At 42.5% G+C, this 288,358-nt stretch overlaps 4 protein-coding genes and 2 long non-coding RNA genes across 17 annotated transcripts in view; 1 reads left to right on the forward strand and 5 right to left on the reverse strand.

Moving 5' to 3' along the window:
- The first annotated feature begins 8,536 nt into the window (after positions 1 to 8,536).
- On the forward strand, positions 8,537 to 51,780 carry pipox (pipecolic acid oxidase). Of its 2 annotated transcripts, none has more exons than XM_034096825.1 (8): positions 8,537 to 8,670; positions 16,860 to 17,008; positions 28,077 to 28,290; positions 33,187 to 33,369; positions 36,997 to 37,149; positions 41,507 to 41,656; positions 44,737 to 44,812; positions 50,983 to 51,780. In XM_034096825.1, exons 1-8 carry the CDS (start codon positions 8,560 to 8,562, stop codon positions 51,111 to 51,113), a joined length of 1,167 nt encoding a protein of 388 aa, XP_033952716.1. In that variant the 5' UTR covers positions 8,537 to 8,559; the 3' UTR covers positions 51,114 to 51,780. The 2 variants fall into 2 exon arrangements, with proteins under 2 accessions (XP_033952716.1, XP_071061418.1); XM_071205317.1 differs by lacking the exon at positions 8,537 to 8,670 and adding an exon at positions 9,332 to 9,435.
- On the reverse strand, positions 9,928 to 11,567 carry LOC139435037 (uncharacterized). The gene is made up of 2 exons (XR_011644319.1): positions 10,620 to 11,567; positions 9,928 to 10,273 (listed from the first exon to the last, which is right to left on the reverse strand). It is a non-coding gene; the product is annotated as an uncharacterized lncRNA (long non-coding RNA).
- LOC139434957 (uncharacterized) lies at positions 11,650 to 13,677 on the reverse strand. The gene is made up of 3 exons (XR_011644236.1): positions 13,066 to 13,677; positions 12,122 to 12,408; positions 11,650 to 11,847 (listed from the first exon to the last, which is right to left on the reverse strand). It is a non-coding gene; the product is annotated as an uncharacterized lncRNA (long non-coding RNA).
- Positions 51,781 to 64,581: 12,801 nt separating the features above from the next.
- Positions 64,582 to 195,461, reverse strand: myo18ab (myosin XVIIIA b). Of its 8 annotated transcripts, XM_071205320.1 has the most exons (45): positions 158,106 to 158,197; positions 156,340 to 156,403; positions 154,395 to 154,478; positions 153,074 to 153,139; positions 152,025 to 152,112; positions 150,207 to 150,313; positions 149,618 to 149,794; positions 149,209 to 149,419; positions 148,006 to 148,148; positions 147,683 to 147,783; positions 147,152 to 147,215; positions 146,628 to 146,772; positions 141,224 to 141,394; positions 139,839 to 139,929; positions 135,259 to 135,451; positions 134,695 to 134,781; positions 130,830 to 130,971; positions 130,554 to 130,713; positions 129,411 to 129,597; positions 128,017 to 128,224; positions 127,290 to 127,399; positions 123,722 to 123,787; positions 115,029 to 115,157; positions 106,612 to 106,755; positions 106,080 to 106,169; positions 105,158 to 105,277; positions 103,667 to 103,778; positions 100,652 to 100,779; positions 100,128 to 100,282; positions 98,470 to 98,593; positions 98,266 to 98,373; positions 97,814 to 97,906; positions 96,387 to 96,497; positions 94,297 to 94,401; positions 92,528 to 92,674; positions 91,741 to 91,854; positions 85,641 to 85,757; positions 84,623 to 84,706; positions 81,791 to 81,928; positions 79,795 to 79,980; positions 79,517 to 79,656; positions 77,662 to 77,706; positions 72,433 to 72,555; positions 69,320 to 70,831; positions 67,091 to 67,180 (listed from the first exon to the last, which is right to left on the reverse strand). In XM_071205320.1, the coding sequence occupies exons 2-44, from the start codon at positions 156,358 to 156,360 to the stop codon at positions 69,328 to 69,330; spliced, it is 6,639 nt and encodes a 2,212-aa protein (XP_071061421.1). In that variant the 5' UTR covers positions 156,361 to 156,403; positions 158,106 to 158,197; the 3' UTR covers positions 67,091 to 67,180; positions 69,320 to 69,327. The 8 variants fall into 8 exon arrangements, with proteins under 8 accessions (XP_071061424.1, XP_071061421.1, XP_071061422.1 ...); XM_071205321.1 differs by lacking the exon at positions 154,395 to 154,478; XM_034097091.1 differs by lacking the exons at positions 153,074 to 153,139; positions 154,395 to 154,478; positions 156,340 to 156,403; positions 158,106 to 158,197 and adding exons at positions 190,506 to 191,627; positions 195,347 to 195,461.
- Positions 195,462 to 196,575: 1,114 nt separating this feature from the next.
- LOC117457218 (galectin-9B-like) lies at positions 196,576 to 217,851 on the reverse strand. The gene is made up of 8 exons (XM_034097156.2): positions 217,683 to 217,851; positions 216,029 to 216,117; positions 207,788 to 207,992; positions 206,172 to 206,291; positions 205,770 to 205,994; positions 198,793 to 198,881; positions 197,696 to 197,852; positions 196,576 to 197,200 (listed from the first exon to the last, which is right to left on the reverse strand). Exons 1-8 carry the CDS (start codon positions 217,713 to 217,715, stop codon positions 197,054 to 197,056), a joined length of 1,065 nt encoding a protein of 354 aa, XP_033953047.1. The 5' UTR covers positions 217,716 to 217,851; the 3' UTR covers positions 196,576 to 197,053.
- A 2,184-nt stretch (positions 217,852 to 220,035) lies between these two features.
- Positions 220,036 to 288,358, reverse strand: part of LOC117457180 (kinase suppressor of Ras 1-like) — a 74,217-nt gene continuing 5,894 nt past the window's right edge. The window contains exons 1-19 of one of the 4 annotated variants that reach the window (XM_071205325.1): positions 284,722 to 284,881; positions 261,860 to 262,007; positions 243,823 to 244,168; positions 241,404 to 241,561; positions 241,234 to 241,300; positions 240,200 to 240,283; positions 240,038 to 240,099; positions 234,693 to 234,805; positions 234,285 to 234,459; positions 234,101 to 234,158; positions 233,527 to 233,581; positions 230,717 to 230,956; positions 227,512 to 227,708; positions 227,300 to 227,396; positions 226,315 to 226,448; positions 225,923 to 226,051; positions 224,340 to 224,475; positions 222,925 to 223,058; positions 220,036 to 222,281 (exon numbers count right to left, since the gene is read on the reverse strand). In XM_071205325.1, coding sequence (XP_071061426.1) covers positions 222,194 to 222,281; positions 222,925 to 223,058; positions 224,340 to 224,475; positions 225,923 to 226,051; positions 226,315 to 226,448; positions 227,300 to 227,396; positions 227,512 to 227,708; positions 230,717 to 230,956; positions 233,527 to 233,581; positions 234,101 to 234,158; positions 234,285 to 234,459; positions 234,693 to 234,805; positions 240,038 to 240,099; positions 240,200 to 240,283; positions 241,234 to 241,300; positions 241,404 to 241,561; positions 243,823 to 244,168; positions 261,860 to 262,007; positions 284,722 to 284,736 — 2,436 coding nt within the window. In that variant the 5' untranslated portion in view covers positions 284,737 to 284,881 and the 3' untranslated portion in view covers positions 220,036 to 222,193. Of the gene's footprint in view, positions 222,282 to 222,924; positions 223,059 to 224,339; positions 224,476 to 225,922; positions 226,055 to 226,314; positions 226,449 to 227,299; positions 227,397 to 227,511; positions 227,709 to 230,716; positions 230,957 to 233,526; positions 233,582 to 234,100; positions 234,159 to 234,284; positions 234,460 to 234,692; positions 234,806 to 240,037; positions 240,100 to 240,199; positions 240,284 to 241,233; positions 241,301 to 241,403; positions 241,562 to 243,822; positions 244,169 to 261,859; positions 262,008 to 278,152; positions 278,301 to 284,721; positions 284,882 to 288,358 lie in introns of those variants that run through there. The other 3 variants (XM_034097102.2, XM_034097103.2, XM_071205326.1) reach the window with 3 other exon arrangements.

Consider the following 288,358-nt stretch of genomic DNA (forward strand, 5'->3'; position numbering starts at 1 on the left):
GCATACATATAGTATCTTATATCATCTTCCCATTATACACACATGCATTTACAAACATTTGGACTACCTATGTTGCAAATGTATTATCTTTTCAATTTATACACGGCATCTATTGCACGTCTGTCCGTCCTGGGAGAGGGATCCCTACTCTGTTGCTCTCCCTGAGGTTTCTCCCATGTTCCCTTTAAACTGTGGGTTTTCTTCGGAAGTTTTTCCTTGTACGATGTGAGGGTCTAAGGACAGTGGGTGTCGTATTGTCATACTGATATGTATGGCTGAATTCCCCCATCCAATCTCTTCACATTGGTCAAAACGTGTTCCTCTGCTGACGAGTCCGAACTGAAATACCCCACCATGTTTCCGTGTGTTGACAAAGTGAACGCATGGATGACGTCACGACCATCACGTGACTACTGAAAATGGCAAACATGGCGGCGGCCAGACGGAATATACAGGTCTTGATAAAAAAGAGCTATAAAATCATTATTTACCGGGGAATATCGCTGATTTCTTCAGGGTATGGTTTAAACATAACGTTTCACTAAATACTGAAGTTTTGATTAATTATCTAATGAGTGGACCATTCCTTTAAGCACCTGATTGGCAAAAAACAGGAGAGTCTGTAAACCAGTCTGCTTTGATCTATGAATTAATGTCCGTGGCTCTCAGAGTACCTGCTGCCCGCAGCTGTCACACACACACACACACACACACACACACACACACACACACACACACACACACACACACACACACACACACACACACACACACACACACACACAGAGCCAGTGGCGGACTGGCCATCGGGACGTTCGGGACGAATCCCATTGGGCCGGTACCGAAGTGGGCAGTTTACATGGGCTGGGCTGGGTGCGATTCCCGGGCTGATTTTTAGTCCCAGTCCGCCCATGATTTATAGCTGTTCAATGAAGGTAAACACAGTGTAGGCGGTGCGTAAAAGCTCTTTGAGCGCTGATGCTGCTCTTCTCTGAGTTACACGTCCCGCTGCCTCCTGGAGTGACCACACACCCCTGGCCGAAATGTCCTTAAAGTGAAGTCTAAGTATGATATATATCTCAAATAATGTATGCACTATCATTTCCCCACGTAAACATAACAGTCTGCAATTAAATGGTTATCTCCTGTGCGCTTCACTTCCTCCTTGGCGCACCGGTAACTTTCTCAAAAAAAAAAGTGCGAGATACTTTCTTGTGCGCACCACAAAGTATCTCGTGCGCACGAGTTAGTATCTCGTGCGCACCAGAAATACTAACCCTTTATCCTGACTTTTTTTTTTCTCCCTCTGTTTTTTTTTTTTTTTTCATGTCCCTTTAGGGGCTCCGTAGTTTTTCAACTAGTAGGCGGTAATGTAACGTCTAGATACCGAAGAAGAAGAAGAAGAAGAAGAAGAAGAAGAAGAAGAAGAAGAAGAAGAAGAAGAAGAAGAAGAAGAAGAAGAAGAAGAAGAAGAAGAAGAAGAAGAAGAAGAAGAAGAAGAAGAAGAAGAAGAAGAAGAAGAAGAAGAACTACTTGTTTTAATAAAGGCATTCAAGTGTTCGTACTGGGTAGTTAGTTTACCCTCATTAAAAGTATCCGCTGCTTTACAGACGTCTCTTTCCCTACAGTATGTAAGTCAATGGGAAAAGGTTATTTTTGGGCCGATGACATCACTTGACTGACACAGGCGTTTTAGCATACCTTTTGGCCCCTACGAATAAATGCTTCAACAGCTGATACTCTTCCAGGGGGCTCGAGAGGTACAGCAAGACCCAGTGGAATCATCTGTCCATTGTTTTGATGAACCACTGAGTTGATCATCTCTGTCTGATGGGCATTACTGTGTTTATGACAAGGTATGTATTTACTTTGAATTCAGTCACAATGTGGTGTAATGTGACAGTGACAGGCTACAGATGCAGACAGCCGCTGGTCTGATTTCACTGAGGGGGAATATTTCTTCATAAAATAAAATGACCGGATTAAAGGTGGCACGATTAAAGCAGTTTAATTAAAAATATAAGTAGCCTAATATCCAGGGGAGATGTGATTAGTGAATGAGTAAACAAACGGTAAAGGGCATAAAGTTGGATCATCTTAAATAACTTTCAATCACAACGGGAACAGTTTGCAGAGCTGTCATTGGTTGAGATAGGTCCAGCTGTGCGTCACACCTCTTTTAAACATTGCTGTTGCTGGAAATATATCCCCGGAGGATACATCAGTGTATCCTTGCTCATAGCCCCTCCAAAGAGCCTCCTCGATGCTTAATCCTCAATGTGCATTTGGAGAAATTAGATGTCCTTCAAGATGGCCGCTGACAATTGCTTTCCGGACAACTACCTAGGAGTCGACGAGTCGACTGTTCGAGGGGTCGTAAATCGTAAAAAAATGAGAAAGGGCTCTGCTGCCCTATCTGACCAGACCCAACGCTGTTTGTGTCCGCCATCAAACACGTTGTTACAAACAGTTCTTGCAAACATTGAGGCTGGTAAACTCAAACAAGATACACATTAAAGATCGTCATACCGATGTTACCTCGTTTCCTTCTTTTATTCAGGAATACCCTTGGCCTTGTCTAGTGTAGAAAACGGTAAACGTATGAATTTGATTATAAAGTTGTGTACATTTATAGGGACTGATTTTTAAGGACACGAGGCGAGGAGTCGGGGAAAGGGCTGCTGATTTGAAACCATTGTTACGAAAATACTTTTTTCAACTACCATATCAAACCTCCCATTTCTAGGTAAAATCATTGAAATAGTTGTTTTCGACCGCATCACAGCACTGAGACTGCTCTTGTTAAGGTCTTCAATGACATCCACTTAACCAATACCGTGGCAGAATCTCAGTGTTAGTATTATTAGATCTTAGTGCTGCATTTGTCAAAGTCAACTTTAATGTCAATCTTTCTCAGTTTGTGTTTACAGACAGAGAGATCGAAATGACGTTTCCAACAATCCCGAATACAAAAATAAAATTATACAATATACAATATATATAGAGAAATATGTATATCCTATTATACACAATCAACAGACACATTTACACATATGCACACATTAAGATAAAAAACACAACAATCAATATATACAAAATAAATAATATATAGAAAATAACAGTCACTTCAATTTCAACACTGTTGACCACAACATATTACTAGACCGACTGGAAAACTGGGTGGAGCTTTCGGCAAAAGGTCTAAATTGAATGGATCCTATTTAAAAGACAGGAAAAAAACGTTGTTTCTATAATTATGTAACTACACATCTGAGTTGACAAATATGACATGTGGGGTTTCTCAAGGCTCCATCTTGGCGCCTCTTCTCTTTAACATCTACATGCTACCACTGGCTCAGATATTGAAAAACAACAAAATAACTTAACATAACTATGCATGTTACGTGCCAGGCAGGCTGTACTTGTGTGGTTTTCCTTCCCTCCTGTGTTTCTCTCTTCTCCCTGGCTGCAGTCGGATAGTCCAAAGATCAGCTCCTAAGTTCTAACCCTATCGTCTATTCCTTGACCTCTGAGTGAAACGTCACGGGGTTAAGGGATAGTGGATAGGAGAATTCAAAAGGACTTAGGAGAAGAGACTGCGGTACTTTAGAGAATCCGAATGCACTTTCACTATCCGACGTGTTTATGATGCGCCAGCGGACGTCATTGTGTGCGTCTGCTGCTGTGGGGAAACTATGGAAACCACAGTTTTCTATACAGCGGACTACAACATGGATGCTTAATAAGAACGAGGGACTGCTGTGAACTCATCTAGAGACTCTGCACCGTGCTCTGATGCTGCTGCTTTGCTTTATGAACGTGGACAACAGAGAAACATATTCTTCATGACCAAAGTTGGAATTGAAATAAAAAAGGAAAGTGAAACGTATGCTCGTCACCCTCTCCCTCCAGTCCACATTAATACCAATGATCCCAATATGTATGATTGTATGAACTAAAGATCTTAAAATCAATACAAATGTATGTATTATAAACGTTAGTCCTTAACATCTATCACTGTGTATATCACCATTCAAACATCTTTTAGAAGTTGAACAAACCCCACACAGCTCAGTAAAGACTGAAATGTTGACTTTATTTGATAATTTCAGTGAAAACTAACGTTCATATTTCTCTTTTTGATTATAATACTGATGAACGTTCAGAACAAAGCACTTTGGCAACTTACCACCTATGTTTTAAAATGCTTAATAAGCACCGTAACTTTCATGATATAATTTCTCCGTCATAATCGGTTGTTTCCGTGAACGGCCGACTGTTGAGTGACGGCAAATGCTGCGGCTGCAAGGCATTGTGGGGCAGCATTTTCGCTTCTCCTGTCGGTTAGGGAGGTCCAGTGGTTCCTAAGCTAAAGGAGGTTATAAAGGAAGTTTGAAACCTCCTTTCCTATCATTCTCATCATTCTAGAGAATTCGAACGGCACTTATCATGGCTGCCACTGAGGGACTTCCGGGTCATTTCACTCCTTTAGGAAGGTCCTAAGCAAAATGGACTATTCGACTTCAGCCCCTGTCTTCTGTACAGCTAATCAGCAGCTGATCGGTATCTGCCTGTGCACCTGAGTCTGACGGCTGATTGGATCCTCTCACCCTCAGCTGGCCTATCAGCAGCCAGGGCCGACCATAAAGGAGGCACCCAGGAAGTCTTCTCGCTCTCTCACCCTGGGCCTGTTGCTGATTGAGGAGCCTGCAATTGACTGCCTTGTTAAGAAAGTCATTCTACTTTGTTTGTTCTAACCTTTGATAAATGTGTGTGTTGAGAGGTGGGGGAGTTAGGTAAGTCTGGGGAACCCTGTACATTTCACATCACGTCGATAACTAATGTTAAGACACACTAGGTTAGTGGATTGTTGCCACCCCTGTATTCTGTTTTGTCCAGTTCTGAGTAGTTTAGTTAGTGAGGGTTTTTGTTTGAGTTTTGTTATGCTCAGGCCCCCTTCTTCCTTTTTTGTTTGTTTTACGATCCTCCAGACTTGGTTCCTTATTGCCGGTAGGCATGCATGTGAGTTACGGCTGTGCTGAAAATAAATGCCCGTCGATAACTAAATTCTGTGTTTGGCGTGGTTGTTTTTATGTTGCGGGTCTTCCCACGAGCCACTACCGCTTGGTAGAGGGACGGGATGTAACAGGAGCCAAGGCAGAACAAATAAAACTCAGCGCTGAGCTTCAGCCTGCAATGTTCAAAACAACAGATAAAGCCAGGAATCTAGGTGTAGTCATGGACTCTGACCTGAGTTTCAACAGTCACATTAAAACAATTAACAAGTCAGCCTAATACCGGGGCGGACTGGCCATTGGGAATACTGGGAGTTTCCCCGGTGGGCCGGTGCTGTGTGTGGGCCGGAGGGCCAAAAAAAAGTTTATGCTAGACCTAAATCCTTCCGGCCCACATTTGTAAGTGTTCTGAATACGGCGTTACGTAATCAGAATACAAAAATCAAGTAACTGTATTCCGCTCGCGTTACATTTGAAAAACGAGTAATCTGATTACAGTTACTTTCGTAAACCTGAAGTGAATACATTTTGGATTACTTATTGGAATTATTGGTGGAAAGATTTCCTCACAACATTTAATATTCATTCACAGCGCACAAAACCGCGCAGATGGACCAAAAAGGGGAGCGTTTGAAAAAAATGTGCGGGTCCGCTCAGTGAAACAATAACAACGTAACATGGAGGAACAAAAGTCTGCGTTTAAATCGTGTGTGTGTGTGCAACCCCCCTTAACCTGCCATCAGGCCCTGGGGCTGACAGTTTTTGTAGGCCCCCTATTTAAACAACAAATCAAAGTCATTTATAGCCTCGGCAGGCTCTGTGATCGCACTTCTCCACTCTGCTCTACGCGTGCCTGGTCCTCTCCTCCAGATGAGTGACGTATCGGGCCTCCCTCATGTATTTGTCCGGTTGACGTTGGCTCCCCTCCACGTAGCAAGTCCTCGTCGTCTTCTCCATTTCCTCCAACAGATAATGTCCCTCCTGTCTGTTTTTCCTCTCCCGCTCCTCCATCGCTATCAGAACCAGACGGCCTACTTGGCTCCGAGGCCCTGCGGCCGGCACCGCTGCCGCTCGGTACAGAACTCATCTGTCCTTCCTCCTCATCCTGGCCTACAGGTTTAAAATAACCTGTAAGCTTCGGCATTTTTTGTAATAGCTGCTTGTCTCGAAACTCCTTTTCCCTCAACAATTTCCTTTCCCGAGCGCCACTCTCAAACTTTTTCTTCTCCGACATTTTCTCCTAAACAACCTTCATCTGTCACTCAATCACTCGCAATTTGAATAAGTCACATGTGAAGCATATTCTCATTCTGATTGGCTGTTAAGTGGTGCCCACTGACTGTTACGGAGTCATCATGTTTGAGAAAAATCTCTGGAATCCATCGATCTGATTGATTAGCGGAGCAAATGATCAAAATAGTATGGAGGGAAGATATTTTAGTTTGGATTACTGGTCTGGGGGAAGCTCACGAGTGTGTGTGTTTGTGTATTTTTTGCGTTTGTGTGTATTGTGTTTGTTTCCCGGGGAAAACACTCACGAGAAACACCGGCTGTTTCAAGTTACTCCGTTCTCCGCTTGTAATTATGCCATTACAAGCTTCAAAGTTGTATTTATCATCTGAATTTGCCGAAACAAGTTTAATATTCTGAAAGCCAAGACTTTGTTTATTTGAAATCAGATGAAAACAAACTGTAACGGACCGGACCGGTTTATTGTTTTGGGTGCAGTCACTTTTGCCTCCACTTGCTGTTCAAATAAATGTTGAAAGAAAAAGTTAATCTGTTTACAGTTCTGTTTTATATGGGTGTTGAAGAAGAAGAATTGGGAGGGATGAAACCCTCTTTAATGGTCACACATGCAGAGCACACAGCACACACAGTGAAATGTCTTATCTGCTTTTAACCCATCCTAGTACCAGGAGTCTAGTACTAGGAGCAGTGGGCAGCTATTGTACAGTGCCCGCAGAGCAATGGGAGTGAGGGGGGAAGGGGGATGTCCGGTGCCTTGCTCAAGGGCACCACGGCAGGGCAGGAGGTGAACTGGGACCTCTCCAAGTAGAAGTCCACACTCCAAATAGGTCTGGTCGGGGACTTGAACCGGCGACCCTACGGCTCACAGTCCAAGCCCCTACTGACTGCCATAGATTTAGTCCCTAATTTTGCTCTCAAAATAGACCAGATTGATGCATTTAACTTCAACATTTAAAAAAAAAAAAATCTTCCCGGGGGAGCTTGCCCCCGGACCCCCCTAGAGGAGGTGAGGTCCAGCACCTGCTCACACCCCCTGTTAAATTGTCTCACCCACATTGAGGATGCTTCCTACGCCCATGTTTGATTCCATGTGTCAAATCAGGCAAATTGGGTCAACATGTTATTGCATCAATGATCTGTTAACATTAAAATCACTAAATATATGCCGTAACTATTTTGCTCTAGGCAACTCAAGGGCTCAGGTAATGTGATTACTATATGAATAATGGTCCAAAATAACATTAAATGCATAGGTTTTTTTGTTAAGTAACATACTTTCGTCGCCGGCCAGCCGATACATGCCGCGCATTAAGTGTGCCTGTCTGTCAATTAATCCCCGGGCCACTTTTTCCCCCCAGTCCGCCCCTGGCCTATGTCACCTTTAAAATATATCTAGGATTAAAAGACTTATGTCACAGCAGCATTTGGAAAGATTTGTCCATTATTTTATCTTCAGTAGAATCATACTGTAATCGTGTCTTTACAGGTCTTACTAAAGAATCGTATTCAGAACACTAAGAAAGTGGATCACATGAGTCCAGTTCTGAGGTCTTTACACTGGCTTCCTGTCCGTCAAATAATTGATTTCAAAATACTGCTGCTGGTTTAGGCCCACAATACATTTCTGATCAGCTGCTAAATTGATGAACCAGCCAGATCTCTCGGGTGTTCTGGGACATGTCAGCATTCTGTCCCCAGAGTCAGAACTAAACATGGGGTAGCAGTGTTCAGTTATTGTGCTCCAAATATCTGGAACAAACTACCAGAAACCTGCAGGTTATATGTTACTCTTACTACTTTTAAATCCAGGCTGAAGACTTTGCTTTTTGCCACTGCTTATAATTTAACTATTCATATCTTACACTTCATTGTAACTTTTAAAGTATTTTATACCTGTTTTATTCATGTTTTATGTTTATTTATTTATCTGTTTAACTGTTTTTAAATGCCTTTTTATAATGTGTTTCCGCTGTACTATTGCTAAATGCTCTTAAAAGCACTATGAATTGCCTTGTGTTGGAAGTTGCTATAAATATTGCCTTGCCTTCATAGGATATCCATGTGTGCTATGTCCCAACATTAAGACTGTCAGGCACTCGTATCATTATAATAACTACTTTGTCTAATCTGCTAGTTCAGTGGACGAATATTTTTCACGCCTTACAGGAACAACTCGGGACAAATCGTGTCTATTACCAAACTCCCCTCCACTGTAAATGGGCGTTTCCAGAAGTTATATTATATTATATTAACTAAGCCTTCACCTCGTGAGTTGGTGCCAAACACAAACAACATGTCGAGCGAAGTGGAGTATGACTGCATAGTGATCGGGGCCGGGGTCCAAGGCTCCTTCACGGCCTATCAGCTGGCAAAAAGGAACAAGAAGACTCTTCTGCTCGAGCAGGTGTGTCACACACACAACCCTGTTCCATAGCTTTTGTTAGTAAAGATCCTGCAGGAGGGAGGGAAAGTGTGTCAGATACGGTCAACTGCCGAGTGAATGTGTCCTTAGGTTTATTTCAAATAATAACAGCAGGGATATGAAAAAGTAGAATGCACATGTATTTACAATGTGTGATGATGTTGTCTGTGCATTACAATATACAGTCTGATGCTACAAATGCAAATGCCTAAAACTTTGACTTGAATGTCTTGTTTATTAATCAACTAATGGACAGTGTTTCAATTCAGTTCATGTAAGCCTTACACACACATTCCTCTTTTGAGCGTCTAGTGATTATGGCCTGCATGTCTTTCTGTTCTAACTCAGCTGTCAGCTTCTTAGCAGTTTAGACAAACATCACATTCATAATGTAGAGACTAGTTGGACAAAATAATGCTTAAAGAGCTTACGAAATGAAGGACAATACTGTTCTTATTACGATAATATATATACTATTATTAATGGGAAATCATGTCATTCATGACAATATGCCCGCAGTATTTATAAATCGTGGTTTATTACAACTTTCCATGCTCACTTCCGATGTTACACGACCGCTCCGAACAAAACAGCTTTCGCCGGTTAGTGACGTCACGCACGTCACGAGTTGAACACCTGTTGAATAATACACTACCTCTGTGGCTGATGTCGGACTCTGGAGACAGAATCGAGTGACAGACAAGACTCATTTGGCGGAGATCCGATGCGGCAACAGAACACAGACTGGTATACATTTGACTTTAATTCATAGAGATTCTCAATAAATAGTAAATAAATAATAATACATCGTAATGTAGCAGGCAAACTTGGCTCAGGCAACAGAACAGAGACTGGTATATACATTTGACTAAAATTCAGAGATTCTCAAAAAATAGTAAATAAATAATAATGACTCTGCTGAAATAACCAGTTTAGATACATGTAGCTGGTCAGGCTGTTGTAAATTGACCAGCCAGTATATATTAGGCTGGAATGGTTGGCTGGTTTAGAGGGGTTTTGGACACTTCAGCTGGCCAGGAGGGCTGGTTTATCCATCTATCACCAGCTTATGTTTAATAATAGTATTAAATATACCCTGCTGGGAGCTTACCAGGATTCCAGGTGACCAGCATACATTAAATACTGGTATGATTATTTAAACAAGAGAACATAAATATATTACAAAGATTCATTGTGTCATGTATTCTGGTATCTACAAAATAAAGACATTGTATAGTGTTCACAATAGTATTTTAATTTAATAAATAGCTAGTTAATATAATAAAATACACAGTAACAATACAATAATTATACAAATAACAACCAACCTGCAAATCAACCTACACATCAAAATAAATATATTATCTAAAACCGGTGCATTTGATTTAAAATAAAAGTAATACATAGAATTCAATATTTAAATGGTAACAAAAACCGTAACACTATGTATGATAAGAACAAGGCAACAAAGAAAGTGTTTGTTGTTTTTCCTTGTTCATGTCTATAATGTTTCCCGTTGTGTAGCGTCCAGCCTTTCCCAATCTGACCTGCACTTCTGTCTGTTGAAGCCACTTCTTGAAGCAAACTGAAAAGAAATGTACAGATATAAGTACACTGTAAAAAGAAAACTTAATATTTACGTTAACATTTGGGCTGCTGTGGTTGCCAGAACAGTTAAAGTATAATACATTACAAATTACAGTTGGTTGGCATAGAGTCTAGACGTTACAGTCAACAATTGCTTATGGTGAATTACAATGGCAAAAACAAATAGAGCTAGTGTACACGGTGCAGCTGTATTATCTGGGAAATAGAAGAATCGGATCAGGATTCGGTATTGGCAGACAATCAATATCAAATGAATCTGATCACCTTTGTCGACTTGCAGCCTAAATACAAAGATAACTCCACTCCTCTCCTACCACTCTTACCTCTAATAAGCCTTGGTAGAACTAGTGTCCGAGTCATAGGGTCCAGAGGCCTGTACTACGAAGCCGGTTCAACCTAACCTGGATATGTTTGAGTTAGCCGGTTGGCCTAATCCAAAACATACGTGCTCTTGCTAAACGGTCCTACGACGCGGGTTATCAAGTGGATCGCTCAAGCCAGCCGTGTCCTATCTAGTTAGGTGCGCGTTCACATGAAAGGGGTGGTATCTGGAGCATTCGACCAATCACAAAACATGGAGAAGCGTACCGACAGCGCAGCGTCATACTTCCTGAATGAAAAGTGCACTTTAATACTAGTCAAATATGAAGAAGTTAAACATCCATGACTTAAACACTTGATCAGGATCAAAGCCACAGAGCTGCACCTGCAAGGTGAATACAGCTGGGAACAGAACAAGTGTTTGAATGCGTACATCAACAGGTTTATGATATCACTGCCCCGTCTCTAAAACACGATCTGACTTTCATTACATTTGACTCGAGTGTTTCCTCAACTTAATGTGTTGCTTAAAATAATACTTCTGCATCCAGTCTGTGACACTGTGAGTGTTGCACGGCCAGATACGGCTCAGCTGACTCAGATCAGGAGAGATATGATACATTATGAAGTGATATGCTGCGGACTGTACTTAATGTACTCTGATCCGGTTACTTATGTTGTGGCCGATATTTAAGTAAGCTTTCTTAACGCTAATGTTATAATAGTCAGATTGCTCTGAAGATGGAGGTGATATTCTATTAATGTTCACGTTCACACAGTCGGTGATTTCTGCCGGCCGTCTTTCCTGCGACGGCAGCTTTTCTGTATTTCCTTTCTCCTGTAATATGACTTGATCGCTTTAAACTCCGCACACTGAGCTCTGATTGGTCAGCAGGCAGTGCTTTCACTGAGTTGAGCTCTTAGCCTGCAACCTAACCTGCTCCAGGGCAGTTTAGCCGTTCAGCATAAGTTACCATGGAGATCTAGCCCGCTAAAAAGAGAACCAGCTTCGTAGGACCGGAAAGCCGGAGTTTTCCCTGAATTTAGCCGCGAAGAGAACATCCTGCTTCGTAGTACAGGCCTCAGGACTGACTGAAGACATGTGGAACAGAGGACAGGCATGGTTCCATGTACAGGAAACTGGAACTTTGAACAGGTGTTTTCATCTTTTCTGCCTGAAGATTCACAAGTTCTTGATCAGGTGTTTGATGTGGGCTGGCATGATCCTTTCTGCAGCGATAAATAAAGAAAACAAAGATTTTTTTTTTAATAATGGTAATGATGGTAACAACAATAATATTAGTATAATTATGTATATAGCTAGCACTTACACAATTGCAAAGTGATTCTCACAACAAAAATAAAGAACAAAACAATATCAACAATAAAAAAACAAATTATTACAGGAATGTTGAGACAAATAAATGTTTTTTTCAGGAAATGACCTTCCAAAGGCTAAATTCAAACTCAATACCATAAATAACTGGGTACCAAAGTGCTTTACCTGATAGAACACGCTCCACACGGAGCAGCAACCATCCGGCTCGGCCTTTTGCTGCATATCATCTCCTCCCTCTATCTCTCTCCCTCTCTGGTGTTAGGTTCCAGTAGATCTCTACTATCCAATAAAACAGAAATTCCCCAAAAAAATCATATTAAAAAAGTTAAAAACAATGACTTGCTGTTGGCATTGAAATGGATTAGAATCTCACCTTTTTCCTGGATGTCAGGAAGGCCATGGAGTCGTTCCCTTCAAGTCCGCAACCAGTCATAGGAGTTCAAATGCAAAGCCTGAATGATGACAAGAGCGAGAGACATACATTTTACAATTATATTTTTAATTCATACCAGAGCAGTGTGTACAGGCCCTGTACGACATGCAAAGAACAGATCAAACCCTGACAGACTCACACACTTTGGTGATGTCCTCATCTGATAATGTTTCATTTTTTAGCAGCAAAGTAACATGTATGTCAGACCCAACTCATTTACAGTATGTTTTGCATCTCCTCAACAATGGTCTGTATAGTTGAGTAGAACAAAACTGTCCCTACAATTTCAGGTAGATTAACACACATTTGTAAGAAAAGTTTACAATGAAGCACAAAATCCCTCTTTGTATTAAGCGAGCTGCCACAGAAAGTGCAGCTTAACATGCTAACCTTTGGTGAGCTACAGTAAAGCTAACTTCATGCTCAACACAAAACCTTTAACGTGCATTACATTGACGATTTTAAACACAACTTAACTTTCTCTACTTGTAAGATAACGTTTAGTTAACTTACCCTTAAATAACTACATCACGTTTTTCAGTGGAAACACAAACTGCAGAAAACGTTAGCTGCTAACTGTTGTTAGCTAAGACAGCTAGCTCTTAAGGGAAGTAACATAGCCTCATGGCAAACGTAAGGTTGAGTTAACGTAACGTTGTAAGAAAGCAAAACGAACCTTCGAGAAAGCGTTTACTCTCTCTCCTTAGCGGGCATTGTTGATTGTTCGAAACACGATCTCTTGATGTGCTGCCCCACACATCGTCGGTTTCATCGACCCCGGGTTACCTGGTCTAGCAAAGGTCCGCCTCGTACGACGCACTTGTTTTGTCCATATACGCAACATTTGATCATTTTTTGGCCACAAAAACATCCCATAACCAGATGTTGAGACGGCCCCACATCCCCATACAACATATCGCTTGCCAATTATTCTTGGCGTCTTATTGCTGTGCATCCTTTGTCGTAATATTTGGCCCTGCAATGCATTCAAACGGGACTGAGCTCAGCTGTGTTCCACTCATGACGTCACCGCCGGAAATGGCCGAAGTTGATGTTTCCGGCGCAACGAACGATTGTTACTAACTGACAACTTTTGTATGCTGTTATAATCGTGATTTATTAAAAATAGATCAATAATAAAAAAATCATATGGCACATTCCACAATACAAATGCAACCTCTATCATATACTAAGCCCACTAACAGGTGCTAAAAGCATTTCGTAAGCTCTTTAACAACTGTTCCATTACTGTGTGAACTGTTTTAGGGGTCGACTCGACTGTATGATATATTGTTCTCCAGCTTGCTGCTGGGTGCATGTGAAAGTAGGGCGACAGTTCTGTTCACATTGCTGACATTTGTCACAGGTAAATCTTGCAGGTAGGCAACAAACATGACGTTGTTCAATGGTTGTCACACAGCGACAAGCTGGACACTGGATTTGCCGACACAGTACAAACCGGAAGTCAGCGAAATAAAGTTATGCACAGAGCTTGCATACTTGTATTAATCTCTATAAACGCATATATGCATGTGAATGCAGAAATAAACGTATCCTCGTCAGCATGGGTGCCGGAAGCAGGGGGGCCAAGGGTCGTCAGACTTCTGGGTCTTTTACAGCATTGCCATTATATCCTCCTGTCTTTTATTTCGAAATATGTTCTTTAACTTCCGGTCCACCGGACAGCTTTTCTTCATTCTTCAATACAAAACGGAAAATTGAATGAAGTTGAATGAAAAACCAAAATCAGACCGTTTTTTTATTAGGTCTTCTTGTTATCCGTTTTTTAATTCAGACAACATAAACAGGAAAACGGCTTTGGTTTCACGGTTTTTGTTTTTGATTTAAAACGAAAAAAGGCTGGTATTTTCATTGTTATCATTTTTTGGTTCAAACGAAAAATCAAACTAACAAAACGTACACTTACCTTTTTTTAATTAGGTTTTCTCGTTATCCGTCTTTTTATTCAGACAACAAAAACGGAAAAAAGGCTGGTATTTCCGTTTTTTGGCTTTTGGTTTAAACGAAAAATCAAACTGACAAAAAGTACACGGACCGGTCTTCTTTTTTTCAATGTTCAGAAATATTTTGTATGTTCAGATTTAATACATCATATTGCAGCCTATTGGTAGTTTTTTTGTTTTACTCTTTTGAATGGCTGTAACCTACTGCATTATACCAGCTGATGTTTATTTGTATTTCTTGAAAAGTACCCATATGTTAGCGGTTAGCTGAGGTCACATAGAACACCCACTACAGTAGGCCTATATTGCAACACTCACATAGCAATAAACGAGGAAGTTGAGTTATGTATGATACTAGGTAATGGTGGGTAAGGTACTCTTTTTCAGTAAGTAAGCGTAGCAATAATGTGAGAGTCCAAGGACAGAGGGTGTCATATTCATATTCTGTACAAACTGTAAAGTCCACTGAGACAAATGTAATATTTGTGATATTGGGCTATATAAATAAACCTTGTATGATTGATTGAGCAATACTTAATTGTAAAAGTACTCTGTTACATACATTGGCTGGGATTGCAGCCAATCACCCTCATCCGCTCTGCAGAGAGGGTGATCGACTGCAATCTGCCATGTCTCCACGACCGGCACGCCTCCAGGACCCTGAGGCGGGCAGGGGAAATAGTGGCCGACTCCTCCCACCCTGGGCACAAACTGTTAGCCCCTCTCCCTGCACACCATCAGGACCGAAACCTCTCACCACCTGAACAGTTTCTTCCCCTCTGCTACCGGCCTCATCAACAAGGCCCGGGACCCCCCTCTGACACTGACTTTTATCCACCCCAGAAAAACATTATGCATTACATTACTGCACATCACATCATGCGAACAACATCTTGGTTTTTTTTGTATTGTAAATCCTGCATGTGTTGCACATTTCTGCTCCATGCTACCTCTTTTTTTAAATCAGCATAACTCTCCACTTTGAATGTTGTATATTGTCATATTGAATTATATTTTACTGCACTCAGTTTCCTACATAATTATATTTTGTTTATTATCATTATTATAAAACCTTTTTAAAATAGCTTTTATAATTGTACTATTTTTTTTTGGTTATGTATTCTTCTTGTAAGGGAAACTTCTGCAGCAATGGAAAGTCAGGACTCAGAGAGACACGAGGAGAGTTGGAGCTTTGATGTCAAACACTGATGGTGTATTACGAGAATCGGCCGGAGAATTCACATCACAAGTCACAGCAGCCAGAGGTTCTGACTGCACGGGAGGGTTGCCACATCAATTCTGAAGAGCCTCTCTCTTGATAGACCTTTTAACTAGTTCAGAGAGAGTAAACAACATATTTGGGCAGATAGACTAAACAGCGGGGCACACTGGAGATAGCCTCAATTTCTGGAGACACTGAATCACTTGTCTGACCCTTAGGCTCGAAGCCAGCGTTCTCACAATCATAAACCATTTGTGACGGAGAGTTGCCCGGTCATAAACTGGGAATAATAACATAGCTGGAGCAGCACATTCCTTAAGGGAGATAACAGAGTTAGGGTTGGTCATAAATGTCAACAGGCAAAAAGGTTAAATATCTTAGGGAGTAAAGGAGAATTATTCTCTAACACTTCGTTCTGTGTCTCTGAATGCACCACTCATACCAAAGCAAATCCCTCATGTGTGAACCTACTTGGTAAATAAAACCGATTCTGATTCTGAAAGTACACCCAACTCAAAATTGTCCTTAAGTACAATACTTACGTAGTAAATCTACTTTACATTCCACCACTGATATAAGGTGTGTAACTGGGAATATTTGGTCTGGTAAAATCATATAGCCAGGGTAAGCCATTAAGTAGTTTTACCAACAATGTCTTTGTATGCTGAGCTGTCACAAAGTAATTTAAGTGTTCATGCTGGCATTGTTAAGTGTTTTAGAAATCTTTTAGTGAGAACGCACTCAAAACAGGTAATGGCTAGGGAAAATAGGACATATTGGCCGTTTCTCGATATCGAGTAAACCTGCTGCAGAGCCACTATTTCAAGTATACTACATCATTGAGTGGCGCTGAAGGACTGTTTAAATGCATGTTAAATGCCCAGCATTCGGCGCCACTCGTATACGTAGTATACTTGAAATAGTGGCTCTGCAGCAGGTATACTCGACATTGAGAAACGGCCATTTTGTACAAATTAATTATTCTAATGAAACAGTTTTTAACATATCAACAAGGCTGGGTTTATATAAGCAAAGGTCTTAAGGAAATTGGTTTCTTGCAACTTTATTATTTTTATATGACAAAGAATATTGTAACCTAAAATAACAGGCGCCCTAAAACAGCACCTGCCTCATTGCAAACACTTGATGAACCTTCTTGCTGAGGGGTATTAAGTTCATTAACTGGACCTTTGGATTATTGCTCTCTGGTGGTTTTGCCCATCTGGTGTGTTATTTCCAAATCAAAGTTACTTAAATATGTGATCTTTTGTTCATATTTTCCAGTTTGTCCTGCCCCACACACGAGGCAGCTCCCATGGCCAAACCCGCATCATCCGCAAGGCCTACGAGCAGGACTTCTACACCCAAATGATGGATGAGTGCTACAAGCTGTGGTTCCAGCTGGAGAGTGAGGCGGGTGTCACACTGTACAGGTAAGCAGTCCGCATTAACACAGAGCGAGAAAAAGCCATTAAACAAAACACAACAAAAGCTTTGCCACAACTAGGGGTGCAACAACTAATCGATTAAAATCGATGACCAAATTACTAATTCAGTCGTCGATTCGTTCGTGACGTCATCACGTGTGTTTTGCGCGCAGTCTTTTTATCGGTACTGGAGACATTTAAAACGTATGTCATATGTATTATTGCTACATAAACATTATATCGCAGTCTTAGTGTCACCAACTCCGTTTCTAATATGCAATCAGACTAAAAAATGCGTCTATGATGTATTTTCGATCTTTCCAATCCAGACGAGATATCTCTCTCCCCCGTCTGTGTGCAAGGGGGCGGGGCAGTTTACACTCACACGCAGCTGCTATATCATGCATGTAACACACACACACACGGTGTGTTTAGCATGTAAGGGCGGTAACACGAGCAATTTGTCTAAACATTTAGCAAAAGTGCTCCACATTCAGACGGAGAAATGCACCGGGTTCGACTGTCTTTCCAGTAGCTCTGTAGCCCCATCCACGAGTAACGTTTCCACGTCAGGTGTTATGTATGCTAGCAGCAACACGGAGTTAACTACATTATACAAACATGGGTTAATGATTGGAGGAAACTGAGTTAGTTATTTTGTTAAAGTTTCAGCTATTCTGTTTACAATTCTGTCATCACATTATTTAATACGATTTGTTAAAACACTGTTGTTTCTTTTGTTGTGAAATATTATTTATTTTATTTAAATAAAAAGCAATGTTAGTTTTGTTCACAATTTGTTTAGTTAATTTACCTTTTTTTTTTCAAAAGAAACGTTAAGAGTACCGTTAAAAGACCGGATCGATAAGCAGTATAAAAGTAGTAGTATAGTTAAAACTTTAACGCATCACTGAATCACCTCTTGACAGCTTCCATGCCTCTGAATGTGGAACAGGGGCTTTTTTCATTTAGCTAAACCTCGGATTTTCATACTGATAGATTTCAGTGGCATTAAACTGAGACCAGCATCAACCCTCCTGAATTACTTTTAGTTTCCTGTTCATACTGTATAAAGTTGCGCAGGAATAAGTCCTAAAGTTTGGAAATAAGTTCGCATTTTACCCCTTCCCTTTCCAACATCTCTAAGCCATTGGGTTTTTGAACGTGTTTTCTGTCCGTAACTTTATTCCATACTGAATTTCTCAAAAACTATTGAAAGGAGTGCCACCAATGACTTTAGGATGCATCTTAATAAATGTGGTAATCGACTGATTTTTCTTACGTTTTCAAATCGAGTACTACAGGAATGAGTCTTAAAACCCGGAAATGAGTTTGCATTTCATTAGTTCCGGGTCGCTTGTCTCAAAGCCAAGAGTCTTTGGTTGGATGTCTGAAATAAGGTCTGTGATTAAGAAATGTTCATGGTAAGTTAAATAAAATAAAATAGGTAATGTTACTAACAAATTAGTTGAATAAACGTCGAACGTTAGCTGCCTTTAGCTTAGCGTTGCTGAGTGAGTGAAGTCATGCAAAAGTGATGAAGCTTGGTTATAGCCTAACGAAAGCTATGTTCCTCTGGTGATTGCATTTACAATTTATAAAGGTAGTATTTATATATCCTGCTGAACAAAACATGTAAATATCATAAACGTGTCTTTGCCAAAAATCCCACCCTTAATATTCCAATAAACAATGGAAAGATCCCATTTATCTTGTGGAGGACTCACTTGCAATACTAACAACAGGGTCGGCCCACACAAATATGTCATCACTGCACCACTCTATTGTTCTTGGTACCAGAGAGCCAAATAACACATTGATTTATTATTCATGCCTCTCCAGGGTAATAGTTCATGGTACCAAGCCACGCCCACATTATGTTCCCCTAGAAACACAGTCCCCGTCCCCCTGTGCACCCATCTGAAGCTCATGACTGATGGGTCCACATCTGAAGGCCACCTGTGCCCTTGGGCTGGAAAAAAATGTCTGCATCACGATGAGAAATTTCCCAGCGAGGCAGTGTGAGCAATGTCTCCCACTTGTGCTGCTGCCTCTGGGATCGTAAGAGCGAGAGTAAATCTAAAATCTTTATTTTTCTCCACATACATGGCAACATATGTGCATCCAGCAGCTGAGCTAGTGCAACCAATCATCGATTTTGACAGTTTGGACTAGATGAGGTATCATATTTACGATCTTACACTCGCATGGCTTTTCTTGCCTCCGTCACACACTCGTAAACACACAAGCACACAGGGAGACATAGTCATAAAGTGTTGTGATGAATGGCTGAAGCCTTTAGCTGGGGTTGTGTGTGCCTTATGGCGGCTGACAGATGTCAGAGCAGCCTTTAGAACACACTGCTGGCAAAGGGCAAGTCAACCATCTATCAGGCAGATTACTGAGTTAGACCCTATGTTTCACAACCTCTCACCCTCGGACCCAATAACTTCTCACTGGAGCTGCTGTGATCATCTGTATTACTGTCGGCTAATGGCTTATGATGTCCAGTCAATGTTAAGGACCTTTTTTAAGGTTCCTTCAATATTTTATAACATATTTTTCTGCCACAACACAGTTCTATTGACATTTCAGTCCGGGTAAGCCAAACTAACTTAAAATAATAAAAGCTACATTACTCATATTATTATGTTTAATTTATAACTGATAACAGGCTCCCTGTGTTAACTTTGACCCATTGCACTTTATAGTTTTGATTTCAATGACATTCTTGTGTTATAATAACGGATTGCAGATATGTCAGATGCACTCATCAGTTGTATTTTGTTGATGTCCAATTGCTTAGTTCTACTCTGCTTGTTCCACAACTGTTTATTTCATCTTTTTGAGTGTCCTTTGATATGAAGCATCACAGACCAGCTCGGGCTTACTGAGTACACGTTACTGGCATAGACACCTTTCTGAGTTGACAAATCCAAATTTGTCAGAAAAGTATTGTTTTTATTTTGGAATGGCTTGTAGGTTTGATCTGACTGGTGTCGTAACACCAGCATGAGAAAGTTTGCCGTTTTATATTTAAAAAATGTTTCCTCATTCCTCATACCTTAAAAAACCAGAAGTTTGACAAGGCCAATCCATCTTGCAGATGTTGAGATATTGAACTGGCATTCATCATCTGATGACAATGCGTGCTGGTACAAAATAATATGCCAATCGAAGAGTTTTCGACCAAAGTAGTGGACCAACAACACTGCTCAACAAGTCCTCCAACTCATACGACCAAATGGGCCGATTGTTCAGGCCCTTATTACGACCAAATATGTTGTTGCGCTTAATACGTCCTATAATTACGTTTTAAAGTTTTCGCCCTCTAGTGCTCCCGTTGAATGCTAACGCAGGGCTCGACAGTAACGGTTGCCAGGTTGCCATTGGCAACCATTCAGAAAAAATGTCAACCACTTCTTGGAATTTGGTTGCCATCAGTGGCAACCACTTTTTAACATAAAGAAATAAGGACAGCAAACAGCAAAATGTGCACCCCAAAATAGATAAATGTTAATTATTTGTTGTATTAAGAGTGATATTTAATTAATGTTGTGACCAGTCGGAACCTGGCACTTAAGTTGCACGTGCATTGGTGTGATTACGGAGCCAGACAGCGATGCACGTTTACTCGCGTGCGCGGTGCACCATGTGTTTATTTTACAAAAAAAGTCGAAGCAAATTAAGTTGTTTGACTGTGGGGTAAAAAGTTCAGCCAACCCGTCAACATCTCAAACGAATGTTCAAAGTGATTCAACTGATAAAGTGCAAGATGAACCCGAACGAAAGCAAAGAGAAAATGCGTAAATGTTATTTCTTACACGACCACTAGAGCACCTCTAGTATTCGTGTAATAAACAACATACACTTTAAAACGTGTCTCTGGGTCGTTTAAAGGGCATGAACAATCGGCCTATACTGTATGGTCGTTTTTTGTAGGAGGACAGGCTGACACTGCTGTACCTAAAAATAATAGTACAAATAAATAAATGGAAATCTCAAGTATTTCTTGAACTTAGGTCATTTGACTTTTTTTTTATACAGGAACATGCAAATGGTTTTAATGGGTTTAGTACCTTGAGCAGTCAGACAATTACATTAAAGGAAAACAAATCAGCAGGTAAGCAGAGTTCTCTTAAACTTTTTGAAACTGAATTGATGCTACTAATAATCCATGACACTAGAAAACTATGTCGCCTTATCATTTATATTCCGAACTTTAAAAAATCAGGAAAGGTTACCCGGGCGACAGAAGCTGGCTTTGGGGACGTGGAACGTCACCTCTCTGGGGGGGAAGGAGCTTGTGCGGGAGGTGGAGCGTTACCAGTTGGATCTGGTTGGGCTCGCCTCTACGCACAGCGTCGGCTCTGGAACCTTACTTCTGGATAGGGGTTGGACTTTATTCTTCTCCGGAGTTGCTCAAGTTGTGAGGCGCCGGGCGGGTGTGGGGATACTCACAAGTCCCCGGTTGGGTGCTTCGTTGTTGGAGTTTACCCCAGTGGACGAGAGGGTCGCCTCCCTACGCCTGCGGGTTATGGGGGGGGAAAACTCTGACTGTTGTGTGTGCTTATGCACCAAACAGCAGTTCAGAGTATACGGCCTTCTTGGAGACCCTGGAAAGAGTCCTGTATGGAGCCCCTGAAGCGGACTCTTTAATCTTGCTGGGAGACTTCAACGCACATGTGGGCAATGATGGAGACACTTAGAGGGGCGTGATTGGGAGGAACGGCCCCCCTGATCTGAACCGGAGTGGTGGTTTGTTACTGGACTTCTGTGCTAGTCATGGATTGGCCATAACAAACACCATGTTCGAACATAAGGATGCTCATAAGTGTACGTGGTACCAGAGCACCCTAGGCAGAAGGTCCATGATCGATTTCGTTATCGTATCATCGGACCTGAGGCCGTATGTTTTGGACACTCGGGTAAAGAGAGGGGCGGAGTTGTCAACTGATCACCATCTGGTGGTGGGTTGGGTCGAGTGGTGGGGGAAGCCTCTGGATAGACCTGGTAAGCCCAAACGTGTAGTCCGGGTGAACTGGGAACGTCTGGAGGAGGCCCAAGTTCAGGAGGCCTTCAACTCACACCTCCGGCGGAGCTTTTCGGGCATTCCTGTGGAGGTTGGGGACATTGAACCAGAGTGGTCGGTGTTCAAAGCCTCTATTGCCGAAGCCGCGGCAGGGAGCTGTGGTCTCAAGGTCCTAGGTGCCTCAAGGGGCGGTAACCCTCGAACCTCCTGGTGGACACCGGTGGTCAGGGAAACCGTCCGACTGAAGAAGGAGGCCTTCAGGGATTTGTTATCCCGGAGGACTCCCGAGGCAGTTGCAAGGTACCGACAGGCCCGAAAGTTGTTCTGGAAAACTGTCCGACACCTCAGGAGGGGGAAGCAGGGAACCATCCAAGCTGTGTACAGTAAGGATGGGACGTTGTTGACCTCAACTGATGGAGTGTTAGGGCATTGGAAAGAACACTTTGAGGAACTCCTGAACCCGACAACTCCGCCCTCTACGTTAGAGGCAGAGCTGGAGTATGATGGGGGGTCAAAACCAATCTCCCGGGGGGAGGTCACTGAGGTCGTCAAACAACTCCACAGTGGCAAAGCCCCGGGGGTGGATGAGATCCGCCCAGAAATGCTGAAGGCTCTGGGTGTTGAGGGACTGTCATGGTTGACACGTCTCATCAACATTGCGTGGAAGTCGGAAACAGTACCGAAGGAGTGGCAGACCGGGGTGGTGGTTCCCCTTAAAAAGGGGGATCAGAGGGTGTGTGCCAATTACAGAGGCATCACACTACTCAGCCGCCCCGGTAAAGTTTACTCTAAGGTACTCGAAAGGAGGGTCAGGCCGATTGTCGAACCTCAGATTGAGGAGGAACAATGCGGATTCCGTCCTGGTCGTGGAACGACGGATCAGCTTTTTACTCTCGCAAGGATCCTGGAGGGGGCTTGGGAGTACGCTTATCCGGTCTACATGTGTTTTGTAGACTTGGAGAAGGCGTATGACCGAGTTCCCAGGGAGTTACTGTGGGAGGTGCTGCGGGAGTATGGGGTGAGGGGGTCTCTACTCAGGGCCATCCAATCTCTGTACTCCCAAAGCGAGAGCTGTGTCCGGGTCCTCGGCAGTAAGTCGGACCCATTTCCGGTGAGGGTTGGCCTCCGCCAGGGCTGCGCTTTGTCACCAATCCTGTTTGTAATATACATGGATCGGATTTCGAGGCGTGGGGGTCTGCAGTTCGGTGGACTAAGGATTGCACCACTGCTTTTTGCAGATGATGTGGTTCTGATGGCTTCATCGGTCTGCGACCTTCAGCACTCACTGGATCGGTTCGCAACCGAGTGTGAAGCAGCTGGGATGAGGATCAGCACCTCCAAATCTGAGGCCATGGTTCTCAGCAGGAAACCGATGGACTGTCCACTCCAAGTAGGGAATGAGTCCTTACCCCAAGTGAAGGAGTTCAAGTATCTCGGGGTCTTGTTCTCGAGTAAGGGAACAATGGAGCGTGAGATGGGCCGGAGAATCGAAGCAGCGGGAGCGGTACTGCAGTCGCTTTACCGCACCGTTGTGACGAGAAGGGAGCTGAGCCAGAAGGCAAAGCTCTCTGTCTACCGGGCCATTTTCGTTCCTACCCTCACCTATGGTGATGAAGGATGGGTCCTGACCGAAAGAACGAGATCGTGGATACAAGCGGCCAAGATGGGTTTTCTCCGCAGGGTGGCTGGTGTCTCCCTTAGGGATAAGGTGAGAAGTTCGGTCATCCGGGAGGGACTCGGAGTTGTGCCGCTCCTCCTTCGAGTCGAAAGGAGCCAGTTGAGGTGGTTCGGGCACCTAGTTAGGATGCCACCTGGGCGCCTCCCTAGGGAGGTGTTCCAGGCACGTCCAGCTGGGAAGAGACCAAGGGGTAGACCTAGGACCAGGTGGAGGGATTATATCTCTTCGCTGGCCTGGGAGCGCCTTGGGATCCCCCAGTCAGAGCTGGTTGATGTCGCCAGGGAAAAGAAAGTTTGGGGCTCTCTGCTGGAACTGCTACGCCCGCGACCCGACCACGGATAAGCGGGAGAAGATGGATGGATGGATGGAAAGGTTATCTCCCTACGAAATCAACCAACAGCTCTCTTCTATACATAGCCTTATTTTCTTTCGATTCTCTGGCAGTTTAGCAATAATACAAAACAAATGACTGTCTAGCGGCCAAAATCATATAGAACTAAAACAGATAACTTAACAGCCGCTGAGGCACTAGTTAGCGGATCTTACGCAGGGCAATGATCCAGGTCCAGGCAAGATTCTCCGTTGTGACTGTGCCGTGAAAGCGGACTTGTTTTTTGAAGTTATTTTTTGTGGATTTTTGGATTGCCCGCGTTTGAAGTGGAGTATTGGATTTCATTTTAAAAGACACACCAGGCCCTGGATGGACTTCAACAACGGCACAGGAACATGGGCGGTATGTGAACATTTTCTCCAGTGGCTGTATAGGAAAACGGCCTCACTATTGGAGTGCTGGAGTCATTGTTTCGCCGCATATGAATGAACAGTGGAACACGTTTAAAGAATAGTTGGACCGTGGAACAGGTGCACACAGTGATTACGCACTCTGACGCGCAGGCATGCGCATCATGCATCAGTGTTTTCTCCTGTGGATTAAAATAACATATTTGTTTATTTAAATAACACCAATCAAAGAAAAACGATGCAAGACGCCACATCACAGGACAGAAGTGGATCTTCTGACGAGGTAAATCCTAAGGACATTGCACCACACATGTTGTGTTTAAAGGACAATAATTCCAGATCACAGAAAGTAGTCAAATTATCATACAGATCATCTGCAATAATCAAGGCTGAGGCTGACATGGCCGCTCTCATGGCACGACAAATGTTATTAAAAGACAAGCATGCATTGGATGAACAAGAGGAAGAGCTCAGGAAAAAGAAGGAAGAGCTCAGGAAACAGAGGGAGCAACTCAGGAAACAGAGGGAGCAATTGGAAATGGAAGTGGAAATAGCCGCATCAAGGGCTAAAATGAATGTGCTAAGACGCTCTGGAAGGTCTCGTGCTGCAAGTAACTCATCTGTGAGTCCCAATGGCATGCATTCTTATTTGGAAAGGGGACGAAAGGAAGCCACACTCAGTGCTGGAGCAAAAACATTTGTGCCTGACACAAACAGGCCTACAGGTGGCCAGTCTGATTCACAGTTTTCGCACAGAGAACATGAAGTAGAATATGGACATCTGCAACACAACCACCACTCACAGGATACATGTTCAAGCTTCAATATGAAAATAGAAAATGAGGAAAAAAATTCCATAAAGGTGGATGGATCTAGTTTTGTTTGCCCTGCTGGTCACATAATCAAAGACTATTGGAGATATTTGAAGTGCAGTGTGTGTCACCAGAAGCAACGGTCAGCCATTCACATTGAAGATGAGGATACAGGCACACCCTTCAACAAAGCACATGTTTCATCTGGACAGTCAGAGACAAGTGTTCATACTGGGGCCGGTGGACAGGACAATGGATTCAGCTCTGGCTGCCCTGTTGTATTAACCTCCCAGCTTGCAGTGGAACAACAAGAGAAGATGCTCATCAAACTTCACATTCATCATGATTCAAAAGAAAAAAACATCAGCAGTGCAATGGGAAAAGCACTGCTTTCCTGCTCAACAGAGTGAGGAGCAGGGAAGAAACCACAAAGAGAAGACCAGCTCCAAGACATCAGAGAGTCAACAAAGTCATACACATCAGACCGAAACACAGGTTGAAGAAATGCTTTCCAACCTCAAGATAGATTGTGTGAACAGTGATGGAGACACAGAGGAGCCTCCTTATGAAGAGGATTTGGATGACAGAGTGAGTGGAAAAGGCTCAGAAAATAATTTCCAACAGGAGATATGTTCTTCATTGCAAATACAAGTGGACCCTGGATGAAGGGAAAAGGATTGGTCAGCTCTGTGAGCCCCAAATGAAGACCAGTGTCATGGAGAGACCGGTTTGAAGATCCGCCTGCTCCTGGATGCAGCAGCGTAGCATCATGAACATTTATTCTTTGTTTCTTTAGACTATTTTTCTTTCTCTCCATTTCGTTTCCAGGAAGCTGTTGCCTGAAAACTATGCAGATGATTATTTGTATGGATAGGATAAAGATATAGTATAGCTCCATGTATATATATTTAAGTAATTGTGTGTTTACACTGGCCACATTTAGGGGCCGGAATGTTGGAGCTATATATCTCTTTATATTATTTAATAGTTTAACATTTATTTTCTTGCTGTTTATAGTGTTTATTATTATCATTTATATGTATTCTTAATTAGCGTCATAAGTTAAAGTAGTTTCTATGCTTTTATTTTGAAGGCATGTTTTGGGCACTGGGTGATTAGAGCACCTGGTGTAATTGTATATATTGGAGACAGGTGGGTTGGGGGAGCCAGAGCACTAGGAGGCAAACGGTTTTTTATCAGGGTTTTTCCAACCACAAGAAAGGAAAGCCATAGGAAAGGCTTAACCCTCCGGTATCATGTGGACGTTTTTGTCCATATGGGTAATTTTTCACTTTGAATTTTGCAATAACTTTGGTTGTGTTGGTGCAAACGGCCTGAATTTTTGTAACAAGGCTATTTTCTCGATCTATTTTGGAATTCAATTTTTAATTTTTCAAATCGGTCTTTAATTCACTGTGTAACAAATCGACTACGCAAATTAGTCATTCGAGACAAAAATGTCCACTGCAAAAGACTTTGATAAAAACATTATATTAAAAGGTTTTTTTTCACAACTTTTTTGGGTTCAATCTTTAAAGCAACTTCCGCCCTAATAGAAAATACCAAAAATGTAATCATTTTCAGGATTTTAACCCTTTCAATGCCATTTTGAAAACATGAAACCGCTGTGTTTTTTCATGATGAAAACAGAGAAAATTAGTTATTTTCCCAAAAATACATATCTGGAGACTGGCTTTTTTTTTTTTATAACAGTCTTGGATATGTCAAAGATTAGCAACAACAGTTTTTTTTTTGCATTATTAGTTTTTGCACAAAATCAGATTGAACAAAAAAAGTTACAAATTAGTCATTTGGGACAAAAATGTCCACTTCCAAAAACTGCTCTAAAAGGACAACAGATTAATATTTTTTAAAACTTTTTGGGGTTAAATCTTTCAATCAACTTCAGTCCTGATCAAAAATACCAAATGTTAAATTATGTTCAGGATTTTAACCCTTGAACTGCCAGTTTTAAAACATGAATTTGCGTTTTCTATGAAAAACATGCAAAGGGTTAAAATCCTGACAATGATTACATTTTTGGTATTTTCTATTAGGGGGCGGAAGTTGCTTTAAAGAATGAACCCAAAAAAGTTGTGAAAGAAACCTTTTAATATAATGTTTTTATCAAAGTCTTTTGCAGTGGACATTTTTGTCTCGAATGAATAATTTGCGTAGTCCAATCGAATGATACCGGAGGGTTAAAGGAACCAACCATAGGAAACCTGTTCATTGTCAATGATATTGGATCATAATAAATGCACAGCGGAGAATCTTGTCTGGACCTGGATCATTGCCCTGCGTAATATCCGCTAACTAGTGCCAGCGGCTGTTAAGTTATCTGTTTTAGTTCTATATGATTTTGGCCGCTACAGACTGTTTGTATCATATTACCAGTGATAAAGCAATACTACATTCATATTGAAACGTTGGTATGCTTTTTGTTTTTAATTTCAAAGCATTTACAATCACAATTCACAAGGTCAGAATGTGGTAGAAATCTAGCTGGACTGCCTTGTATCACTGTAAGGCTTCAGGTAAAACTATTATGGAAACACTAAATAGTTATTTACAAAGCGAACAGGGAGCAGTCAAGGGTGGATTTCCAAAAAAGGATTGTATTTTGCTAGTGAAATATTGTAAACTTAAGTACCTTTTTAACACTTATGTATTAAATAACTCTGAACTTGACCTCTTGTAGTCCTTGCTATCTTTGACTGTCGCTTGACGTAAATCTTCCTGCAACATTAGAATTAACAATGCTTCCATGTGTCATGACCATTTCCAACCAAGTTCTTCCTCTCCTCTCAGACAAACGGGCCTCTTGGTGATGGGACCAGAGCACAGTGACAGTTACCTGCTGTATAAGAACACCATGGAGAGGAACAATGTCCCCATGGTGATTCTGACCCCTGAAAACTTCAGCCAGCACATCCCCAATGTCATCCTGGCTGAGGGAGATGGAGCGCTGGTGGATATAAATGCTGGAGTCCTGTATGCTGACCGTGCACTCAAGACTGTACAGGTACTGCACAGAAACTGCTGATTGAGCATTGGGCATGTTTGCTTAGGGTACTAAGTCAAGGCCAGTCATGAGTTCCATTTAGGACATGATGTGGACCTAGGACTGAGCATAGGGCTTCAATAGTTAGGAGCACCAGGCAGTGAAAGTTAATTTTTTGCCACACTATTTAATAAGGCGTTTAGCTAGCTTACTAGCTTATATTTTCTCTATATCCTACCGTTAGCTTTAGCCTACATTCCCAAATAAATGTTTCGTACGCATGTTGTTACTGTATAAAGATAATCTTTATACTGTAACAACATGCGTACGAAACATTTATACAATATTAAGCTCTCAAAGGAGACCGAGCACTAGAGCGCAATGTGCAGTGAAGAGTTACTGTGAGTTACAGTGAGAGTTACTTTTTTGCCACACTATCTAATAAATCGTTTTGCTAGCTTACCTTTTTTCCAAATCCTAACGTTAGATTGGTAAACGAACATATCATCTGACTGCTTCTGTTTCTTGACCTGTGTGACATTTGTATTAAATAATATTGCAGTGTTTGGATCTCAACCACTATTCGGCAAGTGCAATGTCATATCTGACAGAACTGTTGGACAGTGCAACAGTAAAATGAAATCCAAGTTGGGATTAGCTGTACTTGTCTTTTAAATTGCCTATATGAATGTAATCATTACTGTGATTCAAGTCCAATCAAGAGTAATCATGGAGGTCTAGAAATTGCATTAAACTTAAACGATTTTGTATCTTGAGTTTCTTTTTTTTCTTTTGTATTATACTTTCCTTGGTTAACATTAAAATGCAAATTAATATACATCCTCCACATTTTAAAAGACCCGGACCTTTCAGATAGATTAGCCAGTGTACTTTCAAAAAAACATTTAGATAAAACATAAAACAAACTTTGTGTCTGTTCCAGGGTGAAGGCAGAAAGCCGTGTCTTGACTTAAGAAATCCGTGCCATGCAACATTTACAAAATAACTCGTTAGAGAGTTGGGCAAGATGTGGATAATTGAACATATTTTATGCCCATTGGTTTAATCTAATAATAGCGCACTCCAGCAATAAATTCACATTACTGGACTGTCTGCACTGAGGAGAGGCACTGGAGGAGAACAGAGCCATCCATGGCTGCCAGGTCAAGCACAAAACTCTGCTTTGTTATTTCAGTGAGGTGCCATTTTCAATTGACTGGACAGATTGTTCAGCCGCTCTATTGTGAAGCAGCAGTCAATTATACATTAAAGCTTGTAGTGGTAGATGTGTTGTAGATCCGTAGATTATTTCCTTGTGCATTTTCATGCCTTGACTCTTTAATAGCCTCGTGGCTTTAGTATTATATCCTAATAGATGTCACTATTGATCTGTCTTATTTCATTATCTCTGGTTTCTTAATGTGTTCTTTCTCTCTTTTTGTGTTCTCTTTCAAAATAAACTCAGGGCTGTCAGCTCAAGTCTGTGTGATGACCACACACCAACCTTCTTTAACAAGTCACTGCAGTGATGTTGGCTAGCTTAACTTTGCACTGTATGTGACACAAAAGTCTACGGGGTTTTTTCCATTAGCTTTTAGTTTGGCAAACATTAAGCTCTGTGGCAAACAAACCTTTATGACTAACATGTTTTTTTTGGCAAGATCACTTTAAGTTGTAAATGCAACAGCCAGAAATAAATAACTAACATAAGGCTATAAATGAACTTAACTTAAATGGGGCGATACCCGCAAGCTGGTTCAGGCAGTCTACTCGAGAAACAATGATACATTTACACGTGATGCTCCTCGTTCCTCTTACAACAAACCAAACATATTCTCCTAAACCTGCCGCTCTATTTATACTGCCTGCCTCGCTTATACTGCCGTGCAACTGCTTCCACGTTGCTGCTGCTCGCCTGCCCCACCACCCCCCCAGCTTCAACCCCAGCATCCACCTGTAGGCTCGGGGGGAGGGTTATCTAATCATCACTCTTTGTAAATCTGTGTAGTGATGAGGCCCGAGTCTAGACGCCAAACTCAAATCATATGCTGCTTCTAATAAACATATCAACGAGACAAGTAACATGTAATGTCTGACTGAACTAAGCTAAAGGCAGACTTGTGTTCGGCTTGATGATGTTCAATAGTTTAAATTAGTCACTTGTTAACAACAGCAATTTTTAAGAGATATATTAACTTTCTAACGAAAAACTCATTTATATATCATTGACTTTGAGCAAACCAGAAGTGCCAAAATGCAAATTCATTCAGCAGTTAGCCTTTAGACTAACTTTGCCTTCCCATGCTAGCGGTATGGCTAAACATGGCTATTGAACAGCTATAGGAGTTAGTGAACTTATGGGAATAGTGAGAAGTGTGTAACTGTACTGACAGGCAGCTGCACCTGCAAATCATATTGTTTCTTGACCAGGGTTTACAACAAATAAAAAGTGTTGTTATTTAGCTTAATAAGTGTGTATACCGGTGCATGCATTGTGGTTATCTGGTTACTATAAAGTCCTCATGTAGAGATAGCTAACATATTGAATAATTGGGGCGGTAGTGAGAGCACATTTGTTATTGTCAACACTAATGTGTCTGAATGTATAGTCCAATGGTTAGCTCTGGAAATCAACATACAATATTTAGACTCAGAGATAACACTTAGGCTCTGTTTACACGGAGACGGAACGGGTTGTATCCACTACAGTTCTCTTCTATCGTATGGACAGTTCGTTTACACGAGGCCGTAACGGAACTGCGGAAACGGAGCCCTCAAACGCTAATGGATCCCAAGGTGGGTAGATCTGCGGACGGAACGCTCTTGGGGGTCAAACGGCATTGCTGATGTGTTTCGAGCCAGGTCCCGGTATCTCGCAGGACAGAGCACCCAGCAGGAGCCTCCAGCAGACCCCCCCGCACGGTTCCCTCGTCCCTTGGAAGAGGCGGAGAGGTGGGTGTTTGTTATCTGCTGGTGGACTACCGGGGAGAACGTCCTGCTCGAGAGCCAGCCTCAGAGTTAGTGGCCGTGGGGGCGGTGCACCTGTCTTTTACAGCAGGAGCACACACTCGCCTCGGGGAGGGAGAAAAAGAGAAACAGAGGCCGCCGAAACAGGCAGAGCCCTGCCTCTCCCCACCTCTGCTGCTCACCCCGCGTCACAGCTGAATCCACAGCGGAGAATAAACAGAAGGGCAACCATGCTCGGGAGGTCTTCTTCGCTGCTTTTGGTGTATTTTGTGGCGGAAGTACAGCGCCACTTACAGGCCCGGCATATGTACTACAGCGCAGCGGCGCCGGATTAATTTCACAAGTGGGGGGGGGCAAAAAGTGCGTGTGTATGTGACATACTTGCCAACCCTCCCGATTTTCGGGTCATACAGTATTTATCCCGCATTTCTCCCGATTTCTGACTAAATCTGATTTGTGATTCTCTACCTGTTTCATTCTAACATAACGCTCCAAATGTTACTGTTTCCACTCCGACTTTAATACAGCTACACCATTGTTTGGTTTCCATGGTAACACGTCTCTTTAGTAGCGCACGCAACTGAAAGTCTGAGAGGGTGTTCAGCATGGGGAGGAAGATAGTCACACGAAACAGAACAAGAATGGACAACTCTACCCTCTGCTCACTCCTCTCCTGTAAATTAAACTATACAGGTCCAGCACACACAGACAGCGCAGTTGCTCATTCCATCACTTATTTTTCCTGCTCAATACGCTCTTGTTTGACAAGCTGAATGTTGACTGGTGTTTGACTGAAGTAAGCGCACTTTTTTTGAACACACTCTCTGTGAAAATGTGACTTTTTCGTGGCTGTCCAGGAGGCTTGGGCACTTTTCCAGTTATTAACTCGGTATTTACAAAGCTGTCATCTCCACATTTGGAGAAAGTTACAAGCCGTCTGACAGCAGCAAATCTGCATATTTCACAGAAGGCTCGTTTAGTGGTTTTGCAAAGAATTAACCACTCTCTGTTTTTGTACCATTCTGCATTGAAGTACCTTTCTTTTATTTACAATTAGCTGTGCAGCTTTACCCTTCTTAATGTCCCGACAACAAACCTCCACGCAGTCGGAACCAGCCTGTTTCGGTTCAACGATGCCGGCGGTTTTGACAGTCTCAGCTGTCGCAGAGCTGCTGCTTTGGGGTTCATCTGGCAGCGCTGGTTCTATGGTTGAAAGGCCAGGCTCCGGAGTTGTGGATGTCAGGGATGTCACATTGAAGTTGCTGAAGTTCAGTTTTGTTTGACTGTATTTTCTTTTCTTATGCGCTGGTTCTTCTGACACGTTTCAATATCAATAGCTAAGTTTATCTATCTAGGTTAACGGCTGACACAGAATAATGAAACAAAGAAACAAATGTAAGCTTTTTTTTGGGTTGTAATGTACATGGATAGCCTACATTTCAATGGTGTGACAATGTCCTCTTTGATTGGATTAAAATGTACATATTCTTCCTGTTATGTTTGCCTGCTTTATTTGACCTAATGCAATATATGAGCCTCTGTCGCTGCCTGTAGCTAATGAGATTGTTTTATCAGCTGCTCAATTTGCAAAAATAACAAAATATACACAGCTAGATCAGAACGCGTTCTTTTTAGATGCGACTTTAGAGTAGAGGGGAATTATTGAAACGGCATGTACTGTTCCGCAGCATCCGCCGCTGCCAAAATGTGGGGAAGGGCTGTAAAGCGGGGGCCCAATGGCCCCCCTGCTTCTGCCGCCCCTGCTACAGCGTCTCCAGCGGGTCGAGCGGTCTCGTGTGGACGGACACGTTTATTGAGCCGAATCCGTGTGGACAGAAGACTTTTTTGATATCGAATTCTCTTCATTTTGGTTTTCGTTTCCATGTAAACGGAGCCTTAGTTTCATGATATCAGGGAAGTAACAAGTGTTCTGTTGTTCTCTCTTCCCAGGGGCAGTTTCAGAAGCTGGGTGGGGTCATAAGAGACAAAGAGAAGGTGACGGACATCACGCCTGGCGCTGTGGTGACAGTTTCAACCTCTGCTGGTGTTTATCGAGCCAAGAGCTTGGTGATCACCGCTGGACCCTGGGCTAATAAACTGCTGGCCCACATTGGATTACAGTTGCCACTAGAGGTATTGCAATAATGGTATATTATATTATAATAATAATACATTAAAGTTATATAACCCTTTTCGCATACACTTTCATAGAAGCATACATCATAAACACACAAACAGGAATACAAAACATTATACGTAGCAGCATTTTAGTTAACATGCACAAATAAGATAAGAGGTACTTTATTGATTCTGGAAAAACATGTGTAACGGCCCCTACACACGGCGGCGTGCGTTGAAGCATGGCGGCGGGCTTGTCTGAAGCTCGACAAACAACCAAAACATGAATCTCCCGCCCCGGACACACAAGCACACGGTTTGATTGGCTTGAGCTTGTACTGTTATATGATTCGATTGGCTGACGCTTCCGTCAAAGCTTCAAAAGTAGAACATTGCTCTACTTTTGAAGCTTTGCTCCCACAATGCAGTTTGGCAAAGCGTGACGTCACCCCATTCAATGGGCAGAAGCGTTGAAGCTTCAACGCACACCGCCGTGTGTAGGGGCCGTGACGGCACACGGAGTTAACTAAATTATTCAAACATGGGTTCATAGGCGCTTTCACACCGTAGTACTTTTCCCACTTCAGTTCCGAAATGTTGCGTTCACACCAAAAAAATCTATAACAAAAATGAGTTAATGTGAACCTTTTTACCCCCTCTTCGGTCCCTGCTAGAGAGCAGGGGCTTTCGTGGGAGAAAAAGGTTCCTATTTCTGATTGGCTGGGCGGATTGCAAACCACGCCCCGTAAAACTCCCAAAAGGTTTTGTGAAGCCGCCATTTTATTATCCTCGCATTAGCATTATTAGCATTAGCATTAGCCCAGCGCAGAACGCAGAGAGACTGACTTATGGCAACACAAAAGAAAACATGGGAGCGGTCGAGATGAGGATAGAAAATAGAAGAAGAAATAGAAGCTGCTGGGACTCCCAGCAGCTTCTACTGAAGCCAGTCCCCAACTCCGGGGACTTTGGGTGGCAGTATACGCCGTGAAGTTGTTTGCGGCCTGCCAGTAAACCCAAAACAGAAGAAGAAGAAGTGACATCAGCGGCTTCATTTGCCTAATCCTCCCTCATGGACTTACGGCCCCTACACACGGCGGCGTGCGTTGCCGCTTGGCGGTGGGCGTGTCTTGAGCTTGGGGAGTCAACGCGAGCAACCCGACCAACAACCAACCACATGGATGTCCCGCCCCGGACATACAAAGCAAAGCATTCATGCTACATCCATGCTGGCTAAATATACTGTCTATGCTTGCTAGCTGTCCATTCAAACGAAGTACACTGGATATAACAAGCGAAAACCTACCAGTTTCCCCCACTGTCTCTGCCACCTCCCCCCATGCCTGGCTCCTCCGGTTTGTATCCCTGTATGTAAAGAGGGACTGGTCATAGAGTACCGGGTGATTCCCTACCGCCACGATCATTTTCTCCTCCATTTGTTGACATATGGGAAATAACTGCGGTCTGGCTCTCCCAACATACACCCGGTTTGATTGGCTAGCGCTTGTACTGTCAGATTTACATATGAGGGATTTGATTGGCTGACGCCTCCGTCGAGGCGGCAAAAGTAGAACATTGCTCTACTTTTGCAGCGAGCACCGCGAGAGAAGCTACGCTTTGCTCCCACAATGCAGTTCGGCGAATCGTGACGTCACCCCATTCAAAGTGAACGGGTTGAAGCAGCAACGCACGCCGCCGTGTGTAGGGGCCGTTATTCCGGTGTGAACGCAATCTGTACTTAGTTCATCAGAACTAAAGAGTTCATCAGAACTAAGTTCTGATGAACCTTTGTGGGAAAAGTACTGCGGTGTGAAAGTGCCTCATGATTAGAGGTAACTGAGTTATTTATTTTGTTAAAGTTTCAGCTATTCTGTTTACAGTTCTGTCATCACATTATTTAATACGATTTGTTAAAACACTGTTGTTTATTTTGATGTGAAATATTATTTATTTAATTTAAATACATTTCTTTAGTTAATTAATCTTTTTTCTTCTTCAAAAGAACGGTTAAGAGTACCGTTAAAGGACCGGATCGATGAGCAGTATAAAAGTAGTCGTACAGTTAAAACCTTAACGATCCGAATAATCGATTATCAAATGAGTCGTTTGTTGCAGCCCTAGTGTAAAGTACGTACAATTGTTTTTTTTGTTACTCATTTGTGTGTGGGAAAAGGTGTGAATGTGTCGGATGTGTGCATCTTTCATATATTACGCCTCAGCAGAATAAGCCACACATTATAAACTACGTTATCAACTTGCCCATCTCATAGCTAATATTATCACTAGGATGCTGCCTGTCACCACTAAATGGCTTCCACATGGCACAGAAACAAAAGCATTACTCCTCCATATGTAATCAGCTCAGAGGCCTTAGTCAGCAAGGCACCCTTTTCCATCTTGCAAAATGCCACACAGCCAGAAAAGAGTAGGTGATGGGAAAACAAGCAGACAGCTGTTAAGAGTGAAGAATTGGAGTTGATATTGGAATTGCATTATTCAGGCCAGCAGCAGGCTGAGGGGGGCCTGGGGACCGGCATGCCTGAGTGAACTGGTAGAAAAGGGCAGGCTCTGAGCACGCCGGAGCACTTCTGTCTGCATTTGTATCGTCCCCGGGAATGAGTGCACGGCCGGTTAGTTCATTACACTGAAAGCTCCTGAACAATGTGACCTTATTACTGCCAGCCTCTGATGGACGTCATTTGTACAACCATGTGTACATTTCATTAAATCCCAATTCTCACTTCACCACTGCAGAGCTACTTTTGTAATTGCACTTCTATTAGAGAGAATAAGAGATGAGGAGGATGGAGTAGGTGTTGTACTATAAGGTAAGCTGGCAAGCTGCTAATGTTATGCCAGTCAATCAGTTGTAAGGGCCTTTCTGACATCTATAATTAACATGAATTAGGGACCTTAACGCACTATAACAAATGCAAATAAATTAAATTACCACTTTGTACCCCAGCTTCCCGCCATGATTCCAGCGTGGATTTAAACCATGAATTATGAAAGTGAAAAGGCAAAGCAAGCTAAGGTATCCGCACAAGCTAAGGTATTGCTCTGACTGGAGACCACTGGACATCACTTAGAACTTGATATGACAGATGTTCTGCATGTATACTAGTATTTAGTTGTATACCATGACATCAACAAATATGAAAAACTCTTTCCCTAATTATAATCAGGTTTCTGTGCCTAGTCCCTAACCAAAAGGATACTGGCCAACAGGAGATCCTTTCCAATAACACGAGGGGACAAACCTCGTTGTCCTCATTCTGGGCAAAAAAAACATTTATATATAATATATATAAGTTTATCGATGGACAGGATCTCTTAATGTGTCATTATGACAAGAGGAATCCTTAAACAATACATAGAAGTTTGAGCCTCTAGCCTTGAATCCTAACATTAACAGATTAGAAAAAGGACATTTTATTATTTTCTTCATCGTCATATGTTAACAGACACCGACAAACAACCCCAATGACATCATTAGTTATTTTGTTTAGAGGATGTGTTGTGTCGGTAGGCTGTCCTTGTAAAACCCTTTCATCAAAAGGATGCACAGTAAACACTTCGGTCGATCATTCAGTCTTTTAGGAGGACATGGTATTAATGTGTTTCTGGTTTTCACTACTCTAGGTGCAGAAGATCAACGTGTGCTACTGGAAAGAGAAGGTTCCTGGAACATATGACGTGAAGAAGCGCTTTCCCTGCTTCCTGCTGACCGAGGGAGAGGAGTCTCATAGGCACATCTACGGCCTCCCGTCCAACGAGTACCCCGGCCTGGTTAAGGTATTGACTCTCCTGAAGCGAATCCCTCCTTTATGTGCAGAGTCAGACCCATCAAATATTCATGGTGATAATATGAATTCGACTGTATTAATGATGATTACATTTTTAATGCAGTTTGTCTATCGATTTTTTAGATGATCACTTGACTTCATTTTGTATACATTATGTGTACCCTGAAGCAAACCCAGCTTTCTTTATCGAATTAAAGGGGCCCTATTATGCTCAGGTCCATATTTGTATTTTGTGCTTCTGCTGTAATGTCTCCATGCTCTTATGTTCAAAAAGCTCTTTCTTTTTCTCATATGTGCTGCAGCACCTCTTTTCACCCTCTGTCTGAAACCAGAGCCCAGTCTGCTCTGATTGGTCAGCTGTCCGGCTCTGTTGTGATTGGTCAACCACTCAAGGATGTGTCGCAAATGTCCCTGACCCTAGCCTATCGTGTACAATGTGTTGGAGCGCACACCAATATAAGCGCGAGTATAACAAGGAGTCCAATGGAGGCGTTCAGGCAGGGCGAGAATACTCCCTCCGGAATGTAGCCTTTGCAGTCTATTTACATGCACAAACACTTCCTTGAGACCCCAAAAAGCATAATGGGATCCTTTTGTCACACACACACATGCACGCACACACACACAGACACACACACACACACACACACACACACACACGCACACACACACACACACACACACACACACACACACACACACTAGAGCATTTTCTTTTTCTTATGATATATCCCATGATGGAATGCCAAAGTATGTGTTGTCTTATAACCATAATATAATTTAACTGACCATTATACAGACATATTTAGATATACATTATTCATTATTTTATAATCAACTTGAACCTGAAAGGTTTTGACTTAAATAACAACTATATGAACAGTTCAGCTTGAATTCTCCATTCACTACATTGCGGGGGTTTGCAACTATGGCAGCATATAAGGAGCATATAAGCAGTTAGCTATTGTTACCTAAACCAAGCAACCTTTAGAGTCCAGCTCAGGTAGTGCTTTAGAGGTTTTCATTTTCAGATACAGCTTACAGTTTCTTAGTTTTAGATATATATCTTGTTGTTTGGAGGGAGGGCACTATATTTGTTGGTGGACTAACAAACAGGTAATTGGGGCTGAAAATAAGAAACTGTACATGAGGGGAAAGGACACACGTGCTCAGAACGTTACAGAACATAACATCCGCTTAGCATTTGAAGGGAATCGTTAAACCACATTTTAAATGCATCGTCTGTCAAATATAAAATAAAAACAGTAGCACTGTTGTTTGAAGCCATGCCTCTGTAATGTGGGCTCATTCTCCTGCTCAAAAATAAATCTTCTTATTTATTTAGCCTGTCTCGAGAACACTGCTTTAGGTTTTTCTCCGATTTTAGAAAACCTGAAGTGATTTGTGATTTATCCATCCTTACTTTTGGTAACTTGGTTGAGTGTCGAATAAGTCCACAATGAAAACATTTAGGGGGCTGAATACTTTTGTATAAGCACTGTATTCTATACAATATAATTCAATTGGCTAAAATGATGTTTATGTATTAATATGAAATAATACTTTTTAGATGTTGTACTGCAACCGAAAATAAATAATGTATTTCTATACCAAAACTATTTATTGAATTGATTTGGTGGCTACAACTGCCCTAAAGACTTCCATTAGGAGATATGCCGCACTTTCCAAAGGAATGCAGATATCTAAACAGAAATGTGCCAAAACACACGGAGAGACATCTTCATCAACTTGACAGCACAGGCAGCATTTGGAAAGAAATCCGATATCATTGGAGATCTGCCGTAAGCGAAGTAGCTAAGGTAGCTAACCTAGTCATTTAAAATATATTGATGAAACAAAAAATAAAAACAAGGTCAAAAAGCACCCCGGTCCCAGCTGTGTGCATCACTTGTTGTCCCTCTTTCTATTGTGTTTTGAGCTTCTTTGTTTTATTGGCAGGTTTTTGTATATTTCATTTATGAAGTGCTTTTAGCAACATTTGTGTTTATATATTTGTATCGTTTTAGAAACTGCAGCTTATTCCTTCTAATCTAAGTGTTCTGGGCCTTGTGGCACGTTCGCACCGGTCCGACACTGTAATGTAACTCTGCTCCCTCAATATGAATTGTTCAGTATGACAACATGTTCCTGGAATGCTGCAGTCCAATCATAAATAACAATCCATGCCGCAAAGTCAACTGTAAAATATGATTTGTCCTCCCTCTACCTCAGATTAGTGGTGGGGGTTGTGCTGGGCTTCATGTCATCTGATAGCACATCTCTATTTCTGGCGTTATGGTGGGGCAGCAGGAGCTCACAGACTAATAGCAGACCACATGCATAGAAGAGAGGGGTGGACAGATGGTAATGCCACGTCACATTATCCACTGAGACGCAGTAACCAAAGCTACTGGATGTCCCAATGTTGGGACCATTTTACATCATTTGGAGAACAAAATTAAAATGAGGCTGGAGAAAGAAAAGTGTAGATCCTTGCGGGGTTTTATGGTTTTTGCTGCTTGGACCTGACAGAAAATCAACAAAGCTCTTTTTTCTCCCACTGCCTCCTCGCTGTACTGACAGGAGCCGCTTTGGAAGTATGGAGTGTGTGGATGACAGTCACTCCTCCTGGCTTTAACACAAGTATTAATAAGGGACATGACATGTGAAACGCATTATTTCCTGCCTTTTTAATTAACTCTAAATAAAATATTACCTGATGACATACTTATACTCCTTCAGCTGTATACACAGAGTATTGGGATTCTGTCCTAATACAATACTCGTTGCTTTAAAGATTCACTTTTCTATAAGGTATGTTGTCCAATTTTCTATGAGACTCATGCATTCTATTTGTTGTGCTTATTTTCATGGGCGTAGGGCGTCAAACTCTTTTTGAACACTTACATTTGCTTTTTATTTTGTAGGTATTTGAAACCAGTGCAGACTGGGCTCTGGTTTCAGACAGAGGGTGAAAAGAGGTGCTGCAGTATGAGAAAAATAAATAACTTTTTGAACATTAAAGCATGGAGACATGTCACAGTAGAGCAGGGGTGGGGAACCTCCGGCCCCCGGGCCGTATACGCCCCGCGAGACCATTCGGTATGGCCCTCGAGGTAATTTATAAACACACGCAAAAAAGAAAAAAATTAAAGAAATCTAGACCGCAAAATAATTAAACAAGCGAGTGCCTGTTTTTCCTGGCAACGGTCATGGTCCTTGAACACAACACGAGCCTAACGTGTCATCACGTGGTATATGTCTCGTCTGACTGGGGTGCCGTTCTGACGGATAGCACCAGAATGCCGCTCCGGGACTTCAAAAATTGTGGTACCCATAAATCCGTACACATTCCGCAGTTTTTGCGTGGCTGTGTCTTTAGTTGCCCAGTCGCGATCTGTTCATCTGTCATACTGATCATACAGTCAATAACTTTGTTGTTATTAGCATCTGGTTAGCTAGCTATGCTAACGAATATAAGAAGCTTGTTCTCCAACCAGTGAGGTAAAGGCACATCTTTATATGAACATTATAGTTATCAAAAAACAAGAGAATAAAGTAAACGGGTATAAAATACTATATGACAGTAAACAAAAGTTGTTATTAATAAACAAGAATACATTTTGAAAGGAGAGTGATTTGTAAAATATCCATAAAGAAAAAGTAAATCTGCTTACAGTTCTGTTTCATATGGGTGTTGAAAGATGTTTCCTTAGATCTCTTCATTTTGCTCTCAAAGTGCACCAGATTGATGCTTTTAACTTCAACATTTAAGAAAAAACATCTTCCCGGGGGAGCATGCCCCGGACCCCCCTAGAGGAGGTTAGGTTCCCCCCCCCCTCCCCACTTAAATCATGTCCACATGGATAGGAAACTAAATACATTTGCACACATCTTGTGTCCATATCTTTCTGTTTGGTGGTCATACAGTACCACACCGTGCTCGTGCATGCATGCGCGAGTCATGGTAAGATATCTGGATTAAGAGGTTGCTTTTTCTTTGCACAGCATGAAAGAAAGGCCAAATGAATGGGCTGTGATTTTTAAGCAGAGGTCAATAATTTGTACGGACCTCGGAGGATGTTGAAAATTTAAATGGCCCTTGAGAGGAAAAAGGTTCCCCACCCCTGCAGTAGAGGAACAAAATACAAATAACAAACATGAAAATGAGCATAAGATATCCTCTTAAAAATGCATGCAAAAACTTAAAATGTAATAAATACTACTATAAATAGAAAAACTGAATATAGTTAGATGGTGTTATACCATGAACAAAGAAAGCATGGTTGCAAAGCTTTTGCTGTTTCATGGAGAAACACATTTTGATGATGTCATTGTGTGTGCAGATTTGCTACCATATCGGAGGTGAGACAGACCCAGACCACAGAGACAAGCAGACAGACAGGTCTGATATCGGCATCCTCCAGCGCTTCGTAGCCCGCTGTTTTCCTGGCCTCATCCCCGAGCCGGCTGTGGTGGAGAGCTGCATGTACACGGTCAGTCAGCACAACATGGACCACGCTCATTAAAAGTGATACTTTAAAGGTCTCCTATTATGCTTTTTTTAGACATATATTATGGGTCTCAGATATATACAAAAATATAAAAAAACATGTCTATGATGTGTTTTGCTCAAAATGCTAAACAGATCATGCATTTTAGACATCCCTCATATCCCTCTGTTTCAAGCCTGTTAGAGAAGTGCAGGTTCGGGGTCCTTAGCTTGAAAAAAAAAAAAGACGAGGGGGAGCTAATGCCTGCTCAGAATTCTACCGGAGAGAAAGCTAAATGCTGCCGTGATTCAGGGGCGGACTTGGACTGAAAATCAGCCCGGGAATCTCATCCAGCCCAGCACGTGAATTGTCAACGGAGGGGGGAGAGCCTCGCTGCGGAGAAATTGAGTTTCGTCCCGAACGTCCCGATGGCCAGTCCGCCACTGCCGTGATGAAATGCCATGTCATGTTCCAAACCACATCACGGATTATTTCTGAAACAGTATGGAGCTCAAATGCTTTTTCTCTTGTGGGTTTACCACAAGGTGAGTCCCTTTTTATATTTCTTGCTTTTTTAGCATATTTCTCTCCAGTAGGCTACAGGTTAGCTCTGAGTGTTAGCAGGGTTCCTGCGGGGTCTTAAAAAATCTTACATTTGATAATCAATCAATCAATGTTTATTTATATAACCCAATATCACAAATGTTACATTTGTCTCAGTGGTCTTCACAGTGTGTACAGAATATCAGTATGACAATACGACACCCTCTGTCCTTAGACCCTCACATCGTACAAGGAAAAACTTCCAAAGAAAACCCAGTTTAAAGGGAAAAATGGGAGAAACCTCAGGGAGAGCAACAGAGGAGGGATCCCTTTCCCAGGACGGACAGACGTGCAATAGATGCCGTGCGTAAATTGAAAAGATAATACATTTGCAACATAGGTAGTCCAAATGTTTGGAAATGCATGTGTGTATAATAGGAAGATGAATCCACGAGGATATCCATCCAGGACCGATGATCCAGGACCACAGCCACGACTCAAGATCCAGCGCTCGCGATCCAGGACACAGGACCGCAGGATCATCCATGACTCCGGATCCCAGCGTATATAGACACCAAAAAGAAAGACATTTGGGGAAGCTGGGTTAATCGGAACATGAGAGTACACAGGTATAGACAGAGAGAAGGAAGAAGTAAGATGTCCCCCGACAAACTAAGCCTATATCAGCAAAACTAGGGGCTGAATCTAATCAGCCCTAACTATAAGCTTTATCAAAAAGGAAGGTCTTAAGCGCACTCTTAAAAACGGATAGGGTGTCTGCCGCCCGAACACAAACTGGAAGCTGATTCCACAAATGTGGAGCTTGATAAGAAAAGGCTCTGGCTCCCATTGTACTTTTAAAGATTCTAGGAACAACCAACAACCCTGCATTCTTGGAACGCAATGCCCTAGTAGGACAGTAGGGTATAATGAGTTCTTTAAGGTAAGATGGCGCCTGCCCATTAAGGGCTTTGTAGGCGAGAAGAATAATTTTAAATTATATCCTGTGTTCTATAGGGAGCTAGTGTAAGGCAGCCAGAACAGGAGTAATGTGGTCCCTTTTCCTAACTCTGGTTAGTACACGAGCCGCAGCATTTTGAATCAGCTGAAGCGACTTGATTGACTTCTTGGTACTCCCTGATAATAAAGAGTTACAATAATCCAGCCTAGAAGTAACAAATGCATGGACTAGTTTCTCTGCATCGTTTTGAGGCAAGATATGCCTGATTTTTGCAATGTTACGTAGATGGAAGTAGGCGGTCCTTGAAATTGATTTTATGTGGGCGTTAAAGGATAAATCCTGATCAAATATAACACCAAGATTCCTTACAGTCTCACTGGAGGCCAAATTAATGCCATCCATAGTTAGTATGTCTTTAGATAATCTGAATGTAAGGCCTTAAAAAGGTCTTAAATATGACCAAAAAATAAGAAAGGTCTTAAATATGATTTAGAAGGTCTTAAAAATGATCGGATTTGAAAGGCACTTCTGTGTTGCGACAGCGTCTAAATGTGTTTTGGGGGAAATGTCCGGGCTGCAAAGTAACCAGTACGGTAAGAGCCTTTCAGTTCCCCCCAAGAATTTGTATTGAATTAAATCAACATGGAACCAGTAATCACTAACTTTGTTTCCTCCGGCCCCTTATTGGAGAACACCCAGCTAGTAACCTAGCAACCATGCTTCAGCTAGCGGCAGTCAGAAACTCATGTCTCTTCGAATCTACTTACAAATAAATATGGGGAAGTGTGAGTTCAACCGTATTTGGTTGGAAAACATCAAATGTAGTGCTTGGTTGAAACCAGTGGAGGGGAACGTGTTTGAAGCCCAGCTGCACCTTTTGCAAAATAAATGTTGTGTGTGTGTGTGTGTGTGTGTGTGTGTGTGTGTGTGTGTGTGTGTGTGTGTGTGTGTGTGTGTGTGTGTGTGTGTGTGTGTGTGTGTGTGTGTGTGTGTGTGTGTGTGTGTGTGTGTGTGTGTGTGTGTGTGTGTGTGTGTGTGTGTGTGTGTGTGTGTGTGTGTGTGTGTGTGTGTGTGTGTGTGTGTGTGTGTGTGTGTGTGTGTGTGTGTGTTGTTCAGCCGCTCTGCCCTCCAGCAACACAACGAGCAGCTTTTACCACGATCACATATTGAAACTGTGGGAGAACATCATTTCTGTGACCTTGTCCAAAGCCCCTGAAAATCCCGACAGTCACGCTTTTTTTTCACTTAACAGCTACTGTTTTTTCCATTAGCAGTTATTTTTAGAAGAGGACATAGAGTTAAATCGCCTGTGTCTCTGCAGTTGATGTAAATAATTGCCTTTGTTAGACGTCATTAACTCATTCAGTTAAACACATTCCACAAAGACGTTGACAGGACTGGAACTGTAATGTACGTGTGAGTGTGTTTCCCATATAGTGTATGAGAAAGCACACTGGGAAAAAGAGGCAGAATCAGCCCCTTGGTTCCAAACCTGAACAGTTTAGATATCAAGGTCCAAAAGTGTCTGCTGGAGTCATTTTTTAATCTTGCTCCTTATGTTTTGTTTTTGTTTTTGCAGCTAACGCCTGACAGTCATTTTGTGCTGGACTGCCACCCTGCCTACAGCAACATTGTGTTTGGAGCTGGGTTCTCAGGTGATTCACAATACAACACTTGAACATAATAATAATAATAATAATAATAACATAATGAAGTCAATGTAAAGGGTCATCTTTGACAAATCATATGTGTAAGGATAGATTATCAAACTTTTAACATTGCCAGGTATCAAACAACTACTTGTTATGTATTGGGAAAGTATGTCAAATCCTCTTGGTTATCATTCGTTTGTTTTCTTCTCTAGCTATTAGTAGATGCTGTCGCCTAGTTACAGTTGAGCCCAGCAGCATTCTAGCTGTGAGAATTTATTTATTTAGGCAGGGCAAGTTTATTTATATAGCACATTTCAACACAAGGTAACCCAAAGTGCTTTACAAAAATGAAAGCCATTATGAACTGTTCAATTATACAAAACCGACGCTGTGACACAAATTGAACTGTAATATGCTCAATCTTTCAATGATAACAAAGTGATATAACAGGAACTGTTTGCCATGGTTAGCATTTGCTAGCATAAAACACAAAGTAGAGCTAATGCTGATTGAAATTGACCTAGTTCTTTGGTAGTTAAACTGCAGTATCAAACAAAACCTTTGTCATTGCTATTTATTCTCTGGGAACCATGAATGTCAGTATGACATATGTAAAGCCTCAATTGGATGTAAAAATAATTTAGTCTGAATATAGAGTTTGAGATGGGGCCCCGTTTGGCACATGAAGCCACCTGTATCTGGGCCCATCGAGCAAGCGCACTTCCATTTTCTATAAACCCCACCTCCAATCCACAGGTCACAGCCATTTTCGATTTAGTCAAATTAATGAATGAGGGAAAATCTTGGTTTGGCTTTAATTACATCTTACAACCTTTAGGACCAAATGATTTCAATAGGACCTATTCAAGCCTTCGTAGTGTGAAGTTTCCAGACATTTCTCTCCCAATGTAAGTCAATGGGAAAAGGTATATTTGGGTCCAATGACGTCACGGACTGACACAGAATTTGTAATACCACTGTTAGGCCACTACACAAATGTGCGTCAACACCCGGCGTACTACCTGGGGGCTTGGTTATAAGTGGCCAGTTGTCCCAGTCCAATTCCGGTCAAACACTGTTTGTGTCTATTGAGCTAGACAATGATTGATTGGCAGGCTCTACAAAGAATGACATCATCATCAACGCCCAACTTTTAGGTTTCTTTTCAGCTGTCCTCTGTGACTTCAGACTGCCCTTCTGTTTATTCTCCACTGTGGCTCTTTTTCTCCCTCCCCGAGGCAAGCGTTTGCTCCCGCTGCTGTAATTCAATGCAATCCCTCCCCGTCGAGGCAAGCGCTGTAATTATCTCCGGTTTGCCACCAGCAGATGACAAACACCCACCTCTCCGCCTATTCCAAGGGACGAGGGGACCGTGCGGCAGAGTTTCAGTTCGCCGGTCAACATGTCCGTTAAAGTTGAAATTTTCCGGACAAAATTAGAAAAGTGCCGGTCAAAGGCCTTCTTTGTTATTTATTGAGCTTTAAAACAAAATGAATAACGACTCTATATAATCATATAATAAAACACGGAGGAGGACGGAGATCTATTTTCCTCCCCCTCTTCTGACTTGATCAGAGCACGCTCCCCTCTCCTGCGGGGGGCGTGGTCAGCTGCAGCTCACAGAATCAGCCCCCTGCAAAACAGCGCTGGAAAGAGCAAATAGAGCGAAATGAGGCATGGGTAAAATGCAGGTTCTGTTTGGTATTTTGAAAACAGAAACATATACATATACCTTTATATAGGTATGGCCCTACAATATATCATTTAAATATAGCATGATAGGTGTCCTTTAAGTTTTGATATTGTAAACATTTCAGTAATTCACTCCCTTATTAATTTGCTGTTTTTTTCCCTGTTGAAACAAAAACGTCCTAATACACTGACACACAGTCAGCAGTACAGTACAGTAGTAACATAACACATCAATACGTAACAACCCATTGTACGTGATAGGGCTGCTCGATTGTGGCAAAAATCATAATCTCGATTATTTGGGTCAATAATTGATATCACGATTATTAAAAACGATTATCCATTTACTTTGAAAACATCCATTTATTGAAAAAAAAATGTGAACAGTATGTTTTGAACAGTTGATTACCCTGAACTTAAATATAATTCAACTGAAAAACCAATAATAAAAAAAATAATACTTTTTTTCCCCCCGATTATGTTGTTTTCATAATCGTTGCAAGCCAAAATCGTAATTGCGATTAAAATACGATTAATTGAGCAGCCCTAGTATGTGATTTGTTAAGGGGGCGGGACGTCTCTCAATCACAACAGAGCCGGCCAACTAACCAATCAGAGCAGACTGGGCTCTGGTTTCAGACAGAGGGTGAAAAGAGGTGCTGCAGCACAGGCAGTATGAGAAAAATAAAGAGCTTTCTGAACATTAAAGCATGAAACATGTCACTATAGAGGCACTAAATAGAAATATGAACCTGAACATTTAAGTAACATGTCCTCTTTAAACGTGAGTCAACTGACTGAAATACAAATATTTCTATCAATTGAATGGTGGACTGGTTTTAAGTGGATTTGTTCACACAGTCTGCAGAGATACCCACACTATCTGCAGGACACACCAAACCTCCCACACAGATCTTAACTTTTAATGAGATGCTCTTGTCCTTTGTGAGAGGTGAAAGCTCCCATGCCTGGGGTCTACACTCTCTAATTAACATGGCGGCGGCCCCCTGAAGGCCAGCCCGCTCTACCTCTCCTCTGCTCTGTTTCTTCCATTGTCTCCTGGCACCTTTCCATCTCTCCATGCAGTCATGTCCTTTACCTAATTATCACTGTAATTAATATCCCGCTCACAGTTCTCTACCTTCAGGGGATCTAGCTGGGTTAAAGGGACTCAAAATCTATAGACCCAGATTAGAAAAATGTTGGTCAAATGAATTACATACCAATTTTCTTTATTAGAAAATATCATGTATTTTTTCAATTGTTAGGTACTTGTACTGCAGTATTTTCACTTCATACTACTCCACTACATTATGGAAGCCAATATTTGACTTCGGAATCCACTATATTTAATTTACAGTTTTAATTACATATAATCTTTTTTAAATTATTAGCTATTACAAAATATGGATACTTTTTTTTTTGTTGACATATATAGGTTAAAATATCCACCAGCATTATATTAGGCAATTTGATTAGCTCTTCATTTTCCAGCTGTAATAAAAAAAAAAAAAACAACACAATAATAATCAGAATAATCTAGAAATGTAATGTATACAATTCTGAAATGGGCCATAATGCTTTTACTTGTGGTACTTTTAGTATATTTGGATGTCGATACTTTTGTACTTATACTTAAAGGTGGGGTATGTAATTTATTTCAGAAACACTTTTTGTTATATTCCATGTAATGCTCTTAACATCCCGATAACAATGAATAAATGCTTTGACAATAAATCCATAAAAAATGTCATCTGTGGAAGCCGTGGCGCTGTAAAAAGCACGACCAATCATCTGAGCCGGCCCGGCTAATGACTGGATGGCCTACCTGCCTGTCAGCCTTCCATCTGGGCACAAACTTATCTCGTGCCCTCATTGGTCATGTGCGCGTTCCTGTGTGTTGGAGGAGGGGCTCTGTGAGGAAGTAGCAGATTTTTTCCGGTTGTGAATTTTCAAATTCTAGCGATCTCGAGCTGGTTTCTCCAAAATGACCTACCCCACCTTTAGGTAAGACTTTGAATCCAGGACTTTTACTTGTAACCAAGTATTTGTTACAATACAAAATTGGTAATTTCACTTTTGGAAAATCTAAGTAATTGTTCCACCACTTATAATTACTATTATTATTATTATGATTTATTCTTACAGCCTTAGAGTAGTGAAGTTAGGATAGTGCAACACAGAGAGTGTCAGCATATTGTGCTGTTTGAAGAATGGGATGTATAATTGTGCTCCGAAAACATAATGGCAACCTCCATCTCATGGCAATTTGGCATGGTGACTCTTGCAGGGTTTCCCCTTGAAAATGCTTTAGGTCCGTCAGCAAGGTCCTGCTACATTGATGAACTACAGAATTATGTTTATCATCATTTCCAATATTGACTTTCATTAGTTAGAGTAGCAGGGAATATTTGTTTCTAGAATAATATACTTACGGTATGGTTTTTGGTTCATCTTTAAAAACGATTATATAGGTTTTATATTAAATTGTATTGTAATCTTTACATTCCTGTCAATAGTTATGTTTTTTGTGATACATTTTTAAACGTATTTATCATAATTATGTAATTATTTAGTCCCTAAGAATTGAGGTCTTTGACCAAAAACAATGTTAAGTATTATTCACGAGAGGAATATTTTACAAGCTATGCTTTCTGCCCTCCTGCTTTAACTGACTTTATTTTCTTGTAGGCTACCTTGATTAAATCAATTAATATTGAATTAATTGATTAAAATGAAAAAATACAAGAAGTATTCTGTCGTCACATTCTTAGAGTGGTGCAATAATGAGTCCTAAAACCTGGAAAATACCTTTCTTACCACTTCCAGTTCCCTTGTCTTGAAGTCAATAGTTTGGTGAACGTGTTTGTGGTCAAGCGTAAAGATGTTCATGTTTTATTCTCGTGAATGTCCAAAGTTTATGTGTACCGTAACACCGGCAGTTGTTAACAAGTGACTCAATGAAACGACATATTGCCATCAAGCGAACACAAGTCCGTCTTTAGCTTAGCAGTGGTGATGTTAGCTAAGCTAAGCGTTAGCTTTTTATTTCTGCCGTTTCTTTTCACCCTTCAAAAATCAAAAAGTAGTGTTAATATTTTGAGATTATCCTGCCAAACAAAATGTGTTAAATATCATAAACGTGTGTTTGTCAAACAAGAATTTGTATAATTCCATTGCTTTTTGTCGAGGAAGCCCTTGTGATGCTTACTTCAGGGTCATCCAAGAAAAATATATTAGCATGCCACCACTCTCTTAACATGCTCTATTAACATGCTCAACAAACCCTAACGTTTCTTTTTTTTTGTGTAGTATTATTTTGGGGGGAAATTGGCAGAGATGGTGATGTGTCCTCTTATTTCATCTCGTTGTGTGTCCTTGCAAGGTTCACAGACTGAACCCACAGACAGTGGACCAGTGCACATTAACATCTAGAACATTTATGTTTGTCAGTCGAGGATCTCCAGAGAACAACTTTAGCCTCTGCTCATTCTGTTCATTAGTCAGCGTTAATTATTCTCCGTGCTCTTTGTACCGTCCTCCGGCAGCTGTGAAGACGCTCAGAGGAATACTGGAGAGGTTCACAGGCCTCTCTAATACAGCAAGAAATGAATGTGTTGCCTTCCTCCCCCTCCTTCACTACTTGCATTTGTCATCAAAGCCCGACACAAGTGCTTTAAAGCAAGTACTGGTGGTGGGGGGGAGGTGTTGCCATGGCTACAAAGTCACCCAGTGGGCTCGGCCATCTATTGAGATTTTCCTTTCTCCTTCTCTGGCGAGATGAAAATTCACGCGGCCAAACTGTCAGAGCCACGCTTTTATGACTTCAAAGCCAGGCAGAATCCACGGGAGCTCCGAGACCTTTGTCAGATGGCAATGTGCTGCATTCCTCAAACCCTGTTAACATTCACAATGCGCCTGTCAGACCTTAGCAACAAGGACAATCACACTGCCGCAATTTTGAAAACACATACTCTCTCATGTGACTCTTAGGCTTGAGCACATGAAGCCATTACACAGAGAAAGAACTGAAATCTCCCTTAATTGAGCATTTGGTCCCAGTCAGAGGTCGCGTTAACCGAATATTTTCCGTCTATGACCGTTTTCTTTTAACAATGACGGGAAAATCTGAAAGCAGTCCGTCATTTTGACAGATTAGAACAAACTCAGCCGCAGCGAGGCTCCAGTGTTATGCCGTGTTATGCATGCCCTCCAAAAAGGAGATGACATCGTTTCCAAACCTAACTTTGCCGTACAGATCATTGAAATGTCTGCGAGTGCTTTACGCTCCCGTGAGGTGCAGTGGGCATGCATGACACCAGCGTTCACGAGAGCCTGTCCCCATCCCCCGTTGACAGTCCACGAGCGTGCTCTCCCCCCCCCCCCCCCCCCAAGATGCTGCTCACGTCATGTTGATTCATCCAACATGGTTTGATAGTCATACGTTCTTTGCTCACTGTAATGATTTATTTTTCTTTCAGGTCACGGCTTCAAGTTCGGACCAATCATTGGCAAGCTCCTGTGTGAGCTCAGCCTGGGAGAAGTGCCCTCCTATGACCTGTCACCTTTCCGAATCAGGCGCTTCCAGGGAAACACCAAATCAGCTTTATAGAGCTGGACCTGTGCCAGTGCAGCATAAACAGATCAAATATCATGTTAGCTGGTCATTTAGCCCTACGTTTTTAATCACAAAAACAAAATGTCTGCTGCTTTTTGTGTAGAAATCAGTTTGTGTTTCCACCTCCGCATTGTGAAATCAGATGTGTAGCGCTAATGCAGCATGAAGGTCAGTGTGTTAGCAGTTAGGCAACTGGTTAACAGTCTGCAGCTTTTTTTGATGATTAAAAACAACTCTTGTGTCTGTATGCTGAATATAAAAATACAGTGGTTCTTAGCTTAAATTGTCGTATACTGGAACACAGGAACACACATAATGGCGCCTTGCTCTCTCAAGGTCTCCTCCTACCTCGTCGCTACTCAAGTGGCTGCCTTGTTGCCTTGCCTCACACATGGGGCGAAGCCTGCGAGCTAGTTCATACATAACGCCCCTTGCCACTCCACAACCAACCAAACAGAGTCTCCTTAATACGCCGCTCTATTACCTGCCAGACATCTCTCCATGCATTGCTAGCTGCTGCTATTGCTGCGGCTACTTCCACGTCGCTGGTGCTTGATTCTGACCAGAGGACCAACATCAACAACTACAGTCTAATATTGTTGTGCAATTGTAAATCCAGCCATCTGTGACAAATGATAATAAAACAAAAACTATAATCTTATTGGCTCGTATGATTTCATGAATCAGTGAACCTCCCTCTCGCTGCTTTCCCAGCATTCACCATTTTGCCAACTACGTGCATGGTTAAAAAGACATCAGCCGTGGAGCCGCGTGTCTCTGTGATGCCAGCTGCGTGCTCAGGCTCTGGAGGTGGCCCTATTGCCTGGATCTATTTCCCCATGTGCCGGTAAACATTTTATTCACTAATCAGACGGCATATTACAATGGATGCCATCCACGGCCATCAGCGGGAATGGGAACATTATGCAGTGAAGCGGCAAAGATCAGTGAGCCAGTTGCTCCCTTGCCTCTAAGTGACTTCAGATGGATAGCACGGGGCCATTATGCAAATGTTAGAAATAGAAGTACATTGAACATGCAAATATTCAACCAAGCAGGGCCAACTGAAACACCTGTGGAACATTATCTAGCTTGTAACATTCCTCAAAGCATAGAACAAAGCCTACTTTATTCCGCACATGATTCTGTTCGCTGCATAATTGTAATGGAGCCCAGTCCACTTATTGCATTATGGGGCCAGACCAGGGCGCACACTGTACATCAGCAGCTAGTAGAGACCCTGAGGAGGGGACAATGTGTTGCAGGGGTCTCAAGTTAAATGGAACTTCTCAGAAAGCACAGGTTAGCATGAATACTTAGGACAGAAAAGACAAGACAGGAAAGGTGGTATCAATTTGAGAAGAGGATTGGATATTAAAGGATGTATTAACCGTAAAGGAAAAGGCCATTTGGATCATTGACAAAGAAATACCATTTTTCATTAAAATGTAAATGTTTGTAAAAGTTGATAATGAGACAGATGTTTGTATCAGGAGGGTATAGAGCACAACACGGAGCTGAAAGGAGAGTGAATATCTGACTTACATTCATCAGGTGGAGACAAATAGGACGCACATGTGTTTATTTCCTTTGCTTGTTGCACTGGCCGAAGGTTTTAAATTCAATGTATGAATAATCGTGCCGCTTTAAGAACCAGACTGACATATTGCAGGGCCTAAAGACACTCCCTGAAGCATGGCCATGTCAACACTGATTTGACAAAAATATGCCACATGCTTTCAGCATCTGTGAGTTTTGTCGAAGTTTATTAAAGATTACACTTTTATTCAACAAGATTCCCAAAACGGCCATGAATAATTAGTTTAAAAGATGTGTGGTGGTCTCACAACCTGAGAGCAAGTGTACTGGCACTGCGGACAGGATGTGGTCTTTTCAGATCTAAAGACTGTACATTTGAAAGATGTGCATTGTTCTTTAGAAAAGAAATACTCATGTACATGTGTACTTGAAAGGTAAGATCCACTTCATGTTATTCATTTTTATTTTTATTAAACAACACTTTTTTTTATAAAATCCCAATTATACCAAGAATAATACAAGTCTTAATGATTGTACTAAGTGTTGAATTTGAATTTCCAAAAGAGTAAGAGCACAATTTAGATTTTTAGTTAGTGTAATTTCTTGGAAGTAAAGTTTGGTTTTGAGCAAAATTAGTCAACTTGTTAGTAAATGTCCCCATGCATACACATTCTTTACTGTTGCAGCTGGGTGGTCAAATAAACACCAGATGTGGAGACGAGGTGTCCTCATGGCTCTAAAGCAGGGGTGGCAAACTCAAGGCCCGGGGCCAAATCCGGCCCGCGACTTCATTTTATGTGGCCCGCAAGAGCTTGCAAAGAATATAATACGTTTATTATACGGTTACATGCTACTTTACAGTATATCTATATATGTTCATTTTAATTAATTTCTTATTTTATAGTTATTTCTTATTTTTATTTATCCTTAATTGTATTAATCTGTGTGAATCTGTGCTGTCCTGTTTTTCAATCTTACCCTGTTGCTGTTAAACTACTGAATTTCCCCACGGGGATTAATAAAGCTCCATTTTATTTTACAGAAGCATGTTCCCGATAAACTGCATGTCCCACAATGCATCTCATGTTGTGACATGCGCACTGAAGAGACTTGCAATTATTTGCCCTAGACTTCTGCTTTCAGACATAATTACAAAGTTATTACCCTATCCAATAAAAATCCAATGCAGAGGCAATAATATAATATAATACATTATTTCATATATATTATGTATTTAATTATGTATATTTATATAGTTACAACCGGCCCTTTGAGTGCAACCATAATGCTAATGTGGCCCACGATGAAATTGAGTTTGACACCTCTGCTCTAAAGGCAGTGAAGAAGCTTCTCTCACAATGTTTCAGTGACATTAGGCTGATGGGAAAGAAGAAAAACACACAGAGACTGAGAATGGCAGCAGAAGTCTTTTCCACTTGGCCAAGCTCACAGAGCAGTGTCCCAACTGTTCTCTCTCTCACAGCAAATCTGCCTCTGTGTCACGGAGCTTTCAGATCCAGATCAGAAGTGACATTTCTCAGAGTGCAACACGTCGATGCAGTGATGAATATTAACATGGCAGAGTAACATGGAGGTGAGTCTGTGACGCTTGTATTTAAATAATGTATTTACATATACATTCAACAAATTGTAGACCTTTAGAGTGGTGCCGTTATGGGAAGATTTGTAGGGGGTCCCTCGAGAAAATTAATATTTTTAGTTGGATTTTGGAATATTTCAGAAAACAGCATTAAAGCAATTGCCAGAGGTACAGATTTTACGGCGCTACCGCTAAGCTAAAGGTAGCTTATATCTGGCATGATGACGTTTACTACTAGTCTCATTTAGTCACTGTGTTTTGAACGCACTTTAAGACGTTCACTAGTGGGGTATTAACCGTCATGCTTTTTATGTCGTAGAACAAACAAATCTCGTAAGCTTGTGTGAACCGCAGATGGAGTCTTTTTTAGACCTGTGAGGTGTTTTAAAAGATGAATTCCTTCACTAGGAAGCCATGGGTTTTGAGCTCAAAGACACAGACTAACACATTCATGTTTTTGATTTCGAAACAGTGAACACACAATAAACAAGATGGAAGATTCACTGTATTCGGAAACACTGTCATCACTTCTGTGATTTATATCAAATCACTTTAGTTTTCTTTGAGCAACGAGGAAATGTCTTTTATTATAGAGTTTCAAATGTTTCTCAGCAGCACACTTAAACAAGAAGTACATATCAGAATCAATTCTAATCAGATCCCAACAAATGTACACCAGGGGAAATTGGACAGTAGCTTCATATTCGAGTGAAATAAATACAGATAAAAAGAAGAAACATATATGAAAACATGCTCCTTCTGACTTCCTGGATGTCAAAGGAGAGTGAAGCAAATGAATCTTCGCTCCGTTCAGTTTTCACACTGATCTTGTTTCATTCATTTGCTAACCTCTCAGTGCTCCTGCTAGGTTAGATGTCTCCTTCCTCTGCAGGTCATTGACCACTGTGGGGTGACCCGGGGGCCCAGCTGGAGGTGTTGTTTAGAGGTCCGGGTCACAGCCGCATGCTCTCATGGTGCAGTGGGTGGTCAGGAGGACCGGTGAAGCGGAGCCTCAGAGCTGAGGAAGGCTGACCCGATGTCAGGGCTCCTCTCTGGGGGGGTGTAGGGGTGTTGCAGAGGCCTCGGAGCTGCAGCTGCCCTCTGAAGGTCGCCAGCAGCTCCCCGCATCACACAAGGGTGAGCTTATGTATATACTATATTTATACATGTTTACAGCAGCCAAACAGCTCTTTTAAACTGTGCAATTCATCTTCAATATCTTATTTATACTAACGCATCACTTTATACATTGTAAGATATGATATATATTTAAGTTGTAATGTTTATATAAATATTTTTCTTCCATTTAATATGGTCTTTAATGGACATTTTACTTGAACTTGCCTTACTTTTGATTAGCTTCATTATGTATCTTTTAAAAGGAGCTGGAGACAAGGCGTGCCCCTCGCTAAGTCACCCCATGAGGAAGAATGACCAGAAGCCTCCATCTCCCAGCAGGCAGCAGGAGTATCAGCTCTGGGTCCGATGCCTCCTTCAGGGTCCCGGATCAGAGCGCCCTGCTGCATTCAGTGACCCCCGGCCTGCAGGGTGCCCTGCTCTCCATGGTCTCTTCCCTTCTGTTGAAAAAGAACCTCTCTCCAGCGACTCGCCCTACCAAGCAGAAGACGGTTTAGAGGGGCTGTCAGACGTTTGCTTGACACAAGGTCAGAGGCAACGACTGCGAGTTAGCCAAAAAACAAGAAGGCCTGTCAGCCCGGGAGCCCGAGGGGAGAGAGGGGAACAGCAGCCACATTTGGAAGGGTAATGAGCTCCGTTGCAAGGCAGCCAGCAGCAAACATCGAAGGCAGTGCGTGTTGATACAGCTTCTCCTTGGCACGGTCTCTCTGGGGGAAAGGTATCCCTGCCTTCACGCCATGTCTTCTTCCCTCCTTCATCTCAATTCCCTCACCTCTCCCTCCCTGCCAGCAGAGATGGTCTGTGGTCTGGGCCAATGTCTATCATCCAGCTCATGAATACTGAATGGCCTCGAGTAGATTTGATTAAGAAGGTACAAAGGTTGCAGACAGTAATCTGCAATCTTCCCCAAGCCGGTGAGGGAGTTCTAGGAAAACAAGCCAGGAAGAAGAGGACTAAGATGGATTGGAATAATTTCATTTTTTAAACTAATTCAAACAGAGGAAGGCTGTGGCTGTTTGAAGAAGGGGAGTTTATTTTCCATTTCATTTCAGACAGAAGTGAAATATCAGATATTAACACCCGAGAGAAAAGCCTGAAATTGCCATTTTCACAGGAAGTGCTGAGGCAGCACAGCGACTTCCTGATGCTGTCGGAGGGCTGGAGCTGAGCAGCTGCCTGCCTGCTGTTCCCCGTAGCAGAGCCACAGTGAGGCAGAATCCACTCTCTCACCAGCTCCACAGATGGGCTGACCTCGCCTCTGGTTGCGTCCCGCTGGCTTTTGCTAGTCAGAGGAACTACGCTGCAGGCAGGGAGCCGCAGATGAAGAGCAAAACGTGTTTGACCCGTGAAGAGAAAACTGCATGACACCGCCCTCCCAACCCCCGACGCATTTCCCCATCTATGAAACGCGGGGAGGAGAAATCATCTGACAAGGGCTGCTTAATTAATTCCAAGTATAGAAGTGTAAATGAAGTAATAATGCCCGATGCCACTGCATTCAAATGAACTTATATCTATTGGAGTTCTGATGTTTGGACTTTTGTTCATTCATTCCTAACGCCTTCGGGATAGGTCACGGTGTACAGGACCACCTCCTGCTGCAGCTGTTTGAGTTTAATTCATTACAGAAAAAAGCGTGATGTTAATGTGATACATAATATATCAATGTGGGATAAAGCCTTAAAGCTGCTTGCCACAGACATACAAACTCCTCGCTCAATGTACTAAATACATTTATTATGTTATTATTCTCATTATTGTGGATTAAACTTCTATATGTTGGTGGGATTTGATCTCAAAGATATGAGTGATTTGTGTCCCCTTTGGGAGCGGCAGGGCGTAGCTCCCTGTTGATCCAGCACGGAGCTATCTGCTTTATGGTCACATATAACGTCTTGTGTTCAAGTACATGGATGTAATGGTGGGACCATTAACATGTATCTCAGGCTAATGGAGGTACTGAGGACCAACAATGAGAGACCTACTTATACTTTATGTAAATCATTGATTTAATACACATGCGTTGTTATTATGAGCAAGGAGTTGCAGCGCTGCTTCGAAGAAAGTCGATTCAAAAAGAAACTTTAAAAAGTCATAGTATGGTTTGTCTAAAAATATGAACAATTATTCAGGGTAAAGTATTTTGAAAATATTATGAAAAAAGTTGAAATGCAATTGTTTAAGCATGGTGTATTGAGAATATGGGCATATGCATAGTATGCCAAAGTCATATTATAGTATGTTGAATCATATGAAAAAGTTTTCGTAAAGGATGCTGACAATTATGAGAAAAGTCAAAGTATTATATGCTGCAAAATACGGAAAAATGTAACGTTATAGTATGTTGAAATATTAGAAAGTCAGAGTATACTATGTTGGAAAAAGTCATAGTAAAGTATGTTGAAAAATATGATAACATTCTTCGTGTAGTATGTTAAAAGATATGACAAAAGTCAAAGTATAATATGTTGAAAAAAGTCATAGTATAGTATATTAATAAATATGAACACATTAAATAATAAAGTTTGTTGAATAATATTAAAATAAATCATAGTAGAGTATGTTGAAAAAATAAATAGTGTAGTATATTGAAAAATATGACAAAAGTCATATGATAGTATGTTGATGACTATTAAAAAAAGGCATAGAATAGTATGTTTAAAAATATGACAAAATACATACAGTAGTATAGTATGTTGATGAATAGGTCATAGTATAGTTTGTTAAAAATATATACATTTAGTATAAAAAAAGGTCATGTATAGTAAGTTCAAAAATGTGTAGCATAGAATACAAATATATATTAGTATATGTTATGGCAGGTATGGTATATTGAAAAAAAAGGAAATGTATCTGTATATATATATAATGTATAGTGGTGGTGGAAATATCTCATACAAACCAAGATTCAAGTCAAGATATGGTCTTTGCTTTTCTGCGCAAAAAAGGATCCAAACATTATAAAGTCACATGTTCACGTGAAGAGTCTGCAAAGTCTGAATGAAGTGTATCTGGTTGACATAGAGCCGTTGAAAACCCCTGAGTCCTTGAGACCGCCCACCAAGTGCAAAACAGCTTCCTATCTGGTAGAGCTGCAGAGTTAGTTGTAACATCAAACATATCATTGTGTTATGTGGGAAAGGAGGACTCAGTACTTTCCAAATCATTTCAAAGACACTTGAATAAGCAAAGCACATACATCTAACATTACAATTTCCAAAAACAATAGTATTTTGAAAAATAAGAGAAAAAGTCATAATATAGTATGTCGACAAAATCACAGAAACCGGCGAGAGTTAAGAGTTGCTTTGACTTTGCTTCAGCGAGTGTTCTCCCCGGCTCTGTACCTGCTATCGTTGCTGGATTTGGTTAAGGTGGCTCTGGAAGTCGTGGAGAACTGGAGAAAAATGATCTCATGATGGAAATCCAAGGGAAGCTCAATTATGTTCTTAATGAAGACAAAGTAAAGGCCCTCTTCACTGCTTTTACTCGTCATCTTCATCTTGCAGTTAAAGTGTGCACGATGCACATTCCTGATGAATCAACATGAAGGACTTTCTCTGCTCGCTGAAGTTTAATGAATGACAGAATGCAGAGCACACTCCTAACACATATCAAAATACTAGATTGAATATTGATCAGCAAGAAAGATAACATCTAAGGTCTCATTCTGCTGTCCTCAAGGACACACACACACACACCCCACACACACACCCCCCCCCCACATACACACACAGCAACAGTCATTGGTCCTCCAGAAAGATATTTGTTAATACATTATTTGCAAGATGGATTTATTTGTATTGATTGGGAGAAAATGTAATAACTTAATGGTTTAAAAAAAAGTTTTATAAAAAAAAAAGTTTAAGTTTGAAAATGAAAGGCTATGGCTAACATTGATTTTAAGTACAGATGTCAATGCAGTATACTTCCTGGCTTCTGTACAATAACCATTGTGACAGTCTTTTTTTGAGTAAAATACAAATATTAATAAACTATAAATAACATGTACCAATATTGTCTTATTTTGAATAGCCTACATATGAATGTATTTGTGCTACTACGTCATGTGACATGTCACAGCAGCAGGACTGCAGATGAGTGTGCTGCCTCCGGACACTTCTGTCAGACAACACAGCAGCTGGTACTGCAGAAAGCAGAGAGGGCTTTCAATGACATGAAATGAGGAGAGAGTAGAGAGGAAGTCAGTATATAGATATCATTAAAACAATAGACAGGAGTTCTGAATGGACTTTGCACAATGTTGGTCATGTCTAAAGCAGGCCGGTATCCAAGGAATTAAAACCATTTCTGATGCAGGTTCTGTAAGATGAAATGGTCTCCAGCACTTAGTGAGGTCCATAGCATTAGAACACATTGGGATAAAACGGGAAATACAAAATAAACATTTACCTTATTACAGCATAATCAGCTGTTTTGGACCTTATTGTCTTGGCACTATTAAAGTCACAACTACCAGTTCTAGCTTTTGCACCCCAGTGTCAGAATCAAAGGACAGCTGGGGGGCGCTATAAAGAGCTGAAGATACAAATACACTGCAACATGATTGGCTAATTTTGAAAGATGACTTGCATACCGAACGTGCCCAGCCCTCCAGTCCGCAGCCATTCAACCAGCTCTGTGAGGGTGTTCTGGTTCCCTGTGGAGATTTGGGTTAATCAAACTGTTAACACATTACAAATCTGACCTGAAGATAGGACTAGACTAGGAAAGGTCAGAGGATCACGATAGAGTAAAAAGAGTAAAGAGTGAAGCCAGGTGATCATTAAGACACCACAGGTACGAACACTAACTAGCTACCATCAGAATGTAACTAAATACAATCTTAAATCATGTGAACATCTACACTGAACACAAATATAAACGCAACACTTTTGTTTTTGCTCCCATTTTTCATCAGATGAACTCAAAGATATAAAACATTTTCGATATACACAAAATAACCATTTCTCTCAAATATTGTTCACAAATCTGAAAAAATGTGTGATAGTGAGCACTTCTCCTTTGCCGAGATAATCCATCCCACCTCACAGGTGTGGCATATCAAGATGCTGATTAGATGCATGATTATTGCACAGGTGTGCCTTAGGCTGGCCACAATAAAAGGCCAATAAAAGGCCACTCTGAAAACATGCAGTTTTGCTTTATTGGGGGGGTCCGAAAACCAGTCAGTATCTGGTGTGAGGGGTAGGATTAGGGTTAGGGGTAGGGGTAGGGTTAGGGTAATGTTGTGAATTGAGTGGCCTGTGTTCGTCGTCTATAACATACGCCTGCCCATACCATAACCCCACCACCACCATGGGCCACTCGACAACAACCTGGTACTAAGCACACAGGCATCTTGTTAAAGTTATCTTATCTTAGCCAGCGCCTTATTGATAGATTATATCTATATGGCGCTGATCTTAGCTATCTCTTAGTGGAGGAAAACAATTATCACATCACTTACGCGACTCTGGGATTTGTAGTCTTTCTAGTTGCGTATTTGTCATAGTCTTATATTTCAACAGTTTTACGACAAACTGTGACTTTTTTGACATGGAAATTATTTTTTAAGATTGACAAACATCATATGTGTAATTCATGGCACAATTCAAACGGGATCGAAAGATACGTTTTCTCTCTCCATTGACTTCAATACATTATTTTTCCTAAATAAGGTCCCATGGACCCTGGAAGTAGGTGGGCGTGACTTCGCCATTCTATATAAATCTCTGCTTCCTCAAAAAACACACACTCCCCTCCCATCAGCTGAAGCCTGTCAAACTTGCCTCCCTAAACATAGTCTCTCACAAACAAATCACTTGTTTTAAATGAATTTGTTGAAATAATAATGACTTTTTATGTCTTAGTGAAACATGGCATAAAAATGGTGACTATCTCTCCTTAAATGAGGCTACATCTCCAGGATATAAATACTTTGAGAAAGCACGCAACTCCGGGCGTGGTGGGGGGCTAGCGCTTATTTATCGAGAAACGTTTGGCATGGCTGAAATCCGGGTTCCTGATCTGCCATAATTTGAGTGCCTAGCTCCAGAACCCCTACTAATTGTCTCTATCTATAGACCACCAAAGGCAAATAAAACCTTCATCTCAGACTTCTCAAGCCTACTCACAACTATATGCCCTACTTTCACCAGGCTGGTTATCCTTGGGGACTTTAACATTCATGTTGATGCCCCTAAGTGCTCACTGGCCACATACTTCCTCAACCTCCTGGACTGTCTCCCTCTTACCCAACATATACAAGAGCCTACTCATGAACATGGCCACACCCTTGATCTTGCGATCACTGGTGATGTCACGGTTACCAAAACCCACACTCTTGAGCTTGGCATGTCAGACCACGGATGGTGCTGCTGGATGTCATGTCTCACCCATTGGATACTGGCAAAAACGTACCACATGTCCGTAAGACCAAGGACATAGACCATAGTCAGCTAACGTCTGCCCTCTCCTCTTCCCTATCCAGGCCCCATGCTGCACTCTCACTTGAAGAGCATGTGCACCGGTATAATAACACCCTGCATGAGTGCCTGAACAGGCTGGCACCTGAAATAACCCGAGTGGTGTCTTTCCATCGCTCTGCCCCATGGTACACTGACCAGCTCAGAGCGCAAACATCAGAGGGTCGGAAGATTGAGCGCAGATATAGGAAAACTGGCCTAACTGTCCACCTGCTCTCTTTTAGAGATCACCAGAAGGCCTATTCCTCGGCATTGAGAGCAACCAGGTCAGCCTACTACTCCATTCTGATTGAGACAAATCGTAACAAACCCAAGCACCTATTCTCCACAATACATCGGTTGCTCAAGCCTAGTGATCCCTCATCAACCACTCCTACAACTGATGACTGCAACCGCTTTATGGAAGTTTTTAAAACAAAAATTGAAAACATCAGGCTTAACATCGCCAAAGCCTCCTCAAACCAACCTGTCTCTCCACAACATCCTGTACTTGCTCCATCAAATGCACCAACCCAAAACTGCTTCACGGAGGTCACGCAAGCTGAGCTTTCAAAAATCATCTCAACTATGACCTCATCTAGCTGCGCCCTTGATCCTTTCCCCACCTCCCTACTGAAAACCTGCTCTCCTTCCATTATTCCAACTGCCACCATCATAATAAACAAATCCCTTTTGAGTGGTGAGGTCCCCCCCTCCCTCAAGCTGGCAGCCATCAGACCTGTCCTGAAGAAGCACAAACTGGATCCTGAGGTACTCACAAACTACCGCCCCATCTCAAACCTGCCTTTTCTAGCAAAAGTTCTGGAAAAAGTTGTTGCCCTTCAGCTTCACGAACATCTCCATTCTCATGAGCTCTATGAAACCTTCCAGTCTGGTTTCAGACCAGCTCACAGCACTGAAACAGCTCTGGTCAGGGTTATAGATGACCTGCTGATGGCGGCTGACTCTGGTTCCCCAAGCCTAGTCATCTTGCTGGACTTAAGTGCAGCATTTGACACTGTAGCATGTGTCGGCGACTCCAGGAGGTGGGAATCGCTGGCAAGGCTCTGGACTTGTTCCACTCGTACCTCACAGGAAGACAGGTATATGTCCGTCTTGGAAAAAGCACCTCCGACTTACACTGTGTCACCTCTGGTGTACCCCAAGGGTAAGTCCTTGGGCCACTGCCCTTTTTAATTTACATGTTGCCCCTGGGACAAATACTGAGGAGCCATAACATCAGCTTCCACACATATGCTGATGACACACAGATGTATTTCCACACAGATGTATTTCCAAACTGCCCCGGATAAACATCTGGCACTTTCAAATGTCTCAAGATGCCTGGAACACATACACCACTGGATGAGCAACAACTCCCTCCAACTGAATAGCAGAAAATCAGAGGCCATTCTGATTGGAACATCACATCAAACACAAACAACTGATATCCCTCATTTCAGCATCAATGGCCACTCCATTCCCCTCTCCCCACTTGTAACGAGCCTTGGTGTGAAACTGGACTCATCCCTTTCATTCCAAGCACACATAAAGACGGTCTGCCAAGCCTCATACTACCACCTGAGAAACATCTCCAAAATGCGACACTCCCTCACCAAACCGGATGCAGAAAAACTGGTCCATGCCTTCATCACCTCCCGCATTGACTACTGCAATTCTCTGCTTGCAGGCATTCCAGCAAAAACCACTCGGAGACTACAATATGTACAAAACTGTGCCGCCCGGATACTCACAAAAACACGCAAATCAGAGCACATCACCCCCATCCTTCACTCACTCCACTGGCTCCCTGTAACACACCGGATCAATTACAAAGTCCTCATAATAGTCTTCAACGCCATCAACCACACTGGCCCCACCTACCTACAGGAACTGCTAACCAGAAAACATTCCCATACTTCACGCACTCTCAGGTCAGCCAGCTCCAATCTCCTGGCTGTTCCGCGGACAAAACTGGTCACCATGGGAAACCGTGCTTTCTCCTGGTTCACGTGGAATCAGCTTCCAGAGAACATACGGACCTCGGCATCACTCTCAGTTTTTAGGAAATGCCTCAAGACCCACCTGTTCCACACCGCATTTTACTGCCTGTCCTTTACTTTATTTATTTTTAAACCTTTTATGCTATTAACCTTTTATTTTTTATATTGCCATTTTTTTATCCTATATGCTCCTTTAGATATCTTTTTACTTATTTTTCCTTATAGGTTTGTGAAGCACCTTGAGATGACGTTTGTCTTTAAAGTGTGCTATATAAATCAAATGTATTATTATTATTTCCCTTTGAGGCATTCACAGGCTTCGAGTGGGGCCATTTTTACGTTTTTGTTGTTGTTGGTTAGATTCCTGAATTAAGGTCAGTGGTTAACACAACCTTAATAGATTTTAACATTTTGTTATTCTAAGACATACAACGAATCTGTAATCTTCTGTGTCATAAAAAGTAAGACAAGTAAACGTCATTAAGAGCTCTGGAGAATTAAAGTTTTGCGTTAGCTAGTATTTACTTATGGTGATTGCAGTTAGAAAATGTAAAAGTATCATAAATAATATCATCTTCAGTATCCCAAAAATCTAAAGGAAAATCCCATTGCTTTTTATTGAGGTAGCTCCAGCAATGCTAACTTCCGGGTTGGCCTCCAAAGTTCTGTTCAACGCTGCTGACACTCAGACAAACACTCACAAATCCAGTCTTCAATGCATTTTAAAACAATCACCATCATTTATTTACAATATATTAAACTGTAATGCAAAATGTATAACAAGTGGTCAATTTGTTCAATAATGAAAATAAACATGAACTATTTTCAAAGCTAGCATCAATCATACACATATTTATATATAAATACGGTGTGCAGTCAGCAATATTATGCCGGCGCTTTTGTTTTTTTTCTGTTGAAGCGAGAAACTTTTATCAATAAGGTCAAAAACACATTTCCACACTTGTGTTGTCTGCATAGAGAATACAAATGAAGACATGAGTATAAGAAAAGCATGTATAGTAGAATAACAACTTCCCCCATGATGAACAACATCCACACATTTTTTTTCAGCCCCAAATGCCACGCTAAGCTCTCCTGGACTGTAAAAGGTTTCACAAATAGAAATAAATGCTCCTCAAATACCAGACAGATGACAAAAGCTCGGGATGTAACACTTTAGCAGCCATGAAATTGCAGGTTCCTATTCTCTTGCTGTTTCAAGGCATCATTGGGTTAAAAAAGAAAACCTGACAAATAAGCAGGCCTCATCAACACTCAACATGATTTCACATTATGGGTTATACAGGTGTGTCCAGTTATTGAAGTCAAGTACACAATGAGGCTCGAAGGAGACGACTGGTGATATTCAATAGTTGTCTTGCATCATCATGAAAACCCATGAAAAGACAATGGAAGATCACTTGATCTCGATGGAAACAGTACAATTAGTGGTTGATTTACGTGTTTGGTCAATTCTTACAGTCCAACTTCCTCCATTGAGCAGCAATATCAAATGCTGCTGACAAAAACTATCATAAGATGTTGAGAGGGCTGTCACTTGTTCAAAATGACTGCATATGGTAAACACATGTGATAATTGTATCTGTAAAGATGTTGAAATGACATCACTCTGGCCTACTATTGAAGGTTCTGCCGCATTATCTGTAAGCTAGGCTAATGTGCTAGCCGCTAGCGCAGAATTCAGAGAACTAGCTAACAGTGCTTGATGAATTATTATGATACAAAACTATCTGCGAGGCAATGAGTCGAAGCATTTGGATTACACAGTGTTGAGGGAAAGGTTTTCCTACGTGTTGGTTGACATTTGCTTGAATTATATTTTTGGAAAGTCTAATAGTGCCGTTGCACTGTGCACTTTATCTGGCTCCTGAATCAAATGTGAATAACAGTATTGTCCAGTTAGCAAACAAGCTAACAAGCTAGCTGAGACATTATTATTGACTAACGCATTCCCAGTTGCTTTAAAACTACAGTGGCTGGCAATTTAGTAAATGACTGAATGTTTTTGAAAATAGAAAACTTATTTTTGTAAGCCTTTAAAGGAAGGAACCAATTAGCTGATGGTTGAAAGTACAAGTATTTAAGCTCAGATCATTTTGTCACATATACTAAGGTCTTGAAAATAGATTGTTGGTTTTGGTCCTGCCATGTGATTTGCTGACGATAAGACAAATATAGAATAACACCAGTTACTTCCTTGAACATGCTGGTTGAGGATACCATACAAAAGACAAGGTGCCCAAAGCCAGGTACATTCCCTGTGGAAAAGGAAAGCTCAGTGAACTCAAAACACAGACGACACGTAAAAGACAAGCACAAGGACAAACCCACAAACTCTGGAAATTATTTAGTCAAATCAAGTCGAATTAAAAGTAAGGCAAGGTCTTTCGCAGAGGTAAGCTCAAACATCATGGAAATTAATTTTATCTACGGCGGTCCTCTGCAAACAAATCTATCAAACATTAAAACAAAAGATTCAAATGCTTTTATAGCAGAACAGAAAGTGTTGCTCTCGTCCTCCCCTTTGAGGAAGAGATCAGTTCCCAGCAAACAGATAGTGAGCAGATGATGAGAGCATACAGTGCGGCAGTGACTGAAATGCCACGGCTGCAGAGGAGAACACTTGCATCAGATGGCACTTGAAACTCGAAATGGGAATTAGATCGAGAAGGAAAAAAAAGGCTGTTGGGACTTTTCTCAGGACTCAATTGGCCAGAAGTAAAAACAGTGTGCTCACATACTGAAACAAAGGCTTTTTGGCAATACATTGTACTATGGCAATACATATTATTGTGGTGAAATATATGTGACGAAGAGAGGAAGCGTGAAAGAGACAAAGATTATCATTTCAACCTCAAGTTCTTTGGCTCACTCACAACCATACAGCCGAGCGACTGCTGCCTGCATGCGACCAGCGGAGAATAACGGAGCTGCTGTGTGTGCACTGAGCAGAGACTGATGAAAGTCTGTCAAACTATGACCTATCCCCGGGGGGGCTGCCTCACCGTAGGAAGCTCTGGTTGAGTGTTATTTAGTGTGTGGTTGTGACCGCAACCGTGGTCAACTTAGCATGCAAGACAAACTGTCACAGTGCGAGAGGGCGCGTCCAGAGGTGCTGAAAGCGAGGACTACGACGAAGTCTCAAAAGGCCCGTCCTCGCCATCGTCCTCTTTCATTTGGCTGCTGTTTCTGTCGCGGGAGTTAGAGCTCTGGGTCGCCCCCCTGCCTTCCTTCTCTTCTTCTTCCTCCTCTTCATCAGACCGATCGAAGTAGTAGTATTTCCGGCCAGCGGTGCTACAAGGAAAGATCGAGAAGAAGCCGATGTTATTTTCGAGAAAGTGAGCAGAGGACAGTTTGGTGTCTCAGAGAGCTCAAGGCATTGCTACATGAAACCAATGTGAGGAGAGCTTAAGTAGTTCATATAGGTTTGCTAAGAAGACTGCCGACCATTATTTGTTTGTTCAGTCAATATTCTTGATTAATAATTACAAAAGCCTTAATCTGTTGTGTTGTACATGACTCACTGTGTACTACTAGCTGTGTTTTCTATATTAACAGGGTTTTTCTAACTTGTACATGATGTCAACGGGGTGACTCGGTTGTGTTCTGGTGTTACGGCATGTTGAGCTCTCATAACTGCCATGAACCAGCTTGACCTGTAGCACCTCATGCAGTATGCTCAGAGCATGCACACCTGTTCTTTTGGTTCTTTAGGGAATAAAAAGGTACCATCCAAAGTATTGGGAGTTTTTCCCTCATCTCTATTTATTATAATGAACAAAAACAATACAATCCATTCAGCAGTCTACGTAAAAGCCTAGCCCGGCTTCTTAGCACTATTTAACAATCAAACTGTTTAAATATTGCAAACTGGGGTTAATTACTGTCAACCGTGCATATCAAATTAAAGTGTAATTCGTTGTAAATCAATGCTCGGGGTCTAATCCAAACGGCAGTTCCAGCGCAGGAAGGAGACATGTATTAAGGCCTTTCTTATTTCACTCGTGTTCTTTTCAGGCCATAAATCAAAGTGACATCTTGGGAATGATTAAGGGCCGAGTTACCATGCAGGCTGAATGCAGCTTCTCACCACTGCACTTCCTGGTGTGAAAACATTCACAACCCCCGGCTCCCAGAGTCTTCAATGAAAACCTCACGTGTGAAAAGAGAACCATAGAGGTTGTGCTCACTGTTTAGTAGGTGGAGGAGTAAACATCAAAAATGTTCGGCATGCATCATCAAAAACGCAAACCCAAACATTAGAATTTCAAGTGTTTAAGTCTGATCCATGCCAGACTAAATGTGGAATAGTTAGTGAGCTGATTGACAAGCGAAAGTCTTTGGTTATGTCCAGTGTTGGGACTAACGCGTTACTGTAACGCCGTTACTTTTGGCAGTAACTAGTACTCTAACGCATTACTTTTTAAATTCAGTAACTCAGTTACCGTTACTACATGGTGCGTTACTCCGTTACTGCGTTAGTTTTTTTATATAGTCAACAGCCAGGTGAACAGAGATGAGAACTGTACTTAAGTACTTGAGTAAATGTACGGTACTTAGATACTTCCTGTGTCACATGCGGAGACGGGCTGTGGGCGTGTTTGTGTTGTTTACTAACAAGACTATCATGGCGGCGGCGGAGCTCAAGTCTAGTTTCTCCACCTGGAGATATTCTCACTATTTCACTTTTGTCGAGCACAAAGAAAAGAACGTTTTAGTTAAATGTAAGTTGTGTCCTGGCGGGTCAAAGAGCCTATCTACTGCCCAAACCAGTCATTCAAATCTCTTAAAACATCTGCAGAAACAACATGCTGGGACGAAGCTAGTAGCTAAGACCACAGAGACTCAGCCGACGCCACTCCACCTCCACCTGCACCTAAGCAACAGCGGCTGGATTTTAACCAAGGGACTGCTAGCCAGGGAAAAGTCGATAAAGCCATTGCACGGTATGTTGTAGAACACATGCAGCTATTGCTACAGTGGAGTCACCCGCTTTCAGGGAGCTAGTTAGCATGATAGCATGTCCGGGCGGCACACGGCATATGAAACGGAAAACGTTTTCCAACTACCTGGAGAAAGAATATACAAACATGTAAAGCCAGCTAATATCGATGCTATCCAGATTGCATATAATGCATGTCAAGTTGATCAACAGATTGTATTATTCTCCAATGCAATAACAGTACTGAAATGAAGGCTATAAGGGCATTAATATAATGGGAGCCCTTTTTTAAGTAACTAAAAAGTTACTTTTCACAGTAACGCATTACTTTTTGGTGTAAGTAATCAGTAAAGTAACTGAGTTACTTTTGAAATGAAGTAACTAGTAATGGTAACTAGTTACTGGTTTTAAGTAACTAGCACAACACTGGTTAGGTCACACCATGCTTGAAAACCACACTTCAAGCTAAGTCCATGTCAGGCATCACCTACTGCCTGCCTCAGTCACTGTCCGCCCGGTACAGGTACTTCAACATCAGGTTGTCCACCTTCTTTTTCCTCTTCTTTTCATCCTTTTTGTTAAGGCCCCCACTCGGTGGCTTAGCTTCTTCTTCTTCTGCTGCCTTTTCTGGGCTGGAGGTCTTTCGTACCGGGGCCCTCTTCACACTGTTGGAGCTACGGTAGGAAATGGTGGAAGCACCGGAGCTCGAGTCTGAATCAGATTCAGAATCTGAAGACGAAGAAGACGAGGAAGAAGACGAAGTTTCGGCCCTCTTCTTGGACTTTTTCTTGGACTTCTTGGACTTACTCGTGGAGCTGCTCCTGGAGCTGCTCCTGGAGCTGCTCCTGTGGCGACGGTCGTCTCCTGAGCTGTCGGACTCTGAGCTGTGGCTTCTCTTCTTCTTCTTGCTCTTGCCTTTGCTCTTGCTGCGATGGCGACTGCTGTTGCTGGTGCCGCTGCGGGGAGCTCTGGTGCAGTCCACCGCCGACGCTGAACGCCTTAGACTGCTGGCAGGGCGACCGACATCTCCGTTGCGGAGACTTTTGCTGTCGTCATTATCATTCTTGGACTTGTCTTCGTCAGCCTCAGAGTCTTCCAAGCTCGTACGCTTAAACTTGATAGGTTTGAAACTCAGAACCTCGTTGATGGCTTTCTCCAGGTCAGGGTCGAGGTAGTTGCGATGACTGACTGTTTTGATATCCATGTTATCATTTGGGTCATTATCGGTAGTTGATGATCTGGCCTGTGATGGAGGCATGGAGACACTGCGGCCAGTGGACGAGTGAGGACTGTACGCTGATCTCTCGGTAAAAGCCACGCTGCGACTATCATCAATATCAACGCCAAACTCGCTCAGGCGGCTGCTGCGTGCCAGGGACATGTGGGAATCAGCTCGGCTAACGCTCCCAGGGCTTCGACCGCCAGTCCGTCTGCTGAAGCAAGGGCTGCTGGGACTGCTACCATAAGCTGAGCGCCCGCCTCTGCTCTCATCTAAGCGTGAGGTGCTTTGGTGGCGTCCCAGTGGGCTCGATAGACCTAAGCTGACGGTAGATTTGGCGTCATTCTCGGGGCTCAATCCAAGACGCGTTGAGGCCCGACTTGGCGCAGCGTATGAAACGACTGATTCTTTGTCAAAGTCCCCCCAGCGGCTGTCCATGCCTTTCCTGGCTCGGCTATTGGCCTCTGAATAAGCCTGTGAGATGACTGAATCTCTGTCCTTCAGAGTATCCTCTGCCTGGGACTTCCGCCTGGAGTTCATTGAGTCATGCTGAAGATCAGAGCTTTTAGGTTTACCCTTATGGAAAGCATCTTCTGAGTCGGCATTCTCCCTGAGGGAACTGAAGAGGGCTTCCCCTTTGCCGTCAACGTTGGAGCGTTTTCTGTAGCTGAGCGAGCTCATCACCGACATAGGCCTGCTCGGCTCTACCTCTTTGCCTTCTTTATTCAACTCTTTCCATTCCTTACCCTCTTTCCCTTCCTTTGCGTCTACATTTGAAGCATATCTAGAAAGAAGCCACAGTGGAAAGGACAAAGGAAAGAAGACAGGTAGGGAGAAAATGACAAAGATGAGGTCAAGTGGAGGTGAGTAAAGGAAACAAATAAAAACAAATGAATGAAATTGACAAATAAAAGAGTCAAGAAATGTAGCCAACATGAGAGTACAGCAATGACTGACAGACAGAGAAAGGAGAGCGTAGCTGTGAAGAATGATAAGAAACTAATAGCGTTTTTTTTTCCTGCATTGGAATGTTAAGACATAAAAATAATTGCATTGCCCATCAATGACAGATAAAGGCCACAGTAATGATGAAGAAATGGACAAATCATGAATCCATTACAAGCTCACGTTAAAGTAAAATAGATGTTTTGTCCAATTTGGCATAATGGCAAAAAACCCTCATCTGGCCAAAAGAAAGGCAACGTTTGACTTGTATCCCATAAGTCTTACTATTCTTGACAGTAAATGCTTTTGGTTGAAACCTAAATCTCACAGATTGGATGAAGGACTCTAATCTGACCTTAACATTTGCTACTGTACGTTGAGTGGACATGTAGAGAGAAGTAACTTTGACTTTCTATAACGAAAGTGATTATATGCATATTTAAACATGTCGCCAGCTAGCTTAACCGCATATCCACTGACATTAAGGTTAGCCAGCGCTATCAGACCAATGTGTGTGTTCATATTACTGTCAGCAGACAAACAGATGACGTTTTTAAATACTAATGAGTCTGCGTCAATTTGGTTATGAATGTATTTAGAGAGATAACGAGCTTAGTTGTTCAAATGCTAATGCTAAATGCTTATTAGCAGCTAGGTTGCTCATGCTAACAGGCTGAGATTGGTTCTTAGGCCTCTTTATACAACTGTGCACACTCAGGTTACATATGGTGTCATCATTTCAAGAGGGCAGCTCCTGTAGTCGAATGTTACCTAATGAAACTTAGCAAAATGAGAGTACAGCAATGACTGAAAGACAGAGAAAGGATAGCATAGCTGTAGACAACTGATAAGAAACTAATAACGTGGGTCTATGTGAAGGACTGACAACTAGGCAGGATATACGTTTGCAAATGGCAAATAAATTGACATTAAAGTCCCATCGATGTAAAAAGACATTACAGGAGTAAGTGCTGGGGAATCAGACAGTGTCTGTCTGTGGGGACAAGCTGCTAAGAGAGATTTAAAAGCTCACAAAGTTTTTAAAGTTGGGAGTGGCTCGGAGAGGAAGTGAAGTTAAATCTTCTGGTAAGGAGACAAATCTGGGGCATTGGAAGCTGTCACCTGGCAGACACATTCATTAATCTCAGCAAGCGGCTCAGGTAGACTACGCCAGCTGGCCAGTGGGCAGGTCGATAAATCTGCCACGGAGGTGGTTTGTTTGGAAAAAAAAAAAAGTCTCCTTTTCACCGAGCGGACGACAATAAAGACAAAGCAGCTTTGAAACACGTAAGTAATAGCTCCCACCTTATTTCAACCAAGTGCTCTACTGCTATTGCATTAACTTCATCCCGACACAGTTCAGAAGCAGTCAAATGTGTAGGTAGACGACTTAGTAACAGCTGCTGTAGTGGTAGTAATAGCAGCTGCCTGTGTACTGACCTGGAGCTCTTGAGGCTGCCGTCATCCGAGAGGTTTTTGGCGGATCCTTTGTTTTTAGACAACCATGACTTCACCCCGTCTACACGGTCCTCCACCTCAGAGTCTGTGTCTGAATCGCCCTGACTGGAGAGGAGTCAGAGACAGGAGAACCAGTCAGAGGAGAGATGTGGAGGAGGTTATGAATAGAAAACTGTAATAAATTGTCATTCAGAGAGGAGAGAAAAAGGCAAAACAAATGTTAGGGTGAAAGGAGAGACAACACTGGTGGGAAAGTTCCTGTATTTCTCTGTAGCTGTGGATCCAAACAATGAAGGCTGTAAGTGTTAGTGTGGAAGCAAAGGGGGATAGTGACATTTATTCATGCTCAAAAAGCACCCGTAAGCACACACACATGCCACACCACGCAGCGGCTTCTTCCTGCTGTCACTTTGAGACGAGCGCTTTCATGGTCCTGCAGTTAGCATCTCAGGCAACCAACACACATTCTACCTGTACCTCTCCCAGAGCCCCAGCAGCACCATGACAGGAGCAAGAACCAGTGAGAGAGCCTGCATATAGGAACTATCCTTGTTTTTTTAAATAACTTTATTTAAACTGACAATGTGTTCAACACCTGCCAGGTGCTGTAAAGGGGTCATACAATGCATAGTATTGCAGAGCCATAGCTACCAGCATAACACACCTGAATCTCTGACAAAACCTATGAAGCAGAGTTGCATTGTGGGAAATGTAGACGGCACGATTTGGCAACAAAGAAGAATGCATTGAATATTAAAGATGGTATCTGTAGTTTGACTGCATGTTTGGATTGTTTCTTCTTCTTGATTGACACGTGCTATGTTAAATCTGCGGAGTTCACTTCAGAAAGATTTATCAGAAGATATTTTCCGACTTGACTGAACTGACATATAGTGGCGTTCAAATACCAAAAACAAATTATATAAATATTTCCCAGGTTTTTAATGACCGTAAGAACCCCGTTATATTTGTCTGTGTTTCAGTCCAACAGCCTTCAGCAGGAAATACCTGCATAAACCTCCAACAATAGGAGCGTAACAACCAAAAACGATGAAATGAGAAGAATTGTCCACGTCCATTTGTTTAAATGTCATGTCAAATGTCATCAGGATTAAAGATAGAAAAAAACTGAGAACTTTTGTTGGAAAAAAACCAGATGATTTGCTGCATTGCACAGCGGTGGCAGGAAACGTCCACGTGCACCTTTCATCTGATAATTATTTTCATCACCAGTCCTGCACACACACGCAGTCATATCCGTTGTTGACAGAATGATTTGGTACACAGCTGGGCACTGCGCTGTTCTCCGTCTCAATCATCATTACACATTCACGAACCACTGCGAGCCACAGAGTAAAACAGAGGGCTCGTCATCAAATTTGACACGGATGAAGAGAGCGCAGCAGTCATTAAGTGCCGTCAAAGCCCAGTGCTTGTGTGTTGCTGTGAAATTAAGTTGTTACAGCTTAATAGTCCTACAGAGACATCAGAGGGTGGCTCAACGCCTCTGCATCTGTTTCACAAAGCCTCCCATCTCGCCGTGGAAGAGAGAGAAAAACATTATTTATAAAGGCCCACTTAAACTATGATAATAACAACATCGTTAGTTTATGTGATTTCAAAGCTTATATTTAAAAATAATGGCCATTGAGTTCCAAATCCATATCTTGCTAGCTTTCATGGAATACAATAACCTTGGGCGGTAATGATGGGAGAGCATTCATACCAAAGCTGAGGAGGGAGGCGACCGACTCCTTAGATGTAATTCATCGTCTGTCTCTGGGGGCTTTTGAGAAAATAATGAATACACATAACTGAAGGAGTATTACGTAGGTTACAGTATCACGTTTTCTTTTTTTTACCCTTTTAGAGTTAAAGGCTCGCACGGATTTGTGCGTTGGTCAAGTGTTGTCGAGTCAACTCTTTCCTGGAGCTTTTATAAAGGATTCCTTTATAACCTTTGTGTTCACTGGCAAAACGCCTTTAAAATAAGAAACCTCTTCCCTCTCGAACATATGAACATGGGGAAACCAAGTGCAGTTAAGGTTGTTTTCCCTTCGTAGTGAGACTGGCGAGTCTCCTTAAACAAAGACAAATGACTCATGGTCAGCAACTCCTTGTCCTTGAAATGATTATGCCCAATATGTTTTGAAGGGAGGAAAGGTAATTGCTGCCTGGTCTGCTTTAAGTCAGTTCCCAATGTGTGGTGTGTTCTAGTGCCACACAAGTCATAGGCAGGGTTCAGGGCGGATAGTGGACATACGAAGCACAGGACCTCTGTGTGTGGAAAGGGTAAGGCTGACAAAAACACTGCTGCGTCTCAATACTTCTGTACTGTTGATATTTTTGAGTGCATAGGTTTGTCCCAGTGCGAAGTACAGTATAGCAACATGCACTGTAAGTACCTAAAGTGCACTTATAAGACTGAATGCTGTACACTTAACATACTGAACAACCACTTTTTAATTAAAGTTGCGGCACTGGTCAACACAGAACCGTCAACAAAACGCTGTATGTGTGTTTTTTTTGTATTTGATAAAGATACCACTATCATAGTGTTAAAAAGCAACCATAAATGTTATTGGGTTGATCGAGCTGCCTGTAATGATTTGCAACCGCAAACGATAACATTGCTAGCAACATTTCTGTTTGCTAGTTAGCTAAAAGCAGCTAGTCGATAGCCGCTGTTAGCTGCAGCACTAACACTTCTGTCGAGGGCACATCAGCCGAGTGTATTTCAGATAACGCTTCCTGGTTGAAATACAACACATGTTCACAGTCACCATGGCAGCGTACTAAGGGAAGTATCTGAATTGAGACACGGCATTTGCCTCAAAACAGTCATCACACTAGAGATGCTACGAGCGATTATTGTAGTAAAATACATTATAGACGTTGACAGTAAATGTTTTAAAGCGACGGTCAGTATTAAACGATTTATAACTCAGATTTCATTAAAAGAGCTTTCATATTTTGTGTCACTATTTCCAAAGACTTTCTTGTCTGGGTACACTTTTGTTATACATTCAGAGCACTCGCAGGTTCTACAGCCAAAACCACAATTGTGGGCAATATATAATTGGGCACTTCACACATGGTGTCAAACACAATTGATGTCCTTGACCACCGTACCATTAGTTAAGCCCTGCCGAGAGCCTGGGGGAAGCAAACAAACAGTGCTGAGGAGACATTAATTGTCTGTGACATCCCGCCGCCATTGGTTGTACATCTCTGTTACACACCATTACATTCATCATTAGCTTCTATAGATCCTCCTGCTCTGCTCCGCTCCTCTGGGTCCCTGGGTCTTACGGACGCCACTGTTCATGCCTCCGATATATGAAACTGTCGACCTAGTGAAGTCCCTGTGGCTTTGCAGCGCAGACAGGCATATGCATCGTCTCCCAGGCCGCGGGGAAACATCCTCTCAGCCCCCACGCCACAAGAGAAGGTGACACAGTTCATCTGCGCTGCAAAACATACACCGTCAAGAGCAGTGGCGTTGAACAGTTATTCATTAGATGTCACATGAAGCGACAAAAGCCTTTCCTTAGTGTAATCAAATATCTGGGGTAAAGTGAGTTCCACTTTAGATTTTTTAAGTAAGAGAGAAGGTCTTTGGAGACGCATCAGTGATATTATGTCGTCCTCCAAGCCCCTGTTGGCTGTCTGAGAACATGTTGAGTGACAGCTAAGAAGCCAAAGTAAACACATGTACCTTCCAGCAGTATCTGAGCAGTATTGAAGAATAATGTGTGGATGTTCTTTTAGAAGCTTGTGGTAAAGAAGCATATATTTGTTTAATACTGAAAAACAGCTCTGTATTTACCAAAAATCAATTTCGATTTGTACAGGTTAGTGTCAGGAACATTTCAAATGAAAATGTAAAGTTTAAAGTGAGCTCAGGAGTTCTAATTTACAAATAAATGATGTTAAACAATCATTTCATAGGTATTTTCTAAGCCAAAGGGGCTCCAGTATTAGATGCATCGATAGGCTCATACAGCTTTATACCAATTCAATTATACTGTATTAATATTAATCTATTCAAATGGATAGCCATGTTATTTACATGTCACGGAAATAGAAATGCACGTTGTATCCAAACACCGTACAACGTGAGCTGTTTTATTCAGAGGTGGCAGAGCAAACAGCCGGGTACAAAAACACGTTGGTGTCTTTGACAACAGCCCCCCCCCCCTCCCACTGACAGGCACGCACTGGCTGAGGGCCACAGGTTAACGCTGCGTGTGTGCGTGCTACTTGTCCGGTGAGCCAGACAGCTTTTTGTCCGACAGTTGAGCGTTCTGCATTATTAAGCAGCTGCGAGTCAATGGATGAGGAGCACACTCTTTCCGTCCCCTGTCAGGAGGGCAGACGCCGCTGAGCTGCAGTCACATCCAGCCCTGGAGCGGGGCCATGAAATATTAAGGTGGCCCCCGGGAGCCAGAGGCTGACTCACTGCAGACCGCTGTCCATACATGACACCATGAAGTCCGACATGATGCCCTAAGACCGAGGCGGTACACACAGCTGGATACACCCCCCCGGCTGTGTGAAGGTGAAGGGAGAGCAGGGTCTGGGCCTCCAGGAGGACCACTTGAGAGATCAAGACAATATGCCTTTCAATTCAAAGCTTTGCAAAGCGGGTACAGAGACTCCGAGGAAGGAGAGACGTGTCATGCTGGGACTCAAGTAACAAATGGTCAGTGGTGTGCATGCAATGAAGAGGACACGGTGTGTTATGAAGGAATCTCTGAGCACTGGTGATGATGCATTATCCCCCAGCCTTCACACATCAAAAGGAAATCCCCCCTTCTTGGATCGACTGTATCTCTGCATCTGCCATGAGGCATTTGAGTTGTTGAACATGTGTGCACCTGGAACTGAGCCATCGCTCTTTGGTTCCGAGGGCCTGACACCAATAGCTGATGTCTTGAAATAGATGAAAATCACTAAATTGGCCAAGAATGCCGAGGAGCCTTCCAACTCGTTTCTAGTTCTTCTGTCAGGGGGGATTTCCCTTCAGATATCAGCCCGTTTCTAACGGTGTGACAGCCGCACCGTGATGGGCGAACTGGACCGTATCTAAACCCGGAGAAAAACGTTTCTCTCTTCGATATCAACCTCTCAAACGAATGTTCAAAGACTGGAGAATACTGCATCATTTCCAGTGGTTAAAAACAACAAACACAAGTCAAGGATCCTCACGCTCTGTTCTGTCTTTTCTGATACTTTGTCACCATGTCTTGCAAACTGGTCGTGATGGTGATGGGCGGAGGGACAGGGAAGAAAAGAAAACAGGAAAAACAAATGACAACAGAAAAGAAAAACACAATATAAGAATTAAGACAGAAATAATACGTAGAACATGAGAAGCTTGAAAGTGTCTGCGGTAAAAAATGATGCTTTAATGAATGATGGTTCAAAATGTCTCTGTAAATATGTGTGTTCTGGAAGTTGCTGGGATGACCCGGTTCTGATTTGCTTTTGGCGAACTGAGAGGGAGGACGACCCTGAGTGTGTGTGTGCGTGTGCGTGTGCGTGTGTGTGTGTGTGTGTGTGTGTGTGTGTGTGTGTGAGACTGTAAGGCTCAGCAGGTGCCTTAGAGTGGACTGAGGACTGGGCTGTGGATAATACAACGTGAGAGATGCTTTATCAAGAGATCATTTCAGTGCGACTCACTCCCTCCCTCATCTGAACGAGTGCTGCAGAGATGAAGTATGTCTGTAGTTTGACCCGGAGTTAGCATCCTAAGGGCTCCCTCCGCAAAAAACAACCAGAGTTTTACATTGGACTTTGGAATATTGCAGAAAATAAGATCGTAGAAAAACACATATTTAGGATATTTACATGTTTTGTTCAGCAGGATAATCTACGCATATTAACACATTAGGCTATACACAAACTACATGCATGACGATCGCATGACTTCATGTCACCGCTAAGCTAATGGTTGCTGATGTTTGGCCTGATGAAGTTTAGTAGACTAGCCACTTGTTAGCGACAAGACACAAACGCTTCAGATGTTCACCAGGTTGGTGTTTACTGACATATTTGATGTCATAGAACAAGTCTTAACAATTTCCTAAACTAATCTTATTTCTGGAATCTATCCCGCACAAAATCTATTGATTTCTCGACGAGGAAGTGATAAAATGATAACTCATTTCCGGAGTTAGGACTCTGCTTTCTTTCTGAGAGAAATGTTCACAATAGGTGTGTGTGTGTGTGTCTGTGTGTGTGTGTGTGTGTGTGTGTTAACGACGGATGGTTAGCCTAGCTTAGCATAAAGACTGGAAGGAAAAGGGAAACAGCTAGCCTGACAGTCTAAAGTTCAAACATACACCTTCAGCTCACTTATTATCATGTTGCATCTCCATTGTTTTATCCGTATTGAAGGACACATGTAAACATGTGTCTGTATGTATTTCCTCCGTGGCTTCAGCGCTGGGTGCCGGTTACAGGTGGAGAGCAACTTGTGGCTGTGTTGTCTCTCCAGGCACAATGGAACCTGGATATCTGAGTCAAAGCTTTGTTCTACACACAGACGTGAGACTGATTTCAATCTGCTCTCGTCACGCTTGGGAAAGAAAAATAGATCAGATCCAACAGGAAGCTGATGTCACATGTAACTCGATCCTAGCATCCTAACATGGCAGAATGAGCATTTATAGCGAGTAGAAGAGTAGTAGAGAAACAACGCTACATAGACTGTAAGTCAGAATCCAGATGTTTGCCTGCATTTAACAGCATCGATTTTTTTTTTCTTTTTTACAATTTTAGTAAAAATGTTGCAGTAAGGATGGAAATTGCAACCAATTACTTACAAATTGTAAGCTATAAAACATCTTAGGATGATTGTATATTTGTAATAGATACAATCAGAATACCTTTATTCATCTCACAGAGGGGACATTTACAAATTCCTATTAATTTTTTGAAAAACACATTTCATAAAGATGGCCAAACGGTTTAAAAAAACAAGAAGCGGTCGTCAGTGAACCTTGAGCGAGGATTACTTTGTGAGCGGAAAGCTCCTACCCAGAAGTGATTTGTTCTGTACCTGTTGATGAGGTCTTCATTGTCGTCACTCTCCATCTCGTCCTCGATGGCTGCCTGCAGGTCACCGATCCTTTTGAAGGCCAGCTTAAGGTCTGACTGCAGGCTCTGATTCGCAGCCTCTAAGCTCTCAATGTCCATTTCCTGTTAATGAGACGAGAGTCAGCGGAGGTGGATCAGAGGTTGCCCATATCAACGCTGCTACAGTGCTGTCGCTGGATGCTGGACGGGTTCATTGATCATTGTTAGAAGTAGTCTCATTATTATCCGTCACGTCCTTACCAGCTCATGTTTTTTGCGGCTGGCTTCTGATTCCTTTTTGGCCAGTTCGCTCGTCTCCTCCTTGTTGTCGCGGATCTGTCTCTGAAGCCGTTTGTTCTGTTCCTTCTCTCGGATCTCACCGCTGCTGCGCTGGTCTCGTTCCTCGGTCAGTTTCTCCAAGTTCTCCTTGAGACGAGCGACAAGGCTCTGCGGGGCAAAGAGAATAAAAGAGGTTCAACATAAGCTCACGATGGTAACATAATATTATGCACATTTGGACAGTACACAAATAAATGTACAGTCACATTTACTTAGTCGTCCTGCAGAAAAAGTTAAATCCTAACATCACTGTACGTCACCTGGCAAGATGCTGACCGACACATGCACACACCGTTCTGTTCGAACACTGTGGCTCAGGGGACACATCACGGTGCAACAATCAGAGGGTCACTGGTTCATAGGCTTTGTGGGACTAATAGAGGGATTCGGATTCGGATAGAAGGTTCATAATTATGATTGGCTTCCGGTTAGCCTTCAGACTCAGCTTTCAGAATCATGACGTCCTGAAATGTATTTCACGTCTCCCCAGACAAGAATACCAGGAACATTGAAATGTGTACCTGATGATGTTGCTAGATGGTCAACAAAATGATTCAAATTAATCCTTAGAGGAACATGAATATCTATAACAAATGTGGTATTAATAAATCCCATATTTGTTGAGATATTACAGTAGAAAAAAGTGGTGCTATCTATGCAACATTTTTAATATTATATTTTTACTTCGACATGGCTCCTTCAAAGATCAGCAAGGGCTTATCCGTGGTTCAAACTTGACATCACTATGTCAAATTCTCACTCCTTTTGGCTAGCACTCCAACGTGATAGGCTAGGGGCAGGACATCGCTAACTGATTGACCAATCACAACAGAGCAGGCCAGCTAACCAATCAGAGCAGAACCAGAAGAGGCACAAAGTACAAAAGTGAACCTGGAAATGACCATAATAGATTAGAAAACAACAACAATAGTATTAAGAACAAAGCACCATATTTATCAGTCCCTGTGACACTAAACCTAATAGCACCAATTGGAAAGGGAAATACTATAAATGGGGTATATTTTTGCAAATGAAATCAATTTGAGTAATTTGAGTTTATCCATGCATGTAAACCAGTAATAAGGAATCAATAGTGTTTTTGAAAATCAATACAGTTACTAGTATGAATATTTGTGTACACCCCTAACATCACTGTTTGAACAGCTGACTCCTCCATGCAGTCTGTCTTCAGTCTGCACATCAATGACAGCGGCACACTGTGCTTCATCGTCGAGTTAGCTCCTGCAGTAGCCACTAGCCTGTCCATATTTCACTTTCTGCTGTGCCTCCTCCTCCTCCTCACATCTGTATTGATTGAGCTCTGCTACCTCCAGCTTTGATAAGTTATACTCCCCATACAACCTGAACTATTCCCTTACTTAAGAGCCCACACAAAAGCAAGGCAGAGTCTAACTGTCTGTATTTTCCTAACTCTGCAAACTCCACCCCAGGCAAAAAAAGAATCACATTAAATAAATACACATTTTGACTTTGGAGGGCGAGAAGCAGAGGGAGCTAGCCTTGCGGTGAGCACATTGCACAGTTAGTCATTACTAAAGCGAACCTGCAAAACTGAGCACAGGTTCATTCTATCAGTGGGCGAGAGGTATTCAATGTGTCCTTGGGAGTATGCAGATGGTTACCTCTATCCCTCACTTGTGCTTGTCTCAGGCAAAACCGTAAACGATTTGCCACAACAAGGAACGGCTTGTCGAGTGAACGCAACACAAAAGCATTGATGCTAATATCTAACTTGCAATGGTCATGTACCTTACATGTGGTGCCATTTAGAATCAGTTTATCATGACCTTTCTCTACTTGTTAACCTCCCAAGACCTCCTCCCATGGCATGCTGAAGCTTCCTCGACCAGCTGCCTATCAACACCAGCACTCCTCCACCTTTGTTTTTGTTTCTCACCTCCAGCCGTTTGACCTGGGTTTTCTCAAAGTCCAGCTTGGTCTCCAGCTCGCGGATCTTAGCCTCCTGCCGGCTGACAAGGGATTTCTCCACCATGGACTGCTCCTGGAACTCCAGCTGGCTCTGGAGGGCTTGTATCTATGACGCAAACATACACAACTTTACATATCTATACATGCTTAATTACTCGGGATGTAACGATACCAACAACTCATGGTAGGATAATATCGCGATACAAAGTCCACGGTACGATATTTATCGCGATATTGAAAAATATATATAATAATTTTTTTTTACTTTAATTTTTTTTTCTTTATTAAATAATAAATATGATTTATACAGCGTTTTAGTAGGATAGTAGTATTTTAAAGTGTCAACAATATAATAATCAGACCCTGCAATAGAATAAATTAAGTTTCACTTTAGTTTTTCAAGTAACTCAACTCTAACTCACTCACTCAGCGTCATCAAGGTTATCTTTTAGGGATGTCCATGTCTCCAGGTAGAAGCGGGGATGTTTGGGCGTTTGCAAAATCCCCTGCTGTGGAAACAACTCTCTTGCTTGGTACTGATGTTGCTGGGACAGAGAGATATGCTTTGGCCATGGGTGACAGCAGTGGGTCAAACTGTGCATTGTCTCTCCACCACTTCCAAAACAATACAGTTTTTGCCAAGAAGGTGAGGCTTATTGACAGGGCGAGATATAAATATACTGTTGGTACTTGTCCATATCTCTAGGTGTGTACATGTAGCCCTGTAAATACGATGTCCTTTTGTGTTAGCTGTTGTTTTATGTTCATGTTGTAACCTACTTGCTGTCATATTGGACAGGTCTCCCTTGAAAAAGAGATCGGTGATCTCAATGGGACCATCTAGTTAAATAAAGGTTTTTTGAAAAAAAATTATTTAAAAAAATAAAATGTGGGTAGATTTTGTCAGTCTCACGACGGTATTGAGACGTTTATTTACCGCGATATCGCGATATATCGTTACATCCCTATTACTTACTCAAGGCTCTGTCCTGGGTACACTACTTTTCTATATTTATCTGGTTCGACTGTCATCATCTGTAGCACTTTATTCATTGCTTTGAGACAACTCCACCTCCTAATGGATGCTAATCCTTATGACCTTAGAGCCTTTATTCAAATGATTGGTCCCCAAAAAAAGAAAAGAACACTGGGAATGATTAACCTAAAGAAGAGCTTGAAGTTTTAACTCCAACCAATCATTACAGTTGTTGATGTTTTGAGTTATACATTCTCCATCTGAAATATTTAAAGCTTTATCTATATCTGGGTTGAGTGTGTTTACCCCATATAACCAGCATGGGAAACCCACCATAGGACAGTAGTACACTTGACTTAAATCATGTCAAACTTTAGACGGAGAAAGTCTAGCTGTTTCTCTCTGCTTCCGGTCTTAATGCAAAGCTAGGCTAACCACGTATTGACTCCAGCTCTATGCTAACCACACAAGCATCATTTGTCTGATTAAAACCATTCATATTGCTACTTTAAATAACAAAATGCAACCGGTGATACATCGTGAAGAATGGTGAGGTATTGTTGATTTCTTTCTAGCTTTAGGTAAGTTGCAGCATTTTCTGTTCGTCTCAGTGGAGATACGTGCCCTGAAACTGAACCTATAGATGTTGATTTCATAATTCATAGTAAAGAAAAATACAGAGCTTGGGTCATACATTACATTTAGCTGACGCTTTTATCCAAAGTGACTTACAATAAGTGCATTCGACCAAGAAGATACAAACTTGAAGAAAACAGAATCATAAAGTACATCAGGTTTCAGAGAGCTAAAACATTTCAAGTGCTACTCAACTGGCTTTAGGTAAGCCAGTCCTTTGTTCGTATATAAGTGCTTTGTTAGTAATTCTATGGCTCATACCATGGACTGAAAGGTGGGAGATAGGGGGTTAAATCTCCGCCTTTTCTTGGCTGTGTTTGATTTGACAGGGGCAGCTGTGTCTGATGGAGACAAAGACTCCGCAGCAGCCGTCATTATGAAGATGACAGCTATACCATGTACAGCATTATTGCTTATCTGAGCTTGGGAGACCATATGTGTCCCATATTGCCAGTGCCAATCCTGCCTGAATGACACATCAATTACATCAAGGGTTGTTTTTTGCTAATAAAAAACCAAGGCAAAAGAGGCAGGGCTGCACATTCGAGCAAGTTTGCAAATGGCATTCTGCAATGGGCACAGAAGCAGGGAAAACTCGAGATATGCCTCGGCGTCAGGGGAGGTAAAGTGGATCCTGTTCTCAAACCTTTTTGAATTGCTATATTACTAAACCCTAACGCTTACCATAATCCCGCTTCTGTCTCTTTGGATTCAAGCATCCACAATTGTAAACCAAATTGACAGAGAAACAAACAAGAGATTGTATATTTTACCATTCAATATACTTTCATGCACTTCAGTAACAGTGATGTAAAGAATTGCCACGTAGAGAATCATGAGGCTTTGTGTTTTAACACCAGATCATTACTCACACCCTTTGCACTCAAAATGATATAATACATCATCAAGCAAAGGAACATCTTTTACCCCGATATGTTGGTGGTCAGTTTAGTTGGGTTGGGAACTCAACTCTTCAGCAACACAACGAAGTAGTGAGATCCCCGACACATTTTTACAAGATACATAAATGATGTTTTTTTATTTGTTAGTTAGCGTCTTTTAAAGCCTTACAGTATGTGACCTGACTTTAAGGCTCACTAACACTTCCCACTGGCCTTTCTCTGACGTGTGCTTTAAAAAAGGAACAGATTTTGAATGGCAAGCTAAGGGCAGAAAAGCAGCATCTACCTTCTCCTGAACCTCCTGCTTCTCCTTCAGGGCCTCCTCCAGCTGGGCTTGTAGGTCACTGATCTGAGCCAGGTTCTGGGCCGACTGAAAACACAAAGACACAAGCAAAGTCAGCGAGCAAGTGCATCAGCTCTGCAGACTGTACATGCAGCTAGAATGCAGACAAATACAAAGCTTCACGTAGCTCCAACAAAACATGAAGACAACATCGTGACTTCACCTAGACAAATACATCTGCTGGAAAGACGTGTTGCAGTCTGCAGAAGGCATATCAATACAATCTTATCTCAATGTGACCCGAGTGAAACATTTGAGACGAGTGCTTTTTTCACGGTAGATGAAGCACTCTGCTACCGTGGGTCCCACGGGGAATTCAACTCGTGCAATGATGACAGGAAGGATGGACTCCTTTGGAGCCAGTGGAAGCAGATCACTCTTCATCCATCAGCAGTGAAAAACAAGCGCTTTCACTCCACTTCGCTTCCACTTAGGAGAGCCTAATTCCACTGCTTTTAAAAATGTCTCAATTGGTAGGGATGTATGGTGAACAACTATCCCACTTAAATCCCGTGGTGGTGGGGTAAGTAAGCTAGCGATGTATTTTAGAGAAATAAGATTGAACATATGTGTAAAACTAGCTGAGTTTTTTTATTTGTATTAATGTTATAGAAATACACTATTTAGTGAATATTTATGAAGCTGAATATATGAAATATAGTATTGTATGCTAACTTCCTGAGTCTAAAATCTGCGGAAAAAGTTACAATTTCTCCACATGACTGAGGCAAGTTTCGGACACAAACAATGAGAAATTAATGAGGTTCCGGTTGACTTGTGCAGAGCAGGGTGTTATGGGTAAACTGAGGTCTCTGACAGTCACAGAGGAACTCAAATACGTTCATTTCTTTGTGTTTCCATTATAAAAAGTGTTCATTCAAGGAGCATGATAGGAAACAGAAGCATGGAGTGGTGGTTGTGATGTTCCCGTTGCTCCGGTAAAGAGAGGGCAGAAGCAGACCTGGGCCACAGCAGCCTTGTGTTTCTTCATCAGCTCGTTCATGTCCTCCTGGTCCTCCTCCATCCGGGACTGCAGGTCGTTCTTCTCTCTCTGCAGACGGCTCAGCTGCTCCTCCAGCTGCAACACGGAGCAAATAACAAGTCAGCCCAGCTGCTTTGGAACTACGTCAGACGACATTAGACTTGGTTTAGGCCCCCCCAACAAAACCAGATCACTTCACACATAGGAACACTTCCATTACAAAATAAGAGTCTCTAAACATATTGCTTAACAACTTAAATTATTTAGTACTGCAGAACACATTTAAAATGAGAGTCATTCAAATTATTTAAATGAATATGTGTGCACATTATTTGACATACATTTGTATTGTGTTTTCATTATCATGTTGATTTCAAGGGTCAAATGTATTGTTTTTTGCACATAAATTATTCTTTAAATCCCACCTTCCGGGCACACAGAGGGTCAAAGTGTCAGTGTGGAATGTAATAGATTCATATCATATAATGGAGAAATATTCTGGTGTATACACTTGTTTACATTTAGCTAGCCAATGTATAAAATGTCATTGAATTATCTCTATTAACAGTTGTAAAACGCCTGGAGCCATGCTTTGACTGTGTAGGTGTGCAGAGAGGTTTGTCTCTGAGGAGACCCCTTAGAAGCTCTCATCACAGGGGTTATTAAAGGTCCCAGTCATAACCACGATATCCAATTAGAGGCTAAAAGCTAGCGCCACCCGCTAGTACCTCCATGGTCCTGAAGTAATCCTATTGCTGTAATGACTGGGGTAATATACATGCGAATGAGAGGCTACTGGTGCAGAGCCAAGGATTAATACAGGATGACTAATGTGACATTGTGAAAAGGCTAATGAAACCATTTGCACACAGAGAGAGGATGAAGAGTCGGGGACAGGCAGAGCTGACACTGTGCCACCCATCTTATTAAGACACTGTAGGGCCGCCACATCGCTCAGTGGTTGGAGCCCATGTACTAGGGCTCAGTCTAAGTTGGAATCCGGCCTGCGACCCTTTACATGTGTCATCAGCTCTATCTCCCCTAGCCCATCAACACTTTGATCTTTACTACTGCATGTAGTAAAGCTCACTTGGCAGAGCTAGAAGCCCATGTACTATGGGCTCAGTCGCTCCTGCGGAGGACCCAGGTTGGAATTCAACCCGAGGACGCCCCTTTTAGCCCCGTCTCTCCAATATAGGCAATAGTTGCCGAAAAAAACGTTTTAAAAAGAAGGAAAATGCAAGTAGGGGCCGCCTTATAGTGTACAATGTACAAGGGGCTCAGTCCATGCAGAGGATGGCCTTCTTCCCCCCTTTAAACACTGTCACTCTACATAAGGCACTGCTGGCCCAAACAATGATCTTATAATGAACCAAATGAGGGAATCTAAAGACGGCTCAAAAATATGGATTTGAATTAGAATGTTAGATTTATTCATGTATTATCTATTTTTATCAGCCGCCACTGGATTATACCAAGGTGTACTTCAGTAACTTCGTATATATATATATATATATATTATATGGGCTCAGTCGCTGCTGCGGAGGAACCGTGTTGGAATCCAACCCTAAAACGCCCCTATGTCTCTCCCTTTTAACTCCCTCTCTCTAATAAAAGGTAATGGTGTCCAAAAAAAGATCTTAAAAAAAAGGACTGCCAAATATCAGCTTGGTCGAGCTAGCAGACCATCTACATGAGCTCAGTCCCTGCTGCGGAAACCTTGGTTGAAATCCAAAACAAGCCCCGCCCCTCTGTTGCCCCCTTTTACTCTAATAAAGGCAATAGCCGCACAATAAATAGTCTCCCTTAAAAACAAACTGCATGTAGAATAAACCAGATAACGCAAAGACAGCTTTTGAAATATGGATTTGAATTGTAAGGTTAAGGTAAGGTTTCTTATCTATTTGTATTAATATAACCGTGTGCCGGATCGTACCAAGGTGTACTTCAGTAACTAAAAATATCATCCTTGTGGAATCTGGGGCAAATTCATTTACATACCACCTTTTCCTTTGTTATCACCAGTGGCCCCAGTGAGTGCTGATAAAAGCTTTGAAAGCAGCTCCAGCTCTTCAAATATTGTGATGGGCGCTTCAGAAAAACATGACAGTCGAAAGCATCAAACTTTCATTTAACACATTTAACAGCAGGCTGTCGGTGCAATCTCAACCCAATTATCTGGATCGGCTCTTTGTTTTTTGGACTTTCCCCCCTCTCTGAGATTGCCATGTCTCTCTGTAGAAAAATAAAGCTGTCGAAAACACAAGACAATTTTCTCAAAACATTGCAATTACGGAGATAGAACGGCGGGAGAATGGCCAAAAAACGGCAGACCATCTGAAAGAAATGTTATTTGCATGATTTGATCTCGGTTGAATTGCAGTGTATGATGCGGCCGGGGCTCCATATATGTAATAACCATTCCTGTCATCGCTTCTGGCAGGCTTTTACTTTCCCAGCAGGCAGCGTGTGTGCCGCAGAGGTCAGCCACAAAGACACCATTTGAAAACAAACAGCTGGTGCCACCTTCATCTCGTCTCTACAACATTCCTCTTCCAACTCCTGCCATACGGATCAGGCGTGTTGTAAAAGCAATTAAGTTGCATTCAGGGTCTGCACTTTCAGATGTGAAATACTTCTACACGCCTTCAAACAACCCGATACAAAAGGATAGCCGCGATGACAGGGCTTGTGAAGCAGGGGGCCACGATTCCCTCTCTAAGATAAAGAACGGGGCCAAAAGCAACCTGACTTTAGCGGGACAGAAGCGGAAGGCGAGTGGTGCTCAGGTGTTTTCTGTGTAGTGAACCATTAGGAGTATTGCTATGGGAACTTTAGGATTGTGTTTGTCTCATTCAAGGTCACTGGAGAGCAGTTCAGGAATGAGTCTTCGTTAGCATGTTACCACCCCGGGGCTCCCTTGTCTTACGTCAAATAAATGTGAATGTATTTTTGGTAAGATACCTGAAATAAGGTCATTCAAGCTTAGGAGTTTTGTTATACGGAAAGAAAATAATTCAATAATAAGCCCACTCAATAATATCCTGCAGATGCATCTTCAAATGATGGTTTGTTTACAAGTGTCTAAAAAGTCTCAATCTATATTTTAAGTTTTGCTCCTTTGTAAAGAATCTTTAAGCACCTGAAAAAAGGTGTGATAATAACATTTATTATTAACATTATTAAACATCATCACAACGAATATTAGCCTTAGTGATGTTTTCACGAAGTCATGTGACTGCGATCATTCATAGCCCATTGGTAGTGATTTACTTCTGGCAAATGAATTAAAGCTTCGACTATTAGCATGAAAAGGTGGGGATTATCCTGCTGAACAAAACAGAAATATCCTAAACATTTGCTTGCTGAATATCTAGATTATTTAATAATATTATAATCATATTTTCTGCAATATTTCAACATCCATTGGAAATATCCCATTGCTTTCTGTTGTCAGTAAGTTCTTCTTCTGGTCATTTGAAGAACACTTCAGAGGAATGTTTATGAGCGGATTTATTCTGTTTAGAGGGTTAAAGGAGAAGAAAGAATAACTAATGAAATTGAAGGCCGCCAACATCAGCCCCTCCCTCGATGGTCAGCTCAATCCTCTCTCCTCCGTTGTCACCAACATTGTAAAGTTTGACTCCACTCTGGCCTTCCAAGCCCACATCAAACATATCATCAAGACCTCCTTCTTTCACTTGAAAAACATTTCCCGACTGAAGCCCTCACTCTCAACGGATGCCACCAAAACACTGGTTCATGCACTCGTCTTCTCAAGAATAGACTACTGCAATGCACCATCAACCGCCTGCAACTTGTCCAGAACAGCACAGCCAGAGTTCTCACCGGTTCAAAAAGGTCCGCCCACATAACCCCCATACTTTCCCAACTGCACTGGCTCCCAGTCCACTACAGGATCCAGTTTAAGGTTCTGCTCCTCACTTACAAAGCCCGGAATGGCCAAAGCACAAAATACCTCTGTGACCTCATCCGTACCCAGACATCTACCCGCTCTCTCCGCTCCAGCCACGCTCCTCTTCTTTACATCCCCCGCACACGTCTCCGGACAATGGGAGACCGAGCCTTCTGCTCATTCGCCCCGCGCCTCTGGAACTCCCTCCCAGATCAGCTGAGATCTGCCCCTCCCACCGAGGTCTTCAAAACCGGCCTTAAGACCCTCTTCTTTCGGCAGGCCTTCCAATAAACTTGTATCATGGTACACCTGGATACTGCCATTTGTATCGCTATCTCTGACTTTGAATTTATAACTGATTTTTTTGTATCTCTTAAATGTTATCAGTGTCTTTTGTTGTGAAGCGCTTCGGATTTGTCTTGGCAGATGAGAAGCGCTATATATATATATATATATATATATATATATAAAATTCAATGTATTACTATTATTATTATTATTATTATTATTATTATTAAGGAGTGTATAATTCATCCGGACACCCTCCTCTCTCCTCTGCTGCTGACCTGCAGCTGTGTCAACTCTATCTTCACCCTTCACTTCACTGTGGACAGTACAATCACATATTTTCATGTTTTGTTCAAATTTGAACAGTCAGTCATTTGTCCTTTACAGGCAGGAGAAAAAGCAGCAGGAGATTAAACCTCGCTGACACAGAGCGTAAGAATGAGGGTGAAATGAATAGCAGGAGAAATGTTGGAGAGAAGAGAAAAAAGCACAAGTGGAACCAGATTGCCATGGGAACAGAGCATAAAGTACAACAAGTAATGCCAAAAGGACAGAGAAATATACAGGTCAAAAGATTATGAGAGGCTGAGATAAGAAGAGAAAGAAAGTAACATGTAAAGAAAGAGGTATAGGCAGACGAAGTGTATATTTTCTCAGGGAAATAAAGATGGGAGAGATTTGGGAAATAGGGTGAAACAGGCAGAAAATGAGGAACAGAGCTTATCTCTGGCTTAAGGCAATAGCTTGACATATCTGCTACTGCAGTGTTAACACCACAGATGGTGCAGCCTTACATAAGCCTCAAAAACACCATTTACTAATGACAGCCAGTTCCCCTGAACTGAGGGAGGGGAGGGAAGGCTAATATTTGTTCATTATACTTGTTTTAAAAAGCGTTGAAGACAGCTTTCTGTTTAAAACAGCAGCTCTATGCACCTACTAACCTTTATTATGACTTTATTAACACTGTTGAACACACCACTGCTAAGCATTATAATGACCGTTGCTAAGGAGGATCGATGGAGGGAAGTCAAGAGGTAAAAAGACAGTGTGTAAACAGGAAGGAACACGGTATGGGCTGCTCTGGCATTGTTCAAGGATGTTTTAGGATCACAACTGTGAACAGACAGTTACAGAAAACATTGATAAGTGCTGTTCATTTTAAATGAATGTGTTGTTGCAGCCCTTCCAGCCCTTGGTTTTTTCTTAGCGCAAGCAATGCAACCATTTTCAAGTCAATATAATCATTTCAATTAATATTGAGAGTCAAGTTGTTAGTTTGTTTATATGTGGCCGTGTAGTAAGCGGGATAATGTGCAGTGAAGCCGTCATTATTGAAAAAAGAACACCTGAAGCACAGGATGTACAGGGGGCGGGCCGTTTATCTTAGGTAGTTATTTTTCCGGTAACAATCAATAACTAATAGCTCACTAGGCTACAGATAAACAACATTCAATGATGCTGGGCTAATATGCTAACGCTACACAATTGAAATGCAGGTTGGCAAACACAACACATGATTTGATTTAAAATGAACAAATGAATTGCATAGGGACAATGTAAGACTACAACTCACAATTCACAGTCACCACAGAAGTGATCTGAGGGCTTGCTAGTATTGTTAGTGTTATTGTCACTATAATATATTGTAGCATAAGAATGCATATAACACATTTAGGGACCAATGGTGTGCACTATAGTGCAGAGACCAATCCTTTTTGGAAGGCTTCTCTTCCTTTAGCCTTAATCACCTGCCCCCTGTGCCTCCGATTGAACTTCCAGTAAACGGCATCTCTTAAATAAGGTTTTGAAATGCTTGTTTCGGTTTTGTTACTTTATCAAGGCTGAGAGGAGGATACACTGAGCTGTACTCACCGCCTGTTTGGTTTTGGAAATGTCCTCCATCTGAACGTGCAGATCTTCAATCTCCACCTCCATAGACTTACGAGCCTTAACTGCTGACGCACACGTGAACTCGGACTCCTCCAGCTGAAAAGGGCACAGAAATAGAGAGAATAGTTTCAGTTAAGACTTTATTTTTAGGTTTAAAGATCTCTTTACCATTCCATCAAGCAAACCTCTGAACATACAATAACTCTCTCTACATGTGTACTCATTCTGGGAGTCATAACTCGGTGAAATCCAAACGATACACATATTTGTATAACTTACACTTCCGGAAGCGTGGCACTGTGGCAAATACATATCAATAAATCCACATGTTTCTAAGTTTTCCACTAAAAAGCACATCACATATTACCGTCTGACTCCATAGCAAAATCATATTTCCTGTTTACATCCCCTAAAGCTCCCAATTTATAAGAAACTGAAGTTCCAAACTAAGTTTTGATTAGCACCCAATTAGAAACAAGACACGGTATAGTACTGAGTTACAATCAATATTATTTATTCATTTTCACAGTGCTCAGAATGTCTCATGGACAAAGCTCTTATATTCTCAAAAGACTGTTAATGTTTGTAGTGTTGTTGGTTGTATAGGTTGTTGTGCATGTAAATGGTCTGCAAAGTTCCCTCCCTCCCTCCCTCCCTCCCTCCCTCCCCCATGGAGACATGTCACAGGAGAGGCATAATTCCAATATGAACCTGAAAATTAGCAGAATATGTCCCTTTTTAGCATGATTTTTAAAAATAATTTTGGTACCTGGTTTTTGAGCTGGGCGATCTCCCTCTTGCTGGGCGCGTTGTTCTTTATGTGGTCCAACATGATCTGAGCGTCAGCCAGCAGAGCCTTGGTTCTCTTCAGGTCCTTCCTCAAACGCTTCTCAGTCTCGATGTCCCCTCCTCTCACCTGGAACACAGGCACTGTCCATCAGCATCCACTCAATACATTTGATCCTTTCATTTTCCACCGCAAACTTTGAGTTACAATTGAATCCATTCAGTAGGGGACCAATAAGGAGCACCATATAGATTACAAAACATTATTTTGTCTTACTGATAACCAATCATTATTAAAGATACATTCTGTTTAATTGCTGATGTACACAAACCTTTAAAAGCATCAGAAAACATGAACTAGCATTAAATATTAACATCAGTGTATTAGAAAGGGGCCTATTTACTATCAAGACATGCACTGTATTGGCCTACTTTGGCATTCACTTCCACACAGACATGTTTGTTCATATTCAGAATCCTCTTCACTTAGATCTGTATAAGAAAGTCAACTATTCCGTCTTTTAACTATTCCCATTGTCATTTGATCTATACTGTAACTTACATGATGATAAAAACCTAGAGGACATTATTCAACTTCTGAAATCCTCCTCCTACTGCCTTGATATTATTCCAACAGGATTTAAAAAAAAAACGTGTTTCCTTCTATCTACTTGAGTAAACAAATCTCTTCACTCAGGTGTTTTTCCACAGGCCCTAAAAACGGCAGCCATTAAACCGCTCTTAAAAAAGCCTAATCTAGACGCTTCAGTAATGAACAATTACAGGCCCATATCAAACCTGCCATTTCTAGGTAAAATCAATAAAAAGGAGTTTTTCAACAGTTGAGTAATTTCTTGCATTTAAATAACTGTTTCGATGTGTTCCAGTCAGGCTTTCGTCCAAACCACAGTACTGAGAATGCTCTTGTAAAGGTCTTCAATGACATCCAGACAGTGTCAGCACTTCAGTGTTAGTATTATTAGATCTCAGTGCTGCGTTTGACACTGTTGACCACAGCATATTACTAGACCGACTGGAAAACTGGGTGGGACTTTCGGAAACAGTTCTAAATTGGTTTGAATCCTACTTAAAGGACAGAAACAACTTTGTTTCTATAGGTAAATACACATCTGAGTTGACAAATATGACACGTGGGGTACCTCAAGGCTCCATCTTGGGGCCTCTTTTCTTTAACATCTACATGCTACCACTGGCTCAGATAATGAAGAACAACAAAATAAGTTACCATAGCTATGCAGATGACACCGACATTTACATAACCATTTAACCAGGAGACTATGCTCCAATTCAAACACTGAGTAAGTGCATTGAACAAATCAATGACTGGATGTGTCAGAACTTTCTCCAATTAAACAAAGATAAGACTGAGGTAATGGTTTTTGGAGCCAAGGCAGAACGTATAAAAGTTAGCGCTGAGCTTCAGTCTGCAATGTTCAAAACAACAGATAAAGCCAGAAATCTAGGTGTAGTCATGGACTCTGACCTGAGTTTCAACAGTCACATCACAACAGTTACTAAATCAGCCTACTATCACCTAAAGTCCGAGTCTGATAATTCATTTGGAAATAAGGCATACAATCTCCTCTCTATACATATTAAGAAAACATTAATCGAATTGTTGACAAATGATAAAGACTCCTGACATAATTGTTCAAAAGAAATTCTGAGTTGACTGATGCAAAGAAGGTTGCAGCTTGAGAAAGACTCTTGAGGGACCTGCAGAGGACGTACCTTGTCTTGTGCTGACAGCATCTTGGACTCCAGATCTCTCTTCTCCTTCATCACCTTCTGCTTCTCATCGTACTCTTCTTCAAGCTGGACCTCCATTTGCTTCAGCTAGAAACACAAAAACACTCAGCAGTGAGTACACGCACAGTTCTGTGTGAGCACATGGAAGTCGTGCACGTATCACTAATAAGTAATAACCTATGACCATAACATATCTGTGTATATATATATATATATATATAGTCTTACAGAAGAGCTTTACAGCTAAATGTGAGAACAAACATTTTGAGTTCTTAGATTACAGCCTGAATTTTGACTTTAAAGGTTACATAAAAATTGGTTTAAATTTGAATATCTTTTTGTGGACCTAATCCTCTTCTGTTACTTCTAAATAATATTTTATAGTACTATTATTAAGTGTAAACAAATAAAAACGCCTATTGGCCCATTATTGGCAATAAAAAGCTGCCACTTAAACACTTTTATATGTTGATTTATTTAGATAATGCTGCTATTTAGGGCTGCAAATGTAATATAAATATTATATCGGAATTGCAATATGGACTAGCGCAATGTCCAAATTGCAGTAAGCTCAATTTTGTGAAGGCAAAATATGTGAAAATACAATTCTGAGAGAAGTATGGTGGAAGAGCAGAGAAGTCCTGGCCTGCAAACGGTATTCTACAGACTTGATTGAAATGATTGTTTGGTCCAGATTATAATTCATTTACATGATCATGTTCAAATGTAAACAAAAATGCCAAAGCTAGCAGCTTTATGGGGATGGCGATAGATGAACCGGAAAGAAGAACAGATATTCAGGATCCCGCCAAGATGAAGGGTAATACTATCTGTAACAAATGTGCAAGTCCATAAGATATTTTACAAGTTGGTTAAAGACATTGAGCAGCTGGTGGCTCTACAGAAAACTTAAGTCAGCAGTAGCTTGTATGTTCATAATCTTTTGATGCATACAAAGAAGCGAGGTTTCATGTTGGGGCTAACGGAGCCCGGCATAAAATGTCCAATTTACATTTTAAGGCCATTTCCTTTGTGTATTTATTCAGCGTCCTCAAAAACTGCATCTCTATGTTAATGTAAGTGGAAGACAGTGCAGAGCTTTAGTAAATATAGAGAAGGCTAATTGTAGGGGGGCTAGAGGGCTCTGTGGTGGAGGCCAGGCAGAGCAAATACAGCATTAACAGCAGTAATAGCAAGAAGGCTAAAACTGCACCCAGAATCCAAAGTTAACCCCCCCCCCCCCCCCCCACACTCACGGACCCTCCCACACATATGGAGCCATATTGCTGACATGTACTTGTGACTGAAACACCAAATAACTTACATGTTCAATCTTCGTTTACCAAATACAATTATAAATACAGTTTGTATTCTTACTGTTTGATAAGTACAGTACAGTTACTACCACAAAGGCCAGCTGCTAATTAACCTTACACTAATGGCTTAATGTACATTTAGCATCACATATATTTCCACTATACTGTACTAATACATACAAACCACTCTGTTTCCTATATAACACTAATTCTTTAACCCTACACTTCCTGTACATCTTATCATTTTTAAAGTTTCAATGTGAAGTGTCAGTGCAGGTTATATTGAGTTTAAATGAATGTTTTTTATTAGCGTAGTGCAGGAATGAGTCCTCAACATCGGAAATCAGTTAGCATTTTAGCGCTTTTGGTTTGCTCGTCGTGATGTCAATGGATTTTTGATAAAATGCCTGAAATAACCGCACTGGTGATTGTCTTGAGCTTTTACCTGTCTTATAAACAGAGGATGCTAACAAGTTACTAACTGAGATTACGAAAAGTCACCACTCTGCATGCAAGTGTTAGTATTAACAGTAAAAAGTGACTATTTGAGGATAAACAGTAACCAGCAGGGCCAAAATCATTATGAACTACAGCTAACTTAGCTATTAAAGACAACCGTTTCATTCTGTGCCCAGGAGCATAGACTTTACACCTGTGTCTCCCACTCATTGAATCACAATTGAAGAACAAAAAGCTGACATGACTGCAATCTTAAATAACAGTTTTAAAATGTGTGTATTAAAATGTGTGTGTCACCTTCTTGCTGCAGGACTGCCTGATCTCCTCCACCTCATCGTCTTTGCTCTCCACCTCCTTGGAATGAGTCTGACGGAGGCGCTCCGTCTCCATCTCCAGACGAAGCTTGGCCTGGAACACAAACACAGATACTGTACTCCCCAGATATGCTGACTTCAAACCGTAGTTTCATTTCTATTAACAGCTGTGCAGATTACAATTAGGCAAAAATGGCAAGATATATAACATAGGTCTAAATCAGGGGTGGGGAACCGTTTTCCCCTCAAGGGCCATTTACATTTTTTCCACATCCTCCGAGGGCCGTACAAATGATTGACCTCTGCTTAAAAATACTAAAATCACAGTCCATTCATTTGGCCTTTCTTTCATGCTGTGCAAAGAAAAAGCAACCTCTTAATCCAGATATCTCACCATGACTCGCGCATGCATGCACGTGCACGGTTGTGGCATGACCACCAAAACAGAAAGATATGGACACAAGATGTGTGCAAATGTATTTAGACTCCTATCCATGTGAACATGATTTAAGTGGGGGGGGACATAACCTCCTCTAGGGGGGTCCGTGGGGATGCTCCCCCGGGAAGATTTGTTTTTAAATGTTGAAGTTAAAAGCATCAATCTGGTGCACTTTGAGAGCAACATGAAGAGATCTATGGATACATCTCTCAACATCCATATGAAGCAGATTTATTTTTCTTTATGGATATTTTACAAATCACTCCCCTTTCAAACTGTATTCTTGTTTATTAATAACAACTTTTCTTTACTGTCATATAGTATTTTATACATGTTTACCTTATTCTCTTATTTTTTTATAACTATAATGATCATATAAAGATGTGCCTTTACCTCACTGGTTGGAGAAAAAGCGTATTATATTCATTAGCATAGCTAGCTAACCAGATGCTAATAACAAAGTTATTGACTGTATGATCAGTATGACGGATGAACAGATCGCCACTGGGCTTTCAACTAAAGACACAGCCACGCAAAAACTGCGGCATGTGTACGACTGCAATTTGTGAAGTGTTGGAGCGACGTTCTGGTGCTCTCCGTCAGAACTACACCACTGTCAGACGAGACATATACCACGTGATGACACGTTAGGCTCGTGTTGTGTTCAAGGACCCTGACCTTGGCCAGGAAAAACAGGCACTCGCTTGTTTAATTCTTTTGCGAACAATTTCTTTAATTGTTTTCTTGTTTGCGTGTACGGCCCGGGGGCCGGAGGTTCCCCACCCCTGGTCTAAATGAATAGTGCTGGATGGAGTCTTCTGAGCTTTAAGCCTCTCAGGTTAGTAGAGACCAAAGCAGGTCTAAAATGAATGAATAGTCATGTTGTCTGCTTGATGAGTAAATATGAGTGGTTTATTTTCTGGACAAAGATTAATGAAGGAGGCTGAATATTCCATGTGCTGCATCTGTACCTGCTCCAACATCTGGATGGTGCCGGCCTGCTCATCCAGCTCCTCCTCCTGGTCCTTCAGCTTAGCCTCCATGTCGCGCAGCTGCTTCTTCACCTGCATCGGAACACAGTCATATACATTGGAGTCATTAGCTGTTTGCTAAGATATTAAGATAATAAGAACAAGAGAAAGGAAGAACAAAGAAAACAAAGAAAAAAACATTAAAAAGATAGATAGGAAGAATGAGAGAAAAGAAGAACAAAGAAAGAAATGAAAACAAATTGAAAGAATGAGAGAAAGTAAGAACAAAGAAAAAAAAGGGAAAAAAAGAAAAAAACAGAGAGAAAGAATGAGAGAAAGGTAAAACAAAGAAATAAGGGGGAAGAAAGATATTAAATACTGAAAAAGAGAACAAAAGAAAATTGTGAAAAACATGAGAAAAAGAAAGGAAGAAAGGAAGAAAGAAAGCAGACCTTGGCCAGTGAAGCCTCGTCCTTGGACTCCTGTGAGTTGAGGTCCAGCAGCTCGGCTCCCAGCGTCTCCAGCTTCAGGCTGACGGCACACACCTCCAGGTCCTTGTCCTGGGGGTCAGAGTTCACAGTGTCAACATACAAAGAAACAAAAATCCAGTTCTTTCCACATCATCCCAGGTCACAAAGTGGCCCCCAGGCACAGACCTCCAGCTGCTGGCGGAGGCTGAAGGCGTCTCCTGCCAGCATGTCCTTCTCCCGGGCCAGCTTCTCCTTCAGGCTCTTCTCCCTCTGCACCTCCTCCTGGACCCCGCTCAGCTCGCTGTCGAACCTGCACACACACACAAGCATGGTCACACACTGTCCACAGACTCACATGAAGCACTACTACTCTGATTACATCTGAGGGGTAACATTCACCTAAAATGTGCTGAGCTGGTTCCATACACACTCATTGATTAGCAACAGTATACAGGAGTCTGTTCTCTGTGCACAACATGATGCTATAGAGTGGTGCAGCAGTGATCACCACAACAGTTGTAACGTTATAAACAAACTACATCATGGTCGCATGACTTCACATCAACACGGCTAAGGCAGACTGGTGTTCGGCAGGATGACGTTTAGTATTCTCATTTACCCACTTGGTAGCATCCGCCTTTTTTGAGGGGAACAGCATTTGTAATCTATACTATTTTGTAGGTTTAGACTTAAATTTGGATAAAAAATACCTTGGTTACTTTCTTTTGTTTTCTTACATAGCACCAAGTAAAACATTTCTTATTAGGGGCGTTCACACCAAGTTATTTTCCCCACAATAGTTCATCAGAACTTAGTTCATGAGAACTCTTTAGTTCCGCAAACCACTTCACGGCGTATACAGCCAACCGAAGTCCCCGGAGTTGGGGACTGGCTTCGTACAAAAGGTTCTGATGAACTAATTTAGTTCAGGGGGCTTTTTGGTGTGAACGCAAATATATCTGAGTTCTGATGAACTATTGTGGGAAAAGTACTCTGGTGTGAACGTGCCTATTGATATCAGGGACATTTCAATTGTTGTGATTCATTTAGAATGTGTTTATTTACTATACAATTGTATTTCAATATACATGTCTAAACCCTACACCTTGTATTTGTTCTGTAAATTATTTTATTATTCTTTGCACTTTCTGGTTGGTTGCAAACTGCATTTCGTTGTACTCTGTGTAATGACAATTAAGTTGAATAAAATAAATATCTCTTGTATTTTACATGCATAGCATTTCTTATTGAGGAAGTCCAAAAGTAACACAAAAGTAATCACGTTACATTACGTTTATGTTGTGATACTTTGATTAGATTACTGATAAAAGGTTGTACATGTTACTGTTGTAACAGAATCTTTTTTTAAAGAAACCCTTCAACCCTGTTCATGAGGGGGTCTTTACTGACGTAGAACAACAAATCCACAGACCATATTTCGGGTGTCAAACCAAAAACTCAAACCACTGACTTCAAGACAAGGAAACCCATTTCTGGGTTTAGGACTCATTCCTGCACCACTCTATAAACAGTCACTATTTCTTTCTTTAGAGTTATTAGAGTTACTACAGTAACGCAACTGGACATTACACCATCTGTGGCAACCTGGCATAAGACGTTTTACAACCGTGTGAAGTCACAAGTATTTTTAGACACCTGTTCTAACATGAAACTGTGTGTGTGTGCATGCGTCTGTGTGTGTGCGTGTGTGTGCGTGTGTGTGTGTGTGTGTGTGTGTGTGCGTGTGTGTGCATGCGTGTGCGTGTGTGTGCATGCGTCTGTGTGCATGTGTGTGTGTGTGCGTGTGTGTGTGTGTGCGTGTGTCTGTTTGCGTGTGTACTGACTTCCTCTGCTTCTTCTCCAGGTCGTGGTTGTGGCTCTGTTGGCCCTCCAGGTGGAGTTTGGTGTCCTGCAGTTCAGACGTCATACGTTGGGTTTTCTTCTTCAGCTGCTGGATGTTCCTCTGGGACTCCTCGCTGTCGGCCTGCAGGTCGCTGATCTGCGCAAACAAAGTACACTGATTTAGAACTGGACAACATTGTCAACATGTTGAAAACATTCTGTTGCAGGGAATTAAAAATAACACATTATTACCTTTGTTGCTATTTTAGCTACACTTGTATCCAAGGTAAGCGTAGAGATGCCTACAGAGCCATCTGAGGCTATGTATCTTGCTCAAGGACACTTTGACATGCAGGGTTGAGGATTGAATCAGTGACCCTCTGATTGGTAGACCCCCTAAGTGACAGCCACCCGATGTATGCTCTACATCCACATTAAAACTGCCTCGTAATGGAAACCTCATTAATGCACTGCTTGTGTCGTTACCACCTGAGATAAAAGGGGTTTATGTATGAGGGTAACCCACCCTCCTCTCCAGCTGCCGTTTGTTCTGCTGCTCCACCTCCAGCTTGTCCTCGAACTCCTGCTGCAGCCTCTTCTTGGTGAATTCAATCTCCCTGATGGCTCGCTCGTACTTCAGCCTCCACTCTCCTCCTGTCAGCAGCATGTTCACAGTCAGCCTCACCTCGTACCTCCACATCTCAATATGCTTACACTTGCTGAATGTTTCCCACATAACATGTATTATTCAATATTTCAGTAAATAAATAAATACCTCCCAACATTGTGTCAGGAAATATATGATTCAAAGGCATCATGATCACTTTCTACTAAACCTAGGAAATGTAAATAAAGTTTGTATTTACAGGGTGTTCGACGGGAAAACACTTGTTTAGGTTCTGTCGTGTCAAATGTTCATATAATCATTTAAATAATATAAATAGATGATGTGTTATACTCCGATTGCCTTTTAATCGTTTAAATATAATTTGTAGTCCTGCATGTGTTTAACAGAGACATACGTTTAGGATTTACATTTCAGGAAGGGCAAGAGGTGGATTTGCAAGAGGTTAAGGACTGGGGGGTTTTATGGTTTAATGGGGGGGATGTTTAGGTAATGCCTAAGAGAATTAATGGGTGGGACCAGTTGGATATTCTCTCTCTGCTATACAGTGGCGTTTTTATATGTACAAAAGTGGTGGGGCACAAACAACTTGGATGTATATAAGCTTCTGCAGTGAGGTTCATGGCTGGTGAGGCTCCTGACTCTTCAGGTTTACAAATATTATATTTTGACCTAAATCAAAATATAATATTATTTTCAAAATCTTTTTTTGTCTGATGCTTCAATTAATTTTAAACAGACAGTTCAACAAAAGAAACCCAAAACATTTAATTTTATCATTTAAATATTGAATTGTTCTCCCTTAGTAAGATCCCATTTTCAATACAATTGCAGTCTTACCTTGACATGAAGGTTAAGTCCATTTGCCTATCCCTCTGGACAAAGATCTCTATTACTTTGTTGTAAAAGTCCTCCTTATGTTCTTGTAGTTTCAAAAGTCTATCATAAATCTAATCTAATCAATAGATTTATGATTCGAAAATGATAAAAGTAGGGTAGTCATGTGGATATTATCCGGCTGAACAAAACGTACATTTATCTAACAGCTACGTTTCCCACAGATCTTATTTTGAGCTATTCTCTAAAATCCTATGGAGAAATCTCGTTGCTTTTTTGTGGAGGGAAGCCATGCGCAGCTTACTTCCTGGTTTTAGGACGCCTCACTGCAGCTCTCTCTCCTCCTCTTCACACACCACACTTTTCGCGGCACACGTACTTACAGCCAATCAGCTCTGAATTATGTGAGATGACGTATGGTGGGGATGGCAGCTCTATGCCCCTAGGGTCATTATTTTGTTGCCACACACATTATTTAGGAAAATATTCTGAGCATGCGCAGTGTAGTTTTTGCAGTCACCGTTCACTTAGACAGTGAGAGGGAGGGGCATGATCGGGTTTTGTCCCACATGGCTCGAAACAGCTCAATAGGCACACACTGTAGACACTAATTAGAAGAACACAGACTGAAACAGCAATGTACAGACGAATCCGATAATTAAACATGATCTTAAAATATATTTTATAATTTATTTTTTGCATTTTTTTGTAATCATTATTTTGAATACTTTCTGCTGACACTAGGTGGGGCTGTGCCATTTTATCCTTTGAGGATGAAGTTGCTCTGTTCCTGCATTTGAGATCGAGATCGATTTCAATTGTATATTTACTTTCTTTATTACCTTATCAAATATAACAAAAGACAAACTTTTTCCATGGATCATTTATCAGTTTCTCTTAAGCACTTCCATTAGCAAAGGTTGATGGTATTACCTGGTAGTAAAGACAACACTATTGACGGATATGGTTGTCAAAACTCTGCTATGGCTTGAACACGTATTGTGAAAACGGTTCCAACCTTTGCAACATCAAAACAAATCAACTCATCACATCTGCATGTCACGCAAAGACAGCAGTGTGTCTGGAGTCCTTGCTTCATTTTTCACTTTTAACTCACCAATTTCTAATGTCCTTCTTCACATAAGACTTTTCTTGGATTTTGTCGAAGCATCGATTGGACACCCACCAACAGTTTGTGATAAATACGTCTGGGAGGGAATTAGTCCTTTTGTTGTGTCTCTGCGTGCCTGTGTGTCTGGATGTGTGCAGAGAGCGCCAGAGACATTCAACTCAGAGCTTGTTTGACAAGGTTCTGTTGACAGCTTGTTGTTGAAAGACTAATTGTCAACACTTAGGGAGTGAATTCGACACAGCATCTCTATGTTAGGGTGTTTGTATATCCTATCTGATGCTTTACACTGAAATGAGAGATAGTTGAAGAAAACCAGTGATCTATATAACAGATCATTATGTCATGTCGTGATCGCCTGTAACAAAATGTCTATAGAAATAAATGAGAAAACATAAGATATAGCTAACATGAAGAGTTAGAGAACATGTAAGTAGTAAGCTAACCATTTCATTGAAAATCACTAAAATACGGCTCTACTGTATATCACTGCAGCCAGGTGGCCAGCTACACCCGAGAGTGACCTGCTCTAACCTTTGAATCTTGAGTTTTAATAACCAAACTAGAAGTTTACTAACAATCCAGCTTTAACTAGATTGTGAGTGATTATTTATGATCGCACCCTTAGTATAATACAATACAACAGTTCTCTCCATTTCCTTTTCTAAGGAAACTTTGTCAGGCTTTGATTAAACTCAATGGTTGTTTTTGAGGCTGCAGTTTGTGGTGCTGGCATCCTCCTCATTCATTTCAATGACACCAACGGACGCACAAGGCCCCGGCAACACAACACGGGATAAAACAAAACGCAACACAATACGTTGAAACACACACTCCTGGTTATTTGATTGGCAACCTAACCTATGACCTTTAAAGCTACATGATAGAAGTACGAGAAGTGAGCTGCCCTAGAGCCTATCTGGTATCTAGTGCACGTGATGGTGTCTGACCTGTGTCGTCATCGTCCATCTCTCCGTTGAGTTCAGATGCCCTGATGAGTCGAGCCTCCATCACCTCCATCTCCATGGACTCCATCTGTTTGTTCGTGCTGTCAAACTTGGCCTGGTGGAGGAGAGAAGGAACAGTTTCTATGACAACGTGCACATATCCGTCTCCACAGATTTACTGGGAAAGTTGATGCTATGTGTGACCCTCAGTGTGCTATTTTGCCAATCTATTTCTGAAAACACGTAATTATTTTTCAAAGAACCCCCCCCCCGATCCATGATCATGTCCCACAATGTGAAAACTGTTTCTCGGTACATGCGGCTGACAGCTGGGGCAGATCGTTAGCCAGGAAATGGAACACTCCTAAGAGACGTTTCGCCCTGAATCGAGCCTTTCAGGCTAGGAATCTTTTGTTTGGCAAAAAGAAATGCTTGACTGACATTTGAAAGTGTGGAGCTTGTTGGGAGAGATGTGCAGTCGAGTACACGCTACCACTGCAGATCATTCATCTTTGTGGAAGTTAAGGTTTATTCTGATGACCTGGATGTGTTTATATTGTAGATAGAAAGGAAAGACACTGGTTACATGTGTATGTGCTCTTACAATCAGAACTTCTTTCCAGACATTTTTTTGCAGACTTCCCCTAGTGTTCTATTCATTAGAACCAAATACATTCATTTGAAAATCACTTTAGATTCTTATTTTTTATGTCTTTAAAGAACACTTCTGGGAGTGAAATCTGTCCATTTCAAATTCTAAGACCTTTTTAGTCATTCAATGAGAGGGTCTTTTTATTTCTGCCTGAATGTCTTGACAAAACAGCAATGTTTAAATATGACAGAGCCTTTCAGTTATCCAAGTTGAGCTTTAACATATAGTAACATTAATACTCCCTTTGAACATTACAACAGACTATAAAACCCCAAAGGAGCAAAGGCAGACAGTGACGTTCGTTAGTAATTCAAGCTGCTGGGCTAATGTTAAATCTATATATAAATGAGCAGACATTAAACTGCATTTTACAATGCGCCTTAAAACCAAACTTCATTGCCAAGTCGGATAATGTTGCTGCATTGTAAAAATCGTTATTAGCCCACTGCTGAATGGCTAATAGAGCTATAAACTGCTCTCAATCTCCGTTTTCCATCGCAATCAGCTCGCTCCATTTTAATTTGCCTTAATAGAAATGTGCTTCGAAAAAGCATTGAGTGAGAGAAACGGTCACAGAGAGACATTAGTCCGCTGATGTGTGACCGTGTTAATCAAACCTAGAGTTAGGAGATGGACCAGCCTGTGAACACAACACCACTCTCTTGTTCTGCAGACTTGACCACGTGACTTTACCACCGCCCTGCGTTCTCTTCAGTCTGAGTGAGTGAGTGAGTGAGTGAGTGAGTGAGTGAGTGAGTGAGTGAGTGAGTGAGTGAGTGAGTGAGTGAGTGAGTGAGTGAGTGAGTGAGTGAGTGAGTGAGTGTGTGTGTGAGTGAGTGTACCTGCAGGTCGTTCATGTCCTTCTCCAGGCGGAGTCTCTCAGAAGTTTCACTCTCCAGCATCTGGGAAGCGGACTCCCCGGTGTTCCTCTCATCAGCAAGCTCTGATGACAGCTCTGTGATCTGATGCAACACACGCACACACAAAGCGCACACACACACACACACACACACACACACACACGCACACACACACACACACACACACACCAAGAGACAAGCATGTTTAAAGAGTACTTATGTAAGGTTTAATTCATTTGGTCAGAATGTGTATGTGTTTGAGGCAACGTTTGGGGATCCATCACATATAATTTAAATGAAAATGATCAGAGTTTGTTGATAAAAAACCATCAGAACTAAATTCGTACACTCTCAGACCAAGACTCTATTTCATATTAACTTGGGGAAAACCATCACATTGGCATGAGTGCAACAAAATATGTCAGATATCTGCTTACCTTTATTACCATAGCATAACCTTGGTAGAGTAACTTAACACCAGATGTGCATCTCAATTAGGGTTGGTAGAAACTGACCATGATCAAAATCAATTGTTCGGCAGCCCTGGTGAATAATAATCGATTAATCGATCATTCGACCGACCGACCGACCCGACCCCCCCCCCCCCCCGCGGGAGAAAAAAAAAAAAACAGACAAAAGGAATTCCGTTGTTTTCTTTACTGGAACATGTTTAACAGTTAGTGTTATGTGTCTGCTGCCTGCTACATTCTGAATGTAAACACTAACAATATAAAACGTTGGCATTAACCTGATTTAAATATGGTGAAGCAAGATCTATCTCAATAACTCATATGTCAAGCTTAATTGAGAAAAAATTATATCATTCCATGTATTTTTTCTCAGAATTTGAAAACCCAAAGTGCTGCTCTGTACTGAACATATGTGCGTCTGTCTCTGTGTTTACCCTGCTCTCAAGGCGGTCGCTGCTGAGCCTCAGCTCGTTCCTCTCCTTCTCCACCTTCTCCAGCTTCTGCTTCAGCTGCTGGATCTCTTCCTGAGAGGAAAAGACAAAGATATTAATGTGAAACCCACACGTTGGTGACGACACAGCATACAAGTGATCAGCATGTAAACTGTGCTCATGGCAGTTTCCCTTTGGCACAACCTCTGATATTTTACTAAAATATGAATCTATTATAAGGTGGTGAAATATCAACAAAAAAAATACATTAGTATAAATAAATAAGAAATACTTGGAATTATGAAGGGTATTCTAAATCTGGTTACATTTTAAGACCACAGAGACGAAATTAAATAATGCTGACGTCTATGACTCTAAATCAGCCTTCAATACAAATGATTCACGTTCCTTCAGAACTTTGCCTGTTTTCACTTGTACTAGTTCAATAGGAGAATACAAAAAGCACAACATTCAAAACAATAGATAAAGATACAACTGTGTGTGTGTGTGTGTGTGTGCGTTCGTGCGTACTCACGTCCTTGCCACGGATCTGCTCCTCAGTGAGCTGCACCTCTATCAGAGGCCTGACGGTGGTGAAGAGCTTCCACCATGGCCAGCCTTTGACACCACGGTTCTTCTTTATGTTCTTCTGGATGCAGCGGATGGCCAGATGTTGGATCTGTCAAACACAGAGCATACAAGTCAGAGGAAGCACACACTTCATTGCATTCATTGTGAAAAGGCACATTGTGATGTCAGTGTTGCCGAGACATGAAGGGTTGCCATAGTGTGACAAAGGTCTTGATATACTGCTTACTGCATGTTAGACTATTCGCTGAAGGATCTTCAAGCAAACATGTGGGAGGAGGTACCATTTGAAAGACTGAGCGAACCAGGGGCTCCTCCAAAATAAAACATGTGGACATGTTCTTCTGGAAATAAGGACCCTCTTTGAATCAGAACAACACAGCTGCAGAATAAACCAAGGCATTTCCACCATTTCTATAGAATAGATACCTTACGATCACACATGGCTACAAATACAAAGAATCAGGACTCTCTTTACTTTAGCATTAATGTGCATGCAGTTTGGATAATGTCTGTATCGCACAAAGATGAACAGAACCACCAGTGCGTTAAGGACACGGTAAGGGATTTCTTCTCTAACTGCACTAAATCATAACACTCATTTAGGTCATATTGCCTTCCACAGCAAAGGCAGGACTATTGACACAATTGTTACTCTGCAGAGAGGAAACAAATCAAACATGGTGGCCAGTTTTCATCATCAGGTTGAGGGTAGGCGTGTAAGCCAGTACTGACCAGTGAGTGGTTTAAAACTAGCCGTGTGGCAGGAGGAAAGGAAAGATGAGCAGCTTGATATATGTTGACCTGGGTCATTTCATTCCATCTTCATCTCACTTTTATACTTCCTCTTAATGTTTTACACTCCTCTTGATCTGTACCAAAACATAATTCTCCCTCAAGCTTCCAGTCAGCAGAAATGGAAACTTCTCTTATTAATGTGCATTCAATTGAACTTATCCGAGATAAATAATCATGTTGTTGCAGTGGATATTATACACGCTTCATGGTGTGCTTTTCAATCTGCTTTCCAGTTGGAGCTAAGGAGAAGAAGTCTGACAGCTCATCATTCACATATTTAGAGAGAATGATATGGATTTCAAGAGTTAGACCAGGAAACAAAATATTCCTTTTTGGATTTTAAATGTTGGAGGACTCGTTAAAGGTAGAATCTTCTCAGTGGACAGTACTTAATCTAAGTTAACAATATAGTTGCACACAAGCCCAGGCGCATCACCAGAATTACACCATTTTAAAGAAAAAGTTGTATTTTGACACTTGACCTGAAACTTCGATTTCATTTATTTGATTGAAAACGGAGTTATTTACTTACTAATGTAATTCTACCGCGCAACTCTTGTGTCTCGGTACAAACAGCAGCTACATGTAGTGTGTGTAGAGCGGTCCTTGTTCATTCAGAGTGTTTACAAGAACAGAAGTACACAGGTAACTCTGGTAACTGGAGAATGAGTTTAGATGTGCTACTGTAAACCTGCACTGTCAGTAATCCGACCTCTTATCTTGGAGGCATTTTATCAATATTGACCATCATCTGGCCAACCACTGGGCTAATCAGTGTAATATGTGTGCATGCCTAAAGACATCTTGTGGTTGCGGAAAATCACAATTCTGAAAAGGTATTTTATTATTGTTTCATTTGATGCCAACACCACACACGTTTGGGCAACTAGGGACACTGCCAATTGGTGTATTTTTGACTAACATTGTTTTTTTTAACGTTAAGTAATAACGTGGGAAAGAGACAGAGAAAGACAGCGAGGACAAGGGGCCTTTAGAGCTGGCATCGTATTTTCACATCTAACTCATTGTATTGTTTATTTCCACTATAACAAGAGCTTTTGAAATATTAGGCAGTTTGAGTTGCAGACCATCAGACCCGTGAACTAAGCCTGTATAAAGCTTTCCAAATGTCACTGCAAATATGATCCTAATATGCCGTTTTTGAATATGTATACTAATGCATTTCATCTCTCTGCATGCTCAGGCTACTTACACGTGTAGAACCAAATAATACTATGAAAGTTGCTCAGTGGTACATAATAATAACTGATATTTCTATAGCGCCTTTCAAGGGACCCAAGGTCGCTTTACAGGAATAGGGCAAGCACAAACAAAACAAAACAAAGGTCAGACAGACAAAACAACAGATAGATTTAAGGGCCGAAAGCCTTGATAAACAGATGGGACTTGAGGGCCCTTTTGAAGGCGTCCAGTGTGGGGATGTTGCGAATCTCCGCAGGGAGAGCGTTCCAGAGGGTGGGGGCTGCCACACTGAAGGCTCTGTCCCCGAAGGTTCTCAGTTTGGTGCGGGTGGTGGTGAGCAGGCCAGAGTCTGAAGACCGCAGGTTCCGGGGTGGGGCATGTGGGTGGAGGATGTCCGATAGGTACTGGGGGGCAAGGGCATGGAGGGACTTGTAGGTCAGGAGGAGGACTTTATAAGTTATGCGGAACTTGACCGGCAACCAGTGGAGGTGGATGAGGGTGGGAGTAATGTGCTGCCACGGCTTTGTGTATGTGAGGACCCGAGCTGCACAGTTTTGGACATACTGGAGCCTGTCCGGGGTTTTGTTGGGAACCCCGAACAGGACACCATTGCAGTAGTCCAAGCGGGTGGTGACAAATGCATGCACCAGGGTCTCGGCAACCGACTCCGAGAGTGACGGTCGGAGTCTGGCAATGTTCCGCAGGTGGTAGAAAGCCGATTTGGTCACTGATTTGACATGGGAATGGTAGGAAAGGGTGGAGTCGAGGATCACACCCAGGTTGCGGGCTTCAGGAGATGGGGAGATGGAGCAGCCGTCGACCTCAAGGACGAAGTCACCAACCTTCTGGAGCAGGGCCTTGGGTGCCACAACCATGAGCACTGTTTTACTGCTGTTCAGCTTCAGATAGTTTGATGACATCCATGTCTTGATGTCATGCAGGCAGTTGATGAGAGACTGAGGGGGGAGCTGGGAGGATGGAGTGGTGCTGAGATACAGTTGGGTATCATCAGCGTAGCAGTGGAAGTTGAGTCCATGATGTCGGATGATCTGGCCGAGGGGGAGCATGTAAATGGTGAACAGGAGGGGGCCAAGTACAGAGCCCTGGGGTACACCGTGGTGGACTGGGGCCGGGGGTGAGTTTGAGCCACTGATGGAGACAAACTATTTCCTGTTGTGGAGGTAGGATGACAACCAGGACAGCGCTGTGCCAGTGACACCCAGGAGGTCTGAGAGGCGGGTGAGGAGGATGTTGTGAGAGATGGTGTCAAATGCTGCAGAGAGGTCCAGGAGGATGAGGATGCTGAGGCGGCCAGAGTCAGCAGCAATGAGGAGGTCGTTGACGCCTCAATGGCCTGACTCTGGAGATTAAAATACCTGGATCATCAGGGTTCTGGGCACATAAAGCTTTGCACTTCAGCTTTCCCAAAGCCTCCAATCCACACTGTCACGGCAGATTTAGAACTTTTTTACAACTTTTAAGACATAATGATTTAAATAAGGACTTTTAATGTTCATACTGAAGGAAAAACGATATGCTGATTTACAGACATCTCTTTCCCAGTGTAAGTCACAGGAAAGTCTTTTTGGGACAAATAACATCAAGTGTCTGACACAGAAGTTGTAGTACCAACTACTGGCCACTATGAACATTTGCTTATATACCTGGATCATCTTCTTGGGGGTTGAATTAAAGGTAGGGTAGGTAAGAATCGGTAAGAATGGAGAAACCAGCTCGAGTGCGCGAGAATTTGAAAGTACACAACCGGAACAAATCTGTCTCTTCCTTCAGACTTCCTCACAGAGCCCCTCCTCCAACACACACAAACGCACACATGACCAATGAGGGCACGAGATAAGTTTGTGCACAGATGGAAGGCTGACAGGCAGGGAGGCCATCCAGTTATTTTAGCCGGGCCGGCTCAGATGATTGGTCGTGCTTTTTACAGCGCCACGGCTTCCACAGATGATGTTTTTTATTGTCAAAGCACTTCAGATATTCATTGCTATCGGGATGTTAAGAGCATTCCATGGAATATAACAAGTGTTTCTGAAGTGAATTACCTACCCCACCTTTAACACGAGTATATCAATTATTCTATAAATATTTAGTGTAATATCACATAATAGTGATAACCTTAAATGATAGAAGAAGAAACTGTGACGTGTGTCCTCTACCTCTCCTTCACACACACACACACACACACACACACACACACACACACACACACACACACACACACACACACACACACACACACACACACACACACACACACACACACACACACACACACACACACCACACACACACACACACACACACACACACACACACACACACACACACACACACACACACACACACACACACACACACACACACACACACACACACACACACACACAGTGCCTGCCTGGGCCCACCTGTTCCTAGTAGGGAGGAGGGGGGGGGGGGGGACTGTCTTTAGGCAACTATTTAATTAGGCTCAGTGTTGGTTTGCTGGCGGTGGTATCCCCCCTGCTCCTCCGCTCTCAACGGTTCCCCATGAATGTCAGAGAGACGGAGAGCAGAGGCAGACTTCAAAGCAGCCAGCGGATCTCTTCTATTTGTCTATTCCCCCATGGCGAGTCCCTCTTTCTCCAGCCTCCCTTCCTCCCCCCCTTTTCTCACTTCCTCCTCCTCTCTCACTTATTTCCCGTAGTACTTTGAGTGCTGCTCGCCCTGCAGGGAGAGAGAACTTAGAAGGAGCGGGAGACTTTCCCCAGAGCAGGAATAACACAGACGAGATGGAGGAGCATTGTATTGATTTAGTTTTGTGGCAATATAATGAGGGCCTACATTTGGTAAACGGACTGCATTCATATAGTGATTTTCTCGTCTTTTGTTTATACTATTCAAAGCACGTAGCACCGTTGGCCATGGTGTCTTTGGGTTAAGCATCTTGCCCAAGGACACATCGACATGTTGACTGCAGGGACTGGCTATTAAACCACCCACCTTCCGATTGGTGAGCCACAGCCTCCCCACACCGTATACATGGACGTGCATCAATGACAAAACTACTCATTTGCACAAAACTAATTAGAGCTGTAGTCACAATGCAAAGGCACATTTTGTGATTGCACACCACTGTTGGTGAGATGATACTGATTTATTACCAGAAATCTGATTCCACAAGCGGTTTGATCATTCTGAACACCAGATTAAGGAGTGATGACAGACAGAAGCAACCAGGTCTGCTATGAGTCAAATGAAAAACATTCTTCCAAAGACTCCAAACTACCAGAAAGCAGCAACTCTTTAAATCTGAAGACTTTTCTTTCCTGCTGCTTTTTATTGCATCAAATAACTATTCATATAACGGCACTGTATTTCTTGTATCATTGTACTTGCATTGCTTATTTAATTATATTCTTGGCTTTTTAATGACTGTTTTAAAATCTACTCTAATGTTTATCTTTTCCATCATGTCTTCATGCTTTCAATGTCTTCTGCAAAGCATTTAAAAAAGGCCTTGTTGAAATGTGCCACATAAATAGACTAGCCTTGAGGGTGTCTGATGAATGAAGAAGCCACCGAACGCTTTACTCTCATTTTGCTAGACTTCAAGTTATACTTCTGAAGATTGCCATTCATTGCATTTACATATAATATACTACCTCTCATTTCATTTGTTTCAAACACACAAGCTATTTAAATGAAATGGATTTCTGATCTCAGTGACACAAGCCTCGGTTATCAGAGCTGCTAACACACGTTTCCTACTGACGCTGCTTCACAATAGAAGGTCACAGCTGGTGACATACAGGATGCTCTTTGGAGGATTACTCTCACATGTTGCAGGGGGCAATGTAAGTGGAGGGAGAGGCGGTATATGTGAGGCTAGTGTATGGGTTATGATACGTTGATACTGTCTGGGGTAACCAAGGCCCGTGGAAGAGCCAGGCTGTCGAGGCGAATTGGCCACACTGTGGGAATACACTCTAGTCCGGGACGTTGGCCCAACAGCACTCGTTACCCTTGATTTCCATCGGAAAAGAGAACGCCTGTTAATCAGCGTATATTCTGTTTTGGTAAATGAACTACCCAGTAATGTACGAACGCTTTTATAGCCCGAATTCAGAGTTATTTCCCTCTCCATTCATTTGACTGAGCCGAAAGCAGGGCTTAAGAAAAACTCAAGTGAGCATGCTCTTTGGGCCCAGCTACTTTTTGAATCTACAGTAGGTCCATATTTAGCTTCATGCACCACCATGTACCTTTAGTTACTTCTACTTACTACCGATCTGGATGAATGATGTGAAATATAATCAAGTGTTAAATCAGACTTTAGTTCTGTCTTTACTCCTAAGATATTTAACCTTTTCGCCTGTTGACCTTTATAACCAACCCTGACTCGTTATCTCCTTTGAAGAATGTGCTGCTGCACTCATTCTCAGTGTTATGACCGGCCAGCTCTCGGCCACAGAGCCTAAGAGTCAGGCAAGTGGTTCAGATGTCCAGATGCTGGGGATATCTCCAGTGTGCCCAGCTGTTGATCCACTCTCTGTAAACTAGTTAACAGGTCTGTCGAGAGAGAGGCTGGGCAGTCAGAACCTCTTGCTGCTGTGACTTGTGATGTGAATTCTCCGGCCGATGCTTGTAATAAACTACCAGTGTTTGACATCAAAGCTCCATCTCTCCTCGTGTCTCTCTGAGTCCTGACTCTCCATTGCTGCAGAAGTTTCCCTTACAAGTTCCACCTGGAGTAAATCCACCAGCTACCTGCAGTCTACAAAGTCATTCAAACTAGCTGCTCCTTCACCAGCTTTGAGAACACTTTCATGATCAATCATTATAAAACACATCATATATATTATTCTGAAATGGACCAATCTGCACAACGACTACTTTACACAGTATTCCTACACTCTGGTACTTCTACTAGAGTACAAGATCTAAGTACTTCTTCCATCTCTGATTTTGGGTGTTTGCACCAGCCGCATAAAAGTAGTCTCATTATCACTATGTGATAAATCAGGCGTGTGGCACAGTGGGTTGTGCGTTGGTGTTGGGATCAGGGGAGCACAGGTTCAAACCCCACTGCAGTCAGCATGTCGTTGTGTCCCTGAGACACTTCACCCCAAAGTGCTCCTGTGGGGATTGCCCACAGTATTGAGTATGTAAGTCGCTTTGGATCAAAGTCACTAACAAGTAACATGTCATGTAATGTAATGATAAACACAAAGACATCTTGTGACAATGCCTCAGTCTGTCAACTTCCCCTCTATCAACAGCTTAGCACCCAAAAGAGAAAACATAAGGGGAGCAGGAAGAAAAGGCAACTAAAGTGTGAGTGTTCTTCTTTTTCCTGAGACACATGCTCCATCCAAACAAGATAACACGTTGCTTAGAATGGTCAGAAGGAAATAAACCCAATCCCAAACACCATCAATTACATGCTCGCTCACTCACTCACTCGCTCACTCACTCACTCACTCACTCACTCACTCCCCTACAAGGGCATCTCATCAGAGCTCATTTGGTTGCACTGTGAATGCGTCTCCTTGGACTTGAATGTGTTTTATTTCACCATGAAGTGTTCAGTGAAGCTTTAGGAGAAATATGCACACAGGATAAATCCCTAGCCCTAGCCCTTCAACACAAGTACCATAGTCCGTCAACTCCTCTTCCCGGGACTGTGCTGGAGTCCTAGTGTAAAGGAGAGCGCCATCTGTCCATCCCATCAGGCCCATCACCAGGGAACTGACATCTGAAGCTCAGATTGAGTGTGACACTGAATGCGTCAGTAGTGAGGGGACTGAGAGGAAAGCAAAGAAGTCACCAGGAAACAAAACTGATGTCGTGATGCAGATAAGTCGCATCCAATAAAAAATTATAAAATCAAGATCTTTTTAATATACTTTTCACTGATAATGTGAATGGGTCCAAAGTGATCAATCCTATCGCTGATATCTCAATTGTAATACCAGTCAAAATCATTTTAATAGAAATGTGTTGTTTTAGGATGAATCGGTATAAAAATACTATAAAAATCAATATTTGATGTCTTAGAAATAAAGGCAAAAAATGTATTCAGTTGTACCAACAAACATGTACAGAAACCATTGTCTTGTAACCGGTGGGACAGAAAGTGGTAAATGCTTACTAGTTTACGGGTTTTAGGAATCATTCCTGCACCACTTTATAAAGCTCATATACATAGTTTTGTATATTCCCTGTATTCGTTGTATAACCACCACATAACACAGCTTTATACGAGTGAAAGCAGTTATGTATCAAGCATGCGTAGAAAGTAGTGGAAACTGCAGTAAAAAGAGGTTCCAGTGATGAACATGATGGAGCGACGCTGCAGCTCACCTTCCTCTTCTTGAAGGCCTGCCTGGCCAGGTACCCTCTGCAGGCGGCCTGGAACAGAGAGATGTTCCTCCTGGTCTGGACGTCCCGCTGCTCCTCCAGCCTGGACAGGGTCCCCGCTCTGAAGAACACCTGCAGGAGAAGAAGGACATTTAAAAAAAGTCTTACACACTTCTATCCTGGAATGTCAGGACACACGGTAAGAAGAGTTTACAATGACAGAAAATGTATTTTTGACTTCCAGACCGTAAACTTTGCCAAACCATGTTCGACCAAATGTTGAGCAAGTGATTGTAAAACTTGCTAGAAATGTTGTATTACACCTGCTTACTGTCTTCTTATATTTATATATAATAAAAAAAAAATTAAAAAAATGGAGCAACTGTCACGTAACCCAATTACCCCCGGGTTAAATAAAGTATTCTGATATGAAATAATTTGAAGAAAATGTAATGTAGACGAAGCCATCGACAGATGCTAAAGGCAGACTTGTTCAGTAGCCTCATTAAGTCACTTGTTAGAAAAATATCGTTATCTTGTATAAACCACCGACTATATTTCAGGCCTCCAACCAAAAACTAAAAATGTTGACTTTGAGACAAGAGAGCCCAAAAGTGCTGAATTGCTTACTCAATACCTGGTTCAGGACTCATTCCTGCACCACTCCAGCATGGAAGAAGTAGTTAAGTGAGGAAGATACTATGCAGTGGTTGATGATATACAACTGCTGCTGTTTGAACATGTTTTGATTGAAGCTGAGAAATAAGGCAGTGCTGTATGTTGACGGGTTGCCCATACAAACCTGTTAAGCCCCGAGCCTGTTTTTCAGGTTTCAGGCTCGAAAATGACATTCCCAGAACAAATGACTATATCTTCACTTCTAAAAGGGGGTCAATTAATAATCTTTTTTCTCAAAGCAATGATACACCTGTGAGTTGGATGTAGAAAAGTCAGAATTAATATAGTTGTTTTTATTTTAAAGTAAATTCAGATTGAACATAGTAAAAAAAATTTTAATTATAGTTTCCGTCCAAAAACCCCCCATTACTTATAGTGAGTTAGCATTTGTTCACTTAGTGCTAATTCAGAGGCTTGGTGTTACCCTTGTGTTTCGTTTAGCTAAAAAGTGTTAATATTGTCTGATAGCTGAGTTTCTTCCCGTTAAGTGGGTATGACACATGCATAGGTTGTTAAATGTTAAGAAGCCCTGAGACACAGTTTTGTGAATATTGTTGTGTTTTGGGGGCATGGGGTTTAACAGGTTAAGCAGTGACGAAGAAGCAAGAAGTCACTGCTGGTTGGCTTGAATAGAAAACAAATGGTGTATGGACAGTATAGTGTGCGTGTTAGTGTTTTGACATCTGATGCAAAACACTAGACTACTGTTAGACTGGTAGTGCAACAATGCAACAACGGGGCTCCTAACACAAAGAAGAAAACAAATCATTAAAAAAAGGGTTTAATCTTTTTGACAACAGTTTTGATCAACAGTTTGATGCCACGAAAGTCATGTGTCAAATGGCGCCCAATAAGGGGCAAGGGATAATTGGTGTGTATTTCCTGTGTGTATTTCTTGTGAATCCAACATTAGGCCTGTTCATGCTGGTAAAAGGTCGATCATGCTAAATAGCTAATACGCGTTTGCTACGTGTTTTAGAATATTGCTCAGTTACTCTGTGCTTGGGATATTTGTTAGTGTCTTCCCTGTCCCGAGTAACTTTCTCTGTGCTTTCTCTACCCTGATGACAATGCTCTAGTCCAGAAACATCCCTGTGTCTTCATCTCCTTTGCTGATGATTTGGACAGCCGTGGTGCCATTTCCTGAATGCCAATGAGTGCACAATTTCATTTTAGACCGTAAGGAGTCTCGGTGGGCTGTAAAAGCCTACACCATTACTCCTTCTGGATCATTTGTGTCTGGGGACAGACTTTGCTCTGTTCCTTGGCCCTGAATTAGCTGGCAGCTCTTTGTGGAAGTATATTCATTAGAGTTTGAGTGACGCTTTGTCCTTCAGAGGATGTGACTCTTCTTAACGCCGTCTGTAATTTCCAAGAATGGCAGAGGAAAGGAGAAGTATAGCTTGGAGTAAAATAATCTGTTTGAATGTCATGCAGACCTTGGTTGTCTCCGCTATGGAACCATGTTGTACTCTGCAACACATATTTACCCAGCCGACAAGCATGGAATGAACATTTAGGACAGTTAAGATGTTTTTATTTAAGTGTATTTGTATCTTTGTGCAGCTTATTGAATTGAGACAATAGAGGGGTGCAGTGATGACATATTTGTGGGCCAACCCGGAAGTTAGCATTGCACGGGCCATCTTGATAAAAAAAAACATGGATTTTTTTCCATTGGATTTTGAACAATTGATGTTGAAATGCAGTTGCCAGAAGTAATTAGCTAACATAAACCACCCATAGTACCAGTAAGTAACTGGTAAGCTAAATACAGCTATGTTTGACATGATGACGTTTAGTAGTCACTCGTAGCAACTGCTATTTTTAAGACACTTAAAGGTCCCATGTCATGCTTTTCCGGTTATTACCCATCCCCTTGTGTGTCATGAAGGTTTTTCTGCATGGTGTGCAGAGTCAAAACCCTCAAAGTACACCCTGTAGCGAGTAAAACTCTAACACAGAAAATACCTCCCCAAAACGCCTCGTTGGAGATACGTCACTGTCCATTTGATTCTTCCACACTTATTGTTTTTACTTCGGCTGTGACTTTGTGTGTGCTCAGGATGAGTTTCGCTGTGTATCGCTAAACAAGGAAAACACACCTCCACGGAGCTCAGCGCGATTCACAACGTCCCGACCAATCAGAGCACACTGTGCTCACAGGGAGGGGGGGGGGGCTGGAGCTATTGGAGCTACAACGAGCCGTTAAAGGCAGAGAGTGAAATTCAGTGAATACACGTAGTTTACAGAGATGCTGTTTGAGAAGCCAATGTGAGTTTGGAAAATTGCACAGTATAAATCTATTCTAGTAGAGCTCAACAATGGAATTATGATCAGTGGAAATGGCCATGACATGGGACCTTTAAAGCTTCAGACATTTACAGGTGGGATGTTTACTGACCTACTTTGTCATGGAACAAAGAGTAAAATATCTTGTAGGTTGCATTAACCACAGTCTTTATTTCTGGAAGCTAAACACATACACAAAGACATTGACTTCGAGACGAGGGAACCCCAAGTACTTAAATGCTAACTCATTTCCAGGATTAAGACTCATTCCTTCACCACTCTATTGAAAGTTAGGACATTGGATTATACGTGAATTCGGCTTTCTATTTTGCAGAAACTTTTCTAAAGTAAGGTATCCGAAGAGGAATTGCCAGTATTGAAACTATCATACAGACATTACTATCTTTAAAAAAGGTACAATCATCCGCAGACGTAGGGGAGGCTTTATGGTTGGCGAGGAACAAGTGACTGAGTGGGCAGATGATGTCAAACAGCCTGGGAGGAAATGACACATCTGGGTAACATGAAGTGCCGCGCTCCCAGTAGACCTATTTGTCAGTGTGGGGATGTTTTAATGATATCAGGCAGAGAGCCACACACTAGTTGGCAGGGAAGCAGAAGGGGGGGGGGGGGGGGGGGGGAGGGGGGGTTGGCAGGCAGAGGTGGATCGTCTGTCAGCCACCTGCACAGGCCACTGCATGTGTCACCGGGGACACTTTTACTTCAGATGATGATCATTCCTACAGCGCAGGCCTATAATGCTGTTTGTTATTCTTTCCATCCGTACAGCTGGTTTCAAATAGCCTTGGTTCTGATGTGGGATTGAGACCCAGACGCCTCCTCACAAAAACACCTGTATACTGTTTTGCTATCATGGCTATTGTTTTACAAACCTGGTTTAGATTTGAAAACGCCCACTTCCACATGAAGAAAGCATCCATTAAGCATCCCCCCGTGGCGTTTTTCATTCCACGTATATGCATTTGACAGCGACAGTTGCTTTATAAAGTAGACGATCGATGGAAATAGAGATTTTAAAATATGAAAGCAGATCACAGATATGCATTGCTGAGTCAATGTTAATTTGTCATAGATTAAGATATTAAGGATTAAAGAAGAATAAACTAGAAAACAATCTGAAGCCTATTAGCTAGTTGTTTTGGTTTGTCTTGATTCGTACAGAATTACGGTATTTGAGTGTATTTTGTTACTTCCCATTACCTTCAGGTTATATGAGATAGAATGCTGTAATGTTTTTCAGCATCTCTTGCAATTGCACGGACTTCAATGGGAGTTGCTACAGCTGCTGATGTAGGAGCGACAGTCAGTCAGTCACCCCCAGTGAAGTGATCTCTAAACTAAGCCAGCTAACTTGTGTGGTCTGATCAACATTTCATTGATCACAGTTAGCAGCACGTATCATATGTTTTTAGAAGAGTAGAAGTGGTATTACATAAACGTTGTCTAGATGGGGATGGCAATGTTGTCTTTACACCTCCATGATGAAGGCGGACGGGGCTAAGTCAATGCGGAAGTGGGCGTGGTTTCATCTAAACTAGGTTGGAAAAACGATAGACGCATCCTTGCTCCAAAATGGTGGAAAGAGCTCCATGTTGGCATCAGGACAGCAACAAGTCTACACATCTGCAACTGCACATTGGCCAATTAAAAACAAATCTGCACTTACGATGGTTTGATTTATTGAAATCTAATGTACTTGCAGAATTATTGCTTTTTGAGTATCTATCTTTATAGTGTATTGCACATATTAAGTTGCTTTGGATAAAATGTCAGCTAAAAAAAAAAGAATTTAACAAGATATAATGATGTGATTAGTATTTTCACGACCATCAAGAAACATATCTACATTGTAATTAAATCATATTCAGATAGGGGACATTTAAAAACATTTTAATTAGTATTCGCAGTTTCCACTTGGCAGGTAGCTGCACTTTATGGTAAAATAGCCTTAGGAAAAGATGACTGAGTAATGTGTCGCTTGAGAATTAATCATATGCTATCCTCCACTTTGATGCAGCTCATTTATTCATTATTCTAAATGATTCCCACACTGCATGTGTTACACAGTATCATTAGACAGTGTGTGGGTTGGTGGCACTATGCCTTCCATGTGGGTTTGTTGGACCTGTGTGTGTCATGCGCCAGTAAAAATTAATATATGCATAAGTAATATTAGTAATACAAACACCTCGGAGCAAAAAGAGTTGTGATTTGAATCGTTCCCTAGGCTTGGGAAAAGAAGCGGGCTGAGTGAAGGAAGACACGCAGCGAGGCAAGGTTAAGGTCGCAGCAATATCTGCCAAGGCACTTCTCTAATTGACAGCTCACTGTTCTTTATTCAGCAGACATTCACAGATCTAATGAACAAAACCATCAGGCTGTCTTTTCCCTTGCGATTAGCTGTTTTTATTATCTCAAAGAGTTGGCGTCTGGCCGTGTGTGACTGCTGCGTGGCAAAGGGTCACAGACACAGAGGGGCAGCTCCTAAAAGATTAAGAACAACAGGACTAGTAGGACTGCTGAAGGAGAACACGACTCCTCCATCGCCAGCTACAAAGGTAGGCGAGTAGAATAGAGAACACGTTTTCAGTGTGTTTTTAATTGAGAGTGTCACTGTGTGAAAAGACGTTGGGACCACAGTTCTTGAAGGCAAGACAAAGACATGTGGTCCGGAAAAGACACACATTTGCCTGATTTAAGCTGACGTGTGGAGTGTTTTATGAAATGGAGAATTCAAATCAAACCCTGTTTAAATGTCCGGCTCATGTACATGTACACAATGTAATTTAGTCCCTGCATTTAACCAATCCTAGTATTAGGAGCTATCACACAGTCCTGGTGAGCAGTGTGGGGGTCTGGTGCCTTGCTTAAGTGCACCCGGCTGTGCCCACAAGGCCACCTGGCACCTCTTAAAGCACCAGTCCACTCTGTTCTTGGTCCATTCTGGCACTTGAACCGGCGACCCTCCGGTTTCCAAGCCAGTCCCTACTGGACACTACCCCCCAGATATGTCTGGAAGTCTATCAATTTCTTGATTCACCTATTACTTCCTGCTGGGGTTCTTTTGATAGTTGCCATGCAACTGTTGGTGGAACTCACCAAACTTCCTGCACATTATAGCAGGAAAGGATGGCGTTGCAAATCCTTCTTACACTGTGCAATTCAGCATTCATATATTATTTAGTGGGAAAGCTGATACAGCATTCCAACTACTTGTTCTTCTACGCACAAATTCTTTATTATTATTATTCCGCCAGGTTTTTTTGCTGCTCTTCTGCTCCCACATTCCACATCGCAGAAACTCTGTTCAAACATCAAAACGTTCAGCTCGATCGGGAATCGATTGCTATTACTTTTCTCATTCATAGCTTTCATAATTCCCGAGATATATCCCATCATTCATCAAATTCTTAACATGGTAGGCTGTCGGTAAAAGGTTGTCGACTAAAGAAATCACTCTGATTGGCTGTTCAGCTTAGCGAATCAGTGCATGAGAAGCGAAACGGAAGTGTGGGACCCAAACAAATTATTAAGAAGGCAAATCTGAGATTTCATTTAACTCCAGCTCTCGACTCAGGTTCGCGAAAGCCCCGTGAGCTTCTCGCTGTAGAATGAAAATGGAACGCACACGCTATTTGTTGTTGGTTTATATCACGCAGTCTGTTCTTCTTCTCTCGGTTATCACGCAGTCTGTCTTCCGGTTGTTGCCTCTTTTGAATGACGAATACACAGTACCGCCGCCTGCTGGTAAGGAGAGTTATTGCCACTCACGCATGCGCAGTGCGTGCGTGCTACTTGGCCGTCGGCTGAAGTCTTTGCGGTGTGTTCCAGAGTGTGACTGTTGGCCAAGACGCAGGAGACGTGAGGCGACACAACAGTCGGTCCGTTTGGACGTGTTCTTTGGTGTCAGGTTGGTGCGTAGCAGAGGCGGGGACTCGAGTCACATGACATGACTCAAGTCAGACTTGAGTCGCATATCTTTTGACTTGAGACTTGCTTGACTAACATTAATAAAAGACTTGACTTGACTTTGTCTTGGTATTCATGACTTGAGACTTGAGCTCGAGATAGATGACTTGAAAGGACTTGACTGTTTAAAATTAAATATTTGTGTTTGTTTTTGTAGTGAGATATTATGTTTAGTTTTTTCGAAAAACGTGATTATAGCGCCGTGCGCGCAAACCTGGCAACCCACTAGACGGCAGGAGTGTCAGTTAACATGGCAGCGGCTAGCGTTACTGCAAAAATAGTGAAGTTTGGATTCAAGGATTATGTTGTCGATGACGGTAATAAGAAGAGAACAGCGGTATGCAGGGTCTGCAGCATAAAGATCAGTGACAGGACCACCACAGCATCCAACTTCATTCGTCACTACAAAAGACCCCACAGAGAAAGGTAGGCTACGTGCATGTGTTGTGTTAGCTAGAAAGCTAACGTTAAGTTTAAGCTACGTTAGACTTGGTTTAAAATCAATAAAGCAAAGAGAAGACAAAACGGTAAATGAACACTAGAACCTCCAAGGGATTCATTTGTACCCTGATACTGACGGGCTGTCAGGAGAGAGAGAGAGAGAGAGAGAGAGAGAGAGAGATGCCTCGTTTATTTCCCCTGTGTTATTATCAGAAGTGACTGTAAACTGTTGAATAATGTAGTTCATCTACTTTTAGTAGTTTGTTTAAATGTTTTAATTATGTTGTTTTGTTTGTAGAAGTGCATCATTCCTTGGTTTGTTGTAAAATGAATCTGAACTTTTTGATCTGTTATGATGATAAACTGAAGCAATTTCTAAATGAACCAAATTAAGTGAGTTTGAAATCGTCCTACTTAGTTTATAAGGAAATTATGAAGAGGAACAAATTAAATGATTTGAAAATGATATCTCTGTCGGTGCTGACGCTGTTGGCGGTTCTAGTGTTAACAGACATTTACATTAAATATGTGTAATGGCAAAAGCCATCTATGATTTTCTTACCTTGTTCTGCCTTTTTGAACAGACTTTTTGAGTCCTCGCTATATTGTCTGCAGTTCTAGGGTTAATATGGATCTAATATGATTGTCATTGGTCTAAATTATATTTCAAATGATTAACTGTGTATGTAATGAAGATCATAGTGTGGGTTGAATCCATTTTCATAACCACTGATTTAAATGTGGAAACTGGGCTTGTTCATCAGAATGTTGTATGACTTGACCTGAGCAATGACTTGACTTGACTTGCTTGACTCTCACCACAGTGACTTGGGACTTGCAGGTCAAGACTTGAGACTTGCTCATGACCTGCACATGTAGGACTTACTCCCACCTCTGGTGTGTACAAAAACGACCCTCTGCTTTAGTTATCGGTCCTTTAACAACATCAAAAAGATCTAACTTTAACATTTTATTTCAGTCAGTGAGATTTTATGGTGATTTATATATTTTTCGATAGTCACATAATAGGAATTCTGGATACATAAAGGGGTCTGTGGGGGGGAGGTTGGGGTAATGTTTTATTTAAATGGTTATTTAGGTAGTCAACTAAGATACCTGAAGCACCAGAGACATACATGTTGGTTAAAATGTGGAATATGATCATTGTCTTGAGTTTTAAACTACTGGGGTCAAATTGACCACAGAGGATAAAGGGTGTAAAGTACATCTGAGGATAAGGAGTGTGTGGTCCTCTTATGTCTAATGAAAGGTGTGTGTGACGTGACTGCACTCACCCGGCTCAGCCCCATGTGGTGGCTGCTCTTCTCCAGGTCCAAGGACTCCAGCAGCTCCTCCACCGCCTGTAAACCAGCAGAACAAACAGTCAGACACACAAAAAAAGCAGCTTTGTTCCAGGCTCTACCTCGGAGCCATGGCATGACCTGGTGGGACAAAGCGTGCTCGCATGGTGTTATTGGAACACACACCACTCCCCCCATAACACCAGCTAACACAAACACACACTGCTCCCCCCGATCTACGTCCAGGGGGAAAACAAGGCAGACAGAGGAGTCCCCGGTCCCTTTATGTCAGGTTTCATCCGTCCAGTCAATTCAACCTTGAGAAGACAAACTGCACACAGGGTGGGTTGTTGTTCCGCTGATGCTGGAGTTAAGGATTTAGAGTCTAAAGAAACCTAATATTTGTTTATCCGATAAATGTAATTGTTAAGTGCAAGTGTTGTCCTGATGCTAGCGTCAAAGAAAGGTCATCCATAAGAAGGGAACTCAACCTACATTATTAACTAGAAAGTCTGAATTATGACATTGGGAAGTGGAGTTTAAAAAAGTGTTGACTTTTAGCATACAGAGGGTCAAGTTACATCAAAGTGAAGTGATTCAACATGTTTGACCCAAGGTACAGATATAATTCTGTATTTAGAAACCATTCCTCTTTTGTTTTTTTAAACATCTCACTCCCAAATCCAAACTTGGACTGACTACGTGATGTGTCTCAAATTGTGTTCTTGTGATGCATTTGTTGTTGTGAGTGCGTCCCAATGAGAAGTATGGCAAATGGCACTGAGTACCAGGACGGTGTTCCCATTACTGTCAACGATCTATGGTGGATCTCTTGGAGGTACAAAGAGAAGGGATACAGCGTTGGAGGTGGGGGCACTGTTAAGACCATATAGCATGCCAACCTGAGTCTTCGCTGACTAACAGATCTCCGTTTCCAAATGGAATTTTTTTTTTTTTTTTGGGCCCAACGAAGTCAAAGATGGACAAGGAAGTTGTAGAACTACCGGTTTGGTCTCTACGAACATTTGCTTCAACGGCCAGCGCACTTCCTGGGGGCGTGTTGGAACTATGGAAACATCTCACACTCCATGATCTCCAAGCTGGATACGTGATGAAAGTTCGTAGACCATGTGATTGTGGTAATCCTCCATTATGGCGCCAACAAAGAAGCCACCCTTAATTGAATTGGGTGTAATTCTGTAACGATTTACCAGAGCTAATGATACGTTTGCTAACTGGCTAGCTAACAGCAGCAGCAGTCGTCACTTCTGGAGAGGGCCCAGCCGCCTTGTGCGATTTCAGACAACACATGGTCTAAATTCACATTTGGAGCAAGGGTATGACATGCAGTGTTCTAAGAGAAGTGTTCAAACCGACACAGCATGTGACTGACATTATTAGGCGCTGTGCTGTACCAAACTCTACAAGTTCTTCTTCAGCATGTAGACCACTAAAACTCTCCACTGAAACAATAGTATGACAAGATGATATGATATACAGTACGCTTTTGGCAAGTAGCATCTGGCTACTCACATCATGGCTGCAACACGCCATGTTGACAGGAACCGACAGAAATACAGCGTTTGCTCAAACTGTTATTCTCTTTCTGTGACTTTGTCTTTCTCTGAAAACCAATTCCTTCATATTATTCCTCCAATGATAAGGCCTTCTCTGTCTCAGACTGCCTTCTTTCATCCATCTTCCTTGCTTTCTTTCTTCTCCGCCGGGTACCATTAGTTATTTCTGAGTGGGCTATCCGCTGTAAGCTCATCTCCAAGGAATATGGTGAGCCACTTTGCTGTCAGTGTCTTGTGGTGTGGTAAAGAGACGGAGGCTTGATTTGATATTTAATCCAATCCATTCTTTTCGTGTTCCACACTTATCCCAACAAGACAATCGGATTTTAAACTCGCAAAAAAGATTCTTTAACTTTAGGAGGAGAAATGTTTGCACGTGAGCTACGGAAAGACTTAATGTAGGGAGATGTTTTTTTCCTGCAGCGGCCCCACCTCCCCCTCATAAAGGCTAATCGCGCCTTTGTGCAAAGCTGCTTTATACTGCCTGAACAGAATGTAGAGAAGACATTAATCATATGCTCAGGGATGTTCCTAAACTGTTCTGCCTCCTATACAAAAGGAATGGAAAGATAATGAGGCAGGGGGAGAAAAGTGGAAAAAGACAAGGGATTGGGATGGGGGAGGGAGAGGGGAGAGATGGGGAGGAAAGAAAGAGCTCTTCCCACTGTCGGTAATTAATCAGTACAGTAGCCGTATGCTGCCAGCCTATGCAATCATAATTAATTACACACAAGAGCGCTCTTGGAACAGGAAGAGGACAGGGGAGAGAGGAGGAATAAAGGGATTCTGTTCACACCGAGAGAGGAGAGTGTAGAGGGCAGCGAGAGAAATATTACATCTACAGACTTTAAACCTTCCTCAAATTCTGACACCATCATGGTTAGTTTAATTATTCCTATTATCGTAGGACAAAGCTCCGAAGCACAATTTGTTTTAAAGGCTAATAAGTTGGAGATAAACGTAAAGCTGACCTTTATGTGGGGAAATGGTGGAGAGGCTCTTGAAATGGGATTGTTTTTTTAATGGAGAAATTGCTTTCTAATTAGTGAAAGAATACATTGTTGACTCTTGCTATTCTTTTAGAAATGCATACCAACTGACGATTCTCAGAAGAAGGATTAGCAAAATACTAAACATAGCAGGGTATCAAAAACAACCAACACGGAAATGGTGTCACAACTAGAGCCAATAACAATACCTCCATGTCTTGTTTTTGTGTTTTCTGTAATCATGTTACCAATATGCTAATGAGTTTATGGCATATATGGCAACTTTAAGAGATTTTGGGAGATATTGCTACAGTAGCTCATCGTGAGCTAGCTAGCTAGCTACTAATGTTGTTTTCCACAATTACTTCAGTTGTTCCAGCGTCTTCCATTTCCACTAATGGGGATAGTCACTATTACATTGTACTCTTTGTACTCTACTGTATGTAAGAAAAAACATTGTATATATACATTACGTTTAACTTTATCAATATACCGCTCTGGAAACAATGAAGAGCCCAGGCTCTCGTCATCTCACGCCTAGACTCAAAGCGTCAGCTAAATGCAATGTAATGTAAAAGAGACAACCGAAACATTATCAGTTTCTCTGGTTTTACTATTTATAGGTATTAGTTTGAGTAAAATTAAAAAAATATATATTATTCTATAAACTACTGATAATATTTCTCTGTGTTGGAATTCTACAGACACAGGAATGGAATGGCTGCCATACATGTAGAGATTGAGATTCAAGACAACATTTGAGTGGTCTCTTCATTTGTTTTGCTGTATATAAAGATCTAATAGGACAACTAGAAGACATGTATGTGAAGTTTCTTTCTTATTTCATTAACATTTGAGTTGTTTTTGAAGTCACATTGATCATAACCTGGGTTCTGTTCATCCCTCAGATTTTCCTGAGATATCTCGGAGAGTTCCACGACAGCATCCACAAGTGTTTTCATCATATCAGCAGTGGCTAACCCCCCTAACACTCACCCTCTTCTCGTCTGTGACGATGTAGTGGCGGCCGTGCTTCTTGGTCAGATGAGGTGCCAGGACATCAAAGCGCCGGCGGAACTCAGAGAACACCATGTGGTCCGGGTACCCTGCAGCGAGGGAGGAGGTAGGACAGAGAGGGGAGAGGGGGGCACAAAAACACCCAGGTTAGAAGAGCGCCTGCAGCAAGTGGACGACAGCCAACACCGTGTCAAGGGTAATCTTTATCTTCAAGTACAGCGCAAAAACTCAAATCTGAACAATACGCTTGTGGCACAGTTTGTAAGCTTTCTCAGGTTCTTAGACAGGCACTAGCAGTAAGAATGGAAGAACGTTTTATTTCAGATAAAGACGTTTTAAAGAGTCAGATATGAAATGGGAAGATGGACCCCAGGTCAGAATCAACAACAATGGGTAAGCCCATTTAGATTTCAGATAATCTAAAGAAAGTGTTGAGTTCATAATGTATTGAACTCAGAAAGAGAGAAGAGCCATTTTCTTTCCAGGCTATTAGAAATCTGGATGAAGCATTAATTATTTTAGTTTTATTATTAATGTTTCTTTATTTCCTCTCTATGCTTCCTAATGGTACTACTCCACTGCTTGTTTTTGTCATTTTTGCAAAACCACAATCGGTGAACTAATATACAAAAAGATGGATCCATTAGATCTTCGCGGCGTTTCCAGAAAAGAACACAGTGGACATGGCACATTTTCACTTCCATACCTTGCCTGTAGATGCGCAGTGCGTCCAGCAGCTTGGACCCTCGGAGCTGGGCTCTCAGGAGGCCCACGTCCAGAGTCATGAGGCCCGAGTCAGGGCTCTCTCCGTGCGTCACGCGGGGCTCACCTCCACCACCCACCGCCTCGGCTCTGGGCAGCAGGCAGTGGACGAAGTGAACCCTGGAGCGACGCACCATGTCGATCAGAGCGTCCTGACAACAGAGAGGAGGAGTCAGTCATCACACTCTGCACATCTAATAACAGATTACAAAAAACGATGTAAAAAAACTATTCCAATATCGACTCTTTAGTTAAATGTATTATAATGTATGTGTAGAACAAAAGCTGAGTTTAATGGTTTTTGATTGAGCTTTAAAATGATGATATTATAATAGTACAGGAAAATGTGAACTATAAATGTACTTGTATCACATCTCTTCCATCTTTCTATTCATGTTCTGGTACTGTATTATTATTTAAGCCCCATACAGGACTTTGCTAAATTCTTACCTTGAAAATAAAAATCATGCATTTATTTGTATAGTCTTATATTATACGTTCTGAAATGTATTGATCATAACATTCTAGGTATTGTGGCATAGGATTAGAGCAGTGTTTCTCACACTTTTTAATTCCAAGGACCACTTAACCAATAAAACAACACTCGCGGACCACCTAACTCCACAAATATCAAAAAACACATCGTTTTTCTAGAACAGATTATAAATCGCCTGAAAATGGTACAAACAAGTGGCAACATGTGTGATGAAGGTGTTGTGCTGGGCTATATCATGCAATCGAAAGTCAAACTTAACCTCCCTCCATTGCGGAGATATTCCCGGGAGAGTGCGGAAAACTGAAATGTATTTATTTATTTCAATTGTGAAATGTTACCAATATACTCACGGACCACTAGGGGGCGCTCACGGACCACCAGTGGTCCGCAGACCACACTTTGAGAAGCACTGGATTAGAGGTATACAATGATATGAAACTCACAAGGGGATTTCTACCCTCCCACTTAAACTAGCTCTGTATCCTTGTACCTTCACTGTTTACATTAATATTGAATTAAAAAATAAAGGATCTAAGTAGAAGAAGTTGTATATTGTTAAATGAAGCAAATCAATGTTGTTCTGAGGGCTGATTTAGCCTTTAATCAGGTTTCATTTGAGTGGAGCTATGCTGGGAAATACCTGATGTCACAAAGAAGCTCTAAGGGCTAATAAACAGATCACGAGGTAAGCTGTCCCGCCCTAAAGGTACAGAAAGACCCACCGAAAGCTAAGGAAAATGTTATAAAGGCAGTTCTCCACAGCATTCATGAAAGTAGGCCCAGTCGTGTTTCTGCCCTCTCGAGGGAAGTCTCAGTGTTTCGTCCCCGTCTCATCCACCTACCACTTGGAGTTTGACCTGGATACACAGGCTCTTCTTCTTGACAGCCGCCACCCCCGTGGTGAAGGTCTTCCTCATGCTGGTGGCCCGTCGCAGGGCGAGCTGGGAGCTGCCCTCCAGCCCGGCGATGGAGCCGGACAGCACCGTGGCCCCGCTGGCCCGGCCCATAAACAGCCCGCTGATGTTCTTCCTGTGGGGACACAAGGATAGGTCTCATCCGTATGCATGCAAATGACAAAGGCCCTGTGTCCAAATGGGCAGAAAGACACGGGCAAAGACTCCTCACATTGTTTTTTATATGTTTTTATGACGACAATATCTTGACAAAATATTTATGCTTTTACGGGACAGGCTAGATTGGCGTCTTGTCTTTTCTCTATCTTTTTGGGCCACTTAATTTTAGTTTGACATGGTTTTGTTTTTTTACCTTTTTAACCAATCAAAAATATGCCTGCCCTTACTCTTTGTATGAACTAACTTCACTGCTCAGTCTGACAGACCTAGCGCTGAAGACCATTCACAAACGGTGATACCATGTTTATACTCATCAGCAGTAACAATCCAGTGTCCGTCAGGCTTATCGGCTCAAACTAATGCATTTTCTAGTATAATAGTTTCCATCCAAAAGACACGGGCACAAGCTTCTCAGTGACATCAGCAGCACTTTCCTGAACATTTTTTATATTTCCAACTCGAGGGGACCCCACAAATACATTGGAGCACAGCTGCATGCGGCACAATGTGCTCTCCGTTTAAAACAAAAGAAAAACCTGCGCTGCTGCTCAGAAAAAGGCACTATGTGGACACATGTCTCGCTTCTTGCTGTTTTCACTTGAAATGTAATTAGAATCAAAACAGTTTTTTCATTTGTTCCCCCATCACTTTCTGAATGTGTCGACGCTTACTCATGTGCATACTGTATATAGCTGTGGGATTATATGTGTGTCTATATGTAAATATATGTTTTCCTTTTGGACGGGTTGGCGTCAGCAGCTGTTGTGGTAGTTGCTAGGCATTGTTGAGCTTTTGTCTGTGTAAGTATATTTTAGTTTTGTATTTGTAGTTTTGTGAAAATAACACGATTCATTATAAGGGGCTTATCATTTAAGCGTTCTTTATGTGTGGTATCTGCGTGTGTGTGCGTACTTCTGGGAGTCCTGCAGCAGCGCGGCAGCGTTCTGGGCGGCGGGGTTGTGCTTGGCGTGGCTCAGCCAGCCCTGAGCGTTGTACTCCACCCAGTCGGTCCCGTGGCTGTGGCCCAACAGGAAGAGGTGGGGCTTCTCTCCTCGCAGCAGAAGACTGGCTCCTGCAACACAAAGGGAATACTTCCATGATCCCAATGATGTCAGGAGGATGATCAGTGCTGCTTACAGGAAGCTACTGTTGATGGCTTTAACAGGCAGTGACAGGTTGATATCTCACCCTTGTTTTCTCCCTTCGCAGAGCCGTAGTAGCTGAAGAGTCTCTCCAGCATGGTTTCCTCTGTACCTCCAGGCTGCACGGCCTCCTCCTCCATCAGCCACAGCAGGCCTCGAGCCTCATCTGTCCTGGCCAGCGTGCGCACCTGTCATGGATACAGAAACTCAGAAATGTCCCCTACTTGTTGCACTTCCTACTTCACTTGGATTATAAAAATCCTAAAGTTATGGCAAATGTGTATCTAAAACTTCATTTATCACTTAGGATCATGAGACAATGTGCTATATAATGTCGTAACACCTTTTAAAACGCTATACGCCAAGGTGAGCTTAATTTGAAAACAACAACAAGATAAAGCTGATGGGAAGGCGATTGGTCTCTGTGTAGGTATTTGGTCAGAAATCAAGTTCTGGCCTGATAGTGACCTTAGAGAGGCGCTACAGGGAAAGTTAAGCAATCAGCAGAGGGGAACATCGATGTCTGAAGAACATTTTAATTCACCCATCTAATAGTTTTTGAGTTGATTCAAAGTAACGTCACGTGGCGTAAGAGGAGAAGACATTAGTATACATCTTAATATGTGTGCCATTCTAGATTAGAGCATTTTCAGGAAACTTTGACCGACTGCTTGTGCTTTAGGAAAGATCAGGGGATCCTCAAAGGCTCTGGGGTTTATCTTCTTGGGACCATCAGTATCTGTATCGAATGGCATGGTTATCCATCCAATGGTTGATGAAATATTTCAGATCTCAACTGACCGACCAACTGACCGACCAACTGACCGACCGACCGACCGACCGACCGACCGACCGACCGACCGACTGACCAACCGACTAACTGACCAACCAACTAACCGACCAACTGACCGACCGACCGACCGACCGACCGACCGACCGACCGACCGACCGACCGACTGACCAACCGACTAACTGACCAACCAACTAACCGACCGACCGACATGGCCATCCACAGAGCTAGCCGCCAACACGGCTACAAAACCCTAACCCCTTTGACTGGAAAATCTTGTTTCTTACTTCCGTACAAACCCAAAGATTATTCATAGGATTTCCTGATCTTCCGCCACTATGATAAACGATTGGTTAGGTTTGTCGCAAAAGCTAAAAGGCTAGAAACAACCACGAATGCGGCTTTCACACCAGCGCTTTTCAGTTTCTAGCTCCGAGCGGGAGCTTTTCTGGTTCAGCTCCGGTTTCCCTTTTCAGCTCCCGCTCTGTGCACACCGCCCACTGGCGCCCCAGAGCTGCCCCTGCTGCGTCATGACGTCACCGTTTACATCGCTGATTTGCTCCCCAACGGCACCCATTACGGCGCTCACAACAACAACTGCGTCGGGTCGATGATCGTGTTGCTTTTAATCACACGAAGCCAGAATAAATTGAATAACGACTTCTCCAACCTTATACTTTTCTCCAGAGTGCCGTGGTTCATTGGTTATTAATGTGTTTCTGCAGCATTTACCGACCGCTGCAGTGCTGGCTGCTCTTCCACAGAGTTTATTCTCCCGTTAGCTCCCGGTTAGCTCACACTGCAGCGGCCGCTCTAAAGTATTCACTGTCCGACTCACACAAGCAGCTGATGCATATCCCCAGTTCCCCTTAGCCTAAGTGAATGTGTGTCAGTCTGAATTGACGCTGTTTGGTATCACAACGCTGTTATGAAAGTTTCTCTGGTATAAAACGGGTGATGTTGGCATAGCAACCGAAGCTAAACTGACTACTTGCATCCGATAGCTGCAATAATACAAAACAACACGTCTGCCTCTCTCCACAATGATCGATAACAGCGAACGGATGGTCAAAGTAAGGCACAAATAAACAGAATCACACGAAGCCTGGTTAGTGTTGCCTGACTTTATAAAGTGTGTTTATAGGCACTACTGCTTGTAGGCAGGCATGACAGTCGACCCATGGGAGGTGGGTTTAGTTTCCTGCACGCCTCGACGTAAGAGAGACGTAAGCGACGTCGCCTCTTAGCTCCAAAGCTCTTGCCTCTGGACCGACAATTTTTTGGAGCTGGAAATGAAGCGGATTCCGGAGCTAAGAGCCGGCGCCGCTGCGGTGTGAACTGGAAAACCCGGCGCTTTTCAGGCTCTAGCTCCGAGCCGGAGCTGAAAAGGCGCTGGTGTGAAAGGGGCATTAAAGTTAAGGAACCATCACATTTTCATATTATCACTTCCTCTCAAACCAACGCTATGATTAGGGTTTAGTTTGTTTTAGGCAAACACATTGATTATGGCTCAAAATAACAAATCTGCTGAGGTGAGGTAACCCTTGTAGACACACAAGTCCACGATAAGGCTATTCTTCGCCTCCACCAACAGTGCGACACCATTGTGTCTTCCAAAATCATCCATTTCCTGATCACCGCATTTCTGTAATGGAGGTTTGGTTGGTATAAATACATTAGTCTACTTTATGTGTGAATGCGAATGTTAGCTCTGACTGTGTTAACAGTTCCAGTCTCTCTACAATTCTATGCTTATTATCTCTTTGTTGCCGACGCTGCTAATAAAACGCTTCATGATCAGAGCTTTCTCATCAGTCTCATGAGGTTTCCACTCCACACGTATATATGTACACAGTGACACATTTAACCTTGCTTTTACAACTCCAGTGCAAATCTATTCCAAGTCTTTTAGAAACGCGTTTGTATCCCACTTGCTCAAGCCAATACACATCAATGCTTCGGATTGGCAGCACACACATTTGTACCACTCATAATAATTGATTGGGCTCTGCAGTACAACGCCCTTTGAAGAGGGGGCCAACAAGAAGGAAACAAACCACCAACCTTATTCCAATTAATATTGCTGATGTATTCCAAAAGGAAATGTTAGCACGTTAGCCACAATCACAGAGAACCAAGCTAATTGTTTTAATGATAAATGATAATAGTTTGCTTTTGTCTTTTGTTAGGAGTTTTCATTTGACACAATTGCGCAAGTTGTAAAGACCTGGCATGTGAAAGGAAAAACGCCAACTTCTACAGAGCTCACCACATGCTCGTGTAGAAGTAATCTTTGCTGATGATATAATCAATAGTTGTAAGCGCTGCTGTTGATTTAATCATTTATTCATAGAGGGAAACCTTTGAACCAGGACGGTCTTTCTTTCTGCTAGCAGTGTTTCCTGCTCAAGAATGACTTTAATGGTCCTAATAACGTGCCATTGTAATATGAATGGGGCCATATTGTGCACATTCCAGGTTAATAATGGTATGTAGTGTCTCTACTGTGACATGTTTCCATGCTTTAAAGTTCAAAAAGCGCTTTATTTTTCTCATACTGCCTGTGCTGCAGCACCTCTTTTCAAACCAGTATTGTGATTGGTCACAATGCTTAGCCTATCACGCACATTACAATGTGTTGGAGCGCTAGCCAATAGAGGTGTGAGTGTTATATAGTGATGTCACAATGTTACGGAACTAAACAAAGTAGTCGAATCAAGGCATTTCAGGCAGGAGAGAGAAACTCCCTCTGGAGGGAACTTTGGGATTTTAGCCTTTGCAGATTTACATGCACTAAAACCTACTTGTCACACTACAGGAAAGGGAACACCTTCAAATGCATAATAGGGCCTCTTTAATATGTGATATAAGATGCTCTCCTCCTTCAAACATGTTTCAGATTGACTTCATGCAAGTGTTCTGTCTTTTAAAAGCGTTCTTCATCAATACAATCTTTAACTTACATCATCAGTGTGCCTGCGTTTCTATGGTGGTGTTATATTCTAATGTCCTGAGTGTTTAGGTAAATGGGTCCTGCCATGGTTCAGGTGGGAACACAACACAGTGAGGTCACATGCACAGAGAGGTGTGATGCAGCAGGAGGAGTGTTTCGTGTGCTTACCAGAGCTTGGGTGGAGGCTTGGTCAATAGCCGCTACAGACAGTGAGGTACTGGACTCTATGTCATCTAAAGCAAGTTCTATGTTTTCCTAGATGCAGGAGGGATAAAGGCGGATGGTTAGTAACCTACAGGAGAATTACCAGCAGGAAATGAAATCATCAATGAATCAAAAATTAGATTTGAAATCAGCTTTAACGAGACAGTAGATTGGGTTGTGTGAGAGTATGTTGCACACTAGCATGATTTGTTTTCTTATGAGCTCTTCTCAGTAAGCTCTGGTGGTTTCTATGCATGCATATCGGTTTTGATTTTGTCCCGAGAACAGTTTGAATTATCCAGAGATTCTCAAGGTGGAAAAGTAAAGGTTTACTTTCCCACTGCATTTGGATTATGCACACTTTTCAAAAGCAAAACCATCAATCTGCAGGGGTAGACACCACCACAGATGAGAGGTACATAACAAGAGGTTGAACAAATCATTTAAAAGTAATCATTTACTGCAGAGAATCTTAGGTATAAAAAGAATGTTCTGTGTGTGTATGATCGTGATATGCTCTGTCGGCACCTCCTTGTATCTCTCCATCTCCTGGACGAAGGTGCGTTCATGGAACAGGGTCTGCAGCCTCTCCTGGGTGTAGTTGTGGCAGAGCTCCTCGAACGTGGCGCCGCGCTGCTGCTGAGCGATCCGAGGGTTCTGGAAGCCCGGAGTGTCCACGATGAGCAGGGAGCACAGGGAGTGCTGACTGGACTTCAGAGCCCTGAGGGACACAAGGGCGTCACGGAGCTTTAGTGATGCGGCGTTGACACGGGGACGCTGCACAGTACTGCGAAAAGACTCTTTGTCTGTCCAAAATCCAAACACATTCTATAGAGTGGTGACGTGTGTTTTTGGCAGACCCGGAAAAGCAATGGGATTTTTTTGTAATAAAACAGCCAATGAAATGCATACATAACAGCAGCATACCTTCATATCACCACTGCTAAGGTAAAGATGCCTAATAACTGGTACAGTATGATGACGTTTAGTAGTCACATTTAGCCACATGTTAGCAACACCAGCTGGGTGTTTTACTGATATACTTTATGTTGAGGGAAAAAAACATGGACATCTCGTAAGCTTCTGTTAATGACAGACTTATTTTAGGCATTTAACCAAAAACAACATTGACAAGGCAAGGGTAGCTGGAAGTGAAGTTAACTCATTCTCAGTTTTAGGACTCATTCCCGCATCCCTCCATTAACAATAATATAAAAGAGAAAAGAGCAGTTTCAGCAGGGGACTGTGCCGTCTCCTTTCCTGTTCACCTTATCCACCTCTGACGGTCAATACCACTCAATGCCCCCTGCAGAAGTTTTGGGATGACTCTGCAGTGGTAGGGTGTTTCAGGGATGGACGGGAGGAGGAGTACAGAGCGCTGGCGGGTGCTTTTGTAGAGTGGACTGGAGGAAATCATCTGCTTCTGAATGTGGCCAAGACCAGAGAGATGGCCATTGATTTCAGGAGGAAGAGGACGTCTCCTCATCCCCTGTGCATTCTGGGAGAGGGTGTGGCTGTTGTGGAGGACTACATGTACCTGGGAGTGCACTTAAGCCGCGGCCACACGAGGGCGATAACGGTCGTATCTGCGACAGTTCACTATCAGATAGACGGTTCGGCCACACGAGGCCGACATGGAAACGCAGAAAACGATAACGATAACGGGTCCCTAGGGGGGTAGATCTGCAAACTAAACGCTCTGGGGGGCAACCGGCTCTGTGTTTACGCCTATACGATCATTTCCTGATAACGCAATAGCCCCGCCTCTCCTGCTCAGAGATCAGCTGCTGGGCTGTCAGGAGAGGGGGAGGAAAAGAGAGGCTCCGTTTTTATTCTTATATTATTATAAAGAGTCGTTATTCGTTTGTTTTAAAGCTCAATAAATAATAAAGAAGACCTTTGACCGGCACTTTTATAATTTTGTTCGGAAACTTTAACGGACAAAAATCTAACTGAAACTCTGCCGCACGGTCGCCTCGTTCCTTGGAAGAGGCGGAGAGGTGGGTGTTTTTCATCTGCTGGTGGACTACCGGAGAGATTTACAGCAGGAGCACACGCTTGCCTCGGGGAGGGACAAAAAGAGCCAGAGCGTCCACAGCGGAGAATAAACAGAAGGGCAACCATGGCAACCATGCGCGGCAAGTCTTCTTTGCTGCTTTTGTGGCAGGACTACAGCGTCACTTACAGGCCTGGCATATGTACTACAGCATCTCCAGCACTTTCGAGCGGTCTCGTGTGAACGGACACGTTTCTGGTGCCTGTTGCGTGTGGACGGAAGACATTTTTGATAACGATTGCGGTCCTTTAGCGTCCTTGTGTGGCTCCAGCCTTAGACAATGGGCTGAACTGGAGGATCAACACTGACGCTGTGTACAAGAAGGGGATGAGCAGACTCTATTTTCTGAGGAAGCTGAGATCCTTCCACGTGTGCAGCAAGATGCTGGAGATCTTCTAGTCTGTTGTGGCCAGTGTACTCTTCTTTGCTGTGGTCTGCTGGGGGGGGGGGGGCAGCATCAGAGCCGGTGACACCAGCAGGATCAATAAACTGATCAGGAAAGCTGGGTCTGTCATCGGCATCAAGCTGGACCCCTTTGAAGCTGTAGTGGAGAGGAGGACACTGAACAGGCTGTTGTCCATGATGGATAACCCACCCATCCTCTCCACCTGCAGCTGGACAGTCAACGGAGCTCCTTCTCCAACAGACTGCTGCAGCTCCGCTGTCACAAGGACCGATACAGGAACACATTCCTGCCCACTGCAATAACTCTGTACAACAAATCACCTCTGGCTGGAAGAGAACTCTGTATGTATGATATCTTGTCAAATTCAAAACATGTATATTTTCTATTTTCTTGTTTATTTCTAGTTTTGTTTTATTGTAGAATGCCTCGTCTTTTATGCTGCTGCAACACAAACAATTTCCCAAATTGGGATCAATAAAGTACTTATCTTATCTGTTATCTTTAGTTGCTAGTTTTCGGTGCATATCTTTCTCTGTGTGTACCAAATTTTGGCACTTTGTTTGAAAAGGTGCTAATAAATTAAGTTTAAAAGAATAATTATTATTGTTTTACTAATAATAATTATTGTATTTTAAGATTAATTGCGGATATACATGGTTAACATACAAAAACAACTCGGTGTTTCCCCTAGGTCAGTGCTTCTCAAAGTGTGGTCTGCGGACCACTGGTGGTCCGTGAGCGCCCCCTAGTGGTCCGTGAGTATATTGGTAAAATTTCACATTTGAAATACATTTATTTATTTAAGTTTTCCGGGAGGTTCAATGATGGGAGGTTAAGTTTCACTTTCAATTGCATGATATAGCCCAGATAAACACCATCACACATGTGGCCACTTGTTTGTACCATTTTCAGGCGATTTGTAAAAAACGATGTGTTTTTAGATATTTGTGGAGTTAGGTGGTCCGCGAGTGTTTTTGTATTGGTTAAGTGGTCCTTGGTATGAAAAAGTTTGAGAAACACTGCCCTAGGTATACTGCTTTGGGCTGCTGCCTGAGCAATTAATACACAAATAAAGTAATTATAATATATTTTTTTTTTTTTTTTTTTTTTAAACACCTTGAATTTCAGGGGGGGCTCCGTTGGCTCCAAGACAATGGTAGGGGAAACACTGAAGTTACCTACTGTAACTCCAGCTTCTATGAGTATTGGCGAAGCCCTGTAAGGCTATCGCTATTGGGTAATCCCCCTGCGCACCCCTGAAACACTTGTAGTCCACGCCCACCCGCAAGGTGGGCCCCACCCTCGGGCTCCCTTCCGGTATAAATAGGAAAGAGGCCCGACAATCCGCTCCCATACAAAATAACTTTTCTTCAGCTATTCGTAGAGCCAGTGGGGCCCAGCGCTTGGAGGGCTTCGCCAATACTCATAGAAGCTGGGTTACAGTAGGTAACTTCAGTTCTATTTCGTATATATGGCTTCGCCCTCTAAGGCTATCGCTATTGGGTTAAGGGCGAAGCATGATGTAGTCTGCGCCCCACTGGGTCCGCCCGGCACTAGAAGCACAGACACACCTGCTCAGATAATAACCCATGCCTATTGCGCCATGCGTAATGGCTCATCGCTGTCCCTGGAATATAGCATAACATGAATATTCTCCAAGAGGGGACGAAGGCTGGGAACAATACATACCTGCCGCTGTGAGAAAGTAGAGACGAAGGTCACACTTTGCCCAGTGACAAAAAGAGGGGGAACAGCAGCTCTCTGCGTGCAGGCAGGCAGGAGAGCGCACAGCTGGATCCCTGAAGTCACTCACTCTGACCAGACACTCCGTACAGGGTGTGTCAGAGAGGAATGGGAGACATCCCTCAGTTCAAAGCCAAAGTGCGAGCGTGGGAGTGAGAGAGGGCGCACCGGTACCGGCGCTGTTGTTATTAGAATCTGGTGCTAGCTGCGCTAACGGATATAAGAAGTAGATGTTGCTAGCAAATTGGCTAGAACCGGCCCTGGTACTAGACTATGTGTCTGCCAGCACAAGAAAGAGCCTTTCTTGTGCTGGCAGACACATAGAAACAAATTGACGGGGCGCACTTCGCACACACAAAAAAATTCCACGCGTTCCACGCTCACATTATGCTGGACCCACGTGCCTTAGCACCGCGCTATGACTCCATCCTAGGGGAAACACTGAATTGTTTAGAAGTATCTGTGAGTTTCACCGTGTGTGCAGGGGGAACAAAAGCACTGCAGCTCAGTATATTCAGACATAGGCACGTAGAAATAGCACAAAGAAGGAAAAAAATTGGAAACAAGAAAAAAAGCAAATTGATTTCACAGCCACCTGTGTAACGCTGCCAAGACTAATTGTTTTTTTCAAAGTCACGCCAGAATGAAAGCTTCTCCTGACTACTTACAAGAAAGAAATTGGAAAAATCACTGAAGCTTTTTATACACTAAAACAAACAAACAAATAAATAAAAAAGGAGGGAGAAAGGTGAGAAGGAAATAACAGAGGCTTAACAACTAAGAGAGGGAGGAAGAATGGACAAAGAGCCGAGTCTGCATCCCGTCTCATTATCAAGAAAGACACTGAAGCTGTTTTAATGAACATGAACCAAAACATAATAGTAAGGTATTTGCAGGTCTAACCTGTTAATCAGGGAGATGACGAGGGTGAAGAGCTCGGAGTAGAGTCCTGAGGCCATGGCTTCCAAACACTCCAGAGCTGTGACCTTAGGGCCTGAGAGAAGAAGAGACACCAACAGTACAAACATGAAGAACATTACATCAACAGTGTACAGCTGCAGGGGTTTCACGTTTTCTATTTGATCATGGAACAATATGGGCTAGTGGTTGTGAGGGTAAGGAAAAAACGGTGGTTTGGTTTTTTTAAGGACTTCTCTTTGAATGACTATCTAAACTTAAATGATTCTAAGGGTGCAAGCGATAACCCAATCCCCTCTAGTACAGAGAACTCTCAATGACCAAACGCTGGGTTGTCTTTGTGATGAATGGCCGGCTGCACACGAGCTATTGAGTGCCGTGTATAACATCTGAATAGAGTGGTGCAGGCATGAGTGCTAAATCCTGGGAGTGGGTTAGCATTTCTGGTTACCCCGTCCTAAAGTCAGAGTTTTTTATTAGGTTTTTGAATTAGGTGTATGAAATAGATTATTTGGTTAATTAATGCTTAATGTGACTTAAAAACAATATCAGGGGGAAAACATATTTATAAAAACACAAGAAGCTTCAGTTAGAAAGTGCAATAAAAAAATATACATATATATTACACATGTAGCTTAGGAGATATTTATAAATATTATGTATGGAGCTAGTGGCTTAAAATATTTTTCACGTTTTGTTCTAGACATAAAAAACGTCATCACTGCACCCTCTATACCAGTGATTCTCAAATGGGGGTACGCAGACCCCTAGGGGTACGTCGGGGTACTGTAGGGGGTACTTGAGATTAAAAAAAAAAAACTAAAAAAAGTTAATTAAAAAAATACCATGCATGATTACAAAATAATATTAGTAAAATAAGTTAAATATAAAACACAATTTCACATAAAATATTCCTAGAACCACCTCATATAAACATGTCAAATGTGTGTATTGTATAGTTTTGCATAATATATCATTTTGTTCATTGGTTTGTTAAACTTCTTGGAAAAATCTTTTTTTTCGTTATGATATTTTTCATGCATAAAATGAAAATATCCTTAGTTTGTTGTAATGCATGCATGAAGGAGTAAATAAATCACACACTGAGGGAACATCACTATATTGGAATTATTTGTATAGGGTTTTTTGATCAAAAATGTTCGGGGTCGGTCAGGGGGTACTCGGCTGAGAAAATGTTTCAAAGGGGGTACATGACTGAAAAAGGTTTGAGCTCTATACAAATGAGCTTCGATGAACTGATCCTCACACACTATCAGGGATAGAGCACCCACAGCTGACCCCATCAGAGGTTCAGTGGAGAGTCGGTGTGCAAATGATCTAAAAAGAAGATTTATCCGTTGTTTTTTTACCCGAGTTGTCGCCCTGGCCTCCATCGTCTGCTTTCCCTCTGAATGAGGTGGAGTGCTGCATTCCTTTAGCCTGGTGCTTAAAGATGGAGGAGGACAGCTCCTCCAAGGTGCAGCCCAGCAAGTACGCTGCCTTCTGGGCCCATTCATGTCGGGCAAACTGCCTACGTCCAGCTAAAAACACAGTAGAAGTGGTTTAGAGTACAAAGAGATATGCAACTAGGACCTGAGGAAGAAGGATAATGAAATGACAGCTATAGAAAGACAAGAGGGAGAAGCAGGAATAGTAGAAACAATAGACATGCATCAGAAAACCTGAGTATCTTCTGTTTCTTCTAAGCTAGAGGAAAAGACACTATACAAGTAGTCCTGGCCTTTCTCAGCAGGTGTGGGTGGTACATTGTCTGACTGTGGGATTGGTGTGAAAACTGACCGATAAGGTGTTAAGAATCCTACTTGAGGCTGAGTTTGTAAATCAATATAACATGTAGTTCTTTTTTCTACCCGGTCATCTCGCCATCAGAAAGCATCCATGTTTAGAGTACGACGAATAAGCATGATGTGGGAAATGACTCCTATACGGAGATTCCACTGCTTCCCTTTATTCAATATGAGCGTTTGAGTTCGTGGAAACACAGGGCACCGTTTCTAATGTGTCAGTGGCTCTTTATATGAACCACAGCCACTTTAGCCATGCTGCAAATGACCGTGGACACACCCACAGACAACTTGGAGACATTTAAATGTTGTCATCTTGTCAGATCCTGTGTCTTTTTTTACAAACTGGAGGTGTATGTCTCTTGCACTTTTCTTTATGTTGCAATTGTGGGGCTGCTCTCATTAGCCTTTTGATTTTTGCAACAGAGGTTCGGTTAGATTTAAGCCCTTGCAGTCAACATGTCGATCAATCAATGTTTATTTATACAGTATAGTCCAATATCACAAATGTTACATTTGTCTCAGTGGTCTTCACAGTTTGTACAAAATATCAGTATGACAGTATGTCCTTAGACCCTCTGTCCTTAGACCCTCTGTCCTTAGACCCTCACATCGTACAAGGAAAAACTTCCGGAGAAAACCCACAGTTTAAAGGGGAACATGGGAGAAACCTCAGGGAGAGCAACAGAGGAGGGATCCCTCTCCCAGGACGGACAGACGTGCAATAGATGCCGTGTGTAAATCGAAAAGATAATACATTTGTATGTATGTATGATGTATCCTTTGGGAAGATTCTTGATCTCAAATTGCTCTGGATGGCCAGAAAGTGTGTGTGAACCCTGTACTGCAGCCTTTGCCTCTGTATGAATGTGTGGCTAAGGGATTTGCAACTCATATGTTTGAAAGTGCTCTGAAGGGTCGTAACGCCTGGAAAGGCTATATAAATACAGTCCATTTACCACTTAAAGGGCCACTCCGCTAATGTAGCTTGTCAACATCAATGTACAAGTCTTGAGGAATCTATACAGACAGTTTAACAGCCGAATAATGTTTCTATGGTAGGGATGTTAAAAAATGTGAGTGCACCGGTTGAAAGAGTGCACATGGTTGAACTCGCGATGCATCGGTTGCAAAGACGCTACGGAGAAAGAGAAACACAGTGCACCGAAAAATACCTACAAATCAAACGTTTGGCAACACTTCGGATTTTTCAAGAAAGACGGTCAACTTGAAAAATCGCTCGCAAATTGTAAACGATGCCGTGCCGCTTTAAAGTACACAAGTAGTACGAGGAACTTAGCGACGCACATAAAGAGGCGACATGGGGTCTGCGGCTGAAAAGAGAAACCTGAGAGTTAGACATGAGTTAAATCACTCAGTGAGGTGTTCTGTCAGAGAGTGGTGTTTAGTTACAGCAGCCTGTGACGGCCAATAATAGTTTATCACGAGAACCGCCAATCGGGTCAATTTGACCCAGAGCTGTTTTTTATTGTATGTAACTTTTTCTCAATAAAATATTAAAGAGTCCCAGTCCGTGACTTTTCCTGAAAGTGTGTTATGTTATGTAGCACCCTATGTTGTTAAAAATTGTCAATATGAAGTCAGATTGAAGAAATCGCCAAAACAAAATCCATTTATACCTATTTACGCCCAGCGGGTCATATTGACCCCACCCCTTTTCGCGCTATTGGTTTTGAGTGTAAACAAACATGACGTGTTGCTATAGCAACACCTTTTGTCTACTGCGGTTCCTTATAGATTGAGAGAGAGAGAGAGAGAGAGAGAGAGAGAGAGAGAGAGAGAGAGAGAGAGAGAGATATTGATAGCGACAGTCTGTCGTGAAGGAGCGTGGAGACTGCTCCCGCTGTTTGTTTTTCATCCAACAACCACCTCACAAACATTGCTTGTAAAACACCAATACCACAGGACCATTTTTCTTTTTAAAGCAATACTTTTACCTTGAAAATCAATGCATTCTAATAACGGGTCAATTTCACCCCGGTGGCGGCTTTAGGTATTAAAAAATCTCTGGCGGTTCGAGTGTTAAATGTCTTCCTTACTGTAAGCAGTTATGAAATACCTGTTTGTGAAAGGTTATTTGTATTTTGTATTGTTCATATAGAAACCACTGCTTTCTGCTCACTGATGAGTGTTCAGCACATCAGGCTGGCAGCTGTGTGGGCATGGCACTATGGTACAGTAGTTGTTATTTGCACATTGTTAATCATGGGCAATGCATCCTTACATTGTTTAACTGTGAGGTGTTATAACATTGTGCTGTACTCTGGAGACAGAGAACACTACTACACTTGTGAAAAGGCCTGTTTGTGAAAGGTCCAAGTGTTTTGTTTTTTTAAGCTAAAAAAGAAGCAGCATGATGGTACTAGTAGAGAGAACCAAATATGGAAAGCACTTTTTTGTTCATACTTTGCTGCATATAAGGAAATTAAGGAATAAAACTAAATCCTCTGTCATACCATATTGAAGTATCATTATTTTGCATCGTGTTGAATCGCATCGTATCGCATAATGTTGAATCAAATCGAACTGTATCGCAACAGGGGTGAATCGTATCGCATCGCCTGGTGCTTCAAATGTATCGTTAATGTATCGTATCGGCCTCTGTGATGGAGATGCACATCCCTATTCTATGGCTGCCAAAAGGGTCTGCAAAGATTTCTTAAATGATGTCAGTTGATTATCTGGGCTTGCTCACTCACATACACTCACATACACTTCTTTATAGTAGACATGCCAATGGGACCAATGTGGGGTTAAGTATATTGCCCAAAGACTCTTCACACATTGGCTGCAGGGGTGGGGATCAAACCTCGGACCCTCTGATTGGTAGGCGCTTATTTAAAAAAGGTCAACACGGCCCCCAGACCCCACGCAGCATTCTCATCTGAATGTCCTTACTGGTGTCATTTCCTGGTTGCTAACAATCGCCACTGTAACACATAATCACTGATGTTCCGCTGTAACGGTGGTGGACTCATCAGAACAGAGTGGGCGAGCTGACCAATCAGAGCACAGTGGGCTCACAGGGAGGGGGGGCAGGAGCTCCAATAAGCCGTTTAGGACAGAGAGTGAATCCACAGACTATACAGAGATGCTGTGAGAAACCAATGTGAGTTTAGAACATTGAACAATATAAATCTATTCCAGTGGACCTCAACACTGGAACTATGATCAGTAGAAATGGCCGTGACATGGGACCTTTAAACATCTAACCCCTGAGACACAGCCTCCCAGAGATTAACAGAGAAATATAAAATCTGAGCCAATCCAAAACCATCCTGGTGGGGAAATTGGCCCTACCTTTTTCTTTTTGCTGGTCATTGTTAACATTCAGATTGGCAACTTCCTGTATGACAAAACCTCCACTCAAGTAGCCAATAGACCAGTTTGCCCAAACATAATTTGACCTGTTGACTTCAGGGGATTTAACCAATGCCCCTCCGATTGGTAGACCCCCAATGTATTCCACTGAGCCAAAGCCTCCTCAAATCTGTTTCTCCTAATTGCCCAATTTTATCCACCAATCAAATATTTTCTTCTGCAGCTATGGGAGTAAATGAACTAAGCCTTTTGGTGGAGAAACACTTGATCATGCAGTGACTGGTTTGGGTCTGGAGGCGATTCAAAGCCAATGTGTTGAATGGAACCAAGGCAACCTGACAGCCTGTGCTGCCAGCCAATCAGAGAGCTCAGATACAGAGCCAGAGAATCAACAGGAGCTCCCTGCCAAACACAAACTTCACAGGGATACAAGTTGTGTGTCAGAGAAGTGAAAACAAGCTTGACTTTGCTTTTGAGAGTGTGTTGTAATACGAGAGCAGCTCGGGAGTTCAATGTGGGCGACACGGGGACGCATCAGAGAGAGAAGTTTAAAAAAGGGACAGTGAAGTTCTGATCCCGGTGATTTGTATCTCGCAAAAGGGAAAAGGGTGAGACGGGGAGCGGGAAGACGGCATGAAGCAAACACAAGGGAGAGAGATAAAGAGAGGAGGGGAGGGAGGGAGGGAGGAGGAGCAGAAACAATAAAAATGCTAATGTCTTAAGGCCTGCAAGGAACGATAAAGGCATTAACACATAAAATACAAACAAGAAAGCCTCTGAAATAAAGTGAAAAAGAGTCAACAACCTGGGTGTTGTTTTTCCATTACCTTCATCTCCGTCTGCGTTTGATAGGGCGCAGCATGCAAACATGCAAGCAGAGAGAGGGGGTTAGAGATAACACAGTTCAGGGATTCATCAGTTCACAGCAGCAGGAACACGTGCACATTGGCAGTACACCACAGCGACACCACCATCCTGCTTTAGAACACCAAGCTGAGCAGTCAGACATGGCGCTGTTGGATCCACAGACCCCACAGACCCCTGTTTGGATGCTAAATGGTGCTCTGCCCGGAGCTGAAGGAAGTTACACACTGAAGACTTTGAAAATTGAAAATGTTCCGGCTTCATGTTCTTTTTAGCCTCGCTGTCATGTTGACACTGGTCTTAGCTCAGGCGAGGTGTGCCGATTATTCCTGAAACAGAACATCTTTGCTTTCCTTCTGAGGAAGCAACACCGCAGAGGTGAGCCACCTCCACCTCTCATCATAAGACATGAATACACACGTATAAAGAAATGTGCTGGTCAAGATGTTTGGGAAGAGTTCAAAGTCCAGGAGGAATAATAACAAATTCCTGTCAGGTATTATCTGTGTTTATTATTAGACTTGAAAACAATTGATAGGAAGGAACAATTATTTCAAATAACCTTCGAGACTCTTTGTTGAACATTTTTACTTAAACTTGTATCATAAACTCAAATGTAAAACTTGTTTTATTCTGTCATGGAGCAACTCTAGTAGTGCAATAATCAGATCTCGATTTGATTCACATGTCAAGCCTGACACCTAGTGGCAGGAAGAGGAATGTCAACACCGTTCTGATTTAACACATGCATGATGATTCCTACCTTTAGTGGCTCCTGCGGCCCCCAAGTGGTAAACGGCCCCCAGGATGAGCCAAAGGGCCTTCTGCTCCTCCCCAGAGATGCCCAGCACCTTCATGGCCGCCTGCAGCTTGGTGAACTGCTGCGAGGCTCGCTGCTTGTCTTCAGGCTGGAGAGAGTGGGATCCAACTTTAGAAATCCTAACAGGAAGTGCAATTGTTGCAGCTGCAAAAAGCTACTACCATACATTACATTTAGCTGATGCTTTTATCCAAACCAACTTGCAATAGGTGGAATAAACCATCAATATACACATTCAGTTGAAACAGGTGGGCTTTCAGGTGGACAGAAGTTGTGTAGAGGTTAGAGCCCAAAGGAAAGACATTGAGGTACGGAAGTCCTAAAACAATTGCTTCACCAGTTTGTCTTTGACACTTCTTGGTAGGAATTATGTAAATACAATTTGTTTTAGCAGCTATATAGCTCGTTCAAATAGATAAAGATGTATTAATTGATAAAACGGACAAAAGAGAAAGCTCTTGAATTACCTTAGACTGTGGGAGGATCCCAAAAGCACTGTTCTGCGCCAGATGGTTAAAGTGCAGCTCCGTTCTGAAGAGAGGAGCACAGAGGTAAGGTATTAGCAAATGAAGTGATGTCAACGTACCTGTATGCAGATTTGGTTTATCCCACAATTCCCGCCATTTGTGACGCACAAATATTCAACCTTGCTTATTTATCTTCTGGAATCATGTATGCGTTAAGTGCACAAGTGTGCTTATATGTTTTAACCTCTAACTGTTATTATAATCCCAATAAGTATTATTTGTACAACTCAATGTTATGATCAAAAACACATTCGATCTCCTGACTACAACATACTTGATGCAACCTGATCTGATGAGCTGTGACGCTCAAATCAAAACTCATCCTCCTGCAATTGGAGGACAATTTAAACGCCCCTTTTGCCGTCATTGAACATCACACAATATGTATGACTTGAAAAACTAAAGGACGTCATAGTATTGCTCTTCAAATGCTGGGGTTTTGTTGAAAAGAAGAAATGCTAAAAGAGTCACCTCAGGCTGCTGTCGGCTCCGGCCATCATGTAGTAAAAGACGTTGAAGGTGGACTCCTCCTCGGGCCGCTTGCTCACCCTCAGCTTCTCCAGCAGCATGGTCTGAGCCGGAGGAGAACACAGGTTTAGTTCTACTGTATGTCTAACATAGAAGTTGATGAGTGTGTGTGTGTGTTTGTCTTTATCGCATTATGGGGCCCCCAACATGTTAGCACAGTCACAACATGGGGTCCAAAATTCTTTCAATAAATCCCGACAATTTATTTGAAAGATGTTGCAAATAGGGTTCAGAACAAGAGTGCGTATGTGTGTTTGGGGGGGCACCTGGATGGAGGCAGAGGCCACCTGCCCGGCCTGGTCGAAGTCGAGGGACACTACGTGGGAGAAGCGGCTGGCGTTGGTGTTCATCGAGGTGGAGCTGTTGCCAAAAGCCTCCAGGATGGTGTAGACTGCTTGCCACTTCTCAGCTGTGTCACAAAAAGAAAACATGTCAAAGTGGATCTCAACATTTGTTCTGGAACATCAGTGCAAACCGTTTTTAAATGGTTCACCCGCCCTCTTGTGTTTTTTTTTAGTTAGCAACAATAATAATACGCACTTTGTCTAAAAGCAACCAATTACATACTTGACCCCAACCTATTATGTGTTACATACATGGATAGACAATGGATTAAAAAAGTCCCCGCATGTGGACTGGCCTTACTGTGAAGGAGACTAAAGACATGAGGCTAATAAAGTGTGCAAGGAATCATTATACGAAGCACTGATCATACATTGAAAATAACTCACTGCATCTACTGTCGTTAGCAAGTTAAAGGGCCCATGTCATGCTTTTCTGGTTATCACCCGTCCTCTTGTGTTATGAAGCTTTTTCTGCAGAGTCACAAACCCTCAAAGTGCACCCTGTAGCGAGTACAACTCTGACACTGTAACACATAATCACTGATGTTCAGCTGTAACGGTGGTGGACTCATCAGAACAGAGTGGGCGAGCTGACCAACAGCTAAACAAGCCGTTTAGGACAGAGAGTGAACACACGTAGTTTACAGAGATGCTGTGAGAAACCAATGTGAGTTTGGAACATTGCAAAATATAAATCTATTCTAGTAGACCTGAACAATGGAATTATGATCAGTAGAAATGGCCATGACATGGGACCTTTAATGTTTTTATAATGATATTATGTTATGAATGGCTGCTGCTCCACTATCTTTGTAGTTTGATGTGCCTAACGTTAGCTATCTAAGTCCGGCAGTGCCTTTATGCCTTGACTACTAAAAAAGTGGCTTTAATATGTGGAAATGATTCTGCGGATCAAAATGTGCCCCAGTCGTGATATACGCTAGCCACAGATGATATTTAGTGCATTATTGGAAATATCCAATTGGTTTTAGTCGAGGGAGATCTTGCAATGCTAACTTCCAGGTAGGCCTACACAAAAACACCATTACTGAACCTCTCTACTAGTCCACTATCTATTCATGGGATCGTTGTGATAACTGCCCTCTTTTCTCTCTGGAGGCTTACCAGAGAAGATCTTGCCCGTGCTGCCGGCGATGGAGACCAGGTACTGCACCAGGTGCTGGCAGTTGGTGGTCTTGCCACTGCCGGACTTGCCCAGCAGTACGATGGACTGATCCTGCCGGGTGGTGAGCAGGTTCCGGTAGGCAGACTGGGCCACGGAGTAGACATGAGGTGCAGAGTCCTCGCGCCTACAGCCTTTGAACATGTGCATTACCTAATGGGGCAGAAAGAAACGTTAGCTTTTAGCTCAAATAATATAATCAAAATGTGTAAGTATTATAGAACTTCTTTGCCACGGTGAATACTGCAACAATAAATAAAAAAATCCTACTGGTTTTTCGTAGAGGGAACCAGTCAGATGCTTACTTTGGTCCGCACATAGAAATACGTCCTCCCCTAGTCTTAAACGTACCTTCTCAGAGTACATGGAGGGTGTGCTCAGGGGGTTGATGACCACCATGTTGGGTCCGGCGTAGGTGTGGTTGAGGTTGCCTCCGTAGCGCTGCCTCAGGCAGTTCATCACACTGGACTCATTGAGATAGAGCAGGGAGGCCAGGTCCTCTGAGCGGTTGTATGACGGAGGGTTGGCCTGCACACGAGGAGGGGTAACCACATGCATACGTTTCAACACCACCAGCCTATTAGCTACAATTGGAGCTAGCCTAATGTCCAGTAGTACTGTTGTATGATGGAGAGATAAAACTGTGTCGGGGTTCAAGTAAGATCCCTCATCTGGAGGATTGTGGAGAGCACCTGCGGAAAACTGAGGTTCTTTTCTACCAAATGGCCAAACTAACTTCTGTTTGCAAAAGGTGAAACATGTTGTACAAAAAACATATACCTTCCATGGTGAATTCTCTACATGATTGATTTAGTAAGTATTCCTGTATTAAGCAGGATAATATGCAGCAAGTCGGTCACTACAGCCACAGAACCCCAACAAGTTGACCTGGACCCTGAAGCACAAGATCCCTAGCTTTGCTCTACCATCTCATATTCACCTTTTCTATGTCGTCTTCGTCAACTTCCAGTAATGTCCCATCGTGCTCCAGTTTGATTTTCACCTTGCCCTCTGGCAGGGAGCCAGCTTCTGTCTTCACCACGGTGGCTGTGGAGAGAAAGGATAGGAAACACCGTGAGTCCTCAACCTCATCTGTTCGGCTAAATGAAGCACGGACAGTTTAGCATTCCCATGTTCAGAACTGGAATTAGGCAGAAAACCACTTCTCATGTTCGGAGGAAATAATATAACATTTTCCCTTTGAAGACTGGAAATAAGATAAAAAGGAACCTAAATATGTGAAATGATAGATTTGACACAGTTCTTCTGTTGTTGTTGATACCAAAATACCATCTGGTCATAATAGATCCTAGGTACAATGCACAGTGGAGGATGGAAGTTAAACACCATGCATTCTTGGTGTTGTGGTGTTAAGGGGACAACCATTTTAAAAGGCACCGCAAAGGGACATGAAGATACTTTGGGCGACGAGGACACAATGTATGGCTTTTCTAGTTATTAAAGGAAGCATTTGGGCAAGAAGCCGAGCTGCTCTTTACAACAGTAAAACAACTCAAATGGTCATTCATATATCTGTGTGTTCAGCGCACAACTGGAGTCGGGACATGGTCCATCTTGGAATGAATACACACAACTCAAATTGTCGAGAACACATTGGCCCAAGTGTAATCTGCCACGTCTGAAAACAGTGGTTTAGCTTTGATTGGTTAAAAAAAACATACCGTTAACTGAAGTATAAAAGTGTCTGACCCAGGGTCTACCACTCACAGGGTCAGTGGTTGAATCCCCAGACATTGCTGTAAACATCTGGAATTGGCCCGATACCTTACCCCAAATCACTCCCGCAGGACCACGCTATTTTCAGGGGTCATACACTTTTTCACTAATGATTTTCAATGACTTTTCCATGACCAAAAAGATTACTCTCTCAGCGGTACCACTGAACATTTTTATTTTAACATGGTAAGCTGAAAAATAAGGTCTGCATATCAAACATGTTGTGCCTATCTAAAACAAATCCATAGTAGGCTTACAGTAAGCCACTGTAGACTAGAGGGCATGATGTTAAAAATCTCTCACCAGAAAAATACCTCGACAGTTAAATGCCATTTTACGTTTCATTACTATACAGTATTTATTATCGTTATAGTATTACTATTTTGGCGATTAAATAAAATATAAATATATTTGATGGCAACTTTGGTACATTTTCCATGACTTTTCCAAAACTTTAGGACTGTTCCAGGGCCTGGAATTTGCATTTTGAATTTCAATGACTTCTCCAGGTTTGTAATGATCGTAGGAAACCCTGTATTGTGTATGTAATTATATAAGTGTATGTACGTCCCTTTGGATAAAGTGTCAGCTACAGTAAAGGGCATGTCATAATAATAGTTTAATAATTATGCTTTATATACTTGCTTTATAACAATACACAGTTGATGCTTACGCGATTCAGAAAACTAAATGAAATACTTTTGAAAAAAATATCAATTTAAATCCAATCTTCTTGTAATTATTAACAATACTTATTTGAAGAATTGTATATGGAATTCATTTTTTTAAACATTTATTTACCGTTTTTTTTTTTTTTTTTTTAAGACACCCACATTTTAAAAAGAGAAAGCACAAAAATGTAAAACTTGTGTATGTATAAATGTAACATTCTTTGCACAATTTATAATAAAGATATGTTTAAAAATAAAAAAAAAGGGGAGAGAGAGAGAGAAAGCACATTGCAAGGAAAACGAGGAAAACATTTCCTGCATTTGAATGTTTTAAAAGTAATCCGTCTCACCCAGGGAGAAGCCATCTTTGTGGACCAGCCAGACTTTCTCTGATCCATACCAGGCCTGCTCGGCTGCGATCTGCTCCTCTGTCTTCACCTAGGACACAAAGGGTAAGGAGAACAATGGGTGGATAGCAGCAGAGAGCAGAGAAGAGGGAATTGTTATCGCCACGGCACTCATAGTTCAAAACCAGTACATGCTGATGAAAAGCTTGATGAACATGCAGTGGGGCACAGTGGATGGAAAAGTCTCCCACTGAGCACTGCTGCTCCATCAGGGTGGTGTTTTTGTGTGTCTGTCTGTGTGAGGAACTTCAAAAACACACACACGTCAAGCCTCAGGGGTGTGTGAAGGGGGTTCATTGGCAACCGTGGAAACACAAAGGACCAGGGAGTACCTCAGTGCAGTGAGCACAAAAGGGAAAGTGAGGAAGGACCAACAACCATAGACTCAAATAATAGACCTTAGAACATGTAAATATGAAAGGAAAGAACACATTACACAAATGTACCATTCTAATGTTGCTTTAGTTTAGTTGACCAATAACATTTATTTCTAGAACAAAACACTGAATTTCATGGTTTTGGGGTTTAAAATGATGATAAAGGGTTATAGTAAATCGTAGGTTGATCTGTATGTAGTTGTATGACATTTCTTACTTTAAAAAAAGCAGCCCCTGTACATGGCCTTGTTGAACTCTTACCTTAATTAAGCTGAAATATATATATTTTCCGAGGTCTTCGTCTCGTCTCCTAACTTTCTGTTGTTGTACCTTGACGGCTTATATTAGCATTGACTTATTTAAATAATTTAAACAAACTAACAAAAACCAAAAAAAAAGTCAGACTTGTGGAAGTATAACTTAAGAAAAATGATTTCAAAGTTGGTGACTACTTAAAGTTCACATCATTTCAATGGGACGAGTGACCAAGACACACTGCACTTCACAAGCAAGCAAGCAAAGGGAAAGGGCACAACACAACATTCTCCGATGGGGGGGGGGGGGGGGGGGGGGGGGGGGGGGGGACCGTGGGACTCGGGACAGTGCAGGCCCCACCTGGGACTGCTGGGCTGCAGCATGAGATGCCTGAAGGAGGGCCACAGGGTCCTCTTCCACTGATCCCTGGTGATTTGGCCAGCATGAAGAGGTCAAAAGTCACAGTTATATATGGGTAACAAATGTTTCGCCGACACATGAATAGATAAGCACACAGAACAATGGAAGTATCATCGGCATGTTGTCTGAACAAAGACTGCTTTGTTATACTTATCCTGTGGGAGAGATATCAAGTTTCAATGTGATCATCAATGTGAGGATCAACTTAATCCTCTCACCGTGGTTATAGTCCTTCTGCTTAAAGGGGCCCTATTAGGATCATTTTCATATGTGTATTGTGTGCCTCTACTACTTAGCCTATCAAGTACAATGTGTTGGAGCGCTAGCCAATAGAAGTGCGAGTGTTACATGGCGAAGTCACTTTGTCGCGGAAGTAAACTAAGGCGGGGGGGGGGGGAAGAAAGAAACTCCCTCTGAAGGGAACTTTGGGATTTTAGCCTTAGCAGACCATTTACATGCACTAAAAACCTATAAGACACGACAGGAAATGGAAAACTGAAGAAAGCATAATAGGGCCTCTTTATTACACTTTGGGGAAAGGTTAACTGATTCTGGAACAAAAAGCAACTGCAGGACAACAAAAGTAGTAGTCGGTTCATAAACAAACATTCATACTCGGGCATTCCAACCGTCAGTACTAAAGATACCAAGCCCATGCAGGTTCCTTTATCAGCCTGGTGCGTCATGGAAATAGAGATATCGTCATGCCACTGTGTGTTACACTGCGCCTCATGTCCACGGCAAAGCAAGAGAAGTCCTGCCAAAGAGCGTCCTGGCTGAATCATTTCATACTTTATGGTGTGTGCAAAATATGGGGGGCGAAAAGAATCCGCGACTGTTCAGAAAGTATATTTAGGCTGACAACACGGGTAGGAGGAATAAACAGTCCATTTTGATCTCCGTCTAAACATATCATATTTAAGCATCTTTATCACCCATAAATCTACGACTCAACGAGGAGACGTGGCTTTGTTTCGCAGTCACAACCACACGGGAGAATCGGATGCTAAATACTCTTAAAGTAACAATGTGTGAGTGTTGTTGGCATATTAGGTTAGAGTTAGTTCCTTCAAAACGCTTTCCCCTGGCTAAAGTAGCTTTAGGGTTATCCATTATTCAGTATTTAGACTCTGACTTGAAATACTGCAGACGAGTGAAATGAGAAGAAGTTAGAAGTATTCTGGTCCTTACACTCTGACAAGTCACACGATTACAAACTCCAGCCAGGAGGCCTAGAGGAAATCTGGAGGGCTGAGGGTACCTGGATGGGGCCCGGGAGGGGGCTCTGATTCTGCGGGGCGGCAGGGACGGGGGCTTGGACAGAAGCCGGAACACTGACTGTCAGCTTTGCCACAAAGCAACCACAGCGAGACAATGACAACCACCAAAAGCAGTGTGTGAAAGGCATCGAGGGAAGGAGAGAGAATGGGGGAAACGGGACAAAGAAGAAGACAATGTCAACATGGACTTTTGGATGAAGAAAATGCAGTGCATAAAAGCATAGAAAAAGTTAATGGACAAAGGTTTTAGGGGGATTAAATAAGTCCAAACTATCAGAGTGACACGTTATTGGGCATGAATTCTGTTAGCAACTTGTTAACATGCCTGAGGGGAAACCTCCCCTTTAACGCCACTGTTCAATTGGGAACTTTCTTGGAGTTTCAACAACTCCAGAGTGACTCCTCTTATCAAGTTCACAAGGCCCCCTATTATGCCAATTTCTAGGTTTCATATTGTATTTTGTGCATCTAATGTAATGTTTACATTACATGTTAGACGCTTTTATCCAAAGCGACTTACATTCTCAATACTGTGGTGGGCAATCCCCACAGGAGCAATGTGGGGTGAAGTGTCTTGCCCAGGGACACAACGGCATGCTGACTGCAGTGGGGTTTGAACCTGTGCCCCCCTGAACCAAACACCAACGGACTAGTCCACTGCGCCACAGCCTCCCTGTTTACAAGCTTTAATGTCGGAAACATTCTTTATTTTCCTCATACTGCGTGTAACACACTACAGTAAAGGGAAAACCCCAAAAAGCATAATAGGGCCCCTTCAAGGAAGTATCCTTCTCCAGTTAAACTTCCATTCAAACATTCAAACATTTGGACAGGACTAGACATCAACAGACACACAGTTATAGTACTTTGAACCAGGCCAGAAAATAGTAGATTGGGATATCCCTATAGAGTTGGTGTGTAGGCCTTTTGAGAGCAGCCATAGGTTTCAGATAAGTAACAGGTTGTTAGCAATACAAGTGCATGATGAAAGCCAGAGAAAGTGAGTTAGATAGGGTAAGGGTAAGAAAGATAGGGCCCGGACAGCAGCAGAGGGATCATATGTCACTCTGTCATAAGTCACCACTGGTGGAGCAACTGTTCTGCCCCTAACCCCCCAGCAAGGAGGGTGAGAGACTACCTCCCAATACTTTCCTCTGCTGTGTCTCTCTGTAAATACACACCAATAAACCAAGCATGGTTAGGGGCACAGTCATGGTTTGAGTTAGGGACGCTGAGGTTATGCTAGTCAACGCATTACAAAACAACCCTATGATAGGAAAAGAGTGGTGCAGCGATGATGTCTTTTTTAGGCCAACCCAGAAGTTAGCATTGCAATGGGCTCCCTCGACAAAAAGCAATGGGATTTTTCCATAGAATTTTGAAATATTCCAGAATAAGATCTGTGGCAAACGTATGTTAATGATGCAACAGCAGCAATCAATCTCCACATGTTGTTGACATCCCTATTATAACGTATGAGGCCTACATTCAGGTTTAGGACTCCATTAGGTGAAGCTGAGCCCATATTCAAATTTTTGTTTCAAATCAAAAAAATGTACCGTACTTTTCGGACTATAAAGCGCACCTGCATATAAGCCGCAGCAGCTAAATTGTCCGTCTGTCTTGCTCTCGTTCTGTCTCTCGGTTCCACTTTTCCTGCTGGAGCCCGCCGCTTAAAGGTGGCGGGCGCGGACCGGTCCTAGAGCCCATAGAGTTAAAGGTGGTTAATTTTACCTGTAAAATCCATAGATTTAGGAGGTTCCCTAGTGGCCGTTAGCTGTACAAAAAAAATGGGGGGAAAAGTCGCGGCTTATAGTCCCGAAAAGTACGGTACTTGGTTGTGTAAAAGATTAAATGGACAGAAAAGAGACACAAAGCAAAGACAATACAAGAATAATGTGCAGGTAGACGGCAGGGTGATTTTACAGGGGCACCGAAGATCCTCATCAGACGTCTCTGAGCCTCCTCGGTGGGACCTGAGCGGCGCCTCCTACAGGTCAGAGCAGCAACACATTGACACTAAGCAACACTGACAGAGCCCGTGACTTCACACAATCAGAGAAAAATATTTTCTCTTACAAATCTATCTGGAATCATTTTCCCTAGAGGACATTCCTGTCATCAACATTACAAAGCATATTTTTTGTAGTATCTGATTTAAAAAGACCTCGTTAGTAAACGTTCAAAGGTGCTTCCAACACCATGCACACCTGGTAAGTCCATTCCACACACACACTAATATACAAGTGTTTGGTTAAGAGAGTGATATTAGAAACACACTAGTTGCAACAAACCAGCAAAGCAAGTCAATGTACCAAAGACATATTGACACACATAAGGGGAAGAACCCTAGTCCTAATTCAACTAATGTGTTTATCTTATCATCAAAACAGAGCCATAATTCATGTCATAAATACATTCCAGAAGATAGATCTGTCCAGTAAATAATAATAATATTTAAATTCGACAGCAAAAGTTGTAGGCCTTTCTAGAGTTACTTTACTCGTCAGAGGCAGCGAGTTGTTCGGAGTAAGCTGAGACCCAGTCAGGTCTTGCACAAATTCAACATGAGCCCAGGAAAAACAGTATGTCTGCCATCCGTTCCTGGAGAGTTGTACTATCTGTTCGTGTTGATGGGTTTTGCTTTGAGAATGTAGTAATTGGATTTACATAGGTCTCCTGTTGGGTAACTCAAACTCAGTCGAGACCACTGAAATCTTGCGTTTGGAGCTGTATCCGGTGGGACTCTACCTTTTTAAACAAAACTTTTGAACTACATTCTGCTTAACAACCACCGGAAGAGGAAATTATTGTCAGAAAGTAGATATACCTCCTACTCCTCAACAGCCATTGCAAAGGTGACCAACATTAAAGGTAATCAACAATAAAAGGCCTTGTAAAACTTAATCATGACAGAGACCAAGGTCTAAAGCCCCTCTGGCAGAATATATCAGACATATCAGAAGCAGATGCATTTTTGATGTGGTTTGTCTTAGTATTACAAAATAATCCTTAAGATTGTTCAAAATAAAAAGGTGTATTAAGATTCAACTTATTGTCATTACGTAGTACAGGTAGTAAGTACTATGTAACGAAACGGTTTCTCTGCATTTGACCCATCCTAGTGTTAGGAGCAGTGGGCTGCCATTATGTACGGCGCCCGGGGAGCAGTGTGGGGAACGGTGCCTTGCTCAGGGACACCTCGGTAGCACTTGGTATTTCCGGGACTTGAACTGGTGACCTTCCAGTTGCCAAGTCCCTATGGACTTCGCCACCACCGCCCTATCCCCTTGGAGCAAAACTTTACATTGACTATACTGTCTCTTTTTCCACTGGGGATGGACAGTACGCTTCAACACAACTGATGGTCATTCGTTTTTCGTGTCGAAAAGTGCTTAATGGTTGAACAGAAAGCACAACAAACAAATTGAAACCAGGAGTTCAAATAAAACGTCTTCTAAACAATAACAACTTTTTCCGTAGTTATTCTAAAAAAAGGTACACATTTAGTGTTCCATTTTCCGTAGCTTGCCATCAAGTAACTCGAAAACCAAGACACACTGAGGTTACACACAAATATGGGGCAAACTCCATACAGTTCTTTCATCCCAAACATGCATTTCAAACGGTCGTGCAACTTCCACACCAATTTCCCAAATGTTGACCACACATGCAAAGTGTGGACAGTGTACCTCTTGTTGACTGACAGCAGTTTGTTGAATGAGAATCAGAGATTGAGGTGGAGACTGTGGACCGGGGCTGGGACGGAGATGATCTTTGCTGACAGGAGCTGCAACTGGAGAGGGTTTCGCAGCTGGGCTGAAACGTGGTGGAGGAGAGAGGGAGGCAGGTTTCTGGGACACTTGGGTGGTAGGAGGATTTGTAAGACTAGGTTTTGTAGCCGAAGGAGGATTTGTAGGACTAGGTTTTGTAGCTGAAGGAGGATTTGTAGGACTAGGTTTTGTAGCCGAAGGATGTTTTGTAGGACTAGGTTTTGTAGCTGAAGGAGGATTTGTAGGACTAGGTTTTGTGGCAGAAGGAGGATTTGTAGGACTAGGTTTTCTGGCAGAAGGAGGATTTGTAGGACTAGGTTTTCTGGCAGAAGTTGATCTGTGTGCAGGTACAAAGCCAGGAGGTGGAGACAAAGGTGAGGGCTTGGGGGATGGGATAAAGCCAACATTTGGTGGCATTGACAAGGGTCTGGAATGAGTGGATTTGGAAGAAATCGCCTTGCTGGGGGAGTTTACAGCAACAGGAGATTTGACATCATGTGTAACTGGACCAGAGCTTGTCTGTTTGTGATCAACCTCTTGTGGCTTTGGGGTGGTTTTATCCTCTTTCTTCTCCTCTTTGATCACCTCTGGCACAACTACCTTTTCCTCTTTCTTCTCAATTTGCTTCTCCAACTCTATTTTCTCTGGTCGTTCATCCCTAATTATTCGTGGACGGGGCTCTCTTGTCCTGCCTCTTACCATGAGGTTCGTCAATCCTCGCGAAATGTCGTCTTTGTCTTCTGTTTTGATGACGTCATGTTTAAAGAGAATGCTGGCATTACTGGGGCCTTAGACATTGAAGCTGGCGCCGCTTTAACTGGTTCAGCAGCAGGCTTGGCTGCTGGTGGAGCTCTGTCTGATGGCTGTGTTGGCACGGCGCTCTCGTCCTCTTCAGTTGGTACGACCTTCCTGACAACGCGACGAATCACCTTTATTACTTTCTTATGTGTCAGACCATTGACTTCTGTAGGATCCCATTTGGTTGCCATTGGTGACATTCCCGTTGGCTGGACAGTTGACCACCCTTTTGCCCACAATGCCATTTTGCTCTCGCTCAATGTTCATAACTGGCTTTGGGCTCAGAGGTGCTTTTGGTGGTTCAGGGCTCCTTAATAGCTCTGTCGTCTTTGAAGGGGCCTCAGGGCTTTTGAAGCGTTCTGGCACTTTAACAGGTTCCCTGACTTTAGGTGGGGAGGGGACTTCTGACCCGGGTTGACAACTCGTTATTCGAAACGGACGGGGGACTTGTTGCCCGGAATAACCCCCTGCCAGGGTCTAGAGCTGGTACTGACTTGGCCCGGCTGGGCGCCCCCTCACTGTCTGGCTACTCATAGAGAGGAAAGAGAGGTGAATGAGAACATGAATGATGAAGGGAAATCTAAGCATCATATCTTTAATAATCAAGATATTGGTGATTCTTTGAGCTGAATGTATCAAGAATTGATTAAAATAATGGCATAACGCCTAGTAAACTACATGGTTACAAACCCTAACCCTACACAAATGTAAGAAAAAGAGGAATGAAGAGCCAGCTGCCTAACCCCTCAGTGATAATTTAAAGTAACCTGAAATCACACATATGGCACTTGCTGGGAGATCTGACTGAAGGCCATGTGTTTCAAACTTAACACCAAATGACCAGATGCCAACAGTAACTCCTGCATGGCTACTCTAAAGCAGACAAACGGGACAATATTTACTTACACTTTTGCTTCCTGGATCTTCTTTGATCTAAATATTTTAATATAAAAAGAAAAACTAAATCAAAACCTTCACACTACATGAGGCTGTTCATCACAAATCGTGCAAAGTCACAACATGCGCATTGTCAGTTTTATTTGCATTTAAATTACGTTTGCACTGCAACACGTTCTCAAAATACAAGCAGTCAATCTTACTAATTCAAGGGCTTACAAAGTATGCACTCACTGCATTGTAAGTGAACTTGTTAGGTGTCCAGCAACGATATAGGTGGTACAATATCAAAACGTCTTTAACGTGCTTAGGCATGAGAGTGAAAGCTATTACAATCTTAGTGTGACACAAGCAAAGCCACACGTATCTCAAGACAGTGGACACACATGTTAATACACAGTGTAAAAACACCGGAAAACCATGCAGCTTGAGAAATGTCCAAGTGAGACTTCCCTTTTGTTCCCAGAAGGAAAAGCGAGATGAGAATGCCATGTTGGCTGATCTGCTGTCATGGGCTGTGATGGATGAGATGAGAGCAGGAGGAAGAGGAGGGGAAGGGGAGCTAGGAGAGGAAGCATGGTGAGAACACAGACAGGTGAATAGAAACGACAATCTTCAGGGATCTACAGAGATCTTTGAATTGTCAATGTAAGCAGAGCCACACGTTGATGGCAAAGCGATGAATAGGATCTTGGAGAAGTAGTGGAGGTACAGGAGATTATAGCAGATAAAATACACCACAAAAAAAAACTAAAGGTTTGTAAAAAATAAAAAGGATCACACATTGTCAACCCACTATAACCAAATAGTGAACAGCGCTCCACGAAACCATGAATGGTGAACAAAAATATAAGCATCCCTGGTCACTTTTAAATGAGCAAGAAGAAAATGCCAAAACAGTTCTGAATACATGCATCCAGCTTCAGAGCAACACCAGAAATAAATACTGTACAGGCTTATTTTGAAATGTTCTTCATTTTCATTATCCTATTTCTAGATTCCTTGTTTTTCAGTTTGCCCACACATCAAACATTTCTCTTTCAATTATAATACTTTATGCTAAATCTCTGTCACGCACCTTAAGCAGCAATATAGGTAGGTATCCTAAGCATCCGAACCCAAGAAGAGCAGGAGCATTAGCTTTAACCAAGCCAATGTGAATTTCTACCACGGAATACAGTGATGATATATTTGGGGAAGCCAACACACAATTTAGCTTCGCAAAAAATCCTTTGACAAAAAGCGATTTAGGAATTTAGCTTTAAATAAGATCTGTGGCAAACAGACAAAGATACCCGTGTTCAGTGGGATCACGTTGAGTAGTCTCTTTTGGTCACCTGTAAGTAGCCAATGTTTTGAACACAGGTAAAAGCTCCCCAGTACGGTTTGTACTGACCCGTTTGATGTCATAGAACAGAACGTTTAAAATATCTTAAGCTATATAGCGACAGACCTTAATTTAGGCCTGCAACCAAAAACTGATAAAAAAAACTAATATCTGGGTTTATGACTCAATCCTTCAACATTCTATTATATCACTGTTAGAAAAATACATTTACCGCACTGTAAAACAGACTGTCATTTTTTGGATAATGTCACATGCTGAATGCTTCAGAAAAACCTGCTGCCTGAAGTTTACATTGCACAGGGGTTTAAGTAGGGTTCTGCCTCGTCTAAAGTATTTAATGTCTTTTCACAGTGCAAAAAACAACTGGTTTTCCCTTCATCTGATTCGGACAGTAGGCCTTTAGCCCTTCACTGTATGGGATAGTGTTCAGGTCTGGCCTGCAGTGAGTCAGTGACTTTTATCAGTGATCTGGTCACTGAATTAGAACACTGACTAACAGCTTTATTTTTGGATCAGACAGTGTTAAAGTAGCGATGTGGGCCGGATAACGCTGTAAAAAAAAGAAGAGGAAACGCACATAGGCCTGGCTGAAGTCATACATCACAAATATCTATTTTCTATACCCTACTAAGATGAGTAAGCCTTGATAAAACTAGTCAAATTAGGCACCAAATATAAGAGCCCACTAGGGTATTGTTTCTCTATGATATCAAGTCAAGCACAATTCAAACAATATTTCTGAATTGCATTTGTTTTGATCGTTTCAATGTCTGTAAGAACTTGCCCAACTCTTGTTTTCTAACTAATCAACGAATTTGCTTGAATTTGAAGGTACTCTATAAGACTACTAATGAATGTCATACATTATCAACTTTAAACAAAACATCCTTTACAGACTAAATGATACACCCATTTCCAGAAGAAACATGTTATGGTCATTCACAGAATCAAATCTAAGTTAATCATAAACCTAAAAACTCTTAGCAGCAGACATTTATTCTAAATAAAGTCCTGGGTTTACAATTTGTATTGGATACAATTGTTATTAAAACATACTTGCAATCATATACAAAGAATGTTTTCTAGTTTTTTTAGCACTGGTCTGGTATTACCTGTGGACCTCATGTGATCTAGTTGTACTTTATTTACACAGGAGAATTTTGCATTTCATTGGAATAGAGACAACAGCGTTAATGTCATACCATTCAAATATGGAAGATGTATGTCCAATATATCATGTTAAATGTTTAAAACAAAGAACTGTGGCATTGCATGCAACCAAACCTGTCCAGCTCGGAAGCATACTAGTCAACAGTGGTACAACATTATAATACAGAATCAACATGATAGAATTTGGTCCATACAAAATATCCCCGAATTTCACCTGACCCTATGAGTTTATAAAGGGAGTGTGAATAAGTTGGTCTAAAAGTAAACATACCCTAACACTTTACACGTCATAGTCAAAGTCACATACAATATTGACCTTATCAGAACACCACAACATATGACACAATAAGTAAAACATTTGCTGTAAAAAACCACAACATAAGAGTCCACTAAATCTAAACTTCATTTCCCAGGAGTTCATACGTCGGCACATGAGCTCACTGAGCATGTCAACTTCTTCAAACCAGCCAAACTGACATTTCTCACACTTCTATGTTCAGATTAGAACCCCTCTTATTGACTAACATCCGAGTAGAAAAAGGGAGACTGTCACATAGCACAAAAGCTATAATTGTTAAGTGCTTGTTTCAGTTGGAAAACCACTTAAACTGCCCCCCTCAGCTAGCTTAGTCTATAAATAGAGCCCACCGGCTGTGGGACCTCGAGGGCCCACACAAAAAGACCTATGTCCACCAAAGATCACACATTGTTCTACCTGTTAGTGAAGTAATTCCACAGCTTCTGTATCAAAATAGTTCCCACCAAGTCACCGATCGAATCAAAAGCTGGTCAAAGTGGAGGAGATCCGTGTGAAGAGCGGAAAGTGAAAGAAGCAGAGCCGAGGAGAAGACTCTGATAGGCCGGCTATTCCTGACAGCGGACTGACAAGAGCTGTGGGGACAGCTGTTGTGATACGAGGGTGTTGAGCAGGGGTAAAAATAGGAGCCTCTGCTCTCCAGCCTGGACGTGTCTGCCATGAACCCCCACAACCTCACAGACCAATCAACAACCAAACAGTTGCTATCATCTCAGCTGCTTCTGTGTGTGCACGTGTGTTTCTGTGTGTGTATCCATGTCGAGGAAAACGCAGCTCAGGGTCTGTTAATGTAATTGAGAACACACTGGGTATAATTGCTAATGCTGTAGGTCAGCAACGCTGAAATAAAAGGACTTGAAAGTTGACATCATGGTATGTTCAGGGGATTAGAGGTGCCTAATCTAATCGCTAATCATCTTGTATTGATGTGGAGCTGAAAGTAAACATTACTACGGGCAAAATATCCAAATAACTCATCTGGGGAGGGGTTTCTCAATAAAAAAAATCAAAAGTAGTTGCCATCAAAACACAAGAGAAATGTGTATGTTGCTAATTAACTACAGATCATTTGTAATCAGTAAATTGGATGTTAAGCTTTAAAAAAAGATGGGATTTCTGGGTATACTTACGTATATACAAACAAAATAATTAATCAGGGAAGTATATTTAGAATGCAATAAATTGTCAAAGGAGTAACAGAATGGTTTATTTTGCTAACTAGCTAAGACTAATATCTGCACAGTCACAAAACAACTGCTACTAATTTGGTACACTTAGGGGAAAATAACCCAAACAATTAACCCAGGGAGTATTATTTGACTAACAAACATTTCCAGTAGTAAAAACCCCAAAAAAGGAAAGTCGTATGTTGCAAACTAGCTACAGCTAGTTGTGCAGTCAAGTCTGTTTACATTGAATAAGCAGGGACAACATAAATCCTACAGCAATTACATTTGTGGGATTATAGTGAGTCAAATGATATCGAGCCAGGCTAACATCAGTATGCTTGAATGCTCACAGTGACAATGCTAAAATACTGATGTTTAGCAGGTTCCACGTATAACCATAATAGTTAAGTGTATAACTAACTTAGCTAACTTTAGCTAGGTAGCACTAACAGAAATGTACGAGGCTGATGAATGTTGGTAGTAGTCTTGTAGTGAGTCACTAACCAGTCGAACATTTTAAACTGATGATCACATTAGAGGATTACTGATCATCCAAGGGTTAAAATGAAAGTCCGGAACCAAATTCATGACAAGCTCTCCAACCCCAATGTGGTGCCGTTTCAAACGTCTTGTTTAAACCAACAGCCCACTAAAAAAATATCTGAATCTCTGTCAGTCACATGTTTAACAGCCTAGCTGGATATCTAAAGACACATGGATGTTGTGGTTCGAGCTGCTGCTCGTCGTTCACATTAACGACACATGAGGAGTTATGAAAAACCCTACAGGTTTGCAGCTTCCTGAATATCTGCAGAAACTAGAGTTATGATGCTCCGTCCAATCACGTTACCTTTATACTTTGTCCAATCATCATTTCACAGTTTAATCCCACGTTCAGTACCTGCAGCAAATCCAACTACCCTTATATCTTCTTTACCTTTCCTTATATTATCGATCTCTGTCTCTTCTGTTTCTACCATCTGTTTCAGTAGACACACAGGACTGTCACATTCTTCATGTCTACACTCCAATGTGTTGCATTGTCTTCCTGTTTGAAACTGTTCTGTGCAGCAGAGAGGAATAGGTGTTATGTAGAGCTTGCAGTGCAGAGATAAGCAGAAGCAAAGTGGAACACTGCTGGCAATGAATGGAAAACAGCTGCGACCGAAAATATAACTACTACTGTGAATGAAAACCTTTCCATGAACATAAAAGCTCTGTTAGCTGGCTTCAGGCTATCAGCTTCATTAGCAGGACTGATCTGTATAAAGGGTATTTAAAAGAGTGGTGAGTGATAATGTGTTTTTGTAAACCGACCCGGCTCCCTAGACAAAAAGCCAATAGCATTTTGCTATTGGATTTTAGAGTTATTGCACGCAATATGATATGTTGCTGTTTATGTTACATAAATGTTGATGATGTAATTTAGTAGTCACATTAAGTCACTTGTAAGCGATTGCTGTTTTAAAAACACAAAGAAGCTTTGGACATTCACACAGTATTAACTGACATATTTTCATGTTGTAAAACAAATACGTGAACATCTTATCAACCTACTTACAGGCATATAACCAAAAACATGCTGAAAGGAAAGCGACTTTGGGACAAAGGAACCAGATGTGGTAAAATGCTAACTAATGTTTGGGGCTAATTCCATTACAACTCTATGGCTAAAATGGTTGTTTTACAAGTAAGGCTAGAAGATGCTCATTGCAAGGAGTTGTATCCTTTGTTGTTAACAGTGTGGGCTCATGGGAGTGAAGTTGTATTACAGAGTCATAAACAACTAGTGTGCACTGATACTATCGACCATGACATCCTATTGCAAAGACTAGAGCACTTAGTTGGCATAAAGGGAACTGCTTTAGGCTGGTTTAGGTCCGATCTATCTGAACGCTCTCAGTTGTAACGGGTCAAACGATGAATCTTCCACGCAAACCAAAGTTAGCCATGGAGTGCCACAGGGCTCAGTGCTTGGACTTATTTTGTTCACATTATATAGGCTTCAGTTAGGCAATATTATAAGGAAATCACTCTGTAAATTGTCATTGTTATCCGGATGATACTCAACTATATTTATCAATCAAGCCTGATGAAAACCAATCATCTAAATAAATGCCCACATAAAATCAATCTCAAGGACCCCGCCTTTTTTCATCTAAGTAACATTGCAAAAATCAGGCATATCTTGCCTCCAAAACGATGCAGAGAAAACTAGTCCATGCATTTGCTACTTCAAGGCTGGATATATTGTAACTCCTATTATCAGGGAGTACCAAGAAGTCAGTCAAGTCGCTTCAGCTGATTCAAAATGCCTGCGGCTCGTTGTAATAACTAAGAGTTCGGAAAGGGACCACATTACTCCCGTTCTGGCTGCCTTACACTGGCTCCCTATAGAACACAGGATAGAATTTAAATTCTTCTTCTCGCCTACAAAGCCCTTAATGGGCAGGCGCCATCTTACCTTAAAGAACTCATTATACCCTACTGTCCTACTAGGGCATTGCGTTCCAAGAATGCAGGGTTGTTGGTTGTTCCTAGAGTCTCTAAAAGTACAATGGGAGCCAGAGCCTTTTCTTATCAAACTCCACATTTGTGGGATCAGCTTCCAGTTTGTGTTCGGGCGGCAGACGCCCTATCCGTTTTTAAGAGTGCGCTTAAGACCTTCCTTTTTGATAAAGCTTATAGTTAGGGCTGATTAGATTCAGCCCCTAGTTTTGCTGCTATAGGCTTAAGACTGTCGGGGGACATCTTACTTCTTCCTTCTCTCTGTCTGTACCTGTGTACTCTCATGTTCCGAATAACCCAGCTTCCCCCAAATTTCTTTTTGGTGTCTATATACGCTGGGATCCGGAGTCATGGCTGATCCTGAGTCCTGAGTCCTGATCTGAGTCCTGTATTTCGAGTCGTGGCTGAACCTGTCACTGAGGTCCTGCCTGACTCATCATACTACTTCCCTGATGGCTCCCACAGGATTGTTGACATCCTCATGGATTCATCTTCTTATTATCGACACATGCATTTCCAAATATTTGGTCTACCTATGTTGTAAATGTATTATCTTTTAGATTTACACACGGCATCTATTGCACGTCTGTCCGTCCTGGGAGAGGGATCCCTCATCTGTTGCTCTCCCTGAGGTTTCTCCCATTTTTCCCTTTAAACTGTGGTTTTTTTGGAAGTTTTTCCTTGTACGATGTGAGGGTCTAAGGACAGAGGGTGTCAAGTATTCTGTACAAACTGTGAAGTCCACTGAGACAAATGTAACATTTGTGATATTGGCTAGATATATAAACATTGATTGATTGATTGATTGATTGATTGATTGATTGATTGATTGATTGATTGATTGATTGATTGATTGATTGATTGATTGATTGATACATGTTGGTGTCAGGACAGATATCGTCTGCTGTACATGAAACAGCATGCTAAATAATACAAATTAAATGAAGGTTGAGGTCAAAGGCAGTGTTTTTGGTTAAATATTGAAAAGTTAACACCAAAGGAAAAATAATGTACTTATAGGATATATTAATACTACAGCTCTGACTTGAGATGTTTTTACTTACAGTGATTTTTCTTCATCTGTCACTGCTAAAGCAAACCAAATACTTTGGCACACTGACATGAGCCAACTGTATGTAACCACATCAGTAGACATATCCCCAGGTAGCCGATTTGAACCATCACCTCCGCTTTTGTAACACAAGGTGGAGCCAGAGTATCAGAAGAAGCTCTACACGCTTTAGAAATCCAGCAGCCACACAAAGCCTTCTTTATTTACCAGAGGCTGCCATGATATTGTAGGGAGGGAACAGCACAGCAAGATGGATAAAGTACAAACAAAATGATTGATAGTTTTAGTCATGCTGAGTGTGTATGTGTGCGTGTGTGCGCGCGTGCGTGCGTGCGTGCGTGCGTGTGTGTGTGTGTGTGTGTGCGCGCGTGGCTATGGAGAAGAGGGTGAGGTAAAAAGGGCGAGGACAGAAATGCAGTGATGTAACACTGTTCAAAAGTCACTATGAGTGTTATGAATGGACAGGAAGTGTGTCATGTGTAGAGCAGCAGCTGAGAGGAACACAACAGGCTGTACTTATGCAGATCAATGCCTGCTGGGTATGTTTTAAACATATAAAGATGTCAAGTCTGATGATTGGACTAAAGCGACAGTTTTATAATAGTCAAACTGAGAGTACTTAATACACTTTCAATGCATCGCTTCCTGCACACAGATATATATATATATATATATTTATGTCCACAGCTCATTTTAAAATAGTATGGACACACAGTCCTCATCATCCATTCTGCGGCTTTAGGCTCTAAAGTAACAGTTTCTTCAATAGCATGTGACATTCCGCTAATTCACCCAGGAGAAAGTACTCCAATGTATTCGAATGGTCTCTGCTCTCAGGAGCTCAGCAGATGGTGACAGTGCTAATGCCAAAGTCCCACACACACACACACACACACACACACACACACAAAGTACCACAATCCATTCAATCATTTCTCTAGCAGGGACAGATTTGACAGGATTGGACACGTTGGTGAAGGACACACTGATTAGATTAAGGTCTTCAGTGCGATTCATCATCATCATCGTCGCCAGCAGCCGGTTGCACAAAGACAAATCTATTCAAATTTCAGACAGACGTTTTGGTTAGCTACAGGGTAGGTCACATTTCAAAACTGGCAACCCCACTCTGAATACTGTTGTGAGTGCAGACACACCCTCAACGTTTTTAAATAGTTTCAAAAAATACATATTGGTTTTACTTCTATGTTTTGACGCATGATAAACAGACTGATTACACTACTTGATTCTGAATGGTGAATTTGGACATCCTGCGGCCTGCTCTTTTGCGATATTAGACGGTTGCTAAGGACGCTCTGGGATGATGTGCAGTAATATCAATCCCCAAAAAGAGAGAACAACACATTAGATTTTCCGTTGGATTGATTATGGTAAAACTGTTCCCAGTGAAGAAAAGTAAAAGAGAAAAAAACCACAACAGAAGTTAGTGGATAAAAGACAGACTGAGCTAGAGGACAGAGAAATCCCAGAAGAAGACAGACACACAAGAAGTAAACACACTGACGGTGTCTAAAGGCTGGGTAATGGAAAAGAAAATGTGAACAAACTTGGACAGTTACGTAAAAAAGAAAACCTCTATCAGTTCTTAGGTTGCCGTCGCAGCAGTTCCAGCCCGTGGTAGGCAGCAGAATGGTTATATGTTGTCTTAGCGTAAGCAATGGGATCATTTTTAAACCAATAAAATAATGTTTAAATCAATATGTTGCGTCAAATGACCCTTCAGGGAGATTCAAAAGTCCTGATCTCTGTGTCTGGGTTATTTTCGCTATAATGACCGGCTCGCTGCTTGTAATCCCTAACATCATTAACAAATTAAATAAAACTGATTTTAAACTATAGTGAGGCTTTTATTCCACTTTTGACAGAGCCAGAGAAGCAGTTTCATTCTTTCTGTAGCTTTTGTCCTGAACTAGACTAAACATGTCAAGAACTTCCAACCCTCTATACTGAATACTGTCAGATGAAACTGATACAGACTTCACGACGTATCCGTCTGTGTAAGAGGCCCCAAAATGTTGGACTGTTCCTTTAAAGACCAAATGAACACATATATACATACAATATATACAATCTTTACGGTGAGTAGTTGCAGTTTGTTGATTACAGTTTAACTAATCACAGTTTAACTAGGCTTTTCACCAGAGGTTTCTATCATCAGGGTGTTATCTAATGTTGTGTCTAATGTCTTTAAATATGATCCATTAAATAGCCAAAGGATGATAATTGTACATTAATACAAGGTATCCAAATTAATGTAATCATAATGTTAGAGTTCCTATAGAATATGAAACTATTTAGAATAATTAAAAGAAGGACAACAATAGAACAGCCAGATAAAGGCAACATAGCTGAAATAGTTAAGGACACCAGAAACAGACTCGTGCAAGACGATTCATTTTGATGGGTTTATATCGTACTGTACCATGCATTAAACATAGCTCTGCACTCTCTCCACACTTCATGTGGCTATAGCATGTATTTAAGTGGGCATTAATATTGCAGGTATCAACAGAAAATCTGAAAGAAAAGCCGTGCCCAAACTCTGGTATTAGATTGGCACAAGTATTACAACATTCAAGACTGGACTTAGAAGTGGCTTGACCTTTTAACCAACATGAAACCATCTTTATTTGTGTGCAGCTCTCTAGTGAACATATATAAAAGAGCATTTCTAATACTGTCCTCCCTTAACCCTTGATCTAGTTCTTATAGGAAAAATAATCCACCCTGCTATAAGCCTGTTTAGGGTGAAATCAAAGACCGTGGGTGTTTCTCAATGTCGAGTAAAGCTGCTCCAGAGCCACTATTTCAAGCATACTACGTCATCGAGTGCCGCCGAAGGACTGTTCCAATGTCCAGCATACTTGGAAATCTACCGAGCCCGGCGTACTTCGTAACGAGGAATTTCGAGGCTGCACATGTGTAGACTCCGCGGTCTTAAAATCCCCACAATGCTTTGCGCACGGACCATTTCCCCCAAATCTTTAGCGGAATCGACGCGCTCCATTTAAGGCGGGCCTCTCATATGAAGCACACTTGCTCGCCTGTTCCACTCTTCGTTTTCCGAATGCCAGGAAGTATTCTTGCCTCACTTCTGAAGCAAGTGACTCAGAAGACATGTGCTACCAAGCAAGCGTACTCGATATTGAGAAACATCCCGTGTGTACTAGAAAATCCAAAGGGGGAAGCAGACTGTGCGTGCGTGCGTGTGCGTGCGTGTGCGTGCGTGCGGGATGGCAGATGTAGGTCAGACGGGGTGCATGATGTATCTGTCTGTACATGTGCACATGTGATGCTAATATGTAGATGAATTTATACGAGTATGGTGCCAGAACACACACGACTGCTACTACGCAACAATCACATTGTGGAGATGAATCGCACACAAACAGTTCACAGAGATTGAAACTCAGTATTACTCTTGTCGCCTTGAGATAAAAGCAAACGATACGAACACCAGGAATAAAGCCCTGGCAGGCTTAATATTTGCATCACTTGCACCGAGAACAATAGAGTGGTGCAAGAATGAGAATGAACCGGTCAATGAGTTAGCATTTGAGCATTTCCAGGTTGTCGCCTGAGAGTCAATGGGCTTTTCTTTGTTATGAGTTCTGGTTACATTTCCGAAATAAGATCTGTGGTAAACACAAACTTGAAAGATGTTCATGTTTTGTTCTACAACAGAAATATGTTAGAAAAAATTCAATCGCGGTTTATTTTGTCAGTCTCACGACGGTATTGAGACATTTATCTACCGCGACATCGCGATATATCATTACATCCCTAATATCTACGGTCACTTTTCACATTGAACATGTGCTCTCTTATTAAATAAACTAAACGCTTTCATTTTAAGTTGTGAGTTTAGTGTTTTTCACCCGAAGAAACAGATGCATTAATCAATGACAATAATCCACAGCTCCACTCTCTGCTCCAGAGGATTTAAAAAATATATATCCCAATGCCAATGTACATGTCAGTCATCTTCTTATTTCCTGTCATGATCAGTTTATCAGCCTCTGGTCAGGGGATTCTGCCCCCGCAGGATCACAGCATAAATACCAAGGGAGCAGTGTTTCCGCCAGACCAGGGCTGAGAGGGCGTCCACCCAGGGGGGGGGGGGTGTGTGACATCACGTCTTGTCACGTGACTTGCATTTTGAATTGAGCTGTCCCTTATAGATACTATCTCTTTACGTATTAGTGATGGGAATTCATTTGGAAATAAATAAAAATAGGAGCTTCAGTTTCGCCGGCGCTCGCCGGCGCTCGCCGTTCACGCGCGTGCTCCACTAGCACCCCCCGTCAAGGCTCTCCAGCAGTACACTTTCCGTCTCAGGAACACGCTTTGCTGGCAGCGAAAATAATCCCACCAGACCCCTTTGCCCCTCCAACAGAGGGATGTCCTTTTTCCTTTTTGTCATTTCAAGCGATAAAAACTCTCGATCTTCTCTCTAATTATTTATTTTTTTGGACGCCCTCGGCTCGAGTTCAGGGCGTTCTGAGCTGAATAAGGGCGTCAAATGACGGCAAGACGCCCCCCTGGCGGAAACGCTGCAAGGGAGGAATGTTGTGTCATGATTCTAATGTTTGACATTTCCAGGCCTTACCCACAACACTGGAATCTGTCCAAGCATGTCGGTCGAGGATGGGTGTGCTGACTCTGTGGAATGCTGACTCTGTGGAATGCCACAGCTCACTTCAACATCAAACTCTGAGCTAAATCAAAGTAGACACTAACCCTGTCAAATATAGTTCAGCATATTAGTGGTCTATTACCAGGGCTGCACGCCTCTATGTTCAGTTCTGTACCTGTCAGAACAAGTATGGTCAGTGATGGTGAATGAAGATATGAATCACAACCCTATATGGTTTGAGAGAGGTTCTGGGGATAGATATATATACCAACATTTTCTTGTAAAACACTAGTAAGAGTATCACATCCATTATGTCTAAAAACAATTACTAAAATTAAAAAATCTGAGAGGTTCAGAGGGGTAAATCACTCATTGGTGGAACTTCCTTAGCTATAAACACTTGAAACCTTTGACATGGTGTAGTAAGCAGGGTTTCTCACACAGACTTTACTTGGGCGGGCCGCCCAGGTATATTAACGGCTGCCCTAGTATATTTCGCGACCCATTTAGTTTTTGTTTTCTTTTTTATAAACTTTTTCTCTTTTTTTTTTTCCGTCTGTGACCACGACGCCATCTGCGATCGATTAACTTGTGGACAATGATCCCTCGCTCTACGCCTCCTGTACCCAGTCCCGGACTGGCCATCAGCAGGACCGGGGGGTTTCCCGATAGCCTGGCCTGTTAAGTGGCCTGCCTCACACAGGGTGACTGGCTGTCTACATGATGTGGCCTGCCGACATGGCCACTGTCATACAGATCATAAATCAAAGCCCTTGATTGGTCTCTGTGTGTCATTCAAGCTCGGGATAAGCTCAGCTCAGGTGAGGTAAAGGACTCTGAGTGTTTAGATAGTTAATTTAGTCCAAGTTCTCAGTGGGTCTCAAACGGTTTGGTCACCATTTATGTAAACACATATTTCCATTTGAGGGGGGAGTGATTCGTAAAATATGCATGAATAAATATAAAAAATGTTAACTAGGTTAAAAAAGGTAAGATAAACTTTTAAAACTTGTTGAGAGCTAAAACTAGTCTTTGCTGCTGTCTCAAAGAGGAGCAGGGGGAGAGGAGGGAGACAGGAGAGGGGGAGAGGAGGGAGGGGGGAGAGGCTGATTCAGGAGCACAGACACACTCACAACTATAAATGTACCATAAATAAACAAGTCTCAGTGTTTTTTCATGAAATGGGATGTTATCGGTTATGGCCATGATTTTATGATTATTGAAATGTATACAGTTTTGTTTCATATAGGTGTTTCCATAGATCTAGTCTCTTTATTTGCCCCTCAAAATGCACCAGATTGATGCATTTAACTCCAAATATAAATAAAAAATCTTAACGGGGGAGCATGCCCCTGGAGCATGCCCCTGGACCCCCCCCCCCCCCCCGAGAGGATTTGAGGTCCACCCCCACTAAAAATCACATGGATAGGTTCCTAACTACATTTACAATATTTTTTTTAAATAGTAACCCATGTCTATATGTTTACTTGTGGGTAGTAGATTTAAACTATAGTGCCATCACTATGGGCCCTGCATGTACCTGTTCGCTCTGCCATCGTGTGAAGGGTCTGCTAACAAGCGACCAACAGAAAGGTTAATGTTGTTGCACGTCCGAAAGGCACGTCCCCGCTACCACCCAAGTATATTACAGATCTGTGGGAAACACTGGTAAGGACTCTATATACAGACACAAAAAGAAGTTTTAGACAAGAAGCTAGTTCTGCTAACTTCAGCAAACAAAATCCACAGGGGGCCAGTTACACGGAGCCAAAGAGCTACACAAAGTTGAACAACATAGCAGACAGGCAAGAAAAGGTGTACCAAAGACACACACAATAGCAGGCAATCCGTGAGGCTGGATGAAGGCCTTGTTGAGGACCACCCGATAAGGACGTTGAACAAGAAACACTCTAATCTCACGACACAGACTTAACAGCTTCACAGTCATGTCTATTTTCCTCTTTGGCATGTTAATTCTGTCTGGCTGCAGTAATCTCTGTGGAATGTGTGGGCAGGACAAAACATGGACGATGCTTTTTACACAGCTCTTACAATCCAGCTCCTCTCCCCTCACGTGCTAGGTCAACGGACAAGCGCTTCAAAAAACAAATAGAGGTAGTGATATTTGGATGCAAACCATGGACTAAAAGCCTCAGTGACATAAGAGGGGCTGAAAGCATGTGCAATATTGACTCGACATGATTGGGGACAATGCATGTCAGGAGCCATCAGGCCGCAGCTTCTGGACACATTGAGTTTCATAATGGATCCTCGAGAATTGTTCTGGTGTTGCTTTCAAACTCCTCTTCACGTATCCTAGTGGTTTCTTCCACACAACCATAACTAACTTAGCCTTAATGAGAGCGATAAGTGTGACAGTGCTTTTCTGATGTCATTCAATCCTGTTAATGGAACGCCTTAACCCAATTGGAATGGTCAGTCCATGCTGTAAGTCAAAGAGTACCCGAGTGCCCGCAAGGGGTCCATTGCCAAAAAATAAAACGGGATATTTTGTATTGGATATTGCAGAAATGCTTTGGCAAAGATCTTTGGAAAACACACGTTAATGATACTTACACTTTTTATAGATTTATGGTTGAAGTGTAAATACAATTGGCAGAAAGAGAAGCTAACCTTCGGCTGGAGACAACCGCCGCATGGCTACACATTACCATCACTACGCTAAAGTCAGACTGTTGTTTTGCGTGGTGACGTTTAGAAGTCTCATTTAGCCTCTTGTTATGTGTTTTTATGACACATGGAAGCTTCAGACATTCACTCGTTGGGAAGGTATTTAGTGATGTATTTTATTTGTGTTTGAAAATCCTTTAAGCTTGTGTTGAATACAAATCTTATTTCTGGCCTTAAGTTGAAATTAATTTGACTTTGAGACAAGAGAACCGAAAATGCTTACTCATTTCCGGCTGTTAGGACTTATTCCTGCACCACCCTAGTATAAAGCATCCGTGAAGGAACAGCGATGTGATTAGAGTATCTTTGGCTGGATCTCGTCATTGCTGTCCCTAGAGTCCCAAAAACTGTCATCAAGAAGAATCACACAACAAATCTCAAAAGAAAAACATACTCTATTTGTAACAACATAAGCAGCTAACAAATTAAACATTTTAAAAGATAAGATACTGGAGCGTGTGTTGGACCATTAACGTTGTTGCATTTAGGGGCATTCTACTATTTGAATAAACAAGTCGACAGATGCAAATCAAAGGTGACGAGTGATTCGGGTTTGGTGAGAGCACAGCAGAAACAGCAATCTGTCTCCATACTCTTACAATAAGTCAATAACTACAATGCCATATGAGAGCTTACAGTCATGAACACGGACACACAGCAGTTACAGGATAAAATGAACAATGAGCCTGGCACATACACTGACACTGGCTGACGGTAGCCCTAGGGCTTAGGTCAGCTGAGGAGTAGTAGATAAAACACCCGCCTATTCAGTGCCCTGTTTGATCAGTCGGAAACTGGACAGCAGTGGACATGTGCTGAAGTGTGGCCTTTAAGCTAAGGGTCTATATGTGCTGAGGGAGTGATTGCGTAAGAAACATTAACATGCATGTATGTTTGAAGTTGTATTGGATACGAACAAAAGAAACCATATGTGCTGTAAACAAAGCAGTTCATTGGCTTTATATTTTTTTGTAATCCTCTGGAGCAGAGAGAGGAGCTGTGGACTATTGTTATTGATTAATGCATTGGTGTTTCTAACGGCCCGTCCACACTACAGCTTCAAAAACGGTTTCCAAAGCGTATATGCCCATTCACTTTGAATGGGGTGATGTCACTTTTTGCCGAACTGCAATGTGGGAAGCAGAGCGGAGCTTTCCTGGCGTTTCAGGCTGCAAAAGTTGAGCAATGTTCAACTTTTGCAGCTTCTGAAGCTTTCGGTGGAAGCGTCAGCCAATCAAATCATATGCCAGTACAAGCACTAGCCAATCAAACCGCTGCTTGTGTGTCAGGAGCGGGAGATTCATGTGATTGGTTGTTGGTCGAGCTTCAGACACGCCCAGCTCCAAGCTTTTTTTGAAGCTGTAGTGTGGACGGGCCGTTAGGGTCAAAAACACTAAACTCACAACTTAAAATGAAAGTGTTTAGTTTATTTAATAAAAGAGCACATGTTCAATGTGAAAAGTGACAGTAGATATAGATTAGTTGCAATTTGGTGCTAAATATATATATATAAAAAAAATATATAAAAAAAGATATATATCATTTTTTTTTTTTTAAACAGCTTGAATTTCAGGGGGGGTGCGGGGTTACGTTAGCGGGGTGCAGAAGCCCCTCCAAGACAATGGTAGGGGAAACACTGCTTTCCTTTCCCTGGCCACATCAACCAGCTCTGACTGGGGGATCCCAAGGCGCTCCCAGGCCAGCGAAGAGATATAATCCCTCCGTCTGGTCCTAGGTCTACTCCTTGGTCTCTTCCCAGCTGGACGTGCCTGGAACACCTCCCTAGGGAGGCGCCCAGGTGGCATCCTAACTAGGTGCCCGAACCACCTCAACTGGCTCCTTTCGACGCGAAGGAGGAGCGGTTCAACTCCGAGTCCCTCGCGGACTGAACTTCTCACCTTATCCCTAAGGGAGACACTAGCCGCCCTGCGGAGAAAACCCATCTCGGCCGCTCGCGATCTCGTTCTTTCGGTCAGGACCCATCCTTCATGGCCATAGGTGAGGGTAGGAACGAAAATGGCCCGGTAGACAGAGAGCTTTGCCTTCTGGCTCAGCTCCCTTTTCGTCACAACGGTGCGGTAAAGCGACTGCAGTACCGCTCCCGCTGCTCCGATTCTCCGGCCCATCTCACGCTCCATTGTTCCCTCACTCGAGAACAAGACCCCGAGATACTTGAACTCCTTCACTTGGGGTAAGGACTCATTCCCTACTTGGAGTGGACAGTCCATCGGTTGGCATATTTTATATTAAACATTAAGTATCATGGAAACATTGTCTATCAAGTTAAGGAACACTTTACCAATGTATCCAGTCCCAGCACTGCCTTACCCAATGTTGATTAATTTAGTGTATAAGGGAAGGTGATAACGCCCCCTATGTGCTAAGCATTCACTTTAGCAATTTGAGTTGCTTGGGTGCTAGTCAGGTCGGGTCAAACCATTTTAATAGTCAGATTCTGGTCAAACCCTAAAAGGGGTACTTGTGTCAGAATACCCTGTAAACATCACACAAACCCTTTTAAACATTGCAATACAACTACCATAAAGTAGGTATTTTCCACACTCATAAACAAATGAAACCATATCTCGTTATATGCGACAATATATAATATTGAGTCCGGTTCTAAAAGTCAACAGTTCACAGAGCTTTAAGCTAAGTTCAGATCAACAAAAATACATCTTAAAGTCAAACAAAAAGCCTCCCCCCCCTTGAACAAACGAACATCATATCCAGACTTTTTCTGAATGACTTTTCCCAAAGATGTGCAAAATCTGAAAATGTCTTGGGTGGCGCATGATACCCCTTAGCAATACTACAACTATTTGTATCTTGTTCTGTAAGATGTCAGACAATCGTATAGATTAAAGTCACATGTTTTTGGATAATAAAATCCTGCTGGTTCCCGCCACAGCCGAGGGTAGCACCTTGTCTCCAGTTGACTCAGCAGACACAAACACATGTATCTGTATATTGGGTAATCTGTCATGCCACTTGTTGAACAACATACAAGGCATTACACTGCTTATTAGAGTGTCTCTGAGCTGCAGACCTTGCGCTGATAAGATGAACGGAGTCAGTGTGTCAGTGCCTGCTGTATCCTAGTATTTGTAATATTTGCGGCCTACGGACAGGCCTGTAATTATCCCAGGGAGAAGAGGAACTCCCTGTCATCCAAAGGCGTTCCATAAACTTAGCAAAGGCGTTTGGTGTCATAACAGATGGCATTGATCTCAGCACTGACAGAGTTTCCGACTTGTTATTATTATTTGCGATCTGAAGTCTTTATTGTAAATCTATCGATGTTATGTCACTCAGAGTTAAATAGACCCTTTCATGAAGTGATACTACTCGTCCATCTTTATTTATTTATTCTATGCGCTTTTATCTTTTATTCAACATTACTTTTTAATTTCTTATGTTTCTACGAATGTATTGGGTTTTTTTTATTTCTAAAATGGAGCAACTGTCTGGAAACCCAATTTCCCCCAGAATAAATAAAGTATTTCCATTCAGAAAAAAAGACTGGAAGGTCCCATATTGCACGAAGGGACATTTCCATGTATGCTTTCATTGTATTGTAGCATATGTCGGTCTTATACAAATACATTGAAAGCACATGTGCACTGACCAACTTTTTCACGCATACACATCTCGTACAAAAATCACCTTCTTATTATGATCCGTTTGAATTGAAAGTTTGCCCCAAATCACACTGCTAACAGGTGAAGCAGAGCACAAAGCAGCGGTGCGTTACCATGGAAACAGCCAGGTGCTTTGACAGTACAGCTGAGTCACTGTGCTCAGCGTGGAGAGAAAGGAGAATGCTGACAGAGCCGTTTACAGTGAGCCGCAGTCAGCACTGTGCTACTGCACCACCAGACTGGTCATCACCTTCTGAAAGGGGGCAAGAAGAGGAAATAAGTTTCCCTAAGGTTTATGGGAAATGTGGTCTTGATTTAACAAATATGTACTATACTTCCGGGTGGAGAAAAGGCCGTCCAGAGTTTTTCTCTGATCCCTCAAGTCATGGCATCTGCCAATTCTGAGCACCAATCTACTACCTTTTTCCCAAATGGAGAACTTACCATTAACCCTACTAACCATCAACACATTGGCCTCATTAGCTTATTGCCAATACAAAAACAAAGAACTGTTTTTAACTAAATAGGACGCAAATCTGATATATCTCCTCTAATCTCGCTGTACTTTTTTAATTTACGCAATCTGTTACTGCAGATAGACATCTTTAACAACAAGTCAAACATTAATAGTTTTACTTTTTAAAAAGCCTTAGTAATTTCCTGAAGCAGCGAGACACTGTTCTTTTTAAAAAGTGTTACTCAAACAAGAGGAAGTATTACTCAAAAGGGAGGACATTTGATGAGGACTATTTTTAGCAGCGGATTAAAATGCATTTGATGCTCTGACTGAATTGTAATTTCCTGTCCTTTTGTTCATTTAGCCTGTTTGCAGTTTTTTCCGAAGGCTTTTTAGTTTTGATCGGCCCACTTAATGTGTCATGACGATTACAAGACTTAACGTGTGTAACACATGTTATGTGTACTTTCAACCCTAACCCTAACCATAACCTGTACTGTCCCCTTTGTTTCAAAATATGCAAGTTGTCATATTTTTTATTTTGTTTTTGATTCTCTAAAGATAGCTGGCGGGTAATCAGAGATATGGAATAAGTTAATGTGGAAATAACTCAAATGAAGTGTGATCATGGTAACGAAGGAACATGTGAGCCAGAGCAACAGAGCGGATCATGGAGCTCTGTGGCTCAGACAAGAGAGATCAGGCTCCGATACACACTCAGAACCTGAAACAAGATACATTCACTGTCGGCTTGGACATGGGAGTTGTGTTACATAAAAAATGTTGGCCTATGACTGGTTTTATCCTTAACTCAAGTTTCATCAATTCCTACTTGTGTAATTGTTATTTTTTCATTGAAACCAAACACCTCATTGTACTTGATCAGAGAACAGTTGAACTCTTCTTTACTCAGACAAGTCTTAATTATTCATCCCGCTTTCAGCATCTCTGTAAATAATTCAGTTTACAGAACAAAGACGGGGAGACACGCCACGCCACAGGGAAACTTGCTAGGAAGGTCAGAGCAAAAAGGGAACTGCCTGCCACATAGAAACAAGCCTACAGTCAAAATACTTTGAGTGCCCACACACTGGTACTAGAACTAACAGAAACATACAATATCACAGAGTACATATAGAAGTGTGTCCTTCGAGTACTGAGAGGCTTCAGCCATAACCACAATGTTTGCTAAAGAGGCCCTATTATGCTAGAGGGAGTCTCTCTCCCACTCGCCCCCCCCCCCCCCTGCCTGAAACGCCTCCATTGAACTCCTCTATTTACATCTGTAACAGTGACATCACTATATAACACTCGCTCTTCTATTGGCTAGCGCTCCAACACAGTGAACATGAAGGGCTAGGGGGCGGGACATCTCTAAGCTGTTGACTAATCACAACATATCAGGCCAGCTAGCCAATCAGAGCAGACTGGGCTCTGGTTTCAGACAGAGGGTGAAAAGAGGTGCTGCAGAGGCAGAATGAGAAAAATAAAGAGTTTGTTGAACATTAAAGCACGGAAACATGTCATAGTCGAGGAACAAAATACAAATATGAACCTTTAAATTAGCATTATAGGGCCCCTTTAAAAGAAAGCCTCTTCATGTAGAAAGAGAAGGGCGATTTAAGAATATATGTCCATGTCCAGACATGTTATAGAACTTGTGACAGTGCTGAAGATTATAATTTAGGGCTCAAAAGCCACTTATGGGAGAAAAACTCAGGCTACTGTAGGTCACACAACACAGACTTCCTCCAACTTGTAATCTAAGTATGTAATATAGGGCCTGTGTTGGATTGCGCTGACAAAACATGCTAGGTTAAGCGCTTTGGCACAAGTGGTGTCACAACTTGTACACTACTTCGCAACCAGTTATAGAGAAGGTAGAATAGATATAGACACTTTGGACAATCTCAAACCACTTCATAAAGCTCGGTTTAGGTATTCTTAAATGTTTTCAGTTTTTTCACAAATAAATTCACTAAATAATTTGGAATAGTGAAATGGTATTTTACTCAAACAAGTACCTATTAATAGAACTATAAAATGAACTGATCATTTTGTCGTAGTCTCTTAATTGTCTCCACGTCTGTGATATACACTGCACTGTCTGGCCCAGCCCCCGCTCCCCTTTTAGAGGCAGCACTGGTTAATCCCTGTCTCTGGAAGGCGTGAGGATTAGCTCCCAGCAGGACAGTGAAATCTGCTATGATTCCCTGATCTGGCTACTTGGTTCCGAGTGGCCGAGAAACCAAGCGAGAGGTGATTAAGAAGATTAAGAGCCGAACGGCGTTGTGTTAACCTCCTTTTTTGTAAATAAGACGCATCAGGCACACATAATCCTGCCTGGCAACACAGAATGATGAGTGACTAATGAGTATCACACACTGTGGCCACCACGGAGATTAGAGACACTGCTAGTCTACACCACTGATGAAGAAGATGCAGCCACAATGTTCTGCAAAATAAACAATACAAAGGAGACATTTGAGTGAACCTCTTCTCCAACTCCCTGAGCAGTGGGGTCGGCCTATTCAATGACCATCCTTCCAGAAGCGAGTCTTAGACAAATATGTTTTTAAGCAACTACTGTCTAGTCCTTGTCAGAGGAAGTTGAGTGCAATCACTCCTCTTCATCTTAAGTACCGGGGAATTTATTTTCAATATGTTTTTGGAACCTCTTGAGGGTTGGTCTATTAATTAGATCATTGGAATGCATTCATGCTACAGTGGCTCTTTAGTGTCTATGATGGTCTGTAGGTCTACTCTCCACGTTGGTAAACACTGGATGAACCGCCTCCTGGATTGATTCCCAAGACATTTTGTACTTTCATGGTTTCCAGTGGATCAACCTACTTTGGTGACTTTACTTCAAGCACCAATATGAGGTTGGGATATTTGTTTTCACTGAGCCTACGCTGTGCAATGTGATTGGTGCTAGTTAGCATGCTAACACGCATCTCAAAGTGCAGCCTCACAGAGACAGTACTTCACTGCATCAGTTGCGTAAAAAAGGGGTAAAATGGTAAAACCGTGACAGGGGGTTGAATTGGGATCGGCCCCGGGACATAGGACGATGCTCTGACGTCATCACCCTCGCACATTTGTCATACGTTTACAAAAAACGATATACATGTTAAAACTTTTCTCGTTCTTAACATAGACTATATATTTAGGTTCTTAATAATTCAGTGTTTGATGTGTGTTGACTTTATTTTAGAAAGGCAGATCTCTGCGAGCGGCTATAGTTTGTCGCTTAGTGAACGTGTGTCTCTGATCGTGAGCTTTACACTGCAGCACCACCCTCACAAGTTAAGCTAATATTCTGTTTGTTTATGTTGTTATTCCTTTGAACAGAAGATCGTTTGGAGTGCGCTCCTTCACATTCACCGCTCAACAAAGAGTAAGGCCACTACCATCTGAGGAATATTGCCCAGTTAGAATCGATGCTGAGTTTTAAGAGACTCCAACTTCTATTCTTGCTTTCATTTCCTGACGGTTGGACTATTTTAAATTTCATTTTAAAGATTGAAAATAAATACATTTATTGTTTTATTAAATTTTTTACTCGCGTGTTGTGTTCCTTGTAAAGCACTTAGTAACGCTAGTTAAACATTTGTTTGTATTTATTCTTCACATGAAACTAGCACACCTAATTAATGACTGTGATTAACGAAACCAGGTAAACTTGTTTGGACAGCCTCTGAGGTTCATCAACGGTCTTGTCTACCATTGGCTCCGTGCTAAATTGGCCCATTGTTTCCACAATGATGTGTTTTAAAACAAACCGTGTGTGCGTCACACATGCCATTGCTCCTAACTTGTCCTGTAGCATTCCAGTGTCTCGCCTGCTCTGTCCTCACACATCAACACTCAGAGCCTTTCTACTACACACTACGACAACATCTTCTATTTAAAAAGGACACTGAAGCGAACCAAGCTCAGCCAACTCAAGCTAGCGTTTTACTGCATTCATTTGCCATCTTCAAAAGCTGCAATGCGACACACGAGACAACATCTATGAGACCCAAAGTCTCATCAGTACTCTTCTATGATATTCTAGAAAAATATTACACAAACAATCATATTATTCTAATTTTAGTTCTGGTCTCATTGAAATGAAAGGTGATGAAGGACTAATGTCTGTCTAAAACATATAAACAACTGATGAATAATGTAGCCTTCTTGTGAGCGTAGACATGTGGACATGTTTTAGAAATCATATCAATTAGTATTTATCATCTAACACATTTACAAACAACAAGTTCCCTCCCTTCTCGCTCAGCCTCAGAAGTGCATTCCTCCTCGTCCAGAAGAAACTCCCGGGGGAAAGAGTCAGGAAGTGGCCTATTTGTTCCAAAGCAGATTCCACAAATGCCAGAGTGAGACCTTAAGGGAGAAGCCTGCTTCCCGTTTGTTTCCAAGTGAAGATGGCTTGTTGCTACTTTAACCTCCCCTCTCTCCCACGCTCCGGCCCCCCCCCTCTCCTCCCCTCTCAGGCCCCTCCAATCTGGACTACTGCTGCAGCTTAAAGCTTTCCAGCAAAAGGCTAATTGGGTTGTCAAAAGAATACATTAATATCAAATAAAACAGAGCCAGCTTCCTGAGCGATAATTAGCAGAGCCTCCGTCTTAATTATATCTGGGAAATATGAGAATGAATTAAATAACCAATGTACACAACAAGCCACGAGACAACATGTCCAACATGCATTTATGTAACACCCAACTAAGACACCAACCTTAAAGCAATGTTCAAGTATAAGCTTTATCTTTAGTTTACACTAAGAGCAAGGTCACAGAGTTGAACACCAAATGTTCTGTTTCTCCTATCAAGTGAAACTGCGCCCTCGTCTCTTGATTCCGGAGAGAGAACTTTAGAGACGGGTGCAAGATGTAAGACCAGAAAGCTGTCACATACCAAGCCACCAGTGTGAGCCGAACCCCATCCATTGAGCCGGCCATTGAAGCATGTCTGTAGTGGTCAAAAGGTGGCAATATACTTTTACCATTTCAGTTTACGTTTTTATAAACTTATCTTTGCAGGAATGCTTTACAAGAAACCTTAACACCATCATACTCAACAGTAACTGGGCTGAACCACGACACACTTTAAGTTGTGTCTTCTCGACTGCCCGTACATGTTGGTGAGCCTTTCTGCATGTCATCCTCCGTCTCTTTCAAATATCTCTCTTCTCAATGTAAAATAATGGCCAAAAGGAACATCTTTAGGAACTAATTTAAGTGTAGGTCAGGATCATCTCAAAACATTATTTATATGGTTTTCTGAGTAAATAGTTCAAGCCTGGAGAGGGTAGGGGGAAAAAGAAAAGTGGAAACGAGTTAAGTCACAATTGCTTCCTGAATAGATCGAAATAACACAAACGGTGCCAAAGTGAACAGGCACTGGTGAGGGTCCACTATGGAGGACGGCAGTGAGGGTGAGGGAGGACGAAAGAGCAAGTAAGTGGATACTACTGGTCACTGTGAATGCATACATACAATAGAGTGGAGCAGTGATTGCACAGGGGCTCCCTCGACAAAAAGCAAGGACATGTTTTCATTGGATTTTGGATAAATGCAGAAAATAAGATTTAAGGCAAAATGACGTTTATTATACTTATGTGTCAAACTGCGGTTAAAGTTGCATACGTTTACATAAAAACTGCCAAGCTAAAGCAGTGTTGCCAACTTGGCGAATTTGTCGTTACATTCGGCGGCTTTCCAAATTTATTTTTGTCAAAAGCGACTAATCTAACGACTTGTAATGCAGTAATTGGGGACTTTTCTAGTGTTTGGAGACTCGCGTATTGTTCAGCAGTTAACGAGCCGCGGGTGCTGCCGTGAGCCCCTCTGCCCCTGCTTTGCCCTCCCATAGTGCTCACAGGCGCTAGTTGCAGAGTACAGAGCGGAGACGGCCGCACCCTCCCGCGTCGAGACTGTAAATGAATTGCGCATGCGCCAAGCCGTCCTGGTTTTGAGCGGGATTTAAATGTAAAATGTAAATGTTTCTTCACTGTCACACTATAATAAATAACTGCCTTTGCTTTGCCTCACACAGCCTCAGTCACTTAATCACCTCGTCCACTGTGTGTGTGCCTCTCACAAACATTCACGTAGGTCATCATGTCACAGTCTAAACTGTAATCACAAAAGTACAGAAAGGAGTGGGAATCAAACCCTGAGTTTAAAAGATGGTTGAAGCCATGTATTGGAGATGACACACGGCCATACTGCCTTTATTGTAAGGGAGTTTTCTACTAAAAACTATTTCTACTTGGTCTAATAGAGACATTTCTGATATACTGTCGTCTGGATTTACTCTGGTGGTTTTAAGTTTTGATCCTTGAAGGGGGTGGAACGTTTTTTTTACCGCCATTACATGATATGCAAATTAGGCGATGACGTCATTTAGGGACTTCTGGTGACTTTTCGGACAGCCAATAGCTGCTTTCCTTACTATGGAGTTGGCAACACTGAGCTAAAGGCAGACCCGTGTTTGGTTTGATGACGTAGTAGTATCATTCAGTTCATTGTTAACAACCACCGATTACATGACAGCTTTAATCATTCAACAGTTTGGCATTAACTGACATTCATCGTCGTCAAACTAAATATTTTCTAAGCTTGGGTTAACCAAATAACTTATTTACTTGGAGACAAGAAATTGACTCGGAGACAGTACCGTAGGGAACCATTAGGGGTAGAATGCTGACTCTTTTCTGGGTTGAGGACTCATTCCTGCACCACTCTAAAGCACTGAAGTTCAAATAGATGAAACACATTTTAATCCAAAGAGCTACACTATTGAAACAAAAGACCTTAAGAACTCTGGGTGGTTCTATTGTTCTGGCTCTCTGCGGTCTGTTTATGAGTCTGCATTAAAAATGTATTCAATGTGAAGTACTGGATTGATTGAATTAACTATTAATCAAACATCTAAATGAACATCCTAGACAGTTCCCAGGAGGAACACTAGGAATGAGCCAGGTGCTAAGGTACATGTGAAGCAGAAGCCTCCTATAGAGCGAAGTCTTGTTGGAGACACAGAGGTGAAGCCGAGAACGCTGAAGGCCCAGACTGGGTTGTCCTCGGTTTGCCTTTGAAGCAGTGAATGCTGCCCATCAGGTTCAGCTAGACCTGGAGCAAGCCTCTGCTGCGTTAGTGCTGAGCACAGATTCTCCACATCACATCACTAATTCCTACACAGTGAGGGTTAGGGGGAAGTGAGGACGTATGTGTGTACGTGAGCATTGCAAGGGCTCCCCAAACAAAAACCAAAGGGATTTGATGTTGGATAATTGCAGAAAATGCACATGTATGGTGCTTTGATATTTTGTTCCTCAGGATTCACATATTAACACCACTTTTATTATTTTTGAAGTGTAAATGCAATTTACTAAAGTCAAAAGCTATCTTTTTGCAGTAGCAGCTAGCGTGTTAGCTGTAATGTACCGTCACAGGACTTCGCATTAAGATCACTAAGCTAGAGGCGGCTCATGTTCAGCATGATGGCGATTGGTGGTCCATTAAAGACACTTGTAAGCGACCACCATTTCTACACATAGAAGCTTAGGAAGCAAACCAGTGGGGTGTTTACTGACATATCTTTCTTCTTGAACCCTCTGTCAAAAATGCGTAAACTTGCATAAACCTAAGACCCTATTTCCAATGTTTAAACACAAACGCATTCAAAAAAACATTGACTTTGGAACAAGCGAAAACGCCAAGTATTAAATGCTAACTTATTTCCGGATATACGATTCATTCCAGCACCACTTTGAAACTACACTCTTGGAGCTTTTTATTGTGATTTATTATTTCATTTTAAATATGAATCTAAGTTTATGTACAATGACACAAGACATTTAAAAAACACAGCAGGCCTACCTAAATGACTCCTATCACTTGATGCTTAAAATGATCAGGAGCAAAAGATCTTGTGCATCTAGCCGAGCTAACTGGAGCCAGTCGTTTTTGTATTTTGTATTTGTTGCTTCAGGGTGAAAATGTTTCCTCCTTCTCCAAGACATCCCAGTGCTTTTCTTAGAATATCCGGCTCATACCGCTCATAGCGAAAATAAAAGGTGCATCCTGTCTGTGTTCATTAACTCTTCCTGAGTTCATGTCTGTGGGGCAGACTCCTGTCTGCAGCTTTGGGTGGACTGACACAATGCTGCCTGACTTCAGCTGTTTAACCTATTCAGGATTAGCTCCCAGCAGGAGCATATAGTCAAACCCAATCTTTCTTCTTCAAGAGGATTATTCTAGTCCATAAACATGTGTAAATTATTGATATATTTTTCATATATAGTTATGTTAAAACTGTCCTCCCAAAATTCTGAGATCTAGATTTTGTCAAATTGAAGACATAGTCTCTGAGGAATCGTGGCAATAATTGATTAAACAAGAAACAAAATCTGGTATATATATATATATATATATATATATATATATATATATATATATATAATGATAGACCATAAAAACAGACCTAAGGTGAGCCGTAAGCATCAAAGTCAACTACTGAACGTGATTGCGCTGACCATGAGTACACCTTTAGTTCAGCTGTGTTAATGTGAAGTCATAATGCACCATCATGTAGTTTGTTCATGGCCTAACAATAGCTTTTAAGTTCTGCCGATTATGTTCACGCTAAATATTTCAAAGTGTTGTTGATACCAAACTAGTCATAAGCATCATAAATGTGTGTTTGCCACAGAGCTTATTTTCTGCCATTATCCCAAATCTAATGGAAATGGAATCTATGTGTTTTGTTGATGGAGGCCGATGCCATGATAAATTCCTCATCGGCCAACAAAAATACATCACTGCACCAAGCTGCGTTGTTTGACCTGGCAGCAGGTGCAGTGTCACTTTGTCGAACTGAGTGGTTGCCCTCTCCTCTCCTTTATTTAAACCAGCACTCGGGCTGCTGATATCCGTTGAAGAGGACAAAGAGGTGCAGACATGCCTGCTGTTTAACACACACACACATAAATCAGCCAATTGGCTCATGAAGTTAAAGGAGAGGGTGTGTGTGTGTGTGTGTGTGTGTGTGTGTGTGTGTGTGTGTGTGTGTGTGTGTGTGTGTGTGTGTGTGTGTGTGTGTGTGTGTGTGTGTGTGTGTGTGTGTGTGTGTGTGTGTGTGTGTGTGTGTGTGTGTGTGTGTGTGTGTGTGTGTGTGTGTGTACTTCCTGTTTGCTCCATGGAAGTCATGAGAGCAGCTCCTCACATAACTCAAAGTAAGTCTCTTATGTGAGCGCTTCCACACCCAGTCACATCTTCTGTCTCTTGTCAGGAAAAGGACAACATGGGCCACAGACAGTCACTCTCTGTCTCGCCTCCAGGAGCAGATGAATCCAATTGTGGTGAGAAGGGTGGGGGGGGTTAGAGTCCCTTTCAGTCTGTCAGTGTCACAAGGACTCTTGAACCATGGCCAACGGAGGCAAACAAACAAAGTCCTCTGATGCAGGACACTACTGTAAATGCTGACCTTTTACAAAACTCTTCCAATTGGAAATCATATGATCAGTTTTCCATAGACCACAGTATGTACGTTTCGTCACACCAAACATAGTCAGTATGCAACGATATAAAGCAGCCAAGACTAGTGTTGTACAAGCCCTGCATGGACTTTGTTTCCAGCAGATGATGGACTTGTACACCTGCCAGGTTCAAAGCAGCCATCGCCTTTTTCTGTTGCAAGTTAAATAAATATAGCTACATTTAGCCCAAGTTCCCAATACTGTGAAGTCTCCCTGTAAGAGACAGTCTGGGAAGAGATCTCACTGGCAAAACGTACTGATTTGGACTCTGTATTAAGAGTGCTACTATTGAAACTAGGGTTACAAAGGGGCAGAACATGTAGGGAAAGTTTCCATGGGAAGTTAAGCTGGGGAATTTTAGAAATATTCGATGCAAAATTAAACAAAAAAACATGACATTTCAACATGTTTTCTTTTATTTTTTAAGTAGAACAGAACAAGTTTTAATTATTTTATTGAACAATTATTTGTTTCATTGAAGAACGAAAACAGGAATGTTGAGTTAAATATTACTCATCCCCCCCCAACCCCACTCATTAAAAAATGAACATAAATGCACCCCCCATCCAAAAATCCCCACAAAGTCCCATTCAAAATGTTAAATGAAAAGAGCCCTTCTCCCTCCAAAAAGTCCCATAGTGTGATCCAGTCTTCTCGAAATCATCTGTGCATGTGATGAAGGAATACACAGTGCCTGTAGGGTGTGTGGTCTCAATAGCCATGCAGTAAGCAGTGTGCTATGGCATGGATATTCAAGTGTACTTGAATGGCATCCGTTTGTTTTAGTCAAGATTATGCTAAAATATACTTTCCCCAACTATATTTAAGTTCCCTATGAAGAGTCAACCTTCAATTTTGAAAATTCCCAGTTCATTCCCTGTTCATTCCCATGGAAAGTTTCCGTCTTAGAAAATTCCCGGAATTTTGCAACCCTAATTGAAACCAATAAAAAGGGAAAAATAATGGCCTTCCACTTAGCTTTCCCCACTAGTGTTTCAGGAAAAAACAAAAGGGTTATCTGTGACTGTTGGCATACATCGGCTATGGAAGTCTGAGGGTGAAGGTGGCTCACGGCTTTGGGTTAGTCACTTTTTTTTACAGAGTCATCTCTATTGACAACATGCAAAAGGATTTTTTTGTCATATCCACTGTTAAAAACAAGTTTCTTTGTACTATAAAAAGCTAATTTTATTTCCACTCCGACACCATATACAAGGAAACATGATGTATAAAGGAATTAAAACGAGGGTTATTTTGGGGGCTGGGTGGTGGCTTGGATTGATATGGATAGACATCTTTCACAAACTTTTTCCTGTAATCTAAGCCTGTAATTATGTGCAACACCAGATTAATATATTTAACTATAGAAATGTATAAAATGTTGTTCCAGGTGAGCAAATCCCAAGACCCACTAGATAGTCCAAGGTCCACATACCATAGTCTCACAAAATAAAAACACTGAACCGTTGTCTCTTACATTACGATCAGGCACTTGGATAGCATGTCTTAGAAACACAAACAATAACTGTAGATGAGACATTAAGCAGTAGCATGTGCAATCTAATTTGAGTTGGACTTGTGAAGGCATTAAATGCTAAACAAGAGGCATGTAGAGGCGATCACGAAATCATAGATATGCTCTGAAATTTTGAAATGGAGATCCGTTGAGAAAATATAGGAATGTAAAAAAAGGGGAATCAATGTAAGCAAATCCTTTTAAAAGCAAAGGCAAGAGCGGTAAAACAAGTTAAGACTCAAGGCGATTATTTTCAATGAATTAAGTCTTGAAGCTTTACATTCAAAGCAGGAAACCTTGACTTGACTGTCATCTAACAGGCATCAGCCCCCACGTCATGATTAGACATGAGAATCTGGCACATTGATGTATCAGAAAATCTGCCTGTAAAAAAGATTCTGAAACACGGCACTCAAAAAACTGTGAGGAAACACGGAAAGAGTTTCAGATTAGAAGACAGTCAACCTGCCAAGATATGGAAAGAGAGCAGCACTCATGGCGAAGATAGTTTAAGAGTTTGTAAAGAGCTGCTTACTTGTCGGGCGTCCCTGCGCATCCCCTCGGTGTTCCTCAGCCAGCAGCGGCTCAGCTCGCTCAGCTCCAGGATGGCCTGCACCTTCAGCCTCACCGTGTCCCCCGACTGACGGATCATCTCCACTATCTCGTCCCGGCTCTTGTTCTCCACGTTGCGTCCGTTTATCTCCACCAGCCTGTCGCCAGGCACCAACCCCAGTGCCAGGTCCTTGGTTCCGGCACCGGGCTCTGCAAAGTGGACGACACGCCTGTACACTCCTCCGTCAGGGCTGTGGTCCAGCATGGTGGTGCGACGCAACGAAAACCCAAAGTCGCCAGTGTTGCGCCGTTGGAGCTCCAGCTCACGGATCTCTGGTGCGCTCGGTGCGACCACAGCCGGCAGCTGAAGCTGTGCGGGGAAGGTCTTGTCGACCACCTCAGGGACGTAGACTTTTTGGGGCTCAGGTGCAAATTCGGGCTGCTGCTTCAGGCTGTGTTTGCGGAGCATGCTGAAGACTTTGCTTTCCACCTGCGGGGACGGGGCAGCAGAGTTCTGGCCTGAGGGGGTGGAGCTCTCCGAAGGGCTCTCTTCTTTACTCTTCTGGGAGAAGGAGAAGCGTTTCATCATCTGAGAGGAGTTGGTCTTGGCGAGGGAACCGAAGTGAGCAACGCGATCCCGTACCGAGCCTCGACGTCCATCTGATCCTTCCCCGCCCTCCCCCTTCAGGTCATCGGTGGAGCTGGCGGCGCTCAGCTGATCATCAAAAACCATGCTGCTGCGGTTGCTCAAGCCATCCGATTCTATGTCAGTGAGGGTGAGCTCGTTGCTGCTGGCCACTTTGATGGGAATGGGGTTGGAGATCTCCAGTTTGGTCTTGGACTCACGCTTGGACTCCCTCTTCAGGTTGAAGAAGCCACGCCGCATGCTCATCTCTTCCAGGCTGCGCAGCTCTGCTGCAGACATCCTCTCCTTCTTATCCTTCTTGTCCTTCTTACTCCCTTCCCTCTCCTTGTCCTTTTTCATCAGATTAAACATGGTGACAAACTAGACGATGCCTTTCCGTCCACCGTTAATCTATTTTCTCTACCGAGATGGAGGTCCAGTTCAAAGACGCTTTTGTTGTGACCGACAGGGACGAACCCCCTGGGGAAAGAGAAAAGGAGAACAAACTGTGTCAGGTATACAAAATATTAATTTTAAAAAATCTTGTTTTTAGCTGAATACAGCTAATATATATATTTAAAAGCCTATAATATAATGTGTTCTCAAAACAATCAAAAAGATTCAGATTATTTATGTGACAATATTTTTTGCCATGACTTTTAGTGCATTTGTTAAGGTTTGGGATCTTTTAAGTCAACATTTGAAAGATCTCTTTGAGGGCTCTTTTTGTTATTAGCAAAAATATATTTGAGAACTAAACACTGTGGGGTGCCTTCGCAGAGTCCGAAAGACATTAGAGGACAATATAACGTGCTGTCATCTGGACAGCGGTATCTGCTGCTGCACCACCAGACTACAGAGCAGCTTCAACTCATCCTTCAAACTCCACCTTCAAAAATAGCTTTGTTTTTTTCTGGTGCTGCATAAAGGGACTACAACTGCATTTTCGTGTGTAACCCTTTGTTGTACAATGACAATAAATCAACCTGGAACTTTATCAGATATTAAATTATGTGCAATTACATATAATTATTTAAGTATTATATTGCCTAAATAAGTGACATCATTGATAACGGGATATAACTACTAACGGAAGTGGCAAGCGTTTTAAATATCTTACTTCCCAGTAACATCTGGCTATTGTATAGTTTATTCACTTTGTTGCAGAAATCTGCCTCAGAAGTCTCACAGCATTGTATAAGGTACAGGCCTACATCACTCAAGACCTCCAACACTCTGATATTTAATTGGATGTGCTTGGAAGGACCAAAACACATTCCTGGCCTTGTTTTTTTAATGGGTCTCTCCAAATCCACAAAAATTAGGAACTCTTCCTGCCACAAGCAGTCCGCAGATCCATCCATCAAAAATCTTGGAAAGAGCAGTTGCCAAACAACTCCACCATCACATGTCCAACCATGAGCTCTATGAACCCTTTCAATCTGCCTACCGAACCCACCACAGCACCGAGACCGCCCTGATCAAAATCACCAATGACCTCCTCATCGCAGCTGACTCAGGTTTCATCACTACACTAATTCTCCTAGACCTCTCTGCAGCCTTTGACACCATCTCTCATAATATCCTCCTCACCCTCCTGTCTGAACTCCTTGGCCTCACTGACTCTGCCTTCTCCTTCTTCCACTCATACCTCTCTGACCGGACACAGTTTGTCACACACGCTGGCTGCAGCTCCCCCTGTGCTTCCGTCAATCATGGAGTCCCCCAAGGCTCTGTGCTGGGTCCCCTTCTATTCACAATATACATCCTTCCGATTAGTGATATCATCCGCAGCCATGGTCTCTGTCTCCACTCCTACGCCGACGACACCCAACTGTACATCAGCACAAAACCCTCTGCCCATCTCCCCCCTCAGTCACTAATCAACTGCCTCCATGAAATTAAAACCTGGATGACCACCAACCTACTCAAACTTAACAGTAATAAAACTGAGCTCATGGTTGTGGCCCCCAAGGCACTGCTCGGGAAGGTTGGAGATCTGCTCCTCAACATCGACGGTTCCATCATCTCACCATCCCCTCAGGTCCGCAACCTTGGCATTGTATTGGATTCAACCCTTTCATTTCAGAACCACATCAAGTCAGTATCAAAATCAGCCTTCTTCCACCTCAGAAACATATCCAGACTCCGGCCATCACTCTCCGACTCTGTTGCAGAGAAGCTCATTCATTGTTTCATTACCTCCCACCTGGGCTACAGCAATGGACTCCTATCCGGGGCTCCCAGCAAAACCCTGGACAGGCTCCAGAACTCAGCTGCCAGGGTTCTCACACGCACCAAGAGCTGGCAGCACATCACCCCCACTCTCTTCAACCTCCACTGGCTCCCGGTCAAGTCCCGCATCACCTACAAATTCCTCCTCGTGACCTACAAGTCCCTCCATGCCCTCTCCCCTCAGTACCTCACAGATCTCCTCCACCCATACATCCTGTCCTGCACCCTTCGATCCTCAGACTCCGGCCTGCTCTCCATTCCCCATTCACGCCTCCGCACCTTCGGGGATCGTGCCTTCAGTGTCGCTGCCCCCTCCCTCCCTGCTGAAATCCGTAACATCCCTTCTCTGAACATCTTCAAATCTACCCTGAAAACTCATCTGTTCAACAAAGCCTTCCACAATAACTCGCTTCCCCCCCCCCCCCTGCAATGTAACACTTCCATTTCTGCCCCCTGTTTTATGTCTTGTCCTTATATGTTTCTTGTTAAGCGACCTTGGGTTAATGAAAGGCGCTATATAAATTAAAGTTATTATTGTTATCCTCCAGCCTGGTTCCCATTATTTGCTGAGAGACACACACAGACTCCTCTCAACACTACCTCTCATTATGGGAGATTGGGCCAGAAGGATACTATGCCAGCTAGGGTGTTCAACTACACTGAGACAATAATAATATCGTAGTAAAAATACAGTGCTTCAGGGTGCTGAAACATTACCACTCATCGCCTCAGGATTAAGTTGACATTTTAGAAAAATATAGTGCTTCTCAGTGGATTATAGAGGAACAATTAAACCAGAACAGTAATACAAGTGTCCTAAAAGCTCCTTTTCACCAGAGGTGGAAGAAGTGCTTGGGTAAAAGTTAAACTACAAGAATTTTAGAATACTCTGTTACAAATAAAAGTCCTGAAATCTAATGTAACTCAAAAGTAAAAGTGCAAAAGTATTAGCATAAAAATATACTTAGATTACCAAAAGTACTCAAGTCATTATGCAGATTGGTCCATTTCATATGATGTGTTTTATAATTATTAATAATTAAAGTGTTATCAAAGCTGGTAAAGTTGCAGCTAGTTTAAATTACTTTGTATACTGCAGGGTAGCTTGCAAATGTTATTCCAGGTATTCAAGTAACAAAAGGAATTAAATTAATGTAGTGGAGTAAAAGTACACTATTAACATATGAGTTGTAGTTGGGTAGAAGAACAAAGTAGCAACAAATTAGAATACTAAAGTTAAGTACAAATCCCTCAAAATTGTACTTGAGTACAGTACTTATAAATGTGCTTTGTTTTCCACCTCTGCTTTTGAGTCAGTGACTCTTATCTTTGTCTACAGACAGGGCCAGAGTGAATGGTCAACTTTAATGTCAACATCACGGTGTGTGTATAATAACCAATAACCAGAGCTAGGGGACATTAAACGCTAACGGTGCTGCTGTTTAATGCTTTCTTCTGTTTATCTAATGGCTGCTGAGGGTGAACCGATGCCAACACCTGGCACTGAAGCATACACAAAGCAACATTTATTAGTCCCACTCTGCATTTAATGTGAAGTCAGGGGACAAAAAGCATGACAGCGCTAAATAGGTGTAGCTTTTCGGCTACATTAGCTAGCCGAGCTACCGTTTCGTAGGTGGAGGGTAACGTTACCTAATAACAAATATTTTCCATTATATTAAACCGCAAACAAAAAAGCACCAGATATAAAAGCCATAAGTCATTCATAATGATTTTCTGCAACTTTGGACTGAGCCACCTAGCTAGCTAAATAGCTTAATTGGCTCCAGCCACAGCCTCGGTTCTCTGCCCTCTTCTTTGGTGGGGCAAATCCTGGAACAAGAACAATATACTGGGATCCTGTGAAAATGACCCAGTGAGCCCGATCGCCCGCCTGCCTCCACAAGACTGGCTTCAAACACCCAGTGCCCCACACACATGTTTATGTAGATAGAAGTACTCACAGTTCTCCAGGACAACTATGGAGCACCGCTGGTGCCTTGTTTCTGGGCGCAGCTCGGCTCGTCAGGAACAGAAGCCGCAGACTGGCTTTCAGCTAGCGCTATGATAGCCGGCTGCTCCCACTGCCAGTCCCGCTCGGAGGCGCCCTGCAGCAGCCAAAGCCGCTCAGCGCCCCTTGCCGGGCAGACAGGGGGCTACAACTCGCATTTCGCACCATCCTAGTAACAGGATCAACACTACTAACACCATTGTACTTCAAGTCACTTTGTGCCAGACTGAAACTTCTAACATGTAGGGTAGGCTATTGGACTAAAATGGGATTTTGTTCAGACATGCATGGTCCCCAGAGGATGAATTATAATGGCTTACACGATCTCCTTAATTTACCTGCAGCTTATTACAAATGTATTATGTCAAATATGAAATATCTCTCTACCAGATAGTTTGGCACAACGTTTGAGGTGAATGTTGGTGGTGACCCCCTGATTTTGACTCACCCGATGATGGACATTTGTGCAAACATTCATGTTCTCCTCAATGTCAATTGCAGTGTTGGAATGTAAAAAGTAAGAAATGTGGATATACTTATACTTACTAATTTTTTAATATACACAGCATTTTGAAACATATCTAAAATTGGCTTCACATTGACAAACAACATTTAAATGATTTGACATGTATTTCATACTGATATCATAGAATAACTATTTATCGTGAATATATAATTTACATTTTACTGATAATACTTCTGTACTTAAGTAACATTTTTAATTCAGGACTTTGTAATGGATTATTTTAAGACCATAGTAATTTAACTTTAACTCAAGTAAAGGGCCTAAGCACTTTTTCCACCAATGGTCAATTGTTCAATTTGTCTAATACTTTTCTAAATGAATTCCTCTTAGCCTTTATTTCTAGTAAGCAAATATTGCATGCTTCCACAACTAGTCTTCTTGATTATACATAGACCTAACATTAACCGTCATACCAGCCTCCAAGAGTTGAAGATACAATGTAAGTTTAGTCACTACCAAAACAAGAATACTATATGATATATTATATATAGCTTAGTTGCCTCTCATTAATAACACAGCTGTAAATAGACAGGAAATAGTTGAGAGAGCTGTGATGACCTATGTTCACAGATTGTTTAACATTTTGTAATCTAAAGTATAATTTGATGATGTTCTTTACCCTTATCTGGCCATATAAAGAATTCATCACACTATAGTACAGTATATGTTTTATTTCAATGTTTCACAAACACTTACTATTACACAATTAAGACGACATTGTATTTTACAGCAGTATTCAAACTTAACTTTTGTCACTTTTCAAATATCAATGAGAGACATCCACACGTTTTTTTAGCTGCACTCAGTCTGTTACTATGGTTTGTGATGTGCGAATATGTTTTACTTATTTTTTCATCAATTTGCCTTGACACCAAAGTGTCTGCTGAACAAAACTGAATTAACTTAATTTATTATCTGACTGGGATCGTTGTTGATTTTCCTTTAAGAACCAATATTATGATTAAATATGTAACATGTTATATACATGAAAACGCTTATTTGTTGTATGGATACACATGAAATGAATATACAATATCAAGTAAATATCAATTAGCATGGAATCATTAAATGGTGTAATGGTTGGAGTCAGGAAAACCATGATTGGTGTAAGATGTGAGATCAGCCACACAGGGTCTACACCTGCACAGAGGTCAGGCTGATGTCCCCATCGATCTCCAAGATGCTGATTTGTGTGAGGGGATAGAAACGATGCCTATAGTTGTGGGCCTGCCTCCCATCGGCCACAATCCTGAAGGACTGTTTCTCACAACAGATAGTCAACTGAAAAAAAAGGAAAAGAGGGAAGTTATAGATTTCTAAATAACTTTAAAATGGGCTCAGTTGAGTACCTGAATCTGATTGGTCAATTTGGACATTCAGCGGACTGCTCTTTTTCTAGTAGACCGTTGCTAAGAACATTCTGATCAAGGGACTATGTGCAGTCATATCAATTTTCAGAAATATAAAGAAAAAAGGAATGAATAGAAGGAAAGAAAGTAGCCAAAAGAAAAACACATTGGTTTTCCTCATCAGAAAACACCATCTAACTTTGCACTGATGCAGTGTCATGTAACAATTCAAATTTTAATTAAATAATTATATTGTTATTAATATGTTTTTATGTTCATGTTAACATTTTATTTGACTGCTGTGAAGTCCTTTTTTTGAAAAAGTGCTATACAAATAAGTGACGATACAATGATGTACTAAATGCAGCCCCTATTATCAATGAAGTTCCCCCTGGTCAGTGTGTGTGATCAGTGTTTGCAGTGTTACCGTGAAATGCTTCCCCCGTTGGAAAGGCATCACTCCGCCTCGCTCCTCATTGCCCCACTGCCCCCCATTATTGGTGTTTCGGACCACAGTGTTCTCGTCGAGGCGTGCATTGTAATGCAGAGCGATGCCAGAGGGATGGCTGAGATTCACTTTGAACCTGAGAGGAAAGACAGAGCACACCATGATACTGGGCCTTCTGAATGAATGCTTACTTAGATTCAAGTTTGTTTGTTTTGTCTTTGTTTGTTTAAAGATAATTTTTTGGCCACCATTGCTATTATTCGAGCCTGGGTCGTTTTCGCAACCCAGGTTAGTGGCCAAATCACATGGGGACTACCTAACCAATGAACAAATCCAAGTCTAAGAAAAGCACTGCCTTTTTATAAGGAAACACAGTTAGGAATTTTAAAGTGGCCCTAATGTGCTTTTTGTATTTTTTCTCTTTCCTCTAGTTTGTTAATTAGGTTTTGGTGCATGTAAATGGTCTGCGATGGGAAAAATCCCAAAGTTTCCACCAGAGGGAGTTTCTCTCCCACACATTCCCCCCCTGCCTGAAACCCCAGTATATGGCCCGTCCCAGATTTAAGTTTTTTTACAGGTCAAGGTCATTTGACAAATCGCAGGATCGACTACTAAACCAATGAAAAAATCTAAATTGAAGAACATTTTCCTGAACACAGCACTGAATTTTTGCCAGAAAACCCAGTTATGAATTGGAATAAATGTGTGTGCAACCAACAAAGAATGTGAGTTTCAGTTTTATTTTCTGGGCAGCAACTTCTATTACGGTGCATCATGTGACTTATTGACTTAAAAGTTGAGAAACCTTGACTGGAAACTTTGTTAAAGGAATGAGGAAATGGGCCAGTAGGACATTTAGTACTTTTGCTACTAAGCATATTTTGAAGACCTACTTGGCAATAAACCTGTTTCTGACTTTGATTCTGATCTGTATTTGATTATCTGTCTTTTACTGGGTTAAATATTAGTCCTTATTTCTGATTTCTGCTACATGCATACAGTAGGCGTCAGTTTTGAGGTGAAGTGTCGTGTTGTGCGAGTTTTATAATTTGGCATCATTGGTATTGGGGTCAGACCTGATGGCCTGGGGGTGAACCGTCCCCTGGATAGTGATGGTCCGGCCACGCGTCAGTCCACCACTGATCATGCTCTTGTATGGGACAGCCTGTACAGAGAGGAAACAAGAATAAAGGACTGATACAAATATCCATTATTAAGTTAATTTATTGATAAAAGTTGATGACAGTGATGATGGTTTGTTAAGTTGCGAAAGTCCAAAATATATCAGGTAATAAAATGTCGTAACCTCTGGGTTCACAACACATCATCCTGTTACACACCTGTACACACACACAGTTCAGAGAATGTCACCAAGCCTGTTCATTATGACTAAGAAGTCCCAATGTGGATTACTCCATCTTGTTTACTATAATGGTTTGTACCCAGAATTAACATATGTGACCTGCTCTATCGAAATCAGTCGCATTGACCCGAAGACACATTTTGAGTTGTACACTGTTGGAAAGAGGAGATTCCTAGCTTTCTAATGATATCAGGATTGTTTTTGTACTCCAAATATTAAGCGAAATATGTCACATATAATGACTGTCACCAAGTCATCATTTTGAGAAAAAGGCCTTCAAAGTTTCCTCTTCTCTGGAATCCATCGATCTGATTGATTATTAGCGGAGCAAATTATCAAAATACTACGGAGGGAAGATATTTTCGTTTGGATTACTGGTCTGGGGGAAGCTCGCGAGTGTGTGTGTGTATACGTGTGTGTGTTTGGGTAATTTTGCGTTTGTGTGTATTGTGTTTGTTTCCCGGGGAAAACACTCACGAGAAACACCGGCTGTTGTTATGCCTGCTGTGACGTTAAGTTACTCCGTTCTCCGCTTGTAATTATGCCGTTACAAGCTTCAAAGTTGTATTTATCATCTGAATTTGCTGAAACAAATGTAATATTCTGAAAGCCAAGACTTTGTTTAATTGAAATCAGATGAAAACAAACTGTAACGGACCCTGCCGTGTTATTTATGATTACTATACGCGTACATTCATAATGTCAGCCGGAGGGAGGGGGGGCGGCGCTGCTGGAAGAGCAGAGTGCGAGTGAGAGGTGCCTGTCATCTTCCCTTTACAAGCTTCAAACATGTATTTATCGTGTGATTTTGGAAATAAAAGTTTCATATTCTGAAAGCCAAGACTTTGTTTGTTTTAAATCAAACAAAACACCCGAACCCCGCAAATCCACGTTTATTTTGAAATGAGCCGTTGCGACTTCCGACTGATTTCGATAGAGCGGGTCACATATTAGGCTAATGCTATTGCCAGAAATGTATCAAAAGGATGCCAAAATAGCGTTGGGTTACGTATGGTAACCCTTGTATATAAGGACAGTGGAGCCCTCTACTGGACTCTATGGGTACTCCCCCTTATCCTATCATGCACGCATTCCTTCACTGAGACTTCCATAGACGTAGCCGGCCCCTGGGCGGGCCTACCTGAATACGCGCGCATCCACTGTATAAGAGACGGCCTATCCCTTTACTTTCTCTTCAGCTGAGTAGCATAGGACAGCAGTGCTTCCATAAGTAGAGGGCTCCGCTGTGCTTATATAACAAGGGTTACCATACGTAACCCAAAGTTATATTTCTCACAGGCTCCCGATGAATACCCGCTCTGCTGTCTCGCGAGAACACCTCTCCATCACCTGTTTTGGACCGGCTTTCGTAACCGAAGAGGCTGCGGCTGGCCGGGCACACCCTGATGCGTTTACCCTGCCTAGGTGTGCCATAACGTAGAGGATTTCCTCCTCCTGTCTTAATGCATGTCAAGGTTGGGGCAAAATAGGACACATATGCAGATTGAGGAGGAAGCAGGTTTCAAAATGAAACAAAAGGCTGAAAAAACAAGAATCCATGAACAGGTACGAGGTAAAACAAGAATCCATGAACAGGTACGAGGTAAAACAAGAATCCATGAACAGGTACGAGGTAAAACAAGAATCCATGAACAGGTACGAGGTAGCATCCAAACAAAAGGTGACTGTGACCAACATGAAGGGAGACATGAACGACAAATAATGACCCAACCCTGAACACAGGAAGAGAAAAGACTAAATACAGGGAGGGGTAATCACGAGACGAGAAACAGCCGGGCAGGGAAGGAGAAACATAAGGGCAACAGGTGAACACAATCAGACACACCAGGGAAACTAACGACAGAGAGGAAGACACAGGGAGAACAGAATTGCAAAATAAATAAAAATGAGAAGACAGACCAAACTAAAACCGTGACATAAAACTAAGATCGTGACAATGCAGGGGAAAAAAAGAAACCTCCAGCCCTTGTGTGCGTTACGTCCCCCGGGCCGGGGGGCCGGGAAATGTAAGCACATTACGTCCGGGGAGGGGGTCAAATGCCCATTGACCCACAGCCCCCCTTTCCCTCCTCACCAGTCCTGCGTTGCCCCAGCAAGCACAGACGATAAAAAGGAGCCAGACATGTCCAAGAGATCAAACTTAAGGAAGGGGCCTGGTGTTGACCAAGATGCCGCCGTGCATATGTCCTCCACACTTACGCCATTAAATAAGGCTGTTGACACAGCCATGGCTCGTGTAGAGTGTGCACGGACCCCCGTGGGGAAGGCTCTCCCCGCCTGTCCGTAGGCATGTGCAATGCACTCGCAAAGCCAGCTTTTCCAGTTCGGTCTGAGTGTTTCCCCGCTTCGGACAGTCCGGATGTTTAAACAACTCGGGTGCACTGATAAAGCGGTTAACTCAGACACTCCTTTGGCTGATGTTAAGGCAAGTAGCAACACTGTCTTCCATGACAGTGCTTTCAGGAAGAGAGCTCCAGAGGCTCAAATAGTCCTGTGACCAGAGCCTCGATCACCAATGGTAGGTCCCACTGCGGGGCAGAGGCGCGCACCACTGGGCGCAGCCTCCTGACCCCCCGCAAAAACCGCGACATCAGCGGCTGGGCAAAAACTGACCTGCCGTTAAATCCCTCGTGGCAGGACGAGATGGCTGCTGCATACACTTTCACTGTGGAATGAGCAAGCCCTCTGTCCACCAACAGTAAGACAAAATAGACCCCAATTTACAAGATAGGGGCTCTATTTCTCACTCCTCACACCATCGCAGGAATCCCAGCCACTTCGGCCTGTAACAGGCTGTGGTGGATCCAGCTCTAGCTGCCTGGATAGACTGAATAACTCTGTCAGACAATCCACCCTGTCTCAGCCTGTCCCTCTCAGGAGCCAAGCCTGGAGAGGGTGGCCAAGAGTGGGTAACGCCCCGGTTGCACCTGCCTCCTGGGAGATCACCCCCCAAACTTGGGGAAGCGCCCAGGGCTGGCCCACCTTTATCTGTGTCATCTCTGAGTACCACGGCGCCCCTATGCGATCCGGTGCCACCAGGATGACTGACAGACGTTCCCGCCTCACTCTCCGTAGGAGAGGGAGAATGAGACGTAACGGTGGAAAGGCGTAAAACAGCTTCTTTGGCCATGGCTCGTGTGCAAATGCGTCCACCCCCAGAAGAGGGTTGTCAAATGATGATGCGTTATATTTCCTGTGTGTGTATTTTAAGCAGAAGTGGGGACAAATGTGTTTCCATTCATAAAAAGGGTTAGCCTGTCAGGTGGGCGGAGTATGTGTTGTCGCAGCTGGTGTGAATCAGCTGGATGAGGGCAGCGTGATTGGCTGCTACCTGCCCAGCCTACGTGGATTGGCCGGTGGTTGGTTAAAGCGAGGAGCCGGGACATTTACCGGGAGAGCCGGGAGAACGGAAAAGGTGAAGCTACGAGGCGAAGAGGGAACGGGAAGCAAGGCTCTGGACGGATCGACGAGGAAGCGTCAGTGAGGCGAAGGTCCACTGTGGAAGTTCTGCTGCACTGCGATTTGCTGTACGGTTGCCAGCCGCTGATCGACGGGTCGGTTGAAGGCAGAAATGCAACGCTCCCAAGTTCCTGTTATTGCAACGCACTCAAGTTCCTGTCTTTTGCACCGCGCGCTTGTTCCTATCAGGGCCAGTGTGCATCTGAGTCGGACGCACTCCGAACTATTGGGAGACACACGCCAAGTCTCCAGCTGCTGTCTTCCAACCAGATCCCTGGGTCGCTCAGTATTGGAACACAGCACTTAAGGAAGGGTGAGAGAAATAACTTTTAACTCCTCTCGGTCTGAGGTGTTCCTGACCGAGAGCGGACCCATAACTATTTTAACTCGGGCCATGTCTTGGCAGGCTGTCACTGGTTAAATGAACAAAGGGAGTATGGAGTGCAAATAGTGCCACTCGTTGTCATTTGCCCACCAGTGCCAGTGACGGTTCCATTTTACTCCTTAGCGGCCAGTGAGTGGGAGAGCATGTTCATGGTGTGATGTGTGTAGTGCTTTCTTTAAATAGACGTGTCATGTGTGTAGTGACTCCCTGATAGAAGTGTCATGTGTGTAGTGATTCCCTAATAGAAGTGCCATGTGTTTGCATTATTTGCATGCTTTTGTGATCTTTTATGTTGTACCATTGATAGTCCCTTAGCAGGGGGTGGGGTAGAGCAGTAACAGCCTGAATGACGGGGTGGTCTATAGGCACTGCATTACTTGGCCTTGTGATACATTTCCATGTGAGAAGCTTGGCTATATGGTCCCTTACTATTAACTTAATTTATAATAAAGATGATTGTGTTGCCTGATATCTGCCTGGTCCTCGTGTGTGTGGGTTAATTGGGGGATTAAAAGAACTGGGTGTCAGCAAGTGGGCCATTACATAGAGGGCTCACTCGCGACGTCTCCACTTATTTTCAGTGAAAAACAATAATATTAAGACTCTCTTCTAGCGGTTTCAACATATTTTGTTAACACTAGAGCTATTAATGAGACACTTGAGCTTTCTTGTCTTTCATAAGCTTTGATAGTTCAGGGGGCGGGACACCAGGCTTATGAACATTTATTTTAAAATGTTTTTTTGTGGAAATGTTATTATCTGCCCATATAATTCACCATTATTTTTCCGTGTATGCAGTCCTCCCGTAGTACAGAAATCCATTTTACTATTGTTTTGCCCTGTTTTTCCATTGTAGCACAACCTAACCCTACTACATAAAAAACAGCATATTACATGTCATTTAGCTGACCTTTTTATCCAAAGCAATTCACATACACTTCAATACTGTAGACATGCCAACCATTTGGGGTTAAGCATCTTGCCAAGAACACTCTGATTGGTAGATGCCTGATTAGCCCCTGCAGCCACAGCCATTGATACAATTATATTCTTCTCCATTATACTGTATTAGGCTGCAGCCACACGAGGACGAAAACGGCTAAACGCATAGGATTAACGCAAACGCAATCGCAAAAAAGCTTCCGTCCACACGCAATAGTTATCCGGATAGTGTCTGTCCACACGAGACCGCTCCGTTTAGCTCCAACCGCTGGAGAAGCTGCAGTACATATGCAGGAGCCTGTACGTGGCGCTGTAACTTCCTCCACAAAAGCAGCGAAGAAGCATGGTTGTCATGGTTGCCCTTCTGTTTATTCTCCGCGGTGGGGGCCGAGGGAACCGGGCAGAGTTTTTCGCCAGTCAACGTGTATTAAAGTTGAAATCTTCCGGACAAAATTATAAAAGTTCCGGTCAAAGGTCTTCTTTGTTATTTATAGAGCTTTAAAACAAATGAATAACGACTCTATATATTATAATAATAAAATACACGGAGCCTCTCTTTTTCCTCCCTCTCTTCGGACAGCGTCAGTGTCCGTCTCATGCAGCATCTGATCCAATAATGAGTGACCCGGCCGACAGTAAAAATAAACATATTTATAACTAGCTTAGGGAGTTTGAGAGGTAATTAAAATAGCTAAGGGTGATGATCTGACTTGAAGTGTGTGTTTTGCTGCAGCGGGAGGAGCTGCAGGTGAGCAGAGCTGCGTGTCTCCATCCTGTCAGATTAGACTTCACTTGCGTTTAGGTCCATATCGAGAGAAAGATAAATAATCTGAATTCAGTGTGCTGTTTACTTTGACGCGGGGGTGAGCAGCGGAGGTGGGGAGAGGCGGGGCTATTGCCTCATCATTATCAGAAAATTATCGTATAGGGCGTACACACGGAGCCGTTGGACCCCCCCAGAGCGTTGCGTATGCCGTTCTATCCACCTTGGGACCCGTTATCGTTTCCTCAGTCGTTGAGTGCCGTATTCGGTCGTCCTCGTGTGGCCGAACGGTCTATATGACACTAAACAGTAACGCAAACGACCGTTTTCGTCCTCGTGTGGCCGCAGCCTTAGTATAGAGGTAGAAAATAAACAAAGATAGCCCAACATCTTGACTAATGACACAATCTACATGGCCAGGTAGAATTAGATTTTAGTGAAACATGTTATTATCTTTTTTTTATTGTGTCAACTGACCCTTTAAAGGTCTCCTATTATGCTATTTTTAAGCATATATTATGGTTAGACATCCCTCTGTTTCAGCCCTGTTAGAGAAAGGCTGATTTTAGGTCCTTATCTTGAAAAAAAAAACAAGAGTAGGGGGAGCTAATGCCCGCACAGAATTCTACCGGCAGATACCGTGAAATTCTGCCGTGATTAAACGCCATCATGTTCCTAACCACATCAAGGATTATTTCTGAAACAGTATGGAGCTCAAATGCTTTTTCTCTTGCGGGTTTACCACAAGGTGAGTTCCTTTTTTTATTTCCTGCTTTTTTACACATACTCTCTCCAGTACAGGTTAGCTCTGAGTGTTAGCGATGCTTGCTAATGTAAACAAAGACCATATTACGTCCAAAACACGTCGGGCATTGTTTCTGACAGTAACTTTCTGATAGTGCCGTGGGTCCACATTTCGCAAATCTGGACCAGCTCCGTTGTACCCCCGTTTTTAGAGATTTGCGTACAGAGGAAAAGAGAGAGGGTTTTGTTTTCTGACACTTTGTGAGTTCCCTGACACACCGGAGACACATGTTTATCTATAAAAGACATCAAAAAGTGCATTTTGCACGATAGGTCCCCTTTAACTTGACCAACACATTTTTTGTCGGAAACTCACCGGCACTGAAGGCTGAGAGGGGAATCCAGGCTGCATAGGGAATCCAGGCTGCATAGGGAATCCAGGCTGCATAGGGAATCCAGGCTGCATTGGGAATCCAGGCTGCATAGGGAATCCAGGATAAGAAGGCAAGGCAGCTTGGGTGGGATAGGCTACCTGGGGAGCAAACACCGGCTGAGCAGCAAACACCGGCTGAGCAGCAAACACCGGCTGAGCAGAAAACGCCTGCAGGACAGGAAAAGGAAACACAGGAGAGAAGAACTTTAATCTTATTCATAACTTCTGCTACATTGTTCACATACTCTATGTGTAATAAGGTGTGGGATGATTTGTAACGAGAACATTGACATAAAGTACATAAAATACAATAAATGCCAGACATAACTGTGGGAGCATCCTCACCATGGGGTTCTGGAAGGTAATGTTGGAAATTTCCACTTTCCCGCCTACTGAAATGGTGTCCACTTGCTGGAAAGGAATACGGTGCCTGTACTCCATAAAGTGGCTGCCATTGACAGTCAGCTGGAGAGAAAATATGGAAATGTATTCACGCACAGAAAAATATTGAGCATGGAAATAAATTGTACCTTCATATAAAATAGAAACCTGAAAAGGGTGTTTTAAATTAGTTAAAAAATATTTAATAACACGATAGTAACACGGCAGGATCCTGGACAGTGGGTTTCCATCATCACAAATTAAAATAAAGTATTGGCTTTAAGAATATGAAAATGTTATCCCCAAATTCAGATGATACATACGGTGTTAACACTTGTGAAGGTACGATATCATCCTGAAAAGGGTGTTTTAAATGTGTTAAAATCTATGTTTTCTGCATAATCAGTTAGTATTTTCTTAGGCTTACTCATTTTCCCAGAAATAAATGACAATATGAACAATCGGTTACGTCGTAAAAACCCCCAGGTTCAGTGAGACTGCTGTAAAACATTAGAGGTTATTATGTGTTTGTTAACTTATATTAAACTATTATTTGCATGATCAGTGGTGAGCCGTCAGGGCCCACTAGGGGCTGAGGGCCTAAGATATTCTACAAAATGATATTAAAAAATATTTACACAATCCTTCGTTTTCCGAGGCTAGGAAGGATTCTTGCCTCGCTTCTGAAGCAAGTGACTTGGAGGTACATGTGCTACCAAGCAAGCGTCCTCGACATTGAGAAACACCCACTGTGAAGACAGGAGCTGATTGGTGGTCCTGCTGTAAACTCACAAAGGGCCCGCTATAGTAACTCAACGAGAGAGTAATGTCAAATGACAGTACAATTGACCAATCATATCTTCCCTCTAAATGGGTGGGTTTTATTATCGCGGACTTTATGACAAGTTCCGCCTGCTGTGAAGCTTTTCTTGTTTCCATAGCAACAACAACTTCCTGTCAACAGCGTAAACTCGCCTTCAAAATAAAAGCATGCCAAATTACACTTCAGACAAACAACTGCAACGTAAGTAACAAACACAATGCAATATCCTTGTGTGTGGAGGGTGTCGTTTTTCTCATACTGATATTCTGAACAATCTGTGCTGTTGTATTTGCTGTAAAGTGTCTCTACTGTAGGCTATTTTTATTATATGTACAGCACTTTGGCTCGACCAAAAATCGTTTATAAATGTGCTATATAAATAAAACTTGATTTGATTGATTTGATTTGATTTGATCCTTTTCAATTTCAAAGAACACTAATTGGGTTATTTACAGGTTTTGTTTTGTGTGGTAGAGGGTCGCTTTCATTGATGTGTTTTGCACCCCGGGTCGTTGTTTTGATATTCCGCTGAAGTATACGCTGTGACGTAATAACTCCGTAATAACTCCGTAATAACTCCCTCGAAACTTTTTTTTTCGAGGTAAGGGGTGGGGTTCAGAGGGCCTAGGTATAAAAGTCACGGCTCGCCACTGTGCATGATAACACTTGCTGTAACAAAGACACTCACAAAAGAGACTCGTAAAACTTGGAAATGTAGGGAAGTGAAATCAGTCTGAATGACATTTCAGCAACAGACCTGAAAGGACTGCTGGGTCACTGTGATGTTGAGGCTGAAGGTACTGCCAGCAGGGAATGGAGAGCTGTACTTCCTCTCTTCAGAGCCCCACTTGCCATTTTGGAATGTGTTGGTAACCACATAACCAGGGTGGCTGTCATATCGTGGATTTATCTGGAGAGCAATGTCCGCATTGGTAGAACCACACTGTAAATTCACATGGAACCTGGAGAAAAATAGGAGTCATTATTCATGTTTTACAAGAGATTATTAACTTTTTTATGATTAGAAATATGTATAAATGGCCAATATATAAAGTCATGAATAGTAACAAACAGTCCTAAGCTGCCCCTTGGAGGTTTTGACCGCTTCAAACTAATCATTTGACAATAACAAATTTCTCTTATTTCAGAGAGACAGTCATATATTGGACCGACATTTGTTGAGACAAAATGAAAAACATGAATTGCTTCAGTCAACTGCAATGTGATCTTCTGATAGTAATCAAAAGTAAACACGACAAGCCTTTCTTGCTCTTGGATCACAGTGAATGCATTGGGAGATTAAGAGAAAATAGAGAATGCAATTCCTGAATAAATTGCTAGTGGGAATGCTTTATGCTGAAAAGCTAGAAGGAATTACATACATCCTAACTCAAAGACAGTAACTAGAGGGTGGCTTGGAGAGGATCTGTTTCAAACCGATGTCATCTACAATGGGGTCCCTCAGGGCTCCATCCTGGGTCCCCTACTTTTTTTTATCTGTACACCAATCCACTTGGGTCTGTTATTCACATCTATGGTTTCTACATAACAGCTATGCAGTTGAAACTCAACTGATTCAGTTTTTCCCCCTTCTGAAACCCAGGTGGCACACACATTTCTAATCTATGTCTATCTGGTAGGGGTGTAACGGTTCACAAACATTTCAGTTCGGTACGTACCTCGGTTTTTAGGTCACGGTTCGGTTCGGTACGTTTTCGATACAGCAGAAAATTATCACAAAACATAACATATTTTTTTTTAATTATTATTAAACTGTGAATAATGTATTCACTCAAATAAATACAAAATATAATAAAACAAACATTAAGGTGCAGCATTTCGATGAACTGAAATAATCTGTATTAGAACTGTACTGTACTAGTACTCACAAAACATAAACTATTAGTTTTGGGTTTTTAATTATTATTAAACTGTGAATATTCACTCAAATAAATATAAAATATAATAAAATAAACATTAAGGTGCAGCTTTTCGATTAACTGAAATCATCTGTATTTGAACTGTGCTGTATCTAAGCAGCCAGCTTGACATTAGGACTTGCTTGTCATTGTATTTTCATGTTTTTTTAAAGAAAAATGTACTTGTCCACATTGCTTGCCGAAAGGGCAGATCTGCTGGCACTAGCAACGTCTCCTGCTGTGGAGAACACCCTCTCGCTAGGGACAGAGGTAGCAGACACAGCCAGGTAGTGCTTTGCTAACATGGCAACATAAGGATATTTGCCGTTTGTAATAGCTTTGGCTCGGTCTGATATTTTTGCGAGTGGTGGAGGCTTAAATGCTAGCGGGAGTTGGGTTTGCACTTCAGTCTTTTGGTACCGGTGATATTCACGTTCAGGTGATGCCTTTTCAAATGAGTGTGCAAGTTTGATGTATTGCCAGCCGCGTAACCAATTTTAGTTGAACAATGCCGACAAACAGCTTTGGTTCGGTCCACCTGTCTTTGTCCGTCATCCTTGTACGTAACTGCGAAACCAAAATGTTCCCAAACCGGAGACTTCAATGATGCTGGAGGATTTTCCAGCTCAACTTTATCTGCGTTCGCCATTTCGACAGTTCCTCAAATCACTGACTACATTTGAACGCATCCCTCTGACCAGCTCGTCCAATGAAATGACTTGTTTGCTCTATGACGCGTTGAACACAATGGGAGCAAATTACTCTGAATGCTGCGACGCAGCACCTGAGATTACTTCCAAGAAGTTGTTCACGTTCTCAATTTTTTACGTTTAACGTTATATTCGTTCGGTACACTTCGGTACACACGTGTACCGAACCGAAGTAGGGGTTAGTATAGTAGGGGGTGTAACGGTACACGTCTACTATCTGGCTGACATATCTTAGTGGATATCTGCGCACCACTTGAAGACCACTTCAACAAAACCAAATTGCTTTTCTTTCCTTTTTCTATACTGCTGTGAAAAGCTCTTCCCACATCCAGAACATCGCTTTGCGACAGCCAATTGGCTCACTACTTCCTCACCGCTAATGGGATGCAGGTATCCGTCAACAAAAACATGCCTTTTTACTATCCTTGCTCCAAAATGAAGGAACTGAGGTTACCTACTGTAACCCAGCTTCTATGAGTAATGGCGCAGCCCTCAAAGACTATCGCTATTGGGTTATCCCTCTGCGCCCCCGCGCAGCACTGAAACACTTGTAGTCCATGCCCACCCGCCAGGTGGACCCCACCCTCGGGCTTCCTTCCGGCAATCTGCTCCCATATAATATAACTTTTCTTCAGCTATTCGTAGAGCCAGTGGGGCCCAGCGCATAGAGGGCTGCGCCATTACTCATAGAAGCTGGGTTACAGTCGGTAACCTCAGGTCTATTTCGTATATGGCTTCGCCCTCTAAGGCTATCGATATTGGGTTAAGGGTGAAGCATGATGTAGTCTGCGCCCCACTGGGTCCGCCCGGCACTAGAAGCACAGACACACCTGCTCAATAACACCCCCCTGCCTGTTGTGCCATGCGTAATGGCGCATCACCGTTCCTGGAATATAGCAAAACATGCCTATCTTCCCGACGGGGTGAAGGCTGGGAATAATACATACCGGCCGCTGTGAGAAAGTAGAGACGAAGGTCCCACCTTGCCCAGCGATCATCGAGGGGGAACAGCAGCTCTCTGCGTGTCAGACAGGTAGGAGAGCGCTCAGCTGGATCCCTGACGTCACTCACTCTGACCAGGCACTCCGTACGAAGTGTGTCAGAGTAAAGGGAACATCCCTCTCATACGAGGGAAAAAGGGCCGCTCTCTGTGTGCCGAGAGGCAGGAGAGAGGCGCACCGCTGGATCCCTGACGTCACTCACTCCGACAGGACACCCAGTACAGGGTGCGTCAGAGAGGAAAGGGAGACATCCCTAAAATAAAATTGAATAAATGAACAGGGGGAAGACCAAGATGCAGCCGTGCAAATATCTTCCACTGACATTCCTCCGTGCAACGCCGTGGAGGAGGAAATTCCTCTGGTGGAGTGCGCTTTGATATTCTCCGGGGGCTCCATCCCCGAGGAGACATATGCCTGCGACACAGCCTCACACAGCCAGTGTGACAGCCGTTGTGCAGACAGAGGTCGCCCCGAGACAGAGGTCGCCCACACAGGCGCTGAGAACGGCGCCATGCCGCCGTGCGCGCCACATAGCAGGACAGCGCGCGCATTGGACAGAGGAGATGAGATGTGGCTTCTTCCTCCGATTTATGAGGAGGCGGAAAAAACCCGTCCAGGGTGATCACTCTTGACCTAAAAGAGCTTGTGATGACCTTAGGCATAAAGGCTGGGTTAGGACGTAACACAGCCAAACTGCCATCCCCTTGGATCCGGAGGCATGACGGGGCCACAGAGAGAGCCGATAAATAACTCACCCTTTTCGCCGATGTTAGAGCCAAAACCAGTACTACTTTGGCTGATAACATGTTGAGGGGAACCTGCTCTACAGGTTCAAATTGGGCTTTGCTTTGTGCTCGTAACACCAAAGCCAAATCCCACTGAGGCGCCAGTGCGCGTGACGCCGGTCTGAGTCTTCGTACCCCTTGCAGAAACCGTTTCGTCAGTGGGTGACTGAACAACGTCCCTGCTCCGAAACCCACGTGACAAGATGATATGGCAGCCGCATATACCTTGATTGTGCTGAACGCCAAATTCCTGTCCAACAACAACTGGAGGAATGACAGCACGTGAGGCAGGGGGCACGTGATGGGGTCCAGGCTTCTTTCTACACACCAACTGTTAGGATTTGTCTGTGTTAGGATTTTTCGTGTCCTTTTCTATCTTTGGGTTTCCTATTTTATTTTGTAAAGTGTTCACCCCCGTTTCCTGCCTGTTTGCTTTCTGTCGGTTTCCCTCTCTGATTACCCAATTGTGTTCACCTGGTACCTATGTGTTTTCTCCTCCCTCCTCACCTGTCTCGTGTTTATGTGATTAGTCCTGGGTGTATTTAAGTTCTGGGTTTTCTGTCTCTCTTTGTCGGGTTGTCTTGTGTATTGGCTTGTCCTCGGTGAGTGTTCTGTATTTGTCAGCATAGCCTTGAAATAACCCTTTAGTCACCTCTCTAGTCCCCTCTCTAGTCCCTCCTCTGGTCCCTTCCCGAGCCCCTCCTCTAGTCTCTCCTCTAGTCCCTTCCCAAGTCCCTTCCCAAGTCCCCTCTCCAGTCCCCTCTCGAGTCACCTCTCAAGTTCCATCTCTAGTCCCGCCTCTAGTCAATTCCCTAGTCCCATCTCTAGTCCCTCCTCTAGTCACTTCTCGAGTCCCCTCTCCAGTCTACTCTCGAGGTCCCTCCTTTAGTCCCTCCTCGAGTCCCCTCTCTAGTTCCCCTCTCGAGTCTCCTCTCGAGTTTCGTTCTCTAGTTCCTCCTCTGGTCCCTCCTCTAGTCCCCTCTGTAGTCCCTTCCCTAGTCCCTCCTCAGGTCACTTTCCTAGTCCCTTCTCTAGTCCCATCTCAAGTCCCTACTGAAGTGCTGTTGGAGGTCCCGCAGACTACTCGTCTGCCGGGGGTCCTGCCAACCCCAGGTCCTGTGCCGTTGGAGGTCCCGCAGACTACTCTTCTGCCGGGGGTCCTGCCAACCCCATGTCCTGTGCCGTTGGAGGTCCCGCAGACTGCTCTCCTGCCGGGGGTCCTGCCAACTCTTAGTCCTGTGCCATTGGAGGCCCCGCCGACTACTCTCCTGCCAGGGGTCCTGCCAACCCTTTGTCCTGTCCCGTTGGGGGTCCCGCCGTCTACTCTCCTGCCGGGGGTCCTGCCAGCTCCTTGTCCTGTCTCGTTGGAGGTCCCGCCGACTACTCTCCTGCCGGGGGTCCTGCCAACCCTTTGTCCTGTGCCGTTGGAGGCCCCACCGACTGCTCTCCTGCCGGGGGTCCTGCCAACTCTTAGTCCTGTGCCGTTGTAGGCCCCGCCGACTACTCTCCTGCCGGGGGTCCTGCCAACCCTTTGTCCTGTCCCGTTGGGGGTCCCGCCGTCTGCTCTCCTGCCGGGGGTCCTGCCAACCCTTTGTCCTGTGCCGTTGGAGGCCCCGCCGACTGCTCTCCTGCCGGGGGTCCTGCCAATCCTGTGTCCTGGTCCTCTTCCGTGGGGGATCCTGCCGAGGCCTGTCCCACCAGCTCCAACACCGGGTCATGCCCGGCCTCCGGCGCTGTCCCGTCAGCGCCTTCCTGCCCGGCCTGCGGAGCTGTCTGGTCTTCGCCCTCGAGCCCGGCCCCCTGAGTGCAGCGGTCCTCGCCCTCGGGCCCGGCCCCCTGACTCTTCCTGCCGCTGCCTTCGCCCCTCCATGGTCCCCACCTTGGACTCTGTCTTGCCCCCGGGCCGTCCGCCCGAGTCCCCCTTTTTGGACTCCGCCTTACCCCCGGGCCGTCCGCCCGAGACCCCTTCCTGGTCCTCTGCCTTGACGTCACCACGCTGTGGGGTGTGACACGTCGAAGGAGAGCTGTCAGCTTCTCCACTCTCCGCCGTGAGAGTCATGCTCTCATGCAGGCTGAGTTCAATTCCACCCCCAGGTAAACAATACTCTGGGCTGGAACAGGACAGCTCTTTTCCCAGTTCATTATGAAACCCAGCTTTGACAGATGCAATATGAGTTGTACCGTCTGTAAAGCCGCTTCCTCCCTGGAGCGAGCCAGCAGCAGCAGGTCGTCCAGGTAAAATAGTACTCTCATCCCTCCTCTGTGTAGCGGCCGTAGTGCCGTCTCTACACACTTTGAAAAAGTGCGAGGAGCCAGGGAATAACCGAACGGCAGACGGTTGTACTGGTACGATATTCCCTGGAATGAAAACCACAGGAATTTCCTGTGTTGCGAGATGATGGGTATGTGGAAGTATGCATCCTTTAGGTCTATAGAGGTGAACCAGTCTCCATGGTGAACACACTCTAACACCTTTTTGACCGTCAGCATGTGAAAAGGCCTTTTCATTATTGCCTTGTTGAAAGCTGACAGGTCGAGGATGGGTCTCATTCCCCCCGTCTTTTTCGGGATAAGAAAATAGCGGGAGTAATACCCCTGATTTTCTTCCTCTTGGGGAACCCTGGAAATAGCCTCTTTCAACAGGAGTTCCCGTAGCTCTGCTTGGAGCGCAAGACACTGTTCTCCGGATGACAAGCGTGTCACCTGTATCCCGTTGAACTGTGGGGGGGGGGAGGCGAACTGCAGGGTGTACCCTCTGCTGATCAGCCTGCTCATCCATCTGTCCATCAGACACACGCGCTGCCACTCCGAGAAACAGCGGGCGCACATGCTCGAGATGTGTTGTGGTTGTCATGATGACGAGCCACGCCAGAGCCCTCGCCGCTGCTGCCCGTGAGGCAACCCAAGGTGGGCCTAGAGTGAAAGGGCTGTGAGGAAACCTCCACACGCTGCATTTCACTCCGCCTCTCATCATGACGCGCGTACACGCTCAGAGGATGGATGGGGGTGTGTGCAGTGATATCCACACGAGGCGCTCATGGGCTTATTGTGACCGTGTGTAGGTGGCGTATCTCGGACAGAGGAATGCCGCGAGGTCTGTGGTTTAATAACCGAAAAGTCATAACCATCAGGCCTCTGCAGCGAATCCTGCTGCCTACTAACCAACAGATTGGAGGCAGCTGGTGTAGTTACTGTGCTCCGCAGCTTATTAATCGATAGATTAAATAGCGCAGGCTTTTGTAACGAACCCTGCTGGCTATTAACCGATAGGTCATAGGCAGCTGGTTCACCCAGGGTGGGGGATATGTGAAATACATTTGTAACTGATGACTCAGACAACATGTTGGGAAATAATCTTCTTTTATTTCCCTCACACTCCCCCCCAAACCGTCAAGGCCGGCTTTGTTTTTTCGGCGGCCCTCGTGGACGCCGAACGGGAGTACCTCACTCCCTTCTTACCCCCCTTCTCTGGTGGGGGGCCGGAGGCGCGGGACGGTGCCCCGGAGGCGCGGGACGGTGCCCCGGAGGCGCGGGACGGTGCCCCAGCCGTCGCTGACGGACGAGTCTGACGCCTCGGCTGTTGCTGCTGCGAGTGTCTGTCCGTCTGCCGCTGTGGCCGGGTTGGCTGCTGCTGCTGCCGCTGGAGCCGTTGCTGCTTCACCGCTGGCTGGAGCCAGCCGACGTGCTGGCGGATGTCCTCCGCTTGCTCCGATGCCGCCTTCATGGACTCAACCATGGCCAGGAACTGGGGTCCGAACAGCCCGTCCGAGCTGATCGGAGCGTCCAGCAAAACCTTCCTGGCTGGCTCTGTAACCGCTGCTTGTTGCAACCAGAGGTGGCGCTGGATCTGAGTCATCCAGGCTGTGATCCTTGCCTGGGAGACTGCCACGGCTGCACACAGCGTGAGTGCCGTGCTGGCCGCCTTAGCGATCTCTTCCGCCTCCTCTGGAGCTACGGTGGTGGACCGTTCGACCAACGTCACCACCGAGTTGGTCAGCAACGCAATGTTATTCGCTGCTGCAGACGCCTGGAACGCACACTGGTGCGCCCGGTCAGCCTGGCGGGCGAGGCGACATACTGGTCTTTGAGGGTGGCCAACATAGGGCGCCGTCCGGCGACCAAGTTGGCCTGCCTAACCCCGAAGAACGCCGTTAAGCTCGGTTCCAGAGCGGGGGTGGTTGGAAAAACCTCGTCCTCATGATTTCTTCTTGTGCTTCAGTACTGCTTGTTGCTGAAGAAAAGAGGGAGCAGATTGCCGGGCCTCCTTCCTATTTATACCGGAAGGAAGCCCGAGGGCGGGTGGGGCCCACCTAGCGGGTGGGGGCGTGGACTACAAGTGTTTCAGTGCTGCACGGGGGCGCAGAGGGATAACCCAATAGCGATAGCCTTAGAGGGCGAAGCCATATACGAAATAGAACACATTTCAGGATACTATCTTTTTTTTTTTAAAAGGTCTCTTATTTCTTCTGAAAGTTATGTTTGTTTAGGTGGAAATGTTGTTTGAAAATATACGTCTTTCATATTTCCCTGCCATTACATGTTGGGACAGCTGAGAGATTAAGAGATGAAAAGAACAGTCTCACCTATCAATACCAGGCAGGATTCGTCCACTGATGCTGATGATCTTCCCCTCCTGGAGACCACCATGGATTGATCCGGTGAAGGGGATGCTCTGCAAAGGACAGACTTTTATTCTAACTTGTTACCGTGTGTCCCCAGTCATTTTTTTTTACAAGGTAAAATTGGGATTAAGCCAACATTCATCAACGTGGGTGTTTATCAGTGCACAAATGGTTGATTGATAATTATTACAAGATGCAGCCTGGGTGTGAATTGCTTTATATATTGTGTATAGTGCTGCGTACCGGTACGCCGAACCGGTACTGGACTTGTAAAAAGTTTCGGTACAAGTCCGGTTAAAACCGGAACGTCGGGAACCGGTACTTGGACTCGCAAAAAAACTAGCACTTACGTATATTCTGGTGTCTGTGGTTATTTAAACATTCCCTGATGAACGTTATTCAGTGTGAATAAATGAGTGCTAATCCCAGTGTGCTCAGTGTACAACATCACATGTCATTTCACCTTCGATTCACGGTTTGAAGATGTAGAATTTCGCCACATGCTAATGCTAACCGGAAATGAAGAATTTTCAGAATAAAAGTATTAAGTTAATAGTGTGAACTTCCGGTTTTTTCAGAATAAAAATGATTTAAATTAGTGTATTTAATTCAAAATTACGCCATATCAACATTGATTTTAATTTCTAACAGTATGTATGTACATCACTATGTATGTAGTATGTACTGTATAATGTACACATGTAGATTGTAGAAAATACATGGTGCACAGACAGTACAGTACACTCTGACTGTACAGTCACTACAGCCTATACTGTATAGTAGGTGTGTAACAGTGTAATGCGTATAGTCTACTCTACACTCTACCTTTCAGCAACGCTTTAGGGATTTAGGCTCAGTCAGCTCAGGGACTGTTTGGTTACTTTAGTTTGGTAAATGAAATACATGTTTGAACTTTGTAGTAGTTCACTGTAGTTGCTGTCATAAGTCATTTGTAGACTAAGTGGCACATTTGTACTTTGTAGAGAAATGTAGACACAAGTTGGAAGGGAGCACAATAAACCTGATGAGTGAATTTGAGTTGATTATGAGTTAATTTTCAATTGATAATTAGCTCACAATAAGTTCACTTTAGTTACTCACACAACTTGACACAAGCCATGGGTTCAGGTCCGGATTTATAAGTCCGGACCTGAACCTGAACCTCTGGACTTGAGTCCGGACCTGAACCTGAATGTGAGTCCAGGTACGCAGCACTAATTGTGTATTATGCTGTTTTCTCTGCAGAAAGTGACTTATATAACATTGTTCTGTTTGGTAAAATGTTAAAACGTAATCCTACATAGCCTACATTATCAAATACAATACGGATTACTTTCCATTACTTTAAAATGACCAACTTCCGTTTACGGAGAGCAGATAGCATATTGTTTAAAAGGTCCCACAGTTCTTGATTTCCCGTTATAAACTCTGCTCTGCAATGAAATCTTCCCTATAATAATGTATGGTTTAGATTTGCGAGAATGCACATTCCACCTGTGTGGCTGTGTAACCGACCTTGGTTAACCGAGATCGGCAGACTCACAAATCTCCACCTCATTTGTCAGGAAAGAAGAGACCACCAGAGACGAGAGGAAATTAAACTTGAATTACTTACTGGGTTGTAAAACGGTGTCTGATTGTAAGCCATTGTTCCAAATTGTAAATGTGCAGGACTCCTAGTCGGCTGTGTTCTGCGGATGCGGACAAAATGGGAGACTTTTACATGTACAATCTCTTTTTACTGCACAGTTAGGTTTCGATTACCCTTCACCTTCACCCCCAGGTCTGCGCCATATCTGAGCCAACCCCTCCCACTGACAATCTTTGAACAAATAAGTGCATAGACAGTGTTATTTTTAAAGGTTCATGAAAGTCAAAATTCTAATTTGTAACCAGAAGTAATGCATTTCCAATACATTCCTGTAATGTCAACTACTATGTTCATTGCTTCCATGTCCTTTCCCCCTCATATTTTACCATCTTTATTCCAAGTGTGGGCTTTTTGGTTTTAAAAAGTATTCTTTAGACACAGACATCTCAATAAAATGAACATAACCGCTATAAGCACTCATTCCTGTGTCGATTAAGCTTCTTAACATTCACATGAAATTAAGTGTAGTCAAATGTAATAAAATGTACTTTTTACATGTTGGCCATGAGGGTTGTGCAATAGGTCGCCATTGTCAGTATGTGCGTCTGTGTATTGTGTTTGTGCAAACGGTGTATGACTGATGATATGTGTATGTCTCTTAATGTCCACTATGTTTGTATATGTACATGTATGCGGAACTGCAGACCCACCTGCCCATTCGACTAGATTTCTTGCTATACAAAAACATCAAGGAAGTGACTGATAATTTGCAAGCAGTACAAAGTTGAGCCAGAGCTAAATATAAAACAGACAGCGTGTAAACTGCTTCAATGTTGTGTGAAGGTGTCATTATCTGCATGCCAATATCATTTCACATGCCCCTTTTACACTAGACTGATTGCTACTGTGTCCTACCACCAGGTACTTTCACTGACTTTATCAAGTATTTCACAAAGTGCCACCAAGCTAGTGTTTTGCATGTTTCTTTACGAGTTTATATTATCTGATTGTTGGCCTAGCGTAGAGACAGTTTGAAAGTTGCTGCAGGACACCACAGGAAGTGAGAAAAGGAAGTCATGCCACTGGACTCTCCTCTGTATGGTCTTCTTTGGATAAACACGGAACCCAGTTTTACAGGTTACAGTTTTATTGCCCGTAAATATTACATAACGGGTCAATATTTGTGATGATATTGCTAACATCATGATATGTTTGGAGAGTTCATTCACTTTTGGGGATAAGCAATAAAAGGTTAAATAAATGAAATACAAAACTATCTGCCAGCAAGGCTTATACAAAACTTAAGGATGTTCTAAATGTTATGTACTGTATAGCTGAATATATTTCACTTATGATATTAAACGTATGTAACATTTTGAATGATGTTATTTGAATTTGCAAGGGAACATTTTACAGTATGGCATAAGGTCAGAGAAGTTAATGAATGACGTGTGTGTGTGTGTGTGTGTGTGTGTGTGTGTGTGTGTGTGTGTGTGTGTGTGTGTGTGTGTGTGTGTGTGTGTGTGTGTGTGTGTGTGTGTGTGTGTGTGTGTGTGTGTGTGTGTGGTTTGTAAGATGTCATATATCATATGTCAATTGCCCTGTGTCCCGACAAAGAGTGGATAATAATACACGATGGTAACCACGAGTCTGACCCTGCAAACCCTTATTAATGCTTTGGTGTTCAATACTTCTGCTTTTTGAACACACCCGATACCTAAATGGTCCTCTTACATCCGCTATCGGAATTGTTGTAGAAGGAAGAGGCCTTTCTACGGAGGCCTTAATGACATCACGGTTAAAAAACATTTCCCTTTTGACTCCTCTCAGCCGCTGCAAGGAACCATGTTTACCAAGTTGGAAACATAAAACACCTTTAACTTGTTCTGAATCCCGTAGGGCGATGAGTTAAAGACAACATTCAACACTTCAGGACATTTGGTGAAGCTTCCGGCTTCATTTTATTTTTGAAAGCTCTTGTTTTAAATCTTGAATTGAGCAGTTTTTCTCTTAGTTTTATTTGTTATATTTCAAGGCTTTATTGTCATGTCCCAGGCTTCTCCAACAATGCAACATGAATATATATATAGGACAAAAAACGAATTAAACCAATCAAAAATAGTGAATGACATAACAATCCAAATACAGTGCAAGAGAATTTGTGAGATCCCTGACTGTTGTTGTGGTCGTGAATTTAACGGTCATCTCTTTTCAATCTGGTGTTGTTATAGATTGGACAAGATCGTGCTAAAGTTGTCTTTAAAACCTGAATGTATAATCTTGTTACCTTAAATAACATGTGTGGGTTACACTGTTAAGTTCTATCGCCATTCTTTTCTGATACATAGCATTGATTGTAAAGAAGAAGCACACAGAGTACTGGAAAGAGGCTTTAATGTCTTCAATTGCTCAGACCTTAAGCGTACAATGTATCGTCACATCCTGTACACAAATACTCCGAAAACCAACACCCTCAACACATTCAACCACAACCCTCAAAAGGAGAACACCAATATACAAAGAGTTGACACAGTCTTTACAATCTAAAATCTCTATACAGTACCAATTAAAACGCTCGGAAATTGAAACCCTTTTACAAACACAGTAAATTAAATACAACCTCAATCACTGTATATACATATATATGTATAACGTCACGGTTTGATCATTTTCACGATCATAAAGCCCCCATTACATAAACCAAGTGTATTGTTATCCTGCCAGAGGAAACAACATGCACGCACGCACACACACACACACGTTGCAGAGTGCACTCATGGGAGGAAAATACAAAAGACCTGAGACAAATGACTTTATTGATTCAAGTTGTGTCCGCAGCTCATTGTTTTCCTGTGAAATCAAAGTAAGACTGAACAAATAGCTCTCGTGAAATGTCAGTGTGGGAGGTATCCCGCATCTGATCCATAGATCTGCAGGACTGAGTCCTAAAACCCTGAAATGACCCTTCCGATTCCCTCGTCTCAAAGTCAATGTTTTTTCTGAACGCTGTTGTGGTTAGAGGCCTGAGGTGAGGTCTGTGGGGAACACAAGCTTAAGAGATGCTATCGTTTTGTTCTTCGGAATAAAGTACATCAGGGAAAACTCCACTGGTGAAAGTCCGAAGCTTCTGTGTCATAAAAACTGTGGTTGCTAACAAGTGGCTAAATGATGCTAACTGCTGGGTTGGCCAACAGAGATGACCTCATCGCTGCACCACTCCATAGATGACGCATTAGGCAAATGTATTGAAACAGCAAGTCATGTGGCAGTTGTATCTGTTTGTTAGAGCATGCTAAAGCTGTCCAACATACAGTCATTTATGAGCATCCAATCATAAAGGCCTGAATCTAAAGTTTCAAGCGTCATGTCAAGTATTTTTGATGTTCAGCATAAGGCAATTTATTTATCCTTTATTTATCCAGGAATGTCCCATTGAGATACAATATCTCTTCTTCCAGGGAGTCCTGGCAATGTTTCAATATAGTTTAATATTTTCGGGGAGTACCCATTTCCAAGGAAAGTTACTATCTACGGTAGTGGTACCTCACTAAATGCTAATATCATGCGCACAATGACAATGCTAAGATGCCAGTGTCTAGCCAGCAGGTTGCATGTTTACCATCTTAGTTTGGTTAGCTGATGCTGATGGGACTGCCATTAAATCTGCAGATATTTGGTCATAAAGTATTGGGGAAAGTGGATTATGGTGCTACGTAAATAGTCAGCTAATCAAGAACGTTTTATTAATTCATCATCTGGGGACCATGAATATCTGAGAAAGTGTCCTCGCATCTCAGAGTGGTTAAGACATTAAAGTATGGACCACAGTGATGGTCGCTATTACTGGACTCCTATTTCTGGTCACTGTGGATTCCCCACGGCCAGTTTCCAAAGGCAGTCGTGTTAGTGCAGTCTCAGAGAGGGATCCAATGTGTCTAAAACCTTAAGGATAAAACATAACTTAGCGGAAAGATGACCTTATAGGTAAATGGGGGGGAAAGGTGAACAAACCCTTTTTATCTTTTCTTCTCAAACAATTAGAAGTCGATGCAATGAGGTTAACTGTTCCAATGTGTACGGTAATCTGTCTGTATGCAAGTCACTTTAAAAACATTAAAAAGCTAAATGAAGTGAATTGGATAAAGCAGCTTGTGGTTGAACCGTGGGAGGCACCAGCTGGTACATCGGTTAACAAAGGAAACCTGCCTCAATGTTAACACTGAGAACGTAGCAGCTAATGTGACGTGAAAGTAATCTTCATGATACGACAAGATATCCACGAACGATGTGTGGGACTATTATTTTGTACATTTGAAGTTGAATAAGCCTACATAGAGTACAGAAGGGGATCTTACAGATGTTCCCTCCCTCTGTCACATGACCCTCCCCCTGCTAACAGACTGCCATCTTGAGATTGAATCACTTGTACGCAAAGTCACGAAAACAATCAATACAGATATTAGTCACACATTAAACTGTTCTTTTAAATAATATTGACAACATTTGCTCAAGCCAATATAATGTTTTGGTAAGTCTCAGCTGCTGAATTTGTTCATGTATGTTCGGTGTGCGTGCAGACCCTGAGGGCACTGATCTCTCAGGCAGTGATGATGATCCCAAGGCCTTCAGCAGGAGAAGAAGGCAGAGATAAGAAGAAGTGGAAACAAAGGGAAACATAGAGGATGGTGAAAAGTGTGCGGGAGTGGAGATCAGACCCAACAGGAACAGAGGAGGGGGATCGGTCAGCACCCAGAGGAGAGGAAAGCACAAAGAGAGGGAAGAGGAGAGGAGACAAATCAGGAAAACAATAGAGGACATAACTGCTGACTGTGAGGAATATTATCAGTGGCAAAAGCAGATGAAGGAAGTATGGAGGGAGCGACAAATCCCCCAGGCATAGCAAACATACTATTTCCTACAAATACAATATACCGGCACTTGGTTCCTTCCAAATCTGGCCTGCGGTCCCTTTAAGAGTGTCTTCCCCTCCATCTTCCTCTTGCAAATCTATCTCTCTAACAAAGGCTAAACCGGCCCAAAAATAATCTGTATATAAAAAAAATAAAATGAGAAAAGGTCATTTATATGACTTGATACTCAGCAGGGCAGCTTCATAATATTCACATTTCTTTACAAAATCTTTTGAGCTCCATCTTTTTACTGCTTGCAAAATGTAGACGACAACAATCAAACGATGAAGACTCCCTTGTTTTGGATGTGTTTGTGTTGTAGGTCGGTCCACCCTGGAATGTTCTCTGATACCTACTCGGGGGTCTTCCAAAAGTGTCCGGGGTGAGACAGCCTGCGGTTGAGTTTGGGCAGCTTCTCCAGCATGTCTGCCAGCTGGGTGAAGGAGGGCCTGCCGTCCACCTCGCGGGACCAGCAGGCGCTCAGGATCTCCTGTTGGGAGAGGAGGGGGTTTCATACATGTGTTAATACCCTCACTGCGCTGTACATGATAAATAAAAAGCATCTTGAAGGTCTCCTATTATACTATTTTTAGTAAAGCGTTTTGCTCAAAATACCAAACAGATCATTCTAGGCATGCCTCATACCCCTCTATTTCAGCCCTGTTAGAGAAGTGCTGATTCTGGGTCCGTAGCTTTAAACAAAAAACAAAAAAAGAGAAGAGAGCTCATGCAGGAGAATTCTACCCAGATACTCAGCTAAATGCTGCCGTGATTAAACGCCATCATGTTCCAAACCACATCAAAGGTTATTTCTGAAACAGTATGGAGCTCAAATGCTTCTTTTCTTGCGGGTTTACTACGAGGTGAGTTCCTTTTTATTTCCTGCTTGTTTACACATACTCTCTCCAGTACCGGTTAGCTCTGAGTGTTAGCGATGCTTGCTAATGTAAACAAAGACCATATGTGACCTGCTCCGTCGCATTGACCCAAAGACACATTTTGAGTTGTATACACTGCTGGAAAGAGGAGATTCCTAGCTTTCTAATGATATCAGGATTGTTGTTGTTGTTGTTGTTCTCCAAATATTAAGCGAAATAAGTCACATTATATAATGACTGTCACCGAGTCATCATTTTGAGAAAAAGGCCTTCAAAGTTTCCTCTTCTCTGGAATCCATCGATCTGATTGGTTATTAGCAAATGATCAAAATACTACGGAGGGAAGATATTTTCGTTTGGATTACTGGTCTGGGGGAAACTCGCGAGTGTGTGTGTATACGTGTGTGTGTGTATGTGTTTGTGTAATTTAATTTTGCGTTAGTGTGTATTGTGTTTGTTTCCCGGGGAAAACCCTCTCGAGAAACACCGGCTGTTGTTCTGCCTGCTGTGACGTCAAGTTACTCCGTTCTCCGCTTGTAATTATGTCGAAGCTTCAAAGTTGTATTTAGTGTGAATGCTGTGCCACAGCATTGATATAAATGTATTCCTACAAGCCAGCTATATTTAAAATGTAGGAACGATAAATGTAGATTAAATGTTTATGCCTTACACATTTGTATCAAAGTCTCTCTCTTCTTTGTGCCGTGTACTATTACGATGTGTGATAATAAGTATGGAGGGGGGCAAAAAGATAAAAACCTCACTTCGGTATGTAGCACACAATATCTGTTGGTTTATTGTAAGTCACTTTGGATTAAAGTGTCAGCCAAATGCAAAGTAAGACAGACCAGATCATCATCCAGTAACTTGACGAACCATCTAACCAGACTCACCGTGACCTCCTTGCCCAGGTTGGCCACTGCCAGCACCCCCCTGATGCCCTCCCCGCTGCCCACCAACCAGATCTTGGCCTCCACAGGCTGGCTGCTCATTGGCCAGTCGCCCGCCTGCAGCTCATACCAGATTGTCCTGAAAACACAAAAAGGACATGAGAAAAACGATGGTGCGAATATGCAAATATGCCAAGTGGTGCATACAACTCCAGGACAAAACATTAAACAAAGTATACAATAAGGGCTAAGAGTTGAAGAAAAATGTCAGACTGAAGTAGGGCTGTGCAATTAATCGTATTTTAATACGATTGACAACCTCGTCAAGTTGGAGCCTCTTAGCTACTTCCGGTTTCCAGACAGGCGTTACCAAAATAAGAGTACTGCGTGTAGCAGTATAATTAAACATTACAGGTTGTGAGTGACATTAGTTATCATATTTATATAGTTTAGTAGGTTGTGGAAGTGCGCTCGAAAATATTTGTTTATCTTCTTTATTGGTATTTATTATTTTGATATTATTTATTTAAAATGTAGATATAAATGTATAATTTAATTTTTGTATTGGTTTTTCAGTTGAATTCAACTTAAAGGTCAGGGTATTCAACTGTTAAAAACATACTGTTCAAATTATTATTTGTATTTGTTTTAAAGTTCAATAAATGGATGTTTTCAAAGTCAATGAATAATCGTATTTAATAATCGTGATATCAATATTGACCAGAAATAATCGTGATTATTATTTTTGCCATAATCGCACAGCCATAGACTGAAGGTTAAACAAAGAATTTTAAGGAACTCTGCTTCAAATCATGTTAAAGGTGGGGTAGGTACGTTTCAGAAACCGGCTCGAGTGCACTAAAATGTGAAAGTACACAGCCGAAAAGAATCCGCCCCTTCCTTCAGACTTCCTTACAGAGCACCTCCCCAACACACATGAACGCGCAATGCACGCCCAATGACGGCACGCCCAATGACGGCACGAGATACATTTGTGCGTGCACGAGATGGAAGGCTGACAGACAGGGCGGCAAGCTGGCTGTACTTTTTACAGTATTACCGCTTCCACAGATGACTTTTTTTTATGGATTTTTTGTCAAAGCACTTCAGATATTCATGAGAGCATTCCATGGAATATAACAACAAGTGTATCTCGAGCCGGTTTCTGAAACTTACCTACCCCACCTTTAACTTCATCAGAATTATAATCAGAATATTGTATTCATCCCAGGGACACACATTACGCTTCTTGACAGTTGCACATTCTGAATTGTTTAAGGGAAAATGTCCATGAAAGGATCAAATAAAAAAATATATTTTTATAAACAACAAGTTAAAGTAAATATGTGCACATTGTACTACAACATTTAACATGTATATTATAATATATACAGTGTTTTATTAGTGTTGATAAAATGTACATTTTAGAAGAATGTATTTAGAGTAAGGGTAGGTTAATTAACCCGAGCAGGTGACAACAATATCACACTGAATGTTGTGTGAAACGTCAGTCCCAAAGGCACAATGAATCTGAACGTGAACCTGAACCTGAACGTGAACCTGAATGTGAATGTGAATCTGAATACCCAAATGCATAGACGTCAGCAGCATTGGAGAAGGGAAGCTGGTCCTCTTCCACCTCCGGGCTCATCTCGCGAACAATCTCTGGAGACAGGTAGTAGATCCAGCCCCGAGGTATCCTCAACACGTTCTTTCTTCTAACACACACACACACACACACACACACACACACACACACACACACACACACACACACACACACACACACACACACACACACACACACACACACACACACACACACACACACACACACACACACACACACACACACACACACACACACACACACACACACACACACACACACAGTACTAATGAACACTGGGTCGCCAGAGGTACAGCTCATTGGATATAGAGATGCAGATTGCAGCGGATCACTTCCTGTCTCTCCCACCTGCCTTCCTGAACCACTCCTGACATCCCAAACAGGCCGAAGTCTGTGATGACCACCTTGTTGGTGTCGTAGAACACGTTCTTGGACTTCAGGTCCTTGTGAATTATTCCCTTGGCATGCAGATAACCCATTCCCTGTAATAGAGACAAAAAGGATGTTCTTGTTACTGTTTGTGACTATAGAGTTTTTTCTTTCATTGGATTACTGGCTGGGCAACAAAGTGTCTTTAAAGGGACATATTCTGCTCATTTTCAGGTACATATTTGTTTTTTGTTCCTCTACTGCAGTGTTTCTCAAACTTTTTCATACCAAGGACCACTTAACCAATAAAAAAACACTCGCGGACCACCTAACTCTACAAATATCCCTAAACACATCGTTTTTCTAGAACAGATTATAAATCGCCTAAATAATGGTACAAACAAGTGACAACACGTGTGATGAAGGTGTTGCCCTGGGCTTTATCATGCAATAGAAAGTGAAACTTAAGCTCGTTCCATTGCGGAGATATTCCCGCGAGAGTGCGGAAAACTTAAATGTATTTATTTATTTCAAATGTGAAATGTTACCAATATACTCACGGACCACTAGGGGCCGCTCACGGACCACCAGTGGTGCGCGGACCACACTTTGAGAAGCACTGCTCTACTGTGACATGTCTTTTTGAGAGAAAGTAAATACTTACATTTAAGGATTAAGGAATAATAGTTGTTTTATTTTTGCACAGGTGTGGGCCAATTGTGACGGCAGTATTTGATCCGTGAAATACATGTGAAAAGTGCATAATTCAGTTATATATTTTTGTTATTACAATATACTTTCAACATTTCAAAAAGTATTTCATTAAATAAAAAAAGGCACAGAAAGAAATAGTAATGTTTCATTTATAACAGAGACACATCCGTGACATATTTAGTGAGACATTTGGTATTCATAGATTATAGGTAATCGTCATACATTGATATTCAAATGACAGGCTGCTTACCTTTACAATATCCTGTGCAATCTGCCTGATCTTATTGATGTCTAGCAGGTGACCTCGTTCTCTTACAACAGAGTAGAGAGTCACACCTTTACAGAAGCTGCAGGACAAACACGGCAACACGGTTACTAAAACACACAGCATATCACACGTACTCCTACAAAGAATACATATTGCCATACATGAGTCTGTGTTGGGAACTCGAGCAGCTGTACCTGGTGATGATGGCCAGGTGTGGGGGGGCCATGCAGGCGCCCATGAACAGGATGACGTTCTCGTGCCTGGTCTGCCTGTAGTTCATCACCTCCTTCTTGAAGAGCTTCAGGTGGTCCTGGTTGTTCCCGTCCACCTCCACCAGGCGGATGGCCACCTCCCCGTGCCAGCGGCCCTTATGAACCTTCCCCCAGCGGCCCTGGACAACCACAGGGTCAAATGTGTCTGCTGTGTCGGACCCACATGACATGTATTCTGTATGTGTACTTAGTATCATGCTATGCCCCGCACAAAAGAACACCTGAGGTCTTCCCCAACGCTCAGTTGTTATAAGTCGAGGCTAAAAACATTTATTTTGACAGCTGCTTACCCAGAAGTCATTTCACTTGTTTTATCACCACTTCTTGCAACACCTACTGTTTTTACAATGTTGTTTTTCAACTATTCTGTATCTCTTTTACGCATGTTTTTTATGAATCTTTTATTCCATTGTGTTTATTTATTGTTCCTTTCGTTTGTCTTCCTATTGTGTGTTCATGTTGATGTAAAGCACTTTGAATTGCCTTTGTTTCTGAAAATGTGCTATACTGTATAAATAAACGTACCTTACTTTACCTGTGTCTCAATACACCTTTAGCTCTACTAGAATTAGCTAGTTTGAGTGCATAAGTACGGCACAATGGAAATGCAGTGCACTGAGAACGCTGATGGTGCTCTCATAACGTACACAAAGTTTTGTTTTCAAGCCCCCAGGAAGTTGGCCAGTTGTTGAAGATAATTTAGTGGCAAAACGGTGGTTCGACAACATCCCTGTCAGTCATGTGACGTCATTAGGCCCAGAACTACTTGTTCTCATTGATTAACATTGGTGAAGATACATCTGTAAATCTACCACCCAATAGGAATTACAAAAAAAAAGGCTATAAGAGTTATCAATAATGTTGGATATCTTGAACACACTAATGTATTATTTTTGAAGTCACACATATTGAAGTTCACTGATCTGGTTACATGTAAAACGGCACAAATCATGTACAGAGCCAGACATCATCTACTTCCTAGGAAATTAAAAACATTGTTCGTAGACAGAGAGGGGGGGTATACTTTGAGAGGAAATCTACATTTTAAACAACTCAAGGTCAGAACAACTCTGAGAAGTATGAGTTTAACAATCTGTGGGGTGACTTTATGGAATGGTTTGGAGCAGCAGTTAAAACAAAGCACAAGCATCATTCAGTTTAAAAGGATGTATAGAAACACTTTTTTGGAAAACTATGAGAATGAAGAAAGGTGATTGAAGATGAGAAATTATTGTATATGTATGTATACTAGGGATGCCAGCGATTATTCGATTATTCGAATATTCGCTACAGTCTCCATAATTGAATATTATTTTTAAAAATCGATTTTTCTTTTTTTTAAAAAAAAATTTCTGGATTAGTTTCAACCAAAATATAGACTAATGCTAATAATAGTAATAGTATTAATAATTGTAAATGGTCATTGGTTACACCACCAGTTTGTTTTACTGTAAACTTGGAGGAAGCCTGCGTGCAGAGCAGACTGCTGCTGCAGCACGCTACACACCGCCCCCCCCCCCACCCCCCCTCACACGTGCGACTAAAGATGAACAAAGCGGCAGGTAAAAAGAGTTCCTCGTGGAACTACTTCGAACTTACAAGTCCAAAGGAAGTTAAATGCAAGCTCTGCGAAAAGACGTTGGTCTATCACAGCTCAACCTCAACAATGCGTTCGCATTTGAGTGCGAAGCACGCCAAAGAGGTTACAGAGAAAGACGCAGCACAGCCGGCCATTACCAACTTCACTTCAAGGCCACGTCGTTGTGATGACATGCTTGTTTGTTGTTTGTACTGTTAAACATGTTACAGTAAAGAAACCAACGGAATTCTTTTTTTCTTCTTCTCCTCTCCCTACTCTCGGTCGAATAATCGATTATTATTCGCCAGGGCTGCCGAATAATCGATTTTGATCATGGTCAGTTTCTGGCAACCCTAATGTATACATGTAACTGTATACATTATGCAATAACTTGCATAATGATTTAAAGGACAATCATTGATCAAGTAAGGGGTGAGAATTAATAAGCATTCACTTCCTCCTACTCCCTTTCGGACACATATGATTTATTATTATTATTAATATGAAGACTTTTTTTTTCTTTTTTTTGTTGAATATACAAATATTACCATGAATGTGGATAAATACTGTATTATAACAATACGGTATTCTGTTTTTCACATTTGTTATTTTTTAATCTGTTCGAAATAAAGACTGAAAGAAAAAAGAAAGAAGAAGAATAGGCCTTAATTCATTCATTTGGGCCTAAAGTTGTAAAATGTGCTAAAAACCGAGTCCGAGTTGTTTTCCCGCTCCATTTGACTGAGCCGAGACCAGGCACGAAGCTGCGTGACGGAGTGGATTGGCAGCAGGGTTTGGAACAAGAGAAAACAAGTGTGCGGTCTCTATGGGCTTCATGAATGGGGAAAACGTTGGAAGATCCAAGTATTTGTGTTCTTAAACAAAAAAATGAACCACTGAGCAATTGTCATGAGAATGACCTGGGCCCTGCCTCAGACCAGATCTCTTCATCTTCTGGAACACCGGAGACTTTCGCTATCAAAGACCACAATCCTGGCTACTTAACCCAAGTAGCACAACCAGCCATTGCTAATGGTTGCTGCTGTGAACACAGCAATATGCCAGATCATATTTTAATATGTGGGTTTTTTCAAAATACTGGTGTTGAACAGAGGCCAACGTTAATTGTATAGGGTTGATTGAGCAGTCTCTACACAGAACAATAACGTTGCATATTGCTAACGCTCTGGACAAATTAAGAGACAGCTCCACATTTTTTCTTAAATCTCAATCTCTAAATGTATCGCAGCCATTCCAGTGTCTGTTGAATTCCAACACAGATAAATGTTGTCAGTAGTTTATAGAATAAAATAACACAAATGTACATAATAAAACCAAAGTGGTCTCTTAATTTTTCCCAGAGTTGTATCTAGCTATCGAGCTAGCTAGGAACCTTGGTAGATATCAGCGGCAAATGTCAGTTCTGGTGACAGCAGAAATATTTAATTCGAGATAACACTACAGAGTTTAAATTGTTCACAGTGAACGACATGCAGTGCACCAAGAGAAGTACTCTAACTGAGGAATAGCATTAGTGTGTGTGTTCACCTGGCCAATGAGCTCTCCCAGCTCCAGCTGCTCGTACGGGATGTCCCACTCCTGCAGGTAGACGCTGGTATGGCTGGGCATACGAGATAACGGCCCCCTCCGGCGGCCAACGGCCCCCCGGCGGCAGATGGAAGAAGGCAGGTCCTCCAGCCCGTCCGCATCCCCCTCCTCAGGGGAAAAGCTCTGGTTTGTGTCGCCATCTTTGCCTGCTTCCTCATCTTTAGCTGGGTAGTCTTCCTCCTGAAACAAAGAACACAACAATGGAAGTGACCATGGACTGTTGAGTAATCAAGTGGTTTGAGGGGGAAAAGGATCTCTTGCAAAAAGAAATGTGAGAAATATAAAGAAAACTAATGGAAGTTGAAGAACAACCCTTTCAGTTGATACAGTGGCATAGTATTAGCAGCATGGGCTCTTTGAGTACAATGTAACAATCGGGTTCTCTTCCGGTGTACAGTGTAGTGTCTTCCAACATTTTAATTATTTATTTCATCATTTTATAAAATTACAATATTATATGCATCACTATTTTAAGTTAAACCAAATACAGTCCAGTTTTTACAGTAGAAAATACTGTGAATTATTGTGAATGTTTGCACATTTCTTCACAATGATACCTATTTCAAAACTCTTCCAATTTAAATTCAGATATACTGTACATATTTTATTATATTTTCAGAGTAATTTGTCTCATTAAATAGATTTATAATAGTTCTATGTTTGCATCTTGTTTTACTAAATTAATGAATTCTTCTTATTGTGTTTATATATGCACCATTATAAAGCAGAGCTAATTCCTTACGTTTAAACCTACTTGTAAAAAAAAGGAATTCTAATTATGTACTTTACTAATTATGTACTTTACTGTGTGCCTATGTATATATTGTCCTGTAATAATCAGGCTAATGGCGGTTGGTCAGGCTCATGACGGTTGTCAGGCTCATGGCGGTTGTCAGGCTCATGACGGTTGTCAGGCTCATGACGGTTGGTCAGGCTCATGACGGTTGTCAGGCTCATGACGGTTGTCAGGCTCATGACGGTTGTCAGGCTCATGACGGTTGTCAGGCTCATGACGGTTGGTCAGGCTCATGACGGTTGTCAGGCTCATGACGGTTGTCAGGCTCATGACGGTTGGTCAGGCTCATGGCGGTTGGTCAGGCTCATGGCGGTTGTCAGGCTCATGACGGTTGTCAGGCTCATGACGGTTGGTCAGGCTCATGACGGTTGGTCAGGCTCATGGCGGTTGGTCAGGCTCATGACGGTTGTCAGGCTCATGACGGTTGTCAGGCTCATGACGGTTGGTCAGGCTCATGGCGGTTGGTCAGGCTCATGACGGTTGGTCAGGCTCATGACGGTTGGTCAGGCTCATGGCGGTTGTCAGGCTCATGACGGTTGTCAGGCTCATGACGGTTGGTCAGGCTCATGGCGGTTGGTCAGGCTCATGACGGTTGTCAGGCTCATGACGGTTGGTCAGGCTCATGGCGGTTGGTCAGGCTCATGACGGTTGTCAGGCTCATGGCGGTTGGTCAGGCTCATGGCGGTTGGTCAGGCTCATGGCGGTTGTCAGGCTCATGACGGTTGGTCAGGCTCATGGCGGTTGGTCAGGCTCATGACGGTTGGTCAGGCTCATGACGGTTGGTCAGGCTCATGGCGGTTGGTCAGGCTCATGGCGGTTGGTCAGGCTCATGGCGGTTGGTCAGGCTCATGACGGTTGGTCAGGCTCATGGCGGTTGGTCAGGCTCATGACGGTTGTCAGGCTCATGACGGTTGTCAGGCTCATGACGGTTGGTCAGGCTCATGACGGTTGGTCAGGCTCATGACGGTTGGTCAGGCTCATGACGGTTGGTCAGGCTCATGGCGGTTGGTCAGGCTCATGGCGGTTGGTCAGGCTCATGGCGGTTGGTCAGGCTCATGACGGTTGGTCAGGCTCATGGCGGTTGGTCAGGCTCATGGCGGTTGGTCAGGCTCATGGCGGTTGGTCAGGCTCATGGCGGTTGGTCAGGCTCATGGCGGTTGGTCAGGCTCATGACGGTTGTCAGGCTCATGGCGGTTGGTCGGGCTCATGACGGTTGTCAGGCTCATGACGGTTGGTCAGGCTCATGACGGTTGGTCAGGCTCATGACGGTTGGTCAGGCTCATGACGGTTGGTCAGGCTCATGACGGTTGGTCAGGCTCATGACGGTTGGTCAGGCTCATGACGGTTGGTCAGGCTCATGACGGTTGGTCAGGCTCATGGCGGTTGGTCAGGCTCATGGCGGTTGGTCAGGCTCATGACGGTTGTCAGGCTCATGACGGTTGGTCAGGCTCATGGCGGTTGGTCAGGCTCATGGCGGTTGGTCAGGCTCATGACGGTTGGTCAGGCTCATGACGGTTGGTCAGGCTCATGGCGGTTGGTCAGGCTCATGACGGTTGGTCAGGCTCATGGCGGTTGGTCAGGCTCATGACGGTTGTCAGGCTCATGACGGTTGGTCAGGCTCATGGCGGTTGGTCAGGCTCATGGCGGTTGGTCAGGCTCATGACGGTTGTCAGGCTCATGGCGGTTGGTCAGGCTCATGACGGTTGTCAGGCTCATGACGGTTGTCAGGCTCATGACGGTTGGTCAGGCTCATGACGGTTGTCAGGCTCATGGCGGTTGGTCAGGCTCAGAGACACAGCTCCTTCACAGAACACTTAATATGACATAACAAAGTAATGTGCTCTACATCAGTTCATTTGCAAGTGCTGTGAACCACAACGCCCAAGCAAATAAGTCATTATTTTCACTTCCTGTTTGTGGTAATGTAACTGTGTGAGTGAGGGCCAGTTCTCACCCCCCCTCGCTGCGTCGCTGACAGCTGTGTGTCAGTGAAGGCCACCTGCGACAGTCTGAGAAAAGAGAGACGGGAAATAGCAACATTAATACATATATCTATACTCCACTGTATGTGTTGTAATATACGTGTTCATATAAATATTTTAATTGCACATTTTTTATTAATCCTTTTATGTTTATTGATTTCTCTATTTTATTTATCTTTGATTTATTTAATTTGAAAATGGAGCAACTGTCCAGTAACCCAATGTCCTCGGGATTAATAAAGTATTCTAATTGTGGCATTAAAACAAAATGTTACTATAACTTCTTGTGTCATGTAAATATCTATAGCAGCAGTGATTTTAGGCATTACAATATTTAAAACGAATAAAGTATACAAAAATAAACAACACATTTCGATATGTAATATAAACACATCTGCAGTAGAAAAAAATATATCACAAATAATACAAAATGTAAAATATTCCAGATCAATTAAAATGATCTATAAAAGACTAAATGAAAGAATATTATATGAAGTATGATAAGCTAACATCAGCCAGTCTGGTTTCTGTGTTGCTTTCCCTTACCCAGACTGACTGGAGCCGCCAGCATGTTGAACAGCAGTGTGTGTGGACTCAGGAACATCTGGTGGAACATCAGTCAACATTCATCATTTCATACTTTATACTTTATTAAGTCAGAACGGAGGATGTGCAATGCTAAACGTTTAAAAGGCTTCAGACAGGTGAATACATCTCAACAGGTTATGACCTGGGAAGTTGAAGCGGCTGTCCCGGGGGGCCTGTGGTGACGGGTTGGATGGGGGGGTGGTTCTCACACTGGGGGGGTTGTTGTGCTGGAAATGTGCCGGGGAGGAAGGTGTGGAGGAGGTGGCGGATGATGGGTTACTGCTGGAGTCCAGCTGGCTCAAACTGGGGGGGTGCTCCTGCATGCACACGCGCACACACACACACACACACACACACACACACACACACACACACACACACACACACACACACACACACACACACACACACACACACACACACACACACACACACACACACACACACACACACACACACACACACACACACACACACACACACTTAATAACTTTGAGAACGGCAACATATTAAAGAACAACAAGAAAGAAACGTGTGCTCATGTGCTTACCCTTTTGGTTATTGCCTTAGGTAAAGTGCCGAACTGCAGTGGGATCATTACTGTGTGATCAATCCGGTTATTGATATCTGACGGCACTGACTCTGCCCTCCGCATCCTGGGCACTGCAAATCACATCAAAACATTGGTTTAATTACATAACATTGAATATTAAAGGTCCCCTATTAGACTGTTTTACATGGATATTAGGGCTGCTCGATTATGGCAAAAATCATAATCTCGATTATTTGGGTCAATAATTGATATCACGATTATTAAAAACGATTATCCATTTACTTTGAAAACGTCAATTTATTGGAGAAAATGTGAACAGTAGTTTAACAGTTGATTATCCTGAACTGTAAGTATAATTCAACTGAAAAAGAAAAAAGTAATAAGAAAAAAGAAAAAAAAAGAAAAGTAATAATAAAAAAATAATCGTTTTATTTCGATTATGTTGTTTTCGTAATCGTTGCAAGCCATAATCGTAATTGCGATTAAAATACGATTAATTGAGCAGCCCTAATGGATATATTATAGGTCTCAGTTATATAAAAAACATGTCTTTTGCCCCTTTCACACCAACACGTTTTCAGGGCCGGCTCGGAGCTAAAGCCTGAAAAGTACCGGTTTGACCTCTTCACACCGCAGCGTCTCTTATGCGGCTTTCACACCAGCGCTTTTCAGTTTCTAGCTCCGAGCGGGAGCTTTTCTACTTCAGCTCCGGTTTCCCTTTTCAGCTCCCGCTCTGTGCACACCGCCCACTGGCGCCCCAGAGCTGCGTCATGACGTCACCGTTTACATCGCTGATTTGCCACCCAACGGAAGCCATTACGGCGCTCACAACAACAACAACAACTGCGTTGGGTCGATGATCGTGTTGCTTTTAATCACACGAAGCCAGAATAAATTGAATAACGACTTCTCCAACCTTATACTTTTCTCCAGAGTGCCGTGGTTCATTGTTTATTAATGTGTTTCTGCAGCATTTACCGACCGCTGCAGTGCTGGCTGCTCTTCCACAGAGTGTATTCTCCCGTTAGCTCCCGGTTAGCTCACACTGCAGCGGCCGCTCTAAAGTATTCACTGTCCGACTCACACAAGCAGCTGATGCATATCCCCAGTTCCCTTAGCCTAAGTGAATGTGTGTCTGTTTGGTATCACAACGCTGTTATGAAAGTTTCTCTGGTATAAAACGGGTGATGTTAGCATAGCAACCGAAGCTAAACTGACTACTTGCATCCGATAGCTGCAATAATACAAAACAACACGTCTGCCTCTCTCCACAATGATCGATAACAGTGAACGGATGGTCAAAGTAAGGCACAAATAAACAGAATCACACGAAGCCTGGTTAGTGTTGCCTGACTTTATAAAGTGTGTTTATAAGCACTACTGCTTGTAGGCAGGCATAACAGTCGACCCATGGGAGGTGGGTTTAGTTTCCTGCACGCCTCGACGTAAGAGAGACGTAAGCGACGTCGCCTCTTAGCTCCAAAGCTCTTGCCTCTGGACCGACAATTTTTTGGAGCTGGAAATGAAGCGGATTCCGGAGCTAAGAGCCGGCGCAGCTCCGGTGTGAACTGGAAAACCCGGCGCTTTTCAGGCTCTAGCTCCGAGCCGGAGCTGAAAAGGCGCTGGTGTGAAAGGGGCATTAGCTCCGGAATCCGGTTCGTTTCCAGCTCCAAAAAATTGTCGGTCTAGCAGCAAGATTCCGGAGCTAAGAGGCGGTGCCGCTTACGTCTCTCTTACGTCGAGGCGTGCAGGAAACTAAACCCACCTCCCCTGAACATGGGTCGACTGAAGAGTCTCGTCATGCCTGCCTACAAGCAGTAGTGCAGAGCAAAGTGACTAGAAGGTAGGGTGACCAGACGTCCCCGTTTTCCGGGGACAGGCCTGGATTGGCCTGTCCCCGGTTGAAACTGTCCCCGGAAATGTCCCCGTTTTTTACACATAGCAAGGTGAAATAAAACGTTTCATGTCAGGAAACATTGGGTAAACAGACTGTGGTCAAGCCAGCCCCCACTTCGGAAACCAGTCAAGCCAGCCCACACGTTGTATTGCGGTGCACGAATATCCTATGCATTACGGTAGAGGCCTGTAAAAACTGCCTTCAAAATAAAAGCGCAAAAAACACACCAAACATATTCATATATACTGGTGCTTAAGTTAAGAAATATAATGTGATCAATAATAATTTAAAACAAACTACGTATAGCTACCACATTATAACTGAGTGAATGTAAGTATACAGTTATGAAGACATATATCTGACATTTCCACTGGGTGACACATTTCAATTGATACCATCTCACAACACTCCTAAGATAACATTACTTTCTGAAACACAATTTAAAATGTATGCTGTTTAAAATCTCAAATCAGATCTATATTTAATTTGTCCATCAATATTTTGATTAGTATTAAATGGAAACTGTCCATAATCAATGAGTCATTCGAAGTCAATCAAATACTTATTTCACTTCAGGGTGATCGGAGACCCCATCTAGTCAATCAGAGAAAATCAGGACAATCTGAAGTAGAATTTCAAAATAAAATACTTTTGAAATCTCATATATGGGCTATCGTCCTTCTGTTTTTATACACGAATAAATAAAAAACTATCCACTATCAAAGACTTATTTCACTCCAGGGTGATAGCAGGACACCCCATCTAATCACTCAGAGAGAATCAGGACAATCTGATGTACAGTTTCAAAATAAAAGACCTTTGAAGTCTCATATATGATCTTCTGTTTGTATCCAACAGTTCAAATGTTCAAATTACATTGAACGAGAATTGTCCCCCTTTTTTCTTTAACAGTGAAGAAAATTGACCGCAAAACTCAAAATGTCCCCGCTTTTAATTTTGAAAATCTGGTCACCTTACTAGAAGGCAACCACACACTTGTAAAAAAAAAACACACTTTATAAAGTCAGGCAACACTAACCAGGCTTCGTGTGATTCTGTTTATTTGTACCTTACTTTGACCATCCGTTCGCTGTTATTGATCATTGTGGAGAGCAAGCAGACGTGTTGTTTTGTATTAAAGCAGCTATCGGATGGAATCAATACATGGGCTGCACAGGTTGTCATGTCCGACTATCACAAGTAGAATCATAATGAAAAATACGCCGGTAAAATGTGCCTGTAGAAAACGGCTTATGCCACAATAGGATAGCAACAACAAGTATTCAAGATAGTCAGTTTAGCTTTGGTTGCTATGCTAACATCACTTATTTTATACCAGAGATAGCAAGTAGTCAGTTTAGCTTTGGTTGCTATGCTAACATCACCCATTTTATACCAGAGAAACTTTCATAACAGCGTCAGACTGACACACATTCACTTATGGGGAACTGGGGATATTTATCAGCTGCTTGTGTGACAGTCAGACAGTGAATACTTTAGAGCGGCCGCTGCTGTGAGTTAACGGGAGAATACACTCCTGTGGAAGAGCAGCCAGCACTGCAGCGGTCGGTAAATGGCGCTGAAACACATTAATAAACAATGAACCAAGGCATTCTGGAAGAAAGTAAAAGGTTGGAGAATTCGTTATTTAATTTAATCTGGCTTCGTATGATTAAAAGCAACACGATTATCGACCCGACGCAGTCCTCCGTTGTTGTTGTTGTTGTTGTGAGCGCCTTAACTGTTACGGTGAGTGAAGCAAGCAGGACCCAAATGCAGATAACGCTGAAAAAAACCTTTATTTCAAGGATAAAATAAAAATAACTTGGACAAAACAGAACTCTCACCGGTGAACTTATTCACAAACAAAAGACGAACCAACACTGAACACAGGAAAAGACAAGCCTAAATACAGGGAGGGGTAATCACAAGACGAGAAACAGCCGGGCAGGGGAGGAGAAACACAAGGGCGACAGGTGAACACAATCAGACAACTAGACACACCAGGGAAACTAACGACAGGGGGAAAACACAAATAACCAGACATACAAAACTACAAACGTGACAAATCATCAGAATCCTGACAGTAACGCCGTTGGGGAGCAAACCAGCGATGTAAACGGTGACGTCATGACGCAGCAGCGGCAGCTCCAGTCGGGCTCTGGGCGGTGTGAACAAAACGGGAGCAGAAAAGGGAAACCGGAGCTGAACCAGAAAAGCTCTAGCTCGGAGCTAGAACGGGAAAAGCGCTGGTGTGAAAGCCGCATCTGAAGTGTTTGGCTCCAAACACCAAACAGATCATTGCAGCATCCCATAATCCTCTCTGTTTCAGCCCTGTTTCCAAAGTGCTGATTCTCTGTCTGTTACTTTAGATGAAAATAAGGAGCAACTCTGAGAGACATTTGGTTAAAAAGAACACAATGGTGCTCTAGGAGGAGATTCAGATGATAAGGTGGGGGGGGGGGTACCTTGGTTAGTGATTGGCTAAGGGTTACACAAGCCAAAAAAAATCGTTACAACCTCATAAAGTGGCCAAAATCTGATCAGCTCCTTTTCAGACAGGTTTTTATAGAACTGGATAAGGACAAAAAGTGAGCGAATATTTTTTCCTGAAACTTCCAAAATCTCTTTACACAGAGGGGACACATGTATAACATTCATGAAAAAGGGGATTTTGCATAATAGGTGACTTTTAAAGGTTCACACATCGTCTATTTAGGGCCTGTGTCCACATAGCGCCCGTGTGTTTTTTTAAATGTTTAATGAGAAAGATAACACAGAAAAAAAACAGTGGGTTTTTTTACGCTCTATTTTGGTTTGTTTGCTCGATTGCTTGGACTCAACACCGTTTTATCTTATCACAGAGTCGACAGTGACGTCACTTTCAGACGGAAACTGAAGTAATAGCACAAATAGATGTATACAAATAATGTCATTATATCTATGTCAAAGAAACTTAAGTAAAAGCACTGGGAACATTTCTAGATGAATCGCTTGGTGGAGGCTCTACCCAGCGCTTTTTCTCCCAGAACATAACACAATGTGGAGACAGGGCCTTAAAAAGATATACACAGATCTGTATGTGCATTAAAAAGAGCTCTGCTTCCTGCACTCATACTTACAGGTTATTACAAGATCACTTCCTGATGCACTGCCAATGTAGATGATGCAAAACCCACAGTTTACGATTGAAAACAGATAAGAACTCTTTAGTACATCCTTTGCTTTTGGTTTAACCATCGAAACTCGTCTTAGCTATATTCCTATCAAACTAAATATAGTCAGTTTGTCAGAGTTGTATAAAGCAACAACCTGTCCAATTCAGTTCGACTCTTCAGATGCTATGTGCTGAGATACACGTCAAATAAAAACAAAACTTTCCCTGACAATTACATCTCAAAAGAAGAAAACATGGAAGAAACAGACGGCGTTGCGTGATGCTTACATGTGAGAAAAGATATCCGACAGGAGGGAGCCTCTGTGGTACATTTGTTGTGGCACTTTAACCTGTGAGCAGATGGTTATAACGTGAGACCATTGTAATTGGAATTATTAGTCAAACAGAGTATGGGGGGGGGGGGGGCAGGGCTATTTTTAGGATTCTTACTTGCAGTGTTTGCACTTGACGCCAAACATCATGCTCTTGCGACACACTTGGCACGTCTGGGAGAGCCAGGACTTGGTGGAAAACCTACAAAATACAAAACATGTGGTCTTTGAAAACAATCAGCTGAACAAACCTAATGCCAATTCAGCCTTTACGTCAGTGACTGCAATACCACACACAGTCAGCTCTATATAAATGTATTTTTGGTTTGGGAAAATAGCCTGCACACAATATAGTTTGCTCTTAAAGAGGCCATATTATGCTCATGGGGGTTTTCCCTTTCCTGTATTGTGTTTTATAGGTTTTTGTGCAAGTAAATGTTCTGCAAAGGCTACAATCCCTGTGTTCCCTCCAGAGGGAGTTCCCCCCTGCCTGAAACGCCTCAATTAGACTCCTTTGTTGACTACCGTAACATAGTGACATCACTATGTAACACCCACACTTCTAATGGCTAGCGCTTGTATGCATTGTACGTGGGGGGTGGGACATTTCTGACACATCTTGAAGCGGTTGACCAATCACAACAGAGCTGGCCAGCTAACCAATCAGAGCAGACTGGGCTCTAGTTTCAGACAGAGGGTGAAAAGAGGTGCTGCAGCACAGGCAGTAGGAGAGAAATAAAGAGCTTTTTGAACATTAAAGAATGGAGACATGTCCCAGGAGAGACACTACGTACTGATATACACCTGAACATTAGCAGAATGCCTTTTTAAGTATCTTGTCCAAAACGTCACCATATTGACACAATGAACTTGGTATCGAACCACTGACACTCTGATTGGTATACATCCATTCGGCCCCTGAGCCACAAGTATGATCTTCATTTTATAATAATGCAAAATGTCTAAGCTAAACTTTACTTGGAAAATGTCCAGAAAGGTCCCGACCCATTGCAACACTACTCTAATGAATCCTTTTGTCAGTGTCGACACTACTATAACAACAGAATCTACAGCATTATTCATATAACCTTGTCAAATAAAATAGTTTGTTCTAAACAGGACAGTGGGGGGGGGGGGGGGTTGATCACTGACCTGTGAGTGACAGCCAGACCAATGTCTCTCCTCATTGTCTGAGGGGAACCCCTGTGCATGGAGACATCTGTGAAGAACATGGAATGTGTCAGAAACACAAAGGCAAGGAAGCAGAATCGCAGCAGAACAAAGAGAGGAGGAACCAGAGCGGATCCGTGAAGGACACTCACTGTCCAGCAGGGTGGGGGTGGCGGGCATCATGTAGGGGGCTGAGGCCGGGATGGGGCCAGGTGTTCGGGCAGAGAGCGGGGGGGAGCGCAGCGCCGAGTCATCAGGAGTGTTCCCGTTGATGTGAAGAGCCCCCAACACTTTGTTCCTCTTACCGCCTCTGCAACACAGAGAGCAACAAACAACAAGGATACATATTGATATTTTTCCCTTCATTTGTGTGTGTGTGTGTGTGTGTGTGTGTGTGTGTGAATGCCACATTACAGAAGGTCCTGCATTGGAGACTGTGTTAGACAGGATTATCAACTTAATGACAATTTTGTAGTTCGTACATTTTTATACGTAGTAGGTCTACACATTTGAAGTGTGTCCTTTGGGTTGGCATTACAGAAAAGGTAATGAACTCATATTGGCTAAAAATGTACAATGTTAAGCCCATAGACAGCATGAATGAAAAAAGTCGCCCTGCTTCTGCCAATCGGCTTGCTACCAAGTGGAACCAGGTACACCCCAACAAAGACATGCCCTTCGCTACCCTATATATGGCTCCCAAATGGTGAGACAAGCTTCCCCCTGATATCAGGACAACGGAGAGTCTACATATCTTCTGTCGCATACTGAAGACCCACCTGTCTCACTTATACGTTGGCGGAAAAAAATAACTTATGCACCAGCACTTACAATGATATTGCTTTTTGAAGTAAATATGTCAGCACTGTTCTGTTGTCATTGGTTTGAATCTCTGAGGTTTATTGCACTTATTGTAAATCGCGTTGGATAAAAGTAGGTCATGTAATGTAAAAGTCTTGTGTGCAAAGCTGACATTTTAGGCAGATGACCACACTTTTATTAACTAGAAATATTTGTATATATATTTATATAGTTGTGGTAAAAACATTGTTGATTTCCTTGGTCAGCAGTAGCTCAGGGACTTGTTTTGGGAACAGAAGGGTGGCCGGTTCAAGTCCTTATCAAAAAATATAGGAGTGTGGACTGGTAGCTTGAGATGTACCAGTTCACCTACTGGGCACTGCCGAGGTGTCCTTGAGCAAGGCATCAAATCCTTGTGAGAGGGAAAAACTGAATTTCGGGATTATTAAAAGTTTACCTTAATCTTGATCTGAACAGGGGGATTCATGGTCAAATATATTAATTTATCCTGCTTTCTTAATTCATACCGAACAGCAAGGTTTGGCATCTGTTTTTTTATTTTTTGAGTATTTTTTGGGAAGTTTTGAGACTTTAATGAAGCTCAGCGCAAGTTCAACCAGGAAGACCGTCTTTACTCTTCATTTACTATTTCCATGTTACTACTCTCTCTCCTCTCAATAAGTGATCGGGGGCGTCACTCTCCAGCTTAACCAATCACTTCGCTCTCACAAGCCTATCATAGCGCTCTGCTAAACCTTTAAAATCTGCTCTCCCCCTCTGACAGCTGTCATTTCAGGTGACTTGACGCAACCCTCCTCCCCCCCTTTTCACCTCCTGTCCCTCTGAATCCAGGGTCAAGCTAAGCCACTCCTCTTCAGACCGACTGTGAAGCTGACCGTTGAGCGGCCCGACTAAGCGAGGAGGCAGAGCGTCCCAAATACAACCCGGTGTGGGCATTTATTTATCGCTGTGGTACATGACACAGCCTCAATATATGACTGTCCCCGTGAACACCGTCACCAGCAACAAGGATCTCACACACACAAAACAGGAAAGACAGAGCCTAAATACACACAAACTAATCAACCGGACAGGACGCAGGTGAGGGGGGAGGAGAAAACACAGGGCACCAGGTGAACACACTCACCAGTAACAGACAAGACGGGAGGGGGAACACTTTCCAAAATAAAACCAGGGAACAAATCAACATACTTCGCCAGTAAGGACGCTATATTATCCGTAACGGAGGCCTCGGTCTATGGGCCCAGAGATCACCTCCGTTACACCGACCCCAGCTATCCATTCACCACCACCAGTGTCGAGACCCCGGGGGGTTTCATCGGATCGGTTCTCCCCTCCCGAATGACACTCCTGCACAACGGGGCCTAATCGCCAAAACACCATTACATTAATTTGTGTATCCCTGGCAATAAATATGTATTCTTACATCAAAACCGTCTCTCCTGATTGAAATATAGAAAGTAAAATGTGACAGGAAGTGAGAGTACAAGCTGAAGTGGCCGCATTTGCCGCAAATGGGCACTTCATTGACTTGAGGACAGTATGTCTGACTAAAACATTTTTAAATATCATCTTCTGGAGATCGCAAATATTAGAATTGAAATATCTGAGGCTATACCTGAATGCCATGACTTCTTTCCCGCCATTTTTATTTCTGTTTGATATTTGGCAGCTGAAAGGTAATGTACATTTCAAACAGGAGACTCTGATCTACCATAAACACACGACTGCAGTAACTCTTAGACCCACCTGTGTGTAGCCGGAACCTCGATGCGGTTGGCCAGCTGGGACTCCTGACTCTTGCTCCTGGGCAGGGTGATGTTGGGGAGGAGCTGCAGCAGTTTGCGGGAGGGTGGCGGGGGGGTCTGGGAGGGCAGGGCAGTGCATGCCTTCGAGACTCGAGAGGCTGGAGGGGTGTTGGGCAGGAACGCGTCCTCAGCCAATGAGATAGGTTTGTGATCTCCTGAACATGGTACCACTGATATGGAGATGGAGCGGCCATGGGCACTGGTTGGTGGAAGGGGGGAGGAGGGGCTGACAAAGCCAGAGAAGGCATCACTGTCCTGTTGGGGCTCAGAGCTGCGTCTCATCTCACCTGAAAGGTCAAAGATGACAAATAAGAGAGTAGAACATAGAGAAACAATGAAAAGACAATAAACAAAAATGTTTAAATGTAAAGAAACTGCCAGCTATGTTAGCACAAAACTAAGTAATGGAGATCTCATTTATTTGATTTGGTGGCGTCCAGCTCTTGAGGTCTAAAATACATTCGATTTCCATTGTCTCCAACTTTAATGGTTACAAACAGCAGGGTGTCATCAGGGTACAGATTGATATCAATACAATGCTTTGGAAATATGTGGTTCGGCCAATTGGCAACAAATTAAAGATGTACTCAAAACTCTTAAATGTTAAAACAAAAGTATACAAAACTAGTGTTTTCATGCCAAAGTTAAACTGCTAAGGGTGTCCCAAGTATGCTCAACAACTCAAAACCAACGCACATGTAGAAACATATCCAACCAAAGTTACTTCTTAGAGTCAGTTTTTTGTTTTTGTGGGAAAGCCAAATGTTGTCAACTTGACATCTTTGGTCAAGGACATATTAAAGACTACAATTCACCACAGTGGCAGCCTTTAAGAGACACAGATAAGAGCAACCTGTCTCTAAGACGCAGTCGAGACACAGTTTTTAATCGTTAATTTATAGTATATACACAATGTGGGGGAAACGTCTGAAGCAATTGGAAACAGGACTCAGAGAGACACGAGGAGAGCTGGAGCTTTGATGGCAAACACTGACGGTTTATTTGGAGTTACGGCCATAGAATTGACAAGACAGGTGGTGTGTCACGAGTTGAAACAGCGGTTGCCAAACCAATACTGAAGAACTCTTCTGCAGCTCAATGTTTTAACTAGTTCAGAGTGTAATAATCAACATTCTTTATCAGTGAGACTAAACAAATATGGACCCTGAATCTAACTAGAGCTCTCATCCATAGAAAATAATGTGCGCCAGGGAACCTACGTCCCTGAACAGTAAACTAACTCATTTCATTTCATTTCAAACCTTTATTTATACAGATAAATCCCATTGAGATCATTGATCTCTTTTTCAAGGGAGACCTGCTCAAGTAGTTCCACATGAAACATAAAAACATAAACAGAACAACAAAAGGACATCATACAGCATCATTTACATAATTATCCACATAAACAGGTACCAATAGCTTCCGATTGAGTAGCATCCAACCGAGCTTTAAAAACATTTAGTGGCACCAGATTGTTCAGTTTCCATTTAATTTGCAGACTATTCCAAGACAGAGGAGCTGCGCATCTAAAAGCTGTCTTCCCTAAGACAGTCCTAGCAGTTGGCACATTTAATACAACCACAGCATTCGATCTCAGGCAGTAGCCACTTACAATTTTCCATGAGATCAGGGAGCAGATATAAGATGGAAGTTTCCCTAACATGGCTTTGTATATAAAAATGTACCAGTGACTGAGCCTCCGTACAGTTAGTGAAAGCAAACCAGCCCTTGCATACAGGGTACAGTGATGGGTTAATGATTTACAGTTCGTCACAAATCTTAGTGCACTGTGATATGCAGCATCTAACTCAGTTCTCAAACTTTTTCTGTCAGGCCCCCCCTTTGGAGAAAAAAAAAAGTCGGGCCCCCCCAACACAAATAGTCAGTCTCAGTGGCGGCCATGGGCGTCGCCTGGGGTAGGCTTTTTTCTTTAGCCCCGGACAAATTCTCCCTCAATAATATAATACATTAACCGTACTTTACCTAGAGGATGGTAGGATTGTAATTTCCCGTGTTCAGTGAATGCAACAGAGGCAACCACCAGACCAATCAGAGAGTTGCATGGAAATAAACGTGTTTTATTGGCTGACAGGTACGTACCTCTCCTCTGTGACAGTGTTTACACTTTCAGCCGCGGACGCGGAGTTTCTGAAGATGGACATTAGACATTTTTTAAATAAAAAAGATGGCAACTCTCAAGTGGTGGCTCAAACAACAACCCCAGAGCCAGGTGAATAAGGTATGTAAATGTCAGTAAACTTACAAGTTATGCGAACATTTAAGCAAAGCATTATAGCTACGTTGACGTTACTTTGAATAGCGGGGGTAAGCTAAACCGTTAGCAAGTAGCTTTAGCTAGCCAGATATATTATATACACACTTTGTCATACAATCTAAATGTTGTATTTTTTAGCGTTACCTGGTGATTTCAAAGAAAGCTCTCTGGGAAAGGTTGACTTACTGTTCGACATGAAGCTAGAAGCTACCTTACAGTACACAGTTGATCCGGAGTCCTGTCAGTTAAAGTGTTTCATAGTTAGCTTAGCTTAGCATCAAACTAGCACTGAAATATATGATTCCTGGATGTTATGTGACAGTATTTCTGAGAAAGAGTCAGCTGAAATGGTGGCACTGCTTTACATGTCGACAGCATGTTTGAACGTATTTGCAGCAGTAAATGTGGCTGTTTGGCCACTGACGTTGCCATAACAACACCTGAATTTAAATGTGCAACCTCTTTTTGTGACAGATTTTTGCATTCAATTATAATTCTTCTGATTGATATCTCCTATTGACAGCTAGTTTCTATGTGAACATTATGAGATGGACAGTCAGCCAACAAGCTTTTTATACAAATACTTCAATCAAAGCTAATCCAGTGGGGCCCGGAAGTAAGTTAGCATTTTTAGCACTTCCGGTTCCTTCGTCAAAAAAGCAATGCATTTTCTCCATAGGGTTTTGGAAAATAGCTCGAAATAAGGTCTGTGGTTGACACAAATTTAAGAGATAAATCACGTTTTGTTCTACGATAGTAGATACATCAGCAGTGACCCCACTGGTGATTTTTGAAGAGTTTACGTGTCTGAAAAACGATGGTTGTTACCGAGTGGCTGAATAGGACTACAGAAATTGTCGAGGCCGTTGTACGTCATTACGCCTACACACGTAAACACTCCCGCTAAATTTGTTTCCCCCTGTGTTCTGCTTGAAAGCAAGTACCTGCCTATCTTTAGTAGCCTATCTTTAGTATCTTTAGTATCTGTATATGAAGAGTTTGGTTCCAAAACGCTATAAATCCATGTTGATTAATTTGAGTAAAAATGTATTTTCTTTACCAAGAAAAGTGGCAAGTGAAAACCACTATTTTCTGTTTCAAACTTTCACATAGCATCTTGAGGTTATAATAACATTACAAATTAAGATCCAGAATTAGATTTTCAAATAGTTATTTTAAAAACTGATCATGTTTTCCCCAAAATGCAATAAATCCATGACACGTTTTTTTCCCTCCAAAATACAATAGATCTATTTTATTTTTCATATTGAAACTGTGCAAAAATACATAACAGTAACAGAGTTCCCGCAAATCTAAATCTCTTCGGTCAAAATCATTTCCTATTAGCGCAATACCGCTTCAGTTGCGCCACTTATGTGACAGACAAGAAGAGTATGTGACAGACAATAATAGTCAATTCTAATGTCTAACACTTAATGTGGAGAAATAGATGTCCTGTGTGGGTTGATTGTGCGTTGATCTGTTGGTAATGCCTCGGGGTTCCGGTGGGCATGTAAACAAATGCATAATACTGCACAATACTTTGTGGCCTCACCCAGTTGCATAGTGACACTTATTGTGTAGGTGTCTTTTAATAAGCAGGTAGTCATATCATTAGCTAGAACTAGCTGGATCTGATCGATATGGACATACACGTGAGTGAAGTCTAATCTGACGGGAGAGAGAGAGATCAGCTGCTGCTGACGAGTGGACACGCAGCTCTGTATGATCACATGCAGCGGTGAGCGGACAAAACACACACACGTCAGGTTAGAATATCACACGTATCTATTTTAATTACCTCTCAAACTACCTAAACTAGTTATAGATAGGCCTATGTTTAGTTTTACTGTCGGGTCACTCATTACTGATCCGCGAGCTGCATGATACTGGCATAATAGATTGCCCGATCGGGCAACCAGCAGGTGAGGCTTCATTGCCCGAGCTAAATACTAGATGGCCCCGGGACTTGATCCTGCTCGATTTTAGTAGATCCAGAGTAAAAACACTGAACGTTTTGTAATAGATCCCCTGGGGTCAATGTGTCTGCGTGACAGAAGTTTGCTTTTGTATGAGAATGATAACAAGCGACAGCCGTCATTTTTCCTCCTCCCGAGTGTCTCATTTTCTTAATCTCCTCACGTACATGATTACATTTCGATGGCTTGCGTTTCTTCCCCACCGCAGAAACCACCACAGGTTCATCAATGCCGTCAAAAGTATTCATGTTTTTATTGTTTGTTGAAGTAGATAATGACGAAAGCTGGTACATTCAGGGTGCCACCATTATTGTTTACACTGCGTGGAATGCTCTGTGATTGGTTGAGGTGCGTGGAATGGTGCGCTGTGATTGGTTGAGCGGATATATCGCATTCTGTAGAGAAGGGAGACTGGCGTTTGTCGCTGTTTGGAAAGAAAGTGAGAAAACAGGACAGAATAACACGGCGGATATCGCGTTTTGCGGAAAAGTGAATGTTGACTTTTCAATACCGACGAAATACAATACTGATTTCGGCGGGAACTCATTTTTTTCAAAAGTGGCGTTTATCGCGTTTTGGAACCAAACGCTTCATATCTATATCTTACCATTAGAATCTGTATTTTTGAAATTGTCATTTTTAACACCGTAGTTTTACAAATTATAGAACAATTAATTACCAGTGTTTTCTCATTTTACTCGGCAGTTCGTTTCGTTGGCTAACGTTGGCTAACGTTAGCTAAAGCTAGCGCTACTAGTTAGCTATGCAATGGTTTGTTGCTTTGCTCCGGGTTGCAGCCACAGGTCTTCGCATGAAACGTGCTCGTTCTATCGTTTCCCGGCCAATGTTTTCCAAAGGAGAGTCTGGATTCGTGCCATGAGGTAAGCTGACGTTACATTTGTGTCCATGTCACGGTGAAATGCAAATGATGGGTAGTGACTGTATCGCCGTTTTAGAGATGGCGCTGCTGAAAAGACCGCAACATAAGTAAAGATAATGAATACATCCTATTCAAACCTGTGTGGCTTATATGCTAAGTCTAATTAGTACAAGCAGCATAACGTTTCACCATGTAACTAAAGATTGTAGTCAGGGAAATCAGTTTGACATATTGAACTAATAACAAATCACCTCTGGCTGGCAGAGAACTCTCTGCTCCATAGCTTCTCTTAGACGTAAAATCACATGTATATTTTACATTTATATTCAATTTAATATTCTATCCCTCACATATTTTTGTATATATAATAACTTGTATTTTGTTTTTCTTGTTATGCTTCTGCAACACAAACATTTCCCAAATTGGGATCAATACAGTAATATCTTAATTAATTAAGAAATATAACTATTATAATTAGTGTAGCAGCTGACACCTATTTTCAATATGGATGAATCTACCTTTATTTCTTTAGTTCAATTTTGATCTATAAAAATGTCAAAATAGTGAAAATGTTCACGAGACTTATCAAAGTGCAAGGTTATATCTTTAGATGTTTTGTTTTAGCCTATGTACTGTATGTCTTAATGCTCTTATATGTGACTGTGTGACTTCCATGAAACTAATATTTTATATCTTCCCAACAGACGAGCTGACAGGAAACCTAACACTCTAACAACCACAACATTGCAAAGGCGAGTAAATGTAAATTAAAAATGATTCACAATTTCTTAATTTCTTCTTCTTTCTTGCAGTGAGGTGAAGCTGACCTTGCACTTGGTGCCAGTAATGTTCCAGGCTGAATGTTTCTCCCTCCTTACTGACACAGAAGCACTTGATTTGCAATGCTTCACTAATTGTCATTTCCCTGGCTCCGTAGGGACACTTTACCTCCAGCACAGCGGAAGACCCTACCAGACCATCTGGAGATGCCCCCAACACTCCTGATTGGGAGAGCCACAAACCTGACTCATGGACCTGCATCTGGGTTGCAGTGGTGAATGCCCTGACGCCCTCACATTCATTCATAGTCCCCCTGTACAGACAAAACACCATCAAGGGCCTGTTGTTGCCCTAGCACCCTGGCACTAAGGGAAGCAGTCACACGCTTTGACCTCAGGACAGCTCCAAAGTTGCTGGCAGTCAACCTTCCTTTCCTGAACAAATGCCCGTTTGGGTTGGTTCGCTGACCAGTGGAAGCCACCTGAATTGCCCTCTGTTGCTCCTCAGACAATGCCATGCTTGCCACAATTGCCTCAGGTCCCTGATGCCCAACAGATTTGATAATTTCAGGAACAGTAAGTGTTTCCAAGCTGTAGTGTTCCTCTTCTGGCTCGGGGGAGAGAAGCCAAGAAATTCCTGAGATCCTGCCCCCGAGTCTGTCCCTCAGCCAGTCACGATCTTCGGAAGTGGGCTTTCTTGTCAGCGGGTTGAATGAGTTATTGGTTGGAGGAAATAGCTCCTCCACTGAATGCGTACGTTTAGCTGCCTTTTGCTTCTTCCACTGACGGGGGGGGGCAGCTTAAAGTGTGTATGGCAAAGATGGCTAATGCAGCTGCATGACTGCATTTCCATTCTCCACATGGGCATTCAGATTTTGTGGAGAGAATTCCCTCTTCTCCTGTAGATACCTGTGGTGGTGGGATTGTTTTATTATTTAAAATATATTTACATTTGTAATGCCTTCCCAATTATCCCTTTAATTGTTTATAGCCTACTGTATGTTTATTTCATGGATATTTCTGTGTTTTCTGGTGTGTAATATTTATAATAAAGATTTCATGTGACACATAAAATGGATTTGTTGATGGGAATTCATGTCACTAATGTGAATAAATTAACTCTAGGTTAACGGTACTCTTGCTATCACTACTCACCGACACTATAAACCTTCTCCCTCATGCTAGCCCTGACAACACCGGTAAGCACACCTTCATCTAGGCTGCACTGTTGTACGTGTCCTGACTTGTAGTGGTTCTCTCCTCTATCTACACTTCTTGTCATCTTTGTAAAACGATATCAGACTGGTCATTGACAGCCATGACTTCTAGTTAAATTCAGTGTGGCTAAAATGAAAAGCTTTGTTAAAATATTCAAGCACGTGGAAGTCAAAGTCAGCTTTATTGTCAAAAAGTCTACATGTATTATACATCCAGAAATATCGTATCCCACTGTGAAGAAGGGAACTTCGTCACTATGGACTGACGGCTTCAGGCCGGGTAATAGGGCACTTTATTAGCGTGATTGCACAGTATATGTTGTCTGTAGCTGATGACGGTGTGCACCTGGTGTCCTGTGTTGTCTCCTCCCCCCTCACCTGTGTCTGGTTGTGCTGATTGGAGTGGGTGTATTTAGGCTCGGTTTCTCTGTCTGTTGAGAGGGCTGGGTGTGTGTGTGAGATCCTTGTGGCTGCAGGATGTGGACAAAGGGAACAGCAGGATTGATTGAGGCTGTGAACTTTGTGCCCATGTTTTTAATAAATGCCCACGTTCTGCCTCCTTGCTTGGTCTGGGCCGCTCAACGGTCAGCTTCACACCCACAGTGTGACATGTATACATAAAACAAAACAAAAAGGGCCTAGACAGTGTGCGAAAAAGTACACGTCCCACCGTCCGGGACGTGTTATTTACAATATCGGACAAGTAGATCTTTCAATTGACTTGTCCGGCGGACAAGTGACGTTTTTCGCCCCGATTTATTGACAAATTATTGATACATTGAGTTTACAAAAGGCAGAACTCATTCGCAAATTGTCCGTGTCCGCCATTGTTCGTTTAGAAGTGTTAGTTTTGGTTCTGCTTGTCGATTCCTAAGGAAATGCATCTCGCCGCTTTCTGTACAGTTAGACGGGGCGGGAAGTGTAGCACAGTGGCCGGGCTGGGAAGCAAAACTCGGTTCCGAGTAGGAACAAATAACAATTGTCCGGTCCCGGGATTAATAAGAGTTGTGAGGACAGGAGGAGAGGCCGAGCCCCGCGGACTGCAGCTCTCTCTCTCTATGCTCCGTTTCAGCTGATCGCTGCTCGGTGCGGCTCAGCGTCTCTCTCTCTTTCTACACACAGCGGATCCGCTGCCCGTATAACAGCCTCATCTTTGTCAAACTTATGTTCTCTCTCTAACACGTAATGAAGGTTATTAAGCGTTTGAGCTCCTGTGTTAATATTGACCGCCATTTCCTTTATGAAGTGAAGCAGCCTCCCTGTCTGTGTCCTCGCGCTGTCCTCACATCCCCGGACCCCCAGACTCGGAGGAGCAGGGATGTCAGTATTGTTTATGAAGCAGGGTATAGAAAGTACATTATTGAAATGCTATTTATACTATGTATTAACTTTTACAAACAGTGAGTAGCTGGGCAGCTGCCAGCATGTGTATTACAGGACATGTGTAAGCGTGCAAGTGTCTTTGAGTTGTAGAAAAGCGCTAGGCCTATAGGCTATAAATATAATAATGATAATAATAACTTTATTTGTATAGCACCTTTCATACAGGGGATTGCAGTTCAAAGTGCTTTACATCAGTAACAAATAAGACATAAAATCAGTGTAAAACAAGCAGCAAGAGCAAAGCATAAAGTGGGATAAAATAATTAAAAATAAAAACATGGGGAATAAAACATAGAGAAATAGTGCAATGTCAATCACAGAGAATAGTGCAGTATAATAGTGTAAAATCAGTCAAGTGCTTTGGTAAAGAGAGGTTTTAAGCTGCCTTTTAAAAATGCCTAATGTATTGGCTTTCCTAATATTGTTGGGTAACGTGTTCCACAGTTTTGGGACGTAGTTTACAAAGGCTGCATCACCGATCTTCTTAGGACTCTTTCTGGTGACCTCTAGTAGACCTGCATCTGATGATCGCAGTGTTCTGGCGGGTGTGTAGTTCATTAGAGAGTCAGACATGTAGCTGGGTCCTTGTCCATTTAGAGCTTTGTATGTGAGGAGAAGCCCCTTCAAATCAATTCTAAGAGTTACAGGAAGCCAGTGTAGAGTAGCTAAGACAGGACTAACGTGTTCCCTCCTTTTGGTATTCGTTAGTAGTCTAGCTGCAGAGTTTTGAATGAGCTGGAGTCTTTGTACATTCTCAAACTGCACCACTTAGGACTAACTAAACAATGCAGAGATTATTTTTATATAATTGTATTCAATAACCGTAAGAAATTCAACAGTATGAAGTGATTCGTAAATAGGAATACAGATTTGACTTAATGTTTTCATAAATATATTTTTCTCCCAGTTTGTCATGGGACTGATTTACCCTCTCCAAGAACCGGAATCGAGAACCGAAAATAACCAGAATCGAAAAGCAGAACCGCAATCGTTAAAATCCAAACGATACCCAACCCTATGTGTGATGCAGTAAAATCTTACCGCTCACTTACGTTAGCGGTGTCGTAAAAACCGTGGGAAAATGTAAAAAATACGATGACGAAGAAGAAGATTCCAGTGGCCCCAATTGTTGTCAATTCTGGACAAGTGAAAAATGTATTCGGACAAGTAGATTGCCAAACTCACTTGTCCATGGACAAGTACTCTCTAAAAACTTTTTCTCACACTGCTAGATAACCGGGTTATACAGTTTAAAATGGTAATAATATATTTGAAGTGTTCAAAGTGCAGTTTCAGTGCAAGTCAGTTGAAACGATCTTAAGTTGGCGTGACGTTGAAGTCGTGCGACCCTGCTGCTGGACTGGCTTGTAGTTCGTTTATAGCATAACGTTAGCATTTTGCTTCTGGCAACTAGATTTATGATTCAAAAATTATAAAAGTAGGGTTGACATGTGGAGATTATCCGGCTGAACAAAATGTGATCCCTCTCTTAAATGTGTGTCAACCACAGACCTTATTTCGAGCTATTTTCCGAAATCCTATGGAGAAATTGCATTGAGTTTTTGACGAAGGAACCGGAAGAAGTTTACTTCCGGGTTTTAGGACGCGTCACTGCGGTTCTCTATAGTGAACGACGGGAGCCGGCTCTCGCCCGCGAACGAGCCGTTTTTTGTTTTGTTTTTGCGGAGGGATCTAGAGCGGCATGAAGGCACACTATGCAATGTGCAATGTGGACATTATCCCGCTTATTACACATGGCCACATTCTCAACAAAGTAACGACATGACTCCCAATAATAATTGAAATGCTTTTATGGATTTAGAAAAAGATTTTATTGATTTAAAAAATAGTTTTATGTATTGATTTAAATTGACATGCATCCGCTAAGAAAAGTAGTCCGTTGTTACTGTTTGAACTAACGTAACAACGGCAGGAACTGCTTAGATAGTGTTTTTGAGGAGCTTTTTGATTACAGATTTGAAAACATCGTTGCTTGCTTTAAAAGTAGCACAATTCATTATATCAAACCTTGGAAAGTATCTAGATATCCCTGCCTTAATGCCAAAAGTAACTGGCAACTGAATATGTGTCGCCGTTTGATGTCTATGTCTGGACCGCTGCGTAAAAAGGAGGGTTTTCTGCCCCATTACTTCTATAAGAATAAAACACAGAGGACGGAGATCTCTTTTTGTCCCCCTCTTCTCCCCGCTGCAGCCTAGCAGCTGATCTCAAAGCACGCTCCCCTCTCCTGGAGAAAAACTATATGTATATACTTTATATAGGTTGATACAGTAGCCCCTTTTTTTAAATAGTTTTTATAGGTGTTGCTATCTGTTTTGTGTAGCGTGGTTCTACAAGCAAGTCAATGCATTCATTGGGTGGTATCAGAGAGTTACACAGGTCTGTAAATGCAATGAAAACAATTGGCCACAGCAAATAATTTATATTAAACATATAATTTTTACTTTTGAATACTTCAGTACAAAGGATGTATTGAATCATTTAAGTGATATATGTGTACACATATACATCATTCATTAGTCAAAACAGGGCTACCTTTGATTTGATTAAAAGGTATAATATGTGGTAAACTGAAGAGCCCTTTGGGAGCCGAAAGAGCCGGCTCTTCTTGGTGAGCCGAGCCAAATGATCCGCCTCACCAAGAAGAGCCGGAATTCCCATCACTAGAACGAATGACTTCTTCTACGAGGATTTATAAAAGCAGCTGGAATCCCTTAAGTTGCTATTGGATAAAAAAAGTTAGGAAACGCCCCTATACGATCCGCCTCCTTGCTGCGGTCTGCAGCCAGACCCATCTCCCTGAAAGGGGGCAAGGGACACTATGCTCAAAAATATTAAGCCTTGACCCCTAGACCTCGAGCTTAAGGACGTCCCGTCGTCCCGGGGCCGAAAAAAATAGTGTCGGGGATGATAACAAATTATTTTGGGACGAATTTGGGACGAGAGTTAAAATAAAAATACCCTGCTAACTCTACTACAAACGGCAAACTCGCGGGTCGAGCTATGTACTGAGTGTGTGCAGTGCCATATATCTAGCCTATTATATGGCTCTGAGTGTGTGTATTTCGCAGGTTGAGTGATGTACAATGACAATGGCATCCCGTGGAGGAATTATGAAATGTTTTACCGTTAATCACAAAAACGCACAGCAGAACCAGACCCTGGAGCGCCGGCCACTTTATTTACTTACTTCTCTTCATCCCCTATGGGTAATAAGGCTGAGAAGAGAACCCTCCATCGTATTTAGTCCTTAGCAATATCCTGCGCCTCTCCATGTAGGGATGGGTACCGAGCCCCCGGTATTAAACGGGCCCCGGGCCGGAATTATTAAAGACAGTGGTAACGTTAAGCTCCGACGTTATCGGACTTTTTATCGGTACAGGAGGCATTTAAAATATGTCATATCATATGTATTATTGCTACATACACATTATATCGCAGTTTTAGTTTCGCCAACTCCGTTTCTAATATGCAATAAGACTATAACATGCGTCTATGATGTATTTTCGAGCTTTCCAATCCAGACGAGATCTCTCTCTCTCCCGTCTGTGTGCGAGGGGGCGGGGACGTTTGTAAAGGTCTCCTGACTGACAGACTGTCATCCTGGTTAGTGGTTACTCTGGGTTCTGTCTTCAGGACAGTGTTGCATTTTTTTGTTAATTGGATGGGACTTGATTGGATTCAATATTAGAGTAATTTTCTCATTTGTGTGTTTGTTTAAATATATTTGGCCTTTGTTTATGTGCGTTAGCGTAGCTCGCTAGCACCAGAAGCTAACAAGAACAATCTCCGGTACCGGTGCGCTCTCTCTCGCTCGCGCACGCACACAAAATGGCTCGTTCCACACACACACGCAGACCCAAGCTTTAATGAAACACAGAAACCTAGACGTAATAGTACTGTACTGTATCATATTATTTTCAATCAATAATTTTTCAAAATATGTTTTTATTTTTAATCTTTTATTTTTTCCCCTGGTCTCTTGCGCCCCCCCTGTCATGCCTCTGCGCCCCCCTGGGGGGGGGCGCGCCCCCCACTTTGAGAACCACTGATCTAACTTGACCAGGCAATTGGCAGGTGCATTCATATACATCAAATCACCATAGTCCAGCACAGGTAAGAAGGTCACAGTGACTAGCCTTTTCCTGGCCTCAAGCGAGAAACAGGACTTGTTCCTGTAGAAGAAACCTAGCCTAACCCTCAGCTTTTTAAGCAGGTTATCAACATGACGTTTAAAAGTGAGACAATCATCAACCGAGATACCAAGGTATTTGTAACAGGTAACCACTTCAAGTTTTATTCCTTGCGTAGTTACAATATCTAAAACAGACTCTGGTGTCTTTTTAGCTTTAGAAAATAGCATTACCTTGGTTTTCTCAACATTTAAAAGAAGCTTTAGTTCAGAGAGCTGAGTCTGAATAATGTTAAAAACAGCCTGTAATTTAACACCAGCCTCCTTAATGGAGGGACCTGCACAGTACATCACGGTATCGTCCGCATAAAAATGTAAAGTAGCTTCATCCACATTTTCACCTAAACTGTTGATGTAGATGGAGAATAAAAGTGGACCTAAAACAGAACCTTGAGGAACACCATTAGCAATGTTTAACCACTCAGAAGACAGCCCATCAAAGTGAACACATTGGGACCTTTCAGAGAGGTAGTTTACAAACCACCCCACTGCATGGCTGGATATGCCAATACTGAGTAGCCTCTGCTTTAAAATGTGATGATCGACGGTGTCAAACGCTTTTGAAAGGTCAATAAATAGAGCTGCACAACTCTGCTTATTATCTAAAATACTCGCCACATCATTCACCACTTTCATTGTGGCAGTGATAGTGCTGTGTTGCTTTCTGAAGCCTGACTGATGTTTAGACAGGATGTTATTTGTACATAAAAATACCTTTACCTGTTCACTCACTAAGCGTTCAAGAACCTTAGCCAGAACTGACAACTTAGAGATTGGCCTATAGTTATTTAATAAGGAGGCCTCCCCTCCTTTTAGCAAAGGCAGGACATACACTGACTTCCACAATTTTGGAATTGTGTTCGTGCTGAGGGAGAGGTTAAAAAGAGTAGTGAGAGGTGGAGCAATAAAATCTGCAGCTATCTTTAAAAAGAAAGGTTCTACGTTGTCCGGGCCAGCCGGTTTCTTAGGATCTAGCTTGGTTAAAGCTTCACGAACAACATCAACAGTAAAAGGGGTAAAACTAAAAGGGTTTTCCAACAAACGTTTTTCAGAGTCACCGACTGTGGTGTTCACAGAAGCAGAGTTAGTGACAGAATCAAATAGAGAACCACAGGACACAAAATGCTCATTAAAGCAATTGAGCATAGTAGCTCTGTCCGATATAGTGCCAGATGCTGTGGTAATGCACGGAGGTAGCTCATTACGGATATCGCCGGTGGATAACGATTTAATGGCTTTCCAAAATGTTCCAGGATTATTTAGATTCTTTGTGGTTACTGACAGATAGTACTTTGATTTAGCACTTTTGATTTGCGATGTGAAGCTATTCCTTAGCTGCCTAAAACGCAGCCATTCTACCTCTGAGCCCGATTGCCTAGCCTTTGCCCAGGCCTTGTTTCTCTCATGAAGGAGACTGGACAGATTAGCAGAAAACCAAGGATTGTCTCGTCCCTTTACTCTAAATTTACGCAGGGGTGCATGTCTATCAATGATCTCCATAAAAATAAGACCATGCGGTTTCTACATCAGCACACAGATCGATTTTACCCCAATCAAAATTAAACGGATCATGTACAAAACCCTGCTCCACAAAATGTTTTTTGTCTCTCTTAATGATAATGCGAGGTTTAACCTTTTGGACCTTAGTGTCCCTAATTGTGGCTACAACACAGTGATCACTCAGATCATTTGCAAAAACTCCCACAGATGAATATTTATGGGGAATATTAGTTCAAATGAGATCAATTAGGGAGGATTTATTAGGGGACTTAATGTTAGGGCGATTAGGACTGTCAACAATCTGAGTAACATTTAAAGAGATGCAAAGGTTTTTAAAATCCTCTGACACTGTAGTTAACCAGTCCCAGTTAAAATCTCCAAGTAGCACTATTTCCTTGTAGTCTAGCTGCGATAAAAGATTTGCTAGCGAAGACAAGGAGTCCTTGCCAGCTGAGGGGGGTCTGTAACAGCCCCCCACCATGACCTGTTGACCCTTTGCCACTTCTATATTTAAGGCTAAAAATTCGAATTGCTTACTGATAGATTTGGAAACTAATGTGGTTACACTGAACTTATTCTTAACATAAATGACAACGCCACCACCTTTATTAGGCCGGTCGGTACAATACACATTAAAACCATTTAAGGCAACGTCAGAGGCCAAAATAGATTTATTTAGCCATGTTTCTGATAAAACAATGACGTCGGCGTCAGTTGAGCTCGCCCAGATACGGACAAAATCTAGTTTACCTAACAGACTGCGCACATTCAAGTGGATGAAACCCAACCCAGACCTAGCTTTAAAATCAGCAGGAGTAGCGATCTGACTACTACTACAGGGCGGAACAGGGTTAGGTTGTACATTTCCTGACAGTAATAACAACAACAAAACCAGGCATCTTTTCCTCTTAAACGACACGCATACATTGTCATCTAATTTAGAAACACCGGAAAAGTTTGCGAGAGTGTGATTAGAGCTTAAGAAGCAGTCCTGAAGAACCATCATCGCAGGAAAACAAAAAAGACAAACATATTTTGTCGAGCAGATTGTCTGTGACAAGGCAACCGGTAATTGTTTGAGCAACACATCCGAACCTTTGCAGGGGATGCCCACTGTGGGTGGCAGAACAGACCTGAATCCAGTAGACTTCTCAGAATGACTAGAGATCTTCTCATAGTCCAAAACAGTTAACAGGCACAGCAGAATCCCGATATGGGCCATTTTCCCAGACCAGCACACAGTATCCGCGATGTTCCTGGAGCAAAATCAGCACAGCAGCAAAGGACAGGCGAAAACAGCAGCGTGGAAGCGCTCCGGTCGCTCCGTGGTATCCCCGGGGTGAAAGCAGGCCTCTGCAACAGCAGAACCAGGACAGGTGGAAAGCAGGCCCCAGCCGTGGTAAAATCCTCATCCGCACAGCAGCACACGCCCGGTGGAAGCAGGCCAAGCCCGAAGCGTGGATCCACTCCGTCTCTCCGCGACGACTCCGGGGTAAAAACCTCGCCAGTACAGCCGAATTCTACAGGTGGGAGCAGGCCTCCGTAGATCGCAGATCGCAGGCAGCAACAGGTGTTGTGTTCTGATATACTCCTGCCAATAGGGGGCGCCGTGTAACCAGAGTGTGTACCAGAGTAACCTACAATGTAGAGAGAAGGAGGGTATGCCCGCGAGTTGATGCATGAACAACAGTAAAGAGCTTAGTACCCATATCCTCTGTCCCGTGCTTCATTAATGTCTTTCTACTAATACACAACAACAGGTGGAGCCGCTCCGTCTCTTCGCGAGGAGCAGGCCTCCGTAAATCACAGATCGCATGCAGCAACAGGTGGAGCCGCTCCGTCTCTTCGCGACGTCTCCGGAGGAAAAACACCTCAGTACAGCCATACTCGACAGGCAGGCCTCTGCAGATCGCAAACAACTAAAACTACTACTTGTATAAGCAGGGATGGCTAAAAGTTTGTAAGCAGGAGAGCTAAATGCTAACAGATGCCAGATGCTAACAGGTAGTGCGAGTCTGTAGAAATTGCGACTGCCTCCAATGACAGCGTAGGATCAATGTCTTTGTGCTCATGGCGGCTTGTGCTGTCATAGACTGGCAACAACAATGCACCCAAGCTGCTCCTCCTTAAGAGAGATAGCAGCAATACCCAAGGCCGTAGACCTATGTCAAGGGAAAGGAGATAGTGAGAGGAGAAAATGATGAACTGTGTCAAAGGTTGAATACCTAAGCAAATTATTCCCAACACACAACATGATAGAAAGAGAAACGATATAAGATTGTTTATTATTTTATTTGAGTTTTGCCTCTTTTGTTTCGATTTGTTGGAATATTGGAAAGGACTATTTTCTTTGTTGAATGTGTGAGGAAATTATTTGATTTAATTTGATTAGCCACGAGTTGCATGACAACACAGCATCTGAAGCCAAACAAGTCATCACAACTAAGTAAATCTAATAAATGAAAAGAAAACGCATTAGAAGTGTCTGTTTAAAAGGGGTCTTAGTGGCTTGAAGGAAACAAAGGAAGGAAGCCGCAACATTACTATGGAGCCAGAATTGGGTCAATATTCTAGCGCGCAAAACAAGCTACTCGCGAGCGAAAAATTTGCTTTTACACGCGCATAAAATCACCCTGGGGCGCAGATTAAACCCCCAATTCGCCTCATTCATCTGAGTCAGCTTCTCGAGCCGTATCTGGCCGTGCAACACTTATACTGTATGCCGAAGCAGTGGCGGACTCGCCATCGGGACGTACCGAAGTGGGCCGGTCGGGCCACTCCGATCGGCCCACTTCGGTAACGGCAGGGGCGGACTGGCCATCTGAAGTTGCTTTGACAGGCGACAGAGGTCCACCGTTTCCCTGCAGCGAGGCTCCCCCGTGTACACAAGCATTCATCAATGGTTCGGAAAGTGGCACTGTACCTTAATAATATAAAGGCTTGTATTTGCGTGCATTTCCTGTTCAGAAAGTGGCGCTGTACTGAGAGTGGAGGTGTCCTGAGATTGGACCTGTCAGCTCCGGACAGCGTAAAATGCGTACATGAAGCGCTACGTCATGAACGCAAGAAATCATACCCTCGTGGGGGCGCGCTCATGTGATTAGCTTAGAATGAAGGAGACATCTGATTGGCTATAGATAGAAAAAATTACAAGTACGAATCTGCTGACCGTTAGGGGAGTCTCAAAAAACCCACACACGAATGCACGGCGATCCGTGCACAGAAAGCGGTTTGTGTTTGCAGGTTCAGGGGATTTAAACGGAAAACAAATATGTGAGGATCAAAAATACATATGTAAAGCTTTTTTCTGTATTTGGATTTTATTTACATCTATATGAAACGGAACACATTTGTGTGTGCATTGAAAAACACAAGTGTGAATCCTTTTGTGGATCATGAAATACAAATGTGAATCCTTCTGTGTGCATGTGTGTATTATGAGACTGTTCTGAGCCCATATCATACCCCCCAAAGCCTATTATAATGCCACAAAATGAACCTGGGGCTTTGACCGTCCCTTAGCTGGTATATAGTTTTGGTAATTATGTTACAAATGTAAATCAAGTTTCCAAATAAACAACATTGTTGAACATTCCCCTATCAAACCATGTGAAAATAGAACCAAGCTCATACCCCTTAAGATTGAATAAAATAAAGAAATCAACCCCATTACTATTTTTTTTGTATCTCTATTCATGCATGTCCTATAAATATGCCCTTCACACATGCAGTGCAGCTCCCTGGCTCACCTGCTTCATTGGCACTCTTCAGGCAGGAGAGGGCGCCGGTGAGGCAGGGGCGATCTTCTGAGCTGGAGCCCAGGCGGCTCATCGTGTCCTGCAGCTCACAGCTGGAGTTCTCCAGCGACCCGTCCAATGAGAGCTTCCCTGCTGCAGCCTGGGGGGGATATATACAGAATATCAATCTATGGGCCTTTCTCATTTCACTAATTTCCCCTCCTCGACTCCTCGGTCCTCCGGTAGTGACCCGGAAATGGTTTTCGGCGCGTCATGTTGAAGGACATCTCATTTCCCTAAAGTATGCACATCGAGGACTGAGGATCGAGCGTCGAGGAGGCTCTCTGATGGAGTTATAATCGAGGATACACTGATCGGTCCTCCACGGCTCCTCCGTGGAAGCATTTGCAACAGTGATGTTTAAAAGAGGCGTGACGCACGGCCGGACTTATCTCAGCCAATGACGGCTCTTCATGCATCCCCTGGATATTATTGTATTGTGTGTGTGTGTGTGTGTGTGTGTGTGTGTGTGTGTGTGTGTGTGTGTGTGTGTGTGTGTGTGTGTGTGTGTGTGTGTGTGTGTGTGTGTGTGTGTGTGTGTGTGTGTGTGTGTGTGTGTGTGTGTGTGTGTGTGTGTGTGTGTGTGTGTGTGTGTGTGTGTGTGTGTGTGTGTGTGTGTGTGTGTGTGTGTGTGTGTGTGTGTGTGTGTGTGTGTGGTGAAAAGTTAGGACGATTCTAAATTGTTTGGGCCCAAACTATTTTAGAACATTAAGAAAAAAACGTTTAAGTAACTGTGAAGCTGACAATTGAGCGGCCCGACCAAGCAAGGAGGCAGAGGCAGAACGTCCACCATTATAACCCGGTGTGGGCATTTATTAAAACATTACACACAGCCTCAATGCTGCTGCTGCTGCTGCTGCTGCTGCTGCTCACGTGAGCCCAGCCTGCAGCCACCAGGATCTCTCACACACTCCCTGCCTTTAACAGACAGGGAAACAGAGCCTAAATACCCACACACACTAATCAGCAATTAGACACAGGTGAGGGGGGAGGAGACAACACAGGGCACCAGGTGCACACAATCCAGCAACAGACATAACGGGAGGGGGAACACTTTTCAAACATATAACTGAACAGAAGTACACACATACAAACCCAACTAAACGCAGTCAGCACTTATACAATTAATGCCACTTAACGCTATGATTTCTACACCCTCACATATTATTTGCACCCGGATTATTCTTAACCGCTGTCATTCTACACCAGTATGCACTTTCGGCGCTCTCGCTAACTCCCCTATCTTGTCAGGCGGAGCCGAGAACCCGACCAGCACCTGCCAGATGACATTTCAATTAATACGGTTTAATCCTTTAATAAATACACTCAATAATTAGTATAAATTATATAAAATGTGCAAATATGCCATGCCGAACAGTACTGTGCAATCACGCTAATAAAGTGTAAAACTGTTCACCAAAGTGCTGAGTTACAAGGCCCGAAGCCGTCAGTTCACAGTGACGAAGTTACCTTCGTCACAGTAACCTTTCATCATTCATCAATAATTAACATTAATAGAACGTTATATTGATAATGTACTCACTAAACTTACGATTCATTTAACTTATTTTCTTCCAAAAGTTAATTATCCAAAGCCTGCCTCCAACCGTGGTGCACTTTCTAGCAGAGTGAGAAAGCATGTGAGGAGGGATGCTTATGTGTGTACCATGTCTCAACGACTAACAAAGTCAGGCTTTCAAAAAAGAAAAGAAAGGAGAGAAAGACAAGAGAGAGGGAGGGACTAAAGGGCGACAGTATGTCACCCAGTTTTTCAAAAGAAAAGGTGAGTGTGGTCCATGAGTGGTGGAAATTAGTCTGTTAGCAGCGTAGTCCATTGTAAATAATAATTTACTAAACTGACATTTCACTGCCCTTTTAGCCGACATTTAATAAATGCAGGTACATTTTTAGCAGCTATTCATACTAAATCAGTTGTCCCTCCCCCTGGTGCCAGGACCAACAGATCCATCTTTAGGCTCAGCAGCCCTGTCCCCCCAAAATGCTGAAACTGAACCAGCTTTTCTCTAAACTGAAGGAGGTGAGCAGCATTGTGTTGAATGACATGCCACTCAACATATCTGAAGGGAGACTGGAATACAACACATATATATATATATATATATAACAAAGCAAAAAGCTAACTTTTAATTTTCAATTATACATTTCAAACACAGTATTTTTCCACATAATTTAAGTGGACCTATCATGCTATATTTGAACAATATATTGTAGGGCCATATAGTGCTGCGTACCGGTACACCGAACCGGTACTGGACTTGTAAAAAGTTTCGGTTCAAGTCCGGTTAAAACAGGAACGTCGGGAACCGGTACTTGGACTCGCAAAAATACTAGCACTTACGTATATTCTCCTTTTTGTTCTAAACCATCTAAAACCTTCCATAGATCGAGAAATTTGCGCTGAGAAAAGACGAAAAACATCGTGTCGGCTTCTGATATGGAGGCCATTACTGAACTCACGAAGTCTCGCAAAATATTGCAACTGCTCGCGATATCTGTGTGACGTCAAGGGAAGCTAGCGATGTGATCGCTGTATAGTAGGTGTGTAACAGTGTACTGCATATAGTCTACTCTACACTGTACCTTTCAGCAACGCTTTAGGGATTTAGGCTCAGTCAGCTCAGGGACTGTTTGGTTACTTTAGTTTGATAAATGAAATACATGTTTAAACTTTGTAGTAGTTCACTGTAGTTGCTGTCATAAGTCATTTGTAGACTAAGTGGCACATTTGTACTTTGTAGAGAAATGTAGACACAAGTTGGAAGGGAGCACAATAAACCTGATGAGTTTGAATTTGAGTTGATTATGAGTTAATTTTCAATTGATAATTAGCTCACAATAAGTTCACTTTAGTTACTCACACAACTTGACAAGCCATGGGTTCAGGTCCGGACTTATAAGAGAGAGGGTTGTGTTTTCTGACACTTGGTGAGTTCCCTGACACACCGGGGACACATATTCATGTATAAAAGACGTACAAATGTGCATTTTGCATGATAGGTCCCCTTTAAGTTATATTTATTTGGATTTATGCATTCATGTTGAGAATGTTCCATTCAAAAATTGTATTATTAAAAATGCATGTACACCATAAAAGATGACTATTGAGATCTATTGTCAGGAATGTTAGTCTTATATCAAATAGTGAATTCTACTGCAGCAGAATGTTCCACATCTGCATAGTGTTATATTTTCATAGCTCACTGTCAGTAAATATTGTGCAGTTAGTATTGGACTACAAGATAGATGCAAGCCTGTACAGGTAGTTATTTAAAGCATAAATGAGTGGGTTGGGTTCTGGAGGTGTGGTTACAGCATTGTTCTTGGTTGGCGTGGCCTGTGCCTGGTGGTGTGGCCCAATGTGATATCTTTTCATGGGGCCCAAAATCCCTGGCGTCGCGTCTGTCTGTCTGTCTGTCTGTCTGTCTGTCTGTCTGTCTGTCTGTCTGTCTGTCTGTCTGTCTGTCTGTCTGTCTGTCTGTCTGTCTGTCTGTCTGTCTGTCTGTCTGTCTGTCTGTCTGTCTGTCTGTCTGTCTGTCTGTCTGTCTGTCTGTCTGTCTGTCTGTCTGTCTGTCTGTCTGTCTGTCTGTCTGTCTGTCTGTCTGTCTGTCTGTCTGTCTGTCTGTCTGTCTGTCTGTCTGTCTGTCTGTCTGTCTGTCTGTCTGTCTGTCTGTCTGTCTGTCTGTCTGTCTGTCTGTCTGTCTGTCTGTCTGTCTGTCTGTCTGTCTGTCTGTCTGTCTGTCTGTCTGTCTGTCTGTCTGTCTGTCTGTCTGTCTGTCTGTCTGTCTGTCTGTCTGTCTGTCTGTCTGTCTGTCTGTCTGTCTGTCTGTCTGTCTGTCTGTCTGTCTGTCTGTCTGTCTGTCTGTCTGTCTGTCTGTCTGTCTGTCTGTCTGTCTGTCTGTCTGTCTGTCTGTCTGTCTGTCTGTCTGTCTGTCTGTCTGTCTGTCTGTCTGTCTGTCTGTCTGTCTGTCTGTCTGTCTGTCTGTCTGTCTGTCTGTCTGTCTGTCTGTCTGTCTGTCTGTCTGTCTGTCTGTCTGTCTGTCTGTCTGTCTGTCTGTCTGTCTGTCTGTCTGTCTGTCTGTCTGTCTGTCTGTCTGTCTGTCTGTCTGTCTGTCTGTCTGTCTGTCTGTCTGTCTGTCTGTCTGTCTGTCTGTCTGTCTGTCTGTCTGTCTGTCTGTCTGTCTGTCTGTCTGTCTGTCTGTCTGTCTGTCTGTCTGTCTGTCTGTCTGTCTGTCTGTCTGTCTGTCTGTCGTCTGTCTGTCTGTCTGTGTGTGTGTGTGTGTGTGTGTGTGTGTGTGTGTGTGTGTGTGGCGGACAGACAGGTCTCAGTTGGTTTGGTGTCCTCTGCTTACTTTTAATACTTGTAAATAAAACTTTTGGCCCGTAATTTATTTTCCTCATTGTATCGACCAGAGGGGGGGGGGGGGGGATATATCCAGTCTCTGATAGTGTTACGTTATTATGCTGTGAGTGCTCTCATACTTGATTCTGAAATTGTATATATTTATATAAATATATATATGTATGTATATGTCCGCATCTGTAGCCTGTTACTTTTAGTAAAAGTACAAAAGTTATCAAAATATAATTAAAGTACCAACAGTAAAAGTAGTCATTATGCAGATTGGTTCTTTTCAGAATAATATATATGATATGTCTTATAATTATTTAAAGTGTTGCAGCTAGTTTGAATGACTTTGTATACTGCAGGGTAGCTTGTGAATGTACTTAAGGTGGAACTAAAGACTGATTTAACACTTGATTATATTTCACATTATTCATCCACATCTGTGAAGTAACCAAAGGTATTAAATACATGTAGTGGAAAAAAAGTACACCATTTACCTCGGAATTGAAATGGGGTACCAGAAAATAGAAATACTCAAGTACCTCAAAATTGTACTTAAGTACAGTACTTGAGTAAATCTACTTAGCTACTTTGCACCACTGGTGCTGAGTAACGGATTACATGTAGCAGGATGATGTAATCATGATTTTAAAAAAGTATCCGTATTTCCTTTCAGCTATTTAAAAACAAAAATATGTAGTTAGATTATTGTTACATTTCAGAAAATTTGGGATTAATAACAGGATTACAACGTTACATTACAATTAAAAAATAAAGATGAATATATTATAGGCAGAGGTATTGCCTGAATTTCCTTTTTTGGTCTCATTAGGCTACTTCTATCCTTTTATATTAATATATGTTTTTTAAATAATTATTTTCTCTTGTATTTGTTCTCATTGCATTTGATATTAAGGGAATCGAAAAGCAATGGAAAGTAATCAGGTTATATTACCATTATGTTGTGATAGCTTAGATTATTGATTAGATTATTTTGCAACTTGATATTGTAACAGAATACATGTTTAAACCCCTTAGGTTCAAACTAATGGGATACCATTATGAAGAGTGACTGGTCTTTCTAGTGTATGATCATCATATGAGTAAGGAGTAAGGCAATAACATGATTTGCTTATCTAAACCTCACTCTGTCTTTCTCATCAAACTGAGTCATCCAATTCTGCTGAATAGCTGGCTTTCATCCATGTTCCAGTAAATCCTTTAGAAGAGTGTGTATACCTGAAACAAGAGAGACTGGGTCTTAAAGGGCACAGTGGCAGGTTGAAATCTATGGCGTTGTCAGTCTCTTTATTTTTAAGCAGCAGGGCAAGCTTCAACAGAGTTTTTGCAAGTAGAGAAGGGAAGGTATTCTGTGAGAAGTTGGCTCATCTGACAGCTGTGTTTCTACAACATGGTCCGCCAACAGGCTGATTTACAGAGCGAAGAAGAATGTGGCCATTTGCAAACTAAAGAAAAATGTTGTAGTATTGGGCAATATAACAATAATGGGCATTTTATGGCAAATACCAGTGTTCCTAAAAAGCTGGACTGGTTCCTGGAATCTGCTGGCAAACTGTGAAAACAAGTTCTACTCTACACTGCTTTTATTCAACTGGAATGTGTGTGTGTTTGATGAAGAGAATGGGGGACAGGCATTGGCTTAATCTCCTGGCAACTGGTTTTCTGCATTGTGTCTGTGATAAAAGGAATGGACAGGCTGGGTAGCAGTCATTTGATGCGATGTTTCTGGGAGACAACGCTGGGTCTGAATTTAAAGCTCTTCCAAAATTAATTCTGTTATGTTCAAAAATGGGATTTTTTAAGTTCAGTCAAACTTATATCAGGCGTCAGCATTGTTACAGTAATTTTAGTAAAATACCTCCACAGACGACAGCGAGAAAGTGTATGACCCAGCCTGACCAAAATGTAAGTTATTTTAGGTTTTTCATGGTTGATAAGGTGCTATGAACTCTGGTATCTCTAAAACATGTAGCTTGCATTTGGTTTGAATCGTTGTCTTTGCTGTTATATTATTCCTATGAGGCTTCAGCATTTGGAGTTTAGGAGTTAGAAGTTATTCTTCTGGTTGGCAGTTTTCTTTAGTCTGTGGAGAAATAGTTACACATTTTTTCACTGGACAATTTTGTGACCATAGCCCCCCAAAAAAAAGGGATAGGCCTAATGGCAAATGGCAGATTTTGTAATTGTTGCTCACTGCCATGAATTTCATAGGCCTTATAGCAACTGAAAAGCTTGAAGAGCTAAAGCGTGACTTGTGGATCTGAAGGTGCTGGGCTGGCTACTGTGGACTCGCTCAGATATGGTATAAAAAGGAGGTGGAGACCAAACTTGAGTTCCAGCTTTGCAAAATATGTTCTTCTGATCGAAATGAAGCTCATCACAAGTTTAATCAGAAAGACTACATACAGCGGCTGAACAGTTACACACCTGAACTGCTGTAACAATGTCCATAACATTCTGCTACTTAGTAATCATTTATCTATTTACCTAATATATCATTCCAATAGCTTGCATATAGACTCTTATTTCACTATTTCACTTTTTTTAAACTATTCCATTTCTTTTTGCATTTACTTTTAATATTTACTTGCACTATATTTTTCTGTTTTTCTGTAATATTGTGTTGCACTGTTGGAGAAGCCTGTGACCTAAGATTTTCATCGACATAACTACTTTGTAGCTATGGTTGTATGACTAATAAAGAACCTTGAACCTTGAAGACAGTCCGAAAGAAAGCCGCTATGGGCTTAACTTGGGATTTATTCTTCCACAACACAAAAATACAATTCAATCAGTAACGTACTGAATCGTAAAGTTCTGAATGTGATTGTGAGTGCGATTTGTGAGGGCGGCCAACAAAACAAGAAATGCACTCTCTCTCTGCCATGCAAAAACCAAAGTGAACAGAGGGGAGCAGTCAGATAAAAGGATAAAACCACAACTATTACCCCCGAGCTCCAGTGAACATGCTCACCACAAATAATAAGTGAAAAATACCACGTAACAAATATTTACATGTGGTGTCCACAGTACGTTCATTGATACTCATCTCTCATCATTTCTGGCATAACTGCTGTGACCCTCCTCTGACCCCTCCATCTCCAGCCTTCTCCTCACCACCATCACAACCAGTGTCAAGACCCTTGGGGTGGTTTCCTATTCTACTTACGGCTTATGCTCCCCCTTGTATAGTATAACAATGGGGTCTTATCGTCAAAGACTCTTTACTTTTCTTTCACTCAATTAATCCATCAAATCAAATCAAATCAAAACTTTCTATCCTCTTGAGCACATGATGTCCGTAATATTCATTCATTCAAGAAGTCTCTCCTGTTTCAAATGAGAACTGGATACTAGTATTTTATGTTAAAAGGCTACCAGTGAAGTAACCAGTGAAGTGTATGAGTTAAAGCTGTGTTAAAGCTTCGAGAAGTGACGCAGCATGATTAGAAACAATAAAAAAAGCAGTGTTTGTCGAGGACAACGACATTAGGCTGCTGTCTTTTCCTAGAAAACTACTTGACAAGATAAAGCCAACAGTTACAACGAAGGCCTCAGGAGCGTCTTGTCCCACCTGATGGTCATCACAGGACAGAGACAGACGGAGATCAGGGAGTCTCTGTTTGTCCCTCTCAAAGAAACGGTCCCGAGGAGACGTGTTGATAGTTGGGTAGGTGGAATTTCCAGAATACCCAGAACACTGTTTCTGTAAGCACTGATGCGGTAAGGGTGGAAGATCATTCTCAGACAGGGATATCTGATAACAAAAAACAGTGTATTGCCTATCATGTGTAAATAGTCAAGACTGTCCTGCCAGCAGCGTTTGTCATCAGTACAAATGCAAAACACAATCTATGTTAAAGGTCCCATGTCTTGGCCATTTCTACTGATCATAATTCCAGTGTTGAGGTCTATTAGAATAGATTTACATTGTTCAATTTTCCAAACTCACATTGGTTTCTCACAGCATCTCTGTATAGTATGTGTATTCAATCTCTGTCCTACACGCCTTGTTGGAGCTCCTGCCCCCCCTCCCTATGAGCCCACTGTGCTCTGATTGGTCAACCACCATTACAGCGGAACATCAGTGGTTATGTTTTACAATGGCATTTGTTAGCAACCAGAAAATGACACCAGTAATGACAAACAGATGAGAATGCTGCGTGGGGTCTGGGTGGCGTGTTGGCGGGGCTCGCTGCGCCGCCCTGTGGGGCTCGAGGAGCGGACAGTGTGAGCGGGATTACTGGTGTTGTTTCCTGGTTGCTGCGTGGGGTCTGAGCTCTGCGGTGCTCCGGCTGTGTGTGTGTGTGTGCGTGCGTGAGTGTGTGTGTGTGTGGAGCTCAGGCTGAGTGAGTGTATGTGTGCGGAATGGTCCAATTGGTCCATTTGGACTTAGTGACGTCAACCTGCCTCGGAAGAAAACATTTAAAATCAAAAATGTCCAACGAGGCGTTCTGGGGCAGCACAGACAGGTCTTTTCTGTGTTAGAGTTGTACTCGCTACAGGGTGTACTTTGAGGGTTTTTTACTCTGCAGACCCTTTACATGCAGAAAAACCTTCATAACACACAAGGGGACGGGTAATAACCGGAAAGCATTACATGGGACCTTTAACATTTATTGGTCAAGGACCCGTGTGAATCATGACTCCAGTGGGTCGTAATTCCCAAGAAGCAAGATGTTATATTGATTAAAACCTCAACAAAGCCAGTGACTTGTTTCTTACCAACAGTCTCCCCGGTTGATATTCTGGGCTCCCTCTATAAAAATATCCTCCCCTCTGTTATGAACCTTGGAGTGACCTTCAACAGCGCCTTTAAATTTGATAAGCAGGTTAGCACTGTAGTCAAGACCTGCTTTTTCAAAATACGACTATTGGCTAAGACCAAGTCGTTTTTATCTTTTAAAGACCTGGAAAGGGTTATTAACGCCTTTGTTACCTCGAGACTGGATTACTGCAATGCTCTGTATGTGGGTATGGATCAGGCCTCAATTAGACGCCTCCAGCTAGTTCAGAATGCAGCTGCACGTCTTCTTACTGGCCATAAAAAGCGTGACCATATCACCCCAATTCTGGCTTCATTGCACTGGCTTCCAGTTCGGTTCAGAATAGATTTTAAACTCCTTTTATTTGTTTTCAAAGCCCTAAATGGGCTGGCTCCTGCCCATATAGCCGAACTCCTCCATCGCTACACCCCAGGCAGAGCCTTAAGGTCGGCTGATCAGCTGTTGTTGATAGTGCCTAAGACCAGGCTTAAAACCCGAGGGCATCGAGCTTTTGCAGCGGCTGGCCCTAGGCTCTGGAATACTTTGCCCCTCTGTGAGGTCGGCCCAGACCTTAGGGGTTTTTAAATCAACACTTAAAACTCACTTTTTCTCTCTGGCTTTTGTTTAATTATCTATTTATTCATTTATTTATTTATTTAATTAGTTATTTATTCATTTAGTTCTTTATTTTAATATTTATAACATAACATAGGATTTCATAAAGTATTTTAAAAATAGTTTATACATTATTCGAATATAGGAATAGTAGATAGGATTACTTAAAATATAGTACCTTATATTTAATCTTTTTTTCCTTTAGACCCTTGCGGTTTATTCTTAAAAACCCTTACCCACCCCCCAAGCGGGGGAGTGCATCTGACGAAGAGATAGGTTGTTGTGCTCCCGCTCTCTGTTTCTTATCCTATATCTAATAGAACGGCTCGGGTCTTGATAGGTTGAGTGGGGAAGTTCATGAGATCTTTCTAGAGGGTTATCAAGAATAACTTTTATCCAATGACCTTCTCCCTCTCTGTCTGTGTCTGTGTATTCTCTTGTTCCGATTAACCCAGCCAAATATTTGTTCTTGTTTTGTATCTATATCCACGCCGGGTTCCGGAGTCGAGGCTGATCCTCTTGCTGTAGTCCTGTGTCTTGGATCCTCTATCCTGAGTTCTGGATTAAGTCGTGGACTTCGGGTCGTGGCTGAACCTGTCTCTGTGGTCCTGCATTGGGTCTCGTCATGCTGCTTTCCTGATGGCTCCCACAGGATTGTAGCTGACATCCTCGTGGATAGGGCTGTGCGATTATGGCAACAATCATAATCACGATTATTTAGGTCAATAACGATCACGATTATTTTGACGATTATTCATTGACCATTTATTGAACTTTAAAACAAATAATATTTTACCAATAAACAAGATCAACAAATATGTTGGAGCGCACTTCCAAAACCATACTAAACATATATTATTAATATGATAAATAAAAATAAATTAGACCAAAATAAATTAAATCAAATATGATGCAGTGCACTGTCACAACCTACTGAAAACTCCTTAACATATAGCCAACATTTTTGTAAAACATATTCAACATATTCCACTCAGTTAAACGTTGAAGGCTGGCCAACCGTCATGGTCCAGAAGTAACAGGAAATAAATGTTGAACTACAATTTAAGACCAAATAAAAATGTTTAGGCCACCATGGCAAATGCTGGTAGGGCTGCTCATGTCATCTCTTAAAGATGTTTTGCAAGAAACACCAGCCTGTTTACATGGTCTGGTTTCAGAGATGAGCGCAGGCAGGTGACAATATTGCCACCAGTACTGAAGACCCTAAGCCACGCCCCGACACATGGGGTGACGCCGGCCAATCACAAAGCTTTGATGCGTTCAAGTGCATTATTCTGGCACAGGAAGATTATGTTACAGGACATTAACGATAAAACAGAATATTGTTGTTCTATTTTTAGACACATCTCGCGATCGACTGGTTGGGCACCCCTGGGCTAGACCATAGGTCTGTTGTCGTAGCAAAGTAGTCAGCTGAAGCCACATCTCTCTCAACTTCCCCACGGCATTTGTCATATAGTGCAGGCAGCGCAGACCTGCTGAAATAATACCGAGACGGCATCGCGTAACGCTTGTCCAACGTGTTGACAAGTTGCTTAAAGCCCTGGTTGCTAACAGTGCTAACTGGGCACATATCTTTAGCGATGTGAAATGTAATGGCAAAGTACTTGCAAATAGTGGAAATAGTTGTACCCTTCTTTTTAACGAGTTGCTGCTCTTTTTCTGACATCTTCGCTCGCGCTGAACACTCACACCACATGTCACTCCCACGTGGCCGAGTGGGCTTTTAGGGAGGGGCGAAAGCGCACTCAGCAAAAATAATCGTATTTTGTCAATTATGCTGTTTTCATAATCGTCGCAAGCCATAATCGTAATCGCGATTAAAATACGATTAATTGCATTAATTACTCGTGGATTCATCTTCTTATTACAGACACATGCGTTTCTGCAGGTCTCCCTTGAAAAAGAGATCATTGATCTCAATAGGATTTTACCTGGATAAATAAAGGTTTTGAATTGAATTGAATTGATTTCCTAACATTCGGTCTATATGTTGTAAATGTATTATCTCTTCGATTTACACACGGCATCTATTGCACGTCTGTCCGTCCTGGGAGAGGGATCCCTCCTCTGTTGCTCTCCCTGAGGTTTCTCCCATTTTTTTCCCCTTAAACTGTGGGTTTTCTCTGGAGGTTTTTCCTTGTACGATGTGAGGGTCTAAGGATAGAGGGTGTCGTTTTTCTCATACTGATATTCTGAACAATCTGTGCTGTTGTATTTGCTGTAAAGTGTCTCTACTGTAGGCTATTTTTATTATATGTACAGCACTTTGGCTCGACCAAAAATCGTTTATAAATGTGCTATATAAATAAATCTTGATTTGATTTGATTTTAACCATGACCACATTGTTTCCCAACCTATGGCCTTTCCAAATCCTTTCCAAAAAGTCATTTTAACCATAAAAACTATTTTTCCTTTTTCTAAAAACGCTACACAAATAAATCTGGTTTCTTATGTCCCGTCGGCCAGAATGCTATGGTTAGGTCGAGTGATGCTTAGGCACGGAAACAGCTAAGTTAAGTTATGGAACAATGCTTCAATCAAAAAAATAAAGTGTTCTAACAGTTTGGGAGAGTCTAGCCCAATACGTCGATCGCAAAGGTAGTTTGGGTAGGTGAAAAAAAAAGAAGAATTTTTTTTTTAAGTTAGCCTATCATCCATCCTTACTATGGCATTTGCCACCTGATTGACGTACAGGTAAGCCAGTCTGAGTTGTATTGTGCCATATGGGTTCATGCAGTTATGAGGGGGCCTCACCTCCTCATCTGAAGCGCAAATGCGGCGCACTATTATGCACTTATGTGGCGCAGTTTATCCGCCGTTTAGTCCACTAGCACCCCCCCCCCCACTCGCGACACAGATTGGGCAGGGGAGATTGGGCAGATCTACCCTGTAGGTAGATAATTTGGGTTTGGTCATTTTAAAAGTAGCTCCCAAGCTGAAAAGGTGTGGGCACCCCTGGTCTAGACAAACTAATGTCCTGTTGATAGATCACAAATGGCTTTTTTTCAACAAATGGTTAGTTTGGGGGACAGTAACCTCCTTTCTTGGTTTCACACAGCACCCAGAAGCACTACTGTTTGTATCCCTTTCATTTGAGTTTTTCATTAAACAACTTACAACAACAAGTGCATCTGGTTTGGGTTGTACCCTTTTACCCAACGAGCCAGGACCTGTCAGATAACTGATGAAACTTTTAAAAAGTGAGTTTAATGATACTAAAGTACATGTAGAGACTTGCTTAGAAACAAATGATATACTACTGTTGGACACTGCAACCCTCAAAAGGGCTACAAATTGAATATCAAAGTCCAGAAATGCAGAAGTGATTAAAAAGAGAGAAACATCTATGCATGGCTTCTTTCAGGGGTCTGAAGAGCTGATCCCTGGGAGCAGCTGACTGCACAACAAACATCATGGTTGCACAAGTTAACACATCTTCTTCCCACATTCATGACGATGGTGTGCATGCCCGGAGGGAATTCCAGGAAAGAAATGAGGTGTTATGATAAAGTGCTTTTTGCCACCACAAAAGATGAGAGACTGCCCTGGTGGTAGATCTTGTGTAACTTTTCCGGAAATATCAGACAATTCCTCCGAATGCCTTCAGCACTGACCGCACTTTTATAATCACTGCCACACTTTATGTCTTGCCCTGATATTTTTAAATGATTTCAAAATGATTTTTATGGAAATACCCCTCAAGGAACAGATTTGTCTGCAATTTGAATAAAGGCGAAATGTAGTTGGGGTAGTGTAGGTCCACCCAATCACAGGGCTCAAACACACAGAGTGATAACTTATACTAATGAATCACTACGCATCTGGACCACTGACAGTGTGATCAGAGATTCCCTTTGTTGTGCTAGTAGCGGCTAACGTAGCCTGATGAACAGCAGGCTACAGAGCTCTGTAAGATCTCTGCTCTCCAACTTTACTTTCTTTTACTAGCCAACACTCGGAGTCTTCAGATGCAACCGACACTGACTCAAGTGACATCTACCACTTACCAGTTACATTTACCAGATTGTAACAGCTCTCTCTAAAGCCACTAGGGTGGGGATGTGATTTCATATTTGTGTAGGCCTCCAGGAAGCTAGCATTTCAAGGGCGACGATTTTTCATTGCATTTCCGAATATTGCATTTAAATGACCTCTCTGGCAAACACACTTTTATAATACGTTAGGCTCTAAACAAACTACATCAGGTTTGCATGACTTCAAGTCACCACCGCTAAGCTAAAGGCGGCTAATGTTCTAACTACAGACTTTTTAAAGTAAAAGGCTCATAAACCAGTGTTTACTGAGGTATGTTATAACATAGAACAAATGTGAACATCTCCTAAGCTTATAATGAGCACAGATCAAAATGTTGGCATCTATACAAAAACACAATCAAAATATTGTTGACTTTAAGTCGTGGGAGCCCAGAGTGCTAAATACCAACTCCATCCATCCATCTTCTCCCGCTTATCCGTGGTCGGTCGCGGGGGTAGCAGTTCCAGCAGAGAGCCCCAAACTTCCTTTTCCCTGGCGACATCAACCAGCTCTGACTGGGGGATCCCAGGGCGCTCCCAGGCCAGCGAAGAGATATAATCCCTCCACCTGGTCCTAGGTCTACCCCTTGGTCTCTTCCCAGCTGGACGTGCCTGGAACACCTCCCCAGGGAGGCGCCCAGGTAGCATCCTAACTAGGTGCCCGAACCACCTCAACTGGTTCCTTTCGACGCAAAGGAGGAGCGGCTCAACTCCGAGTCCCTCCCTGATGACCGAACTTCTCACCTTATCTCTAAGGGAGACACCAGCCACCCGGCGGAGAAAACCCATCTCGGCCGCTTGTATCCGCGATCTCGTTCTTTCGGTCATGACTAGGGATGTAACGATAACAAAAACTCACGGTACAATAATATCGCGATAAAAAGTCCACGGTACGGTATTTATCGCGATATTGAATAATAAAAACAAAAAAAATGTAAAAAAATGTTTTTTTACTCGTAAAATGTTTCTTTATTACATAATACATCTGATTTGTACAGCATTTTAGTAGGATAGCAGTATTTTAAAGTGTCAAAAACAAAGTGACAGTAACAGACTGGAACAAGAAAACCAGTGTTTTTGTACCTATAGTACTACCAAACAAAGTAGGCATTTTCTTTGTGCCACTGCATCTCACAAATAAACAAGGACATTTAATAATCAGACCCTGCAATAAAATAAATCAAGTTTCACTTTAGTTTTTCAAGTAACTCAACTCAAACTCACGAGTCACTCACTCAGCATCATCAGGCAGGTTTTTAGGAATATGAGAATGTCCACATTTCCAGGTATTTATAAGCTGGGATGTTTGGGCATTTACAATATCCCCTGCTCCGTAAAAAACTCTCTCGCTTGGTACTGATGTTGCTGGGACAGCAGTGGTCGCGTTAACCGAATATTTTATTTAACAATGACGGGAAAATCTGAAAACAGTCTGTCATTTTGACAGATTAGAACAAACTCGGTTTCCCCGCAGCGAGGCTCTGGTGTTATGCCGTGTTATGCATGCCCTCCAAAAGGAAATGATATAGTTTCCAAACCGTACTTGCGTACAGATCAATACATGTCTGGGAGGTTTTGCTTTACGCTGTGTGCGCTCCCGCGAGGTGCATGCACACACGGCATAATTTTAGTTCCAGTCACAACTTCTATAGCGAGCTTGTAGAAATGTCAAAACAAGTGCTGATACCTTAGTGAGAATGACATCATGCCGTTATAGGGTGAGCAAAGGCAAGAAGTTATTTTATTGACAAACTCTATGCTAATGTTGTGTCTAGATGTGAAGATCGTGTTAACTATCCTTCCATGAAAAATAAAATGGTAAAAGATTAAGGTTAACCTGGGCAGTGCCTGGGCATGCCTCCGCTGCCTGTGTTTACAGGTGACGAAAGCCTGAGCACGGACACAGACACAGAACACAGTCTCAAAAAGACTTTCCTCTAACCCCAGGATGGTAAATCACACACTCTTCTACCGAAATATCTTCCTCTGACACTAATGACGGGTTTCTTCAACACACAGACACTGACTTGTGAGTAAACAGTGAAACACTGAGTGGATCAGAGTCCACACTAAGCGGCATGTGGCTCTGGATATACGCCTCCACCTAACAGGCAAATACAAACTGTCCTGAAGCTCACCGCTGCCAACAACAGGAAGGAAACAGCTGAACACACACACACACACACACACACACACACACACACACACACACACACACACACACACACACACACACACACACACACACACACACACACACACACACTCTAGCTACCTGAAACAGCAGACATGAGCTTTGAGTCATTCTCCTACGGCACTTCTGTCAAATAAGGAAATGAAGGAAACGGCTTCTCTCAAAGGGCAATGTGCCGAGTAAACAGGCACACAGAGACAGTGGAGGTCAGAACGCTACATTACCATGAGGGTGACAGTCTCTTCCTGCTCTCATAATCCAAGCTCTGTTGGAGAATAATCCGTGAGTGCAGCAGGCTGCTGGGAAACACTGACACAAAGCCAACAAATCACTGTTTTCACACCTCCTGTTTTTCTCCTCCCTCCTTCTTACATATCCCTCCGCCCTCTGTCTCTCCGTCTTCCTGACATGCCAGGGCTGTGCATCAGCGGCCGACCGTGAGAACATCAGGTCCATTATGGTTTCGTTTTCTGGTTAGTCAGCTGGTTGAGAAGTTTGATTAATGAGCTAAACATTGTTGGCATATATCTTATGCCACTTTGAAAGCACAACAGTCTTACAAGTGGTACAGCCTCTTGTTGCTTGTTATCACTGTGATAAGCTCTGGAACAACAGATGCTGTAGTGACATTTCCTGAATGGTTTTCAGTGCACACGTCTAATCAGTCCTGCACCCCACCCTACCTCGCAAGAGGTCCTCCACTTCCTCTGCATGCCTTCTCTCTCTGTACCATGCCCCTGGACTACAGGCCATATAAGACTAAGATCATAATGAGAGGGCAAGGAGGGAAAGGAGTAGGGGGGGGGGGGGGGCATGGTTGACAGGAAACAGAGAACTGAGCCAAAAATGGGGACAGGCAGAAAATACACACTCTCTCAAAAGCTCTGCTAAACTGTGGATGCAATAGTATTTTCAAGCAACCAGACTTTGAAAATAGTTCTAACTGTGATAAGCTTTCAGGTGAAACATATCAGATTAAATCACTTCCTTACATTCATATCCCTTACGAAAAGGCAATATCGGCTCCATATACCTACACAAAATATACTCTAAATGTATCGTTGAGTAGTTAAAATATGTTGTTGTTTGGAATTTCTCAAACTCCCACTATAAGCCGTATGTGTGTTGGCAGACTAATAGCTTGTACTTGTACTGAAAGAGCACATACAATAGGCGCGTTCACATCGCAGTACTTTTCCCACTTGAGTTCCGATATAGTTCTGAAATGTTACGTTCACACCAAAAAAATCAGGAACTAAAATGAGTTAATGAGAACCTTTTTACCCCCTTTTCCGTCCCTGATAGAGAGCAGGGGCTTTCGTGAGAGAAAAAGGTTCCTATGTGTGATTGGCTGGGCGGATTGCAAACCACGCCCCGTAAAACTCCCAAAACGTTTTGTGAAGCCGCCATTTTATTATCCTCGCATTAGCATTATTAGCATTAGCATTAGCCCAGCACACAAACGCAGAGAGACTAACTTATGGCAACACAAAAGAAAACATGGGAGCGGTGGAGATGGGGAGGTGTCGGCGTTCTGGCGATTTACTCGGAAGGCTTCAGTAGAAGCTGCTGGGAGTCCTAGCAGCTTCTACTGAAGCCAGTCCCCAACTCCGGGGACTTCCGGCCGGGGACTTTAGGCGGCAGTATACGCCGTGAAGTGGTTTGCGGCTTGCCAGTAAACCCAAAGCAGAAGAAGAAGAAGTGACGTCAGCGGCTTCATTTGCCTAATCCTCCCCCAGGGACTTTTTCCGGTGTGAACGCGATCTGTACTTAGTTCATGAGAACTAAAGAGTTCTCATGAACTAAGTTCTGATGAACCTTTGTGGGAAAAGTACTGTGGTGTGCATGCGCCTATAGTAGGGGTGTAACGGTACACGTACCCGTACCGAAATTATTCGGTACCCGTACCGAAATTATTCGGTACGGGCCCTTCGGTTCGGTACACGTGTGTACCGAAGTGTACCGAACGAATATAACGTTAAACGTAAAAAAATGAGAACGTGAACAACTTCTTGGAAGTAATCTGAGGTGCTGCGTCGCAGCATTCAGAGTAATTTGCTCCCATTGGGTTCATCGCGTCATAGAGTGAGCAAGTCATTTCATTGGATGAGAGGGCATGCTATGAGAGCTGGTCAGAGGGATGCGTTCAAATTTAGTCGGTAATTTGAGGAACTGTCGAAAATAAATGGCGAACGCAGATAAAGTTGAGCTCGAAAATCCTCCAGCATCATTGAAGTCTCCGGTTTGGGAACATTTTGGTTTCGCAGTTACGTACAAGGATGACGGACAAAGACAGGTGGACCAAACCAAAGCTGTTTGTCGGCATTGTTCAACTAAAATTGGTTACGCGGCTGGCAATACATCAAACTTGCACACTCTTGAAAAGGCATCACCCGAATGTGAATATCACCGGTACCAAAAGACTGAAGTGCAAACCCAACTCCCGCTAGCATTTAGCCTCCACCACTCGCAAACATTTCAGACCGAGCCAAAGCTATTATAAACGCCAAATATCCTTATGTTGCCATGTTAGCAAAGCGCTACCTGGCTGTATCTGCTACCTCTGTCCCTAGCGAGAGGGTGTTCTCCACAGCAGGAGACATTGCTAGTGCCAGCAGATCTGCCCTTTCAGCAGCAATGTGGACAAGTTCATCTTTCTTTAAACAACATGAAAATACAATGACAAGCAAGTCCTAATGTCAAGCTGGCTGCTTAGGTACTAGTACAGTACAGTTCAGATACAGATTATTTCAGTTCATCGAAATGCTGCACCTTAATGTTCATTTGATTATATTTTGTATTTATTTGAGTGAATATTCACAGTTTAATAATAATTAAAAACCCAAAACTAATAGTTTATGTTTTGTGAGTACTTGTACAGTAAAGTTCAAATACAGATTATTTCAGTTCATCGAAATGCTGCACCTTAATGTTTATTTTATTATATTTTGTATTTATTTGAGTGAATACATTATTCACAGTTTAATAATAATAAAAAAATATATATATGTTTTGTTTTGTGAAAAAAAATTCTGCTGTACCGAAAACGTACCGAACCGAACCGTGACCAAAAAACCGAGGTACGTACCGAACCGAAATGTTTGTGAACCGTTACACCCCTAGCCTATAGCTAATCGCAGTTCGCATTTTGGGTCTAGAACATGTTTACTTGTTTAAATTCTCCTACTCTCTGTCTGAATAAACCTGTATTCCCCATCTATCTGCAACGCTCCATTATGGCGCCTGTCTCTTGAAGCCCCGCTCCTGAAAAGGCCCAGTATGCTCCGATTGGCTTGTGAGGAAAATATTATACACCTTTGCAAAGGTAATCCTCAAATTGTTCTTCATAGTGGCCAAACTGTGGAACTACAACTTATTTGTCACGGGATATCATTGTACCTAAAATACCTTTTCCCATTGACTTACATCGGCAAAGAGACGCAGTATTTTATTTCAGCTAAAACAACTAATCAGTACGGATCCTTGAATGTCCTAAATGTTATAAAATGCAATAGAAGTCTCTTTATTTGACTGGGCCGAGAGCGGACATATGTTTTGTTTCTTGAGAATCAGGCCATAACCGGACTTCTTTCTGCGGATTGATATGACTGTGCATAGTCCCTTGATCCTCCTTAGCAACGGCCATGTTATCCTTAGCAGCGGTCTGTTAGCAAGTATTAACAACCTTTCAAATGTCCAAATTGACCTAGCTTTCAATTCAACCGTGTAATGAGTTCTCTTTAAGATCTCTGTTCACGATCATAACCCTCTACATGTGTGTACAGGTTAGGACTGAAATATCAACACACCATAGCAGTGATGCACTGTGACCCACTCTGATTACTCTGTTGCAGTTAAAACGATGGACATGTCAGTGATACAATGCTGTTTAGTTATAAAAAAAGACAAAAACTAACAGAAAAGCAGTGGGACTAAAAAACATGACAAATTAGACTTTCTTTTGCACTGCACTTTTAGAGAAAGAAGGTGCTGAATGAGTTTAGATGTTTCCTTTAATGAGTGAATAAAATGATATTAAGATTGCTGATTTGAAACTGATGTGACATCGTTTTAGCAAATGAGTTAGGGTTGCAACTGATGATTGTTTTATAGCCTGTTATCTCACAATTTGTTTTAATAGTGAGGATTTTGTTGACCAACAATATACAATCTAGATATTTTAATTTCACTATTTTAGTTTAAGACAGAACCGCAGAAAATCCCCATGAAGGTAGAAGTAGAGAATTCTGCTTCCTCATCAATGGATTGTTTCAGCTCCATTAGGTTCACTAATTCATGGCTTGTGTTGAAATGAATGGATCGGGCTCGGGCTAGTACCTGAGAGGAGGAGTCTTTCTCTCTCCCTCTTTGTGCATTTCACTAAACTGTCCCAGTCAAGGTAATTCTGTGGAAACACGTCTGATCCCGCACTGCACAACTCATCCAGAGCAACACACGGTAGGAATGTACACACAAAATGTGAAAATAAGGACGTGTGCACACTAATGAATTAAATAAAAATATATACAGACAAGGTGGGGGAGTTCTCGTCCCCCTTGTTTCTGTGATAGCCGCCGTATAATGCAACGATTCATTTAAATTCAATTGTTTGGACGACCAGACAGACTTGAAAGAGGGGTGACAGAGAGGATGAAGCGGGTAAATGGGCACCAGGTCAGAATCGTACCTGGGTTCAGCAAGCCAGGAATCAGCCCCTGTACAAGGACCGCCAGCTCTACCATGCAGGGGAATCATCCAGCATTACAAATAACTAAGGCATTACCAATCAGCATCTGTTTTGATCAAATAATTGCAATATTTAGACAAAGAAGCTTATCACTTATTCGGTCATTATTTTCGAATTAGAAATGTTGTTGGTTCAAGAAGCCCTATTATGCATTTTGGGGTTTATTTCCTGTAGTGTGTTATATAAAATCCCAAAGTTCCCTCCACACTCCCCCCCCCTGCCTGAAACGCCTCCATTGGACTCCTTTGTTTACCTACATAACCTAGACACATCACTTTGTAACACTATTGGCTAGCGCTCCAACACATTGTACGCGATTGGTTAAGGACCGGGACATCTCTAAGCGGTTGACCAATCACAACAGAGCTGGCCAGCTAACCAATTAGAGCAGACTGGGCTCTGGTTTCAGACAGAGGGTGAAAAGAGGTGCCGCAGCACAGGCAGTGTGAGAAAGATAAAGACCTTTCTGAACATTAAAGCATGGAAACATGTCACAGGAGAGAAACTAAATATTAATATGAATCCTGAAAATAAGCCAAATATATTCTCTTTAACAGTTTACCAGTTAGATACTGGTACACGGACACTTACTCCCAGCATGAGTGGCCAAAGGTCTCACTGTGGTTGTATGAGAACAAAGCGATTCCCCCAGGGGAAATGTAAGTTCCATGAGATCCGAACATTACATTTCATCTTCCGGGTGTAGAAGTGAACCATTTGACCTGATGGTGGGGCTACAGGAGACGTCATGGAAAGACATTTTTATCTCTGGGGGATCATAAATAGGATATGATTTACTAACTCGCAGTACAACAACAACAACAACAACATCTTGTAGATTTAATGTCATAATGCCTCACTCACATTGCTGACAAATAAAGCGTACGCAGACGGTGGTCAACAGCAACCGGTGTCACCAATTATAACCACATTTTGCTCAGTGACCAAACATTCCTGCAGAGTGACTCACAGCTCACAGAGCGACTCCTGTTGCTGGTCAGGTCTTTAGTGGCTCCAAACGGAACCAGGGACACAGAGCGCTAACACAGGAACTGCACTAATGCAACACCTCTGAGTACACACTGCGCTGGGCTGAGATCAGCGGTGGCCAGACACCAACAACGTGTCTGCACAGGAGGCGTCAGCAGAGCAGCAGCTTACTGTTCTGCAGGAGGCGTTCAGGCACAGCCCTGAGTGTGGGTCAGAGGCATTTTGGCAACGCTCAGAGGCCAGAAAACAATCACAGTAGTTAGGTAGAAGATTATACAGCTCGGATAGAAGTATCTCTTTCCTCAGAGAAACTGAAGAAAAAAAAACCGTCTTAAATTCCTCCTTTGAGGTTAACCATGGCATATGTATGTCGTTTTCTTGAAATGGACATCAAATATTTACTGGTTTTTAGCAACAATTTGAAATGTTGACTCAAAAATATTCAATACATTTCAGGTTTTCATATGCCAGACTAGGTAGGACTTGACAAAACATGCATAGCTCACTCTGTTAAGCTTCATTATGTATGTAAAACAACACCTGATATTCTACTTTTTGGATAGCAAGACATTTCTTATAATGGAGTATTGTTTAGCCATGATAGTAACACTTTCCGAAAGTAAAATATCTAAATACTTAAGATGGAGAGAACATATGAACGGCAAATGTTCAACACCAAAACACCAAGAACTGTATGTGACGAGGGGGAGTGCAAGGGGGAGACTATTATCATACTGTATGTGTGCTGATTGCTATCCACAATGCATCGTTTTATGGATACCCTGTGCCAGACGGATACAAACTGAGGCCCTGCAACATGCAAAGCAACACACACATCACACTGAAATAGTGTTGCAACAAAACAATAGGGTGTACCCACATGCCATTGCAGCATAAAAGAAGCCAAGTGCGTAGACAGATCCCGGTTAAATGGGAACTTCATTACCAATATATGTTCTGCATTTAACAGACTGTAACAGAAAGGCCAGACACGCCCCTCTTCCAATCCCAAGTGCAATCATAAAAAGTTCAATTCCATGTTGACTCATCGCTTACCTCAGTGTCCAACATGTGATCCTGCGAGTTGAGTTAAAGAGTGTGTGCTCCCGTGCCGCCTGAGCGTCTCTCTGCGCCCACCTGTCGCCTCTTCCTCAGCGCAGTGTCACCTCCAGGCTCCACCCGCCCTCACTGTCTGCGCTCACTATTGTTTACAAGGGGCTCTCTGTGTGTGTGTGTGTGTGTGTGTGTGTGTGTGTGTGTGTGTGTGTGTGTGTGTGTGTGTGTGTGTGTGTGTGTGTGTGTGTGTGTGTGTGTGTGTGTGTGTGTGTGTGTGTGTGTGTGTGTGTGTGTGTGTGTGTGTGTGTGTGTGTGTGTGTGTGTGTGTGTGTGTGTGTGTGTGTGTGTGTGTGTGTGTGTGTGTGTGTTGGTATGTACAGAGGCTGCTCTGGGTGTGTATAAATAGCACACTGGGGAGGGACAGAGGCTTGCAGAGCAGCTGACTCAACACATTCTGGTTTGGGTGAGTGAGTGCTCATCACACAGCAGTGTGGCGGCTCCTGTCCAACACACTGACCCCACTAGCATGGTCAACATAGCACTCAGACACCCAGGCCTTACAACCATGGAGGTATTAAGAGAACTGGATACAGCAATAGAGGCAGTGCCCCGTTCGGTCCAATGAAAGTCGCTCAGTGTCGCATGAAGCCGAAATAGAGTGGTGGAGAGATGTCTTCACCAACCAGGAAGTTAGCATCGCAAGGGCTCCCTCCACTCAAAGCAATGGGAGTTTTCATTGGATTTTGGAACATGGAACAACATGAAAATAAATTCTGTGGTAAACACATGTTTATGATCTTTACATGTTTTGTTCAGCAGGATAATCTCCACATTTACAATGCTTTATGATTTTTCAAGCATAAATGCAAACGTCACAAGTAAAAAGCTGACTATGAACAAACTACAACACAGTCGCATAGCTGCGCATCACCACTGCTAAGCTAAAGGCTAATTAGGCTTATTAGAAACCGCAGTTGTTGACGCATAGAAGCTCGGGTATGTAATGATGTATTTTATACATATGCATAGAAAAAAGTTTTTAAATGTCTTCAGATGATATTAACGATAGACCGTTTCTCAGGCATCTGACCATAAACACGTTCCAACAACTGTAATTTTAAGACAAGGGTACCAGATGAAAGGCGTACTCATTTCTGGGTTTCAAGTCGTTTTTTTGCAACACTCTATGGCCTGAATCTCGAAACTAAAATACCAGGATAATCCTGCTATCCTGATAATAAGCATTCTGGGAGATTCCCAGTCGATTGCGAGATGTGTCTAAAAATAGAACAACAATATTCCGTTTTATCGCTAATGTCCTACAACATACGCATCAAAGCTTTGTGATTGTAATCTCAGGTGCTGCGTCGCAGCGTTCAGTGTAATTTGCTCACATTGGGTTCAACGTGTCATAGAGCAACCAAGTCATTTCATTGGACGAGAGGCATACTATGAGAGCTGGTCACAGGGATGCGTTCAAATGTAGTCAGTAATTTGAGGAACTGTCGAAATGGCGAACGCAGATAAAGTTGAGCTCGAAAACCTTCCAGCATCATTGAAGTCTCCGGTTTGGGAACATTTTGGTTTCGCAGTTACGAACAAGGATGACGGACAAAGACAGGTGGACCGAACCAAAGCTGTTTGCCGGCATTGTTCAACTAAAATTGATTACGCGGCTGGCGATACATCGAACTTGCACACTCATTTGAAAAGGCATCATCCGAACGTGAATATCACCGGTTCCAAAAGAAAAAAGACTGAAGTGCAAACCCAACTCCCGCTAGCATTTAAAGGGGACCTATCATGCAAAATGCACTTTTGTACGTCTTTTATATATGAATGTGTCCCCGGTGCGTCACCAATTGTCAGAAAACACAACCCTCTCTCTTTTCCTCCATTACCCAAATCTCTAAAAATGGGGCTGCAACGGATCTGATACAGACTGATCCAGATTTGAAATATCTCTGACGTCAGAAACAAGGTGCTCCGCCTATGGGCAACTCTCCACCTATCAGGGGAATGAGAGGTTGCCGTGGCATGGTAACAGCATGGTAACAGCATGGTAACATGACGCTCGTGCCTCACCCCCTTCCTTTGCAGGGGGGCGTGGTCAGCTGCAGCTCATTTGCCACAGAATCAGCTCTTGCAAAAACAGGGCTGGAATACAGCAAATAGAGAGAAATGAGGCATGGCTAAAATGCATGATCTGTTGGGTAGTTTTTTTTTAAACTTCACAGACATGTTTTATATAGGTATAGCCCTACAATATATTATTCAAATATAGCATGATAGGTCCACTTTAAGCCTCCACCACTCGCAAAAAGTTCAGACCGAGCCAAAGCTATTACAAACACCAAATATCCTTATGTTGCCATGTTCCTGGCTACCTGGCTGTATTGCTACCTCTGTCCCTAGCGAGAGGGTGTTCTCCACAGCAGGAGACATCGTTAGTGCCAGCAGATCTGCCCTTTCGGCAAGAAATGTGGACAAGTTAATTTTTCTTAAACATGAAAATACAATGACAAGCAAGCAAGTCCTAATGTCAAGCTGGCTGCTTAGGTGAGTACTAATACAAATACTGCTGCTGGTTTATAAAGCTTTGAATGGTTTAGGCCCAAAATACATTTGTGTGTCAATACTTCTGTGTGAACTATTCATATCTTAAACTGCACTGTAACTATTTATTCATGTACTTTTTATTCATGTACTTTTTATCTATTTTTTCTTTTAATGTTGCTTTTATTATCTTTTCTTTTTAATGACTATTTTTAAATGCCTTTGTCTGAATGTCTTTCATTTTTGTAAAGCACCTTGAATTGCCTTGTGTTGAAAGGTGCTATATAAATAAACTTGCCTTGCCTTACTAGTACAGTAGCCTACAGTTCAAGTACAGATTATTTCAGTTCATCGAAATGCTGCACCTTAATGTTTATTTTATTATATTTTGTATTTATTTGAGTGAATATTCACAGTTTAATAATAATCAAAAACAAATATTTTATGTTTTGTGAGTACTAGTACAGTAAAGTTCAAATACAGATTATTTCAGTTAATCGAAATGCTGCACCTTAATGTTGATTTTATTATATTTTGTGAATACATTATTCACAATTTAATAATAATTAAAAAAACCCAAAAAATATTTTATGTTTTGTAATAATCTTTTCTGCTGTACTGAAAACGTACCGAACCGTGACCTAGAAACCGAGGTACACCGAACCGAAATGTTTGTGAACCGTTACACCCCTACTGGAACATTCAGAAAAAAAATGTAAGTTACCAATGTGATATCTTTTCATGGGGCCCAATATCCCTGGCGGTGCCCCTGTGCATATGTAACAGAGTTAAACATGTGAATACATAATTATAAGTTTGTGAATGTTTAATTCATAATAAGTTGTGCATTTTAAGAGATGAGATTGTTTAGTGGGAATGCTGTTAACAGCATTCCCACTAACTGTTATTCTACGGACGAAAAGTTTATTATTATTCCGCCGGTATTTTGGCCCTCTTCTCCTCCCGCATTGAACATCGCAGAAACTCCGTTCAAACATCAAAACGTTCAGCTCGGTCGGGTATCGATTGCTATTACTTTTCTCATTCATAACTTTCATAATTCCAGAGATACATCCGATAA

The sequence above is a fragment of the Pseudochaenichthys georgianus genome, chromosome 13, assembly GCF_902827115.2.
Source record: "Pseudochaenichthys georgianus chromosome 13, fPseGeo1.2, whole genome shotgun sequence".
NCBI classification, from domain to species: domain Eukaryota; kingdom Metazoa; phylum Chordata; class Actinopteri; order Perciformes; family Channichthyidae; genus Pseudochaenichthys; species Pseudochaenichthys georgianus.

What these genes read in the sequence shown, in the direction of transcription:
- pipox (XM_034096825.1), top strand. Translation starts at nt 8,560, where the DNA reads ATGTCGAGCGAAGTGGAGTATGACTGCATAGTGATCGGGGCCGGGGTC. An exon ending in GTGCACTCAAGACTGTACAG is followed by an intron (nt 28,291 to 33,186) that starts GTACTGCACAGA and finishes CTCTCTTCCCAG; the next exon opens with GGGCAGTTTCAGAAGCTGGG. An exon ending in TGGAGAGCTGCATGTACACG is followed by an intron (nt 41,657 to 44,736) that starts GTCAGTCAGCAC and finishes TTGTTTTTGCAG; the next exon opens with CTAACGCCTGACAGTCATTT.
- myo18ab (XM_034097091.1), bottom strand. Translation starts at nt 191,519, where the DNA reads ATGTTTAATCTGATGAAAAAGGACAAGGAGAGGGAAGGGAGTAAGAAG. An exon ending in TCCAGGTCAAACTCCAAGTG is followed by an intron (nt 128,225 to 129,410) that starts GTAGGTGGATGA and finishes CTCTGTTGTCAG; the next exon opens with GACGCTCTGATCGACATGGT. An exon ending in AATGAAGACCTCATCAACAG is followed by an intron (nt 77,707 to 79,516) that starts GTACAGAACAAA and finishes CATCACGACCAG; the next exon opens with TTTGCAAGACATGGTGACAA.
- LOC117457218 (XM_034097156.2), bottom strand. Translation starts at nt 217,715, where the DNA reads ATGGCTTACAATCAGACACCGTTTTACAACCCA. An exon ending in TGACCCAGCAGTCCTTTCAG is followed by an intron (nt 206,292 to 207,787) that starts GTCTGTTGCTGA and finishes TTTTCTCTCCAG; the next exon opens with CTGACTGTCAATGGCAGCCA. An exon ending in TTACCTTCCAGAACCCCATG is followed by an intron (nt 205,995 to 206,171) that starts GTGAGGATGCTC and finishes CCTGTCCTGCAG; the next exon opens with GCGTTTTCTGCTCAGCCGGT.